Here is a 205,561-nt window from a genome sequence, read left to right as displayed (position 1 = left end):
AATATTCATATTGAAATTAGCCCGAATATTTTCGGCTAATACTGGTCACGAGTAATCGTCAGTAACTACTGGTACTGACGAGTGTCAGCCGAAAATATTCGGGTTCATTTCAATATGAATATACTATTTAATTGTATATTGAAGTTCTGTACCTCCAAGAAGCTCTTCAACTACTGGTAGTGCAGAATAGGGAATAACATTGTATATCAACAATTGTATCGGGTTTATTCAATAAGAATATAATAGGTACAGGACTTCAATATACAATTGACTATTAATGTATTCGTATTGAAATATAGCCGAATATTTTCGGCTTACACTCTTCGGGTCAAATCGTCCAGCAACTATCAGGGAATTTGTTTCAACGTGCATTGCATATATATTATTCAATTGTATATTATATTGAAGTTCTGTACCCCTCTATATAGATTTATTTCGATTTATCCTTGATTCAGACAAACAATACCTCTTGCGGAATTGACTGGAGTGGTATTTTGGCGCCTTCGTTTCTGACTTTGATAATTATATCTTTACTTAGCCTACCTTACGTGACTTCAATATATAGATCTTATCTGATCAATTATAGATCTTATCGACGTCACATATCAAGTTACCCTCGGGCATCTCGACTAGAACGCCTAGTTCGCGCGTTTTAGTAATATTTTTGTCGGGTGAAAATCATCAGTTATATTTAATATTTCTATGAATTCAAAACGTTACATTGCGACATAATGAAAATTTTGGGAAGAGTCGAAACGATCCTTGCCCTGTAGTTAATAATAAAAAGAGGAAGATGCACAGTTGCACACTGTATGAGGATTGAGGAATCATCACCAGAACGACCGGCAATCTCAATGTGTAGTGTACGCTACGCTAGTATTTGGGGCAAATTTCAATCATAAGAAAATAATTAATCAAGAAGCTATCAGGGATAGGAGTTCTCTACTCTCAGATTTATACATTGTCAACACATCGTTTCTTATCAGCGTCCTTTGGCGTATTCTATTCGGGCATTCAGATATCCCAGCCTGCCAGCTGTCATTTCTGGTGAATATCGAGGTTCTTACTTAACTGAGACTGTAGGTGGCGCTATTTAGCTTACCTTCAACACTAGCTACTATTGCTAGATCCCACGAAAATAATGTAAATATTAGGGATGGTGTGAACGTGAGGTTCACGCTCGCGTTCTGTGTGTGAACCTCGGAAATTTAGAGGTTCGCGTTCACAACAGAACCTTGGTGGGTTCTGCACTGTGCACCTTTTTGATGAATTGTAATTTTAACTTCCTTATAAGATCTTTGGTTCAAATTTATTGCATTTCAACTGCGGGCCACTCCATGCATGGCGCTGGCATCATAAAAAATCAACACTAAACGAGCATGCACCTTGACAACCTTAAAAGTTTTACTTGTTTTGTTACAAAAATTTTCTCGAAATATACAGCTTTCCGTTTGTGAATATTTAGTGACTCTCTGCTGTGAGCTTGACACGCAATCACACAACATCACGAGCGATATACGTAGTCAGCGATTGATGCTTATTCAACCAATAAATTACATTGGCATCGTTTTCTGATTTAAAAAATCGAGCGGGCCTACGGGGTCAATCGTGACTTCATATCTTTATTGTATCATTAAAACCTAATCCGGGCGATTAAGGTGATGGCTACTGCTGCATAACTTGTTGTTGTTTGTGGTATCGGTAGCGAGAATAGAAACCCGTTATACACTTTGCTCAATAGCAATGTAGCAATACTCAGACTCCGAACACATTGTCTGGTCTGGCTAAGACCGTTAAGGCGTAAGCTTATATTCCTTGGTAAGTCCCCGTCGAAATTGTTTGCAAAGCGACGGAATATATTAATTTCATGCGATTATTATATCCTTTGATTACCGCGGATGATACATTTAGCGACGTTTAATACACCAATATGTACTTCAGCATTGTGGCATTATGTGACCCGAGTCTTCGCTAGGTATCGTGTACATCAATATAGGCTATCACTTCATTGAAAGATAGGGTTGGAATTAGAAATATGACGTCACGAGGTTCACATTCGTGTTCACACAGAACCTTTCAAAAAGGTTCGCGTTCACACGAACCTGAACCTTTCGGAGGTTCACACCATCCCTAGTAAATATGTCGATAACTCAGGGTTACCACTTACCATACGTCCTCCTGTAGGAGGATTTGTCCTCCATTTTCAGGTCTTTGAAAATGTCCTCCGAGGACGCCTAACTGTCCTCCTTTTTGAGATTTTGTCATCTTTTCTGAGAATTTTTGTTAAATATAGGGCAAAATTCGACTGACATACAGTAAATCAGTACTGAAGTAACGCTTCGGCGGCTATTTCGGGATCTGAGCCGGAAAGGTGACCTTTTTTTTCAATCAACCGACCACGAAGTAGGAAAAATTTACCATTTATTCCAGATTTTCCTCCGGTATTCTAAGTTTGTATACTTCGAAAAAGTGTCCTTTTTTCTCGATTTCGAAATATGGTAACCCTACGATAGCTACAACAATATAGTCATCTATTTGTGCACTGTGGCGGATCAGCACAGTATATTCGTAGAGACGAGCATTAACTAAAGTAGCATGCCCGATGACAACACGAATAGTGATACTTTCTACCAGAGTTGGATCAATTGTAATTTGTAATTGAGCTGAATGTTATTAAATACATTTTTTAATGTAATTGTAATAGTAATTGAAGCATTTCTATTTTGTGTAATTGTTATTTGATGAAAATTTTGCTCAATTACAATTTCAATCACATTGTTATGGAAACCTGACAATCACAACATAAAATATTCAATCAATCATTTATTCGTCACGCCAATGAAAATCCGGTACAGACCAGGATGACGACGAGGGGTCGCAACCCGCAAGGCCTTAAGGCCTTAGTACACTGTCGCCATGCACCTGTAATAGTTAGCCTATTTACATCGGTGTTCTATGCGTGCCGCGTTATATCTAGATAATTCAGCCATGCTAAACTGTTGCCTACAGGCCTACTTCAGTAGCAACAGCAAACTTTGTGAATTACAATATAGGCTAAACCAGTGGTTCTCAAACTGGGGGACGTGCCCCCCTTGAAAGCATCTGAAGGGGGCGCGAAGCTCCGGTAAACTGAAATATTTTTCGCGCTTGGCGCGATTCACCTCTATTTCATAGTTATTGCTCTGTGTATAGTCCGAATTTCATATTGGAGAATTCTCTCATCAACAGTCACAACCTTTCATACCATCAAACTATCTGTAAGGATTGCTAACATTCTGGTTTCATTGTGTGATATGACGAGAAGGGGGGAACGAAATATTTCACTGTCATAAAGAGGGGCGAATCTAAAAAAGTTAAAGAACCAGTGGGCTAAACTAAATCTTTATATTTCAAAAATGGATGAACAGCAAATAAACTCTTCTTATACCTGTGCTGAACCATTTCCTACGCCACGGTCAGTGTATTTTAAAATTACTGTTTAACAGTAATTGTAGTTGTAATTGTAATTAAATACATGATTAACAGTAATTGTAATTGTAATTTGATATTTTTAGCATTGAGTAATTGTAATTGTAATGTAATTGAAACATGCAAGGAAGTAATTGTAATTGTAATTGTAATTGAACTGAATTATTGTAATTGATCCAGCTCTGCTTTCTACTGCTGCTCACTGCTCAGGCGACACGGAACTTGTAACACTTCATGAAATAGTATTGCTAAAGTTCAATCATTCGTATGGCATAGTCGACATTTCAAAAACCACGCAGTGTGTCGTACTGTTGCGCAATAGTATTAGGACGGTGATTTCCTGTTGTCCGACAATAAGAATAAGCAACAGGCTGCTGTACCATGCCAATAACACACCGGTGAAATGCAGCACACGATGGACGAAAACAGAAATATAGAATATATAGGCTACGTATCTTATCATTTCAATTTCAATATTGATCACGTGATCAATCAGATGATAATTAGTATTTATCAACGGCAAAACCGAATTCGTGGGAGTGTTACCGAGAATTCAAACTTCCAGTCCAGTATTTATTTGGGTGCCCGAAACAAATGTCCACAACCAATCCCCACTAAAGCTATATGTTTCACATAAACGCTGCATAAACTGGCCAAAAGGCAAAAATGCTGCCAATTATATATAATTGCACAAATGCACAGCGACAATTGCTTACAGCACTAAGCCGTCAGCACGTATCGCATATAGGTCCAGCAACTGGAAGTATTAATCCGATTATAGATCAATGGACTGGGCGCGTGACCATTGGAACTTTAGCATTGAGCATAAATTGTAAATTGTAGGGATGTACCAGACTAGAAGCGGGGCATAGGAAGAAGCCTTGTATAGTTTCTTTGTTTACTTATATGACTAAAGTTCACTCCTTATGAAGGCTGCTAAGGGTTGGGTATAAATACTAAGCATGTTCTAAATATGTGTATTGGTAACTTCCCAAAAAGACTAGACGTCCAGCAAGTAGGCTAGTGTTTGGAACTATACCTGGCATAGGCCAAAACATGTTAACCATTACGGAGTTCTGTATTTATCCCTGATTGTACGGAGGTACGTACCGTACAAGTTGCATACAAGTCACCCAGGCATCGGCGTAGCCAGGAAGGAAAGCAGTCTCCGCCCTGATTCTGCCTTTTACAGGCTTCGAATTTCGAGACATCATTCACGTTCGTGCGTTTCGTGACATGGCGTCATACTTGCCGCATAGGCAATTCTCGGTCATAGGCCGACTCAGTGAGCGCGCGAAGAATCCTCTCTCGTCCCGTGTCAGAGTCAAGGTTAGCGGAATTTCTGATTTTACCATCCAATCTAAGTGAAGTAAAATTTGCAATTTCAAACGTATTCGTTCGCCGGCCTTTTCCGAGCGTGTTCCAAAACCGCGTCTTCTCTAATATCGTTCTTTTCGCGGGAGTCCCGATGGCAGTCTCGCGATGAAGTTTTCAACAATTCAGCTTGCGATTTCGAATCTGGCGCGGTATCGTAGTGGCGATGATGCCTGCTGGAGCCTTCGAGGTGATGATCTACATCCGCTGTCCATTGTGGACCTCCGCCAGCTGATTTTGAAGGGTCGGTTAGGCGCGCTTTGGCTTCATGTCCGCGGTGGTTGACGTGAGCGTGCACATGGTGGCTGTGGCCGTGGCCATTCCTTGCGTGGAGCGTTGCGTTATGTTGAGCTACGCGCTGCTTCGTCAATAACGAGTTATCTTTCAAATGTGATGGTTGCTAAAATGGAGACATGCTACATGTAAATTATATAACATATACGTTCAGAGTGTTACGGAGGTCTAAATAAACGGTGACGTAAGTATATGGCTGGGCAAAATAGAGTACCGGGTGATTCGAATACGTGTCGAGTGTCAAACTTCGAGTCAATTATACGAGGATCACTTATTTTCATGCCATAGCTGCAGACCTGGGCAAAGTGCGGCTCGCGCGCCAAATGCGGCCCGCGAAGCTATTCTGTGCGGCGCGCGAAAGGTTGCTTGGTATTCAAAAAGTAAAACTTGCTTCTTGAATGACTAAAACCATAGGTTGTATCAACTGAACAGGAAATTCGTTTACTTTGAAGCCTGATCAATGTTCATTGTTCATTAATATGTCACGATTACGCTGCCTACGCACCTCGCATGCGTAATCTAGATTCAAAATAAAGGCAATGTGGCAAGGTATGAGTACCAATTAAAATCACAAGAGATCACTCTTTCCATAGTGTAGTTCAGGGCTCGCCAACTCAAAACGGGTCGCGGACCACTTTTCAAATTTTGCAGGAGCCGCGGGCCGCATGACTTCAATATCGAGATTAAAATAGGTAACGCAGTTTAAAAGCCACGTTTTGATAACTCTACGTCAGTACAACGCTATGCTCTCTAACCTGGGCGACGGGCGTAGATATCACCAGAAATAATATTTTATTGAAGTAATACAAATACAACAACAAAAACAACGATCATCACTTTCATTCTATTTTGAACTATGAGCTACGATACCTGAATACAGTCTTCAGCAACTACAAAGCATGGGTGGCCAACCTAGTTGGTATTCACGGCCGCATTTCGATTACTTATGTAACCTGTACGGCCACATTTCAGTGCATAGTGGTAATGAACTAACTGGAGGCCAAATACCCACGTTAACTGTCCATGTTCATTGTCAGTGAACTCCGGATTAATCTATTTACTCGTATTGGCTTACTATGTATGCGCACCGAAATCGAGAGTAGTCATGATTTGAATAGGCACAGATTCGTTTTGTAGTCGTGCAATACGCGAAATTTTTTTCATATTCATGAGTGAATTTCGTCATTAAAATTCGTATAGTTTCACATATTACTATCAAATATTTGTCCTTTCTCAGCCCATGTGACCAGATTCACCGATTCGAAATCGCCTAATTCGTAATACAAGTCAAACAGTGGTCGCGATTACTATATGACTCATCATATCTATGGCCCCTAAATGATCAACGGGTATGCAAAAAAAACTGAAAGCCGAAAACTGAAATTCAAAGAAGGTTTAGACTTCAGAGCGCTAAAAATTTGTATGCTGGAGTCAGGGGTAAACCCGTCCTTTTAGTTTTTGCCGAGCATGTCATAATAACCTTCCATGTCATACATTGCTCCAACCAGGGGCGTGAAACCGTGTAATATTTTGTGATATCATGATATGGGGTGGGGGGTGAAATTTGTCACTATCATAAAAGAAGGCGTGCCTAAAAAAAGTTTGAGAACCATTGTTTTAGAGTCTTAATTGAAAAGCGTGGATAGGGGTTTAAAGAGAGTTAAATAGTGTATTATTGTTTCGAATCATGACGGCAAATAGATATTTTCTAATTAACCGCCACTTTCACATTCACTGAGCAGCAATGTAATTTAGAAATAAAATAAATACATCGAAGAATACATCTTCTAACAATTTTCACTCGGCCCTCCAACGTACTTTTAACTTCTCATTTGGCCCACGGAAGAAAATAATTGCCCACCCCTGCCATAACTTACAAGTCTTATACAGTTCAATTATGTATCTTTTTTGCGGCCAGAAAGAAAATTATGCCGGTTATACTAGGGCTACCATATTTTGGAAATCTGAAAACAGGACCCTTTTTCAAAATTTTCAGACTGACAATCCCGGAGGAAAATCCTGAAAAATGGGAAATTTTTAACACTTCGTGGTCGTAAAAAAGGTCAACTTTCTGGCTTGGCTCCCAAAATACGTTTTTTCTTTCACATTATCAGTTGGTTGACTAAAACAAAGGTCAACTTTCCGGCTCAGCTCCCGAAATAGCCGCCGGAGCGTCACTTCAGTGCTGATTTACTGCTGTATATCAGTCGACTTTTGACCTATATTTAACCAAAATTCTCAAAAGAGAGGACAAAATCTCAAAAATGTGGACATTGGGGCGTCCTCCGAGGACACTTACAATAAAGTCAAAAAAGAGGACAATGAAGAGGGCTTATGGTAAACCTAAGTTGCACGTAATCCAATATACAGGAATTTTGTATTTCAGGACCATGACTATTTCGTAGCGCTTTGTGGCCATTGTGAGGATCGATCACTGCTTCACAGATATCATTTATGAATATTATTACACTTTTGTAACATGTTTTTCGGTACCGACATGAAGTAGCTTGGATTTTCAAGCTCCGCCTGCGAAAATTAAATATTAAAAGTATATTTTTCGTTGATGAATAGAAAGTCGTGGAACATAACTGCTGGAATAAGTGGAGCACCATGTTACAAAACACTGATGAATTTGTGCGGCCCGCGAATACATGTGAATGTGCTCCGCTGACAAAAAAGTTTGCCAGCTATGGTGTAGGCCAATAGTCTTTCACATACGTACCATTGCTGAAGTTGCATGTCTTTGATGGTGCGAAAGTGGTATATGTTGATGCCTTTGCCCGTGTACTCTTTGCATGTGTCGCTGATTTTTATTCTTCGAACGGCTGATTTTAGCCTGCTTCACGTGTATACTTATGGTGGTGAAACAAATCATAACTCCCCCGATCGTCCCACCCACGAGCGAAGCCCAACCTACGGGAGAGATTCCCAACAAGCATCAATGGTTATGTGAACAGTTGTACAATGTACAGTACATATATCGCATACATTTGTCCAGGCTAGTGTATATTTCATATCGGAAGTTGACCTATTGGTGTAACGAACTTGCTTATATTCTGTTATCTGACATTTCGAGGGAGCGTTTTACAACAGACTACGAGAATACGGTTAATTTATCGAACTATATTACATTCTGTTGATATAGGGCTGGGCAGAATCGCGCATACCTGTGGGATTCAATTCCGTCTTCCATTACAACGTCATAAGAACAGAAGGGACTCGAAGTGTCGAAATACGTATCTTTTATGCCACCAGGAAGTAAATAATGCCAGTTATACGTTCATTTACTCATATTATTAAATATTTGTTGACAGTGATACTAATGCGATTCGTGACAACTGACAACACTGCAGGTCGGTTACTACCGAGCAAAAATGTCGTCGCCTTGGAAGTACGGTACAACGGTAGCCTTCTACTACATGTACCGAATGATATGCTATATACCTCGTATCAAGGCTACCGCGCAGGTCGAAAGCTCACAATGACAATTTTCGTTCACAAAATAGTTCGGAGCTAATAATTTCGCTACTCGAAGACAGACGATACTGGACTCGAATCATCAAACATGATACCCCATCATTAGAATTACCAAACGGACACTTCGAGCAGTAAGAATAATTTGTAGGATGTGACTCGATACACCATTCACGCTAATAGGCTATCGCTATAGCATCACATACTTACCTAATAATAGCCCGTTGCCGTATTCAAACTGAGCATGAACGGGAAGGTTATCTAACACTGGATTGTAATATTCTTGAACAACCTTGATATGCGCGTAGTATGATACTGCAACCCCGCATAAAATTGCTGTAAAGAATAGGCCTGTCGCTAGTTGTCGCACAAACGCAAGGTTCACATAGCATAACGGGTCTCAGCACCCAAATGAGAGCGGCCACATTGCATGCATTTATTCCCTTCCCATGCATTTGAATCGAACCCATTGCTGGATAAGAACATACAAGTCGAGCCATGAACAAGGAATCGTTGATGTAATGTACTCATTACTAATCACCAGCAGATTCCAGGTCCAGGAGCGGAGGCAGGGAGAAATGTGGAATTTCGCATCTGTATTCCATATCCATATAAAACTCAGCAGGTAGTAGGCCTATTACACAAGTATTTCCGGTATGTTTGGCATAGTCTATGTGCTGGCGATTACATTCCTGACTTTTCCGTGCAGTCAAAACATCCAGGTATAGGTACCGGTATACCGGCATATAGGCCTATGAGAAAATCCCTTTGAATTGCAAATTGCGTACTCACTGCTAGTTACGACAGAAACATGTTCAGAAAATTTCTGAATAGATTGCATAAACATGCAAATTTAGGGCAGGGTATCCATAAATTGACATTGACACGTTTTGATTCAGGAGTTTATAATACGCAAGGAATAATGAGCACGTATAACACCGTAATATCATACCATCAGACAAGTTAACAAAGATACACTCATTCCCAAAACTCTGGTATCAATCCAGTTTTTCCGTCAGAAGAATTTTTGATTCAAAGATGCAGCTCCTGCGATCGGAAATGCAGCACGAGTATACCACCCAACTTGAAATACGATTACCATCATATAAAGCACGGCGCGACCCATCTGAAGCTTGTACGATCATTAATGAATAATGATTACGTATGGCAGGCTTCGTCCGTTCAGCTAATTCACGTATTCACGACGTACCCGCTCATCAAAAATACGATGTCGAAATGAACGACCTACGCATCGGTTCGCCATACGCGTTATGCAGCACTCTAGGATGGAAATTTGTGGGAAATTGGTTCCTACGCTGCGGCTCTCTCTGATATACAGGCGAGGACGCCAGGTCTAGGTGATTTTGCCGTAAGCTACTGAATTGCGGCGCCGGGTAGAACGGCGACCTTCCGGGTCTGTCGAAAGGTAATTCCCCTCGCGAAAATGATCTGGGATTAACCATACTCTGTCGCACGCTGCCAAACTCCGGATATCGATAGAAAGAAGATTTTTTCTTCCGTTTCGGGGCGCGGTGATAATTCCTAGTCAACGGGACCTTTTTGTCTTTACTGGACCGATCGATGGAATGAGATGGGGTAGGGGAGTGAGATCTAGGTCTTACAGTCCGAGGGTTATACCTTCTGAGTGGGTACTCGCGATTTGATGACGAAAACGATATATCTGATGTCGGAGAATAGCGTGCCCGCGTGTTACGCCGGTCATAATTCGGTTCCCGCGTATGGTGGTTGCGATAAGTGTTTGAATCTACGAAATCTCGGTTACTACTCTCGAAAAACGGGTGGGATGTAGCATTTCTATTGCTTGTTGCATTGTAGTTACTCTTGGCGTGCCTCTGATTAGGGCGACGCTCTGGTTTGATGAGTTTCGCTCTGAAATTACGCGGGCTTGACGCTACCGAAGACGGGTAGCTTACAGTACTATACAAGCCCCAATTCGAATCCAAACCAGTCGAAGTGTACCCAGAATCCACAGGGGATTTAGACTTGTAAACCCCCTTCGCGCCTTCCGACACAATGTCGCTAAACTGCCCTGTCAGAGAGTCTGCACGTATTTGAGTGAGATCCATGGTTTTAGTCGGCTTCGAGAGGGAGTTGTAATTCACGATGGTGAGGAACGCTGACCAGAACGACGAAGTCATAATGATCCAGCCCCCGATCACGGCGGGGCCCATCTCGTAGTCGGAGCGCAGTCCGGTCACTTGTAGGTGGTCGAAGCATTGCGCGGACGTGCACCACGCGTAGACAGACACGGCCATGCCAACATGCAAACCTTTCGTGCAGAACAGAATGTAAGACAAGCAAACAATGAATGTACAATAGGGCTCTTCAAAAATGACTTTTTTTTTCTCAAATCGTACTGACTACTTGATAAAATTGTTAGGTTACCTAATTTAAGCCTACACACCAAATTTGGTTCAATTCCAACCAGTAGCCGCATCGCTACGGGAGTAGAAAGTTTATATTTAATATATAAAAATAAATCATGAAATATTTGAAAATTTTCTGTTATTGCCGTCGAAAAATTTGGATTTGAATAAAATAGTATTTACGGTGACCGATTCTTTCTTTATTTATTATAGTTGTGCTCACCGTAAATACTATTTTATTCAAATCAAAATTTTTCGACGACAATAACTCTGCTTCCACTGGTTGGAATTGAACCAAATTTGGTGAGGATCGTTTCTATGGACAGCCTAACACTTTTATGGGGTGGACAGAAAATGTTAAATTTTTTTATTATTTATTTTTATATAATAAATAGAAACTTTCTTCTCCTGTAGCAAAGCGGTTACTGGCTGGAATTAAACCAAATTTTGTGTGTAGGCTTAAATTAGGTAACCTAACAATTTTGTCAAGTAGCCAGTACGATTTGAGAAAAATAGTCATTTTTGAAGAGTCCTAATGTACAATTGTAAGTACATACAATAAATGAAAAGCATCGCCCAGCCCCCCTGTATAGAGTTTACCAACTAGAAATCATTCAACTTTTTCAAATTTGATTAAAATTAGAATTAGAACTAATTTTTCCCATTTACTGAATTCGCAAAAAAAAAAACTCGGAAATTGAATGAAGTCCCAAAATAGAAAGAAAAACAATATAAATCAAGTTCAGGTCATATCCAATAAGAATTCACTCTCGTGAGCATGAGAATGGCGAATGTCTGTACAGCAAGCTTGACTCGTATGGCGCTGCACAGTTCACAGTTCTCCTGAAGCATTTTCAGGGAAACAGAAATTAGATTAGAATTAGAACTCCCTATCTGAACTTATGAATTCAGCGCTGGTAAAGCAATCGAACTTTTCGGTCACAACGCCTGTAACTAGGGTTGCATTTGAAACAAATACTTGTTTAAGGCACTTTGTTTAAAACATGTTTTAAACAGGGTTTTAAACAAAGGCCTTTTTAAAATACGCAAAATTGTGTTTTTCAAGTTGTATAATTCTGCCATAATTGTGTAAATACTTTCTAAAAATCCGACGATTACCGTCTGATATAGCTGACATATACGATATGGGATGGTTGGCACTCTCGAAATAGTCGGTTCAACAGCTATAGTACGTAGATATAGATCATTGCTACGGAATGAATGTCCTGATGATGATGACCGCCGACCGTAAAAATGCTGCAAGACGATAGTCATGGTTAAAGATATTTTTGGTCCGTATATGACAGGGGTTGGAAGACTATTTCGCCAAAGGAGCTTTATTTACCCTATATTTTCAATTGTGAATATCAATCCACAATGAAGTCACAATTAAATATGCGTGACGTCATGGATTAGAAAAAACATGTTTTAAAAATTTTTGTTTGAAATTGATTTTCGTTTCAAACGCAACCCTACCCGTAACAAGTGTTGTAAAATCAGAGGCAATCGGTACTCCTATAGTTTTTCAGAGTACTTTCAGAGTACTTTCAGAGTACCTGCGCTATACTTACTCAGGCGGTTACATATTTAGAGTTAAGACTATAGATCCCCATTTTACTTAAACATTTTTTTCGGGTTAAACTGCGCTTTAATTTGACACTTGGGATTTTGAAACGCAGAAAGTGGTTTTTGGAGGAGTATGGTCTGCTTCCACTTGAAGTAGTTTTGACACGACTCGGAAAACGCTACCGAGTTGAGTTACTCAAACTGATATATACTTCAGTAGCAACGATGACTGCCATGACTATACCTCTGTGCTGTAAAATTCCTAAATGTTCAAGCATAATGCGCAAATTTTATATCTGGGGATTTTGCAATGCCCACCAATTTACTTTCAGCTCCGGATTACGTTCCGACATACAATCGGTGACTTTACCCGGTGGAGAACACTGTGTATGCGACTGTCACAATCAATATCTGATGGTGAGATTAGGGATATATCTCGATCAGAACTCGGGATAGTACGTATTTTTCTCTAATCAGCCAGGGAGACTTCGCAAATTACCTACCGGGAACACCGTATTATATAAATCTGCGTGGGAAATCTCTTCTCGTCATTTTAGGATATAGGTTATGATATAATACGCTATGCTGCAATGCAGTATAATGGAATATTGCTACTGCCTGCCACCCCCATTGGTCGCCCATCGATCAAGTTATGTTAGGCCGATCGATAGCCACTTTCTCGGCAATATCTTGACTCGATGCATAATTCATTCGGAGATAAAATCGTCTACCGGCCTTTGATATACGGTAAGGCATACGCGCGATAAATATTCTATCTGATTTTGAATTTAGTGGTGATTATCGAAATGAGACACAGTGATAATTAGGGATAATAGCCGCGAAGAGATTGTTAAACGTTGCGCTTCAAATTATAACACCTTCCAGGAATAAATAGTTCTCAGCCTGCAGTGACCTATAGGGTTGCCTATTGCATTACTTATACTCAATCGGTCAATCCGTTATGTTTTGGACGACTCCCACTTCTTCTGAAGTTATCAGGGCAGAACTACATACCGTTTACACTTTGTATTTTTGTGTGAAGTATTTGAAGAGCTTCTCGGAGGTATACTGAACTTCAATATACGATTGAATAATATATTCATACTGAAGCAAACGCGAAAATAGAATAATCTTTCCGATTCTCTACTAGTGGCTGACGTTCACCCCTGACGAGTGTCAGCCGAGAATATCCTGGTTTATATCAATATGAATATATTATTGAAGTAGAAAATGGTATGCGATAAGTTAGTATCACTTTTAGGAGAAAAATTACCATACATAATACACCGTAACGGACTTTATTCTCGAAGATTGTGCCTATTTGTATAGTGTGATCAGTTACTTTCGCTAAGATCTTGCAATTTGGAAAGTATAGTCACCTGTCATTAACTGCTAAAAATATCTGACCGCGCGACAAGAACTACTTTTCAAACTGTTTACTTCCATATAATAATAATAGTTTTCAGACATTTCATTTCCTATTTCAATTTGAAATAGTTTTGAAGTCTTAGAAATTGCTACGTCTTCTGTAATTTAGTATAATATGGGACCTTACTTGTACCTGTATATACTTAAGTATTAAAGTTGAATACTTTGATCACATCTATACAAGTTTTATATATAGGGCGGCCGGGTGTATCATTGACACTATACTGGATAGAACGCCTGGTGATAAACTTGAGCTTGATTTTAGAACAGCCGTCACTTCGCAACGGATCACAATTCGCGTTTGTGGTCTGATGAGAGTCAATCGAAAGGTTTCGAGTGAGGTAAATTTTGCTATAAGGACACATTGCTTGTTGCGATACTCTGTAATTGTACAGAGCATATGGATCAAGGAATATAGGAATAGGAATAGGACGTTGTGTATTTCTGCCCTTGATGTTTTTGCAGCGGATCGAACCCACAACATACCTATCGAGAAGCTATCTTGTCGGCAAGGATCGGCCTAATTCTCATAAGCAACGCCAGGCCAAAATTGGTAAATTCAGGTGAAACTATTTTATCCGCACCGATAAATTAAATAACTGTGGGATGCAAGAATATCGTAATTGCAAGGTTCAAAGGTGATATTACACCGGCAAACGGAAGCCTTTGAAGTTGAGCGATCACGTTCACGTGCCGGAAACGGACGATATATTTTATTAAGTGAGCTAAACGAATGGAACATGGGCTCCGCCTTGCCAATGAGAAATCACAACAGACCGCGTCCGACCAATACCTGGACAACTACATAATTCTAGCTGTACAATTGGACTAAATAGGGCGAAATTACCGTCATCTAATTCTAATCTAATTTCTGGTTTTCCTGACAATGCTACAGGAGAACTGTACAGTAGGGCTCTTCAAAAATGACTTTTTTTATCAAATTGTACTGGCTACTTGATAAAATTGTTAGGTTACCCAATTTAAGCCTACACACAAAATTTGGTTCAATTCCAGCCAGTAACCGCTTTGCTACAAAAGAAGAAAGTTTCTATTTATTATATAAAAATAAATAATGACCATGAAAGTGTTGGGCTGTCTATAGAAACGATGCTCACAAAATTTGGTTCAATTCCAACCCGTGAAAGCGGAGTTATGGCCGTCGAAAAATTTGGATTTGAATAAAATAGTATTTACGGTGAGCACAACTATAATAAATAAAAAAAGAATCGGTCACCGTAAATACTATTTTATTCAAATCCAAATTTTTCGACGGCAATAACTCCGCTTCCACGGGTTGGAATTGAACCAAAATTGGTGAGCATCATTTTTATAGACAGCCTAACACTTTCATGGGGTGAACAGAAAATTTTCAAATTTTTTATTGTTTATTTTTATATAATAATTAGAAACTTTTTTCTCCTGTAGCAAAGCGGTTACTGGCTGGAATTGAACCAAATTTTGTGTGTAGGCTTAAATTAGGCAACCTAACAATTTTATCAAGTAGCCAGTACGATTTGAGAAAAAAAGTCAATTTTGAAGAGCCCCACTGCATAATTCTAGTTGCCGTTTCTCGTGCTTACGAGAATTCAGTAATTGTGATACTAATCTAATTCTTAGAAAACCGCAGCTATAATTATGATTCTAATCTAATTTAGGAAGCTGAAAATTTTCTAGTTTTCCAACTATGTGCGGCATCACTGCATCCCAATAACTGATAGAACGCATTCATCCATTACAGTGACATGAATATCTCGAATAATCCACCCAGTTATATTCCAAACGCCAAGATTTGGGTGGTCACTGATCACCCATGCACCGAATACACTCCACCCTCATGCAGAAATCCGACAACGGCGCTCACCAGAGACCAGAAACAGTATGCCGCCGACTATAGCGGCGCGGGCTTTCGCCTGTGGGTTACGGTTTCCGACGCTCGTGCATCGCATCCCCAGAATCGTGATGATATTCGCGAACAGGCCCAGAACGAGTGACGCGATCATCAAAGCCCTGCACACTTGAAGAACAGCTGAAAAGCGAAAAGAAAGTTGGATAACATATTCATACTCAAATAAATCCAAATATTTTAGGCCAACACCCTTCAGAGGTAATCGTCAGCATAGCTAGAGAAACGGAAAGAGCCAGGGTTGTAACCAAGTCACAAAGCTCTGAGTCACAAGTCAATCTCACTTTTATAGTTTTAACTCGAGTCAAGTCGAGTCATTTTTAATTCACCACCGAGTCAAGTCCAAGCTCAAGTCATCGATCGGAGGTTCGAGTCCGAGTCATGGTATTATGACTCGAGTCCGAGTCCAAGTCATTGTGTTGACTGCTCAGTTTCCAGTTGAGGTCTTGTTAAACCCACTTTTATAACTCTGGTAATGGTGTCGAATGGTTTGCATTTATAATATACAAATTTTTCTCACTTTGAACAGTTTTTGGTCGCATTTTCAAGTACCAGTACCATTAGACGAAATCCCAACTGGGTGGTTACTTTACTGTTCTTCAAAATTACAATGAAATGTTGGTCTTGGCAGTCTGAGTCTCGAGTCATATGACTTGGTTCGAGTTATGGGCAATGACTCGAGTCCAAGTCGAGTCAATACACAGATTGAATCGAGTCGAGTCATATCCGTATTTTGAGAAAAGGACTCGAGTCAAGTCGAGTCATCAGAAAATCGTGACTCGAGTCGAGTCATTACAACCCTGGAAAGAACATTGTATATCAACAATCGTGTTACCGAGTATGACGTCAAAGGCATGGACTTTCGAATATTCGAGGCGAATAGATCGCTTAACCTCAATGCATTATTTGTAGACGGTACACGAATTTATTCTGTTGACACAAACTAGGTTGGCGTATTTGAAGAAAAGTCAAATCCAAGGCAAACAAATGATAGTGGCCGACGACGTGAAATTCGTCGTCTCAATAATTCTCGATAATTTTTCGCTCTGGTTGAAGCTTCAGGGAATGAGTCAAGGGTGACCTTTTCAACGAGCGTGATGCGTGTGTTCTAATATATCGATAGGGAAATGCTATTTTATGTGCTGGTCCTGCAACATTGAGTTCAATATAGCAATGGCCGTAAAGCTGGTCTGAAGTTTTCGAAATGCGCCTTTGACAGAGGCCATATCTTTTGAAATCGGATGAATAAGGTGCTATTTATCGGTATCGCTCAAAATCCTCTACTGATCTACTCTTAACTGTCCGTAAAATGTTCACATTGTTCACGGATTTCCGATACGCCCATGTCAGAATGAGAAGCAATTATTATATATGGAATAAATCATTATCGCGTACTAACTATAACTGCCGCAATGGAATCATATTGATCAGGGGCGGTCCCAGAAATTATCTACAGAAGCGATTGCGTAAAAATATGCGCATTGCGAAACCTCTCACCCTATTTAGCTGCTTCGGTGAGATCTATCTTCCATTTGAATATTCGTCAGGCATTATTCTTGTATTATCGAAGACTTTTGCCACAGCGTGGTACGGGATTGGAAGCCCGGTGTCCAAGCAAATGTCATCTGTTCGTCAGTGAAATCTGATCTAAGCTACGGTCTTTATTGTTGTTGGTATTCATGGTGTTTTAACTATAGTATACTTCCGACATTTTACATCAGGTCCGTATATTCTTTCTTATGATCTGCCTATTTGTAGCACGGCCCACTTCTATAGGCTTTTTAAGACACCGCTTATACGTGGATTGGATGGCGAGGAGCGTAGATAAAACACCCACACTTCAATATAAACTCTGGAGTCGACCTCGGTCAATAAAATCGCGTTAATGGTAGGTTTAATTGCGATGCGATTGATTAGCTATATTACAATTAGCAGAATAGTACTCGTGGGAGGCTGATTTGAAGGTATTGCTCGTATGCATGATGTGCATGTGCAGTAAGCGATTCCGTCGTGCATTATCAATCCGTGCATAATCAAATATAGTATATATATGGATTTTTGGTGTTGATTCCCGTTTTAGATGCAAATAAAATATTCTAATTGAATGTAAGGTTTATGGTCCCGAATTACGATATTGATCAGTTTTGATTTCCTTACGGTCAAGTGAAGCGTGAATGATTAGGATAATGCTCCCACCCAAAACTACGGCATACGGTTATAGCTTCTTGGAGGTACACACCTCCAATGCATAATCGAGTAGTATATTCATTTTGAAATGAGCCCGAATATTTTGGGCTGACACTCGCCAGGGGTAATCGTCAGCAACTAGTGCAGAATTGGAAAGAACATTGTATATCAACAATCGTGTCATAAAATATAATGAATTTTGAGGAATAGACATCTAAAAAAAGACAAAATATCCTATTATAATGGTAAGTAAAAAAAATCCCTTTCATTTTTGAAAACGAGTTCCTGAGAAAGTTTACTGGAAATCTCCATAGACTCATTCATATCCATTGCAGTATAATATGCTTTATTGCCCATGCACGCGGCTTATATTGGAGTCGGTATCTTATGTCACGCGCACTTGCTTGTCCAAGTGCATCTTAAAACAAATCAACACAAGTCCCCAGAGAGTCCAAACAATACCATAAATGCAGTAGCAAATCCGGTTGCCGATTGAACGCAAATGAAAATTATTCGAGCGCGTCAATGAAAGTGAATTGCTTTGGAATTAACAGACGAAATATCAACTGCCTGCATAATTAATGCAGAGACAATATACCCAGATTTGCAACCTTTGGACGCGTGGAATATGACAAGGAATACTGCTATAGTCTGCGCAACAGCGCCGAAATTCAACCCTACTGTAAACACAAGCTACTGTTGATGCTAGAGGTGATACACACTATGCTTGGAAGGTATAATCAACAGTACCGATAGCTTTGATATCAATGTTTCATAATGTTTAGTCTGACCGTCATCAGCGGACTTGCAAGAGAATACGATATATGATACACGACCTTGCCCGTGTGCTGTTGGATGATTTGAAAAATGTTCCTGGGACCCACGGCAGTAAACTGATTACAAACAAAGAAAATAATTCACCACTTGGCCCAGATCTTGTCACGGCCTATACTGTATGGATTACTAAAAAATGGCTAGCACTGATCTGCCGACTTCGAGCACGGCCTACTTCTAGGTTTTTTAAGACACCCAAACATAATCACGACATATTTGGAAGCTGATCGAATCGAGTGACTACGAAATATAGGTCCGAATAAGGTCTAAAATAAGATCAAGAATACCAGCAAATATCCCAGTAACACAACAGATTATGTATTGAAGTGCATGTCAACGCTGTGGAGACAGTGCAAATTTGTAGCACCGACTATACCGTCCGTCGTTATCGCCTAATTAGAACACATAATACTGACATAAGTTCATTCGATGTGTGAAATCGCAGACGTGATTTCGTTTGATCTCGTGCCCCGGAGATGCCCTCGTGTAATGCATCGGAACCGACAGGGTTCTAAAATCCGTGTCTGCGAAACCATACCGTGACCAAAGACGGCTGACTTGCTTATTGATTTGATATTCCCGTGGGATTCGATTTCATGATTGGTAATCTCACGAAAATCGGAACACCGAAAAGCAATCCGCTGTCGTGCGGGATACATGAGTGGTTTTGTAACGAGGAAATTCGCATGCTGGGACGAAGTAGGCTATATAAAATAAGTAGGGCGATTTTTTTTATCTGAAGAAAGGAAGATTTTGACCTTAAAAATCTTAATTTTGACCAAATTTGACCTAACATATGCAAATTAGGTGTTTTCCACACAATGTTAGAATTGTACTGCTTATCTTCATTTCTGGTTGGAACGGTCTGTCCTTACGAAGTAGTTTGGCCTGAAAAAAAAACTTTTTTGCCTCAAAAACTGACAAATTTTTACATGAAAAAACTTCATTTCAACAAAATCTGCCCCTATGAAGAATTCCAGTAGTTACATTACGCATTATGGTAGAAATAATTACAAAAATTTGTAGTACAACGAAAGATAATTTCCCAGATTCGCGGGTAGAAAGTGTCTGTCCTTACTAAGTAGCTTGCCAAGAATGGAGAAATAACATTCAACAGCAGCAGTTGTTGGCTGACAACACTGAAGTTGTACGTACACTGCTGGTGACAAGCCGTATTGCTTCATTCTGACAATGGTGTCTACATCCAAATTTTTCATCATGCGCTTCTTGATATAAGAACCATTGCAATGCCCATGCCCACGCAGTCTTGCTTCAGTTGGGATAGTGCGGTACGTTTAGCATAACACCATGTCAACCTATTTGTTTCATTCGAATGTTTACGATTCACAATGGGCAGACAATGGGCCGTCTACAACGCTAGAGCTATAAAGTATGCTACAGGCTGTAAAATGTCCATTGTCCAATGATAAGTTCACCGACAGTGCAAAATCTACGATACAAATGAAATGCAGGTTTCAAAAAAGTTGTAAACTTTGTAAACAATTTTGACATTTTTTTACCTAACGTTACAGTTTTGACTTAATTTTGACATTTTTGACATGTCAATAAATCGCCTTAATAATAAGGGATGGTGTGACCGTGAGGCTCACGTTCGCGTTCTGTGTGTGAACCTCTGAAATTGGAGGTTCGCGTTCACAAACGAACCTTGGTATGTATTACAATTTTTCTTGTCATTATAAGGTCTTTGGTTGCCATTCTTTGCATGTCAACTTCCGACCACTCGCCGCTATGAAAAGTAATTCATCACTAAACGACAGCATGCACCTTGCCAATTTCAAAAATTATATTTGATCGAAAGTTTGCTCGGAATATTCAGCCTTCCGGTGTGAATCTATTGTGACTTCGTGGAATTATTATAGCATTTGGTTGTTTCAGTGGATGCATTAGTTGACGTACCTCACAAGCCCTCAACTTTAACGGTATCTTGTTTGCTCTTATATACCAAATTATCGGGACAGGGACAGGGGCAGTAAGTAGGCTACTCACTACTCGGTATCAGTACTCAAACTGATGCATGTTCCCTAGCGTTGTCCAAAATTTAGAATATCTCAAAAATGCTGTGTTGTATTATCTCATTCAATAGATAATAGATTTAAAAAAAACGTCAATGAGACTGCAAGAACCTCCCATGAATATCGGAATGCAAGTATACTTCGACAAAACGGGGTGTTGGAAGTCTTTAGGAAATGATCACATTCAATTATAAATTCAATTGTATAATGAAGATCTGTACCTCTTCAAATGATCACATCATATTCAAATTTTACACGAATGGCTGCAAGCACTCCCTTTGGCTTCTCAATCGTAAGGACAGTAAAGAATATCGAATGGAGGTGAACTAAAATTGAATTTTAAACTTGAGAACTCCTGCACTCGAATATGTACTACACCTGCAGAAGAATAGATGGCATCGGTCGCAAAATCAACATTTACCGCGTGGCAGTATAGCTATACATGCCATTGAATTTCTGTTTATGATATTGTTTATGATGGGAGATTCGTACGTTCAATGAAAGTCTCCCAGTTCGTTCCGGATTTTCGATCGATGTATTGAATGATTCACTTTATTTGTTCAATCGTCACTACGAGTATACTTATGTGACGTAATACCTAAAGGGTGCTGCTGGAAATGGATGGTGTTTGCAAGAATGTTTAGTGAGAGTCCGTTTGTCACCGAATTGGATGATTGCTATCATCAACCAATGTAGTTTCGAATGTAAACCGCGATATAAAGGAGTCAAACTGTACTAGTTCAAATTTACAATATAGAGCCGTGGTGGTCAACACAGCACACTCAACTCCTACATATGATTTGTGATAACACGCCCGCCTTGGCCATTATTGGTTGAAGGCAATTATAAATGTCAGTAGTCGAATTGTGACTGATTTGGTAATAGATATATTATAATGTTTTCGTTTTGTGCGAAAATCATATTTTAATGGATTCGTTCTTTTTACACTTTGTGGATGCGCAGTTCAATTGTATGCACTAGTAATGTATATTTTTGTGGGAGATTTTTGTCTTGGGTATGACTAATCGAAAATTTGGCGTTCCGCGAAGGCTTGCAAATTAGCGTGAGCGTTACGAACACTGTAATAATTCTCGTTTCAATTTGCATCGAATCAAATTCGACAGCGTCCCTGCAAATGATCAAACAGATTCGTCTTTCAGTATCCGAAAAAATCCGATGTATAGTGGCAATATAGTGCCGCCGCTAAAATATATCCAATACATTTTACGGGGAAATTGATTAATCATTGATGATCGTCGCAATCGGCGGGGTAAGTCTCCGACCGTGTTCGCGGCGAGGTAATAAAAGATTTTTCCGCGGGGCCTTGCTTTTAGTGGAAGATTAATCTTGAGATAATCAATAAGTCGCGCCGTACGTAATCTGGAAGTTACGCTCTTCGGGCCGAGTTCAATTTGTAAGTCAATTTCTCGCGCGGCCGCACCTCAACTTTAAGACCGCTGTGGGAATTGTCAGAGCTCAGCGCCAAAACTCATGCTCATGCTGGAATGAATTACCACAAGATATCCGTGAACTGCCTTATAACAGATTTAAAAAAGTTTTACTTGATCATCTCTTGTCGTTATATTAACACTGTTGTCCTACCTTGCCCAGACATTGCTTCATTGATCATTTGCTACTATCGTTTACCTTTTCTTTCTTATGTTCGTTTTTAAACCAACATTTTTACAGCCAGACTGTATAGAGTCAAGTGTACCTGCTTGATGCTGCGGGTGTGATCAGACTAGTTGACCTTCACGGTCGTATCGATCATTTCAATCTGATACCGAATACTTTGCCTTTTCTGTACCAACAACATTGTCGTCTGTTTTTTATATATTTTGGTTGGATGAAAATAAACACACTCTCTCTCTCTCTCTCTCTCTCTCATTTGAATCGTGATGATGCTAAGCTGCACGAGTTTTCTTTGCAAAGTTTTGGTGACACGACTATTGATGCACTTAGTAGCTGACGATTACTTCTGTCGAGTGTCAGCCGAATATTCTGGTTTACTTCATGAACATTGAACAGTCAGTTACTATAGCTTTACACTCGGTATTTCAAATGTCGAACGAGGTTATATACTTAAAACTCTAACTTGATGCATATCGTCATCAGAGTAATACGTTACTGCAACTTAATGTGTTATAAGAAGGTCTCGGCCTGGGTGATTTTGTTCATGGTTCATCATCATCGAGCATTAGGCGTCGAGTAATCAGGGTATCACTAGTTTAAGACGTCACAACCGCAAGAATGACGTGGGAAGCGCAACTGTGTACCGTTTACGTGACAACAAAGAATACGATGTCATTTCTTTTTTCTACACCACATAAAGAGGATTTGGTATCTTTTCGACTATCCTAGATTTCATTTCACGTAGTGACACTGTTCTGGGTTGATCACGACTTGACACTCACGGAAATGCCATGTCCGTCCACTAACCAACGTGAGTGAGTACTACTCACTGAGTAGCTTTGTACTACATGTTCCGTAAGCTGAGATACGAACAATCGTGGTTTCAACGCTTCAGCATTGAAAAATGGTATATAAATCATATTTATCGTTGATAAATTAACTCCTAACCTACAGTAATAAGTCAAGGCAATGATTTTCCGCACACCAAAACGAACAGAGGAAGGTATACCTCCCATAGAGAGCTGCTCAGTGCTCAACTGCTCATTAGGGCTCTTCAAAAATGACTTTTTTTCTCAAATCGTTCTCGCTACTTGATGAAATTGTTAGGTTACCTAATTTAAGCCTACACACAAAATTTGGTTCAATTCCAGCCAGTAACCGCTTTGCTACAGGAGAAGAAAGTTTCTATTCATTATATAAAAATAAATGATAAAAAATTTGAAAATTTTCTGTTCACCCCATGAAAGTCTTAGGCTGTCTATAGAAACGATGCTCACCAAATTTGGTTCAATTCCAACCAGTGGAAGCGGAATTATTGCCGCCGAAAAATTTTGATTTGAATAAAATAGTCTTTACGGTGACCGATTCTTTGTTTATTTATTATAGTTGTGCTCACCGTAAAGACTATTTTATTCAAATCCAAATTTTTCGACGGCAATAACTCCGCTTCCACTGGTTGTAATTGAACCAAATTTGGTGAGCATCGTTTCTATAGACAGCCTAACTCTTTCAAGGGGTGAACAGAAAATTTTCAAATTTTTTAATATTTATTTTTATATAATAAATAGAAACTTTCTTCTGCTGTAGCAAAGCGGTTACTGGCTGGAATTGAACCAAATTTTGTGTGTAGGCTTAAGTTAGGTAACCTAACAATTTTATCAAGTAGCCAGTACGATTTGAGAAAAAAAAGTCATTTTTGAAGAGCCCTACTGCTCATACTTGGTTTTTGTCGCACGCATTCAGCGACCAATGCCGTGCCGCGTGTCTTGGGACTTACCAATTAAGAAGCACGAAATATCATATCTCTTATGGTTTACTAAGGGTTGGATGGTAAACTGGCGTACAGAATATTTTCAATCAGTTTCAAAAGGCATCTCCAAACTATGAAGAAGGTACTTCAGAGCATGTTATCCAATTCATGTTCTCGATATAACTATATAGTTATAGATGTAGCACAAAGAATTAGCTCTCTAGGATTGTCTTTGCACGAAGTACTTGATATCCGACAAAGCAGTGTTGCAAAATTACGTTGAAAGGTAATAATTGGCCACTATAAGAATTTACATGCCTATATTCAAGGTAAAATTGGTTGCTGCCTTCTCACCTAGCTGACAATAATGCGGATTTGGCCATATTGGAATATTATCACGCGATATCAATCATATCATATCATGCCTTGACATAAATACATACATTTTCGCATTTAGAGGTATACTTAACATATACGCATCCATTACGACACCTGCGGTCATGAACCAAAGTCTTGAGTGCATATGAGGGGGGCTGCCAGTAAAACTGCACTCAAGCCACTGCAGAAACTACAGCATAAAGTGCTCCGAATCATAGCTAGGGCCCCAAAGGGGCCTGGCTGCCCATCCAATAAGTCGCTGCTGAAGAGATTCGGCGTCCTAAACATAGAAGATATGCGGAAACTAGAAATCGCCAAGTTTATGTATCAGTTTCACTGCGGTCGTTGCCCCGAATATTTCAATGACTTCTTTACCTCTGAATCAAAAGCGCACAAGTACAACACACGCGCGTCCACGTCGTCCAAATATCATATGATCGACCGAAAAGATCATCGCTCCATCAAATATGCCGGACCTGATGTGTGGAACAGTATCCCGCCGGCCATCCGACAGTCGACGAGCATGTCCACATTCAAGTCGAAATACAAGCAATTACTACTAAATAAATACAGTCCATCCTCAAGATTACCGGACCACGACTGACCTATCGATCTCGCTTCCCATGACATGCCGCCCTATTTCTTGTCGCTTTCTTTTTCTATACTGTATTCTTTACTTCCATTCAGTGTGCATGCCTCCTCTTTACTACGCCTAGGCCAAGGTGGGTGTCCGATTCCATTGACAAATCCAAGTCGCTTCGACATCTTCCTGTCTATTCAGTGTATCGCATTTTTTGTGGTGTATTGAAGTGATAAAATTGCTAATAAACCAATGATGATGATGATGATGAGCCGTCTTGATATGAATAAATGAAAGTAACATGTTCGTATCACTTTAATATATGGTACTTTGGTGGATGGTATAGTATGACGCTTTGGTTTACGATAGGTAAATATTGTTATGTAACGTTAAGGAACTTGTAAATGATATGCTATAATAGGAAATAATGACCTCATCACATCGCAAATCAGTATAATTCCTTTTATGACGTACTCAATATATCTTGAGTATATATAGGCCATGTTCCCGGAGAGATAATTCTCATTTCGAACCGAGATTGCTAACGCTATAGGCTTACCTGGTACTCCTACGAACAGTTTATCGTATGGTTTACACTTGCTTTCGCCGTTCATGTACTGCCTGCATTGATGCCACAAGCCTTCATATCTAAAAACAATGTACAAGGTATATATTCGAAACGCAAAATCGATATACAGGTCTGAACTTATGTAAGAAAAATGGACGATCCGTCTCACTTCAATGGAACATTAACCAGTTGAAAGTGCTATAATAGGACCGTACAGGGAGAGGAAAATGTGACCTCTGGCCAGATCGGGAATCATATAGAACAGTAATAAACAAGACATGAACGAAACATGATTAAGGCTGGGTGAGAAGTGAGAGGTCAATCTTTGGAGCATTGAATTATGCGCTCCGTGCCACTAAGAAACGAAAATTATGAACATTCGTAACTGAAACGATTCGCACCTGACTGACATGTCGAGTATGGCGTTCCCCGACCTATTTCGTCTCCACTCCGCCGACGCGCAAGTTGCAATCATTCCGAACCAGGAAATCGTACCGAGAATGAGCCCGACCAACTGCAGAGCCACGCACACCATGTTTAAATTGGAAGCGCTCACACCAAAGCGTCCCAAGCTCTCATCTACATGAAAACCCCACTCCTAGAAACCTTCGGCGACTTTCTCAGACGGCTTCAAGAATATAAACTTCAGGCATGTGTCTGATGCATGAGTACGGCGTTGACATTGACACGATGCAATCGAGTAGCTTAGAAATTATACGTAAAACTGTGTACAATGTAAACAAAGTGAATATGATTCATTATCACTGGAATTCAGTCTTCATTCGTGTGAGTTTAGCGACGAAATGTCCGAATTTAGCAACGTTTCTGGGTACCACTACATACACCGGTAGGTAGGCTATATCTATTTGCCCAGTTTATCTCCTGTTACAACAACAGAAACCGCCTCCCAATTTCACGCTTGGCAATTCACATGACAACGTTCAACCCTATAAGTACTTGATACCACTGTCCCTGCTCAAAACCACTTGCTCGTACCACGCCTAAAATGCCAGTCAGCAATTCCTCACCAACTGTCACTTGAAGGCCTTGTGTCATCCTACGCTGACAGTGTATCGAGTTGGAAAGGTTTATTTTTTGATAGCCTCCGGCGCATATGTCGGAGATTTACAGTGCTAGCGAGATGTACTTCATGAATTCGCAGTGATTGTCTCGCAAGTCACCCCAAAGTAACCACAGGCTAGTCCGATCCCTAGCAAATTTTCAGTTACATCGAGCTTCTTACGAGGCTGGCGGGCCAGAACAGAACTTCGAGTCAAATGCAGTGATATCATTGATTGAAACGATCAGCACCGTCTAACAAACAATCTAAAGAAGCGTGGTCTTCCACTATACCAGTGTTTCGTAACCTTTATAGCTTACAGAATCCTTAATTATTATTTTCGAAGAGGCTATGGACCCAATTCTCAAAGTATGGAGGCATTTCACGCAGTAATATTGCTCATCATTACGTAAATATATACATTATTGCGTAATTTGATAACAGTAAGATAACATATAAGTGATATTATTTTTATAAACCATGAGAATTTACCCAAAAACTACTTTGACGTCTAAACGAATTCTGTAACGCACTAATACAGGAGTGACCGACCAGTCAATTTTACATTCGGACTGTATTGTCGTAATAACATGTTTGCACGGAGCACATACAGTATATTGGCCAGCACAGTGAAGCAGGATCACTGAATATGTTCGCATCAATTAGCACAGATCGAGTAAATTTTCGGGGTGTGAATACATCTAGGGTTACCATATTTTGGACAATGCTGGAGTAAAATCCAGAAAGATGGTAAATTTTCCCGATTCATCTTTCCGGCTCAACTCCAGGAATACCGACTTACTATGAGATTTTCCATTAGTTGACTGAAAAACGCCATTCTTCTGGCTCAAGTCTCGACAAAAAATACCCAAGCGCTGATTTCCTATATCTTAGTCCAGTTTACACGTACATTTAACTTCAATTTTTAAAAAAGAGGACAAATTCACAAAAAAGAGGACATTTAGGCGTCCTCCGAGGACACTCTCAAAATAGTCAAAAAAGTGGACAAATCCTCTAAAAAGAGGACGTATGGTAATCCTAATGTTTCCGGCATTGGAATCTACGCTAATGTTGGACAATACGTGGTATTAGTCGTATTATAACGCTGTTCCAAATTCCTAAATGTACCCTTTACATACAGCGGTCGAGCTGATGTGAAAATTTACCACACTCTCCTGAAAAATTAATTATATATGTCCGCATGCTTTTCGTGGATGTAAAACATATTCCCGCATGCTTTCGTCGTTATATGCTCGATTTTCGCCGCCTAATACTTATGCATTTGTGTTTGCTGGCCTCTGAGTGACGGGTATACTTGAAAGGCACCCCCATATCAATGAGTGTGGGTGAAGCTATTATCAACTTCTGAGGAACAAAGTGGGCCTGTCTATCTGCTTGTAGTACCTGGATGGGTCATGGTAATACAAAGCTATCCGGAGCCTAGTGATACCAAGTAAACCACGATATTGTATATCATCCCTTGCAACAATCACATATATCAACGCATATTTGCCTTGAACACAATTTGATCGTGACCTACATTATCAGAAGCCCTACTTTTGTATATTATCACAAATGACAATAGGATACCTGGCTACGAAAAAGCCATATTTGCTCTTACGGTAAAATCATCGTCGATTATTCCATCACAAACTGCATATGTCAAACATGTCTGGTCTTATCAAGTCGAATCATCATTCTTTGATAGGGCAAATAGAAGAGTACGGGATATTGAGATGAATTGTGAATAGCATACATATATTCTGACGAATCTCTAATTGGGCCTTCACAGACCCCGTAGTAAGAAATCCTGGCCCATAATATCTATGCAAATAAATTCCAAATGTTGAAGACTGCCTGCTAAATCTCTATACAAGCTAAATAGTGTTTTCGGGACTTCAGACACATCTATCTGAAATTCACAGTGAGGAACACAACACAACCGTTACTTCATAAAGTTTACGCATACATTCTGAGCAAAATTGGTCCAATCATCGAAACTTACATACAATTATTCAATCATTTCTGCACCTTGACAGGCTGAACGTAATTACACCCTGATGTAGTAAAATTAACGAAAAAGGTTTGTAATCAAACAAGAGCCACTACCTTTGCCAACCATCATATACGAACTGGGCAGATCGCGAACTATAAATTCCAGCTACAACCACTCGCTAGTAAAAATGTTACTAGAGTGTCTATAGTTGTATCCTCGACAACTCTTCACGTAGCCGCTAGAGACCATTGATCGATAGATTCTTCTATGAATTTTGGCCGACTGAAGAGTATATTCGTCGCGCAGTCAGAAGCCGACGATAAAATTTGCGTCGCGAAAGAGTCTATTGAATATATTTACGCTGTTTTGCATTTGTTAATCTTGATAGGAACAAGATCTCAGTCTATTGCGTGGATATGAACATTTGCTAAATTCGATAGAAGTTTGCGTTCAGTTTCATTCGTCTCTTAATGTTAGCCAACAATTCGACCATATTTTCGAACGTAGAGATGAAATAAATTACGGCTGGAATTGCCCATATTCCCTTTCACTAATTCCACGTATCAATAGGAATATAACATGAGCACCGGGCAGTCCATAGCACAAGCTACAATATATACTGCAAGGCCCTGGCCAAAGTCTAGAATTGAAGTGAAAAGTTTCTAGTGAATAGCCTATTCCGTCCTTATATAACTCGAAGACTTTTTGGGCGCCCTAATCAAAGTAAAACCAACATGGCAAAGTATGACGATACAATATCAAAAAGAGTGAACGGACTGATCTCCCATCAGTTTGCTTTGTTTGCTTAATGTCGTTTGTCGTTTTTACGTATAATATTTACTATTATTATACCGTGTACTTGAAAGTTTGTAGTTTTCATTGCTGCAACGCGAATTTTATGGTTTGCAATTCTGATTGTCATATTTTGGCAAATTGGTTTTACTTTTGAATTTGTTTGAATCCCTTTAGTGTACCCATAACTCTTGATGCCTATGTGGCACAATAGTGGCTCCCAACCTGGGTGCCATTTTCTGTGTTCGAGACCCGAGGGTGCCCCTAGATCAGTGGTTCCCAACCTGTGGTACGCGTACCACTAGTGGTACGCGAAGGTCTTCCAGGTGGTACGCGGGGTTGATTTTGAGATTTTTGAAGCGATAGTCGTCGTGGGTTGAGACAATCCCACCGATGACGCCCTACGGCAGAAGTGGCCAAACTGCGGCCGTAGAAGGGACTCTGTGCGGCCGTGGAAACGTAATTTAATTAGTATGTGTTGGCGGCAGTCGCCATGCAATTTGAATTTACGAATTGACTCCCGATTTCTTGATAGATTTTAATTAGAGATTTTGATTAATCTTGAAATTTTCTTCGCGCTGGGCGCGATTGAATGTGTCTTCATTTTAAATTTTAATACAGTAGGGCCCTTTGCAATTAGAGCCCTACATTTGAGACTCGAAAAGTAAAGGAAAATGATGCGCCCTGTATAGAAATTCCAACTAGTAATCGTTTACACCTCACTATACCGACAATCCTGATGAGAGGTCAAGAAACAACAGCATGCATCAAAGTGACTAATAACAATTGGCCCACCCGAAGATGCATCATCATTTATAACCTGCCTTAATTTTCGAAAACACCCCTCCAACAACTCTACCGGTGAATATGACCACATCCATAGGCTGAGGAAGGTAAATGTTTGATAGTGATATGTAAAACTACGAATATGAATCACGAAATTCATTAGTAAACCTTGAAAAAAATTCACGCTTCGCGCGGCGTCAATGCCTCTTAACATCACCAGTGCGATTTCGATGCGTATAGCAAGCCTATATGAATAAATATATTAGTCCGTAGTTCACCAGAACTGGACATAGACACACTCTAACGTGGGCATTTGCCGTCGACCTGTAGTAAATTACGACTATGCCCGGGAATGCGGCCGTGGGCTACATAAGTAGTTGAAATGCGGCCGTGAATGGCAAAAGGGTTGGCCAACCCTGGCCTACGTGGAAGAGACCTAGTCATAAAGCATTGTGATTCATACCTAACCAAATTCCGTTTTAATATATTTGACCTCTATAATCACAAATGGATCCACCCACTACAGAAATCATATACTGGACCTAAAAATGGGCAGTTTATTTTCTGTTTCGCCGCCTTCGGAAGCTCAACTCGGTAGGAACATTCTTGATCGCCTTCGGCGCACGTACCTTATGCAGGTGGTACGCGAGCACTGCATAAAACCTTGAAATGGTACGCGGATGGAAAAAGGTTGGGAACCACTGCCCTAGATAATGAGGTATTGCACTACTGCGGGCCCCTGTGGTGTGTTTACCTTGAACCCGTTCGGTGCGTATTTTATGTATTTCAACCCCAGTTACGCTGCAGTTCATAATTGGTGAGGCATCCACTGACTATATTGGTGTCTCTGTGTTACGACGTAAAATGCGTGGCAAGCAACGTTCAATGGATCAACTAAAACCAGATACAATACTAGATAACAATGAGCAGCGCATTGTTTTGGTACGTTCCGATTATCCGAAACCACGATCATTTTTATAACACGGGACGATTTGAGAGGGATTTCTGGTGATATGTACATTTCCGTAATCAGATCGACAGTAACTTTCAAATAATCCCGGTTTGAAAAAACTTTGAATAAACGAGTCGCCAGCAAGCAGCGGATTTGGCCTTGTCCTCTCAATAACCCGATCTAGCAAGTTACTACTATAAGTGGCGCGAATCCTTGAAATTGAACGCCTTTGGTATCTACTACCAGAAGCGTAACCCTATGATGACGCAATAACACTGACGAAATCATAGCTTACTACCATTCAATTTTCCATGATACTACAACACCGAACAATACCAATATACCATTTTCCTGGGTATCTGATGTTCCACGAAATAAACAGTCATTTCGTATAGGTACGATCTCTCTTGAGGATTTTACGAATCGATTCAATTGAGCTACCTGATTGCGATTGGTTTCAACTCTAATCCTGTAATGTTGACAACACCAGAGAGACTTTTTTGCAAGACCATTTTTACTGCAGAGATTAAGGGATAAATTTACTTCCACACTTTTACAACTAGAGATTTCAAACAACATTCGACTTATTTCTTACACGCTTTGGTCAGTTTTTGGTTAGATTTGCATCCTCTTTATCGCTCGTTCACAAACGTTATCTTTAGTTCTGTTATTGTTAAAATAAATATTAATGGATTGTTGCTTTTCCATTTCGATTTAAAATAGTTTCGACTCTTCGTATGAATAGCTAATTCAGCCTGTATTTCGAGTAAATTTTGAAAGCATATTCCATTCGAGTAGCGCGTATGTTACTACTTTTTAACTTTTTCTATCTTCAATGTTGTCGATTTATTGTCGCATTCTGAAATGACTGAAATCAAAATAAATGAATGAGTCAACAGATGAAAATCTTTAATTCGTAGATAGCTTCAAGTACAATATAAATTTGGAATAACAAAGTACTACGGGGTGGATGTTGTGCGACACCTCGCGACAATAATAATTTAATTAATTGATAATCGTCAGATTATATTTTCATCAGAACAAGACTAACACAATGTACAAAGCGATGTAATGAACAGATAGGAGGATGCCGAACGAACAGTTGCGGTTGCAGTTGCGGTCTTTATTAAACAGGCATCCACCTCGGCCTAGTGCCCGATATTGGTATCTATTCCGCGGTTTTTCTTGCTATTTCCATTCTTTGTAGATGCGCTCTTTCATCGGCGACGCGGGGGAGGAGGAGCCCCGAATAACCTCCGACGTGGAATTGAACCAGGGCCTGAAACTTCGCAAAAATTGCATTCCAAGTCTCGCACCGCCCCTCCTTGCTATCCCGGAAATGCGTATAGCGCCAAGCAGGGAAGTCACGGCTACCAGTTTTACTGATCAGGTATCAATATCAATATCAATATCAATAATCGTTGGGTTATAATTTTTTTATCTGAACAAGTTACACACAATGTACAATGCGATAAGACACAATGCGATATAACGAACAGATAGGAGGATGTCGAACGACACGCATCAGAAGCGATCCTTTACTCTAACATCCACCTCGGCCTAGAGTATGCCCGACGTCACAGTTCTTTTTGATGTTGATCTTCTTTTTTTTTGAAGCTGCGGCCCTTTCTACTAGTTCTTATCATTCCTTGTGAGTGCTTTCTTTCTTCGGGTCTTTTTTCTGGGCTTTGTTGTAAGAACGGCGATAGCGGGGGAAGAGGAGCCCAGATAAACCTCAGACGGGAATCGAATCGGATCCGCCATCTTAGTAGGCGCTTGTCGTTACCACTACGCTATCTCCCCCGTCTACCAGGTGCGATGCGGCCGGGGATTGAATCCAAGACATTCCTAACATCACGAAGCTCAACGACGCTCCACCATTGCGATCTAGAACACAGGTTGAGGGAGCCTTTTCGATAATAATATCAGTAATCGTCAGATTATATTTTCATCCGCCCAGACACACACACGTAACAATCTACAACAGCAGCGACATGGAGACATGGGAGACGAGGATCCCCGAATAACCTCCGACGGCGGGACTTGACCCCGATCCGCCTGCGTAGATGACCCCGACGCTCACCACAGCTATATCTCATCTTTTTGTAGTTTACTTAAACTACTTCTGCTCGTCCTTGAGTAGATTTGTGGTACGTTTCTTCTACATGAGTACCTTTCCTGACTACTCTGACTACCACTGCTCCTGGTTATGATTATCATATGGGGAGAGATAGCGTAGTGGTGGGCGTCTGCGCCATCCAAGCCGGCAGCTCTGGTTCGATTCCGGCCGTCGGAAGTTATTCTGGGCTACTCGTTCCCCGAGTCGTAGTTCTTACGGCGACAAAATATTCCAGAGAAAAAAAGACCCGATAAAGCTTCTAAAAAGGACCGACGAAGAAAGAATGACATCCAAGAAGACTGTGACAACGGGCACTAGGTTGCGGTGGATGCCAGTTCAAGAGACCCCAACTGGTTGGTCGTTCGGCATCTCCCCCATCTGTTCGTTACATCACATTTTGTGTCTTGTATAACGCCCTGTGTAAATTGTGTGTGTGTCTTGGGCAGATGAAAATATAATCTGACGATTGATTGATATATGGTTCGAAGAGAACATGTCGCTATATGGTTTTTCCGGCATGAATATATTAAGATGCCAATTTTCATCCCGTAAAAACTTTTACTGCCAGAATCACAGCGGTGATGTGCAGTGGTGAAATATATTTTTATTAGGCTACTTTTTGTTGTTCGGTGAGGTTATTTTTAGGTACCGGTACGGTTGCGAATTAGTGCCTCAATGTCAAATAATGATGAATGTGTAACGAAATATCGTCTTTGAGTCCGCATGACAAACGAATTTCCTATTTCTTGCAGGGGCATGTTGAATCCTAACGGTATGGAGTGACATTAGAAGTATGGCCTATATATAATACTCTCGTTAGCGCATGTGTGAAACGTAGTGAAGAAGATTCGATGGGGACCAGACAAATCGCTGGTATGAGATTCCTTTTTCGGGCTTTTGCCACCGTCAAAGGAGCTTATATGGGAAAGTACGCGATCGTTGCAAATACTGTCACCGCTGGAGGACTTGGTTGTGTGGGTGATCTTATAGCACAAAAATCGGAACAAAAGTCCGAGAAATTTGCATGGGATGCGAATAGAACAAGGAATATGACACTGGTGTGCTTGTTGGCAGGCCCCTTGATGCATCATTGGTACCGTTTTCTGGATCGAAGGTATCCAGGACATTCGTTCAAGATGATATCAAGAAAACTGGGTTTAGATATGTTATCGGGCCCATTTTGGTATGGATGGTACATCGGAGGATTGAGTTTACTGCGGGGATGCAATTCTGCGCAGTTTCTTGAAGAAATGAAAGATAAAGTTCCTATCATAATAACTGTTGATCTCGCACTTTGGCCTCTATTTCAAGGTATCAACTTTAAGTTCTTTGCTCCTCAGTATCGAATATTGGTGATAAAATGCAATGAACTTGTTTTAGATGTTATTTTTTCTCACATAGCCAATAATGATTATACTTTTTCCACATGGATAGATGCCATACAAAGGCATTTTTCTGGTAAAAACTGAAGAATTCATTCATTTGTTTCAAGCAGAATATATTGTTTCTATAGCAACTTTACCATATTGAAATGAAGAAAATGTGGTGTTCAGCCTGGTTGCTGCATATTGCATTGACAATGGTGCAGACAATAATAGACCATATTCTTTCTCCCCAGTAGGCTGTTGTACTGACTTAGGCTGATTTCGTATGATTTAGATTTCAAGCAAATCGAATGAAATGCAAAATGCCTCATTACTTATCAGTCTCTATATTTGCTGTATAGCACTACTAATTGAGTATTTTTATGTGCATCATTTATTCGTATTTTTATCCCAAAGTCACCCCAAACTTGAAAAAATATATTGTTTAATTGCTACCATAATTAATATTATTGTTGGTCTTAAATCTCTAAAGGCTATCATTTGACGTGTTCCTAACTATTTATATTTTGTATTTACGTATAAAAACACTATAAATTTGCAGCTGTAAATCTGGTTTTATGATCACTTTACAGCCCAAAGCACATGCGATACACAATAGACAATTACAATGCAATGAAAAGGCCTATGCGAGATTCCTTATTGCCGCATCAAAATTCTGATTCCGATAGTTAGTTGAATATAGATAGTTTGATCAGATCTTCATTCTCATAGCACTGTGAATATTATGTCAAAATTTCATGTCCAATTGTCTGTCCATTGTATGACGTTTTATTATAACTGTATCGATGTTTGATATTGACCATACTCTGATATAAAGCATCGTCCATTTGGCTTCTAGCGAAATTACAAGTTTTAACTCGTGAATGCATCAATTTTACATTGATCAAGACTATCAATATCAGTGTCCTACCATTGCTTGCAACAGTTTGTAATTTTATTATGCAATCGTGAAATGAGTTAGTACATGTTACGACCCTCATGAGCTTTGTTAGTATTTTTGTTCGGTCGCAATTGCACACAGAAGTACGAAAAACTGCCAAGAGGATGTAAACTTGGAAGCCTAATCCATTTTTTCATGATGGCTGTTGTTTTTGCACTGCTTGTTTTATGTACTTGATGTTTAACGAAGAAATATCCACTCAAGTTTCGCAAAGACAATTGAAGCAAAGCATGGACAAGTGGCGTACAAGTACCTACAGCCCCCCCCCCCCCCCTGATTAGTATGTAAGCATCTCACTCTATGAAATCTAGAAAAGTTGTTTCATAAATGTGTGATTACTTTTGCACCTGCACAATACAGACGATTGTTCTATTAAAAAAAGATTTTCCGCTGTTTTTATTCCTTGAGTGCAATAAAGTCATCCGTCTGAACTCCGAAATGTTGGTTTTATGCAAAGCTGGTGAAATTCGGACTCGTATCTCAGTTGTATGCTCTATAACTCTTGTAAGGTAGATGGCCGAGATTCTGTTTCGTATGCTGGTACGTTAGAAAGGCAGAGTGGATGCTGGTAATTATTTCACATATGAATAAAACCAAGCATGACGTGCAGATGGCTTGATACTGTCGTATGTGTGATTGCACGAGAAATGTAGATAATCATTTAATCAATCTCGGCCGCTTCTCAATGATCGCCGAATTTTGGTACAATTCCGATGAACGGAATCAGTATCAGTTCAGTATATTAGTAATATCATCATCATTTCAAAACACCTCAAGACCGCGATACAATGAAATCATCGGAAAGTGTCTAAATGACTAGGAGTTGTCTGTGAAATCAGACACCCACCAGGTCTAGTTCGATAGTTGATGCAACCAGTTTCATTTATATTTTCAAATAAGAGGCATCTACATTAGATGGAAGAATAAGGGATAACATAAAACGACTAGTGGCTAGAGTCTAGGCTAGACGATGGATGGAATAAGTCTTTTGACGTTGAATGAAATTCGGACATATCTACGTATGATTTACCAGCTTACATATAGGCCTACGTTGTTCAATGACATTCCCAGTATTTCGACAGCAAGCGTCACCTATCGGCGCGATACTCAGAGAAAGGCTGTAATATTGACTTTATCATAGCAGCGGTATCTGGTGGCGGATTTAACTCCTACTGTAGTTTCGCGATCGTGGTGCAACCTCTCAATCCATGTATAAGTAGCAACGGGACAGCGCGAGAAGCAAAATCAATTCTGCGAGTCGTCAGCTTCAGCTATACGTCTCGTTCGTCGCATCTGCAAACCATCTCAAAGACTACTCTATCAAGCGTGTAGCAGATCGGCGTTATTTACGGCATGTCTGATTCAACGAGGTACTCGCTTACTACGGAGAGATTACATGTAGTCATATGCGCTGCGTGTTGTCGGTTTCATTGATAGCGTATCACGTAATTATTCCACGAGACCATACCGTATAACAAGCCATTCTGTGTAACCTAACCAGGCATCCAACCCACGGTAAATGAAGATAAATATCTGATTGGTTTGTACATTGAAATTTCAATATTTCAAAACATCCCAATGGCCAATGCTATACTTCGTAACTCTCGCGATATGACGTGCTAAAAATCAACATTGTGTGTCCTGAGCTGCCATAAACAAATAAAATGCTGTGTATTTACTTTTCAATCATTGTATAGTTCAGATTAGACATAATTGATATCAAACATTCCATGTGAGTGTGAGCTACACAAAGGATATTATGTATTAAAATTACATGCGATACAATGCAGAAATCATCTTGGATAACTCGTAGTGGTTTGATTCGGGGTTTGAATAGTCCTTTTTGCCCTATGTAAGTCATGGGCTTAGAGCAGTGTTTCCCAACCCCGAGTCCGCGGACTCATTTGAGTCCGCGGAAGGTCCTTGGTGAGTCCGCGAACACAGGAATTTTCAGTAACTTAATCGGCTCGGCACACTATTTCTTCCACTTCCGATACGATTTCGGAACATGTAATTGACAGACCTACGGGGCTCGTTCACTTTCGGACCAAAGTCATTGCAGCCTTACGGAGAAAATAGCTTTTTGGTCCGAAAGTGAATGAGCCCCGTCCTGGTCCGGTTTCGTCAAATTCCGAATTTATAACTAGGCTGCGTGATTCGCAAAATACCTACTTTGAAATGTTAGTAACCCTAATAGCTGTCATAAAAATGCATAGATATCTCAAATATGTGACTGGCGGTACTCAACTTGAATAGTGCTTTCAGAACTACATTCATTGCAGTAGAATTTATTACCTCGGTGGCTTTTCGGGTTTCCCTTGACAAGAATTAACGGCGCCATAAGAAGGAGAAAGAGTTTGTATACAATCATTAAATATTCCAATAATATATACCGCTAATTGCCTGTGTAACGTCTTCTGTGTATTGTATAATTTGATTCTCTCTCACCCCTTTACTATGACTTCCGGAGTACCGGTACAGCTGACTTTGGCCAGATACCGTTCCTTTTAATTATTGCATTGTTACGTCAAATTTTGCCAATTTGGATTTCGTTTGAATCTTTTTCTATATGCTTCTTATTGTGCCGTTAACTCTTGTTGATAAGGGGCATACCAAATGCCTTCAAGTTAATATATTATACTACAGTGACTATAGTTTTGAAAGCAATATTAGAGATACCTCAATAAGCGATGTTTCGCCACGTATATTTCAAACGCAAGAACAACGAAACAGCACTACAACAAATTGATCAGCATTGCAAGCAATATTCGTTCTTCTGAGATTTTCTTTGTCTTGGGCAAACCAGTTGGTTGCAAGTATCACAGGCAAAACGGGGAGCCTGTGCTTCGCACATCTGTAGCATCTTCCTGGTTTGATACCAAACATGCCAGGTATAAACCCCTATTATCGCCAACTGGAATTTTTCAAAATGCCCTACATTTATGTCCGAGGTAGCCTATTGTTAACGTTGTCATAAGCAACTCTATGATGGTCATAAACTCTACAATTTTGGCCGGATTGACTTGAATTTAGTACGAATGGACTCGGCATTTAATGCTGAGTATTCACTATTCACATATCGCATATGCCAGGTATAAATCCCCAGAACAGCTCTTCATACACACGTATGCAGGACCGTAACTGCCGCGCCCCAAACCCCCATAATTGGGGGTGGGCGAGCTCGAAGGGGGGCCAAAACTAACATAAATTGCAAAGTATTTTTTTAGAAATTTATGCAACTTTTTTATAAAAATTCGCGTCACGCGCGATTTATTGGTGTCGACTTTCTTGATTATTGGGTATCCTTCCCCTAAGAAAAAAGACGCATGAGTAATATCACTTTCAGAAACGCCTCACTCAGCTCTACCGGTAAATCTGATTACACGAGCAGAGACACGATAAAAAGTTTACATCAATATATATGCAATTCCTGATCATATTGACCGATTCAATCATGATATAGAGAATATTTTCGCGATTCGCGCGGTTCATTCAAAACAAGCCGCCTAACTAAACAGTACAAAGATTTCGCTGAGAAGTAGCGGTAGAAAGGTTTCGGAAGAGGGGGGTTTGGGGGCGAAGCACCCCATAAGTTAGATTTATAGCCCTTTGGGGGCCCAAGACCAACGTTTTTTTCGGGGGGCTGACGTTGTGGTGTTACGGTCCTGCACGTAGACACCTTGCATACGTTTCCGGCACGATATACGCTGAGTATTGTTGATTGATTATTGCGACTTGTTCCCTTACAGACGTTATTTGGATATTGATAAATCGTAGGGACATGTGCTAATCACAGTAACAATCTACCGTTGTCTATTATAAGTAGAACTCGAGATATGGACTGCATTACTGAACAGTTGCTTGAATTACAAGCCGATAGATGAGGAAAGACATGTTTACAAAATCTTCCTTGACTCAATTTTGGCCAAATGTGCAGTCGATGGAGCATAGTCTTTCAGATATTTGCTAAGCTTGAGTCCGCGGATATATAGGCGAGCTTGAGAATAGTCCGCGGCTCAAAAAGGTTGAAAACCACTGGCTTAGAGCAATCAATTGGAATCCAAACTCCATCAAAATATTTTGAAATAAAGAATTGACCTTAAAGTGAGTCCCACCATGCCACTATCATTGCTATCATTGAAATGACCATGGAAGCAATCAGCTACGAAGTTTGCTGTACGGGCTGGTAAATTTCTGGCCATTGTCAGCAGATAGGCCTACTGCAACAGCTTGGAATGGTCAGCATTCATATGAGTTGTAATATTAGCAAGTTTGTGATCAAGCAGCACAACATGATGTAGAATATTGTGTATTGTTCCGTCCAAGTTATTGTTTTAACCCTTGAGAATTTTGGGTGGTTGTGTGATCCCCTAACCTTGAAATTTGGAAGTTAATGAAAAAATGTCGTCACTTTCTCACTGAGAATAGGACAAAATAGTGACATAGGAAATTTAGTCCTACTGATGTTATAAAGGACAATGTAGTTTTATATGGTAGTTGCAGTTCCAACATTGTCTTTTCATACGCACCACTTCCTGTTGTGGAACTTTCTTAACGCGTACTTGTGCACAGATTCACATGCGACTATGCAAAGCGGAAAGCAAATTGCAAGAAATGCAAACAACCTATCGACAAAGGTCTGCCGCGGATCGCAAAATGCGCTCCCAATTTCTTCAACGACGGCGATGGCGAAATGAAAAATTACCATCACATCGCCTGCATGTTCGAAGTATGTGCCGCTTCGAGTATTGGTTGTATATAGCCTGAATATTGAAATTTCAAATATCAGATTTCTGATATCAATTTGGAAAGTTTTGACAGACTTGATAATTCTTGAGATCAGATGATTCTAGTTGTCTGATTAGCTTGATCAGTATAATTTGAATAATATACTCATATTGTAATAAACCTGATATTTTCGACTGTCGATGACCCATCTGACAAGTGCAGTTGAAAATTGTTGGTTTTATTTCAATACCGTATGAATATGTTATGGAATTTGATATGTCAAATTTTCTGATTGATCATCATTTTGTGCTATCACAGCCAATTGATATATGATTTTGCACCTCTTCTAGGCGTTTTCAAGAGCGCGAGCCACTACGAAAAAGATTGAAGACCCCAGCGACTTGGAAGGGTTCTCGGACATGCAGGACCCCGAGAAAGATCAAATCAGGAAACTTATACAAGGTACTATACATTAAAAAGAGTAGAACTACTATTGTAAAGATGCATTGTGCTAACACTAATCTGTGAATTACTTTCCATAATAAGTCTATTTCTTATGATTTATGGTTGTCAAATTGTTATCAGAACTCCTACAGAAACAGGCGGCCAAGGCATCAACATCAAAGACATCGAAAGCAAGTAAAACTACTCCCAAGAAACAGCCTGCAAAATCTCCAGTCAAAGCAAGTATGTGGCACACAGCTCCTTCGTTGATTTGATATAGGATATTTTTGTAAGTGAACATCGATCCTTGTGGAGATTTGTGGTTCTGTGGGCGACCTCCAAGACACGGTTTATTGATGTATTTCTCTAGTATATCACTAGCACTGTAAATACTTGGAAGCTCTAGGAGGTACAGAACTTCAATATATAATTGAATAGTATATTCGTATTGAAATGAACCCGAATGTTTTTGTTTGGCTGACACTTGTCGGTGGTAATCGTCAGCAACTAGTAGAGTATTGATAAGAACATTGTGTATCAACAATAAATACTGTAATTTACGTACTGTAACCTTTTTCACAAATCCTTTTTATCACGTAGCTGGCTTTTAAGGTAGTGCCATGGGTGCATGTTGTTGAATTGACAGAGTAGGGGTGAAGCAGATACTGTAGCTGAGTGTAGTGTGTCTCAAGATGGTCACAGACCGCTAAAAGTTAGAGCACCATTAGTTCGGACTGTGACTTTGAAAATTTTTGAGAGACCATGAAAATAGTGTGTAATGTATTTCTGCTCCTCTATTTTTCAGAGGCGAAGACATCCCCAGTAGCGAACGCAGTCCCAGCAACCGAGAAAACGAAAGAGGCGAGCCCCAAAAAGCGGGATGTCCCTGCGTCAAAAGACAATAACTTTCGCGAGTTTCGAAGGATATGCGCGTTAATCGCGGAGGAGTCGAGTTACAACGAGAAGTCTAACATCGTGAAAAACTTTATCACTAAAGGCACGAGTGGATGTAAGTAGAAACTATTTCTATATAAAAAATAGTGTTCACTCCATAGCCATGTCTAGGTAGCAGGGCACCGTGTGTCGCAGGAATCTTTTTTTTCTCGTCAGCATGAGAATCGCAAACATCTGTGCACCAAGCTTGGGTTGTTTCGCACTGTACAGTTCTCCCAGAAATTTGATTAGAATTAAAATTAGAGCGTAGAACCATTTCACAAATTAAATTAGAATTACATTACCGGCGTTTCGTTATAAACGGACAAGTTTGGTGTGCGGAAGTTTGCCATTCTGATGTTTATGAAAACGAAGTCAGATTTTGTGTATGAACTTGATTTTTGTTGTTTTTTCTTTTCCGAATTCTGTAATTTTAATTCTAATCTAATTTGGAAAAATCGGCGTAGCTAAAAAAAAAACTGAAAATTTTCTATCGTTCAACCTCAGATTTGGCATATTTTTAAGTCATGCCTATGAATCGCTCCTTTATTTGTAATTATGTAAATGTCATCTTGAGTTTGCTATATTACTTGTACTATTATTACTATTATTTGGACTACGTTGTATAATATTTCATATTAAGTGAATTTGTTGATGAATTGAGCTTCTATATATAATCATAGTGTCCTATATGGTGTGGACACAGCGAGACTGAACTTTCCATTTGACCAAAGGCAACTTTACGGCCATTTTTAACCAGCTTGCCGAGCTCTAAATTCAATAAAACGGGTATCAATGGAAAGCTGCTGCTGTACTGATTACGAAAATAGAACTTTTATTCTGTTTATGGTCCTGGAACCCCCGAAAATCATCCTAGAAATTTGCATTGTGATGGAGTTTTGGCATTGTGGCGCAACAGGACTGTCTGGTTCTTTCTTCTCAGCTTCACTCTCGTTTTGCCAGACAGAATTGTTGCGTCACAATGCCGAAACTCAACAACAATGCAAATTTTTAGGCTGATTTTAGGGGGTTCCAGGACCATAAACAGAATAAAATTTATATTATCGTAATCATTACAGCAGCAGCTTTCCATTGATACCCATTTTATTGAATTTAGCGCTCGGCAAGCCGGTCAAAAATGGCCGTAAAGTTGCCTTTGCTCAAATTGAAAGTATGACGTAACCCAAATGCAGCGAGCCGGTAAGTCTCGCTGTGTCCACACCATATAGGACACTATGATATAATCATCGGTCAGGTTTTGATGTGTTTTTTTGTGTAATTTTAAAGCGGGCTACACTGGAGATCTGTATATCTTCATTAAACTGCTGCTTCCCGGTTCCGTAAAGAGGATATACAACGTTCAGAGCAAGACGATTGTGAAGATTTTCAGTAAGATTTTCTCGACCGATCTCGACGAGATGATGGAGGATTTGGAACAGGTACAGAGCGAGTCAGATTTATTTCTTTTTCGAATTTAATCATTCTACTTCTAATCTAATTTGAAAATAAACTAGTTATATTTTTAGGTCTAATCTAATTTGAAAAAAAACTCATTATAATTCATGTCTAATTCTAATTGTCCAACTCTACTACCGAGCTGTCGATTTCCTTCGGACAGGGTGACGTTTCGGAGACCGTTTTCAAGTTCTTTGAACAGAGCGACGATTTTCCACCGTGCAAGAAAAGCTCGTTGACGATTCACGACGTTGATCGAACGCTTGATAAACTTCAAGGGTAATATATATGTATGATAGAGATACACTCGTGTCACTTGTTGGGCAAGTAGATTGCTTGTACTTGCATCCCACCGATCATCAGTATTTAATCACTTGGTTATGTTGTGTTGATAAATTCTGAAACTTGAGAAACTTGAGTAACCTCGGTGACTACTCTTTACTGACTCGCCTGAACAGATTGACGCGTGAAGACGACCAAGAAGTTGTCCTGGCAGGGATAGCGAAACGTTCGACGGCCAATGATTTGAAGGCGATCATTCGTCTTATAAAAGGAGATCTCCGTATAACGGCCGGTCCAAAGCATATGTGAGTTTTCAACTGTTTTTTTGTGGGATAGATAATAAAGTTGGCTGATCCGGAAGAATGCTAATCGGCTGATTAAATACTGCCAATCGCGACGTATAAAGTTGGAAAAGGTTACGCGAGTTGTCCCGAGTTTTCAATCAAGTGGCGTTATCTGTTGCATCATAATGCGAAAACGCGTTATTGGCTGTCTGTTGTCAATTTGTTGAATGAAACGGCAGCCAATCTAGTCCAAGGGTTGCCGAACTTTTTCATCTTATTATGTCTTGGTGTGCTCAAGCTTTTACAAACTACTGGACTTTCAAAATGCTCAACTAGAACTACTCTAAACACAATCATAGGATAATTGACTGATGAATAACTGGATTGGTGGTGTGTGCAAGTTTAGGTGCGCTAGGGGTGTTCAAAAATGTTATTTTTTCTCAAATTGTACTGGCTACTTGATAAAATTGTTAGGTTACCTAATTTAAGCCTACACACCAAATTTGCTTCAATTCCAGCCAGTAACCGCTTTGCTACAGAATTAAGTTTCTATTTATTACATGAAAATAAATCTAAAAAAAATTCAACATTTTCTGTTCACCCCATGAAAGTGTTAGGTTGTCTATAGAAATGATGTTCACCAAATTTGGGTTGATTTCAACCAACGGAAGCGGAGTTATTGCCGTCGAAAAATTTGGATTTGAATAAAATAGTATTTACGGTGGGCACACTTATCGTAGACAATTATAAAGTTGGTCACCGTAAATACTGTTTTATAGATAATCCAAATTTTCCGACGGCAATAACTCCGCTATTAACGGTTGGAATTGAACCAAATTTTGTAAACATCGTTTCGGTAGACAAACGAACACTTTCATGGGGTGAGCAGAAAGTTTTGAAATTTTTTAAAATTTATTTTTATACAACCAATAGAAACTTTCTTCTCCTGTAGCAATGCGGCTAATGGCTGGAATTGAACCAAATTTGGTGTGTAGGCTTAAATTAGGTAACCTAACAATTTTATCAAGTAGCCAGTACAATTTGAGAAAAAAAGTCATTTTCGAACACCCCTACTGTACAACTCTTGATTAGAAACTCCCGTCATATCGACGGTGGCGGTTTTTCAGACTTGACGCGCTGGACCCAAACGCGCACGAGGCTTTCAAAGCGTCCCGAAATCTGGAGGACGTTATCGACAGAATCGAGGAGAGAAAGAAATCCGGGAGTAAATCCGCGCTGGAGGTCAGGGCGTCGTTGATGACGCCTGTGGCACCGATGCTGGCGGAGGTGACTTGAGTTTGTTGCATCTCGTGATTACGATTTCATCACCTTTAAAAGACAATTGGGTAAAAAAAGTCTTACCAACTGGTCAGAATAGCCCCTGTACCATTTCAACATAATTTATTTTTAAAAATTGCTCGTTTTTATTGTGATATCAATCGTTTTGTGTTGGTCGCTATTTCAAAAGCCGTGCCTGTCTTCACTAACGCGAATTCGTACCCCGTAGGCTTGCAAATCCGTAGAGCAGGCGATGAAGAAATGCCCAAACGGCATGTACTCTGAAATCAAGTACGACGGCGAGCGCGTGCAGCTTCACATGCAGGGCGGAAAGTTTCAGTTTTACAGCAGGAGCCTGAAACCGGTCTTAAAGCACAAGGTATGGATCGCTGCACGTGACAAAGAGTATTTTCCTGATTTCAAATGAGAGATTGTGACACTTTAAGGTGGCGCATTTCGACGACTATATACCCAAAGCCTTTCCAGATGGGCACAGTATGATCCTGGACAGTGAGGTTTTACTTGTGGATAATGAAACAGGTAAGTTTTTGTTGCTTGTTGGCGCATGATTAGAGTGTTATGTATTCTCGTATTGACATTTGTTACGCTGGCATATCTACTCGAGTAGTCCGCGATCCTACTTGAGTACAAGTGGAACTGATGCTGTTGATTTCTACTCGGTTACGACTGGTAATGGCAATTTCCAATTGACATATTAGTTAAAGAAAATTATTAAAAGTCTCTAGTATTACGGGCAGTTGATTTGGAGGTGGCTACTTTTGAAACAACAGAGCGTGTCTTTGCGTCTAACCAAAAATTACTGATGACAGTGCAAATATCTTTATATATATATTCAGTTACCGTGATCTAGGGCTGTTTCTTTGTAGCCTTGCTTATACTGAAATTCAAACCCGTGCGTCATTTTGAAGGCGTAGGTTGATTCAGGGTGGTTTTGTGTGCTACGCAGATGTAGTTTTGCAAATGTTTGTTGTCTTTAGGGGTGCCACTGCCGTTCGGAACGTTGGGCGTCCATAAGAAAGCGAAATTTGAGTCCGCCTCGGTTTGCCTGTTCATTTTCGACATTCTTCATTTCAACGGGGAGAACTTGATGCAGAAGTGAGTCGGCGACGATTATTTGCTTTTAGATTTAATTTGTTGGGCATTGCCACACGATATTTTACATGTGAAGAGCTTATTAGAGGTACAGAACTTCAATATACGATTGTGCAGTATATTCATATTGATATGAACCCGAATATTTTCGGCTGACGCTCGTCAGGGGTGTAATGGTCAGTAACTAGTGAATAATCGGAAAGAACATATTTTGATAAGTCTACTCCAAGGCACCCAAATGAAAGCGCGAACGGCATTTCCCGAAAACCCCGGAATCTGTCGTCTCGATAATTTTTTGCGCAAACAGGATTATGCAACAAATGTTATACAATGGCAAAGCGTTGCCAGATCATGGCTGTAACCAAGTCACAAGGTTCTGAGTCACAAGTCAATCTTACTTATATAGTTTTGACTGGAGTCAAGGCGAGTCATTTTCAATTCACCACCGAGTCGAGTCCAAGTATTCACGGTTCAGTTTTGAGTTCAATCCCGTTCAACCCAATTTTTTCAACTCTGCTCGAGAGATATAGAATGGCTCGCATTCATAGTATCGTAATTTTTCTCAGTTTTAACAGTTTTTAACCCTATTTTCTGAGTATCAGGACTGATAGACGAAATACCAATAATACCGTGACTATTCTTCGAAGTCGCAATGAAATGTCTGTCTTGGACTCTTGACCGTCGTAGTCCTGACTGGAGTACAAGTCGAGTCAATACTCAAATTTACTCTCGTCGAGTAGTTTTAGGCATTTGAAAAAAATGACTCGAGTCGAGTCACCCTAAAATCGTCACTAGCTATTTTTTTGCTATTTCAGACCGATTTGCGAACGCCGTCAAATCCTATCGAAAAACATTCGCGAAATCAAAAACCGAGTTCTCCTGTCGGAGATGAAGTTTGTCAACGTAAGCTCGCAGACCGACGTTCAGCGCTTGAGCTCGGAGCCTCTGAACAGTAAACTTTTTCCAGAAACCCGACGAATTGAAAGAGATGATCGTGCGTGTGATCAAAGACGGACTTGAGGGCCTCGTCTTGAAAGACACAAAGGTGGGATTCGGGCGGGTTATTACTGGGTTGTGGTGGTAAAGTAGTCACCTTTTTTTGGCACTCAAAGTAAAAGTAGAAATCGCTTCGTAAAATTCTATCCGAGTACAATTTTCAAATACAGTTGAATAGTATATATTCATATTGCAATGAACCCGAATATTTTCGGCTGACACTCGTCAGGGGAAATCGTCAGCAACTAGCCAGCATGAAATGAGATCTCAAATGAGAGAGCGTTCAATGTACTATTTCAAATACTGTGTAAGACTCGTGGTTGTTCAGAGCATTTACGAGCCGGGCAAGCGCCACTGGTTGAAAGTGAAGAAAGATTACCTGATGCAGGGCGCCATGGCGGACACGGCCGACCTTGTCGTGCTCGGGGCGTTCTTCGGGACCGGTAACAAAGGTGAGCGCGACTTGCAGGGGTGGCGCAATGAAATCGGCGTGGTCGAAAAGATACCAACGTCGGTATAATTGTGTTAACTTTATTCAGGCGGGCTCATGTCCGTTTTTCTGATGGGCGTCCACGACCCGAAGACGGACACGTGGCGGACCGTCACGAAGGTGGGCAACGGGCACGACGACGACGCCCTGGACAGGGTCAACAAGCAGCTGAAAGTCGTGAAGATAAGCAAGGTGAATTTACATCGGTTCTCTATCTTTTTACGGTCGTGACCCAATTTCTGATTTGAAAGTGTTCCCACATTTAATTCTGGAAAGCTGCTTCATCTAATGTAATATGTATAAACTTTTGCCCAGATCTACTTTTTTGACCTTTGTGGGAAGCAGATTATTAACAAAAGATCAGCACCGTATCGCACAATACTACTCACGGCTACGGCTGCGCAAAATCGCATATCTTAAGACTTGAGTGGTTCGCTTCTGAATCGAGTACTAGATATTGAGTATTTGGGTATTTGTGGAACAAATAAAGAAGTAGAAATAGTAAGGTCCATTTTCCAGTGATACACATATCCAGTATTCCAGAACAACTTTGAGACGAGCCGCTAAATAGAAATGACTAGGACGGACGTCATATGTTCAATAAAAAATGTTTGTACCAATTTTGGCCGTTGCGATCGTACCAAAGGGGTCGTCAGAAGCTTTGTTCGCCGCCACCTGTTTTTGTGGAAATAAATTTTCGGCACTCGTCAATATCGAATCGGAGGCTCGGGTTTCCAAGACGCGACCAGCCGACCACGTATTTCAAGAAATGCCTCTGCAGAATTCTCTATGGTCTACCCAATTTCCACATAAATAGCGTGATGTTGTTTTCAAGAAACTGTCGAACTATCGAAGCTACGATTCTTGTTGAAAAATCAACTTTTAGCAGGGTTTTAACCAAGTCACAAGGCTCCGAGTATCAAGTCAATCTAACTTTTATAGTTCTGAGTCGAGTCATTTTCAATTCACCACCGAGTTAAGTCCGAGTCCAAGTCAGCCGGCAGAGAGTCGAGTCCGAGTCATGGTGTTATGACTCGAGTCCAAGTCATTGTGTTGACTGCTCGGTTACCAGTTAAGAGTCTTGTTGAATCCACTTTTTGTAACTCTGTTTGGTGATATCGTATGGTTCGCATTTAAAATATTCTAATTTTCCTCACTTTTAGCAGTTTCTGGTCGCATTTTCAAGTACCAGTACCAATAGACAAAATACGAATGGTGTCGTTATTTTACTTTTCTTCGAAATGACAATGAAATGTCGGCTTTATCCGTCTTGAGTACCGAGTCATATGACTTGGTTCGAGTCATGCGCAATGACTCGAGTCCAAGTCGAGTCAATACTCAGATTGAGTCAAGTCGAGTCATATCAGTATTTTGAAAAAATGACTCGAGTCAAGTCGAGTCATCAGAAAATCGTGACTCGAGTAGAGTCATGACTCGAGTCATTGCAACCCTGACTTTTAGTGACAAGGAGTGTGTTTTTTCAGTACTCAACATCGCTCACTACCCCGAATCGTTGAACCAGCGCCAAATTCATCATGCCCAGCCCTGGTGATCGCGCGTCGTTTCTTTTGCAGGATTTCAAGAGAGTGCCGAGCTGGCTGTCTCTGAACAGGCAGCACGTGCCCGATTTCGTGGTGGAAGACCCGAAAAAGGCGCCGGTCTGGGAGATTACCGGGACGGAATTCAGCAAGTCTTCGTCGCATACGGCCGACGGGATTTCGATACGTTTCCCGAGGGTCACCAAAATCAGGTTAGCGTCGTCGTGCTGAAAATTCTCCGCACATGCAGTGCGCGGGCTCTCTTGTGACGTATTTCTCGTTCAACCATTTCGAATAATGGCGATTTTGATGGCTTGGACCTACGCAGCAATTGTGGTTTGATAGTTTTGACTCGAGTCGAGCCATTTTTAACTCACCACCGAGTCAAGTCTGAGTTAAAGCTGGGTAACAAAAAGTTGAGTCTCCCTCAGATTCATAATATAATCATCTTTTCACTCTTAACATATTTATTCAAACAGATAAAAGACAGTTTCTGGGCCTATTTTTTAATTATCGATCCCGATACCCGAGATTTGGATCAAGCCATACAGTTTTGAGTCACGCGCAATGACAGGAGAACAAGTCGAGTCAATACACAAGTGACTCAAGTCGAGTCATTTTCCAAAAAAATTGCGAGTCGAGTCATTGCAAGCCTGGGTTCGATAAGACTGTTGGAGGTACAGAACTTCAATATACATTGCAATAAACCCAAATATTTTCAACAATTGTATCACCAAATATGACGCCATATCGGGGTTGTAATGACTCGAGTCATGACTCGACTCGAGTCATGATTTTCTGATGACTCGACTTGGACTCGAGACACAGACGGCCGAGACCGCCATTTCATTGTAATTTCGAAGAATAGTGAAGTAACCGCACTATTGGTACTGGTACTTGAAAATGCGACCAGAAACTGTTAAAAGTGAGGAAAATTAGTATATTATAAATGCAAACCATTCAGTATCACCAAACATAGTTATAAAAATAATGTTTAACAAGATTTTAACTGGAAACTGAGCAGCCAACACATCGACTTGGACTCGAACTCGACCCTCTGCTCACTGACTTTGACTCGGACTTGACTCGGTGGTGAGTTGAAAATGACTCGACCTGACTCGAGTCAAAACTATAAAAGTGAGATTGACTTGTGACTCGGAGCCTTGGGACTTGGTTACAACCCTGCGCCATATGCATAAATGAGGCAAAAAGATGGCTCAGTTAGGCTCGGTGTACTAGTTTTAGATTTCGCACAAATTCCTTATGTTGGTGGAACTTAGGTTGGAAGATTTTTGTGAAAGTCCTCGAATTCTATTAAATTTCCGGTTTTAGAAAAGACAAGGACTGGAAAACTGCGACCGACCTTCCGCGTCTACGTCTGTTGTTTGAAAAATCGAAAGAGGAATCGGACGTTTCGGCCTTGTTCGACGTTAAACCGTCACCCTCTAAAGAATCTCCGAGGAAGAGAAAAATCGCGGACAGTTCTCCGGTTAAGGCGTTGAAAAAAGTAAAGAGCGAAATAACAAAGCCGGATTTTCTACGCGACGTATTTACGGGCATGAAAGTTTACGTCTCGTCGACGGTATCGAAACTGGATAAATTGAAGAGATATCTGATCGCTTACGACGCAGATGTGTTGGAGGTATGCGTTCTTTTTATAGGGATCTCAAATTTATACCAACCTTGCTCTAGTTAAAATCCACGCATTTATAGAACTGCCCACGGTAAAGGCTATTATTACAAATCCATAACTTTGTACACGAATAACCTCGCTTCTATAGGTTGAAACTGAGCCAAATTTGCTGCGTATCGTTTTTTTTTAGGCAACGTAACAATTTCACGGGGTTGCTAGTGAAATTTTGAAGAAACAGTCATATTTTTGTAATACACTCAAATTTTCGAATTCGCTTGCACATGTTGCAATCAAGCCAAGTTTTGATGTGCAGAACCGTTTGAAAGTAGCCTACAATGCGTTTGGGAGTAGTTGTATGTGAAAGCTAAGCTGAGACTTTTTAAACAAATTTGTTCCATCTCGTCGGTACACCGTGACATTCGTCAGTATAGTAGATGATAGCAAACAGCAGAGTCGTAGTTCTTTTATGAACACCCAATTTCACTGGTCATAAAATTGAGAACAACTATGTTAAATGGCCATCATAGCAGGCATTTTTATGATAAATTGGTATTTTCATCCGCTCAACACACACAGCATGGAGTGTGATACGCAGCGATTTGACAGGAGCGTCTTTAAACAAAGCATCCACCACGGCATGCTTGTGTTATCAATTTCTATACCTGACATAGCAGCGACATTCAACTCTATCTATTTCCAGGAATTTGACATGTCCTCGGCCACTCATGCTATTTTTCACAAAGACGATGACCTAGCGGATGAGAAATTCGTAGATCTGCCCAAGAACGCGACGAAATGGACCGAGATGGAAGCCTGGAATCGGATTACCAGCAGCGCGTCTTGAACTATTTCAACTCTGTGCTAGACTGCTTGCTCCGCTTACCTAGCGGCACTGTGCCAAACCCGTTACTAAATATGAAGCGATGTAACACAAACGAATGTATTCTATGCGCCCCGTGTTATGGACAGAGATGGTCACAACTCACATTAGTCACTTTTGTTAGAATATAACTTGGTGGATTTCTACTGCGTTACAAAATTTCCAACACATCTCAAAGACTAGGCAAAATAGTGAATCTTCCACTGCATGGTATCGTTTGCAATTGATGTGATGGCGAAGTTTGATAAATAGTTTCAGGCTTTCGGATCAGTTAAGGGGGAATTTTCATTTATAACCTGAGAAGATATATCTGACAAATATATATTGTCAAATTGATTAAAATCTGAAATGTCGTCGCGGGCTGCACAAAATGCTCTGGCGGGCCGCATGTTTGAGACCTCTGCCTTAGGACATAATTCATATATCAATTTAGGTAACGTTTTTGATTTTGTAGACCAGTAGCAGTCTATATACACAACCGCTTACGCACAAGTCTGCAAATACCGACTGCTATTTCACTGACCACCAATGACTTTACCTCTAGATGTGTCCCTGCCTCGTCACTGTTCGTGGCACACTGTTGTTTAAAAATAACTTTTTTTTCAGATTTTTGCGGCTATCAGCTGAAATTGTTGTGTTGGCTAAAAAAAAGCGTCACGCACCAAATTTGGCTCAATTCCAACGAGCGTAAGTGAAGCTATCGGAGTTTGAAAATTTTGAATTTATTACGAAAAAATTGATCGTTTTCTTCTCAAATTTTAATGGATAACTCAGGAAATTGTCGAGTTCGGAGAAGAGAAGTTGTTTTGAGTTTTTCTTTAATAATTTCAAATTCACGAATATGAACACCAATAACTTCGCTCCTACCTGTTGTAATTGAGCCAAATTTGCTGTGTATCGTTTTACTAGACTACTTGACAATCCTGTGGGGTAGACGGTAAAATTTGTAAAAAAAAAATTTGAAATTTTTTTTATGGTAACTCCAAAATTTTCCAACACCTTCATTTCTACTAGTAGGAATTGGTTGAAATTTGATGTGCAACGTTTTTTAGCCAATCTAACCATTTAGGCTAGTAGTAGTGAAAATCTGAAAAAATGTTTGTCATGTTTGAACAACCCTACTGCACACACACACACACACAGTATAGATGCAATCGATCATGAAATGTTTGCATTGCCAGTTGCAACGATGTCATTTTGGTGTGTATTTTTTCATTGTTCTATTATACTTGTGCTGGGTTGGTGATGTTTTGTTAAAACTCTAAACGGCTGGTTTTTGGAAATTGTGATCATTGCAGTTGGTGCTGTTCCATCGCCCGACTACAATATGAAACAATGTGTTGTTTGGTTTGAATCTGTTACGCTTTCAACTCGTTTGCTCTGTGATTGAAATATAAATCCTTCAATACTAGTGTGTTGTCAGTGTTATTCTACCGGTAGATGATCTGTTCCGGTGTTTGATTGCATCAGAAAGGAGAGAGCTATTGCATTGGTTTTCAACCCCCAGCTAGGTGCTGATTTTCCTGTGGGTCGTACGTTTTTAGTATTGGATTCCCGAACGCGTAATCAGTGTACCACAGTTGAACCAAAGTCAATCTCGCTATTATTGTTTTGACTCTAGTCAAGTTGAGGAGCAGAGGTTAGAGTCATAGCTGAGACTCTAAACCGGGGGTGGGCAACCTGCGACCGTAGAAGGTAAATTGTGCGGCCGTGACAAGTAATTTAATTAGTATGTGTTGGCGGCCGTCGACAGGCAAATGGAATTTGCGAATCGATTGCTGTGAAAGATTTTTACTAATCTTGGAATTTTCTTCGCGCTACGACCGATTCAATGTCATTCAATTCAATACTTCGTTTTCGACTTTCGACATGGTTAATTTCTCGCGCCAGCAAGCTAAATCAATGTATTAGATGTGTAGATAAATGTGTATTGTGATCGATTTTTGTTATTATACCTCAACGAAGATTTAAGGTTCCGCGAAGCTTGCAGAATAACGTACATTTTCCCGGGTTATTAAAGAAACACTGCTCTATATAGAATGTCAATACAACTTGCAAATCAAGTTTGGTTTGGTGGTCTTCATATGTAAAGTTGGACGGGAAAGAGAAATATCATGACTTGAATTAGGCGTGGTACAATGTTCGCTCGAATTTTTCACGAGCCTGTGCGCACTCGCCAACTCACTGCGCGGTCCCTTGTACAACAGTGCGTTACGACTAAAAATAAAGGTCATCACTCCGGATTTTTTGTGCGCAGCTTAGATTTTCTGTGCGCAGAGACCGTGTCAGCATGCATTGCGCAATTGCGCACGTACGCAGCTTAGAGGGAACATTGCGTGGTAGTAAAGTGGTTGGTAACCAATCAAGAAACGTAAAATAAATTTGTCAAAAGAATGTATTGATTATTTAAACAATATTTACAATTGTCGTCGCAAATATGATGGTTAAGGTTTGAAGAGGAGTATCGTGTGTTAGCTATGGAATTTGAAATAGTATCGTAGATATGAACAATCTATATCTTCACAATAGCAGATTTGTATATTGTAAAACTTCGATCTGCTTTTGGTTTCACTATAATCCATTTGTCATTTGATATATCGTACTTTTCATCAAAATCAGAGGTTTCGTCAGCTGATACTGTAAAAATCCAGTTGTCAATGTGGTAAGCGGAAAGTATCCAATGACTGAAATTCATAGATGACAATGAAGTCCACTGGGCAGAAGTAACATCATAACATTCTACATTGTTAACTTCACCTAAAAACACCATCCCACCGATCACAAATATCTTTTGGTCAACTGCAACAGCACCATGATCCTGAACCGGGAATCTCATAGGTTGGAGGTCAACCCACTCTGATGAGGATGGAGTAAATCTGCTTAACGGAGAATTTTCAAAACAATCCTTTCCTAGACCTCCGACACAATAGATGGAATCATTCAATGATACGAGACTTGCATGGTCAATTGCTGTAGGTTTGTTTTCCAGTTGAAACCATTGATTTACAGAGGATTGAAATGTTTCCACAGTACTTGCTGTCGACAGAGAACTTCCACCGATAACGAATATCAACCCCGACAAAGAAACTGACGGGGGATCTGTTCCGTGGTCACTGATCATATCTTTCATCCTTTCCCATTTGGATTTTTTGATTTTAAAGTTTATCCGGTGTACTGATTTATCCTCACATAGAGCATAAATGTATGAGTCGTTAGAAACAATGCTAAAACTTTTAAAATGCTTGAACTTTTCGTCATGTAGCTTCTTAACTTTCTCAGTTATTGGATTGAAGGATCGAATACAGTCCGTGTCATCATCAAAAAGAATTATAAATTTGTCATCGTCAATTTCTTCTTTCGTTTTGTCTAGTCTTGTTGCTGCTTTCAGAAGATGCTGATTGATAAATTTGTACAACTTTAAGTCGTTGCTTATAATTGGATGGGTTTCCAGAAGATGTTGCAAAAATGCCGAAGATATTTTGTCGAGTTTGATCACTTCAAGACATTCATGCAAATTCAATTTCTCGATACGATTATTCCCAATCCAATTGAGAGATAGGATTAGTTTTTCTTTCTCGCATAATTTCAATTCCCTGGACTTCAAAAGCAAGAGAATGTGTTTTTTATCAATATTTCCAAATTCAGGTTGGTGTGAGATTTCCATGATATTTTCTTGGAAGAATGTTCCGCATTTCGCAGAAACAACGCCCAGTCCATACATGTCTGCAACATTTCTTGTAGAGAAGTAATTCGCTACAGTAATTGACTCCGCTAAAATATCCGAAACTGCATGTTTCACATCTTCCAACTGCATTAGGATTGCGACATGGAGAAGATCGTTCATATGTTCATCCGAAACCTCAAACTTACCCGAATATATGAAATCAATACAGTTTTTCACACATTCCGAATCGACATCTTTGAAAACGACTCTTCCTTCGCGACTCTCTTTGGTGTCGTGCTTCAACATGGCTTTGAAATAATCTGAGCCAGCCGACAATACGTTTTTGTGGGTGTGATAGACATCGTCTCCGACTTGAACTACGAAATCACAGTGATCATTTTCTTGTTTCATTTGATGTAATTCTTCCATCATCTTCACTGCATGTTTCTCCACATTAGGACTTATGACGTGCACCATGATTAACGGATATAAATTGTGTAATTGATGTATAGCTGTCATAACAATTTATCAAAGGTATTCGAAATGTCATTCATGCATATAGAAGGTGAATTCCAAGAGCGACGATAATTTATGCATCATTCATAATAACCATCTTACGAGCCAAACATATTAGAAAACTCCTCGATTGTTGACTTATGCTTATAATATGCTACGGGAACTAATCCACAGCATTCAACGATAAGTAAGCCTTACTAAGCACGAAGTTGTCGACGTTTGCTTTTATGATGCTTTATTATCGACTCTCCGATTGTTGGATTATGCTACTCGGACGATTATGGAGTATAGTTACATATTACATCATTCACAATGCACCTACAATAATAATAATAATTATAATTATTATATGAATAGTGGCGCTATTGACCGATTAGGTCTTTTGCACCACGTACGAGATTAGCGTAAACAATATTTCACAGATATTTCGCACACGACAGAACAAATTCCACCACCGGGGTTACCAGTTGAGGAGACGTGAGAACATTCTCAAGTGAAAGTACGATGCCGTTATAGTTGCACGATTCAACTAAAAATCAACGGTGAACATCAAATCGAGAACAATATAATATAAAATGCGATACTGTTTCTGGAGTGCCGCATGTTCCACAATTGGGGGTCTCCCAGCAGCAGTTGATACGGTGTAAATGCGAGTTCAGGAGACAATGACCCGTCCTCAAACGGAATAATATACGGTCGTATACTCGAATGGATGCTTGAGGCGGTAATACGAAAATTGATTCCACAAACTGTTTATAGTGGAAGCACCTACAATAAGGAATGCACGAAATCATTACGAGCAGAGTTCGAGAAACGAGCGTACCTCAGTTCGGTTTATTAGCAATTTTATCAGTTCAATACACCTCAAAAATTGCGATAAAATGAAAAGATATAGAAAGGTGTCGAAACGACTTGGAGTAGTCTTAGGAATCAGATACCCACCTTGACCTTGGCGATGTAAAGAGAAGGAATGCAAACTGAATGAGAAGTAAATGAAGATAGTATAGAAAAAGCAAGCGACGAAAATGGGGTGGCATGTCACGGAAGGCGAGATCTATAAGTCAGGTCAGGTCGTGGTCCGGTAATCTTGTGGGCGGACTAGTATTCATTAACTAGTAATCGCTTGTACTGGACTTGCAGAAAGTTGAGCATATTACCATCCGAATTCCTTGCACTGCTACATCAATATTGTAGTCATCGGCACTCTTGATTGAGGAATGATACACACGACACACAGTGTTACGTCAGTAAACCGATTGGCTGCCTAGCTTCCCTGCTCAGTTCTACCAATCCCAATAACCAATGTAAATAAATACGTGACGTACACCATGATTAACGGTTATAAATTATGTACTTGATGTAGAGCTGTCATAACAAGTTGTCACAGGTATTCGAAAATGTCATAAAAACATATTAGCTGAATTTCAGTAACCACGAGAATCGTGACGATTAAATATTACACGTCTATGCATCATAATAACCATCTTTCGATCCAAACGTATTCCGAAACTCCTAGGTTTGTCATAAAAAAATCATCGAAACCTAAACTACTCGCTTCTAGGACTATCATTGAATTGTTGCATGGTACTTTCACACTGTTGCTACAATAAGGTAAACACAAAACTTCTATAGGATAAAGTCACCAAGAACAGAGTTATAGAAACAACGAAATTATTTATCTACAAATGGCCACGCAGAAAGATATATATTTCTATCAAAATACTTTGCACTGCTACATCAATATTATACTCATTGTCACTCTCGATTGAGGAATGATACTGGCGACACATAATCTTAGGTCAGTATATACCCATAAAACCGCGCATTAAACGCGATTGTCTGCTCAATTGTCTCAGTTCTGCACCGCTAGGGACATGAATCATGCACTACATAAATAAATCACCGTCTACTATATTTAAGAGCTAACAATGATGTAATTTTTTACCAATTACGAGCTTGCACCCAATGTTGACGTCTAGCAAATATACCATGTTTCAAAACCGAGTTACACTATTCATTTTTGATGATTTCATCGACTTATCGATGACACCATGAAAAAATTATAATATCACTACACATCATAGTGGCAACAAAGCAACCATAATCCCAGTTTCCGAGATAGTGGTGAAATTTAGGGTCGTCACAATGTCAGGTTAACATCAGAATATGAATGAATTATATATTCTTATTTGAAATAAACAAAAATACTTCTGATCCGACACTATACAAGGGCAACCGTCAGCGACTGAAAAATATACAAAAAATATTTTACAACAGTGCACAATGTTCTTAAAAGCTGAAATGTGAATTTTTTGTTCGACCACAAAAACTGAGTGTCTACTAATTAGAGCTCAAAGTAGGCCTAACCTATGATAGTGAGAATTGATAGAGAAATATAAATACAACTTCTAAAAAGCGGAAAATATTATTCATGTCTTTTGTCCAGAAAGTTTCGACAGTGGTCTGCTAAAACAGGTCTAAAGCTAACAAAAAGTCGGAGTCCACTTTTCCGGATAAGGATACGCCATGGGTAAATGCTGAGTAAACTTTAGTTTCAGACGTTATGGTGGGCCATATTTACTGTGATTAAATATTTGATATGGGCGACAATGCGGCGAGAACGGGACCACGGAACTATATCTACTTGAGTAAATACCTAATTAGTGGTAAACTACTTGAGTACTTCAAAAAAGTAGAAGTACTACTTCGTTACTGACCACCTCTGATTACTAAGTACGTGCCCTAAATTTTATAAGACGACACCTCACTCACTTCTACCGTAAAATATGATGATTCTGAAAGGATAAAAAATTTATAGCAATTAGGCCTATGCATTACCAATATTATTGACCGATTCAGTCATGAATTATATAAAATCTTGGCGCGATTTACATAAACTCTCTGCCTACACTGAGTAGATTGAATGGGGACGACTTGACTCGAGTCACCTCCAAAAACGAGTGACTTGACTTGACTTAAGTCAAAATGTGCAATGACTCGTGACTCGAAGGTAGTGACTTTGATCCCGACACTGCTACGCAGTCAAACGCTTTTTTAGATCAAGAAAAATGCTACACCCCACATTTCGCTTCTCTGAGATATCATAATACTGTCCAACCACTTTTAAAATAGGGCATGTGAGATTTGGTGTTTGTTTTGGAAGCCAAATTGTTGAGGAGAAATGACAGAAATTTCGGCAAAAAAATGCTAATGTTGATTTAAAATTCATGAGTCAGGACCAGCTATCTTGTGGGGGAGCCGTGTATATATATAATTCGCAATGCGAAACTGACATCCAGGAAAACTTGTTTCTACCAAGTACGCCGGATTTCAAGAGTGGAACAGCATCTCGTCAGCGATCTGACAGTCGTCCACATTCAAGTTCAAATACAAGCAATTCCTACTGAATGATTACTAGTCAGCCCTCAAGATTACCGGACCTTGATTTAAGATATCAACCTCGCCTGTCGACAAGTCATTCATTTTCATCACTGGTTTTATGTAATCCCTCATTTTCTTTCCATTCACTGTTCATGCCTCTTATTTGCATCGCCTAGGCCACTGACGGGCAACATACGACCCCCGAAGGGATTTTGACTGGCCCGCGGTGCGGTTTTACCCTGATAATGAAATTCTATTCTGAAAGTATTGACAAATTTTATACATCACAGAATGAATCCAAGTTTGCCAACCTGAGAAAGATGGCCATGAAACTAGCTACTTGCCCTTTTCGGGTCTACATGTATCTTCGACCAGCATTATCATTAACGAGACAAGGCTGCGTTCCAATATAACCGATGTTCACGTGCAGTCTTCACTAAGGATTTCTACATACGACATGCAGCCAGAGTCCAGAGAACTATTGTTGACAACTTTGACCAACCACACATATCTGATTGACTTCAACAGCTATTGTTAATAAATTCACTAAATAATGTTTTTAGTCTCTATGTTTTCAACTCAAAGATATATTCCTTGTATAGGTGGATAAATACACGATTGTATAAATTCTGTAATCCGGCTCGCCAAGTACTTCATTTTCCCATATCCGGCCCGCTGACCGGAGAAGTTGCCCGCCCCTGGCCTAGGCCCATGTGGGTGTCTGATTTCAAATACTACTCACACCATTTCGACACCTTCCTATTCTTTCATTGCATCGCAATCTTGTGGTGTTTTGTTCTTGTGGTGAAATGATAAAATTATTCATAAACTGATACTTAATATAACATGACTAAAACCATATCTTTTCTACATTCGTGCTGGTGAACAAAATCCCGCAAACAGTTTATGTAGCATTTCTTGACAATACAGAGAGCCATGTTGATGCGCCAAGCAGTGTACAAATTACAAGTCTTCGTGTAGACTACATGAAATTTCGTCAAAATACGCGTCTTCTTACACATCAACACTGCGTGACAAGCCAGCCTAATTTGCGGAACATAAAAAACAGAGCACACACGGCAACAAGCGTAATCGGTGTTTAGTGCACATGAAACATACAATCCATCTCATCTTAAAGGTTAATATCATTTATCGATCGAGTCAAAAGAAAATACAGATAAATAAAAAAACAGTAAAAATAGGCATATTTCAATACAAAATATACGAGACGCTTCTCGACTGGAGAAGGCCGGTAATATGCTGAGTCGTATTTATGCTGGAGCTGGCGAATCGAAAAATCGTAAAATTGAAACTGCGTTACCTAGAAACTGATCAAATTGGACACAAAATGGCTAATAGATTATTATTATTATCAACTATGGATGGTATAACCTCAAGTTTTGCAGAAAAACGCACCTCAGGCAGACTTGTACAAACAATTTGATTTTGAAAATGCGCAACTAGAACTAGAACTACTCACTTTTCAAAGCTGTCAATTAGAACTAGAACTAATGATCTTTAAAATTTCATGAATAACTAGATTCATTTCTGAAGCAACTTATCAATTTTTATTTCATCGGAATAAAAACTGCTTTCCGGTTGAGAGTTTGATATGGGAGAGGCGTCTACCCCCCCCCCCTTAGGCTACGCCACTGTTAGTAGAGAGGGCTCAGAGCTAGCAATAGCTAGAACATCACACAACAGAACACCAGTATCACGACTCACGCCAACACAGGATTTGCAGTTGTTTGTCAACTGAATTGTTTCTAAATGCAAAATAAGAACTAGAACTACTCACTTTTCAAAATCCGCACCCAGAACTAGAGTTAGTTAGTCAATTAACTAGAACATTAGTTTGTACAAGCCTGACCTTAGAGAATGATTTATCAATTCAGGTAACAAAAACAAGTCTTGTCAAACGCCTAACATTCGTAAAACGCCACTGGCGTCGAGTATTCCTTGATATATGCGATAAAAAGAGCTCTAGAACAAAAAAACACGTCCGCGTCTGAATTTTTCTCGCGATTCGGTCGGTCAAATATGATTTTATACCGAGACGTCCCTAGGATGTTGTTGGGACCTTCCTAGGATATCAAAGCGACGTCGATAGGATCGGGAGATCGCCAGGATATTTAAGGGACATCATAGGGACACTTGCCGACCGACTCATCAGACTACCTTCCTGCAGACCTGGCACCGGCTGATCCTGGTTCTCAGGCTGCCCGCCTTTAGAGTCTGTTTCTCCGGGGTGGAGAACTGGTCGTGCTCCATGATGGTGGAGAGCCAGAACGAAAACTGGTTGTTGTAGAAGAAACAATGTCCGCGTTCGCCGTTGCATTCGATGAAAGGCGTGGCCCGGAAGTCCTCCAGGCAGGACCCGGGGCTTTGTAAAGATTGCCCGCTGCCGTCGGCTCCCACGGCGGTGTGCTAGGAAAAATTGAGTATATTGTTGATATACAATGTTGTTTCGAATTCTCTAATAGTAGCTGGCTGCCGAAAAGATTCGGGTTTATTTCAATACGAATATATTATTCAATTACAGCTACATCTTCATGTACTTCAAGTAAAAGACACAGAAAAGAAGGCTACATTTACCAAATACTCGGATTTTGCATTAAAACCAAACCCTACATCTACATTTTGATGAGAGAAGGGTACATTTATCAAATACTAGTATTGGAATTTGGTCAATTTCGATCCACCTTTGAATCCTAAACCATTGCGCTCAATTTACCTGCATCTGAACATGCTTCCCCAGATAAAACAAAATTGTAGAGGGTCTATCCCATAGCTACCTAACCTGAGTATGCCGTACATATCCTGTAATTGTCCCAGGTATGTCGTTTACCCATAAGTTTCATTGGATACGTATGCCTGGCAAGTTATTGTAACCAAAATTCATATACCGTAGTGCAGCATAGAGTACTTACCATGACAAAGCTGTATCCGATCCACAGACCGATCCAACCGTTGGGACAGTCTGGTATTCGATCGCTCTGACTGTGTACTGCGACAGCCACATTGGGCGATTCACACACAACGCAACGACTGATATACTCTTCAATCTGCAAAACGATTCGTTGTTGTTTACATCGTCTCATTTATACCTGCTCCTGAATCGAGGGCTTGCAGCTGCCTAACGACAGTGTTCAGATCAAGTCACTGCCTGTAAGTCACAAGTCCCTGCAAATTAGTCCAGTGCTTTCAAGATTTCTTAACCCACATTTTCAAAGCGACTCGAGTCGAGTCAAAGCATATCAAACATTCCGATTCCCAGACAATTCCAAGTCGCCAAATATTTTCGCGGGTCACACGGGGAAATGGAATCCAGCACGTAAAAGATAGTATTTATGTAGGTTTATCATATTTTGAGATTCGCAAAACAGGACACTTTTCAGAGGCTGCAAAAGTTACTATGGCAGACGAGAAAACAGGTGATTTTCAAATTTATACAGCTAATGTCTTTGGGTTGATTAAAAAAAGAAGTCAATTTTCCGTTTCGACCCCCGAAATACCCGTTTATACCTTATATTAGGCGAATTGACTAAAAGAAAAGGGTATTTTTTTAACTCGAATTCCTAAATATCAGCCTCTCGTCAATTCGGCCCACATCTCACGTAATTTGTGGTCTTTTTTCGTATTGTAAGCTAAAAAGGAGGACATTTCTTGAAAAATAAGAACAAATCCTCCTAGTGAAGGTTATGGTAACCTTAAATAATGATGATGTTACTTTTCCATGCCACTGACTGGTTCAGAGTGATATGCAAAGTAATATGTTGGTTGACTTGAAAATTGATGAGAAAATTACACCACCGAGTGATCTGGGTCAGTTCAAGCCTTCGGGCTGAGACGCTGTGCTTTTTTCCTACATTTAGAGTTCTGAGGATAACAACTACTGTAATATGATGCTTCTCGCCTGGGTGGCTCGAGCCTACACCTTCCTTATCCGCATATGATTTGCACGGTTCGCAATAGAAGATTCTATCTCTATCTCTCAACACACCAGAATTGACTCGCAACTGCAAAGCACAAGTAATACGCAAGTTCTCACCCCTTGCTCAACTGGCATCATAGGTATGGACGCCGTCGTGGCCAACCAAAAGGATTTATCGTTTCTGGAGGCGTAATTGCACACGTTGTTGACCGTGCAGTACAGGAACGGCATGGTGTTGAACATTCTCATACAAGAACCGCTGGAGCCTGAAACAGAAAGACCACAAAGACCGTTAGAGGGGGTCAGAGCAGTTATCGCCGGCTCTCAAGCACGAGTAGTGTTAGCGATTTCCGAGCATGTAACAAAAACAAGTACTATAGGTCTATTTTTGCCTGGAAAACTGAAAACTGTCTAGTAGAAAACCGAAAATCATGACTCGAGTCAATCTGCGCATTGACTCGACTTGGACTCGAGTCAGTGTGCATGACTCGAACCAAGTCATGTGATTCGAGACTCGGACGGCCAAGACCGACATTTCATTGTAATTTCGAAGAATAGTAAGTAACCACACTGTTGGGATTTCGTCTATTGGTGCTGGTATTTAAAAATGTGAGCAGAAACTGCCAAACGTGTGGAAAATTAGTATAATATAAATGCGAACTATTCGATAGCACCAAATATAGTTATAAAAAGTAGGTTTAACAAGACTTTAACTGGAAACTGAGCAGTCAACGCAATGACTTGGACTCGAGTCATAATACCATGACTCGGACTCGACCCTCTGCTCGCCGACTTGGACTTGACTCGGTGACGAATTAAAAATGACTCGACTTGACTCGAGTACAAAACTATAAAAGTGAGATGGACTTGTGACTTGGTTGCAACCCTGGTAGAAGTTATCAAAAAGTGGTGCAAGTACGCAAAACCTATTCAAGTCCTTAGAAAAGCGGAAAAAGTTCAATCTGATATACCTAGGAGAAATTTCCGAGTAAGAATAAAACCAAGTATTCTAGACCAAGCTTTTCCTAAAAATTGAACCCTATAAAGTAGAATTAGTCTAAACACTCACCTAAATCTTGACCGTGGGCTTTCTCATTTCCGGACAGATGCAGCATACTATACCCTGTCCACAGTACATCTGTGCCTTCCGGACAGGTGGGCGCCTCTACTGTTTGACTGTGGCGAACGATCAAATGCCCGGCGGGTCTGTACAGTCCCGGGGCACCCGTCACACCCTTGGGTCCGGCCGGACCGTCGATACCTGAACACAATGACTCTCGTTAATGGAGGAAAGGTTAAATATGTCCCATTAGGGCTGTTCAAAAAAACTTTTTCTTCAGATATCACTGGCTACTCGATAAAATTGTTAGGTTGGTTAAAAAAAACGCTGCACACCGACTTTGGCTCCATTCCAACCAGTAGAAGCGAGATGCGTGCAGTAGAAAGTTTTTGTTTTTTAATGGTAAATTCAAAACTTCCTACTGCACGCATCTCGCTTCTACTGGTTGGAATGGAGCCAAAGTTGGTGTGCAGAATTTTTTTTAAACAATCTAACAATTTTACCAAGTAGCCAGTGATATCTGAAGGAAAAGTTTTTTTTTGAACAGCCTTATGTCCCACAACATAGCGGTTTTCAGCCACGGTCCGTGTCAACGTTCCAGCTGGTCAGGAAACTATGTTTAAATTATATTGATGGCAAAATGTAGGAGATTGAAGGCTTGACCATTAATTCGTGAGTTAAAACACCAAATTTTAAATTGAATTCGAAATTTAGAACGTTCTCTATCGTGATGTGGAGTTCGTGGCAGGGTCGTAACGACTCGAGTCGCGATTTTTTGGTGACTCGACTCGAGTCGTTTTTTCAAATGCGTAAAATGAGTGCATGACTCGAACCAAGTCACATGACTCGAGACTAGGACTGCCGAGACAGACATTTCGTTGTAACTTCGAAGAATAGTAAAGTCCCAACATGAGTGGTATTTCGTCTATCAGTCCTGATACTTGGTAAATAGGGCCAGAAACTGTTAAAGTGAGGAAAATTGCGATATTATGAATGCGAGCCACTCTATATCACTCGAGCAGAGTTGAAAAAAGTGGGTTGAACCCGATTGAACTGAGAACGGAATAGTGAACATAATGACTCGACTCGAGTCAAAACTATAAAAGCGAGATTGACTTGCGACACGGAGCCTTGCGACTTGGTTACAACCCTGGTTCATGGTGTGCTTTTCACTAATCCGAGTCTAATGACATATCTGCGCAGTCAACCCACAGTCAAATCGTCTTTTTTGTCGCATAAAAGATACATATTTGAACATTCCGCACAACCCAATTTCGGATTTGAAAATATGTCTGCCACAGCTCTAATCTTGGTAAGCTTTTTGGCTGAATAAGGACAGCACCTTCGCTCATCTACACACAGACTATTTGGGAAGACGATTATTAAAAAAATGAAAGTTCTTCACGTTTGCGACCCCCAGAAAAATATCCAGCGACACCAACGTTGAAAACCACTGTTTTAAAGAATAAATATTTCTCAACATACCTGGCGGTCCCGAAGTACCAGCAAATCCTTTCGGCCCGATACTACCGGCCTGTCCCGGCAGACCGTGTCGCCCATTGAGTCCGGGCCGTCCTGGCGTACCAGGCTCACCCTGAAAATGTTGTTTTAATGATAATATTTTTATTTTTAATAATGCATTGCCATTTACTCACCTTGGAACCCAATTCTCCGCGTGGCCCCGTTTCGCCCGCCATTCCTTGCAGTCCCGGTATACCCGTCCGGCCCTTTTCTCCTTTCGGACCTGCCGGGGCCGGTCCGCCGTCTAAAACCCTACCGGGAGGACCTGGAGGGCCTCGGCTACCGGGAATGCCCTGGTAACCGGGCCTACCGCCTGGCCCGGTCAGACCTTTCTGTCCTTTCAGACCGTCCCGGCCAGACGGTCCGGTGATGCCCCGGGAGCCTTTCGGACCTGAAAAAAGCGTCAAGATGGTCAGCGTTGTAACTTGAGTCCACGTAAAGTGGTAATATTCAAAAGCTACTTCAAGTAGAAATAGAACTAGTCAATTTTCAAAATCCGCAACTACAACTAGAACTACAACTACTCAATTTTTAAAATCAACAACTAGAACTAGAACTACCCAATTTTCAAAATCCGCAACTACAACTAGAACTACAACTACTCAATTTTTAAAATCAACAACTAGAACTACCCAATTTTCAAAATCCGCAATGACAACTAGAACTAGAACTAGTCAATTTTCAAAATCCGCAACTACAACTAGAACTACAACTACTCAATTTTTAAAATCAACAACTAGAACTAGAACTACCCAATTTTCAAAATCCGCAATGACAACTAGAACTAGAACTAGTCAATTTTCAAAATCCGCAACTACAACTAGAACTACCCAAAAAATCGTTACTTACTTGACCATCAACTAACTAAATGTTAAGTTTGTACAAATCTGTTGACCATTCCTATTAAGACATGCACCTTTATCTCCCTTTTGCCCACGTTCTCCATCCGGCCCGGGCTCGCCGGCCAGTCCGACGGCCCCCACGATACCCGGGAACCCTCGCTGGCCCTCCGGTCCTTTATCACCTTTCTGTCCAGGCTGTCCCGGCAGGCCCGCAATTCCTTCCAGTCCAGGAGACCCTTAGAAAAAATTGAATTACATCTCATCTTTACGTTTCGCACCACATTGACTAGCACATCAGCTAGTATATTACCCGCTATTCCACGCAGGCCCTCTATGCCGTCGAGTCCAGGCTCGCCCTTTTCGCCCGGGAATCCAGCCACCCCTTGCGGTCCCGGCGGTCCGCGTACGCCCTGGAAACCTCTCACTCCTAAAAAATGCAGTAAAATCCTTTAAAGTCCAACTTTGAATAAATCTCAACGCAAAATACGAACCGATATCTCCGCGAGGCCCCGGCGGTCCTGGCAATCCGACCAGCCCGGGTAATCCCGCTCCGCCCTTTGATCCAGACGGTCCTGGGTTAAAAAGAGATAGTCAGGGCACGTTTCAGACTCAATCAAAGGGCCTTGAGTGTTCATTGTTCATATACCAGCATTTCTCTGTACAAAAAATGTTTTTTATGATCTTAATTAAATTAATTATATATGCAACACGAATCTGCACACTACTTTATACTAGACAAAATCTTGAAAGCTAAAAGTAAGTAAGGGCTGCAAAGGCATTACAAGTGGAAGTGAAGGGTATAAAGATTTTTTGCAGGAAAAAGAATTCATTCATCAAGCAACTTACTCTAGTACCCCGAAGAGGTACTTCAACTGGGGAAAAAAAATTACAAAAATTACATAAAATAATGAATAGTCTGGTCACCTGGCGGTCCATCTTCACCAATAGGCCCAATCACATCGCTCCGACCCGATTCACCCTTTTGCCCCGGTTCCCCGGCAAGACCGTTCAACCCCAAGGAGCCTTTCGGACCCCGGTCACCTGACGAATAATTTATTAATAATATTTATTAATAATAATCCCCCCCAACTCAACATTGCCAGTTTTCAGCCCACCTCGTTCTCCTTTTGGTCCGGCCGGACCATCGCGACCCGGCCGTCCCACCAGCCCTGTCAGTCCCGGTAGACCCGGCTTGCCGTCCATGCCAGGCATTCCAGGCGCCCCTGCGATCGCAAGAAATTTTGTAAATGTCAGTTGTCGCTCTCAAGTTTTAGGGTTCTTGAAAGCTTTATTTAGCGCAGAACCCTAAATTTTTTCCGAGTGGTTGTGGTGAAAATTGCGATTTTTTTACCTAAAAAACGGAAGATTTTGACCTACAAAATCAAAATCTTGACATTTTTGACCTCAAAAATCTTAATTTTGACAAAATTTTAACCTCATTTACGCAAATTACGTGATTTCATACACAATGTTACAATTGGACAACTTATCTTCATTTCTGGTTGGCACTGTCAATCCTTACGAAGTAGTTTAGCCTGAAAAAACTTTGTTTTAACCAAATCTGGACCTGTGAAGAATTCCAGTGGTTACATAAAGCGTTATGGTAGAAATAATCAAAATTTGTTGCAGTACAACGGAAGATACTTTCCTACATTCTCGGGTAGAAAGTGTCTGTCCTTACAATTTTGACAGAATTTTGACAGAATTTTGACATGTCAAAAAAATATTGCCCCACTGATGACTAAAATAAATGAAAACAATAAAAATTAATAAAACAGAGTTATTGGGTGACAAAAAAATTGAATGGGACATTGTAGTTTTATAGACTATTGCTATATCTTCAAAATCAGCTTGCCACTTAAGCTTTCAAAACTACTCCAATTGTCAGTGAACCCTAGTTTAAGAGCCCCGTTATAGATGTAAAAACATTTACCTGACGGTCCATCCGGCCCCCTGTCACCCCTGAGACCTTTCATCCCGGGCATACCGGGAATACCGATGATGCCAGCCAGGCCGGGCATGCCCGCCATGCCTTTCGTCCCTTTATTGGCGACCACCCCGTCCAAGCCGTCTCGTCCGGGTCGGCCTTTTGGACCGGGCCTTCCGGGTGTGCCTGAAAATGTGTTGGATAACGGGTAATGGGTACAGATCGGGTTTGCAAGGTAAGGTGGTGGTCAGTAATAAGTACTTCTATTTTTCAAAGTAATTCAACAAGACATTACCTACTTGCACTACTTCCGAAAGTGGTTATGATTGTAGACTACTTCTACTCAAACTAGTTACTTACTATAACTACACACTTTTTTCAAAATATACTACAATTGGAATTCTTCCGCTCATTTTCGAAATCAGATTAGAATTACAATTATGGCTACAGTGTTGTTTCACAAATTAAACTAGAATTGGAATGACTGCACATTTATTTACAAATTGCATGAGAATTAGAAATATTGCTACACAGTTTTTTTTTTTCAAAATTAGACTAGAATTATAATTATACCTACACATTTTACCAAATCGTATTAAAAGTAGAATTATGGCTACAGTTTTTCACAAATTAGACTAGAATTGGAATAACTACACATTTGTTTACAAATTCGATTACATTAAGAATTATAGGTACGTAGTTTTTTCTAGTTAGATTAGAATTAGAATTATATATAGCTACATTTTTTTTTCTAAATTAGACAAGAATTAGAATGATAACCACACAATTTTTCCAAACTAGATTACAATTAGAATTATTGGAAATGGCTAGTTCCGCCTTGCACTGCTAACTCGTGTAGTTCTAATTTTGAACTGCTTCCACTTCTACTCGACTGGTCTCGTTTATTTACTCAAAACTAGGTCTGGAATACTCACTTTTTCACTTAGAAATCACAACTTCTACTTCTAAATTTAATCCACGCTGACATCCATTACCACAGAAATCATAAGAAACTGACCTTTTGTGCCACGCTCTCCAGGCCGTCCCGGTCTGCCCCCGAATCCGACTTCTCCCTTTCCTCCTTTCATACCCCGCTCACCAGCAGGACCCGGTTCCCCTGGCTCTCCGTCGATACCATCTCTACCGTTGTCACCTGGCAAACCTGTGCGCAGAAATGCAAAATTTTATTGTTCACGTCGGGACTGGTGTTATTCACTGACTGTTTTTGGACTGCTGCCAGTTTTTCTGGCAAAATTACTCTGTTTATAGGCTTGATTTCCATATTGAAATAAACCGGAATATTTTCGGCTGACACTCGTCAGGGGTACCGTAATCGTCAGCAAATATAACCGAATTGGAAAGTATATTGCGCTTCAACAACCGTATCAGAAAATATGACGTCACCGGCATGAAATTTCGAATAATAGAGGACCGAAGAGAGAGCTTAAGCTCATCCGGCCCACGGCAAGTTCCTCTGAATTTAGGCTAAAGCCATAGGCTGTGTAAACTGAGCCGGAAATATGTTAACTTTGATGTCAAGTTTATATATGTACTGTGATTATGTAACCTACGTATATCGTATGCGTAACCCAGGTTCGAAATATAACCACTGCCTTATACTGACTTAAAGCTCAAATTTGTTCATCTGTATCGGTTAGTCACACAGTATTAATCTACTGATTTCATCAGCCAACACAAATCATCGACCATATACTATACAAGCAATATCCAGCCCAGAAGCATAGAGCCCACAAAATACTCACCGGGCAGGCCTTTCGTTGACAGACCCGGTTCACCCTGTTCACCCTTCTCTCCCGTTGAACCGCGCGCACCCTTGGAACCGCGCATACCGACCATTCCTGTCCGAGAAAAGTATTTATGGCATATGCAAACCGTACAATAATTGATAATATTCAAAATCAATTGCATTATTTCTAGTGCCAAATATCCCGGTGTCTGCATGACTCGACGTAAGGAAAATATGGAGTGACTCGCGACTCTGAGAGAAATTTTCGAGTCAATTTCCAAGACATGAGATATGTTGAATTATGCTCTCATCAAGAATGCCGCATAACCGCATGTTAGGCATGGTGTAGCTTGCATGCAAACGACGCAGACTGACAATATTCGATGACTCAAAATCGAAAAATTTGACTCGCGAGTTATCTTTTAAAATTTTGGAATGACTCGACATTACTCGAGCAAAAATTTACATGACTTGACACGCGAGTATTTTTTTATTACCTTGGAGAGAGTTGAGTCAAAACTTGAAACTGACTCGAAATCAGAAAATTCAGGTGACTTGAATAGCAGCTTTTTTTTTATTTTAAAATGACTCGAGTCAAATAGACTCAAAATCTAAAAAATTGAGTGACTCGAAGTGTTATTTTTTTTCAATTTTGAAATGACTCAAGTCAAATAGACTCAAAATCTGAAAAATTGTGTGATTAGACATGCGAGTATTTTGATATGACCAAGTCAAATCGACTCGAAATCTGAAAAATTGCGTGACTCGACGTGTTTTTTTCAAATTTTGACACGACTTAAGTAAATTCAACTGGAAATCTAAAAATTTACGAGACTCGACAGGTGATTTTTTTCAAATTATGACATGATCGAGTGAAATGGACCCGACATGCAAGTTTTCTATATTTTGAAATGACTTGAGTCAAATTGACTCGAAATCTGTAACATTGCGCGACTCGACATAAGAGTTTGTTTTAATTTTGAAATGAATCGAGTCAAATCGACTTGAAATGTGAAAAATTGCGTGACTCGACATGCGAGTTATTTTTTATTTTGAAATGACTCGAGTCAAATTGACTCATAATCTGAAAAATTGCGTGACTCGAATGCGAGATTTTTTAATTTTGAAATGGCTCGAGTCAAATCGACTCGAAATTTGAAAAATTGCAGCGACTCAAAATGAGTCGAAGGTAGCAAATTAACATTGGTTTCAATTCCAAAACCAAAAAACAAGAAATATTCACTTTGACGGGGGCTAAATCGTTTTCAACATACCCGGCGGCCCAAGCGGTCCCACTTCGCCAGGTTCTCCCAATTCACCCCTCATCGTATCCCGGAGATTGTTCACTTTTTCTTCGGACATCGCTTCTCCGGGAGGTCCTTTCTCTCCTTTCGGCCCTTGCAGTCCGATCATACCTACAATGGCATGAAAATTCCACAAAACCAGAATATGACAAAATACTCGAGCTGTTTTGCCTCCTCGAGCTACTTGCGGTATTGTCTTCAGGCTAATTCTACTTCTATGACAGTTTTTTGACACAAAAACTACGTGGTAGGGTTGTTCAAAATTGACTTTTTTTCCAGTTCCGGGGATTCACTGATAAATCGCTTTCGCCACCGTAAACACTATATTTTTCATCACCGAAAATTTCGTACTCCAATAACTTAGCTTCCACGAATCAAATTTCAAGCATCATTTAGAAGCATACGTTACATTTACAGTACTGCGAAGGCAGGCCACGTTTTGAACAGTAACAGGGTTGTAATAACGCTCAACAAACCTCTCATTCCGGGCAGTCCTTCGGGACCCGGTACCCCCGGGACTCCGTCTTCTCCTGGCCCACCTTGGGCGCCCTTAGGTCCAGCCAGACCGCGGCTACCTGGCGGTCCTGCGATCAGAAATAGAAAATATTTCGTAGAGACCCTCGGATGTACAGTTTTGATAGACTATTGAATAATATATCGATATTGAAATGAGGGGTAATCGTCAGCAACTAGTAGAGAATAGGAATGGACATTGTGTGTCAACAATCGTATCGCAAAATATCATGTCACAGGCGATAAACTTCGAATAGGACGCTTTTGATGCTGGTCCAAGTTAATCCGAGAAAGAGAGACACACAACTGGAAAACTTTCAGCTTTTCCAAATAGAATTAGACTTATAACTAGGCGGCTTTTCCAAATCCGATTAAACTTTGAATTAAACTACACATTTTTTCCCAAATTAGACTAAAATTAGAATTAGAAATACACATATTTTTCCAGATCAGATTCGAATTAGAATTGTGGCTACGCAGTTTTTACACATATTAGACTAAAATTAGAATTGGAATTACAAATATTTTTCAAATTAGAATACAATTATAGCTACACAGGTGGCAAGATAGCGCTGTGGTATAATCCGCGGCTGCAACACCAATGGGTGCGGGTTCGAGTCCGACCGAGGTCGACTTCCGAATTCCGATACCTAGGTGTTGGAGGTTTACCTAGGCTCCTCCTCGCCACCTCATCCGCGTCAGCGGTGTCTTACAAAAGCTTAGAGGTGGGCCGTGCTATAAGTCGGCAATTACGGAAAATAAGAAGAATATCGGCCTGGTGTAAATTACCATAGTAGTCGACAAACACCATGAATACCCCCAAAACAAACAAACAAACAAACATAGCTACACAGATTTTTCATTTTCCAAATTTAGTTTTTTTTTCTAAATTGGATCAGAATTCGAATTATAGCCACACACCTTTTGGCAAATTAGACTAGAATTAGAATGATAGCTACAAAGTTTTTTTTTTCAAAATTATACTTAAATTAGTTGGTTGGAGGCACAGAGATAGAAACGTTGACATAGCCTAAAAACACAAGTTGACAGCTAGCACAAAGATATCTTACCCATAGGTCCAGGCGACCCCACCATTCCATTCATCCCGAACATGCCAGCTTCACCTCTGGGCCCCGTGACTCCGGTTTCACCGGTCGGACCTTGTTCGCCTTTATCGCCTGATTTTAAAAACGTATAAAGATAAATTTCATGAAAAATATCCAAAATTAACGGGACAGCGTGGAAATATTTAACAATTTAGATTCGAATATAAACAGCCCTTGATCATGGGCAAGTGGCTTTACTGAAATAATGAGTCTGACACTTACCTGGTTGTCCTGGCACCCCTGGGAAGCCCTTGGACCCTTTGAACCGTCCGCTGGCGGGCGGCCCTGCGTCACCCACGCTTCCTTTAGGACCGGGAGGACCGTCCTTTCCTATCGGACCAGGCAGTCCAGGCTCTCCGGGCGGACCGCGGAGTCCGGTAAGTGCCGATTCTCCCTTTATACCTTGAAAACAAAAGGAGAATGATAGGGTTGTAATGACTCGAGTCATTCTGTCAAAATACGGTAATGACTCGAGCCATTGCGCATGACTTGAACCAAGTCATATGACTCGAGGCTCAGACGGCCAAGACCGACATTGTCACTTCGAAGAATAGTAAAGTAACCACACTATTGGGATTTCGTCTATTGGTACTGGTACTTGAAAATGCGACCAGAAACTGCTAAAAGTGAGGAAAATTAGTATGCTATAAATGCGAACCATTCGATACCACCAAACAGAGTTATAAAATGTGGGTTTAACAAGGCTTTAACTGGAAAATGAGCGGTCAACACAATGACTTGGACTCGAGTCATAATACCATGACTCGGACTCGACCCTTTGCTCGCTGACTTCGACTTGACTTGACTCGGTGATGAATTGAAAATGACTCGACTCGAGTCAAAACTATGGGAGTGAGATTGACTTGTGACTAGGAGCCTTGTGACTTGGTTACAACCCTGCTAGCAAGATGGCCATATTTCAATACCTTACAGATGTCCAGATGCAGCCATTTTAGTTTTTTTCGTATCCACCAGGATTGTTTAAAAATTACTTTTTTCCATATTTTATCGGCTACCGCTTGAAATTGTGAGGTTGCCCGAAAAAACGATGCACAACAATTTGGCTCGATTCTAACCAGTAGAAGCGGAGTTATTCGAGTAAAAAATTTTGGATTCGGATAAAAAATAGTATTTACGGTGCAAAATCCTGTAATTTATTGACCTACATCATCTGACCACCGTAAATACTATGATCTGAAATCCCGAATTTTGAACATCAATAACTTCTCTTCTACAGGTTGGAATTGAGCAAAATCTGTTGCGTAGCGTTTTTTTCAGACAACCCAACAATTTCATGGAGTAGCCAGTATAATTTGAAAAAAATTTATATTTATTTTTATTAAATAAGTCTGAAACGTTCTTCTTATGTAGCAATGCGTCTATAAGTTGTAATTGAAAAGTTGAAAATTGGTGTGCAGTATTTTTTCAGGCAACCTAATAATTTAATCAAGTAGCCAGTAAAGTAGCAATGGATGCAGGCCGCTCGAAGAAATGCTACTTAGTTTTGGAAATGCGCATTAAGCAAGATGCCGTATCTTTTAATTACCGGCCGATTATATCAGCTTTATCGGTGGCTCTCCAAGTGAAATGGCTGCTGCCAAAATGACTTTTCTTTACAACTTCAAATTAATATTAGTCTTAAAGTATCACAGCAATCAACATATTAAACAAAAAATCATTAATTGTGCTTTTAAATAGCAAAAATCCTCAGCCATTGATTACTTTGAGCGGTAAGTTCGTGAAAATCTTTAGTTGCAGTTTGAAATTGGTGACTTTTCGAGGAAAATAACTGCCGCCAAAATGTTTTTGAACTTACGACCTTAATTAAAGACCACATCATATTTAGAGCGCAGCGGCCCTTCAAATGTAATTTTAGTCTTAACATATCGCAACAGATAGAACAAAACTCTTTAAATCGGTTTACAAAATCACTCCCAAGCTATTTCAAATCCAGAAAACCAAATTATGACCCCTGGTCCCGTGTCAATACCAAAACCAGCTCACCAGGCGGTCCAGGTCTTCCAGAGACACCGCTTTCTCCCTTAGTACCCTCTGGACCATCTGGCCCGACTGGACCAGTCTCCCCGGGTGTACCTGTCGATCCTTTAATGCCCTGGTCGCCAGGTGGACCGTCAGGGCCACGCTCGCCCTTGGGGCCCGGTTCCCCCTCGGGTCCTTGGATGTCTAAATTCAGACAGATTAAATTATTATTCTGTTGTTTTTTTGGTTAAAACCTTTGCAAGTCTGTAATCTAAAAAAATCAAAAATAAATCACCTGAAACACCCTTGTCTCCTTTGGGTCCTTTCGATCCAGCTACTCCATCCAGTCCGTCTTGTCCCGGCATTCCTTCCATGCCGGGCGGTCCGACGTCTCCGCGTTCGCCCCGCATACCCGTGAAACCTGAGCGCAAACACAGTTAACTCGAAGACGCGTCGTACAAATTACTTGCAGTCAGACTTTTTTATCATCTGCTTTTTAGAGTATTTTAGCAGATTTTGCCTACCTGCGTTACTTGCGTGAGTGGTTACAAATTCGGACTACTTCTACTTGACAATTTTCAGTTTTTTGGTAAAACTAGGCCTAGAACACTTACTTTTTTACTCACTTGGAAATTGCTACTTACTGGCATAGAAACTTACAATGGTACGTCTACTACACAAGTGTGTCAATGTCATATTTCTCACATAGAACAATACATGGTACTACTAAAACCAATTTGTCCTGCAGGGTTATAATGACTCGAGTCAATTTGTATATGACTCGACCCTCTACTTGCTGACTTGGACTTGACACGGTGGTGAATTGAAAATGACTCGACTTGAATCGAGTCAAAGCTATAAAAGTGAGATTGACTTGTGACTCGGTTACAACCCTGGGTCCTGACACAGTGGATATCGCCGTACCTTTTGGTCCGGGAGGCCCCGGCAGTCCCGGCATGCCAGGTTCTCCACGTAATCCCACGTCTCCCGCAAAGCCGTCCACGCCTGGCAGTCCCACGTCACCCTTGTCTCCTTTTTCGCCCTGTTCCCCGGGAATGCCCGGTGACCCGATCTGGCCCTTGGCGCCTTTCGGCACAAAGTCAATTGGCAGAACATCGCCGGGTGGACCTGCAAAAGGTGGTAATTTGTGTACGGCCGAATTGGGTATTAGCTGACTTCTATAATGTATTTAGTTGACCGCCAGCTAACTGTCAGTTTTTTGAGCAATTCCAACTCTAGTTATGGAATCTTAAAAGCGATTAGTTCCAGTTCTAGTTGCGAGTTTAAAATGCGAGTAGTTATAGTTGTTGATTTTGAAAAATGAGTACGTCTAGTTACAAGTTGTGAAGCGAGTAGTAGAGGTTTCCCGTAGTTTTTAAAATTCCGAGTATTAGGGCTGGGATCATAACGTTAGCTGATCCGGGAAAATGCTAATCATGTGATTAAAAACGCGTTATTGGCTGTCAATTGTCAGGTCGTAGAACGAGACGAAAAGCTGCTGATGTAAAAAAAAACTGCGACTGTTGAGCAGAATTATCTTCGTCGCGAAATAATAGGCGTGTGCATAGGCGCCGAACGCTAATTTTCCTTAGGTAAGCGGGTTCGATGACGTCACAAAAGAATAACGTCCTAATGTGACGGAATTGATAATTAGAGTTAATATAGCATCGATTCATGAGGGTTAAGTGCATGAGTTAATGCCGATTGTACCATCTTCTCCTGCGAACTTGCGCGTATAAGCTTATCAACGAGTCGCGATGCGCGGACAATTAGCGTGATCGCTAGCAAACAATTGAATACGCCGCTTATCAACGCGTATTACGTAACCTCGGCGACGATATCAGTAAGGCAAAAGTCCGAGTGGCACCTATTTCAGGTTGTTCAAACCTTTCTCGTCTTTTACAACTCAAAGCTTTGACAAACATCTTCTGGTTATGTTTAAGTATTAGCGGAAATCAATTACGCATGCACGGCGCACGCACAATCGCACATGTCTGCGGACATTTGATGTCATTCGGTTTGGCGCTAATCGCTAATGAGCAATGAGCATATACCTAACGGCATTGTCTCCAAGCCATCGACAGATAGGAGCCAACGTATGCTAGGCTCAAGACGGGATAGTTGGCCAGCGTACCAGGCCTGCTGCAGATGCGATTGTGTAGGTAAGCGATGATATCGTGCGCGCCAATGCAGATGCGATAGCGCAGGCTAGCGATGGTGTAGTGCGCACCGGGCCTACTGCTGATGTGATTGTTCAAGCCAGTGAACCTAGGCTTGTTGGAGACGCGATAAATCAGGCAAGCGTCCCATGCGACGATTCTGAGCGCACGGCAATCAATGACATAATTTCGCGATCATCTCAGCGGGAAATCGCGTCGCGTTACATTGTGCACAGACGAATCTCGCATATTGGCAACACGCTTTTCGCTAATTGGCCTCTCGCAAAGGGTTACTTCGCTCACATAGCAGCAGCAGGTAATGTCGTAGACGGAAATACGTTGCGATTCGTTCTAAATCACACAATCGCGGGTTTATGCCGATACATGCCAAACCGAATTCTAGGTATGCCGCATACCTAAGAAAATGTCTAGGCATGCGTGGCATACCTTGCAGACCCAGGTTCGGTGCCAATGGGCGTGTGTAATCAGTACGGTGCAGAGAAGAAACGGACCATAGAATATTCATGGCAGGGTTGTAATGACTCGAGTCACAATTTGCTGGTGACTCGACTTGACAAATACGTAGAATGACCTGACTCGAGTCATGTTGTGTATCGAGTCGACTTGCACTCAAGTCATTGCGTCTGACTCGAAACTGGGACGGCCAAAACAGACGTGTCATTGTGACTTCGAAGAATAGTAAAGTCACCACATGATCGGTATTCCGTCTATCAGTACTGATACTAGGAAAATAGGGCCAGAAACTGTTAAGACAGAGTAAAATTACCATTTTATCATGTGAGCCATTCCACATTCCTGGAGCAGAGGTAAAAAAGTAGACCTGAACTCAGAACTGAATGGTGAACGCAATGACTTAGACTCGGACTCGAGTCAGAACACTACGACTTGGACTCGACTTGTTGGTGAATTGAAAACGACTCAACTGTTCAGCATCTTCGGGTTTACTAAATTACGAGATTAAAACTCAACTTGACGCGCCGCGATCATCCGGTTTCCCTAATCTTGTGCTGTTAAATCCTGATTAACGCGATAATCGACTTTTTAATCAATCCGACTTTATGATCTCCCCCCTTAGGCTTTGAGCCGAGTAGGTAATTAGAGTGACGCTCTTTACGACTAAGGCTGGGGCAAAAATTTGAGTGATTAGAGACGATTTTTCTGGGTTGCAACAACAAAGGAATGAATCGTATGATTTCAGAGACTTAAAACTCAATTCAGATCAGGGTGTCAGTAAATTCTAACGCAACACATCATCATATTTACCTGGAGGTCCAATGATGCCCATTAATCCGGGCTCACCAGGCTCGCCCACGTCTCCCTTCGGTCCGTCCGGACCAACGGGACCTTCCACGTACTGACCCGGTCCGCCCGGGTTTCCAATCTCTCCCTGAGGTCCCATAGGTCCTGGCTTGCCCGGTTTTCCGATAGGACCTTGCGCGCCCTGGATCACACGATAGAAATTTCAATTAGTTGCAGGCAACTCTTCCACCATTTGAAATTGCATTAATAACAACTACGCTTAATTCGGACACTATGGTCCCGCTCACTTTTGGTTGAACTACACAGAAATCAATTGTTCGTCACATGGTCATGCGTGAAGGCACACAGCGCATTAAAAATACTCATATGTTGTGTGTCACATGAATTGCAGCAGTTCGTTACTGCAGTAAATGGCACTTATTACATAAGACACACATATCAGTATGCCTATACCAGGGTTGCAAAGACTCGAGTCGTGGCATTTTCGTGACTCGGACCAAGTCATATGACTCAAGACTCAGATGGCCATGATCGACATTTAATTGCAATTTCCAAGAATAGTAAAGCAGTTAGGGCAAGTTAACGCAACTTTAGCAACATTTTTTTACAGCTTCCGGGAGCTTCCTAAATACTCAGAAGTTATGTAGTATGGTGTTTGAAGTTGCTTGAAGGAATCTTATATTGCGAGTTTGCAGCAGCTTTTTTCCATTTTTCATGCTATTTTTGCAAGTTTTTCCGATTTTACTGGAAATATTTGGCACTTTATGTAAATAGTTCACTTGATTATTTCACTGCCGTTCAAATCTGACGTACATTCAGACTAGAACGCCGAAAATTGTATTTTCGCTGGTCAATTTTTTCAGGCTATTGATTTTGTTGAAGTCGCCAATACTGAGTTTGGCTACAATGCTTTGCATACGGTTCGATTCGAGTACCTCATACCCTAACAATTTCAAGGAACTTGTCCATAAATGCAACTTCGCAGTGCAGGTTTTGTGAAAAATAAATGCAACTTTTCGCTGCAACTTTTGTGAAAAATAAATGCCACTTTCCATGGATTTAACTGCAACAAAAACGTGCCCTAGTTATCACATTATTGGTGATTCGTCTATTTGTACTGGCACCAGAAAATGCGAACAAAAACAGCAAAAGCAAAGAAAATTGGTAAATTATGAATGCGAACATTCGATATCACCAAGTAGAGTTGTAAAAAGTGGGTTTAACAAGACATAAACTCGAAACTGAACAGTCCACACAGTGACTTGGACTCGAGTCACAACACTACGACTCGACCCTCTACTCATCGACTCGGACTCGGCGCTGAATTGCAAATGACTCGACTTGACTCGAGTCAAAACTAGAAAAGTGAGATTGACTTGTGACTTGGAACCTTGGCACTTGGTTACAACCCTGATATTATATGCCCCACCTTTTCTCCTACAGGGCCCTGTTGTCCAGTCGTGCCGGGGCGCCCCGGAATTCCGTTCAGGCCCGGCGGTCCTTGCCCGCCTGTCATTCCCGGTTCACCCTTCTGCGCTACGACAGCCTCTACCAGTGCTGGTTCGCCTTTTTGTCCCTTCGGACCCACGTCGCCGATCGTGCCCCGGGGACCCTAGGAAGATAGTTGCAAATTCTCAAAATTGAGTAATTAAGCCGAAAATAATCCGGTTCAGTTCAATACGAATACAATACTCAATTGAATATCAAGCCATATTACCGTGGGTCCATCTTCGCCACTCAATCCAGGCATGCCAGGCAACCCTGTGTCTCCGTCCCTGCCAGGGACGCCCGGTGAACCAATACGTCCCGATACGCCAGGCGGTCCGGGCGGTCCCTGTTCGCCCTGCGCCCCGAATGCGTCAGAGCAGTCGCATTCGCCTCCCTTTTGCCCTTTCATACCGGGCAGACCGGTCAGCCCCGGGACACCTGGCAGAAAGATATAGTTTAGAATTTCGTGACCAACAATGGTCGAAATAGTTAGTGTGGATACTCGAGTAGAAGTAGAACTAATAGTGTAATTTGTACTCAATTACAAGTACAAGTATCAATTACTAAGAGATGTCAAAAGTACTTTTGGAATTAAATTAGGTTGACGGGCGGAGCTTGGGGTTGTTTAAATTTTTTTTTTCAAAATTCCGAGGATTCTCTGATCAAATTGGCAGCTTGCCTGAAAACACTGCACACCAAATTTGGCACGAATTTGAATTTATTATAAAAAATTTCAAAAAATTACAAAATTTTATTGTCAGCCTCATGAAATTGTTGAGATGTCAACAAAAAACGATACAAAACAAATTTGACGCAATTCCAAGGTTGTAATGACTCGACTCGAGTCACGATTTTTTGGTGATTCGACTTGACTCGAGTCATTTTTTAAAATGCAGAAAAGGATTCGAGTCAATTTGTGTATTGACTCGACTTGTACTCGATTCATACGACTTGAGACTAGGACGGCTGAGACAGACATTTCATTAACTTCAAAGAATGGTGAAGTCACCACATGATTGGTATTTCGTCTATCAGTCCTGATACTTGGAAAGTAGGGCTAAAAACTGTTAGGACTGAGGAAAATTACGATATTATGAATGCAAGCCATTCTATATCACTCGATCAGAGTTGAAAAAAGTGGGTTGAACGGGATTGAACTCAAAACGGAACAGTGAACACAATGACTTGGACTCGAGTCATAACACTATGACTCGGACTTGACTCAATGCCTTGGACTCGGAATTGACTCGGTGGCGAACTGAAAGTGACTCGACTTGACTAGAGTCAAAACTACAAAAATGAGATTGACTTGTGACTCGGAACCCTGTGACTTCGTTGCAGCCCTGCGCAATTCCAGTAGAAGCAGAGTTATTCAAGTGTTTCATTCATAAACTTTGCATTATGCTGCGATAACTTCGATTTTACCGGTTGCGAGTGAGCAAAAATTGGTAAGCATCGTTCTTTTAGACAAGCTAACAATTTCCTGGATTGACAGTAAAATTTAAATTTCTTTTTTCAATTTTTTTATATTGAAATCGAATTTTCAAACTCCTGAACAATCAACCCTACAGACTACCTCCTGTGACCAAAATCAATGACCACACCTTTCAAACCCGGGTTTCCCTTAGGCCCCGGCCCTCCCGGTTCTCCCGTGGCGCCAACTACTTTGTCTCCGTCGTATATTAAAGACCCAGGCAGCCCGGGCCGTCCGCGAGACCCCGGCAATCCCCGTAGTCCCGTTAGACCGTCCATTCCATCTTTTCCTCTTTCTCCTTTGATGGCTAGGCCGGGCTGACCGGATTCACCCCGGGCGCCCTTCGTCCCTGGCAGACCAGGGATCCCGGCCACTCCTTGGAATCCGTCGATACCTGCAACAATATAAATACAAATTGGATTAGAGCTAGATTTATAGCTACACCGTTTTCCAAATTAGACTAGAATTAGAATTACAGCTGCAGTTTTTTCCAAATTTGAATTAGAATTATATCTACACACTTTTTCGAAATTAGATTATAATTAGTATTAGGACTATATCTACAATTATTTTTCCAAATCAGACTAGAACTAGAATTGCAGCTGCAGTTTTTTCCAAATTTGAATTTGAACTTTATCTATACAGCTTTTTCGAAATTAGATTATAATTCGTATTAGGCCTATATCGACACATCTTTTTCCAAATTAGACTAGAATTAGAATTACAGCTGCAGTTTTTTCCAAATTTGAATTAGAATTATATCTATACGGCTTTTTCAAAATTAGATCACATTCCGTATTAGTCCTATATCGACACATCTTTTTCCAAATTAGACTAGAATTAGAATTACAGCTGCAGTTTTTTCCAAATTTGAATTAGAATTATATCTATACGGCTTTTTCCAAATTAGATCATATTCCGTATTAGTCCTATATCGACACATCTTTTTCCAAATTAGACTAAAGTCAGAATTACGGCTGCACAGTTTTTTCGAAAATAGATTGGAATTGGAACTATATCTAGACAGCTTTTTCGAAATTAGATTATAATTCGTATTAGGCCTATATCGACACATCTTTTTCCAAATTAGACTAGAATTAAAATGACAGTTGCATTTTTTCGAAATTAGATTTTGATTAGAACTATATCTATACAGCTTTTTGAAATTAGATTATAATTAGTTTTAGTCCTATATCTGCACATCTTTTTCCAAATTAGACTAGAATTAAAGCAGCAGTTTTTTCGAAATTAGATTGGAATTAGAACTTTGAATTATATCTATATAAGTTTTTCGAAATTACATTATAATTAGTATTAGGCCTATATCGACACATCGCTTTCTAAATTAGACTACAATGAGAATTACAGCTACACAGCTTTCTCCAAATTAGGTTATCATTAGAATTATAACTACACAGATTTTCCCAAATTAGATTACAATTAGAATTACTGAATCGGCAAAACCTTGAAAATTCAATCAATTTCGGTTCAATGCGATGAAGAGCTGGCGTTAAATTATTTATGGTCGCTATCAATTCAAGTAGAACAATGCCTTCCCAATAATAGCCTACTTCTATGTAAATTACTTAAAAACCAATACTCATGACGTGCCATCTTGTCCATCTCTGCCAGCGGGCCCTGGCACACCAGCCCCGTCCCGTCCAGGTTCGCCCTGCTGACCGGACAGTCCCGGTTCTCCTTTACGGCCGTCCACTCCGTTCAACCCGGGGTATCCCGACGAACCTTTCTGACCCGGTTCGCCGTCCGAGCCTGCCGGGCCGGGGGGTCCGGTAGGACCGTTGATTCCCTTGGATAGTTACAAAAAATCTGTTAGTCAGTGACTTTGATCAAACACAATAATTTCTACGTCACATGATTGTAGGCTACATTAGGCTTGTCCAAAAATAGCTTTTTTCAGATTCCGGGATTCATTGATTAAATTGTTCGGTTGACTAAAACACGCTGCACACCAAATTTGCCTCGATTCCAACTGGCAGATGTAAACGCAAAGGAGTTTGAAAATTTTGAATTCATCATAAAAAATTAAAAAAAACATTTCAAATTTTATTATCAATCCCATGAAATTATGAAGTTGTCCAAAAGAACGATGCTTACCAATTTTACATCACTTCCAACCGGTACAAGCCAAGTTATTGCAGTTGGAAATTTTCACTTCTACAGGTAGGAATTGCGTCAAATTAATTTTGCACCGTTTTTGTACACAACTCGACAATTTCATGGGGTTGACTTGATTTTTTATTCCTCCATAATAAATTCAAAATTTTTAAACTCTAGCGAAAAAAATCAGTGAATCCCCGGAATCTGGAAATAAAATTTATTTTTGAAAAACCTTGACCCCCACATCTTATCTCAAACATCGTACACAAATTAAGTACTCACATCGACCCCACGCCTTCCTTCTGCCCCTTCGCGACCTTTCGTTCCTCTTTCCCCCTTCAAGCCCTCGTCCCCAGGTTCGCCCTGACGACCCAGGTCCCCTTTCGAGCCCTGTCAGACAATGCAGCACTGTAGCCTATATCAGAAGAGGAAAATTGTACGTCAAAAACTAGCTATACGATTTGTAACATTGCAAGCGTGATACTACCAGTATTGGAGTTGGCGGTAATGGCTGTGTATCTACAGCAGAGCTTAACAACTACAAAGTTTTCATCTTTCTGAAAACAAAATACAATTACAGCTACACAACTTTTTACAATTAGAATTACCAAATTCTTCGATGAAAATTCTTGGATTATCCACCGATCAATGATAATCCCAAATTATCAAAGAAAAACTGAAATAATTCCGCTTCTACGGCTTGGAATTGAGTCAAATTTGTTTTGCATAGTTTTTGAAGACAGCCCAACAATTTCATGGGGTTGGCAGAAAAAAAATTTGAAAAAATTTTTCTTTTGCGTTTTTGGGCAAATTCAAAATTTTCAAACTCTACGAAACCTGCAAATATTGGTTGGAATGAATTCAAATTTGGTGTGCATCGTTTTTTAAGGCAACCTAACGATTTAATCACGTAGCGAGCAATATTCAGGAAAAAATTTAATTTTGAACAGCCCTACTGTACAGCAAGCTTGGCTGGTCTCGCACTATACAGCTCGTGAAGCATTCACAGGAAAACCAGAAATTAGATTAGAATTAAAATTAGAGCGAATAAACATTTCAACAATTCGATTAGAATTAGAGCTACACAGTTTTTGTCAAATTAGATTAGAATTAGAATTATTACAAAGTGTTTTCCAAAGTAGACTAGAATTAGAGTTAGTTTTTTCCTAATTCGATTAGAATTAGAATTATAGCTACACAGTTCTTCCAAATTAGAGCTAGAGTTAGGTTTTTTCCAAATTAGATTAGAGTTATAGCTACACAGTATTTTCCAAATTAGACTAGAATTAGATTTAGTTTTTTTTTCAAATTACATTACAATTAAAGTTATGGCTATACACTTTTCCGAATTAGTGTTTTCCAAATTAGATCAGAATTACAGCTACCTGTGGGCCTAGATCAGGGGTGGGCAATTATTTTTTTCCGCAGGCCAAACGAGTAACAGAAAGTACGTTGGCGGGCCGACTCAAATGTTCAGCTATATTCTCCAGCGTATTAATTTTATTTCTAAATAGAAAGCAGTGAATTACATTGTTAATTAATGCTGCTCAGTGGATGCGTTGATATTAGATAATGAGAAAATGACGGTTAATTACCAAAAACAATAATATATTTATTTTCTGTCATAATTCGAAACAATGTTGAACATGATACATTTTGAATTCTATTTAATCCAGGTTTTTCTATGAAGACATTAAAAGGTATTTGGGATACTTCAAAGCTTATTGTCTTGATCGCTGCCTTCCGAAACAGTTGTGGCTTGGTGAAAACGACATATATATATATCTTAGGGTTGTCCAAAACTTGGAAAATCTTACAAATCCTCCGTTGTAATGTCTTATTCTATAGATTATTGATAAAAAACGACACTGAGCCTGAAAGAAGCTCACAGGAACGCCGTTAAGATTTCGTGCAAAGCATTTGAAAGTAGCGGCTGAAGAATGGGCGTGCCACCGACCATAGAACGGCGAGAAGACTAGCAATCACGAAACCACGGCTCTCGATTGGCTAACCGGCTATGCTTCAATGACCACGACAGCAGCAGCTTGCTGTGTAGGTGATCAAGGAGTCTGCTACCGGCGGCGATTCTGAAGCGCATTGTATGTAGGTAGACAGATAATGATTTAGGATTGATTCAGGGTATGTTGAGGTACGAAATACATGATGAGCAAACAACAGCTGCTTCACAAAAACGTCTAAAGCAGTGGTTCCCAACGTGGGCGATTTGGCGATCTAGGGGGGCGAAAATGACGAAGGGGGCGACAGGGGGGCGAAAATGGACAAAGGGGGCAGAGGGGCGAAAACAGCGAAGGGGGCGATAGGGGGGCGATGACGCGTCAAAACGTCTGACCTTTTTTTTTATTTTTTATTTTTTAGTCTTTCACCTAGAAATGCGGAGAAAAAAAACGTTATTTTCAGCTCTAAGCGGTGAAAGATGACCTTTTTTTTTTGTTTAGTCAACCCGCCAGTGATTACAGTCTGTATGCCCAATTATCGGTGCACAAAATTTGGGGGGCGATGATCGGTGTGGACCTTGAAAAGGGGGCGATGGGTCGAAAAAGGTTGGGAACCACTGGTCTAAAGCATGACCGCTTTATTGTGAAGGGAACCGCCGTAGCCTATATGCCTGGTTTTCAACGAGAAAAGCATAGGCGCTTATGCAAGTAGCGACGGATTCCTAGTTTCAGAGAGAATATATCATTATTGAATACGACGATAAAGCTTAACAATGACACTATAATTTGTGTGATCTTATTGGGCTCAGGTTGTACTACATAGTTGGAGTTTTGAAAGCTCTAATGATCGGCTGAATCAGCAGGTTATGCTTGTCGCTTGTCAGATGCTTGCATCAAAATGTATTCACTTGCAAGTGTTGTCAAAGTCCTTGATGATGACGCAGAAAAGAGGTGTAAAAGTAAGCACATACTATGCTGGACATCATATGTCAAAGTCCTTAATAACGCACAGAAAATGGGTGTAAAAGTAGGCACAGACAATGCTGCATAGTGCATAGCATCCAGCATAGTTTGTACATCATATCAAGCATAGTCTGTGCTTGCATTTAAACATCGTTTCTGTGGCATCATTAGGGACTTTGAAAACACTTACAAGTGAATTCAATTTGCTGTAAACATCCGACAAGTGCCAAGCCTTAGCGACGTTTGATTCAGCCGATCCCTAGAGCATTCAAAACTTCAATTATGTGCTACAACCTGAGTCCAATAAGATCACACAAATTGTAGTGTCATTGTTAAGCTTTATCTTTGTATTCAATAATGATATAGCCTTTCTGAAACTAGGAATCTGTTGTTATTTGCATAAGCGCCTATGCTTCCCCTCGTTGAAAACAAGGCATATAGGCTACGGCGGTTCCCTTCACAGCGAGGTAGTGTAATGGTTATGCGTACGGCTTCTCGATCGGTAGGTCGTGGGTTCGATCCCCGGCCGGGTCATACCAAAGACTCGAAAATTGGCATCCGCAGCTATCCTGCTAGGTTCTCAGCAATCACGAATAGCATGGAGGAGAAAAAAAAACGGGGGCGCAGACTAGATGACCTCAGGGCCGTATCGCAACTCCGTCGTCAAAGCATCTCGATGGTGCAGGCGAAAAAGAATATCATATCTCACTCTCTCTCTTCACAATAAAGCGGCCACGCTTTAGACGTTTTTGTGAAGCAGCTGTTGTTGTTCATCATGTATTTCGTACCTCAACATACCCTGAATCAATCCTAAATCATTATCTGTCAACCTACATACAATGCGCTTTCAGAATCGCCGCCGGTAGCAGACTCATTGATCACCTACACAGCAAGCTGCTGCTGTCGTGGTCATTGAAGCATAGCCGATTAGCCAATCGAGAACCGTGGTTTCGTGATTGCTAGTCTTCTCGCCGTTCTATGGTCGGCGGCACGCCCATTCTTCGGCAGCTACTATCAAACGCTTTGCACGAAATCTTAACGGCCTTCCTGTGAGCTTGTTTTAGGGCCAGTGTCGTTTTTTATCAATAATCTATAGAATAAGACATTACAACGGAGGATTCGTAAGATTTTCCAATTTATGGACAACCCTAATATAAATATATCGGTTTCGGCCAAAATGAGGCTGTACTTTTGGTCGAGGTTTCCTCACTGTCGAGCTTTTTGGCAGCACACTTCGCAGAGTCACATGTTAGTCGAAACGTCATTGTCAACGACTTGGTGTGTCGTGACGCGGTAACGGCCGACGCCGAAATGCTGATCTCTATAAACTAAGCGCGCTTTTCTTTCGGGGAGACAAAAAAATTTGAATATACGTTTTAACAATATCTGAAATACTCCATAATTTATATTAATTTACGAAATAACTTCGGGCCCCGTTGAGCTCGGGCCCACTCCAATTGGGGGGTTTGGGATGCGGACCAGGTCTGGCTTACATAGTTTTTACCTAATTACGTTAAAATTAACGTTGGAGTTTTTTTTTTAAATTAGATTAGAATTAGAATTATAGCTATGCACTGTGTTTTCCAAATTAGATTAGAATTAAAAAATGAGGGCATAGAAACATTTAACAAATGGAATTAGATAAGTCTAGCTAGACAACTAGGATTATCTAGTTGTCCAAGCCTGCCTATGACTGAAATATATTACGTAGAGTGTTTTCGAAGCCAGACATTGAAATGCACTCCATCAAGATCCAGCCAAGACTCAATTTGACTTTATTCCACAGTAAGTGATATGGTTCAAGGCAAGAAATTGCTATGACTCACTTCAGATTATCAGGATATTACAGCAGACGCAACCATTAAGTCAAAACATAAACATGGCATAAATATGGTATGATCGCGTGGCTCAATCCATAGTTGATGTTACCATGTTACAGATATCATGAAATGACTCGAATTGAATTTGTATAAGGTACTAATTCTAATAACTCGAGTCTAGTAGTGAGTCACGATTTTTTTCGAGTCCTAAAACAATAATTTCCTTGCCAATAAGATTTAATTTATCAAGGAGAATTATAGTTTCAATATTATTTTCCACTGAAACCTCGATTGGCCATATCGCAGCATACGAAACATGTCGTACAAAGTTACACATGTTAGTGGAAACGCCATATACGTGAAGTCGGGATCAGGGTTGTAATGACTCGAGTCCGACTCGAGTCGCGATTTTCTGATGACTCGACTCGAGTCGTTTTCTCAAAATACGGAAACGACTCGAGTCAATTTGTGTATTGACTGGATTTGGACTAGAGTCATTGCGCATGACTCTGACCCAGTCGTATGACCCGAGTCTCAGACGGCCAAGACCAACATATCATTGTAACTTCGGAGAACAGTAAAGTGACCACACTGTTGGTATTTCGCCTGTTGGTACTGGTACTTGAAAATGCGACCAGAAACTGTAATAAGTGAGGAAAATTAGTATATTTCAATGCGAACCTTTTCAATATCGCCAAACAGAGTTATAAAAAGTGGGTTTAACAACACTTTAACTGGAAACTGAGCAGTCAACACAATGACTTGGACTCGAGTCATATTACCATGACTCGGACTCGACCCTCTGCTCGCTGACTTGGACTTGACTCGGTGGTGAATTGAAACTGACTCGAGTCAAAACTATAAAAGTGTTATTGACATGTGACTTGGTGCCTTGTGACTTGGTTACAACCCTGCCAAACATACCTTCCTGCCGTCAAATCCATCAGTGCCAGGGACACCCTGCGGACCACGCGGCCCAGCCAGTCCTCGGATACCCTTTTCTCCCTTCATGCCCTGCATGCCTTCGAAACCCTGCGATAAAAGCTAATTGAAGAAGCACCACAGACAAAGCGTGTGCCGAGTTAATTACCGGTGGTCCCACTTGTCCCGGGTATCCCCTGGCTCCTTTTGCACCTCTGTCACCCTGCATGGAAGAAAAACATCAATTAAGAACATTACGCTACTATCCTCAATTGGAAATCGATTTTGAAAAAGATGACAGAAGATTACGGCATATACTTTTTTAAATATCTGAAAGTATTCTCGCATTGTGTCATTACTAGTGCCTGACCTTGAGCTGGTACCAGGATTGTGCTGACTCGAGTTGGACTCAGGTCGCAAATTTTTCGTTGACTTGAGTCAATCTTTTAAAAAAGGGAAAATGACTCAGCCAAATCTTATGGCTCGAAACATTCTTATGACTAGGAGAAGTTTTTGCAACTTTTGCAACTTTTTTTTACAGCTTCCGACAGCTTCGTAGATACTCAGAATCTATGTACTATCGTGTTTTAAGCTGTTTGGAGAGATTTTCTCTATTTTTCATAGCCAATTTTTACTGCTAGTTTTATCAAAAATTGCGTAAAAATGTAAAGAAGTGATTTAAAAACATGCTATAAACCGTTTCTAGTATGGTTCTACTTACTTTGATTCGCATAACAAAGAGCTCTATGAAGGGTTAGCATCATCTCACTGTTATCTATGACACAATAGAGAGAAGGTCAACGCCCCCTGCCAAGCACGACGATGCCCGATTAATATGTAAATACATCATTTTATTACCTCTGTCGTTTAAATTTGAAATAGTTTCCCATTTTTCGAACGCCCAGGCGAGACCGCCGAAAATTACATTTTCACTGGGTCACCTTCTTCAGGCTATCGCTTTTGGTAAAGTCGCCAAGAGTGAGTTTTTCTGCAATGCCTTGGGTCTAGTTTGCAGACCTAGGGGGTGTTGGGTGTGTTATTCTACTTGTTTTAGGGGGAGGGGGTTATCGCTGTGCTGTTTGGAATTTATGGGGAAAATTATTCCCGTATTGCGTAATTTTCTTGCTGTGTGCCTGGAAAAAATGGAATTTTGGGCGGTTTTGTCAGACCGTTAAATGGCGAAGTAAAAATTTGACAGCTCTGCAGGAACTAGGTTATACAACGGAGCCTTTCGAGTGTCTCATACCCTAATAATTCAATAAAAATTATAAATGCAACTTTTTATTGCAACTTTTATTGAAAGTAAATGCAACTTTTTCACGATTTTAGTGCAACAAAAACTTGCCCTACTTATGACTCATTCACGTTTCTTATGAATCAGGACTGATAATGAAAAATAGTCCCAGAAACTGTCTTATATCGGTTTGAATAAAATGTAGAGTGAGGGCTACTCGAGTCGTGATTTTTTGGTGACTTGACATTTTCTCAAAATGCGCAAAATGATTCGACTTGACTCAATCTGCGTATTGACTCGACTTGGACTCAAGTCATATCTGACTCTAGACTAGGACAGTCAAGACAGTCATTTCATTGTAACTTTGAAGAATAGTAAAGTCCCCACTCGATTGGTATTTCGTCTATCAGTCCCGATACTTGGAAAAAAGGGCCAGATAATGCAAGGACTGAGGAAAATTACGATATTACGAGCCATTCCATATCGCTCGAGCAGAGTTGAAAAAAGTGGGTTGAACCTAATTGAACTCAAAACTGAACAGTGAACATAATGACTTGGACTCGAGTCAAAACTCGGTCTCGGCCCTCGACTCATTGACTTGGACTTGACTCGGTTGTGAATTGAAAATGACTCAGCTTGACTCGAGTCAAAACTATAAAAGTGAGATTTACTTGCGTTCGGTTACAACCCTGGGCTATAGTCATTTTAGGCAGTTAAAGTGTACAATCAAGATCTAGCATAGTCGAGTCTACCTAAATAGGCAACAAGTGATTATTAGCCCAGGGTTTATAACTTAAACCATCCAGTAGCTGCAAAACTACGATCAGTAGCTGATGCTATGATTAGTGTTTCCGAATATGCAACTAAATATGACCCACCTTGGTGCCATTTTTGCCTGGCAGACCCGGTACAGGCTGGCTTGTGCCAGGCGGTCGCTCTTTCGCAAAGTCCTTGTCAGACGGTTTACTGCCAGATCCAGATTCGCCCTTAATTTTGCAACAAACATAAAAATGAAAAGCACATCCTATGCAGACTTAACAATTAGAAAATTTTCAGCCTTTCCCAAATCAGATTAGATTTAGAATTATTGCTACACAGTCTCCTCTAAATTAGACTAGAATTAGAATTAGAACTACACAGTTGTTTTTCTTCCAGATGAGATTATGATTATAGCTAGACTGTTTTTTCTAAATTAGTTTCGATTTAGAATCACAGATCCACAGACTCCTCCAAATTAGAATAGAATTAGAATTAGAATTATACCTGAACAACGAACAGTTCTTTCCAAATTAGATTAGAATTGCAGCGATACTGTTTTTTCCAAATTAAACTAGAATTACAAGTGTAGCTGGTCTCTTCCAAATTAGACTAGAATTACAATTATAACTAAACACTTCTTTCCAAATTAGATGAGAACTACAGCTACACTGCTTTTTCCATATGAGACTAGAATTAGAATTACAACAACACTTTTTTTTTCTTCAAATTAACCTAGAATTACAAAGATAACTAATCAGTTCATTCCAAATTAGATTAGAACTACAGCCACACTGCTTTTTCAAAATTAACCTTGGATTAGAATTACTAGTTTTCTTCCAAATTAACCTAGAATTAGAATTATAACTAAACTGTTCTTTCCAAATTAGATTAGAACTACAGCCACACTGCTTTTCCAATATTAGATTAGAATTTGAACTATAGGGTACCTACACTGCTTTTTTTTACAAATTACATTACCGTAAAACTAGTTACTGAATTCATGAAAGCTTGGACAAACGGACATTGAATGAGTTCAGAGTTCATTGTCATAAGCAAATATCTGTACGGCAGGCTTGGCTAGTTCTGCACGATACATTTCTCCGGTGGCATTTTCACGAAAACCCGAAATTGGATTAGACTTCAAATTAAAGTTACGAAACTTTCAACAAATTACATTACAATTAGATTACCGAAGCTTCCCTCTGATTAATCGAATTAGACAATTAGAATTATGTAGTTGTCCTAGTCTGGTCATACGAGGTATTTACCTTATCTCCTTTCTGACCTTGATATCCAATACCTTCAGCCCCGTTATTCCCTCTTTCACCTTTTGCGCCAGGGGGGCCCTGTTTCGATAAAAAACACGGGTGAAAAAAATCGGCCTTAATCCTAGAGTAATGACAAACCATATCGGCACTTACAGGCGGTCCTGGCGGACCATCATATCCCCTCGGCCCCATAACACCGGGTCGTCCCGATGCGCCGGGTCTGCCGCTCGGACCTACTGGACCATCATCACCTGGCTGACCTTTGACGGCAAATTCGTCGTCGATGTATGCGGGCTCACCTTTATCGCCTCTTGCGCCGTCTCTTCCCTGGAATCGGAGTTGGAAAAGTTAGGAATTTTAAACTTTACAAAATTAGATTTGAATTAGAATTATAGCTACACAGTAGAATTGATGAATTCCCATGAAATACAACAAAAATCAAGTTTGGTTTGATTTCATCCTCGTAAGGATGACCATAGCAAGTGTCTGTACACAAAGCTTGGCTCGTTTCATACTGTACAGTAGGGGTGTTCAAAAAATGACTTTTTTTCTCAAATTCTACTGGCTACTTGATAAAATTGTTAGGTTACCTAATTGAAGCCTGCGCACCAAATTTGGTTCGATTCCAACCAGTAGCTGCATTGTTACAGGAGAAGAAAGTTTTTTATTTATTATTTGAAAAAGAATAAAAAAAATTTCAAAATTTTCCGTTCATCACACAAAATTGTTGGGTTGTCTATAGAAACGATGCTCACCAAATTTGGCTCAATTCCAACCAGCGGAAGCGGAGTTACTGCCGTCGAAAAATTTTGGATTCGAATAAAATAGTATTTACGGTGACCGATTCTTTAATTATTTATTATAGGTGTGCCCACCGTAAATACTATTTTATTAAAATCCAAAATTTTTATAACTCTGTTTGGTGATATCGAATGGTTCGCATTTACAATATACTAATTATCATCACTTTTAGCAGTTTGTGGTCGCATTTTCAAGTACCAGTACCAATAGACGAAATCCCAATAGTGAGTTTACTTTACTATTCTTCGAAATTACAATGGAATGTTGGTCTTGGCCGTCTGAGTCTCGAGTCATATGACTTGGCTCGAGTCATGCGCAATGACTCGAGTCCAAGTCGAGTCAATACACAGATTGACTCGAGTCGAGTCATTTCCGTATTTTGAGAAAATGACTCGAGCCAAGTCGAGTCATCAGAAAATCGTGACTCGAGTCATTACAACCCTGATGCGACATACTTGACACTAATTACTTGGTGACTACATTTCTTTAATGCCAAGACAAATAAATGGATAATAAATGGAGTCACCTCCATAAATCGAGTGACTTGACTTGACTCGAGTCAAAATGAGCAATGACTCAATAATTTTGAATCGAAGGTAGTGATTTGATCTCAACACTGACTCGAATTAATATCTATAATTATCTAGTTGCCCAAGTCGGCCCGGAGAATTAGTATACAAAGCTAACACCCACCGACAGGCCTGGTAAACCCGGAGTACCATCTTCTCCTCTTGGGCCCAAGTCTCCAACACTTCCATTGCACCCATTTGCGCCGGGATATCCCATCGGACCTTGTTCCCCAGGATGACCGGGAACACCGTTGGCCCCGGCATATCCAGGAGTGCCAGGTAGACCCTTAATGTTAGATCATTCGATATTGAAACCATTGCCTCGTGACAGCAGTTAGGTGTTTCTCTATCTTGACGTACCTGAATCCCAGGACGTCCTCGTTGTCCAGATTGGCCAGGATAGCCTTTTTCTCCTTTAGGCCCCATTAAACCCTCTGGGCCTGGAAAACCAGGATGTCCGGTTTCACCAGCCTCTCCTCTAGATCCAGGAAAACCCTGAATGATTTGAAAGGGGTAATTTAGGGTTCATTTACGCGCTATAACGATAAGGGTCTAAAGCTACACTGCTAAGCCTACGGTATATGAAAGTAGCTATAGGTTACTGTATATTTGATACTAACATTTTTAGGTTACAAAGAAAAAAAGTTTGAGTTATGAAGTTCAGCATATGAGAACATTGAGTAGGGACCGATGTTGCTGCTGATGGATTTACCTTTTTTCCTATAATTCAAACTCAAAACCAGGGTTGCTATGACTCGACTCGTGATTTTTAGGTGACTCAAGTTGACTCGAGACATTTTTTCAAAAGTGTAAAATGACTCGACCATTACCTCGACTTGTGCACGAGTCATTGTGCATGACTCGAGTCTAGCACGGTCAAGACAGACATTCCATTGTAACTTCAAAGCATAGGCTATATAGTAAAGTTACAACATGATTGGTATTTCGTCTATCAGTCCTGATACTTGGAAAATAGGGCCAGAAATTGTTTAAGACTGAGGAAAATTACGATTTTATGAATGCTAGTCATTCTATATCGCTCGAGCAGAGTTGAAAAATGTGGTTTGAACTGAATTGTTATCATAATGATTTGGACTCGAACCGCTACTAGCTGACTTGGACTCAGACTTGACTCGGTGGTGAATTTAAAATGACTCGAGTCAAAACTACAAAATTGAGATTGACTTGTGACTCGGAACCTTGCGACTTGGTTACAAACCTGCTCGAAACGACATTTTAACTCACCCGGTTTCCCTTTTCTGAGACACAAAACGAACATGGTCCGAGGCTGCTGCAATCTCTGCCGTTGCAAGGACCTTTAACATTTCTTCTGTGCTTTCTCTAAAAAGTGATATAGTTTCCATTGATGAAGAGTCATAGAGCCATAATGTTGCCTATAGTAAGTAAAGTTCCGAAATCGCTGATCATTGATACCATTTATTCAAAAATCCACGTGATCATTGAGCTATATCAACACGTGATTTTCGTGATTTGTTCTTATCGGCATGAGTCGCGTAGATTTATGGCCGCACCTCATTTGGCCTTTTGGGCTGGTGATCGATTTGATTAATGTGGGTGCCGGTGGTTGTGTAGTGCATTCCTTTAATCTAAAACCAAGTAACCAAACGAGGAGCGCTCTGAAGTACGGTAAGCTGAAGTAAAACCGCATGCTTTTAATTCTTGATTCCGCACAGAACTTCTGATGCGGTAGTGTTGCTGCATTTCTATTCATCGGGTTCGCAACCTTTCTGACAAGCGTAACGATATGGAATAAGCATTAAAACAGTGGGCACAAAACATGGTTTCTGTAGTAGTTTAGAGGCCCACGATTTCTTTCAGGATTGTTGAATGCATTTTGATAACCCTGATTCGTGTGACTGATCAATGAAATTCGGTATTGTACTCCACATAACTATAACGGATAGCCGGAAATAATCGCGTGACTGCTAGTGATTTATTGTTATGAGCTGGGTAAATCGAGTAGACTGCCTGAGCATTTTGATTCCAAATAGATCATTATGCTTTGAATCGCGTATTCAAATATCGTCCATTATGACGTCATAACAGCATGTCTGACGTGGAAAATTCAAATAAGTACCATTTAAGCCACCACAAAGAAAATGATGCTAAATCTAACACACGTTAGGATTATTCAGTAGTTTTTCACGGGCATCCCTAAAAGACGGAGAAGCGGAGGCAGCGGAGACGGCGGAGGCAGCGGAGAACGGACCCTAAAACGCGGAAGCAACGGAGACGGCGGAGAGAGTCAAAAAGCCGATTCCTAAAAGACGGAGACAGCGGAACTAGCGGAGAGCGGAGCTTTCGGTCATTACCCTTTATAGACACGCGCGACATAGCGGACGGATACTGAAAGCGGAGCTCGGGACCCCGCGAAATGGACATAGCGGACGTTTATATAATATAGAAAGCGGAGATCAGGGCGTATCGGAGGATGTTTCGAAGCAGTGGAGAATAACGGAGAAGTCAGCCATGCGAGTTCAAGGCCAATTTGGCGACTGATTGCCCGTCGATGAGATGACATCCCTCCGATACGCCCTGATCTCCGCTTTCTATATTATATAAACGTCCGCTATGTCCATTTCGCGGGGCCCCGACCTCCGCTTTCAGTATCCGTCCGCTATGTCAACTCATCGACGGGCAATCAGTCGCCAAATTGGCCTTGAACTTGCATGGCTGACTTCTCCGTTATTCTCCACTGCTTCGAAACATCTTCCGATACGCCCTGATCTCCGCTTTCTATATTATATAATCGTCCGCTATGTCTATTTCGCGGGGCCCCGACCTCCGCTTTCAGTATCCGTCCGCTATGTCAACTCATCGACGGGCAATCAGTCGCCAAATTGACCTTGAACTTGCATGGCTGACTTCTCCGTTATTCTCCACTGCTTCGAAACATCTTCCTATACGCCCTGATCTCCGCTTTCTATATTATATAAACGTCCGCTATGTCCATTTCGCGGGGTCTCGAACTCCGCTTTCAGTATCCGTCCGCTATGTCGCGCGTGTCTATAAAGGTTAATGACCGAAAGCTCCGCTCTCCGCTAGTTCCGCTGTCTCCGTGTTTTAGGAATCGGCATTTTTGGCTCTCTCCGCCGCTCCGTTGCTTCCGCGTTTTAGGGTCCGTTCTCCGCTGCCTCCGCTGTCTCCGCTGCCTCCGCTCCTCCGTCTTTTAGGGATGCCCGTTTTTCACCCTTAAGTACCGGGACGGTAATTTACTGCGCTATTAAAATACTGATGTGGCTTGATGACGTCTTCACAGCTTTGAACTGCCGTACATGTTTTGTATGCTGTAATACTAACAATTAAAGGGCTCAGGCATCCTCGTGGAGAAAAAGTATACAACACTGCTTCTGATGGACAATGCAACTTTTGAAGGAAAGCTTTGTATAATTTCGATGTTTTTGTAAATATTTTCCGAAACTTGAAGTTGAAGACTTCATTCCTGTTGATTTAGCATGATTTTCTAATAAACATTGTCACATCTGAATTTAATAGAACCTAGCTTGATGAAAATGCCTTAACATACTGATGAGAGAGAGGCTGTGATGTGATAATAGAAAGGTGGGTCTGAGGGTCAGAGTCCCTGAAAAACCTCTCTTGAACACAACCTGTTGGTAAAGCACATTTGAACAGGCCTAATATCCGTCACCTCCAACCCTTATCTTGGGATACCCTTACCCCAACCCTAATATCCGTCTCCCTCAACATTAGTAATCCCAACGCGAAAACGCAATTTATTTTAGTGTTTATAAATTTTGACGTGTTTATGTGTAACATTTATTGGTGTCACTCACTGGCTTGTTATGGTCGTAAAACGAAGGAGCGCATAATTATGAACGAGAATTAGTTTCGTTGCTTTTTTTCCAACGTGGAAGCCTTTCTATCCTCATTGGTGGTATCGCAGCATCCAAAAAGATGCAACGCAAAGTGCAGCAAAATGACTATTGGCGAAAACATTCTAAGTTACCTTGCTGGGAAGTATAAATGGCATATTCTTTGTGGTCGCGTTAAAAGTATATTTTTGAATTTTCCACGTCATCCATACTTTAACGGGTGATACTCAATATGGGATCAAATAATTTGAAACACCCGATCAATGATCAGGCTCACTACTAGCATTCCAGTTGCATAAAAGTATGTCCTTTTTGCAGTCATCTTATAAGTACATATCATGGCTAACAACTACCCTGGCCTCGGGAGGGGCGGCCGTGGTTTTGGGTTGTCTCTGCACAAGGATTCCAGGCCTGGGCTGCCTGAAAGCGTTGGCCGCGGGTCTCTTGCTAGAGGGTCGGGCTTGCTCTTTGGTGCCGAAAGGCAGAATGTATTGCTCGGCCGTGGCTCGATTTTGAAGAACTTGGAAGCGTCGGCAAGCAGCGTAGTAAAGGAAAAAGATGTGACTTTGTCTGATTCATTACCCGAGGACCGTTCTGATCTTGGCACGAGCTCGTCCGCGGGTTTGTCGGCCTCTGCCGAACCCCGCAACAAGACAGATTCAGGTCTCCCTTCCAGCGATTTGACAAAAGGAGGCATCTTAGATGCAAGAATCGTGAAAAAGCCGTCTTCCGGTGTATTTGAATCTAAATTTGGAGCATTGTCGCTCGGCAGAGGTTCTAGCGGTGCCACCATGCTGCCTTTAGGGCGAGGTATCGGAAGAATAAGCACGAAAGCACCACAAGTCGGTTCAACTAGCGGAATCGTACAAGCCAAATTACTGATACGCGACGATTTGAGTCAACACAGCAGTGTAAGCGCTCCCAGCACCACCGCTAGCATCTGTACCCCGTACACTGGCGCTCAGTCGTCGATAGGGTCTGCGGACCATCTGTTTCGTAGTAAGTCATCGGCACCACGCGATATCAGCCGAGTCAGCACTCCGAGTGTGAGCGTCGCTGAAAATCTGCCTTTAGGAAGCGTATCGTCTGGTCGCGGCTTGAGTTTGCGTCGCAGGCCTGTTGAATTACCCGGCGGTAGTTCTCGTAGTGTCGAAGGGAGCGTTGCGAGCGCCGAACAGTCCGTTTTGGAACCGGTTGAAAGATCAGTGACTGAGTATCACGGAACTGCAGGCACTGTAATTCCGACGCGTGTCAACTGCGTACGCGTGAAGTGCGCGCATACCGTTCTGTACCAATACCATGTCGCTTTCACACCAGACATCGACAACAAGCACCTTCGCTTCTCTCTACTGAATCAGCACAGAGACGTGATCGGGCATAAAGCTTTCGACGGCACGGTGATGTATCTTCCGAAAGATATCGGGCGTGAAATGGTGCTTGTGTCTGAGAGAATCACCGACGGCGCTCAAATTAAATTGAAAATACGCATGACGGCCAGATTGAATCCGACTTCTAGCAAGTTGATTCCGTTTTACAACGTTGTCATGCACAAGGTCATGAAGACATTGAAGCTTTGCCAAGTCGGTAGAAACTACTATGACCCTACGTGTCCTCAACCGGTGCCGAAGTATAACCTGGATCTGTGGCCTGGATATGTGACGGCGATACGTGAAATGGAAGGCGGATTGTATCTGAACATTGATTGTTCGTTTAAAGTGTTGCGAAAAGACACAGTGTTGACCCAGATGCACGAGTATTATCGCACTAACAGAGGCGATTTTCGGGACAAGTGTCTTAAAGAGATGCTCGGAACTACTGTGTTGACTCGGTATAACAATAATAACTACCGTGTCGATGACATTGATTTCTCTCTCTCTCCGATGAGCACTTTTACGACTTCGAAAGGAGAGACCATCTCTTTTTACGATTATTACAGCAAGAATTACAAAATCCAAATCAAAGACACGAAACAGCCGATGCTGGTGAGCAGACCGAAACGGTCCACGCAACGCGCCACCCGCGAACAACAAGGCGAAGAACGTGCCATATACTTAGTCCCGGAGCTGTGTTTTCTCACCGGAATCAGCGACAAGCTAGCCTCTGATTTTTCGGCCATGAAAGACATCGGGGAGATTACACGCATGAGCCCGATCAACAGGGACTTGCACGTCAGGGACTTTTTGAAGAGGGTCAACGCGTCGGTCGAGGCTCGGGCCGAGTTGGGTAACTGGGGGTTGGAATTGGATGCGAGTTGTGCCCCGGTTGAGTCTAGAGTGCTGCCTTCTGAGAAAGTCATGGTCGGCGGTGGAAAGATTTTTCATTGCAACGAGCAAGTTGATTTTTTTCGTGATATATCGCGTGCTCCCATGCTCAGGTCGATACCTATCCGAAATTGGATCATCGTTTTTACAAATCGTGACCAGACCAAGGCGAGAGATTTTACGGCTAAGCTGTCTGAAGTCTCGCGTGCCATAGGCATGCAAGTCGGACCGCCTGAATTCGCGGAGATAAAAGACGACCGCAGCGAGACTTTCAACAAAGCAATCTCGTCCGCTATGAACAAAGACCTGCAGCTAGTCGTGTGTATTTTTCCGACGCTGCGCGACGACAGGTACAGCGCCGTCAAAAGACTGTGCTGCGTGGAGATGCCGGTGCCGTCTCAGGTGATCATTTCGAAGACGCTACCGCGCGACTCGAAAATGGGAAAATTCAGATCGGTGACCATGAAAATTGCGTTGCAAATTAATTGCAAGTTGGGCGGCGAACTTTGGGCGCTGTCGATACCTTTGGACGGGTTGATGGTGTGTGGTATTGATGTGTACCATGAAGGGAAGGGTGGCAATGGGAAATCGGTGGCGGCTTTTGTGGCTAGCATGAACAAGCTTTCCACCAGATGGCATTCGCGTGCGGTACTGCAGCAGCCGCATCAAGAAATCGTGGATGGGTTAAAACATTGCTTCTGCGACGCTCTGGTCAAGTACTATGAAACAAATCATAAACTGCCGGAGCGGGTGATTATATACAGGGACGGGGTCGGGGACGGACAGTTGAATGTTGTGGCGGGACATGAAGTCGAACAGCTGAAAAGCGCAATGAAAATGTTTGACGAGAGAGCAGGCGGAAAGTACGCCCCGAAGTTTACAGTTGTTGTCGTGTCCAAGAGGATTAACGTGAGGTATTTTCGCGACGGCGGTAATTCGCTCGTGAATCCTCCGCCCGGCACCGTACTGGACCACACTGCCACCAGGCCCAACTGGCCTGACTTTTATCTCGTCTCTCAACACGTGAGGCAAGGCACCGTGTCTCCGACTCATTACTTGGTGGTTCACGGCGCCGAGAACATGAAGCCGGACCACTTGCAGCGGTTGACCTACAAGCTGACGCACATGTACTACAACTGGCCCGGGACGGTCCGAGTGCCCGCGCCGTGTCAGTACGCTCACAAGCTGGCGTATCTGGTCGGGGAGAATATACGGAAGGAGCCCTCGCAGGATTTGTGCGATCGGTTGTTCTATTTGTGAGGCGCCATCTGTTTGTTCGCTTATGTGGATTGTCTCTGCTGATTCTTCAGGCACAGACCGAGGTTTTTCCTGATTGATATTTCAAGTGTTGAACTGGATATTAGTTTTGCTTCCGTGGCAAAGTGTAATGCTATTTCAGTATAATGACTAGAGCCTGACTGATATCGGGTTTTTCAGCCGATAATGATAACTAGCACCTTCACTAATAACACTGTTGTAGTTATCATAGTTATCGGTTAAGATATGGAGCATGGTTGCAGCCACTGCTATTCTCGGAGATGAAGTAGACTAGAAAGGCCGCATCTGGCCAGATTTCTGGTTTTCCTGATAATGCAACAGCGGCACGCAGTATAGTGCGAAACGAGCCAATTTTGCTATTCTTATGCTTATGATAACTAAATCTGATTGTGATATGAACGGGACTGACTCATTAGTCAAGTTTTCGCGACTTCAATAATTATAATCTACTCTAACTTGGAATAAACTGTTGGTATAATTATAATTCCAGTCTGATCTGGAAAAAGCTGTGTGGCTATAATTCTAGTTCTAATCTTGTTTGGAAGAGCTGACCTTTTTTTAGTTTGCTGTAAGCTATGAGAAATAGATCAATATTTCCAGTTTAGCAGTCGCTGTGACATGAAAATTGCCAATAATTTTTTAAACTTCTAATGACCGACACAATATTTCATTAGAAGTATACTATCCACCCGATGTTGTCGGTGAACCGATAATCGGTTTGGCTCTGGTCATGACTTTCAATGTGCTACTGTGTGACTTGAATTTTTTGTGAAATCAGTTTCAATGTTCCACTTTTTATATTCTCTTATTTCCGGCTCTAACCGTCGGAGCTGAATGTTTCTTTGCTGTTCATTAGCACGTGTGACTCGAGTTTCCTGTATAAATTTCCGGGCATGTCTGCCCATCAAGCAGTGGAGCGGTAGTTGTTTTGATATTAGACTTTCTTGCTACTTAATTTGTTGTATTTTCTGGTGGTGAATAGTTTCCTTCTTAAGCTTGCAGTCAGGGGTTGGCCTAATTCTTGGATAATACCCAAGCTAACCACACCTAAACTCTACAAGCACATACCGCTCAAAGCTTTTTAACAGACTCTCATCAGAAGCAGATGTTTGTAAATCCCAGTTAACCATATTCTGGAATCTAGATATAGGAAGCACAGAGCAGAGGCAAATTTGACTACAAAAATACTAATTTTTCTCAATGGACTGCGCCATGGCACATGCAGTTAGCTAATAGCTAGTCTGTGTTCTTGTTATTATCATGTCACCTTGACAGAATTCTTTCAATATCACGAATTTGGTGATGCATATTTACTGGCTTTCGTTCCTGATTAACAAGTCGTTCGAAAAGCTTCGAGTGGAATAAATTTGGCAATATGAACGTCTTGTTTGTTGCGATATTGAAGTTCTGTACCTATTAGTATGTCTCTAACCCGAATCCTGCCCATACTTGGTTTATTTAGTGCAATTGAAGAATACCACTTCCAGCATGGAAACTTTGTGCGTAATTTTACCTGGGTTTGGTGCATAATTAGGATTGATGTCACTTGGTGTCGTTTGTTTTTTTAATACAATTTCGTTGTTACTACTAGCTGTATCTCTATTGGCACGTGCATAGTGCATAAGGCCATCGGCTGTAACTATTATAAGTTAGTGTCGCTATAGGTTACAATGCAGCAAGTGACTTTCAGGTCAGGTCAGTTTATTAATCATTTCAAAACTCCACAAGATGGCGATAAAATGAAGAGATAGGAGGGGGCTTCGAGCAGTCTTCAAATCAAACATCCAACCTCTGTAATATGCAAGTATAGAAATTATAGATGGAACGGCAACGACCGATTTTGCAGCTTCGCTGAGGCTGGAGTGGAGAATTGTTTTGCTTAAGCGACTGTAGGATTTCTGGCAATCCAAAAGCTATCTTCCCGAGCGCAGAAATGATTGAATCTGGTCTTGATCGAAAGCTACTGTTGCACCGATTCCGAAAATATAAATTAAAATATTGATCAGGCACTGATCCATCTAGAATCTGTCCTCCAGATCTGAAATATCGGCATTGTTCAGAACAATCGGGTAACCGCAATGGCCCGTTGCGACTCTCCGATTGTTCGAACAATGCCGATCTTTCAGACTTGGAGGACGGATTCTAGGTGGATCAGTGGCTCATCATTATTTTAATTTATATTTTCGGAATCGGTGCAACAGTAGCTTTCGATCAAGACCAGATTCAATCATTTCTGCGCTCGGGGAGATAGCTTTTGGATTGCCAGAAATCCTACAGTCGCTTACGCAAAACAATTCTCCACTCCAGCCTCGGCGAAGCGTAACGAAGCAGCAAAATCGGTCGTTGCCGTTCCATGTTTAATTTCTATAATGTAAGCGAGTCGCACACAAATGACTGCAGATCAAAAGGGGAAAAATACTGCATGGAAAACTTTATATTAGGGCTGAACACAAGGATTTGAGTGGAGTATTAATTCTACAGATTCGAGCAGTGATACATACTAAACATGCAGTACAAAGGTAAATGAAATGGAAATGGCGAAGTCGCGACCACACAAAGTGCAATGCAACAGGGATGGGCGAAAAAGTAACAAATCTTTAATCTGATATGGAACTGGCATTATATTCTTTGTGGTCCCATAAAATAGGGTTACCATACGTCCTCTTAAGAGGATTTCTCCTCTTTCTTGAAAGTGTCCTCGGCGGACGCCCTTTTGTCCTCTTTTTTGAGATTTTGTCCTCTTTTTTGAAAATTTAGGTAATATTTAGAGCAAAATGCGAGTGATATGCCGTAAATTAGCACAGCAGTGACGCTCAAACGATATTGTGAGCTCTGAGCGAAAAGATGACTCTTTTTTTTAGTCAACCACCCGGCAATGTGGAGGAACAAACGGTATTTTGGGCTCTGAGAGGGAAAGTTGACCTTTTTTTTAGTCAACCGATCACAAAGTGGGAAAAGTTCACCGAATTTTGAGAATTCTTCTCCGGTTTTGCAAGTCTCAAATTTCTGAAAAAGTGTCCTCTTTTTAGATTTCCAAAATATGGTAAGCCTACCATAAAAGGTACATATTTGAACAACCATATTACTCATACTGCTGTGACGTCATAATGAGTGACAGTCGACTCTAAGGTTCGCGACTCGATTTGCCCTGCCCCAGCTCTTGGTTGAACATAGAGATGGATAGGCCAATCCGTGGAGCGTTTGCCACAGATCATGCCGCTTGTATACTAGCGTGAATTGTTCGTTATTGCAAGTTCTAGTAAGCCGTGTGCTGTGATACTCCGAATGCCCCAAGTAAGTGAAGAAGTACCAGTATATTTATACATCTTCCGCCTATCCCGTTCGAATTTGGGCGATATCGCCCCCCAGTGGGCTATTTTGAGAAACAAGGGGGCGAAAATGTTAGAACGTACACGTGCCGTGACATATCAATCAATTATCACGGTCAAAAAATGCTCATGAAGACCTGAAGTCTGCTTATTCTGCATATGACGCGAATAAAAAGGTTAACTCAACGGAAAGTGAACGCGGAAACTGGTTTCAGAGCCATTACGACTTCGAAAAATGGCCTTTTTTGTGAATTCACCAGCGATCAGAGTTAGCTAAATATATTTTCCGATTATATGTCCTCGTTTTCGGATCCCTAAATACGGGGAGGGGCGGAAATTTGTGTCGAGATTGATAAGGGGCGTTGAGTCGAAAAAGCTCGGGAACCACCGGTGTAGCGGGACAAAATTTGTTGCTGTTAAGTGATAGCAGTGAGACAGTGAGCGCCTCAATACGTATAAAATAGTGGTTTTAGTGATTGCGTGAAACCTACTTTTGTAACCGTGTTGTATGATCCCTATTGTCAATGCAGGGTTAGTCCTACAACTACAAATAATCTCGATTATTGTTCCACAGTCACCACCGTTTCTTTCGGCGTATCAGAGGTAGTGTCATGCATCTGGCCCACAATCGAAATTCATTGTCCTATACGTGATGGATAGCGCAAAGAAAGCGTAGAAGCTATATATTATCTCGAATATATGTAAACAAATATCCGTACGATAATGCGGTTCGATGGGCCTGCCATTATGCATCTATCGGCAGCCAGAATTTGCTTTGTGTCAAGAATATTGCCGACATGGTTTCCGGAGCCTCGCGGCTGTGCTGGAGCCGAAGATATCGGTTGAGTGTATATTACATCTGGGCTCAACGAAGACTCTATACTATATATATATGATTATAGCGCAGGAATATCTAGATCTGAGTCTAGACATCCCAGATATAGCGTAGGGTAGGCCTACAGTGCACCAGACTCGGACAACTAAAAAAGGTTCAGCTTTTCCAAATTAGATTGACACTAGAACCATGGCTAAACAGTTTTTCCAAATTAAATTAGAATTACAACTACGAATTTTTTTCCAAATTAGGTTAGAATTAAGATTATAGCTACACAGTTGTTGTTTTTAATTCGACTAGAATCATAATTTTATTTACTCATTTACCTCCAAATTATATTAGAATTCGAATTATAACTACACATTTTTTCAAATTAGATTGGAATTACAAGTATAGCTGCACAGTTTATTCAAAATCAACCAGAATTACAATTGTGATTACCCGTTTGCCTCAAAATTAGACTAGAATTACAATGATAGCTACACACCGTACCCAGTTTTCCAAATTAGACCCAATTACAGCTACACATTCTTTCAAATCAGATTAGAATTACAACTATAGCTGCACAGATTTCTTTTTTTCAAATTCGACTAGAACTAGAATTATAACTACACATTTTTTTCAAATAGACTAGAATTAGAATTATAGATACACAGTGTGTCCAAATTAGATTAGAATAAGAATAATAGCTACACAGGTTTGTCGGATTAGATTCAAATTAGAATTACCGAATTCGCGACAACTTGGACATTCTCGTAAGCACGAAAATATGTCTGTACACTACAGCAAGCTTGGCTCGTTTCGCACTGTACCATTTTCTCTCCAGTATTTTCAGGAATGCTAGAAATTAGACTAGAATTATAACTATAGCATCGAGACATTTCATAAATTAGACGAAAATGACATCACCTGCATTTCGCTCTAATTGATCGAATTAAATAACTACTATCTAGTTGTCCAAGTCTACAATGCACCGCGTCGGCGGCTTATATCAACATTTTGGTCAGGGAATGCTAAGGAAATTATCAACTCACCGCGTTGATTTCCTGAAAGTGAATCGCCGTGATAACAGTGACGAAGAACCTGTGAGAGAAATGAGATTTGTTGGTATATTGCCAAGTGGCTATAGGTAACTGAAATCGCTGTCCGGTAGTCAGACTTCAAGGAGCTAATAAGTTGTATTAGTCATGCATGTATGCTCGTACAGTACATGTATTGTGTAAATATATATACAGTGTAAGAACTCAAAACACCCAGACACTTTGCAAGTGCAACACGTCTATAGACTTGGCACAACGTCTCTCAGATAAACGCCTATTCCGTCACAGTACGTCTGTCAAAGTGGTAGGTTACGCATAACAAATCACCATCACCAATTTTAGTGCAGCAAACGATGTCAAACAACCACTAATGGACAAACCGTCTATCACTATCAACTGCGAAATATGTTTGAATTGTAGCCGTAAAAGTAAAAATAAGAGAATCGCTCTTTGTAAATGGATCTGCCATCTAAATTTGTGGAGGTCAACCGGAGTAGATTTGCTCAAGCACTGCCCATCAAGATGGTGAAGGGTGTGTCTGTTTGGGTCGCATAAATACCGGGATCTTTTATTGAAACCTGCAATCGCGCCCAAGACGGGGTATACAGAATATTATAAGCCCTCCACGAGTCACGTACTTGGTATGCAATGCGACGCATGAGTCAGTATGTATCTTATCGACCAAGACTGATCGTAAAAATATGATACCGCTTTGAAGTCATGATCCGACGGTACCTTTCAATTTTACCTCAGTAATCACCCGCACAACATGTAAACCTAGCTGTCACCGTGGAAGTGATCATGAGGCCGCTTTCTTTCACTGTATTATAATAACTAGCATCCTAGACACGATTGTTGATATACGCAATGTTCTTTCCAATTCTCTACCAGTATCAGGGTGTCAGCCGAATATATTCGGATTTCGATACGAATATACTTTTCAATGGTATATTGAAGTTCTGTACCTTCAAGAAGCTCTACATCCTAGATATGTGAACAATTGGCGCAATACTATGGTTGAAAGTTAAATATAGTACTGCCTAATATGTGCAATAGAGCTGTTCAATTTTTTTTCAAATTTTGCTTTCTACTTGACGAATTTGTTAGGTTGCTTAAAAAAAACGATGCACGCCAATTTTGGCTCAATTCCAGTATATATGAAAAAGAGTTCGATTTATTTAATAAAAATAAATAAAAATTGTTTTCAACTTTTACAGGCTACCCCATTAAATTGCTAGGTTGTCTGAAAAAACGATGCATAACAAATTTGGCTAAATTTCATCCCGTAGAAGCGAAGTCATTGATGTTCAAAACTTGGGATTTCAAATCATAGTATTTATATTTATTATTATTATTATTTGCCACCGTAATACGATTTTTTTCATACTTATCTTCTACTGGTTGGATTTGTGCCAAATTCGTTGTGCATCGTATTTTCAGACAATTTACGGGGTAGCCTAGCCATAGTAAGATTTCGAAAAATTTTATAATTATTTTTATTAAATACCCCCAAAATTTTTCTTGTATAGCATAGGTTGGCATTGAGTCGAAATTGGTGCTCAGCGTTTTTTAGGTAACCAGAAAAAGTAGCCAGAAAAATTAGAAATAAAAGTTGGCTTTGAACGTGTGCAACGCCGCAACTTAACGGACTGCCGATTCGAGTCAGACCGGCGTCTGCTCTAAATCCAGGCTAAATGTTGCAGTTTGTGTGTATCTTGGCCTAAATCATTGCCCGCACTTATAGAAAGTAGCCTACACTAAATTTAAACGCATGAGTGGCGTATGTAAGAAGCATTTTGTTGACATAGATTATTGATCTTGCCGGGTTGCACGGATACCGGTAACCTGAGAATTTAGAGTTTTAGACCGTGCTACATTATCATATAATTTGAACTGTGCAAAAGTGAAGAAATTCTGGCCTCCTTGTATTCCAAAATCTTTACCGTGGACCACCACCGCTTAGTATTATGATTAAGAAGATTGATTTCTGATCGATTGAGTCCAGTTTAGCTCAATTTTCCAATAAAAAGTGCCTCCGACAGCGCCGCCCTGCCTTGGATTCGCTTTCAATCAAACCAACCGCATACTTGGAAAGATTCGATCATTATCACAGCCTTCAAATTGATCACGGCATCGAAAAGATACATCCATCTTGTTAAGCCAATGTACGCTACAGGGTGGAGACGTTGGAAGCTTTATTCAGATTTGGGTGTTGCTTTGATATATCAGGGTTATCTGAGTAGATGCTCGATCTTTACGAAACTTTGACATTAATGCCATTAGAAAGGACGCAACGGGAGAGAGTAATGACCATATATGCCCGCTTTTATTTCATGATTCAAACGTAGTCAGACTTAAGTTTCACAATTTAGTCTCATTGAAGACCTCGCTGATTCTAGATCTTTATATCGCTGCTCTGTTTAAAGCCAAGTATCTGTTCTGTGTATACTCTACTACAATTAAGTAGCGATATGGATGAAATCTGCATTTTCAACTAACTAGTCGCCGAATCCCTGTATAGCAGTGGTTCCCAACCTTTTTGTCGTCATTCCCCACTTCAGATTTATTACGAATCTTCATTCCCCACTATCCAAAACTATTTGCTTGTTTGAGTGCACACAACCATACTAGTACGTAAGGCAATCGCCAACAGCAGCAACAAAAATGTATTGTGAACCGATTTTGGTAACCCGCAAAATTTGGCGAAAGCGTATTTCACGTCATATCGGTCGTGCTGGATGCGTTTGTGACGTCATCAGTGGTCATTAAGATTTAAAAATTAGTTTTTGTGAACAGTACGCAATATAATTTTTCATACATACATTCCGGGTCAGTTAACTGGTAACGGTAATCGCGCATGTGTCTGCTTAAATATGCACACAGTCCTGTTTATAATGTTTAACAAATGCGTCCATTCCCCACCAGAAACCATTGAATTCCCCACCAGTGGGGAATTCACAACCGATTGGGAACCACTGCTGTATAGTGTATATGACATGGGCTTACAACCTTTTTTGACCGTGGCCCATTTCGCCGTTTGAAAATGTTATGTGGCCCATCTTTTAGCTTTAGCATGTAGTTATAGTCCTGCTCAATGTGTGGTAATCGCCGGCACCGATATGCCTTATTTCTCCATCGACATGAGATGGCGTAAAAAAACGACTAAGGAAATAATTTTGGGCCTCCTTCGAGCTCCCCCCACAATCGGAGGGGTCTAGGATGCCTTTGCCCAGTATAACTTTGTGTACATTATGACCGTCCATTATTCCACGCATTTCGCGAAACACAATGATCAAATTCTCGCATCCACGAACTCAGTTTAAAGCGATTGGGGCTTTCGTTCCACCATGGAGAGGAAACCGTGATAGCGAATCGATTCTGGGTCAGCTTCAAACAATTCTTAGCGTTTGTTTGTTTGTTTGTTTTGGGGTATTCATGGTGTTTGTCGACTGCTATGGTCATTTACACCAGGCCGATATTTTTCATATTTCCGTAACTGCCGACTTATAGCACGGCCCACCTCTAGGCTTTTTGTAAGACACCGCTGACGCGGAAGAGGTGGCGAGGAGGAGAATTCTTAGCGTGATTTCGGTTAACGGAGCACTACAGAGAAGTGGAGACAGAATTTTTATTATGCAAGCAGTGCAGCGTGCGCAATCTGCGCATGTCTTGTACCTCACTTACTGAAGTTGCGATGTCAGAACATTCAACCCAACGATGCAAACAATTCAGGCGAGTGATGCGACTCTTACATTATGTAACCTACAATGATTTCAAGGCCGGACATTTTTAGACCGACACACCAACGATTTATGCACTGCTCCAAATCCTCAATTCAATACGATTCGTTGCCGTGGTTCCGTATACTTCCGCAGAAAGTTAATAGTTGACAATAAATTGCAATTATGACGATGTTTATGTTACAATAATACGACCTGTCGACATACCGTAAATCTACAACAAATGTACTTCAGTCCAAGTTTAATGCATACCCTTTTGTACGGCATACGACGTATAACCCTGCACCTGCAGGAATACTTGGGTACCACAGCATTAATTAAATTATTTTCGTTGCTGTTGGCCGTAAGTTGTCATCATGGGCACAACCGGGATACAAAAGACGCTGTTTTCCCCTCCCATTTTCGATTAGTACATTGTGACTCCATACGTGTCACTACGTCTCATCTGAGTCGGCTAAAAAGCTTGATGCAGCCTCCCTACGTTCGAATATATGTTCTGAGCGAATAACATAACATACACAACTAAACTTTCACTAAATCTACAATTTTCCAAATAGCTCCGGGACCCACCTCAAAATGTCCCTGTTATGTGATATTGTTTGTGTGCTTTGACGAGCTTATTGGAGGTACAGAACTTAAATATACAATTGAATAATATATTCATATTGAAATGAATTCGTACCACCAAATATCGGAGAGAACATTGTCATATTTGTCGATACGGTTTTTGATGTACCATGTTCTATTCAATTCTCTACTAGTTACTGAATATTACCCCTCACGAGTGTTAGCCGAAAATATTCGGGTTTATTCCAATATGTGTAATGTATAAATCAGTTATCAAATAATACTTCCGATCAAAAGCTGTGACTAAACTAATATGGAATTATGTTTTCGAATAATTCATGTCAGTTCGTCATTCAGCACTGTGACCATGACCAGGTTTAGAAACGTGAAATGAAATGATAGTTATCCGAATGTATAATGTGTCTTCACAGTCTCTGGATTATTGCTAAATAACGTAGGCTACATCTGTTTCTGCTATAGCAGATCCCAAGTTTATAGCCTGACTCACTTGACCGGAGCTCGAAGAAATGATTATTCTTGTATTGCGGGGATCACTGAGTGTTTCCATCCGATCTAGGACGTTGATTTGTCGATTGGTAAGCAAATAAACGTTGGATTAAGCCGGCGACGAAGAGTTATATCAGTACAAACACTGTAGTAGTCGGTCGTTAATTCTGATGATTGACAAACTTCACAGGAAGTTCTTATGCGCTTAAACTGTTGCAACAAGGACTGTTTCAACATGCGCTGTAAATCGACTGAAGGAACATATCATATCATGGAATATACATTAATTTCAAGTTTGTTTTAAGGACAATCCACACATCGATGCCGACAGCGACAACATCTTAGCTTACAACCTGCCGCGTTCCAATTTAGTCGTTTCCTACAATTACTTCAGTCATTCGGTGTAGATTTTACAGATTTACACAGACTAAACATCGCTTACCTACGAGATCACTTTACTACACAATTCGATGGAGCGTGTTATACAATCTAGTATTCTACGGAGTTGATAGCAAAACACGATATTCCCTCTCCGTTGTATTTATCGTAGGCTTATGCGGGCATATGACGGATTCTCTACCGCAATGAAATAAAGTTCTTTCCGATTCTGTAGCAGTTGCTGACGATTACGCCTGACGAGTGTTAGCTGAAAATATTCGGGTTTATTTCAATATGAATATACTATTCAGAGTTGTACTGAGTGAATTCCGGACGGGATATAGCAACAGGATTTCCATCATTCATTACATATCGTGCGCGCGGCGTTTCAAAACAACATTTCGTTGCCACTGCTCTGTGACGACATAAGTTGATTAACCCACACATTATTGCACAAATCATATCTTACACATGATAAATCGAGCTTGCCGCACGTTGTTTACATGGATCTCGCACGTTTATTTAATGATTCCTTACTGCAGTCGATTCGCACACATTGATCGAAATTCGATCCTTGGTTACGTAGGCTAGCTCGACCCCATCTCCGCATTTGAGCTTAAAGATCGCGTTATCGGTGAAACCAAATCTTATGTATAAAATGTATTGTAGCCAATCTTGATATAGGCTTATCTTATCGCCAACAGAATGTCATCGCCTTTCTTTCCTCTACCGACGCCAAACTATTGAACTCCCTAAGTCTATGCTTCAGTTCTGTCGTCAGGTAGTTTCTGCTATTCGTAAACCGTGAGAATGATATCACCATCCATCATCCCAACTAACATAGCTTCCGTCACGTAATATAACAGTATTAGCTATTAAACCTTGCCTGCAATTCTTAACAAACTATATCAAATTTATCGCACATTCTCAGTTTCATTTATATTTTATACCGTACCATCTCATCTATGCCGCGCATACTTGGACTACTACAGTGGTTCCCAACCTTTTTCGACTCATCGCCCCCTTTTTAAGCTCAACACCGATCATCGCCCCCCAAATATTGGAAACCGGAAAATGGGCATACAAGCTGTAATCACCGGCGATTGGACTAAAAAAAGGTCATTTCTCCGACTTGACTCCAGAAGGACCGTTACACCACTCGTAACAGCCCCCTCAAAACGTTGGTCTTGGGCCCCATATGGCGATAAACCATAACTTCTGGGGGGCTTCGCCCCTCGTATCCCCTCCCCGATTCCTCTTTACCGCTACTTCTCAGCAAAATTATTTGACTCTTTAGTTAGTCAGCCTAATCCACGTGAAGCGCGAGAAATTTCTATTATCCATGATTGAATCGGTCAATATGATCGGGAGTTGCATATATATTGCTGTCAATTTTTTTATCCTCAGTCCCCTCATATATTCAGATTTACCGGTAGAGCTGAGTGAGGTGTCTTGGAAAATGTAGGGCCCGCAAATAAAAATTAAACAGATTCGGGCGGACCCGTGGGTATAATGACTTCGTTACGTGATGGCGTTTCGTGGCATGTCTGCTATATCAAAAGATATTCAAATCGCCTATACGTCGACGCACACACGATTTCAGATTGGTATTTCTGCGTTGGCAAATAATTTTTCTCTGCGGGATGGCATTTGTCTTGTGGGGTTTTGCTTGCCAGGAAAGGAACATTTGGCGCCAGCCATTTAGGCGCCTATGGACAATTAAACATGTATGTAGGCCTATATATCGTATCTATATTGAAGTCGGTCAGCATAAAGGCATTCCTTTTCCGCCAAGGTTTTCTCGTTCTGGCTCACTTCTCGGAGTCGCATGTTACAAGGCCTGAAATTTCATATGTCTTCCTGCATCATAGCGTGGTAATGGCTGACGCTGAGATGCCCATTTCTATAACTCCTGCGTATTATTACTTGGGGGAAGGGTATCCAATAAGCAAGAAATGTGCCACCATTAAATCGCACGCAGCACGAGAATTTTTTGTAAATGCTGCACAAATTTCTCAAAAAATACACTATAATTTATGTTAATTCAAGAAAAATTTTCGGTTCCCTTCGAGCTCAGGCCCCCATCCCAATTGGGGGTTTGGGGTGCGGCAGTTACTACGGTAAAGGACTCCAATATAACCGTTTCAACGCGTCATCGCCCCCCATCGCCCCCTTCGTCCGTTTTCGCCCCCCTATCGCCCCCTTCGCTATTTTCGCCCCCCTGGACCGCCAAATCGCCCCCTGGGGGGCGATATCGCCCACGTTGGGAACCACTGGACTACTAGATAATTAAACTATTTAGGGCGAAATATCGGTAATCAAATTCAAAAGCAATTTGTGAAATGATTCCGTGCTTTAATTTTAATTCTAATCTCATTCAGGCTCTGTTGTAAATGCTGCAGGAGTACGAGCCAAGCTTGCTCTACAGACATTTATTATACTCATGCTTATGATAATGAACTATGATTTGGTATGAACCGAACTTGAATCTACGTCCAAGTTTTCGCGAATTCAGTAATTGTAATTAATTTGAATTGAAAAAAGAAACTGTGCAGCTATGATTTTAATTTTAATCTAATTTGGTTAAAACTTTGTAGCTATAATTCTACATTTGATCTAGTTTGGTTAAAGTTGTGTAGCTATAATGATTTTAATTCTAGTCTAATTATAAAAAAAAATTGTGTAGCTGCAATTTCACTTATAATCTAATTTTGAAAAGCTGAAAATGGTCAAGTTGTCCGTGAAGTGTTATTTTTTAAATACAAATCTGACAGTTGGTATTATTATATGTAGCACGGTCACGAAATTGTCGATTTCTGAGCGGATGCAGCCGCCTACAAAGCCACAGACCCGTAACTGTAAGCTTAAGATAGGAAAGGTGTATGGAATATTCGGAAGAGCTTTCTGACAAACAAAATCAAGCTCGGAGATTACGAGTGACGTGAGATAACAGTCGATTCCGCCGTACTTTGACAAAGAAATAACCGAAGTTAGCAACGGCCAATTGTCAAACTGATCTTGACACGAGATGACCCCCGCAAGCGTCAGGTATCATTGCTGGATGCGATTACAGGTTTATATGTTATAAGTAGAATTATTCGTGCGGGCAGAAGTAGAGAAGCGTGTCAAAATAAAAGCAGGCAACCCGACGACACCGTCCGCGTTCGGTATAATTGCTATCGCACGACCCTGGGCCACATATGTGTAATGTATCTTTATTGTCTGTAGTGTTATCGTTGACGTTTAGGCGGCTATGTTATTAGTACGCAATAAACTGGAAATCGTGTAAGATTTGGGCAACTATAGAACATTTTCAGATCTTTCAAATTCGATTTGGATTAGAATTACAGCTACACAGTTTTTTACGAATACGGCTAGAATTATAATTATAGTCACACATTATTTTTCCAAATTAGATTAGGATTATACTTCTAGCCACACACTTTTTTTCAAATTCGATTATCATTGGAGCTATAGCCATACACTTTTTCCAAATTAAACTAGAATTAGAATTATAGCTACACACTTTTTTCAAATAAGATTAGAATTAGAATAATAGCTACGCACTTTTTTCCAAATTAAATGAGAATTAGAATTATAGCTACACATTTTTTTCAAATTTGACTAGAATTAGAATTATTGCCCCGCAGTTTTTTTTTCAAATTATACTAGAATTAGAATTATAGCTACACATTTTTTTCAAATTTGACTAAAATTAGAATTATTGCCCCGCATTTTTTTTTTCAAATTATACTAGAATTTGAATTATAGCTGCACAGTTTTTGTTTTAAATTAGAACATAATTACAAATTAAAGTTATAGCTACACACTTTTTTCGAATAAGATTAGAATTAGAATAATAGCTACAATTTTTTCCAAATAAGACTAAAATTATAATTATAAAAACACATTTTTTTCCAACTTGCATTAGAATCGGAATTACAGTCACATAGTTTTTGTCCAAATTAGATTAGAATTAGAATTATAGCTACACAGTTTTTTTCCGAATTAGACTAGAACTATAGCTACACATATTTTTTTCAAATTAGAACAGGATTAGAATTAAAATTAGCCACACAGTATTTCCAAATTAGATTATGACTAGAATTAAAGCTACACTTTTTTTCAAAGTAGATTAGAATTAGAATTGCTAAATTCGTGAAAACCAGATTACAATTATAGTTAGAGCAAAGACTAGGATTGTATTTCCTGCATTTCGCTCTAATTAGTCAGATTATACAACTAAAATTATCTAGTCGACGAAGTCCGTAGGGCCAAATTTGAGCGTATAGAATCTGGATTATATAAAGCAATACCGCACCGTGTGTAGATCGAGTTACTTGACACACTGTATAAGGATGGAAACTAGTAATATTAAGAACTGTACCGTGACGTGCATTCAGACACTTGTAGTATTGATTTCACCATCTGTACTTCGGTCCGCTCGGGCGGTCAAATCGCACCAACCTTTATTGAATTTTGTGATGGTATTACACTTGAATCCGCGGATTTAAGATTTTATGACCACAGATAGGGAGTATAGCAGGGAGTCGCTCAAATTATCTTGCGATTTCTCGAGTAGAAAATATATGAGACCACTTGTGGGAAACGATGGCTAAACTACAGATAACTAACCTATCGTGGATTATAGTTAGTGATCTATGGTCAACACTTGACCTAATGATCAAACAGTGAGTGGATCAAACCAAAACATTAACCTTTTGTCCGCTAACGCATACTTACATGGTATAAGAATATAGTGTTTATCTATAGGCGGGATGCACAAAAATGATTTAGGTGTGTGATGTGTATGTTGCATACTATGGGCAACAGAATCGCCGCTAGGTGCGCTGTGACTAATCGTCATTCGTCACATTCAATAATATGATGCAGTTGTCATAATCCAATAACGTAACACTTGACATTGGATTTATGATAGCAGCTTCTCAGTTAAGTGCTTTTTGACAGACTTGCACTTTTGCCGTGAGCCTTCCTTCATTTAGTGGATTTCTCACGGCCGGTCCCGCTGCGATAAGACGATGAAGCTAGCACGGTGGATTACGGATAGTATGGACTCTGTCATAGTGACGATCTTGGCCGATTTTGAAGAACATTCTTCCCCTAAATCGACAGCATGCTCAAAGGGAGCGTATCAGCCTGTTTCATTGGTCGTTTCCCTTTGATCCGGGCTATTATCCAAGATCTGCAGCTTATTTAATCCCTTCAATTCTCAAAATTGTCTTTGTTGTGACTGCTAAATTCGTATGGATCCCTATCGGATTATCTACAGCGGCGATGCACACTATATTATACGACGTGATTATGCCTCTCATATACGAATGCGCTATATCAACCACAAATGTACACTGTACAGTAATTTGAACAATGTGATACGATTGTTGATATACAATGTTCTTTCCAATTCTCTACTACTTGCCGACGATTACCCCTGACGAGTGCCAGCCGTAAAGATTCGGGTTAATTTCATTATGAATATATACTATTCAATTGGACAATGTTTGTTGCATAATATTGTTAACGAGCCCACAACACGTAACCTGTCTTTTTATAATAAAATCAGATCTATTTTGGATATGCAACAACGCCTGGGCCCACCGGGTCATTATTTTGGGATCTATTAACCACAACTGTTGCCGGTGTGTCTTAAAAGGTCTTTCGTCTTGTTATCTCACACTTCAATGAAAATTTATTGGTATATCTATTCCCACGTGTTTGGCTGTCTCTGTGTTGTTGCGTCCGACAATATACAATGCCAATTCTGCCATTCGGTAGTACATACGATGATATCAGCAATTTCCACTTGAAAACTTAATACTGAGAACTGAATAAGCTATAGCTCAACTCTTGAAAAGAATTAACATTTAGAATCTTCTACAAAATTTGTTTCGAAGAGGTTCTGGGATGCACAGAACTTTAATATACAATTGAATAACATATTCGTATTGAAATAAACCCGAATATGTTCGTTTGACACGATTATTGATACTCAATGTTCTTTACAATTCTCTACTAGTTGCTGACAATCACCCCTGCTGAAGCCCTGACGAGTGTCCGTCCAAAATATTCTGGTTTATTTCAATATGAATATATTATTCAAAATTTATTTTCTGATTCAGGAAAACTATAACATCACCAACGCTACTGATATACGCGTATACACCGTAGAGTATCGTAGTACCATTTGAAATATTCAGAAGTAATAACTGGTTTAAAATCGTGAAATTAATACTCACAGAAATTTCCGCATATCTGTCGATTCGCCGACACCTGCCAGACGTCAAGTCGCTCTTTCCGCTGTTCTACCTTCGGTTAATCACAAAATGCATTTGTTTCCAGTAATAATCGTTTCTTTGGCTACTAACGGCGGGAGTTTTCTTAGTTTCCAGCGACCCCCAGCATCAGTCAGATCTTTCGCCCGGAATCGACCACTAATTTTCCGCTGCCTAAATGTTCAGCGTCGGGCTAGCTGGTGTCCTGTGAAATAACATCGACAAACACTGTACTTTTGCAGTTTTTTCCGTAGTTTTTCAAAGCAATGACCCTGTGAGAGCTTAGCAGCCCTCAAATAGCCTGCATATTCAATTCGTAATTCCTGTATACTGTAAAATCAGACTTGCAGCCCGTACCTATCAAACTAACACATGAGACCCATCGCATCGCCAACGATTTTCGCAGGCAATCCGTAGATACCGATATCTGCCTCTCTTTCTTGTCTCGCCCAAGGCTGAGAGAGAACATAACAAACAAACTAAACTTAATAAATAACTTGGTTTCTTTGGTTATCTCACCGCTATCCCCACTTTCAAGTCACTACACGCTCGGGGGGAAATAGAAAGAAAGAAAGGCCACTATCTTTATGTGAATAAGTGGGAAAGTAGTGAATCGAATAGAAGAAAATCATATACGGAAAATCTAACCTGTTAAGGCGTGTCTCGTTGGGCTGTATCTTAAATTCACAAATTCCAAAGCGATTCAGTTAAGATGTTATCACAATATCATGCATATCCCGTTTAAGTCACCCCATTATCGCAATTGTAAGTGATGCGATTTTAGCATGAATTGCAGTTGGATTATTATACAATCGAATAGTATATTCATATTGAAATGAACCTGAATTAAATGTACTTTACAATTATCTACTGATTGCCGACGATTACCCCCGACGAGGGTCAGCCAAAAATATTCGGGTTCATTTCAATATGAATATACTATTCAATTGTATTTTGACGTTCTGTATCTCCAAAAAGCTCTTCAAGTTGAATTAAATATCAGGAGAACAACGACACGGACTTTTCTAACATTCTATGACACTTATTATTAACATTTTCCCAGCGCATTTGTTGCGTGCATTCAATTCGCCTCACCGTATCCATCCATGATATGAAAATGTGATCGTAACGCTATTTTCTAGCCCATGTTATTCACCCATATCCATATCACGAGACAACGTGACTCCTGGATGACTTAACCAGAAACTCACTCTCCAAGACGCGTCTGAAAAAGGTTAACTAGTAAGATAACTATAGTTCCTGGTATACTTGTTTTACGAAACATGACAGACACTAGCAATTTTTATAAAGACAGTTACGACATCTTCCAAATTTATTCTTGATGAGGTGATATCTTTAAATAGAATTCCGATGTTTTCCATGTTTTAGGTATAATTATGCTTTATTTCCGATGAAGTCGTCTTGTAAATCGCTAAAGTTTACTGTTAGACATCGTATTATAATGTCAATTGTAATCCGTTGGAGTGTCCTGACTTAAAGCTTTGAATATCTCCTTTATCGGATCCTTATCGACATCCTTTTATGCTCTCTCAAATTATCGATTTATCCCTTGAAATCCGGACCTTTGATCTATTGTACCGTATCCCTGAACCTATAGCATTTGATCAGTGAGTATGAGACCGTAAAAGACTGCCCCTTTGTATTTGAAAACTCGTGTCACTTGGAAATTTGATGAATACAGTAGCTTCATCAAGGAGTTGAACTATACAACTCTACATGGTCACAGATAGACTAATTATAGCAAAATGGCGGTGATCAAGTTCGAATCTAAATTGCGATATCTTTCTTTGCTCTAATTGTAATTTAATTTGTGAAATGTTTCAATGCTGTCATTTTAATTCTGCTCTAATTTCTGGTTTACTGTCCTTTTATTATCTTCTTATACCTTTCATTCAGTGCGCATGCCTTCTTTTTTACATCGCCTAGGCCAGGTGGGTGTCTGATTTCGAAGGCTACTCCAAGTCGTTTCGACCCCTTCCTATCTTTCATTGTATCGCAGTCTTCTGGTGTCTTGAAGTGATGGAATTTGTAGCAATAAATTGAATCCAATTGCTACTGTAGAACTCCGTATAGTGCGAAACTAGGCAAGCTTGCTGTACAGACATTTGCCATTCTCATGCCCATAAGAATGAAATCTGATTTGATATGAACGGAACTTATTCGTTTTCGCGAATTCATTGATTCTAATTCTAATCTGATTCGGAAAAAATGTATAGCTATAATTCCAATTTTAATCTAATTTGGAAATAACTGTGTAGCTACAAATCTAATTTTAATCTAAATTGGAAATAAATGTAGCTATAATTCTAATTCTAATTCTAATTCTAGTCTAATTTGGAAGAACTGTGTAGCTGTAATTCTAATTTTTATCTAAATAAGAAATAACTGTGTAGCTATAATTCTTATTATAATTATAATTTTTAATTCTAATCTAATTTTAGAAGAATTGTGTAGCTGTGTTTCTAATTTTAATCGAAATTGGAAGTAACTGTGAAGCTTCAGTTCTAATTTGATCTAATTTGGAAATAACTTTGTAGCTATAATGGTAGTTCCAATCTAATTTGGAAAAACCGAAAATTTTCTGTTTGTGCAATTCTGGTCACATCGGATATACAGAACCCAGGAAAATTAGACATTGATTGGAATTCCTCGCCCGTTAAGTATATGGAACAGGTGTGTAGTCCTGCGATAATATTACATCACCACAAATGTCGCCAAACGCGAGTGTTTTTTTCGCTATGACGACGTTGAGCAATATGTATACTGTCTTATTGGTTGGCCATGATTTTAAAATGACATTTGGGTCGCATATCTTCGCTCTACGTGATTTCAAGTTGTCTTCACGTAACACTATATTGGTTAGAGTTGATATGATTGTTTATATACAATGTTCTTTACAATTGTCTACTATAGTTGCTGACGATTACCCCTGACGAGTGTCAGTCGAAAATATTCTTGGTCCTGAGTTCGTTTTTAAGACTTACAATGTTGCCTTACAGTTTGCCAAATTGGTGATTAAAATGTCTGTGAATAAGGAAAGGACGTAGTTTATTTTTGTCCTTGATCTTTTTTTGCGGCATATACACCGACTAATGATATAGGCATACATACACACGATCTGTGAATAAGCTTGTTATAGTGCCGTTATAACTATTGATAAGGGACACACGAAAAGTTAGTTAAAATGTAATATTGCAATAAATGAAGTCTTGATAGCAGTATCGAGATTCATGACTTGAAAATGCTTCTGTTTATCGATTCTACAGTATAATTCCAGTCTGTCATTCTATGATATAATCATAGATTGGAGTCAATGCGTTATAGTAGATTCTCAAATGCCATTACTACAACATGACAATAAGGATAGAATATTCGCGCCCATGTAAGCCATGAGCATGAGCACTGAACACTGAACAGACATACAATCAAATAGTTACATAGTACATGCACTAAGTATATACATACACGTGCCATGCAGATGTCCGGTTAGCGAGCTGATGGAACATATAATATCTGCAACCGGAAGGCAAATCTGTTTACATAGGTGCTGAGCCAATATGTCAATGCCACGATAGCGTTATCTGCAGATTCGTTATCGCGTAACTCACGTCGTAGCATCGTTTGGAGTCCACCGACTCTGCTGTCTCTTCACTGTTCAGAGTAATTTTCATGGGAGTATACAGCGGCAAATGGTGCCACTAATAGCGTTTTTACACTGGATTCAGTGTATTTTAACTCGAACTAGTGTCCTAGTCAATTGTGTATCAAAAAATTGCAAATGTAGTGTTTTTTTACATTCATGCATTCAAACGAGAATGCTATTTTGATGCGCTTTACGTGATCCATAATCGTAAGCATTGTCGTTAATATCCGTGTACCTGTACACTTAATCGTCTCGCACAAGAACAGCGTTATAGGTAAATGCATTGCTGTCGCTTATTTCCATCAGTGGCAGATTGTGCAAATGCTGAGATGAAACCCATGATTGTCGACACCTTTTAGTACATATACAATCGCGATACGTAGTCTATGAACACTGGACACAGTAGTAAATGATACGCGTAAAACGTGATAAATTCGTAGTTTGCTAAGTCTTCACGTAACGTAATCGTGTTAATCGATGCATTCCCCTCATAATTTATGATTTATGGAATAGTTTCGGCCTATATCTAGTGTTATTTAACTGTCAAGTCTAGCGTTTTTTTTTTTCACGAAGCTCGAGTGGCAGCACTGTTCGGGGATACACACATTCAACTCCTATTCAGATAATGGTATTTTGCCGCTTGAACAATACACGATTCGGAAATGAGACTAAAGCAGCTGTAGGGTAACGTTGCAATGTTACTGGCGCGGAGGTCAAAGGTAGAAGTCATTTAGGTACACAACCTATTGCATACTGTACTGTAAATACCAAACAATTGAAACGTGACTATAACCACGAGGTTTATATAGGCTACTTGCCATCTGATCCAGCGTAAGCGGTGTCTTGCATAATGCTTACCAGTTGAGTGGGCCGTGCTACAAGTCGGCAGATCAGGAATCATTGTAAGGATATTGACATGGTGTAAAATGACTCATGTATGGTCGAAACACCATTGATCCAAAAAACAACAACGTCACGGATGATGAAGTTGCATTAATTTTACCTGGGATTGCATCTGTATGAAACTATATTTCCAATGCGACTTTTGTTACGAACGGGCAGACTTGGACAACTAGGCAACTATAATTAGACTAGTTATAGCGAAATGCTGATAATCTAATTCTAATCTAATTTGTGAAACGTTTGTCTTCTCTCATTTGATATTTTAGTTTAATTTCCGTTTTTCTTGAATATGCTACAGGATAACTGTATAGCTCGAAACGAGCTTGAAAAAAAATGTGTATCTATAATTCTAGTTCTAGTCTAATTTAGAAACAAGGTGTAGCTATAATAGCAATTCTAATCTAATTTGAAAAAAAATAGCTGTGTAGCTATAATTATAATTCTAATCGTATTCGAAAAAAGGTGTACAGACATTTGCCATTGCTTATGAGGACGATTTTATTTGAACTGAACAATAGATTTTTGCTGTGTTTCTTTATAATTCGGTATTAATTCTATTCCCAAATTTTTGCGAGTTCAGCAATTCTGATTGTGATCTAATTTGAAAAAAAACGGCGTAGCTATAATTGTAATCCTATTTAGAAAACCTGAATATTTCGTAGTTTCCCAAATTCGAACCAGGGAAGTTAGAGTGGGATGCAGAAAGCAGGCCAACAAGGCTTACGTGTACAGTACATTGTACAAAGAACACGTTCGCACTGTTTTTTTGACGTATCCTACCACGATTCAGGACACTCGATACTCAAATATAATCAATTAATCACGCAAACATATCAACAGACACTTGAGTTGTTTCTGTCCGATTCTGGAAGGCGCGCGTCTTTCTCTACATAGACCCGACCGCGGATCTTCAGTCTTGTCAAATTCGAAGCCTCTACCTTTGATGTCTTTCAGCAAGTGTGGCCGATACGTATCAAATGACGCGCTAGATCTGCTCTGAAACTTGGGCGGCCCACAAAAGTTTGGTAGAATTCCCAGATTGGGAGATACTCCGAACAAGGTGACTCATTTGCAACGGGGTGATGTTGAAAGGATGTACTGTACAATTGTACACATTGTACACGCCGACGATGAATTGGTTATTGATAGACAGTGCGCATTGGAATCTTCAGGACTGAAATTGACGAGGCAAACGAAATCTTACGTATCAAGTATATTGGATTTCCTCTCAACGAGAGTGTACAAAATCGTGACCGAAATCAAAATTTTATGCTGGTAACGGCATCATAATTATTCAAATGTAATGAAAATATACAATTGAATGATATGCAGTACTCATGATGAAATAAACCCGAATATTTAGGTGACTCTCGTCGGGGGTAATCGTCAGCAACTAGACTTGGAAGAGAAAACGGCTCACACGACCAGAGAAAGTATCCATTCATATAGGCGTTGGATTGAAGAAGAATTATTCGAACCATTGCAACTACAGACGAATATACGCACAAAAAGTATGATCGTTAACGACGTTAACACGCCCCTGGGAATCCCTTCGTTTTAAACAGCGCGACCGCAATAATTCATCAAATATAGTATATACTGAACAGGGGTTGCATTTACTCAGGCCAATTGTTGGTTCTCCGGAGCCATGGTCCGCATACACGAGTTGGCGATGAATTGGGAAATGGGGATAAGCTGCTGTAGTATCAGGCGATACTATAGTATCGAAATGCCATACACACACCTACCCTCCTAACTTTTACAGATCCTTATTGCTGGTTCGGTCAATATTTTATTAAATACCCTCTAATAACTTCATCCGTTATCTCTGTTGGATGTAAAATCCTGTTGTCCGATACACGCTAGGCTATATTTGTACACCGTACGCGTCTTTCATCTGCGGTGGTCGCAAAACCACGCGTGTATTTTACTCCTAACGTATCGGCAATAAAGGGCTTCGTACGGCAAACACTGTCCCCGTTAGTGCAAACAAATGGCGCGTCGGATCATCCCACGACATAGCTGTTCAGCATGGCATCAGACCTACAGGCCTACTTTAAGAATCGAAGTTTTAGTTCTCGGGTTAATATTGGATAACCTGATGTTTACATTTAGGTATTCGATCAACTTTACCGCCCTTTGTGTACCTGTGTTCAAGTCTCATAACATAACAGGAACTTGCCGACTGGGTATATGTACACTTCAATGCCGTTTTGAATGTTATGTTTTCTTAGGCTAACGGGTGTTGGACTGCTGGCTACTGCCCGTGCTGTTATTTATGATATCTTTATGTTGCAAACAACCACTGCTATTAAACGCAATTGCAATTTACAAATCTAACATCATAGCACGCAATGAGCCGTCGTGGATTGGATATGGTGAGAAACTTCATCTCGACGGATCATGTGACGTAAATGAAATTACCACGTTCTCAATATACTCGACTGTGCCGTGTCAATCGTAACCAACAGAATCTTCTTTCCGCTACTACTACTGCCTGTACTACGTAAAGACAAATTTCACTACGACTACGTACGCAGAACCAGTACTAATTCGCAATACTACTACAAGTTTCCGCCATCGCTAATGTAAAATGAAGACTGCTGAAACATGAATACTATAATTCCTAGTCCAGCGTTATGCAGTATAATTGAGAATCGATTGTATTCATTCAACGCTAATATGGTTGGTATGAATATTCCTTCAAGTTCACATGCACGGCGAAAACGATTACGCATCGCGTGAAGACTCGGACAAGTACATAGTCTAGTTTTATTATTAGAATAGTTAAGCAAACTGCCAGTAATTTAATTCAAATGTAAATTGATAAATGTTTCTTTGCTGTAATTCAAATTCTATTATAATTTGTGAAATGTGTCTATGCTCTAATTCAGGGCCGGCCAACCCGTGGCCCGCGAGTTAATTTTAGAAAATAGTAATATTAACAAATACGGATTGCTTAGATTGTGAACTTGCATGGCCAACCAAAAATTTGATTAGTCTAGCCGCACCACTTGGTATGTGACGACTAAATGATCAGTTCCGACGCATTGGCAGATCCATGGGCCAGTCAAATTTTGGTCAATCTTCGTACATTACAATAATGCAGAATATTCTGCGATATATTTATCTAAAGTAAAAATTTTCTTCCTGCTTCCCGCAATATGTTGCCACTCGATTTCTTGCTTTTTATATTGTTACCCCCCCCCCCTTGAAAATGAAGAACGCCCAATGTACTAGATCAGTGGTTCCCGACCTTTTTCGACTCATCGCCTCCTTTTCAAGCTCAACTCCGATCATCGCCCCCCCCCCCCCAGATTTTGTGACCCGAAAAATCGGTATAGGCCTACAATCTGTAATCATCGGCGGGTTGACTAGAAAAAAAAAGGTCATATCTCCGACTTGACTCCAATATAGCCGTTTTATCGCGTCATCGCCCCCCTATCGCCCCCTTCGCTATTTTCGCCCCCTGTCGCCTCCTTTGTCCATATTCGGCCCCCTATCGCCCCCTTCGTCATTTTCGCCCCCCTAGGCCGCCAAATCGCCCCCTGGGGGGGCGATACCGCTCACGTTGGGAACCACTGTACTAGATTAAGTCTAATTATAACCGCAATTACGAGAGAAAGTGTCGTCCAACATGCGACCTTGCGTTTGCGCTCGCATAGAGACTGTCAACGATGAATCATAGGCATTAAATGATTGACGGATGTTGGCCGAAGCTTTCGATATCGATATGTCCGGGCGCCGAATAGTCCAGTTCTTGCAAACTGAGCCCAGGAACATACAGCAGACCCGCAATATACTCAAGTAACAAAATTATTGACCTATAAACTTTGAAAAAATTTCGCGCGGCTATTGGCCCGCGCGATGGTTCGTCAATGAAATGCGGCCCTTTGGCCGAAAAGGTAGGCCACCCCTGCTCTAATTGAAATTCCAATCTAATTACTGGTTTTCCAAAAATGCTACAGGAGAACTCTGCCGTGCGAAACTAGCCAGGCTTGCTGTACAGACATTTGCCGTTATCGTGCTTATGATAACGAACTATGATTTGATATGAACTGAGCTTTGATTCAATGCCCAAGTTTTCGCGAATTCAGTAATTCTAATCTAAGTTGGAACAAAACTGTGTATCTATATTTCCGATTCTAATCTAATTTCGTAACATCTTGATAAGACTGCGATGTGTATTTAAACTCGTAAACGAAATTTATTGATGGTTCCAGAAAAGCAATTCGACGCATACGCTAATCTCAGATTGATTGGACCGTCGTTTCGGCAGACAGCGAAGAGGGGATTTTATAATCGCATGGGAGCGCGACAGCGATATTCAATAAAGTAAATCATCACTTGAAAATTATAAGTGTGCCCGAGACGCCCTTGAAACGGTTTCCGGGCGCGTCTAGTGCTTCAGGTGAACACGCGCTTCTGGTTTAGTCTTCCAACTTCAAATGTCACATCCTCGGTCGCTACTGTTTCTTTTACGCCCTGCAAAGAAGTGAGAGTGAGACGCGACGCTCCGCAAATTCCAGGCATTGATGTAATATTTCGCTTATGAAATTTGAGCGGGAATGTATGCGATGCGGCATGTGTTTGAGCTGCCCAAGCCGTAACATATTAACGGCGTGGCTATATACTATATGCAAGGTTGGGCTGGGTGCAATGAAGGTTTAATTTACTACCATTCTATGTTACGAATTCCTAGAGACAATGGAAATGCAGCGCGTAGAATTACAACCATAGCAGTATCAAACAGCAATACCCAGAGCGCTTCATTTTGTCACATGTAGGCCTGGACAACTAGATAATTCTAGTTGTGGATTAGACTAATTAAAGCGAGATGTAGGCGGTGTAATTCTAATCTAATTTGTGGTTTTCCCGTAAATGCTGCAAGAGAGCTGTATAGTGCGAAGCGCGTCAAGCTTGCTGTACAGACATATGAGAATTCGAAAATTCGAAAATTCGAAAATTCCAATTCTAATCTAATTCGGTAAACACGGTGTAGCTATCATTATAATTTTAATCTGATTTGCAAATCACGGTGTAACTATAACTGTAATTATAATCTAATTTGGACTCACATTAATGTGGCTTTGTTCACCTAACAATCACAAATGTAACTTGACACGATGTAAGCCGAATGCATTTACTATTTCTATACATTTTACGAAATTATATTCCTACTCCGAACCCTTATGATATTAACAGTGTTTGTCGACGGCGTGGAGCACGGTAGCGTACCCATTTCGCAGAAACAGAACGACCCAGTTGGAGTGATTTGTCCAAAGCCTTGAGTGAATGTAATGGGGTATCAATACCGCTTTATCAAAAGTAGCTGTGACCCAGATATTCTTCGGCGCGGACACACGCAGAAAGTTTTGAAACCATTACGAGTATCGATTCTTTACCCATCATTACATGGGCCGGTGAAAAATCAAAATAGCTCGTCACACAGTGATATGGGAATGATTGAAGAGAGTTTTACATGGCGGTTATTTGTGAAGTATTTAGATCATGAATGTAGCGGTATATGCGTTGTTTTGGTGTTCCCAATTACGCATCGATTTGTTCGTTTCATCATTTCAATACATCAAAATATTCTGACGTTAAATGAGAGACAGGAAATAGCCCAACCGGCATTGTACACTGTGCAGCAGTACGCGTATTACTATGATTCGTATCTGCCCTGTATTTGCAGTTAAGTCTCCAGTAAATGTGTTCAGTTAGTGAATTCAGTTAGCGAATTTAATCAACGCAACACACCACAAGATTGCGATCAAATGAAAAGATAGCACGGAATAGAAACGATTCGGAGAAATCTTTCAATGAACACCTGGCATCGACTCCACGCAAAACCGGAATAGCTATCTCTCTCACAAAACAAATGCGTACATATTTGAATCTTTTTGAAGAGATTCTTGGAGGTACAGAGATCCAATATACGATTGAATAGATATTCATATTGAGATGAACCAGAATATTTTCGGCTGACACTCGTCAGTGGCAATTGTTAGCAACTAGTAGAGAAATGCAAAGAACACTTTACATCAACAATCGTATTTTTATGTTAAATACAACCATACTAAGATTGAGCAAAATAATTTTACCTCGCAACAACTACCAAGCTACTATTATACGGCCTAGTCACGGTATTGTTGACGTATCTGTTACGTCAGGTATTTACGTCGGCGAACAGCTGCGAAGACAAAACAAGGAGTGTGTAAATTGGCATACGGGCACTGCAAGCGATCTATTATATAGCAAAATATCCTAATTATGAAATAGTGGGATGGAAGTTTACTGCAGTCATACTAGTTCAAATGGACATGCGAAATTCACACTCTGCGACTTCAAAACAAGAATGCAAACTTTTAATGTGCTTGCATAATTAAACGGACAAGACGCACAATGATATACTATGTGTTGAAAGCCCCTAATAATAAACCTCGCTCACCCGACAACTACATATCACAAGTCTGTAAATCGTCGTTGAACTATGAACCTGTCTGGGTCGTGATTAGGATCGAAAGTATAGTGATTCAAGTCGAAAAGTGGTTATTTTTCGCTGTGAAATCGTCGGAAAAGTACAATCGCTTCTATCGACTAGCCTTTTGTAATTGGTGACTAAATTTGACTAGACATTATTATTACGTATTGATCATCATGAGCCGAACACTCGAACCCTTGTTTTTCTCGAATTAAAGGCCGTAATTATGACGATAGGCGGATTACTCGAATTTCAAGTGCAATGCGGTGAATTCGGCGTGGAAGAATGATTCGTCAGCCGATTAGTAGCAGTTTGTAAAGGGCTCTATACATCCTCGAATGAAATAGACATGGCCTCATGCTGCGTGCTGTTATTGACAATTGACGTAAGTTCACCATCAAGTAGATATATTCTGAAAAAGACCTTGCTGATTTTGCTGCCACAGAATAAAATTGGTTTATGGCTTTATCCCGAATATACAAACACATTCTTTAACTGAGGAACTATTGTTCGCATACTAGCAAGCAATGCAATCATTTGACCTAATTATGTTCAACTGATTCAATACAATGTAACAATGACCTTGGCAGACAAGACCGTATACAGGTGAAAATCGCTATGTTCATTATGAACCGTAATAAAATATATATATATGAAATTAAAACCTGTGGAATAATAAGCTCAATATTCTATTGTGAGAAGCAATAACAATTTTAAGAGTCTGTTGGAGGTACAGAACTTCAATATACAATTGAATAGTATATTCGGGTTTACTTCAATATGAATCCACTATTCAATATAAATTTTGCAGCGTGTCGTTTGCAAATAAGCTTGAACACAATATAAAATCAATATCTCTATCTCAATTGTGTGTATATATAATTATATATAGCTTTTTCATCGATTATATTGCATCTGGTTTGCTATGGTATGTCTGCATTTACGCCCAGGTCCATTACAAATTCGATAATGCCGACTGCTAGCACGGACCCGAAGACAAACCTTCAACATTTCAGCGCTTATTCCATCGAGATATGATAGTCCAGTTCCTGTATTGAATATTCTTTCTCATAGGTATATTCTCTGATGAGATATTTGTGGTATTTGATGTTTTGAAGACAAGCTTTGTATTCTTGACCATTTCCATCAGTCAAAAATGATACATGCACTTGGGCACGCGTGCAAAATTGACTTAAACTCCTTAAGTACCAATTGTGATCATTCATAATCAGTAATAACTCGTACATTTATTAATTAGGTTTGCAATATTTCATGATATTAGGATGTTACACGGAACAATGAAGATATAGGAAAGTATCCAAAATTTGAAATCGATCCTTGTCGAAATATTGTCTTCAAAGGCAATTAGGATGTTTGCAACAACAAGAAAATTTTACATCAAAACAGACTTCAATAAACTGCAACTTTTCTCATGAGACGAAATCAAAATTGGCAATTGCGGAAGAGATTGTAATCATTGCTAATTCATCATATCGAGTCAAATTAGAGACATATTTGTTTACGCACATTGCCTGTAGCGTACGATGCGCAAATTTGATTTCGTGCAGAGCATGTTTCGCGATGAAAACTTGACGTTCCGCTGAAAACACTGCAGGAGCAAAAATTCTATATGCAATTGAGTAATATATTCATATTGAAATAAACCCGAACATTTTCGTGTCGGCAATCGGTGAAAGAAATGTGAACTCAATAAAGCTTTTTTCATGTTGTTTTCCGTTGGTAAACAGCAGTAAACAGTTGTTCATATTGAGATGAATTCCAGATGGCTTCGGACAGTGCTGGTTCTTAACCTGTGCGTCACGGAACCATTTGGAAAAACATTAAGTCGATAAAATAGAATAGTTTTATTTGCCTTTATCCGGCAATTCTGTATATATTTCTAAATTTGCGTATTAATTGATGGAAACACAAAATACTGTATCACCATCCAAATGAAAACCTTCCTAACCAATTTTCAGCCAATTAGCACTGTCTGCTCACATGTTATTACGAAACCACGAAGACAAGACGGGCGTCAGCCGAAAATATTCGGGTTGATTTCAATATGAACACGCTAAGGCCATACATCCAGTCATTGGCAAACGTTTGTTGGATAATCCTGTTTACGCGAAAAATTATCGGGGCGACAGATTTCGTGTTGTCGGGATAAGCCGTTCACACTTTCATTTGGGTGCGTTGGAGTGGACTTTTATCAAAATTCGCAAACCAAGTCTATGCTTGCTGGAGCTTGTATGCCATCTAAAATAGTACATTGAGATTACACGCTCTATCCGCCTAGATTTCCAACTTTCCAACTTTGCGTTTCGGAAATTGCCCTCTGTTGGGGTTTCCTTGAACGTCAACGTATCACTGAATGATTACCGTGAAAAACATAATACCTGCGAGTATACATTGACTATTTTGGTTCCTTTCGTGGAAGTCGCGGATAATTGTGGGTGAGCGTTACGTGAAGTCTGGTTTTGGTCTGTCTCGCGGCCGAGATCAGTCATGAGAAACAGCCGCGACGAGAAATATTCCTAGATAATTGGAATCTCGTCGAAATATCTTGAGTTCTTGATCAAAGAAATTGCTGTGATGACAAAATAATTCTCCTACGACCATTACTAAATGTGCAATACACTGATTGTTACAATCACGCCATATCTTTGCTTGCGATTGGCTGGCGCTTAATGTTCGACGGAAAACGTCAATGCATGTGTTGATAGTACAACCCATTATGGATACACGATGTTCCAATAGATTTCGTGCTAACATATGCTGGCTTGAGCAAGAAAAGGAATATGACGATATGACATGATGAGTTGAATAGATATTGCCGACTTATGATAGAAATAAAATGAGCCATCGATTAATGGGGTCAGCAACACGCGGTCCGCGAGATGATTTGAGATTTCGGAAGAACTCTTAAAAACGCATTCTGACATGCTGAAATTGATTTCGGGTTAAGATATTGTTGCTATTGTCAAAAACAAACTATTCTCTATTCTCTTGTCCAAAAACATCTCTATTCCTCACCATAGATGTTACCGCTTACGGCAATAACATTCCATGGAGGAAGAATTTGCAGATATGAAGAGCCTTGCTTGACGTGTAACGGCCCAGACACTGCCAAGAAAGCGACTCGGGGCATCCGCACAAGATCAATCTATTCGAGAAGATAGTTTTCCAGCGAATACCGTGTCTAGCTAACCCCAATATCAATTCTTTAGTCGCTGGAAAGTGTTGTCAGGTATCTTGAGCGGCTCATAGTTCAAAAAGTGATGATACCTTTTTGTTGTATTTGTATTTATTTTATAAAATATTATTCGTTTTGTGGAAACTATACCCGTCGCCCATGTTAGAGAGCACAGCGTTGTACTGACGTAAAGTTTTAAAGCGGTGTGGACTATTTTGTCTCGACATTGTATTCTTGCGGCCTGCGTCCTCTACGAATTTTGAAAAATGGCCCGCGAGCCGTTTCGAGCTGGCGATTCCTGTTATAGATACTATTCCGATTCCAATGTATGTCAAATTTCCGGTATTCACCCTGAGTACCGGCAATACCCGATTTATCTTCCCCCGTTACGGCTCTACACACTATTCCTTCACTCTTCATATCCACCTGTTACTCTTTAACTCTCATAATGAGATGCAAACCTAATGGCAATCTTTTGAAATGCTATAAAAGACTGGCCATAAAACAACTTCCAAATTCAAGTGCCGTGACATAGATCTATCTATACCTCTATATAATGTGCATCGTAAAGCTTCGTACTGTTTCAGTACGGTATCGTTAAATTAGAATCGCTATGCGTTGAGACTTATTCGATTCGACAAGCTTTAATATGCCCAAATCTTTATTGCCGATATGTTCTGCTGGGGTCGTTAAAAGTGACGTGTTTATGGACCAAGTTCATGGCTTGATTTGATCTCATATATGACCGGTTTGCCATAAATCAATCTGCGCTTGGCGAATCGTAGAAGTCTGGATCATATGCTTTGCCCGCGTCTCAAATGGTCATGGTCATCCTGGAATAGAATGCGTGTGATTACTGTCGTGATGCCAACACCCTTCCGATTCTAGCCAAATGTGAGCTGTAAATGAATTTGAGATAAATGAACAACTGGACATAGAAATGCTGTTTACCGTTACCTCATTATTCACATTGTGTTGAGAAACTGCTGGCAGCATGGGCCAACTGGAAGCCGAAACAGATCAGATACTCAAACAAAGGCGGTAAATTATTCCTTAGGGCTAAATGTGCCAGGTCGTAGCCGTGTGTATCAATAAGTTTATATTCCAATCGAACAGACAAATAACCTAGTAATTATAGTACATAATTATGTAATTGAAGTCATATTTGGTGATGCGATTGTTAATAAACAATGTTCTTTCCAATTCTATGCTAGTTGCTGACGATTACCCCTGACGAGTGTCAGCCGATAATATTCGTGTTCATTTCAATATCAATATATTATTGAAGTTCTGTACCTCCAAGAAGCTCTTCACATAATTACATATATCTAATCCACATATCTTGATACCACATAATCGTGTCGTCCCAGCCAATGCAGATCGATGTCAATTGAGCAAAGAATGATTTATTTTTCTTAAAGGATGCATAAATCCGTATTTGCCAAATTCCGCAGCACAAATTATCGAGTAAGTACCCGCACGGCGGTATATACCGATAAATGCGTGTGGTCGTTGTTGGGAGTTGTCAAAATTGTATTTAACCATGCCTGATGGAAATACAATCTATATCAACTCCATGCAGTATGTTCCATTCGATATCATTATCATACATTGCATATTCAAACAACGCCAAAGTCTGACAAGCTTGTATTCTATGCATTTGGCCAGACAGAAAACAGAACACATAGGAATATCTTGTGTATTACTCAGGATTAAAACTTGGCATTTATGGATTACTGCATTAGGACTAACGTCATACGCGGTTGGTTCGATGCCTCGTGCTATCGTTTTTCGAAGACGAATGAGGAGTGTGGTTTAGCAGACGTTTGGGACCCACTCAAAATAATAATAATGAATATCAGGGTTACAAAAGTAGCATATTTTCAAAACTACCGTTGCGATATTGTCGATCTTTCACGCTATCTTGAAAGGCTGACGACATTGACAAGTGAATAAATGTGCCATCCATCCATGTAACTATCCGTATTTGGAGTCGGTGTACTGTTGCAATTGCGAAGTCCCGTTCGGTTGTCTCAAATTTATGTTACATTGTGACACGTCAGTTACGTGGGTCTATGAAATAATTATAGTTCATACACCTGCCAACTTCACGCTGGATTCATAATATAGTAACTCAATTTATGCCGACATCATTGAGCATCGGCAACAATAATTTTAACTTGAATAATAGCTGCTCCGTATTATAAAAAGGGTTGCAAATATTGGTTCTTACCTGAAACGGGTTCCCGTGACCTAACTTATACATACCACCTGACCTTCCAAGCGAAATGTCACATGTGTTCTGTACGGTATGTTCATAACGGGATAGGAGTTACGGGGCGTTGTGTTTGCACAGTAAAGCCGCGGATGTTACCTTGAAAATAAGTTTTGAATGTAAAAATTGGTATAAACTTTCCACTCAATCGCGTACTTTTTGGAAATCTAGTAGTAAAAGAAATTTTCACGTTTTTCGTCACTTGAGGAATCTTGTCGTGATTTCTTACCAGCACACGCGTTTTTGTGAATGCTTTGGTTATTTGGTCCGGTTACACCAGGATCCCAGAAATTATGTAAGGACGGCGTCTTTGTAAAGGGCGTTACTTTTGGCTGACGCAGTCTAGTCATGTCTGTCATATATTGTACTTTGTGGATGCCTCAAACTTCGTGGGAGTTGTGTCTGGTAAAGAGATAGATACATTAATTTCTTTCACATGATGTAACCATACTGTGGCATTCCCGTCCGACATCATACTCGTAACAGTGCGATTTTATTACATGACCTAAAGAGATATGTGTCACTTACACTGCCCAACTTTATGATGCCTGATGTAGTTTATCTGTGTCTTATAAGGTAATGTCTGTGGTCAAGCACGTAAGACGGCGGTGAACGGTTTCGGAGAGATTTCTCTTGCTGGAAATATGTAGACGCGCTGACGTAATCGACTGCGGAACTCGGGAGTAACGGTAAACAAAAACATATCTGCCGATATGTTAGTAATTAGTCACAAAATATTGACTTGGCAAGAACAACTCACGGCCAGGTTAAAGATGATTCGTGATATTTTAGTAGGTCTAGGCAAAATCCAATGCTTGTCCGATTCGATGCCTTGATGACTCCAGTTCTAGTACGATCGTCATGGCATTTCACTTAGATCAGTGGTTCTCAACCTTTTTTGACTCGCGCCCCCCTTAGAGATGGTCAAAAAAATCGCGCCCCCTGCCCCCCCCCCTTGCATTTATCGTCATGCCAAAAAGAGCACATCATCTAATACAGAGGTGGGCAACGTTTTTGATGATCATGGCCGCATTTCGATTACTTATGTACGGGGTAGCGTAAGGCCGCATTCCAGGGCATAGCCGCAATGAACGATCTGGACACAAAATTCCTATGGTAAACTGTCCATATCCATTCCCGGTGAACTCCGGACTATTCTACTTTTCACAATGGCCTATTGTATGCAACGAAATCGCGAGTGGCAATGTTATGAATAGTTGCCGGGAGGTGCATATTGTCGCGCGGAGCGCGAAAATTTTTCAGGGCTGCGAACGAATTGTTATTTCTTGCCAATTCTCATTCCGGCTCAGATTAAGACGGGCGCTACTGCATTAAAATCAAAAAATGAAGTCTTGTTGAATTGCGCGGAGGGCGAAGAAAATTTCAAGATTAATTAAAATCTCTCGAAAATGCGGCAGTGAATTCGTAATTGCAATTTGCATGTCTAAGGCCGCCAACATATAGCCTACTAATTGAATTAGGCGTCGAACGCCGCTCAAATTCCCTTCTACGGCCGCAGGCTGCCCACCCTGATCTAATAGTATACATAAGGTATATCTTACGCCAATTTTGATTCGGCATTCCAGTTGTTGAGTCTTTTACATGACAAATTTCTCCAAACTTGTTTGAAAATAACAAAAAACATTGAACAAGACATCCATTAATTAATTTCAAGGTAGGTCACCCTGAGACTAATCCTGATGCTGGTCGTGAGTACAGAGCGCAAGGCGTCGTTCTGTCCTGCCAGGCCAAATTTGATCAGTTTTGGAAATTAATTAAATTGTGTTGATTTATAGCCTAATTGAGGGCGAAACCGGGCAACCTATGTTGCATCTAATTCTGTCTTAGGCAGTGCAGTTCGCAAGCTACTAACAAGAGCTGCCCAGCGCGCAAAGCTTTAGGCTACTGTCAAAGCTATCAAGCAATGAATGACTTACACGTGGGAATTGCTCTCTATATCTCCAAAGAATTTCAAAAATTTGCTCAAATCAAGTTGAAATCAGACTATACTCCGTTGAGCGCGGTTACTAGAGTTTGTATTTTGCAAGCTTTCTTGAATATGTAATAAATTTCATCTTCATTAATCGTCTTCTCATAATGGATGTGAAACACATGTTCGGACACGTACAATTTATACTGACTTTGTCAATTTCTCGCGCCCCCCCTATAGTGACTTCGTCAATTTCTCGCGCCCCCCCTGAGAGCCTTCCGCGCCCCCCAGGTTGAGAACCCCTGACTTAGATAAATACCATGTAGTCCAATTTTGAACCATACATTGTTACAGCACAAATGAAATCGATGTCAACACACGATCAGTCAATATGCAACTGATGTCCGTAATATCATAGCATTTTGCGTACTTATGAACAATGAACATCTGTGACCTTGGGCCTCGGGTGATAAGTGTTCTCCGGGATTCATATTTATTCTGAACGACCCTGGACTTTGCTATCACGACTGAGCAGTGAGCACAGACAATCACAATGCTCGTTGTTACATAAGTCCTATAGCACCACGTGATCAATACAATCCGATTGCAAAAGAGGTTGTGATTTATGGTTATGCATTTACAGAATGTTATTTCCAATTCTCTACTAGTTGCTGACGATTGCTCCTGACGAGTGCCAGCTGATAATATTCGGGTTCATTTCAATATGAATATACTATTCAATCGTTAAAGTTCTGCACCCCTAAGACACTCTTCAAATACAACAATTTACTGGAACCGGCATCTTATTACTAATATTGCTAATGTACTGTATACCTGAAAGATTTTGTCAATTTGTGAATGCGAGGAGTTTGATACATCCACGGTAACCGCGTTACCAGCTCAAGAAATGTCTATATTTATATTGATGTTTCATGAGTCTTGTTACCAGCCGAACTTCCAATGATTCAAGCCTCAACTATGGCAATGTGTAACAATATCAACTCCTTGTAGGAAAGACGACAGTCTGCAACGGTATTGTTTTCGTCGGGAAACCATGACGACGCGCACGTGCCGTCGATTATCTCGTCACACGCTCAGACACTTCCCAACATGGATTTACGGTTCGCGTTTCCTGCTTAGTCCTTACCCAATGTGTATGCCGGAAAAGGTGCTTAGGGGCTGCCACATAATTTCAGGACGTGCCAAAGTGCGTACTTCCTTGGTCACGATCAAGGCGAACAAATCTTGTTTGTCCAAAATGCTTGCCGTTCAATGCCAAACTTAAACCGCGCATCTTTGTGAAATACAAGCTACGATTGTTGATATACAAATTTTGATATACAATGTTCTTTCCAATTCTCCACTAGTCAATTTCAATATGAATATACTATTCAATTGCATGTGGAAGCAAAGAGGTCAGTATAGTCAATATGGTATTATGAGATGTGCCTGGTTTAACTTTTGTATGCTTTGTTTTAGAATTTAGAACGATATCTAGCTACACTCATGTTGGACATGTCTAAGCTAGCTTGGTGACAGACTTATGGACAACTAGAAAATTTTCAACTATTCCAAATTAGATAAGAATTAGAACTATAACTGCAGTTTTTTCCAAAATGGATTAAAATTAGAATTATAACTACACCGTTTTTTCAGATTAGATTCGAATTATAATTACAACTACCCCGTTTATTCCAAATTGGATTAGAATTACTGAATTAGCGAAAACTCGGGCATGAATGAAGTTCAGCTCATATAAAATCAGAGTTCACACTTACAAGCACGAGAATATCAAATGTCTGTACAGCAAGCTTGGCTTGTTTCGCACTAAGCAGTTCTGTTGTAGCATTTTTATAGAAACAATAAATTTTATTAGAATTAAAATTAGAGCACAGAAACATTTCACAAATCAGACTAGAATTAGATTTCTAGCATTTCGCTCTAATTAGTCTGGTTTAACAACTAAAATGTTGGTATTTAATTGCCCCAGTCTGCTTACTGACGCATGCTTTCTTGCTTTTGCATTTCTCATCGGAGTAATCTCGAAAATCTATATCTGGACTCCACGTAATGCAGTTTTGAGGTTGATTTACCCGGCTGCAATGTTGCATAGACAGCGGATTTTCGAGAAAGTCAATGTGGTTTTGTATCTGTTTTGTTTACGACCGGTGGAATGTTCCTACATCTTTATAGTTCCGTGAAGTGAATAAATCGGTGAGGCAAATTACTAAGCGATGCCGAAATATGTTTTAACCCTCCAAGCATAATCTGATTTTGATGCTGAATCGAGCATTGATTCACTACATCAGAAATTCGATTTAACGTCCGCCGGAAACCGTAGTGGTCTAGATTCCGGCATAAATTGCAAGACGCCGCAACCCGACTCTTATCTGGGTACGCCAAAAGTATGCAAATTTTGGCTACAGTTGAAATTTACCAGCAAGTGTTTAATCTAACCAATAAAGCTCGCGTTTGCGATTCAATACTATTACCAGATATACAGGAATGTCGAAATAATATCAACCCGGATCAATTTTGAAATTGCAGAAATCCTTTTAAACTTTTATGCTAAATCGCTGGCCCTATACTATCCGAATCACGATTCTACAAATATCGTGATATACCTTATTATTATTCTTATATTATGTTGCTTATAACGATGAAGGTCTTTTGCACCGCAAGCTAATTCCTTTCATCAACAACACAAGGTAAATAGGTAATTGATCAATTTCGCAACGGGCTATAAGATATTAACAATATTAAGGTACGTTTCAATAACAATAATTATATACATCGCCTTAATGAAACTACAGCATTACATGTTATATAATTTAGGTGCCGGTCAATAAGTTGTTTGAAGAGCTTCTTGGGCTCATTTCAATATGAATATACTATTCAATTCAACAAGTTGTTCAGGTAAAATGGGATATTCTTTCGAGAGAGTTGAATCTCTGTATCCCCCAGGAAATTGTAACTAATATTTAAGAGTCTAAGTTTTAGACGGCACAGACAGCTTATTGAAAAATTATAATTAATATAATATTACCCGAGAACAATAGCGATTTTGTTGCTCACAAAATCCAGCACGAAGCCAGATAGTGTCCGGCAAAGATCGGTATGTTTGCATACCTCTCAATTGTTATCTCACTCGGAAATCCCTTTTGATAGAATCAAGATTGCTTCACGCACATATTATACAATACTGTTATCCGCCGCACAGCTAGCCGGGTTACAAAAATAGACGAATGACATGTCGTTATTTAGAAAGCAGAAATTCCATCGTGTGCACGATAGTGCGAGCGTGCTTTTATCGCAGGAGATGCGTTCGACTTTATAGGTTTATGGATTTGAGGACAGCACGCTGAGAAATTCGATGTTCTGGTAATGCCAAGCAATTTCGTGTGATCTAGGTACTCAAAGATATATCTTGAACGGGCGTTAATGATAATTTATCTGCTATTCTCCTAGGCTCGTCGTACAGAATATGTGCACCGTAGGGCTCTTCAAAAATGACTTTTTTTCTCAAATCGTATTGGCTACTTGATAAAATTGTTAGGTTACCTAATTTAAGCCTACACACAAAATTTGGTTCAATTCTAGCCAGTAACAGCTTTGCTACAGGAAAAGAAAATTTCTATTTATTATATAAAAATAAATGATAAAAAATTTGAAGATTTTCTGTTCACCCCATGAAAGTGTTAGGCTGTCTATAGAAACGATGCTCACCAAATTTGGTTCAGTTCCAACCAGTGGAAGCGGAGTTATTGCCGTCGAAAAATTTGAATTTGAATAAAATAGTATTTACGGTGAGCACAACTATAATAAATAAACAAAGAATCGGTCACCGTAAATACTATTTTATTCAAATCCAAATTTTTCGACGGCAATAACTCCGCTTCCACTGGTTGGAATTGAACCAAATTTGGTGAGCATCGTTTCTATAGACAGCTTAACACTTTCATGGGGTGAACAGAAAATTTTCAAATTTGTTGTTATTTATTTTTATATAATAAATAGAAACTTTATTCTCCTGTAGCAAAGCGGTTACTGGCTGGAATTGAATCAAATTTTGTGTGTAGGCTTAAATTAGGTAACCTAACAATTTTATCAAGTAGCCAGTACGATTTGAGAAAAAAAGTCATTTTTGAAGAGCCCTAAGTGCAGTTTCAGATTTATAGGCTATATCTGCAGTTTATTTCGCATCGTAAATCGTGATATGATGCTTGCGAGGAGACGTGAGAAGGCGAATCTGTATCTTTCGTTAAGAATACTCGATATTATCCTGCTCTGTTTGCTGGTGACTCTTCTCGTTTGCATTCTTGAGCCGAGGAGTCGGCTCTCTCGGCTCTCTCGGCCGCGGAGAACGCTTACCCTTCTCTTCATTATCCTGGGCACATGCGAGAAAAGCTTGGTTCTTCTGACGGCTCTAAAGCCGTCTGTATTTCGGCAGAAACGTCGACACAGGCCGGTCTATTCAGATCAGTTTCTTGTTGCTGTAAATTTATGTAGTGTGTATGATATTACGACTAATTTGATGTAATAATCGCACCTAACCGCGACTCTTTGGTACCGACTAGATGATACAGTGCTAACCAACTTTTTAGACAGTTAGAGATGTCAAATTCTTCAATATATGGTAGTATTATTAGTGTTTTTGTTGAATTTTTGGTAGCAGCAGCTTTTTCTTGTAGTTAGACAGGCCCGGGCTGTTCGATCAGAGAGTGGGCTTATAAAACCGCGCCGCCAGCATGACGTTGGAGAGCCTATGCAAGGCCTGGGCGATATCCGTCACAATCTTGGCTGTGCTGCCAGCCTCAACCGAAGCCAAGGGAATGGTAAGTGTTCAGCATTCTGCAGTATTTCAACCAACACTGTTTATATCATCTTGCATAATTTGTTTAACGGCTCAAGTGTTGTTATTTTGCGACCGTAATCTGCAAAGTTAAACAGGTTCTAGATATCAACGTAAATGGGTGCTATATCATGCGATATGGCGAGATAAGGATTTACGTATCGGTAATAACCACTGTTTATCAGGATAAACACGAGATTGAACGTTATCGTGCGTTCCAGCAAGATTAGAATTCTCTGAACGCAAATGCTATACGTGCGATTCATGAAGTGATTTATATTTTATGTAGCTTCCAAGACGCGCTAGTAACGAGTCGGTTACAAGTTTATATTTGCCATGACATAATATATAGTCCCGTTGTTTGCGATGCCATAACCGGTATACTGCAGGGATAATTCTTCTTGCTACATAGCAGCGTTATCAACTTTTATTAGTTGCGTACCACTTTGAAGCCTTTAATACTGTTGCATACGACAGAGTTTCAGAAACACCAAATTTGGTCAAATTCACGTATAAGGTGCCAGGCAAGTTTGGCGGCACCAAAACATAATCGAGAAAAAAGGTCTGAACCAACATGCCGTGGTCATTTTGGGCCAAGGTTTTGCAGTGCCACTCTTTTAAGCTCCCGTATTTTTGGTAGCGCTCTTCATGCTGACTGAAACTTGATATGTATTGGTATATGTCCCTGGGCCGAATGCTTCGATGCCCTTTAAAGGGGTTGGGGTCGGCTGTCATAGACTGAGCAGTGAGTATACCTAAATCCAGAATCAATGCAAAGATTATAGCTATATTCTTCTGAATTTATGATGACTGAATCAGTTGAATCCAGTTATAATCCAGTCATTTAGAATTAAATTTAATTTATTTATATATTTTCCTTATTTTTTATTATTTTTATTTATGTTTGTTGGGGAGGAAAGTTGAAAAAATAAAGAGAATGGTGGCAGTAAATGGCGCCACGCGTGTAAAAACTGTAAAAGCTGCAGAAATCTGGCACAAATACTCAGTTTTATGTAGGTTTACGATATGATTTGAGCTGCTTTAGAGCTCTACCCTGTGGGCAGGTCTAAGGTGTGATAGTTACGGTTACTGGCTTCACATTCCAGTACCAGTACGGTGTTAAGGCTCTCGCAGTTACCATAATGCTAGAGATCAGCTGGTCAATTAATGAATATTACGAGTGTTGGTACATATTTATAACTGATTCAAAGTGATGTATGGTAAAATCAAATCCGCCATGCTAATACACAAACAGAACGCATGGAACACCATTGACGATTCAGTTCGTTGAATTAACATCGTTAATCGTCTGACTTAACAATGCTGTGATTAGCGTAGCACAAATTGTCCTGTGTACCATCTGAAAACCACTCGCGTCGTCAGGCTGGGAACCACTGCTCAATATGTGTTGTGTATGCGCTAACCTTGGAAATGTTTGAGAACTTCATGATTCCTGGTTTGCAATACAACTGCTATAATGTTAAAATATTGAGTACATTGAACAATCGGAATGTACATCCCACCATCAAGCAGCTTCTTCTTGCAGTGAGCATTTGCATTATTCCGCGATGACGGCATTGCTTTTTCATGGTTGTAGTAGGGTGCCTTTAACGAAAATTTCACTCCCGTACGATTCGGAACGCTGTTTGATTGAACGAAATTAGTCATTCCAAAAATATCCATATGATTGTATTACTCAAAGCGTGATAATTGGATCGGAACAGTTTGTGGGAATATATGGTAACATTGTGTCTGCCGCATGCAAAAATTACATCACTAAATAGCTATCAAGACTCGTGATTTTTAATGCGCGTCTTCTAAAAATCTTTAGCAATGTCTACACTATTTGAAGAACTTCTTGGAGGTGCAGAACTTCAATATACTACTGATATTGAAATAACACTGCTGACACTTTTCAGGCGTAATCGTCAGCAACTAGTGGAGAATTGTAATGAACATTGTATATCAACAATCGTATCACAAAATATGACAACTATTCGTCATCAAGCGTACATGAGTTCAGTCTATTGAGTTCAGCGGTATCACGTTATGCAGGAGACAGGTATTCACGATAACGTCGAGTAACTGGGCCAGGACCACAAATTCGCCTATTTTCGGCTAAGCTAGGCATATAAAATACACTTGCGTGTGTGAGACTGTGGATTACAAATTGAACAAGAGTGATTACCATTATGTATATGATGAAACGCTTCTTTCTACTCTGCCACTGGAATATATCAACAGGGCCAATGGGGTCGTTTCAAACAATTTCGATTGACTCGACTTTTCAGTACTATCCTCAGTGCTTCTGATTCAGTGACTGACATTTTGTAGTAAGTTCCATTACTTAGCCCAGCTTCTCGTGATATTGCGATCATTACTTCACCATGAAATCTCGCAGTAATAGCATAAACGCAAGCAGGGCGTCTTTACTCGAAATTGGGGTTGGTAGGGGTTTGCACAGATTCTGACGTCATTAACTAGTAGACTGCTTACAATTGAATAGTATATTCATATAGAAATGAACCCGAATATTTTCGACTGACACTCGTCAGGGTCAGGGGTAATCGTCGGCAACTAGTAGCGAATTGAAAGGATCGGTGTATATCAACAACTTTATCACAAACATCAAACTAACCAAATATTTGAATAGGTAATTAATTTGGTGATACAATTGTTGATATACAATTTTCTTTCAATTCTTTACTAGTTGCTGACGATTACCCCTGACGATTGTCAGTCAAAAATATTCGGGATTATTTCAACATGAATATATTATACAATTGTGTATTGAAGTTCTGAACCTCCAAGAAGCTCTTCTAATTTGATCTAGTAACTAATCGATAAAGCTACTGTGTGTCTGCGCTGCCTGAATCCACGACATTCAAAATTCCGCTCGTAAGTTTGGACGCGCATGATTTCGACGGACCCATCGAATATGTTTGGTGTTCCATGGCCGAGCCTGGCAGATGTCGAAAATCCCGTAAGGGATATAGCAAATATACTAATCAACGAGATGAAATTGATGTACGATTAGTTCCAAATCTGTGCAGTGTGCAGTAGCGAGGGAGTTGTCAATCCATAGTTAATAGTCATCTATAAGACGTGCTTACTATTCCGTGAAGTCTTTTCCGTACTACGATGTATCGTTGCTAAAGAAGTTGTTGACAAGTCTCTTGTTTACTCAAGTATCATAGGCAGAATTTTCATTAATTTTCTCTCTCCTTGTGACTTACGATCCTCAAAGACGGTAAATAGAATGAAAGACGAGCTATTGTCTTCGTCACGTGTCCTTAATATACCGTTAGATTTAGAACCTTATGCTATCATCATGATACGGTACACGCGTTGAGAAAACACTCAATTTGATAGGAATTGTAATGGATATTGTTCACATGATACAGTATTAGAGCTATACTAGCCTAATCCGCATAAACCATTCGTCACGCCGTAAACTAGTGGCCAAGTCAAGAACTATCATCTGTTACTTGGGATTACTGCCTCATTTTTCACACTGTTTGAAAGCATTGGAATACCGGTACTCATAGTTATATATATTGTCCGAATATCTGTTTATGTGGATGAGTAAGCCCGTTTGTAGCAGTAATAAGAGCTTTCTCGCAAGCCACGATCTGAATTTAGCCCAGTACACCGGGCCAATAGTTTTGTTGTGTTTTGGTATGTACGAGTGCAGACGAGACACATCTCCACTAGAAGGCGCCAGTACTTCCGACGTGAAACGTGCGCTCACCACGAGCGATAAAGATCAAAGTGTGGCATCAAATATCCCTCGTTCTTGACAGATTGAATGCTATGCGCGTCGCATTAATATTCCACACTTACTGTACGCATCAATATAATCGAAATACACAATGTTGACAGTCAATGAGTTATATACAACAAAGATATACTATAAACACTCGTCAGGCGGCTGCGGGTTTATGGCAACGTGAGTGAATACTACAGCTATCACAACATTAGTCGCGCAGGGTTTCCTGTTTGAATTTGTCCTAGTCTCGATTAGCGCCGATTTTGCGCATCTTAAGTATGAGTCTGGGTTTTCTTGGAAACGCGAATATTCGCTGATAGCTGACGGTTCTAGGATTTCGTAAACAAATGGCTCTACACGCAGTTTACGGTCGAAACTATACCTAACTCATGTTGTTATACAATGTTGAGTATCTGTATGTTGCGTGTGCTGGTACATTTACATAAGATGGCATTGGAAATGAAAGATTGAGGTTTGATCGAGATCGGACGTTGTTGATTCGAAAAAATGCTGCTAATCGTAGCCTCAATGCTAGCCAGTCCCGAAAATGTCATGTATAATGTGCCACACGGCGTCTGTCGAATTCGTTGTTTCTAGCTTTCAATTCTCTGCAATTTCTGAACGAGCTGCGCCATCTAGAGGTAATTAAGGAAGCCACCCGACTTCGCACACTGGAAACGAGTTATTTGTATGTTTACTATTTGGAGATAAAACAACTTACCAGAACAAGTGCATTTTTATTGAGTTATGATTCATGAAACTGGTGGTGCTATTACATGATGGTAATGCTATCGTCCACAGAAATTGACATCGATGCATGAAAACTTGTAATCGGCTGATGACAGTTGAAGCGCTGAAGTTTCGTTCATCATTCCAACCAACCACAGCTAATTTTGAACGGGAGAGGCTACGCAGCATATAAGCCCACGATGCTAATTATCGCCATTCGGCTACATGTTATTTTCTGTCCCGCGCGCGGCCTTGATCAGTCTCTGAGGACAAGGCTTCATGAAATTACAGGTTACTGTCAAGTGCGTCCATTGCTGGCGGGTATTACGAAGCGTAATTTCAGGAAACCAAATGTAGCTTTTGAAGTAGAACTGTGGCATTATCTTCTGTTAATCCCATAAATTAGTTGTCTAGTAAGCCTGTTCCTAGCAGGTAATAAAGAGACGCACCTGAAATCATTTGGATAGTGTAAAAGATATCGTGTGAAATCGAACGCATGATCCAAGCGGAATAACGTCATAATAATTTATCAGAATCCACCTTTATCGCTGACGCTGGCTACAAAATGTTAAGCATAACACCTGGCAGCGTTACCTTTGTATATATCTTATTTCTTACTGATGATGATAGCTAGTAGCTACGCTATTCTTGGCATGCGGATATTTTTCTCGAGGAATGTTCCGTAAGGTGACTGTTGACACGAAACGGTCGCCGGTATTTCGTATACACAATAGCGGGCTTCATAAAAATACTCGGCGCGCAAGCGATAATGGATTTGTTACACTTATGCATACCTGCGGTTCAACCGCATGCCGGGATTGCCGGTTGCGAGATTACGGAACATCACAGGGAGAATTATGACAGAACGAGCAATCGGCTTATGAATGCGTCCAGCCTTGAACGCTCGGCGGCACCGCGATATTACGTAAGCCTAGTGTAGGATTACGCCTCAGAATGGGCGTTAATGGCACGTGTTTCACAGTTTTGATGGCATGCGATGTCTTTACTGTACAAAGTAGGCATTGTGTGCAGGACCCGCCTTATTAGCGATGAGTGTAAGTAAGTCTCTGGGGTTACAGGCGTTAACTACAACCCAATGGTGTTGCAGTAATGTAACGTACCGTACCACTAGGCCTATTCGACTCGCCTCCAAATGTGCAATGCAGCAAATTGTTTTGAAATCCATCACCAGCACCCTGCCAATGATTTTAAACCTCCGCCAAGTGCAAAGCTATTGAACACTTGCATACACGTCGAATTTTGTTATCTTGTCGCCAGATTCGTGCGGTTTAAGCCTGACCTTTACTCGCGTATTACACAGTAGGCCTATACTTTTGTATCGTGATGGTAGCGCTGTCACAGCGTTATCTGGGAATGTTTCAATGTCGATAGCTATATCCTTCAACGTCTTGCCAATAAGTTCATATGTAGGACACTGGAAATTAGCCAAGGCGCGCTCTATTATACTGATATAGGCTACCGTAGGCTACTGCTTTCACAATCCTCTCTTATCGTCGTATACATAGTTCCTGGAATTCTATGGGCGCGGTTGCATCCCCCAGATATAAACAGATGAATTAGTCTAGCGCGCTATCAATTTCCTAACCCTGGCAGGCCGTTACTCAAAATTTCATTCCATTTATTTTCAGTATTATGGCGGGCTAGAATGTGGGACCAAATTATACTGCAATGCGAGCAAAGGAGAAAGGGTGAGTGAACTTTCTTATCTGAGTGCTTGTCCCAACGCAATTAAGCATGTAGTTTGTTTACAGTTAAGCCTGTTTCTAGAAATCTGCCCAAATTATCTGACGAATCTGATGATTGAATTCGTCCCGATTGCTATCCAATAGCAACAATCACTAATTCTGGAAACAAAATGATCGTCTTGCAAAAAACTTGATAATGCTAAATTTTTCTTAATAATGACCAGTATGGAGAAATGAAGCAGAAACATACATTTGAAGTGATTATCATCATATACCTTCAACTACCCTGGCCACAATCAATGTAGACATTGTACATTACAGAGACCTCTGATCAACCACAGATAAAGCAGACTTGGACAACTAAATAATTATAGTTATGTAATTACCTAGTTTTCACGAATTCAGTAATTCTAATGCTAATCTAATTAGAGAAAAAACTGTGTATCTTTAATTCTAATTCTATTCTAATTTGGAAAAAAAGTGTGTAGCTTTAATTCTAATTCTAGTCTAATTTGCCATTCTCATGCTTTTGAGGATGAACTCGGCTTTGACGTGATTTCGATTCAATTCCCGTGTTGTAGCGAATTCAGTAATTCTAATCTAATTTGAAAAAAACCCTGTAGCTGTAATTCTAAGTGTGTAGCTGGAATTTCAATTCTAGCCTAATTTTGAATAAACTGAAGGTAGGCTACATATAACTCTAATTTTAGTCTAATTTGGAGTCAACTGTGTAGCTATAAATCTTATGTAGCCAAGCCTAATCTATAGTAGTCTCTGAGATAAGGCAGTTGGAATAATCGATCTGACTAAATGTATCACAGTTCCTGTTCAATATTCCCTACCTAATCCGCTTTAAATATAACTGAGATTAGATGATAGTCAGTTATGAGCTGAATCTTTAAATTCATCTCAAATCTTGACAACTATTTTCAGGGAATACCTGGACTCTCAGGCTTACAAGGTCCGGCTGGTTTGCCTGGATTTCCCGGACCGGAAGGGCCTATGGGTCCGCCTGGACAGAGAGTAAGTAGGCGGTGCCTTGGTGCGGTTTGGATCAATTCTTAACACCATCATTCTTTGATTAGGGAGACGCTGGTGAAACGGGGGCCACGGGACCAAAGGGCGTAAGGGTACGTTGTTAATCTTACTTTTATAGTTTTGACTCGGGTCGAGTCGAGTCATTTTCAATGCAGCACCGAGTCAAGTTCGAGTCCAAGTGATATTGTTTGTTGCTGTTCATAGCCTAAAAAAACGCGGCACACTAAATTTGAGTCGATTCCAACTGGTAGCTGTGAACGCACAGGAGTTTGAAAATTTTAAATTTCGTATAAAAAAATTGAAAATTTTACTGTCAACCCCATGACCGAAAAACTCAAATAATTTTGCTTCTACGGGTTGTAATTGCGTCAAATTTCTTTTGCATCGACAACTCAACAATTTCATGCGATTGACAGTAAAAAGAAGAAATTTTCAAACTCCTGTGCGTTCACATCTACCACTTGGAATCCGTCCGAATTTGGTGTGCAGCGTTATTTTCTGGCAATCCAACAATATAATCAGTGAATTCCTGGAATCTGGAAAAAAATCTCTCAAGTTCAAGTCATGTTTAATTTTTTAAAACTCTGCTCGAGTGAAACGGATCGCTCGCATTTGAAATATATTCATTTGTCTCACACTAATCCGGAGATTCAGTAAAGAAGTACTTTTACTTGGTTTTACATATGGTACTTGCACTACTTCTACTTGAGTACCAACTGCTTGCCACTCTTAGCAGGCTTATTCAAACAGATCAAAGACAATTTCTGACCCGATTGGTCTTGAGTCCATGATCGAGTCATGCGCAATGACTCGAGTACAAGTCGAGTCAATACGCAAATTGACTCGAGTCAAGTCGAGTCAACGACCCTGCATGTCACCCCTAGTATTCCGTGGAACACTTGTTAAGAACCGCTGTTCTGATGTAAAGTCCCACTCAGCATTTTAATTTGATAATTTTCAGCCATGTCTGGACCCTATCTCATAAATTCCTGTTTCAGGGCCGACAAGGTGTACCGGGACATCCGGGTAACCCAGGTACCAATGGGCTCCCTGGCCTGCACGGACAGCGTGGACCGCCTGGACTTCCGGGATGTAACGGGTCAAAGGTATGCGTACTGTTTTATATTGTGGTATGTCATCTAAATTTATACACTTTTGTCAAGGGTGACACCGGTCCCAGTGGTCCAAGCGGATTACCAGGGCGACGGGGTGAAGACGGGTACATTGGCAGAAAGGGAGATAAGGTACAGTAAGCTACTTCATATTCAGATTTCTTTATGCCACAAACAAATCAAATACACCACTCAGTTTTATAGTTTTGACTCGAGTCAAGTCGAGTCATTTTCAATTCACTACCGAGTCAAGTCTGAGTTTAAGTCCTTGAGTAGAGGGCCGAGTCCGAGAATTACCGTTCAGTTTTGAGTTCAACCCACTTTTTTCAATCCATGAGTGATACAAATGTTACAAACTTACAATGAAATGTCCGTCTTGGCCGTCCTAGTCTCGAGTCATATGACTTGAGTACGAGTCATTAAACTCACTTGAAAAAATGACTCAAGTCAAGTCGAGTCACCAAAAAATCGTGCCTCGAGTCATTACCACCCTGATGAATATATCATTCAAATGTGTACTGAAGTTCTGTACCGGCAAGAGTCCCTTGCAAATCCGTTAAATCTTTTGAGATACTTATGTGCGCCCACTATGACAATGATCATTTTTCCCGCTCGTCGATTTACCCCTATAATATGCAAATTGTAATAAATTGAACCTGAATTTGCTCTACAAATGTCTTACGATGTTTTCAGGGTACGCCCGGCGAAGTCATTAATATGGCTCCTGGCAGAAAAGGCGAAACTGGAAGACCAGGACCAGAAGGTCCCGAGGTATGTAATCGACTGGTTTACTTGTCGGTAAGGTACAGTGGGGCTTGTAGTACCTAACCCTGACATTCTTAATAAACTTGCCAAGAAAACTGCTTCCAAGCTTGTTTGGACCAGTGTAATCATACTATGTAGTAAAAATCTAGTTACTGCATCAACTTGGTTAAACTTTTTTCAAATATATTTAACTGTGATATTGTTATAGTCATACTGGAGCATTTAAAAAAAATTGTTGCCAGCGAAACTTCGGGGCCTACATAATTTGAAATGGCTTATCCCTTACGAGGTGGGTGTATCATATATGATATGGCATGTCTCCGACACCGATTTCTCCATGTTGACACGGCCTAAACATTGCGTATATAATAAAAATAAAATTTGAAAAAAATGAAAAAATGGTTATCACCTAAAATTTCCAGATATTTTCCGAGCGGGAAATATTGTCGGAAAATCTGCCAGAACATCAGAAGTCGACACTTACGGTATTCTGTGTAAATTTTCACCGTTTCAAACATCAAAACGTGTTTTGGAGAGTTTTCTGGGGAGGATTTGTTAATTTTGGTCACACTTCAGTGATTTTCAAGATCCAGGTCAGGTTCAAGTGCAAATTCATACGGCAGATGAGTGATAAATTGGTTTACTATGCCTGGCTGCAAATGGTTGGATATGACAAAAGAAACCATATTGCGTTGTTTTATGCCATAAACCGGACGGTAGGAGTCCGACTGAGTCTTGTTCATGAGCTTGACCTTGATGACCACTCACTGACCACGCCCATTTTAAATTTTATATGTATTTTCCATTTTTCGATATCTGACGAACCCCGCGGTTTGCAACCATGGTTGACGGCTTGTTTGAAACTAGGCAACAGTGGCTACGCACTGAAGCATCATATTTCTCTCTCTGACGCCATCCTGAGGGTCAGCCTTGAAAATTGAGAGGGAGATTTTTTTTGAGAAAAAGTTTGTTTATTTAAACTTATTAAAAAACCCTAGACATGTCATGGGGTGTCGATCGAGGGTGGAATCGGTAGAGGGTTATACTCCGCCCACTTTTAAACTGGAACGGCCCAGATTCAAGTCTTGGTGGGGTCACGGTGAGAATTTGAAAACTGAACGTCAATTCTGGAAAATACGGCCCCATCTCGTAAGGGTTAATTGCATTTTGAAACTTGTCAGCGGTGCAAAAAAAAGGTTGCAGTCGGCAAAATGCCGGTAATGTAATTAAAATATAATTCGTGACACGTTTCCTTGCTCTAATTCTAGTTCTGATCTAATTTGAAATGTTTCTTTGCGCTCATTTTATTTCGAATTTAATATCTGGTTTTCCTGTCAATGCTACGGAAGAACTGTATAGTTCGAAACGAGCCGAACGTGGTGTGCAGACATTTGCTATTCTCGTGCTTGTGAGGATGAGCTTTAATTTGATATGAACTGAACGTGATTCAGGTTTTCTCGAATTCAGTAATTCTGATTCTAATGAAATTTGGAGAAAACGTGTAGTTATGATTCTAATTCTAAACTAATTTGGAAAAGATGTGAAGTTTTAACTCTTATTGTAATCTAATTTTAAAAAGCTGTGTAGCTATTGCTATAATTCTAATTTTAATCTAATTTTTGAAAAAATGTTACAATTCCAATTCTAATTCTAATCAAATTTGGAGAAAACGTGTAGTTATGATTCTAATTCTAAACTAATTTGGAAAAGATGTGAAGTTTTAACTCTTATTGTAATCTAATTTTAAAAAGCTGTGTAGCTATTGCTATAATTCTAATTTAAATCTAATTTTTGAAAAAATGTTACAATTCCAATTCTAATTCTAATCAAATTTGGAGAAAACGTGTAGTTATGATTCTAATTCTAATCTAATTTTGAAAAAAATGTGTTGCTATAATTCTAATTCTAGTCTAATATGGAAAAAATGTTTCAACTCCAATTCTAATTCTAATCAAATTTCGAGAAAACGTGTAGGTATGATTCTAATTCTATTCTAATTTTGAAAAAAATGTGTTGCTATAATTCTAATTCTTATCTAATTTGGAAAAATGGTCTAATTCCAATTCTAATTCTAATGAAATTTTGAGAAAAAGTGTAGTTATAATTCTAATTCTAAATTAATTTAGAAAAAAAAGTGTAGTTATATAAATCTAATTCTAATCTAATCTGAAAAACAATCTGTGTAGCTATAATTTTAATTTTAATCTAATTGGGAAAAATGTGTAGCTATAATTGTACTTCTTAACTAATTTGGAAAATCCGAAAATTTTCTTGTTGCCCAAGTCTGGGAATGGCAACTGATGAAGACGGCATTTTGGATTTAAACCTTCATGTTGAAACATATTTTGTCAAGCCTTACACGACACTATTTTACAGGGTCAACCAGGTGAATCTGGACCAGTTGGACCCAGAGGTTATATCGGAAATCCTGGCCCGCCTGTAAGTGTCGCTGGATCTATGTTTTTGTGACAAAATCATTGACATTTGAAATCCAATCTCGCTGTGAACGTACACTTCTACTCAACCACCAGTTAACGTTTCAATTCATATTTAGGGACCGCCTGGTAACGATGGACCCAAAGGAGATAAAGTAATGTTGCCTTGTGAACCTTTTTGTTCATAGTTTACTATAATTCTACTTTGTAATTACAGGGTCAGATGGGCGTTGCTATCCAAGGAAGTAAAGGTGCAAAGGTATGCTGAATTCTTGATGTAATATGAGTTTTTTTGTGCTTGGAGGAGCACAGTATGTGTGTTTCTTTGTTTACAGTTATGAAGGTCCGAACGATTCCATTCCAAATATAGTTTTGACTCGAGTCAAAACGAGTCATTTCAATTCATCACCAAGTCAAGTCCAAGTCCAAGTCATTGTGTTTCTGTTCAGTTTTGAGTTCAATCCGGCTCCACCCACTTTTTTCAACTCTGCTCGAGTGATATAGAATGGCTCGCATTCATAATATCGTAATTTTCCTCGATCCTAGCAGTTTCTGGCCCTATTTTCCAAGTATCAGGACTGATAGACGAAATACCAATAATGTGGTGACTTTACTATTCTTCGAAGTTACTATGAAATGTCTGTCTTGGCCGTCCTAGTCTTATTTAGTCATTTGAGGTAAATCCAAGTCAGAATCAGGTGTTAAGTGGACCACGAGTGAACTCTTACTTTGAGAGCTCATATTTCCGATCTACTTGCGTTGTTTTGATAACTCAATACGTAATATGAAAAATTTTCCTGTGTTACGAGTCATTTTATCTTTCTTGAACCACTCTGCTGTCTCTGAGTCATGCGTCAAGATGCCTGACCATCTGTTATCATAGCTTGTTGAAGCAACTAATAACACAGTGTTTATGATAATCTGGCCCATGTCTCAATCCATCCAATTCTACAATTGAATAATATATTCACATTGAAATACACTTGTCAGGGGTAATCGCCAGCGACTAGCAGTGAATTCAATGCACCTGTCTGATTTGTGATTGTATCTTGGTCAATAGGGGTCATGAAAGTCAGCGAAATAAAATTCCTAATATCAGAATAACTTCTCATCAGCGCAATAACGTTTTGTTTTCAAATCTTACTGGCTTCCCCATGGTATTGTTAAGTTGCCTGAAAAAACGCTCACCAAATTTGGCTCAATTACAACCAGCGGAAGTGAAATCATTGCGGTGGGAAATTTTGGATTCGAAAAAATTTTGGACTCCAATGATTTCGCTTCTACTGATTGGAATTGAGCCAAATTTTATAAGCCGTAAATCGTTTTTCTAGACAACACGCATGACTTTGCCGACCACTGATTTCCTGTAATCATATTTATTTTACAAGTCCTTTCTCTTGAACCGATGCCCTGTTTTGCAACTGTTTAAATGGTATCCTTACTTAGTCATTGATTATTATAAAATATGAACGAATGTAATTCGATTTCTTCGTAACTCTCCTTGTCTCATTGTTTATTTATCTCAATAACAGGGTGACGCAGGGCTACCAGGACAGAGCGGTAATCCCGGCGGCGGCGAACAGCCCGCCACAGGGCCAGCTACTGGAGGAGAAAGCACCATTATACAAATCGTAAGAAAGATTGTTGACACTTCGGTATACGATTGAATGGTATATTCATATTGAAATAAACCTGAATCTGTAATTTCCAGCAACTAATAAACAATTGGAATGAACATGTCAACTAACAAAACAAATTTTACGCAATTCCGACCCGTATAAGCGAAGTCTTTTGAGTTTCTTGTTAATAATTCTGGGATTACCCACCGTCAACGGTATTTTTGTGAATCCAAAATTTCCAACTGCTATACCTTTGCTTCTACCGGTTGGAAGTGAGCAAAAATGGTTCAGCGTTAGACAATGTAACATTTTCATGGGGCTGACAGTAAAATCTGAAATTCAAAAGAAAATTCTATAATATATTCAAATTTTCAAACATCTGTACGTTCACATATCTACCAGTTGAAATCGAGTCAAATTTGGTGTGTAGCGTTTTTTTAGGCAACGTATCAATTTTATCAGTGAATCCCTGGAATTCGAAAAAAAAAGGTTTTTTGAACAACCCTACTGACCACCTATAGAGATTTAAAAATAAAAAATGCGCAATTTTCGATAATTTTTTGCGCTTTCCTTGATTTTTCTGTGTTGTTGATTAGTCGGGTTACTTTATTGCTAATATTAATCTCATTTTTACAATCCGCAGGGAAGCCAAGGAGATCCTGGTCCAAAGGTATGATATAGTTTCTGTTGATTTGAGTGTAGGCTCATCATGTAGCTGTGATTACGAACAGAATATATCTCCATTTGAAATCGCAAAGCTAAGGCTAACTCTCGCATTTTAACGGGGGTGACATCAGAAACACTATAAAGGTATCAGTTTCCTGCTTTTTAATTAATATACAGGCATATAACGAACAAATAACTAACATATGAGCATATCATTATTTTTCAATGACATGAGAGCATTCAACCGGGCAAAGTTTCAAATCTATTCCCTTCTTACTGAAAATTACTCCATGGAGGATGTGTTGTGGTAGGGATATCAGATTTAATCTTATTCTGAACCGCATTTTCAAGTTTTCCCATGCCATGCCCCATAAACCATGGGTATAAGTACGCTCGATTTATATGAATTGATAAGATTTTGAGATAAAGACAGGATTTTGAGCTGGCACGCTAATGTTTTGACTCAGTGGTTCTGAATGTTTACTAACCTGGTGAACCCTTACTCTAATCTGTAAGCCTACAGATTCGCGAAAAAAACCTACCGTACCACAATGCACATATAACTACACATTAATACATTATTTTCATGCAAAACGAAAGTAAAATAATCAATATCTACTGCAAATCCCTGAGATTGACCCAGCAAACCCCTTGGTTTCATGTGAACCCCAGTCAAGAAAAACTGATCTAACTACAGGTAAATTCCTTTCATGACATGTTTTGCCGGTTGAATCCGAGATATACATTCAGTTATAATTTGATAATGTGCAGAAGACCAGAAGTTCCAAGCGGTAACTCGCAACTAGAACTGGCACTACCCTGTCTCATTTTTCAAAACTTGCAATTAGAACTAGAACTACTCAATTTGCAAAACTGGCAACTGGAACTACTCCGTCTCATTTTTCAAAACTTGCAACTAGAACTACAAGCTACAACTACTTGATTTTCAAAACTCACAACTAGAACTAGAACTACTCATTTTTCAAAACCCGCAACTAGGACTACTCATTTTTCAATTCAGTAAATTCTTGTCTCATTTCAACAGGGCGAACCCGGAGAGCAAGGTTACCCAGGGGAATATGGACCCCCTGGCCCGCAGGTGATATCATCAAAAAAACTTTGATTTGCTGAGACAAATCAAACGGTGTGCGTCTAATTTTTAGGGAGAGGTCGGACCAAAGGGACCGAAAGGCGAAAAAGGCGAAATTGGACCCGACGGACCGCAAAGTACCAAGATCGGAAAGCCGGGTCTCCCTGGCAGCAACGGAATTGACGTAGGTTATGTTTTTGAGGCCTGTTGTTGGTTTTAAGCTTATGCATTGGCTCAATGCAGCAGTTCTAGAGATCATCAAAGCAGTCAGGTTTGGTTCTTAACCTCTTTTGGACGTAGAAATAGATTATGATTAATTAACGTTGGATAAAATAAAAAAATTATCTCATCTTCCATGCTACATCCAGGGAGAACCAGGCGAACGCGGGGACCCCGGTCAACCCGGCCGTACTGGGCCGGCGGGAGGCAAAGGCGAACCAGGTTTCACAGGACCTCCCGGCCCACCCGGATTACCAGGTCTGAACGGACAGGCCGGACTCCCTGGACCTACTGGTCCGCCGGGTGATCTGGGTCCGAAGGGTTCGAGAGGTTCGGACGGTGTTCCCGGTCTGAACGGCGTCAAGGGTGACACAGGAGAGCCGGGTGAAGACGGTGAACCGGGGCCGCCTGGTCAGGATGGCGTGGGGCGGCCGGGACCGGCTGGTAAAGACGGACGGCCTGGGACAAATGGTGGGTGAAATTTGGAGGCCGTAAAAGTAGTCGGGATTTGTGCTTGAGTAGAAGTAGAAGTAATATCTTACATTTTTGCTGAAGTACAATAGAAGCAGCGAAGTAGGGTTGTAACAGGGTTTTAATGACTCGAGTGCGATTTTTTGATGACTCGACTCGAGTCAATTTTTCTATTGACTCAACTTGTACTGGAGTCATTGTGCATGACTCGAACCAAGTCATATGATTCGAGACTAGGACGACCAAGACAGACATTTCATAGTAACTTCGAAGAATGGTTAAGTCACCACATGATTGGTATTTCGTCTATCAGTCCTGATACTTGGAAAATAGGGCCAGAAATTGTTAAGACTGAGGAAAATTACGATATCATGAATGCGAGTCATTCTATAACACTCGTGCAGAGTCTGAAAATGTGGGTTGGACCAGATTGAACTCAAAACTGAACAGTGAACATAATGACTTGGACTCGAACTCGAGTCAAACATTACGACTCAGACTCGACCCTCTACTAGCTGACTCGAACTCGGACTTGACTCGATGGTGATTGGAAAATGACTCGACTTGACCCAGGGTTGTTACCAAGTCACAAGGTTCAGAGTCACCAGTCAATTTCACTTGTATAGTTTTGACTCGAGTTAAGTCGAGTCATTTTGCATTCACCGCCGAGTCAAGTCCGAGTCAGCGGGTCGAGTCTGAGTCATAGTGGTATGACTCGAGTCCGAGTCCAAGGCAAGTTTACCGTTCAGTATCGGATTCAAATCAAATGACTCGAGTCAAGTCAAGTCAACGAAAAAATGCAACTTGAGTTGAGTCTTTACATGACTTCTTGTAAAACATTGATTCTGTCCCAGGTCTACCTGGAGAATCCGGTGCCACCGGTCCGGCCGGACAAAAAGGCGTGAGAGGATTCCCCGGGACGCCCGGCCGAGGTCCGCCTGGAGACGATGGAATTCCGGGCAGACCCGGCACCACCGGCGAACCCGGTCCGCCCGGACCTATCGGTTCCCGCGGTCGAGATTACGTTATCAGCGAGGAAGACATGAAGGAAATGGTCACCCCGGGACGTCCTGGTATTCCGGGACCGCCAGGACCGGCTGGAAATCCAGGGATGTCTGGTGTGTCAGGTAAAAGCTGGTATAACGAATTTACTCCAGATACCTTGTTTGAAAATCTCGTACTGTGTATGGTTAATTGGTTATCCAACTAGATCAGTGGTTCTCAATCTTTTTGTCTTCGCAGACATATATAGCAACAAAATTTGGAAACAGATTTCTAATAAACATATCACGTCAAGCCTAATCATTTCGATCTAGCAGCTCCTCTTAAGTTAATCTGGAATAACGGTGAGGTACATCGCAGGAGAAAACGAATTTTTGCAAAGAAATTTTTTCAAAAACCTCAACAAAACATCTTTATATACAGCAACATGTTAATGTTTGTATCAGTAGGCTATAAGTAATTTAAAAAACCTATTGGCCATCTTTGCTATCAACATTTTCTGTATTCCTCAGGCCTAACCGGACCCCCTGGTCAGAAGGGTGAAGAATGTGATGTATGCGAACCGGGGCCCAAAGGTGAAACCGGACTGCCCGGTAGGATTGGCGAGAGTGGGAACCCTGGCGCGGACGGTCCGGCTGGCAGAGATGGCCGGGACGGGGAAAAAGGATCGACCGGCTTGTCTGGACTCAACGGGAGAGAAGTGGGTATTCTAGAACTAGTATTGCCTAAAAAATTTACAGTACAGAGCAAGTAGTTTTGCCTGAAAAACCTTAGAATCAGGTTAAGTAAAAGTAGAAGCATAATTAGTCGAGTACAAGTCGAGTCAATACACAAATTGACTCATATCAAGTCGAGTCACCAAAATATCGTGACTCGAGTCATTATAACCCTGGTAGAAGCAGTCAAAAAAGATATCCAAGCGACTGAATCTGTAATGTTTTTAAGCAGAATCGATAATATTACTTTCTTACTAGGGGCCCAGAGGACTTGACGGTTTGGTTGGCCCGGCGGGACAGAAGGGTGAACGCGGCGAAGCTCTTATAACACAAATCAAAGGAGACAAGGGTAAGTGTCCGTATTGCTATGTATGTTAACGGGCAGTATCGTGGACCGTTATAATTCAGGTAACTCCGGTCTCACTGGTCCGCCTGGGGAGTCGGGGCTCAACGGTCTTCCGGGCAGGTAAGTTGTGTTAATTTTCATCAACGCGGTGCTTTGATTAGAATTGAAACTATAGCTGCACAGTTCTTTCCGAATTAGATTAGAATTATAGCTACTCATTTTTTTCAAATTTGATTAGAATTCGAATTATAGCTACACAGTGTCTTCCAAATTAAATTGGAATTAGAACTACAGGTGCACAGTGTCTTCCAAATTAGATTAGAATTATAGCTACCCATTTTTTTCAAATCAGATTAGAATTTGAATTATAGCTACACAGTGTCTTCCAAATTAGATTGGAATTAGAACTACAGGTGCACAGTGTCTTCCAAATTAGATTAAAATTATAGCTACTCATTTTTTTCAAATTAGATTAGAATTTGAATTATAGCTACACAGTGTCTTCCAAATTAGATTGGAATTAGGACTATAGGCTCACAGTGTCTTCCAAATTAGATTAGAATTATAGCTACCCATTTTTTTCAAATTAGATTAGAATTTGAATTATAGCTACACAGTGTCTTCCAAATTAGATTGGAATTAGGACTATAGGTGCACAGTGTCTTCCATATTTGATTAGAATTATAGCTACTCATTTTTTCAAATTAGAATAGAATTAGGACTATAGGTGCACATGCACAGTGTCTTCCAAATTAGATTAGAATTATAGCTACTAATTTTTTCAAATTAGATTATAATTTGAAATATAGCTATACAGTGTCTTCCAAATTAGATTGGAATTAGAACTATAGGTGCACAGTGTCTTCCAAATTAGATTAGAATCATAGCTACTCATTTTTTTCAAATTAGATTAGAATTTGAATTATAGCTACACAGTGTCTTCCAAGTTAGATTGGAATTAGAACTATAGGTGCACACTGCACAGTGTCTTCCATATTTGATTAGAATTATAGCTACTCATTTTTTTCAAATTAGATTAGAATTAGAATTATAGCCTACACATTTTTTTAAAATTAGATTAGAATTAGAATTGGAATTGCTGAATGTGGAACTTTCGCGAATTAGACGAGAATTAAAATTTTAGCAAAGCAACATTACACAAATTAGGTTAGTGTCGGAATTACTGATTTCGCGAAAAAACAGTTAACTATCGTGAGTCTAATCTAATTTGGAAAAGCAGCTGATTTTCTAGTTGAATTAGATTTTGAATTTGTAAGGAACGAAGCTCAAGTTCATTTCAGTTCTAATCATCAAATTTTTCTGAATTTGTGGATTTAGTAATTGTAATCTAATTGGAAAAATAGCAAACTGTATAGCTATCATTCCAATTCTAAGATAATTTGGAGAAGCAACCAATTTTCTAGTTGAAATAGATTCAGAATTTGAAAAATATACAACATCAAATCATTTTCAGTGAAACCAGAAATTAGATTAGAATTAAATTATCGAATTATATTAGTTAGTTATCTGGTTGTCCAAGTCTTCTGTAGGCTGGTGTCGCGTCAATTTATCGCCATATTTTTGCTAAACAGGGACGGTTTCGACGGCCCCCCTGGCGAGAAAGGTATCCGCGGCGAGGTGGGACCGCCCGGCAGAATGGGCTTTGAAGGCAAACCCGGCGAGCGCGGTCCGCCAGGTCTGCCGGGACGCGACGGTCTCAGCATCCCTGGCGAGCCGGGTAGCAAGGGCAGTAAAGGAGAACAGGGACTGGCTGGACTGCCGGGTCTGGTCGGATATGAAGGTACAGTTATCTTCGAGTGTAATGTATCCGACAATATGAATATATTGTTTGTTGCTATGATAATAAAATATTTGTAAATATATTTTTATTACAAAATCTACGGACCAGTTGATAAAACTGTGATATTGGCTAAAATATCGCTGTGCCTCGAATTTAGCTCAATCGCAACCTGTAAAGCGTAGCTATAAGAGTAGAATTCATCATGAAAAAATTAAAAAATTTCAAATTACCTTCATGAAATTGTTAATTTGTCTTAAAACGGTGCATAAAAAAATCTCGCTCAATTCCAATCGGTAGAAGCAATGTAATTTTAGTGGAAATTTTTTATTTGAAAAATTCATTATTTACGCTGGGTAATTTTGTAAATTATAATTAAGATTTGTCATGCATCTTTTTTTAAACCAACTCAACAAAATAATGGTAAAAACTGAAATTTATTTGTAATAAATCTAAATTTTGCAACGTTTTCTTCACCAAGCACACAGAAGAATTTGAAAAAAAACATCATTTTGATCAGCCATCGTGCCCATGTGAATGGTAACTGGGACTCTTGCTGGTGTTTTAGGTCCCAAAGGAGATGCGGCAGCCGCCAGGGTGGTCACCGGAGAACAGGGAGAACCCGGCGAGCCTGGTCCGCCAGGTATTAAAGGCCGGTCCGGTCCGGTCGGAGAAAGAGGTATGCTTTTATGTCACAAAACTTGCTGTCATGGTGGGCTCTTCACTGATTACCTCCCCTTTTCAGAGTGCGGAAGTAATATTTTTACGTTAGTCTCGTAGTTGACACGGTCACTGTGTTCCAGGTCCGCGTGGCGCGGAAGGTCGCGCCGGCCTGCGCGGCGAAAAGGGAGGAAAAGGCATGTCCGGTCTGCCGGGACTAAGCACGCGTGGCCTGACTGGAGACAAGGGTGCCGCTGGAGTTGCCGGACCGTCCGGAGAAAAGGGACAGTCGGGGCTACCAGGGCGCAACGGCGCCCCGGGACCTATGGGAATGAAAGGAGAACAGGTGCGGTAGTTGAATAGTGATATGATGAATAATAAGTAACACATATAGGATAGATAATTGTAGTTGTATAATTAGATTAAGTAGGGCGAAATGCCGGTAATCTCATTCTAATGTAATTTGTGAATTTTTTTTTTGCTGTAATTTTAATTCTAATGTAATTTCTGATTTTCGTGTAAACGCTACAGGAAAACTGCATCGCCCGAAACCAGCCAAGTTTGTTTTACAGACTTTTTCCATTTTTGTGCTTATAAGAATGATTTGCATTTTCAGGAAAACCGAAAATTAAATTAGAATTAAAATGCGTGCATTAGGGCTGTTCAAAAATAACTTTTTTTTCCTGAATCTTGCAGGTTACTTGATTAAATCGTTAGGTTGCCTTAACCGATTGGCGCCGGCTGCAATTTTCGAAAAATTTTACTTCAATTTTCAAAGTCGAATAACTGTACCTTAATGGGATTGGAACACGTCAAACAAGGTGTCGTTCGATTCAGAACTTCAACGCGCATCCGATTGCGCCACTCAAATCATTTCGAGCACTGTGTCTGGCCACTTATATCAAGAGCAAGCCGAGAATTCGTTGATGAGAAACGTATTACATTTACTGTACTCTTTATAAACCTTAACATGGATATCTGGTGACATAGGCTTCTTGTGAATCATATCGGCGAGGAAATCATGATTATGGAGATGGCTCAGTCGATCTAATACGCCCTAATATCGCCGTTATCCAATAGATACAATACTGACGGTTTGCACAATAAACACGCGCCAGGCCGCAGAGTGAATGAGTCATCGGCGAGTGAGTGAGTGACGCGCGTGTATTTATTAGGTAGTGTAGCCTTCCAGGGCATTTACAAAGCTTATAGAGCACGTAAATGGGTCACTTTAGTATTGATAAACGGAGATTGTCAAGACCTAACCATAAGGACAAACCACAAACGCATATCTTACTACTACGTAATGTTTATGACGTTAGTTGGTAGCACTTCATACAGACATGATACACACGTTTGCGGGGAATACACAGCGTGTAGAATTGGTCTTGTTGCGATATATACATCACTATTAGCTGTTAGTCTGATGTAGATATAATCTTATGGGCATGTACTCTCCACAGAAACAATCTAAGAATGTCTACTACCGATAAAATTCAGGATATAACACACTATGTTACAGATATTCGTCCCTGCGTTTGACACTAGTGTGGTAGTCTGCAGGAATTCTCTTCACGATTTTTAGAAGCGGCCTTGGGGTGACATAGGCATAACTAATGTTGTTTATTTTGTCCTTGAAGGTGGAGATTGGCTAGTTCTATTGAAAGAGACAATCCGTAAATGTCTTTCATTACTACAACGAAAGATATACATCGTTATACGACAGCTCTTTGTATATCCAGATGAACACTTTTGCGTAGGTATATGCGCTGAGTAATATTGTATTTATTCCGAATTATACTTGACTATTAGCCATTATTTAGAATCGTATAGGCAGCAACTATTCACAGACACAATCTATGAAGGTATATCACTATTACAACTCGATACATATCCCGTTTTGTGACCAGTATTCATCCATCTTCTTGAAGCTGGTACGGTAGGCTGCGAGAATTCGCTTCCCGGTTTTCAAATGCCACCTTGAGCGATGCAGACATAACTAGTATAGTTGTTTTAGGAAGAAAATCAGAAGCTGACAAGCACTATTCATAGAAACAAACTACAACGACTGGCTATGACGAATAAAACCAAATATACGACAGGGTATATGATGGGTATCGGGAACGCGCGTTTCCACGAAATGATGCGGTCGGCGGATATCTTTTTCACGCGGCCTATCACATAGATTTATAACAGCTTATATGTAACTAATATCAGATACGAAGATATGTGTGAACTTGTATGGACACTAGCTTTTCACAGAAAGAAACAACTATGCTCTAAGACGGCTAGAACAAAACATACAGTACGTTATCTGAGAGTGGTCAATGCCGCGCGTGTTGCCGAGACAGTGTATTTTGCAACATATTTATCTACGGTATTTGATATCCGATTTCGACGTCTTAGTTATAATATATATCAAATTATATGGTATCAATGAACTTGCACAAACAATATCTATCCGCAGACATGAACAGCAGCGACCTAGCACGATTAGAACGGGATATATAGTGGTTCTAATACAGTACGCTTCCCTCTAACGGCAATGGGTAAAAATACCCACGCCGGCGGGAGACGGTTAAAAAACGACGCACACCAAATTTGAATTCATTCCAACCAATATTCGCCGATTTCGTAGAGTTTGAAAATTTTGAATTTGCCTAAAAATGCAAAAAATTTTTTTTTCAAATTTTCCTTCCAACTTTATGAAATTGTTGCGCTGTCTTCAAAAACGATGGAAAACAAATTTGACTCAATTCCAAGCTGCAGAAGCGGAGTTATTCAAGTTTTTTGATGATAATTCTGGGATGATCCACCAATCAAGGATAATCCCAGAATTATCAAAGAAAAACTGAAATAACTCCACTTCTACGGCTTCGAATTGCGTCAAATTTGTTTTGCATCGTTTTCGAAGACAGCGCAACAATTTCATGGGGTTGGCAGAAAAATTTGAAAAACATTTTTTTTTGCATTTTTAGGCGAATACAAAATTTTCAAACTCTACGAAATCGGCGAATATTGATTGGAATGAATTCAAATTTGGTGTGCGTCGTTTTTTAAGGCAACCTAACGATTTAATCAAGTAACCTGCAAGATTCAGGAAAAAAGGTTATTTTTGAACAGCCCTAGCGTGCATAGACACATTTCACAAATTACATTATAATTAGCTTACCGGCAGTTTCGCTATAAAAAGTCTAATTAGACAACTAGAATTATCTAATTGTCCGAATTTCATCCAGCTTATAGGAGTCGCCGTGTTTTTGTTAACCCACAAGTTCAGAATTACACCGTATTATAAAAACATTTTAATATTTCAAGGGAGAGCCTGGCGTTGGCTTACCTGGACTCGCCGGATATGCAGGAGAAGACGGTGAACCAGGTCTAAAAGGAGAGCTAGGCCCACCTGGCGTGACTGGGATGGCAGGCTTGCCCGGACTACCAGGACGGCAAGGCCGACCAGGCAGCCCAGGTAATAATATTTTAGATTATATGGAGTGAAATGTAACCAAGTAACAAGGTTCCGAGTCACAAGTCAATCTCACTTTTATAGTTTTGACTCAAGTCAAGTCGAGTCATTTTCAATTCGCCACCGAGTCAAGTTTGAGTCAGTGAGTAGAGGGTCGTGTTCGTGTCGTAATGCTCCCTGTTCAGCTTTGAGTTCAATATGGTTCAACCTACATTTTTCAACTCTTCTCGAGCGATATAGAATGGCCCGTGTTCATAATATCGTAATTTTCCTCGCTTTTAACAGTTTTTGGTCCTATTTTCCAAGTATCAGGACTGATAGACGAAATACCGATAACGTGGTGACCAACTATACTTCGAGGCTACAATGAAATGTCTGTCTCGAGTCTTATGACTTGGTTCTAGTCTGTAATGTTCTTCTTCCTAACTACTACCTCTTACAAATTTGAATATATTTTCAGGTCAAAAAGGTTCTATGGGACTGGCAGGACCAGCTGGCCCACAGGGACCTGTCGGCGACGGATTGCCTGGACCTGCCGGACCGCAAGGTCCTGAAGGGCTGCCGGGACTCACTGGTAAGCAGCGAATTCACAGAGAGATTAATTATAGTCAACTTGCCTTTATCCAAATGGAAAGTGTGAAATTAACCAATCAGTGCTTGTGTCCATAAAATTCGGACACTATGGTAGGATGCTTATAAAACTCAGTTTTGGGTATAAAAAGTTTGAAAACCACTTCCTTAGGTCATCGTCACACTAATAAATTCAACGGTCTTAACACCTTGTAAAATCTTCAAGGTCGCGAAGGCCCGGAGGGCATGACTGGAGACCCCGGTCCACCTGGCAGAGACGTGGTCGGTCAACGCGGCGACGACGGTCAAGACGGCGCCCCGGGACTGCGCGGCTTATCTGGCGAGAAAGGCGAGCCGGGTCTGGCGGGATTGACGGGCTTGAAAGGTGACCTGGGCCAGAAAGGAGAGAAAGGCATCCAGGGCAGGGAAGGCCAGCAAGGCTTTCCGGGGCAAACTGGTGAGTGTCTGCTTGATGTTTGCTCTGCTGCTGCTATTGCTGCGTGTATAATAAGTAGGACGATTTTTCTGACCTAAAAAACGGAAGATTTTGACCTGAAAGATCAAAATTTTGACATTTTTTTACCTAAAAAAACTTGATTATGACCAAATTTTGACCTCGCATATACAAATTAGGTGTTTTCGCACGTAATGTTAAAATTGTACTACGTATCTACCATTTCTGGTTGGTACTGTCTGTCTTTACGAAGTAGTTTGACCTGAAAAAAACGTTTTTGACTTGAAAACTGACAAATTTTTACTTGAAAAAAAAATCTGGCCCTATAAAGAATTCCAGTAGTTACATCACGTATTATGGTAGAAATAATTAAAGTTGGTTATAGTACAACGAAAGATACTTTCCTACATTCTCGGGTATAAGAACCAATGCCCGCGCAGTCTTGCTTCAGTCAGGATATTGCGGTACATTGAGCACAACACCATGTCAATCTATTTGTTTCATTTGACCGTTTATGATTCACAATGAACAGACAATGGGCTGTCTGCAACGGTAGGCCTATAAAGTAGGCTACAAGCTGTGAAATGTCTAATGATAGGTTCGCCGACAGTGCAAACATCTACGATACAAACGAATTGTGGGGGTCAAAGAAATTTGACTTTGCAAACAATTTTGACAATATTTCGACTTATTTTGACGTGTCAAAAAAAAATCGCCCTGATAATCACATTCACGTAATTACCCAAAAAAGTGTTCAATACCGATAATAATCTAACACCACTACCACAGGTCCTCAAGGTGTGAAGGGTGACCTCGGCGAGCCAGGGACCCAGGGCGAAGACGGACAGCCCGGTTTGAATGGCCTGAAAGGAGAGACCGGACCTACGGGCCCAAAAGGAGAGCCCGGCGATAAGGGTGACTCCGCAGACCAAGCCATGCGCGGACCAGGCAGCCTTGGTAGCAAAGGAGACAAAGGACAAAAGGGTAAGCTGTTGTAGCAGACTTGGACTAGATAATTCTAGCTGTCTAATTGAATTTCAATCTAATTCGGGAAAAACTGTGTAGCTGTAATTTTAATTCTAATCTAATTTGGAAAAGCCGATAATTTTCTAGCTGTCACAAATCTGATTTCAACGGAAAATTTGCGTCTCACACAATAACAATGGTCATGGTCACGCTATTTTCGAAAAATTTTAAAAATGACAAAAAATTTAATTTTAAATTTCCTGTTTCAGGGAATCCTGGAATGTTCGGAATGACCGGACCGCCCGGACCCAAAGGCGAATTCGGACAGAAGGGTAAAACCGGATTCGTGGGCAGCAAGGGTGACATGGGGTCTCCTGGCGTCGGCATCCCTGGCCAAAAAGGACGCGCTGGAACGCCAGGTATGTTGAAATGTTTTTATTTAAAAACAAACAATGAAGACTCTGTGCCACGCCTCCTTGTTTTACAACGACAATTGTTTGGGAAGTGCCAATTCCCATCTTTGAGAGTGATTTTTTGGGGCTTTCAGTGCCCTGATTGGATTGCAATATATGTTTTTGGAATCAGTGTCAGATACCGATGAAGGCCGATTTCATTCATTTCTTTTACAGCAGTGCTTCGTGAACATTTTTTTGTAGCATATTTTTTGTGGTTACATTGAACCCCCTAATCTTGAAGTTAATGGATAAAAAAGGCCATCACTTCTCCCCAGTTCATGGTATGGTCTCGTCTGTGTAGTGTAGTTGTACCAAAAAGGCCATTAGTTTCGCTGGAGTCCTATGGCGACTGGTAAAGGGCAATGTAGTTTTCTAGTTGTAGTTTCATTGACCTCTCAGAATTAGTCCAATCAGGGTTGTAACCAAGTCACAAGTCAATCTCACTTTTATAGTTATGACTCGAGTCAAGTCCGAGAGAGACGAGGTTCGAGTCCGAGTCCAAGTCATAGCGTTGACTGCTCAGTTTCGAGTTAAAGTCTCGTTAAAGCCACTTTTTTGACTCTATTTGGTGATATCGAATGGTTCGCATTTATAATATACTAATTTCCCTCGCTTTTAGCAGTTTTTGGTCGCATTTTCAAGTACCAGTACCAATAGACGTAATCCCAACAGTGTGGTTACTTTACTATTCTTCGAAATTACAATCAAATGTCGGTCTTAGCCGTCTGAGACTCGAGTCATGTGACTTGCTTTGAGTCATGCGCAATGACTCCAGTCCAAGTCGAGTCAATAGTCGAGTCAATACACATATTGACTCGAGTCGAGTCATTTCCGTATTTTGAGAAAATGACTCGAGTCATCAGATAATCGTGACTCGAGTCATTACAACCCGGGTCCGAGAATCCCCAAGGGGGCAATGGACCCCAGGTTAGGTCATTTAGCTTATGGAAGCTAGATACAAGATTACAGAAAGCTACCAGGCTAACGATTCCGTCACCCTTTTTCAGGTTTTAACGGTGAAAAGGGGTCCGAAGGGCCCCAAGGTCCCAGCGGCGAAGTGGGAATGAAAGGTGCCCGTGGCGAAACTGGCCGGGACGGCGTTCAAGGACCGCCTGGTCCTAGAGGCTACGCCGGCGAAGACAGCAGTGTCCCAGGGCTGGCTGGAGAGGATGGTGTCCCGGTAAGCTAGGCCTGTGTAAATCATGGACAGTGTCTTAATAATGTTGAAGTTATTTTTGGACTGCGAAATTTGATCCTGAATATATTAATAAAGTCAAAAGTGGTCAAAGTGATCAGCTACTTAATTATTAATAATGATAATATGATAATTTATTGGAGCGTCGAATATGTCATCTCTACACTCGGACACAGATTAGACAATTCTAGTTGTGTAATTCGGCTATTTGTGCAAAATGCTGGTAATATAATTCTAATCTAATTTTCGAAATTTCAATTCTTATCTAATTTGTGGTTTTTCCGGAAATGCAACAGGAGAACTATAGCTTTCTTTACAGACATTTGACATCAATTCATTCAATGTTCAAGTTTTCGCGAATTTAGTAGTTCTAATTCGAATCTGATTTGAAAACAAAAATCGATGCCGATATAAATTCTAATTTTAATCTAATTTGGAAAATCCTGTGTAGCTATGATTCTAATTCTTGTCTTATTTGAAGGAAAACGGTGTAGCCATAATCCTAATCATAATTTAATTAGGAAATTAACTAGCTATAATTCTAGTTTTAATCTAATTTGGACAAACCTGTGTATATTTCGTTAATTTTCTGGCTAGTGAGTAACCCAAATATCTAGAAAACCACATTTGGTACCCAGACTTACCCACATACTTTTTAGGGACGTAACGGGCTCGACGGCGCGCCTGGCGACAAAGGTGACACGGGACCCACCGGTCCGGCGGGTCTAATCGGACCCAAAGGTTCGACGGGACGAAAAGGCAGTCCCGGCGTCCCAGGCTTCCCTGGTCCGGATGGCGAAAAGGGCGAATCCGGTCGTGACGGGCTAAACGGACTGCAAGGCGAAATGGGCAGAGATGGTGCCGATGGTGAGATTGGAAATTAATATTATTTTTTATTGGAATAGTTGGAATTGGGCGAATCACAGCATATGAAACGTGTAGTGCAAAGGGTTGTTCAAAAATAGCTTTTTTCTTCTAATTTTCGCGGCTAATTGATAAAATTGTTCGATATAAAAAAATGTTGCACACCAAACTTGGCTCAATTCCAACCAATAGATATGAAGCTATAGGAGTTTAAAAATTTTAAATTTATTATAAAAAAATTGTATTTTTTTTTTTTCAAATTTTACTATCAACCCCATGAAATTGTTAAGTTGTCTACAAAAACGATGCGAAACAAATTTGACGCGATTCCAACCAGTAGAAGCGAAGTTATTTGAGTTTTTCAATAATAATTCTATGATTACCCATCGTCAATGCTATTTTTTCGAATCCAAAATTTTCAACTGCAATAATTTCGCTTGTACCTGTTGGAATTAAGCAAAAATTGTTATGCGCCGTTATTTTAGACAATTTCACAATATCATGGGGTTGACGGTAAAATTCGAAAAAAATCTCCAATATTTTCATGTTATATTCAAACTTTGCGAACTTCTGTAGCTTCACATCTACCAGTCGGTATTGAGCCGAATTTGGTGTGCAACGTTTTTTTCCTTCGCCCACCCAACCATACCCACAGTCAAGGTGGACGCTTGCTCGCAATATATAATATTTCGACCACAGGTGCGGCCGGCCCGCCTGGTCAAAAGGGGGCCGTGGGTCAACCCGGTTACCCGGGCATGAACGGTCTGAACGGCATTACCGGCAGTAAAGGGGAACCGGGAGAATCTCTCGCGGGACCGCAAGGCCTGCCGGGACGCGTGGGTCCAGCCGGACCACAGGGTGAACAGGGAGACGTCGGCATCACGGTGAGAATGCTGTCACTTATGGATATCTAGATAATTCTAGCTGTCTAATTAGGCTAATTATAGCAAAATGCCTGCAATCTAATTTGCAAAAAATGTGTAGCTATAATTGTAATTCTAATCTAATTTGGAAAAAACTGTGTAGCTACAATTCTAATTTTAGTCTAATCTGGGAAAAACTTTGCAGCTATAATTCTAATTCTAATCTAATTTGAAAAATGCTGTGTAGCTATAATTCTAATTCTAATCTAATTCGGAAAAAGGCAGTGTAGCTATAATTCTAATTCTAATCTAATCTGGGAAAAGCTTTGTAGTTATAATGCTAATTCTAATCTAATTTGAAAAAAGCTATGCAGTTCTAATTCTGATTCTATGCAATTCTAATTCTGGTATAATTTGGAAAAATCTGTGTAGCTATTATTCTAATTCTAATCTAATTTGGAAAAAAAAACTTTGTAGCTACGATTCTAATTTTAGTCTAATCTGGAAAAAGCTGTGCATCTATAATTCAAATTCAATTTTATTTGAAAAAAAAACGCTGTGTAGCTACAATTCTAATCTAATCTGGGAAAAGTTTTACAGCTATAATCCTAATTCAATTTTATTTGGAAAAGGCAGTGTAGCTACAATTCTAATTCTAATCTAATTTAGAAGGAGCCGTGTAGCTATAATTCTAATCTAATTTGGAAGAAGCTGTGTAGCTATAATTCTAATTGTAGTATAATTTTGAAAAGCTATGTAGCTATAATTCTAATTCTAATCTAATTTGGAAAAAGCTGTGTAGCTATAATTCTAATTCTAATCTAATTTGGAAAAAGCTTTGCAGCTATAATTCTAATTCTAATCTAATTTGGAAGAAGCTGTGTAGCTATAATTCTAATTGTAGTATAATTTTGAAAAGCTATGTAGCTATAATTCTAATTCTAATCTAATTTGAAAAAAGCTATGCAGTAATAATTCTAATTCTAATCTAATTTGGAAACAAAAACTTTGTAGCTATAATTCTAATTCTAATCTAATTTGAAAAAAGCTATGCAGTTATAATTCTAATTCTAATCTAATTTGGAAAAAAAACTTTGTAGCTACGATTCTAATTTTAGTCTATTCTGGGAAAAGCTGTGCATCTATAATTCTAATTCAATTTAATCTGAAAAAAAAACACTGTGTAGCTACAATTCTAATTCTAATCTAATCTGGAAAAGGTTTTACAGCTATAATTCTAATTCTAATCTAATTTGGAAAAAAACTTGTGTATCTAATCCAATTCTAATTCTAATCTAATCTGGAAAAAGCTTTACAGCTATAATTCTAATTCTAATCTAATTTAGAAGGAGCCGTGTAGCTATAATTCTAATCTAATTTGGAAGAAGCTGTGTAGCTATAATTCTAATTGTAGTATAATTTTGAAAAGCTATGTAGCTATAATTCTAATTCTAATCTAATTTGGAAAAAGCTGTGTAGCTATAATTCTAATTCTAATCTGATTTAGGAAAAAGCTGTGTAGCTATAATTCTAATGCCAATCTAATTTGGAAAAATCTGTGTAGCTATAAATCCAATTCTAATCTAATTTGGAAAAAGCTGTGTAGCTATAATTCCAAATCTAATCTAATTTGGAAAAAGCTGTGTAGCTATAATTCTAATTCTAATCTGATTTAGGAAAAAGCTGTGTAGCTATAATTCTAATGCCAATCTAATTTGGAAAAATCTGTGCACTCCAGCTGTGTAGCTATAATTCAAATTCTAATCTAATTTGTAAAAAGCTGTGTAGCTGTAATTCTAATCTAATTTGGAAAAAGCTGTGTAGCTATAACTCTTAAGTATTTTGCTAGTGACCATGTATGCAATATTATACTGATGCATTCAAATATTGTAATCTCCTAATCATAGGGTGCTCGGGGTCCGACTGGAGAGAAGGGTGAAGTGGGTGAGCCTGGGCCGGAGGGTCTTGAAGGCGAACGAGGCTACATCGGCCCCAGGGGAGATTCGGTCAAGGGAGAAAAGGGAGAGGTCGGAAGACCTGGTCCGGCCGGGCCTAAAGGTTTGTACCGAGGACTGTATGTCATATTTTTGCAGCTAACTAGGTCGCAATTTTTTTGTTAGGTACTCAAGGCGTACCAGGGTTGACTGGATTGGCAGGAATCATCGGGGCTAAGGGCAGTGTGGGTGATAAGGGCGAACCGGGTCTTGCCGGGTTTACTGGCGCTCCAGGGCCGGAAGGGTCGGTCGGTTTTCAGGTTAGTGTGCGGTCTGTCTGAATTTATGTTTTGCCCGAAAAACTGAAAACCATCAAGTAGGCAAAATGTACTTGAAGTAATTCATAGGGTTGTAACCAAGTCACAAGGTTCCGAGTCACAAGTCAATCTCACTTTTATAATTTTGACTCTAGTCAAGTCGAGTCATATTCAATTCACCACCGAGTCAAGTCCGAGTTGGTGAGTAGATGATCGAGTCCGAGTCATCGTGTTTTGACTCGAGTCCGAGTCCAAGTCATTATGTTCGCTGTTCTGTTCCGTTTTGCCGGATCAACCCACTTTTTTCAACTCTGCTCGAGCGATATAAAATGGCTCGCGTTCATAATATCGTAATTTTCCTCGTTTTTATCAGTTTTTGGTCCTATTTTCCAAGTATCAGGACTGATAGACGAAATACCGATAATGTGGTGACTTGACTATTCATCAAAATTACAATGAAATGTCGGTCTTGGCCGTCCTAGTCTTGAGTCGTATGACTTGGTTCGAGTCGTGCACAATGACTCGAGTACAAGTCGAGTCAATACAAAAATTGAACGAGTCGAGTCAATTTACGCATTTGAAAAAATGCTTCGAGTCAAGTCGAGTCACCAAAAAATAGCGACTTGAGTCGGACTCAAGTCGAGTCATGACTCGAGTCATTACAACCCAGGTAATGACCACCAACGACTACAATTCTGTGTTCTAATATCCAGGGTGCCAGAGGGGCCAGAGGCCAACGTGGCGAAAAAGGCGACCAAGGCGACATAGGCTTGCAAGGTTTCCCAGGACGTACCGGCGAGGCAGGAGAACCCGGCGCGGCAGGTCTGGCCGGTCTGGAAGGTCCAAAAGGAGACACCGGACCAGCCGGTCCGGCGGGACTCAACGCCCAGGCAATTATCAAGCAAGGCCCGGAAGGGCCACGCGGTGAATCTGGGGCGCCGGGTCTGAACGGACTGCGGGGCTTACGTGGACCGGCTGGGCCTAAGGGGTCCGCCGGGCAGAAAGGAGATTCCGGTCGGGACGGGTTGGATGGTAGGGATGGAGATAATGGTGTGGCTGGAGAACCGGGCCCACAAGGACCGCCAGGTATAGTGGACTGCATCTACTGTAGGGCGAATAATAATTAGAATAAAAAGAGACCACTATGCTGATTCTCGACATTTTTTTAGGCAAAACTGCTTCATTTTAACACTTTGATTTTTGAAAAGTAGAATGTCATGATTACTCTCCGAAAATGCCCCTGTATCACAGTAACTGAATCTATTTTCTCGAATGACTCGAGTACATGTTGAGTCAATACACAAGCTGACTCGAGTCGAGTCATTTTGCGTTTTCAAAAAAATAATTCGAGTCATGACTCGAGTCATAACAACCCCGAGTCATTAGTCATTAGACTACATCCATGAATACTTTCAGATTATCGTTTTCAACCCGAAGTAGTTTGACATGTCTTTGAAACTCTTCTGTGTGTTCAGGCCCGCCTGGTCTGGGCGGTAGGAACGGTCGAAACGGCCCGCCCGGTCCAGTTGGCGATTCGGGCATCGGCATTCTCAACCACGGATACTTCATCACGAGGCACAGTCAAACGGCTAACGTCACAGAATGTCCGTTGGGCACCGCGAAAATGTGGGACGGATATTCGTTGCTTTACATACAAGGGAACGAAAGAGCTCATGGACAAGATCTAGGTATGCAGACTGAATTGTATACGATGGCGCTGTTCCTTGCTCAATCCTAATATATTAGTAGCACTAGCTCGCCTATGCAAGATATATCATATTCATCTGACGTAGGATACTTAGCCAGTGATATGCGCAATAGGGTTGTTCAAAACTACCTTTTTTTCAAATTTCTGCGCCCATTTGATAAAACGGTCAGGCTAAAAAGCGTTGCTCACCAAATTTTACTCAATTCCGACCTGTAGAAGTGACGTTATTAGACTTTAAAAATTCTGAATTTACTGCAAATTTTTTTTTTCAAATTCTACTGTCTGCAGCATGAAATTGTTAAGTTGTGTATAAAATCCATGTATAAAAAATTTGGATCAATTCCATCTGGTAGAAGTTATTGTGATTGTAAACCTTGGATTTGAAAAATTTGTATTTACAGTGAGTAATCCTAGGATTATTACTTAAAACTCTAACAACTTGATCATATACTACTTAGAGACTTAGCTTCATTGATTTTTCCATATTTCCAAGTTACGTTAAATAGTAGCCACAGAAAAACACCTGTCCAGCGGCTGGAACCATTATATTATTGATAGCTTGACTTGCCGTAATGCCAGTCGAGAGGTAATCATTTAAATTATGGATTTTACGCAGGTCAATCGGGTTCTTGCATGAGAAGATTCAGCACCATGCCCTTTCTGTTCTGTAACGTGAACAACAACTGCCGAGTGGCCTCTAGAAACGATTATTCGTTCTGGCTGTCCACACCTGAACCACTGCCCATGTCCATGGAAAACGTACAAGGTAAACTTATCTTGCGGATATGCTTATCGTTGTTATGGAATAGGGAATTAATAATTTGGTTGGAAACTGATATAAAATGTGTACCTGGTACTGTGCAGTATATATTATTGCAAAAGTTGACAGTATTCATGATTTACGGTAATATATTTACAGAGGAGCAAATCCGGCCCTACATCAGCCGATGCGCCGTGTGCGAAGCCCCCTCCATGACGATAGCAGTCCACAGCCAGTCCGAGATTGTACCTGAGTGTCCCAGGAACTGGGAGAGCCTGTGGATCGGATACAGCTTTGTGATGGTAAGTCGGCAGAGTACTCGGCTAGGCTTTTAGATGGTCCAAGTGATTTTGTATCATGTAAATAATATTTTGAATCATAATTCCCATTGAAATATATTTAATTCAACTGTATACAGCAGATCTGTACCTCAAAGAAGCTCTATAAATAGATATATACAAATTATGTTAATGTATCTATAAATAGGATAAGCAAATATGAATATCAGACATATCACTGCAAGGTGTCAACTTTCGTCCTGTCCTTTCAGCACACATCGGCGGGAGCTGAGGGAGGCGGACAGTCTCTGCAGTCTCCCGGGTCTTGTTTGGAAGATTTCAGAGCGTCGCCCTTCATAGAGTGTCACGGAAAAGGCACTTGCAATCAGTTCGCCAACGGTTTCAGCTTCTGGCTGGCCACGATCAGCCAGAGCCAAATGTTCAAGTGCGTGCGGAATTAAGTTTTCAGTGTTTTTGTTTGTCGGGAATTGTTGAAACCGATACAGAGAAGTGGTGAAAATGTATGTTTTGAAGGGTCAAATGAGAGTGTGTCGTCTACGGGCAGTAGAGTTACTAAAAAAGAACTTTCATTTCCGGATTCCGGGGATTCACTGGTTAAAATTTGAGGTTTGCTAAAAAAAAACGTTGCACACCAAAGTTGCCTCAATTCCAACTGGTGGATGTCAAGTTTGAATATTTTGAATTTATTATGAAAAAACCATGAAAATTATACTGTCAACCCCATGAAATTGTCGAGTTGTCTAAAAGAACAATGCGTAACAGTTTTTTCTCACTTCCAACCGGTAGAAGCGAAGTTATTGCAGTTTGAAATTTTGGTTTTGCAAAAAAATTGCATTGACGGGGGGTAATCCCACAATTATGAATGAAAAACTCAAATAAATTCGCTTCTACGGGTTGAAATTGCATCGAATTTATTTTGCATCTCAACTATTTCATGGGGGGGGGGGGACAGTAAAATTTGAAATTGAAAAAAAAATTTAATATAAATTCAAAATATTTAAACTCCTGTATCTTGACATCTGCGAGTTGGAATCGAGCCAAATTTGTTGTGCAACGTTTTCTTAGCCATCCTATCAATTTAAATCAGCGAATCCTTGGAATCTGGAAAAAACGTTAATTTTCAACGAAAATAACGGGCAGATGATTTTGGGGTTGTGACATCGCGGGGGAATTATGACGAGATGTCGTATATCGTGTTGACAGTCAATGGCTGGATGCAACAATTTCAGTAGTGGAATACTAATTAGATTAAAAATACAATGCTAAACTTCGAATTGATTACTTTCATCGCGATTCTCCTCAGTACTGATCTTTTTCTCTCTCACAGGAAACCAGTGCCCGAAACTCTGAAAGCCGGCGACCTGAGAACGCGCATCAGCCGTTGCGTGGTGTGCATGCGGTCTTTCCAGGACCAGGTGGTGTCCAGGGTGCCGGTTCGGAACGGGCCGGTCATTCCCGAAATCAATTTCGACATCGGACGCTCGCGCGGCATTTGAAGAGAAAGCGAATTATTTATAAACCAAAAATGAAAATCATTTCAAGACGGCCGCGCGCCGTATGAAGAAATGCGGAAATTTGTGTCGTGTGCTAAATGCGGACTGTATTCATGTTCGTCCGAGGATTTTATCCGAGTACCGCCAGTTTCCCGGTCGCTTTGTATTCTACTTTTTCATCGCGTCACTTTTTTTCCGATTTTCGAACAGCATAAATAGTTTCTACGCGCTTTATTTTGCTTACGAACCAAGTGTTTTTCCTTGTTTTTACTCCAAAATAGCAATAAGACATCTAATATACCGCGTAATTCATGCAGTACAACCCAGCTATACGTAACACGTCGTCACGATTTCGGACGACCGTTTTTTCGCGATTGTGACGTCACAGGTCGTCCGTAAGGACTCACCATGCTGCGACTTTGATGCGCTGAAATTATAACCAGACTCGGGCAATTAGATAATTCTAGTTGTCTAATTGATGCAGGTAATGTAATTCAAATCTAATTTGTGATATGTATCTATGCTCTAATTTTATTTGTAATGTAATTTCTGGTTTTCATGTAAATGCTGCGGGAGGATTGTATAGCGCGCCACGAGCCGAGCTTGCTGCACAGACATTTGATACGAACTCAAGTTGATTTTTGCTGCGTTTCTTCCTAGTTCGGAATTCAACTCAATTTCCAAGTTTTTACGCATTCTGTAATTCTAGTTCTAGTCTAATTCGGTAAAAATTGTGTAGCTATAATTCTAATCCTAATCCATTTCGGTTTGCCTGCCTTAAATAAAGCCTGATGTTAATTACCTATCTGTAAATTGATCGCCGGTGTTATCTTGTAAATGTAGTTTTTGCTCGCTTACCCGCAGAAATAGTAAGAAATAATCCCCGAATTTTGTACTAACCTGAATACGCTTACAGGTTTTCATGTAGAGACGCGTCCTTCGGTTTCCAAAGCACTTTCATTGTATATTACTTCTCTGGCTTGTGTATAGCGTTACTTGATGGATGTGTACCAAGCCGCCGTCTACGGTTTAGCGTGTTTTGCAGGCGTATTTCTGCTTCTACTGTCGTGTATTGTATTTTCTCTTACGCCCTTGGATGAAATGTCGCGGGGCTGTTATGTTTAAGGCGACTTTCGGCGGTATCTTTAGAAGCGAGGGCCGTTAAATCAGCATCTTTTCAATAGAGTATAGTTAAAGTTTGTGGCGTGTGGTGTAATCAGTTGTGCAGAGTAAAGAATCAGTGTAATGTGGTCTACGAATATAAGTGCCACCGGACAGGCAGGACCGCGTCAAACAACTTGCCCCTTGACTCATCCCACGAAGTTTGATCCAGAACAGGCAAAGGCCATGAATTTTGCTATTGGCAAACATCAGTTGTGCGAGAAGTATTCGAGATGGCAGATTCCGCGTTGTCGGGAGAGGGCGTTCAGCCGTTCACAATTTCATTTGTGTGACTTGGAGTCGACTTTTATCAAAATACTCTGACATAGTTTGTGCCAGCACAGTTCGTGTTCCGTCTGGAAATAGTATATTAAGCGATCTCTTCGCGACATACTTACCAATTCTCTACTAGTTGCTGACGATTACCCCTGACTGATGCCAGCCGTAAAAATTCGGGTTTATATAGGCAATGGGGTCGGGTTTATAGAGGGTTACCAGCATACGTCCTCTTTTAAGAGGATTTGTTCTCTTTTTTGACATTTTTGAAGGTGTCCTCAGAGGACGCCCAAATGTCCTCTTTTTTGAGAATTTTGGTTAAATGTATATTAAAAGTCAGTAGCCTACTCAGTAATGCTACGACGGTTTTATTTTCGGGAGCAGAGCCGGAAAGTTGACCATTTTTATAGCAAATTTAATGAAAGTGTGTATTTCTGAATTCGAGCAGGAAAAATGAAGATTTTGTTTTTAGTCAACCAACTACAAAATCGCAATAAATTCACCAATTTTTTTCGGATTTTACTCATGTATTGCAAGTATGGAAATTTTTAAAAACTGTCCTCTTTTCAGATTCCCAAAATATGGTAACCCTAGGTTTATTTCAATATGAATATAGTATATAATTGTATATATGTTCTGTGCCTCCAAGAATACATTCGTTATCTTATATGGACGTTTTCAAAATAATTTCAACAGCTTCTTGGAGGTACAGAACTTCAATATACAATTGAATAGTATATTCATATTGATACGAACCTTAATAATTTCAATTAAATATTATCTCCTATATTGAGTGGCGGTAAGTGCTCAACACCGCCGACGGAGATCCCGTCTACAATCCTTATTATTAACAATGTGTAGTGTTGACCTACAATCGACAATGGCCGAATGCGTCTTCAGTCGGAGATAATTAATTGTAATAAACAGCTCATGTGAATGCTGTACTTCATCTCAGCATTTGATTTAACCTCTGACATATATATGTTGCCGCAGGCGTCGGAAAATTATACAACATACGAAAAGTTGTTTTGACACCGATACAATGTTAGGCTGCAAAAGCTGAAACGCATATTATTCCGCAAGTCTAGCTGCAAATTTAAGTTAGGTTATTCAGCAATCTCTTTCCATATAGGAAAGAAAGTTGGAAAGAATATAATAACAATAGATAGCATGCATGTTTGATGTTTACAAAATGTCTTTCGCATTCGACCAGATGCAATCATAGTAACTGTAACCAGAGTCCGCTCGAGAATGCTTCTTCTCATTAGGACAATACTGTTCATGAGTTCTGTGTTAATTGCGACGGCCGAGTCAGTGATAACGCACGGAACTGGATTTTTGGAGTCTCCCGGATACCCAGGCGACTACGGAAATAGCGTCGATGTGACATGGCGGTTTAATGTCAAGCCTGGATATAAGATTCGACTTGTCATCGAGCATTTTGATATCCAGGATTCCAATGACGAGAATAAAGGCAGCTGTTTCAGGGATTTTCTCGAGGTAGAACATTCGCACAAGACACTAACCACAGGCATATGTTGCATATGTTATCGCATTACAGCAAAGTTATAGAACCTATAGGCTTAGATCACGTATATGTTCTGCTTCAAGTGAAGCATGCCACTGAGAACCATAGGTATGGATGTATTCTTTCTCGTATATATACAATATACAATACATTCTAGGTGATCGAGAATGGCCAGACGAAATGCAAGTACTGCGGATTGACCGGGAGAGATTCGCGGGCACCGGCTAAAAATGAAAACATAGTATCGAAAAACCACGAGCTGGTGGTGCGCTTCGTCTCCGATGGCGTTAGTTCCTCATCTAAAGGCTTCCGAATTCGCTACATCACAGAAGGTACGGAGTCTTGACCAATGTCAGCCAAGTCAGTCTCCACATCGGATTGATTTAATTTAAACACACACGTCAGACTTGGGCAACTGTATAAAGGGCCATTCCCAACCTGGACAACAAAAGTTGGAACCACCACATTTCCAAATCTTCTTAAATTTGGTACACGCGTAAATGAGTAAATTCTGAACACAATAAACTTTATTTGAGGAAAATCGGACCCTGGGGTCAAAAGTTACGGCATTTTGAAAAATCGACAATTTTCTGCTCATTTCAGCTCCGTATCATTCAGGTTTTATCATGTAATATTCAAAATGTTGTGAACATATGGTGGATTACAGTGGAGATTTGGTACTTGGTTTTCTGAGTAGCAAGTTTAGTGGTTTATATTCCCAAGTGGTATCAAATGCCATGCAGTGTAGTCTTAAAGCTTAAATTGGGGTGATACTTGATCGATGGTTTGAAATCGGTCAAGCGTAACACAATTTAGAACATGAATTGCTCAAAACCTTATAGAAATATTCAAGCAAGTATGGTTTCATATGAAAGCTGGCTTCAAGGACAACTTGTTTATAGCTATTTCATTTTGGTTTTTTTGACTGGAAAGTAGTGAAATCGCAGTCTCAAGAGTACACTGTATTTGTGTATAGATATTCATACCTCCGGAATATGCGCGGCAAAAACGATTGTATATCGCCCGCCACTAGGGCTTACCTTCCCTGAAATTAGAAGTTACATTATTTGAGTGAAAGCTAACTAGCATCACAGCCGAATCACACTGATTATTATTGCAATTTTTATTGAACAAATTGATGAAAAATAACAAAAATGAAACACAGAGGCACGGTACATTAATTGGGTTGTATTTCTTCAAACTCTTGCCATGCGACAGTAATTTTTTCATTGCTATTGAATGAAATCCTATATCGCCTCTGAGTTCTTTGCAAAGTTGGTGCCTCAATACAACAGAGTATATGGCTATGAGGGATCCAGCAAACATCATCCTGTTCAGGAAACCTGAAAGTCGTGGACGGGCCTTTTGGACTCATAAATTTTAGCTGAACATCACCGTCTTGGCTGTCGTTTTTCATGACCAGACCAATATACCAGTGGTTGTCATAGGCTGCAGCTACATATCCACCTTCTCTTAAAGACACGGCAGAGGGTTGACTGCTACGGCCAGGCTGTAGAATGCCAGTTATGTAGGCATAGCTTCCATCAAAGCTTATTCGCTTAGCGGCGATTTTCGTTTGAGAAATTGGCTGGAAATAATGAAAACTCCTTGTACCTTTGATGGTTGTGGCATGTGTGAACCGCTGTGCCAGGTTTTGTCTTGCTCCTTCTACGCACTCCTCCGTTATTTCATCAAAGTGAATTATTGGGATGGCTTCTACGCAGAATGCCAGCATGTCTGTCAAGTTCAATATTTGATTTTGATACGGTCGGCGTAGGCTTGCCAACGTTGTCAGCCTTTTAATAGTACCTCCAATGCCATCGCATGGCGATTTGCCATGACTTGTTGCAAAAAATGACCAATCAGCAGGGACGCCAAAATCTGCTTCATGGTTACATAGGTTTAAAAAGTTCTTGCAGTTTTTATACTGTGCTGCACAGCCATCAGTAAAATATTCGATTTTGTTCAACTTTGGTAATATTCTTTTAAGAAATTCAACGGTTTTCTTTTGGATTTCAAATACCATTGCTACATCATGTGTTAAATCCTTGGATAAAAACACAGGCTTGAGTGTGATAACGTATCGCCTGCTTTGTAATAGCATACCACCGGGTGAATGGTGCAATTTTTATGAGTCCACTGGTATCCTTGGGCTTCATCCTGTACATGAAAGGAATAATTTTCGCTAAAATCCATAAGGCAAATCACATTGCCTTCGTCCAATGATTGCTTTCGATGTTTGAGGTAACTTGATTGCTGTTTCGTGATGAATGAATGTGGCTTGAGTTTAATTAGTTGTTCAATGAGCAAATTCACAAATTCATCGATGGCAAGTACTCGGGTAATCATATCCGTTCTATCCGTAGTGACCCACTGATTGAAACTGATGTCATCATATGTATTTTGAAACTGGCTACTTAGGTATTCTCTAACAGTATCTTCATTTGGGCAGTTTTGACATCCTTGCAGCATACAATCCTTGTTTTCTGCGTCACATGATATCATGGCAATTAATTCTTTGTAAGTTCTTTCTATGTGACCAGACTTCAACATTAATATTACATTCTGATGGATTGTACATACACACACGGAATGTGTACCTGCAGAGCCCGCCAACACGCACCATTTCGGCCTCAATCTAGCGAAAGTAGAAAATCCTACTTTTTTCTCAGGATACTGACTTTTGAATAGTTGGTAGAGTTCCCTGATGGTACACAAAAGCAACCTCTTTTGCTCGTGTACATTGCGGGGGATGCTCACTTTATCTCGAGCTCCAGGCATGATTCTTGTGTTCTCGTCATCTGAGTAAAATTTAATTACCAACTGCTTTGTATCAGAGCTCAGGCCTTTTCCTTTTGTCACGGATGGTTTGCTGAATATTCCTGATGCTTTTTCGATTTTGCGTGCTTTTGTGACACTGCAATACGGCACTTCAAAGTATTTTGCTACCGCAGCTTTGGACCACGATTGAGGTGCGCATGTTAGCAACTGAATTTTTTCTGAATACGTTATGGTCTCCTCATTGACCTTGTTTTTGATTTTTGCAAGTAAAATATTGTAGTCCTTAAGACTTTGATCATCATCCCAGACTTCCAGGTCCTCTTCATTGTCTACTTCATGCTCAGGAGGTTGAAGGGCAACTGACATCTTTTTGGCATAATAACCACCAATTGAGGAAAGCTTTCGTTTCTTGTACTCGGATTTCGTTCTGTCCTTCAAACCGTGAAGCTTAAGTGGACCCTCTCCTATTAAAGTCAATGTTTTATCCACCTGATATCTAGCTATTTCATCTGAGCAATTACTATCCCCACTGTCAGTACCGGTACTGCTACTGATTACCTCGGGTTGGGCAGATCTGGAATACGGAATTTCAAGCTTACAACGACTGTTCACTGCGTTCCGACAATTTGCGCAAAGCTTCTTTCCCGGAATGATATTCAAGTTTTTCACCATTACCTCTCTCACAGTTTTCAAGCTGATGGTACGGAGACTTCTTTTCACTGGTTTTCTGTGCTTACTGAAAGGATCGCAACAGTATACCTGATTATTTTCATAATGCTCGAGAAAAGCTCTTTTATGGTGTACGTACACAGATGCTTATCACTTTCTCTATTTTTGTTCAAGTAGCCCTGACCTGTGTAAAACCTTTTCTCTGTCATCTTCACTGAACAATCCGAACTGTGTATGGCTTGAAGTGTCTTCTCGGCATTCTGTTCCCTTTCCTGTCAGTTCTCCAATGCTACAAGAACAATCTTCATCACCCATTTTACCAAATTCCTATTCCCGCCCGAAGTTAAGCAAAGACTAGGGATTCAAGTTGTACTTATTGAAGTCAAACACTCCAATCCTATGCCACTAAAGAAAGCGGGTCATGTGTACTTTCCAAACAAAAAAAACCCTCCACCAATCGGCGTTCCCCTTAAGCATGGTAAAATTTCTAAACGCCAAAATCAATTGTATTTCGGGTAGGGTGTTAGGGAATCCTACTATTAGGGTTGTGAATGTCGCGCTATTGGGGTTGAGGGTGACGTCGCTAACGCTCAACCCTAATATTCCCCACCCAAAACCCTGATGTATCCTACTCGCAACCCGAAATACAATTAATTAGGACGTTTATAAATTTTGACATGTTCTTGGGGAGCACCAATTAGTGACGGAATTGTTGCTGCTGATCGGAAAGTACACTAGAGCTCAGTGTACTTTTGACACTGCAATTTCACTACTTTCCAGTCAAAAAACCAAAATGATATAGCTATGAACAAGTTCACCTTGAAGCCAGCTTTCATATGACACCATACTCGCTTGAATATTTCTATAAGGTTTTGAGCAATTTATATTCTAAATTGTGTAACGCTTGACCGATTTCAGACCATCGATAAAGTTTCACCTCAATTTAAGCTTCAAGACTACACCGCATGGCATTTGATACCAATTGGAAATATAGACCACTAGACTAGCTATTCCGAAAACCAAGAACCAAATCTCCACTGTAATCCACCACCTGTTCACATCATTTTGAATATTACATGATAAAACCTGAATTGTACGGAACTGAAATGAGCAGAAAATTGTCGATTTTTAAAAATGCCGTAACTTTTGACCCCAAGGTCCGATTTTCCTCAAATATAGTTTATTGTGTTCAGAATTTACTCATTTACGCGTGTACCAAATTTCAGAATATTTGGAAATGTGATGGTTCCAAATTTGTTGTCCAGGTTGGGAATGGCCCTAAATCTAGTCAAGTAGATCTACCTAAATCTAGTTGTCGAATAAGACTAATTAGGGCCAAATGCCGGTTATCTAATTCTAATCTAATTTGTGATATCTTTCTAAGCTCTAATTTGGATTCTAATCTAATTTCTGCTTTCCCGAAAACGCTACAGGAGACCTGCAGCATACTGCGAAACGAATCAAGCACGGTGTACAGACATTTTCCATCTTATCCTTTTGAGATAATGAACTCTTACTTAATATGAAATGAAATTGATCAGTTGTATTTATTTCTAATTCGAAATCTTAATTCAATTTCCAAGTTTATGCGAATTCAATAATTCTAATTTAATTATAAATTGGAAAAGTTGAAAATCTTCTAGTTGCCCAAGTCACAGTTACATGTTCGCTATGATGTTAAGTTAACTATAATAACTATCCTCTATTTCGTCACTCCTTGACAGATCGTGACGAATGCAGAGAGAAGGAATTGGAAGTGATGTACGCGTACGACGATTGGGACAAAATCATCTATTGCAACCACGAATGTCACAACACTCCCGGAAGGTATTTCTGCTCATGTCGGCCCGGGTTTCAACTGCATTCGAACAATCACACTTGCACAAGTACGCGTATAATTATTACGAAGTGATGGCGTTCACGGTTAACGATAGCAAGCTATCTTTTGTCACTAGGTCGCTGCAAAGGTGCAGTTTTGACTGGAGACGCTGGAGAGATTACAACATCCGACTATCCAACATTATATTCTAAGTTTGCCGATTGCGAATGGAAAATTAAGGTTCGATTATCCACGTGATGCATGCAATGACTTCAGGGAGTTCAGTTCCATGTATAAGTGTGGTTACAGGGAAAGAAAGGTATTAGCATCGACATAAGGTTTACTGATCAGTTCTCGATTGAAAGACATTACGCCGAAGGATGCGTATACGACTGGATGCAGGTATGGAATTATGAACAAATTTGGTAGCTTGGAAAAGAACACTCTTTCTAAGCCGCGTTCTCTCTTTTGAGAGTCCAGACACATGCCGTTATGCTCCTGCATCAGAGGACGATCCTGTACGTGACGATATAAATATGGCTTGCAGTTCGTGAGCTGCTAGCTGTTATTTGAGATACCGCGGGCCACAAAGTTGTCAACTCTGCATAATTGACCCAGGGATATATAGAACACGCTCTATGTACCCCTGAGGTGACCCCATCGCAAGCTAAGCGCGCTACGAGAGTGCGCGTGGGCATACGAATCACACGCAATGTCCAACATATCTAACCGTATACCGTACGGTCATTAATATCTTCGATCATGGCCCTATTTCTCTCAGTACAAATTCGGCGATGGACCTATAAGCGACCGTAAATGCGGCGCCAGCAAGCCGGGAAATGGTCAGTGGATTTCGACGAAGTCTTCCGAAGTCAGCGTGTATTTCCACAGTGATATGACGGAAGAAGAGGCAGGATTCAAATTACAATACCGATTCGATAGTAAGTGGCGGGCGCACGCTTCGATAACCATCAGATTAAGGCTGTGCGCTGATTGAAGATTGTATGAACGGCCTGCAGCACCAGAGTAACTGTTCGCCAATTGAATATTACATAAACGCCATGGAAAAGTTTTGACAAGGCCAGGAATTGTCAGCGGCTATAAGGCAGCAGTGACTATACAACAGCGAATTCAGTAATCCTAATCCTAACTTCTTATGGAAAAACTATATGGCAATAATAATTATTATAATATAATTTGGAAAAACGGTGTAGCTATAATTTTAATTATAATGCTAATCTAATTTGAAAACTGTAATTTGGAAAAAAACTATATAGTAATAAATCTAATTTAAGCTAATTTGAAAAAAACAGTGTAGTTGTAACTCTTATTTTAACCTTATTTGGAAAAAAACTATATAGCAAGAATTCTGATTTCAATATCATTTGAAAATAAAAACTGTATCTATAATTCTAATTCTAATGCTAATCTAATTTGAAAAAACTATGTAGCTGTAACTCTAATTCTAATATAATTTGGAAAAACTATACAGCAATACTATGATTTGATACTGTGTAAATATGATTCTAATTCTAATATCATTTGGAAGCTGTGTAGCTATAATTCTAATTTTTAATTAAATTTGGAAAAATGTAGCTGTATTTCTAATTCTAAGCTAATCTAACTGTACTATGACCAGCTACTTGAAGCACTTACTCAAGTGGGTATGTTTTAGGCTACTTTCATTTTCGTTTACACGTCACACTTTTTAGTTTCCTAAAAAAAAATTAGGCCTAGAATTCGCCACTTCTACGTCTATTTCAGTACCAGCTTCACAATCACGGCGATAAACAATAGATATTTTACTGTTAGCTCTAAATGCGACCATTTTTACTATATTACAGTACTAAAGAAATGCATTAGAGAAGTGATGTAAACAACGAGCAGATGATTACTTGTTTTGCAGGGGTCGTGTGTAGCAAAAAACTTCAACCGCCAGTTAACGGGAAGGTCACTCCGATCAAAACAGAATACGTTTTCGAGGACGTGGTTACTTTTCAATGCAATGAAGGATTCACGTTGGTGGGGACTCGTAAAGCGACGTGTATGAGCAATGGCAAGTGGACGGAAATCGATATCGAATGCAAAGGTATACGTTCAATCCTTCATAGTATATTCATAGTGAAATGAACCCGAATATTTTCGGCTGACACTCGTCAGGGGTAATCGTCAGCAACTATATAGTAGAGAATTGGAAAGAACATTGTATATCAACAATCCACTCACCAAAATATGACGTCAGCGACATGGAATTTCGAATAAGCAAGGCGAAGATAGCGCTTAAGGTCGATATGCTATTTTAAGATGGTAGGCTCCTTCTGTAGGTACAAACTATGTTGGCGTATTTTGATAGAAGACACCCGGATGAATATGTGAACGGCCTCCCTCGAGAACACGAAATCTGTCGTCTCCATTATGTTTCGCGCAAACAAGATTATCCAACAAATGTTTACCAATGACAGAATTTATGACATTTGCCTGTTCTGAATGGAATCAGTCAAGGGAGAGCCTTTCGCCGAGCGTGATTGGCGTGTTATAATAAATCAAGGGTCTTGCTGTTTTATGCGGTGCTGCAAATGTTGTCTCGTTTATACCACTTAGCCACAATTACAGCGGCACAAATAGAATTATCGGTTCGACGTTTGCTAATGCCAGAATCCATGAACGTTGCCTGTTCTGAGTGTCAGACGTAAATGGTTTGTTTCAATATTTCAATATGAATCTACGACTCGAATGTATATCGAAGTTCTGCACCTCAAAGAGTCTATTGAACAATTATATAGCTATTGCAAAGCCCAACGCAGCACGAACACAGACTACTCCTATTGTGAAGCCTTGTATGTCCTTGATTGTTTCAGCTATCGTCTGTGCCCGTCCTGTTGAGTTTTTGAATATTGATAATTCCGCGCCTGTGAATCTACCGTCATCGTTCGCGTACGGAGCAACGTTTACAATCACATGCTCGGGAGAGTAGTAAGTAAACCAGCGGAGTTTTATATTCGTCATTTCAAATAATAACGCTGAGACCATGCAGATCCAAGTATCAGACTTGGACACCTATTTGTCTAATTCAACCACTAGGTGTCGCCAGACTTTAGGTGGTAACCGCCTTTGTTACGTATGCGGTTGCCGCATTCAGAAACCTGTAGGTTACTTTCTCGATTGTGTAAGGGTATTTTATATGGAAAAAATGGTTACAACATATTCTACGGGGACCGTGAGCTCGCTATAAAATGAACTAAAACTTCGGAAAGCTTCTACGGAAGGAAATAAGGCCGATTTGATAACTAGGTGAGAATGTGAAATTGTCAACTAAATGTCGGCTACCAGCTCAGCACCAGAAGTTTTCGAAGTTTTAGTTCATTTTATAGCGAGCTCACGGTCCACGTAGAATATGTTGTAGCCATTATTTCCATATAAAATACCCTTACACAATCGAGAAAGTAGCCTACAGGTTTCTGATAACGGCAACCGCGTACGTAACAACGGCGGTTACCACCTAAAGTCTGGCGACACCTAGTGGTTAGATGGACCCTAATAGAGAGAAATACCGGTAATCTAATTCTAATCTAATTGAATGTGAAATGTGAATGTGAAATGTTTCTATGCTCTGATTTAAATTCTAATCTATTTTCGTCTTTACCCGAAAATGCTACAGGAAAACTGTATCGTGCGAAACGAGCCAAGCTAGCTGCACAGACATTTGTCATTCTGATGTCTATGAGAATGAACTCTGAACTTAATTCAATTTCGAACTTTTAGCGAATTAATAATTCTAATCTAATCTAACTAATCTAATAACCTGTGTAGAAATCATTCTAATTCTAATATAATTTGGTAAACCTGTATAGCTATCATTCTAATTTTAATATAATTTGGAGAAGCAGCATAGCTGTAATCCTAATTCTACTCCAATTTAAATGAAAAAAAATCGAGCAGCTATGTTTCAAATTCTAGTTTAATTTGGAAAATGTGTAGTAATAATTTTAAGTCTTACCTAATTTGAAAAAAAAAACGACGTAGCTATGATTCCAATTCTATTCCAATTCGGAAACAACTGCATGGTATAGCTATAATTCTTAATCTAATCGAATTTAGAAAGCTTAAAATATTCCGGTTGCCCTAGTCTGCTATGTATAGTAATTATAAACTGCTACCATACGTCTTATTACAGCTTCGAAATGACATCCGGCGCCGCTAAGTGGATTTGCGGGGACAATGGCGAGTGGGTGTCAAACTCGAAGATCATTGCTCTCAACTCCAACAAGAATATTCCTGAATGTAAACCAGGTGCGAGAACGAACTTCACAAACTTATATCCTTTAAAGCAATGGTAATCACGTTGTAATAGGTAATTATTCGCTTCATATCTGCCTGATCCATTACCAAATATATATCCTCGAAGAAGTTACAGCCGAAATGCAAGGCCTAGAGGCTTTCAAAAGAAGTATGATTTCGAAATTGAATAAATCAAATCACGGCGCACAAACTTCAAGGATATGTTGGTCTCTGAATGACAGACGGTAATGCAAAGCCAAGTTCTGAGTCCGGTACTGTTACGTAATGTTTTTGTAATTAAACTTAACGGACACGTGTCGTATTTCATAAGGCTGCATACTGCACGACATCGCTATTGGCGCTGCTTTTATCTAAATATCAGTGTAATTACACTCGCTGGATGTGCTAGGGCGCCGCGAACTATCGAGATCAAGAATGTAGAGAACCACTGCTCTAATACGATGTAAACATGTTTCAGTATGCGGGATGAAAGGCAAAGGAAGATCGGTTCATTCCCTATTCAAGAGGTCACTAACACCGGGCCGATTAGTGCGTCCCATCAATATTATCCAAGTCGCGATAGTGCGTGGCAAGGTAGCAAGATACGGGGAATGGCCGTGGACAGCGCTGGTGGACTTGTGTGAGATATACGGGGTGTTACGTGGTTACCATGGTCCTGTTTTGGGAGGATTTGTCCTCCTTTTTCAGAAAATCGAAAATCTCTTCAGAGGACGCCCAAATGTCATCATTTTTGGTAATTCGTCCTCCTATAGTTCTGACGATTGTACACATGTACTGTACACTGTACCCTGTACACTGTACAGGCACAACTGAAAACGCCATAGATGACGCGAATTGTGTAATCAGAATGTTAGAGCGGAGCTATCTGGATTCGATTAGTAAAAATGAGCTTTTTTATTCAACACAACAGCATTTCCAGTAAAGATACTCAAATTACCCGTTTTCTCGTACGTTATCATAAATTTCGAGATTTGTGAAAGTATCCCCTTTTCCTGATCTCATACAGTAAAGTTTTCGGTGTACATTCCTATTTACTTCCTGTTTTTCAGTCGGTTCGGGAGCCGGAACGGTTGAATTTTGCGGCGGAAGCTTGGTCTCATCTCGCACGGTGGTCACCGCGGCTCATTGCACAGTCAAGTTCGTTTAATCCCTGCATTCCCAACTATTCATTAGACTAATAATATTTTCACCGATTAAAAACACCGCAAGATTGCCATGTAGTGTTGGGAAGAGGGGAAGGGGTCGAAACGACTTGGTTATCATTAATCAAACTCCAATTTTGGCTTAGAAATACAGTTGCAAATTGAAGAACATGTCAAAAGTGGCATGCTACCAATGTAAATTAGCCTACAGAATTGTCAAAAATTATCAAAAAAAAAATACAGGCGATAATGAAGCATGTTACAGCTCTAGTGACTTGATATATCCATCCATATATACATACATACAGCCTAAATATAAGTGTTGATGTGGAGATATAGTCACATCATAAATTTTGGCTACATCCAAAAACTGATTTGTATGTATAATCACTGTCAAATCGTAAAGCCTATTTACGTGTGTTTATATTGACTGGATAGTGGGTAAATTCTTAATATCACAGGACTTACATGAGCGCCATCAAAGTCTTCCTCGGAGTATGGAAGCGAGATTTGACTGACAACTACGTCCAGGTGAGGGGGATTAGTTTTCGCTAATAAAGTCACCGACAATTTTATCTCATTTCGTTCATTATCTATCTCTGTTTTCGCATGGGCAGGAATTCAAAGTTTCGGAGTTGTATGAACATAAGGAATACGGCAAAATACCGTTCAATAACGACATTGCATTGCTCATACTGGATAAAGCAGCCTCTATCGGAGATTTCGTGAGTGTCGGCAAATATGTTACGTGCGTCCGAATCACATCGACTGGCGTGGACTCGAGGATACGTTACGATAAGAATGATAGCTAGGGCGATTTTTTGACCTAAAACGGAAGATTTTGACCTAAAAATCAAAATTTTGACATTTTATGTCCTCCGAAATATTCATCTTGACCAAATTTGACCTAACGTTTGCAAATTAGGTGTTTTCCCACATAATGTTAGAATTGTACTACTTATCTTCCTTTCTGGTTGAAACTGTCTGTCCTTACGAAGTAGTTTGGCCTGAAAAAAACAACAACTCTTTTTTGCCTCAAAAACTGATGAATTTTGAAATCTGGCCCCATGAAGATTTCCAGTAGTTACATTACGCATTAAAAAAATTGTAGCACAATGAAAGATAGTTTCCTACATTCTCGGGTAGAAAGTGTCTGTCTGTCTGTCCTTGCTAAGAATGGCCAATAATGGAGAAAGAACGTTAAACAGCAGCAGTTGTTGGCTGACGACGCTGAAGTGGTGCATACACTGCTGGTGGCAAACCGTGTTGCTTCATTCTGGCAATGGTCTCTATCATAATTTTTCATCATGTGCTCCTTGATATAAGAACGATGCAATGCCCACGCAGTCTGGCTTCAGTTGGGATATTGTGGTACGTTCACGTTGAGCATAACACCCTGTCTACCTATTTGTTTCATTTAAGTGTTTATGATTCACTATAAGCAGACAATGGGCCTCTACAAAGGTAGGCCTACGAAGTAGGCTACAAGCTGTAAAATGTCAAATGACAAGTTCACCGACAGTGCAAAATCTACGATACAAACGAAATGCAGGTAGTAAAAATCGCCCTAATGATAACATTTGGCGTCTTTCAACAAGATTGCACAGAAATATTCAATGACATTGAATAGATCTCTTAGATCTCAACACAATGATCTTAACTCACCATACGCCGAAAACCAATCAGTAGGGCAAGTTTTTGTTGCAGTTAAATCCGTGGAAACCTGCATTTATTTTTGACAAAAGTTGCATTAAAAAGTTGCATTTATATTTTCACAGAAGTTGCACTAAAAGACCACATTTTGCTCGGTTGACTAAAAAAAAAGGTCAACTTCCCAGTTTCACTCCCGAAATACAGTTTTCCATCCGCATTCTCTATTGATGGACTAAAAAAAAAGGTCAACTTTCCGGCTCAGCTCCCGAAATAACCGTAAGAGCGTTACTTCAGTGCTGATTTACGGTATTTCAGTCGAATTTGGCCGTGCATTTTACCAAAATCAAAAATACTTTCACGAAAAATCGAAAAAGTTGCAAAATGTTGCAAAAAGTTGCATGAATAAAAATGGACAAAAGTTGCAAAAGGTTGCACTATAAGATTCCTTCAAACAGCTTAAAACAGCATTCTACATATCTTACGAGTATTTAGGAAGCTGCCGGAAGCTGTAAAAAAAGTTGCAAAAGTTGCAAAAACTTGCCCTACTAATCAGTAATCGCATGCGAAGGCATGCTGCTAAAAATTTCCAACTCTGGCTCTGGTGTCTGTAGGTGCGTCCCGTGTGCCTTCCGAGATCCGCCTTCGAGCAGTCGCTACCCGACATGGCCGTGGCGAATGCAGAAGGATTTCAAAAGACGGGCGTTGTGGCAGGATGGGGTGTCACCGGTATAACACAACTACGAAGGCTATGTTGAGAATTAGATAGGCTTTTTATCTGTCTGACTAGTATATTCATATCGAAAGTAACCCGGATATTTTCGGCTGACACTCGTTGGGGGTAATCGTCAGCAACTAGTAGAGAATTGGAAAGAGAATATCCGGGTTCATTTCAATATGAATGTACTATTCAATTGCACATTGAAGTTCTGTACCTCCAACAAGCTTTTATACGTGTCTTATCTTGTTATATCAGTCAATGCGTTTTGTGTAGCATAGCCAGATGCGATATTGCGTGAAATAATAGCCCCCGTATCATAGTGACTGAATATATTTTTGGAGATTGCACCTCATATGCGACGAGTCATTCGTGATTTTGCGTCAGCCGTGAAGATACATCCTCTAGATTCGAAGTATTAACTGATAAATGCGTTACATCAAAGTATTAACGGACTAATTCTACGTTTTGAAATGACTTGAGTGCTTTTTATACCTTACCATTCTACTTGAAGTGGTTTTGATATGTTTTAGAAATCGCTTCAACACTTGTTGAGTAGAAATTCACGGCTTCACTCCCATCCCTACTTGAGCAGCTAAAATGAATAATGAATATGCTTTGGCCGCCTTTGAGCTATTCGATAAGGACAAGGCTATATTTGCAGACAACGGATACGTGGCGACGGAGCTGAATTTCGCCCGGATTCCGCCTATAGAACAGGAAAAATGCCGGGAACTTTTCGAAGCCAGAAAACCCTCGACAGCCACCGCCATGCGACTCACAGGCAACATGATGTGCGCCGGGTATCACAAGTATGTTCAAACGCGATTTATTTACTTGTGATATTGGTCAAGTTGAATTCAAGATAATTCTATATTTCATGCTTGTGACGTCTTATTTGGTGATATGATTGTTGAAATACAATGTTATTTCCAATTATCTAATAGTTGCTGACGATTACCCCTGACGAGTGCCAGCCGAAAGTATTCGAGTTCATTTCATGAATATACTCTACAATAATATGCCTCACCCAATATAACACAGTGACAACCTACCGACTTAACCCTTTTCCGCTACAGGCAGAGTGGTAAAGGCCGCGATTCGTGCCAAGGAGATTCCGGCGGACCTTTAACCTTCCAGGACAAAGCCAGATCTAGATATTTCTTGCACGGTATCGTGTCTTTCGGGCTGTCGGAGTCGTGTGGTGACGGCGCGTTCGGAATTTATACGAAAGTCTCCAACTACATAGAGTGGATTGACAACCATTTGAAGGACTAACGCTATGCTTTATCATCAATAAACTTGTCGGCGACATTTGGTTTTAGTGTGAATAGAATGACATAGCTGGCAGAGTTGGACAGTATAGAACGTTTGTCGTGTCCAATAGCCTGTGAGGTTATACAGCGAGTCCGTTGTCTGCGGATAACGACGTACAAATATACTCAACTGCGGCGGTATAGCTGGTACGACCGTCCTGACGAAAGAGTTCTTGACTATAGCTGTTCAACAGACGACCATTTGACTTTGCCAGATATATATTGTACGGATAAATCAAACAGTAGGTTTTGTATTACGCATATGTCTCATATTCTCAAGGACTCCAATATACGATAATCACTTGGTTTTATACCAGACCTGGGCAAAGTGCGGCCCGCGGGCCAAATGCGGCCCGCGAAGCTATTCTGTGCGGCCCGCGAAAGGTTGCTTGGAATTCAGAACAAAACTTGCTTTTTGAATGACTAAAACCATAGGCTATATCAAATGAACAGGAAATTCGTTTAGTTTGTAGCCTGTTCATTAATATGCCACGATTACGCTGCCTACGTACCTCACATGCGTAATCCAGATTCAAAATAAAGGCAATGTGGCAAAGTATGAGTAGCAATTGAAGTCACAAGAAATTCCTCTTTCCATATAGTTTAGTTCAAACCTTTCTTGTTGCCATTGTCGCATTACGCATCAAACGGTCTGTGTTTCAATTTATTACGTGATACGTTTCCAAATCCCTAATTCGTAAAGCAAGTCAATCAATGCTCGCGATTACTATATGACTCATCATATCTATCACCCATAAATGATTAACGGGCAATCCAAAAAAAAGAAAGCCGAAAACTGAAATTCAAAGAAGGATTAGGTTCAAAATATAGAGCACTAAATATATTCGTATACAGGAGTCGGGTGTAAACCCGTCCTTTCAGTTTTTGCTGGATTTCAATTAAAGTCGATCTTATGACAAAAACACGAAACACTCGGTCAAGCGAGGGCGAAATTCAGAAAAACTGCATGCATCGCTCAACATAAACGATATTTTTGGTGCAGACTGCTCGGAAGGCAGCGACCAGGAAAATAAGCTTTGTACTATATAGCATATACATTTCATTGCAGTGGTTCTTGAACGTGAAAACATCAGAAGTATGGCGCGCAGCCGAAGTTTATTGAAAAATTTTTTCGCGCTAGGCGCGATATATCCCCAGCTTATAGTTATTGATCTGTGTATTGTCCGACTTTGATATTTCAGAATTATCTCATCAACAGTCATAATCTTCCATGCCATCGAACTATCCGTTGGGATTGCTAGCATTCTGGTTGCACTTTTTAATACTTTGTGATATCATGATTAGGAGGCGCGAAATTGTTCACTATCATAAAAAAAGGCACGCCTAAAAAGTTTGAGAACCACTGTTTTAGAGTTTTAGAAGAACGTGGATAGGGGTTTAAAGAGAGCTAAAATGTAACATGTTTAACATTGTTTCGAATCATGACGGCAAATAGATATTTTTTTAATTAACAGTCACTTTCTCATTGCCTAATATCTACACATTCACATAGCATCATTTATTAACAATGTCATTTAGAAATAAAATTAAAATACGCTGGAGAATATAGCAAATTTTTTTTTCACTAGGCCCGCCAACGTATTTCTTACTTCTCATTTGGCCCGCTGAGGAAAATAATTGCCCACCCCTGTTTTATACCAACGCTGAATAGAAGTCACGTGATGTGGTAATATTCCATAACGGATAGGAGAGAGAGAGAGAGAGCGGGGCGCTGCAACAGCTTTAAAAAATCAGCTGCTCCAAATTAGAATTATAGCTACAGTTTTTACCAAATTAGATAAGAATTAGAATGATAGCTTAACAGTCCTTGCCAAATTAGATTGGAATAAAATTACCGAATTCGCGAAAATTTGGTTGCAACAAGTTACAAACACTCATTAGGTATAACAAAAATTATATAGCATGAAAGCACGTACCAACGAATAGCAACACTTCAGAATGATGAATTTAAGAACAATAAGTCACGATGGGCAAGAGAAAAGATCTTCTGATACAAGTCTCTGAACAAAAATTTTCATCACCGCAAGCTGACGCTATGATACCATCCTTTCCCTTTACAATTAAATAGTGCTGCTTTACGACCGCCGAGTCAGGTCACGTACTATTCCTGTCACATAACAAACCGTCGCATGCCTGTTGCCACAAAAGGTACATAATGTCTGTAAACCTATAAATGGCACTGGTCATAATCGACCCCCCTTGACTATTCTATTGCCGTTTCTTACGGGCTTTATACGCTCGGCACGGCCGAATATCTTAGTAGTGTCGGTAACTGGCTGCACTTCGATTGAATCTCGATAGAAATCGTTCCAAAAGTTGCCATAGACTTGATTGGGTTTCTTAATCTAAGGGCGGGGGTTGACGGGTTCATAATTGCTATTACTGCGCACAATGTTGTCAGCTTCGCGCATAGGCCGTAAATAGGTTTTGGCGAATGTGCAAACCAGTTGTTCAGTAACCAGCACGCAAAATTGAGAGGTGGGTCGAAATTTGGGGTCGCGATCTTAGAAAGTTTAGTAACCCCTAGTATAAATCCATTCAATCTCGATGTCCGAATATATTAATAACGCAAAATATATATTATGCCTGTGGTCATCCTACATTCACGAAATCATATCTTCATTGTTAACACTAGGCGCAGCTTTTTGTTCAGTTCAACGTTGTAAAAGGCCTCTAACTTGATAAGTTGCCAACCCACTTCATATTGAATTCCGTTGGCTTTCCACGAGTATCGATGCGTTCAACTGGGTGACCGGACTTAATTCATTGACGAGAGGATAATTTGAAATAATTGAATATAGGCAAGACGGCGTTCAATATAAATCGATCACAATGAATACCTACCACTAGGCATAGTCCGGTAACGACGAATTCTCTAATACCATAACTGGCAGTATCGTGAATTTACTTTGAGATTATATCTTACGGTACCCTGTTAGCAGTAGGCATTGTTGGTATAGTATAGATGTAGTTTTTGTGCAGATTTGAGGTTCTAGCTAGAAGCAATTATAAAAGCCGCGTCCAACGGTCATGTCCAATTGTCCATTGAATAGTGACCAGTGATTTCGAGATACATATTCTAATAAGCTACTTCAAATCTTCAATACATTTCAACGCGCGCGGCCCGATTTTATGTTTGGTTTGCAGTTGCTGCCTACTCACAGTAGAGCCGCCTTCATATCAATCCAGAAGCGTTTATTTACGCTTCGGCTTAACTAGAGGTTTATTGTGAGATGCGATAGAGGTAATACGTCCTTTGTGCAAGATCTTACTTGGCTAAATGTGGCAAAGTTTATTTAATTAACCAGTGTGTGCGAATGTTGATATGTCTTTACAGAAGCGAATTTTATAATCCATCAAGGCAACAAACCATCTGTATGTTGTATATTGTATAATTGTGTATGGACGGTTGCTAAAGTGACGGAGTGCTATCAAGATCTAGGTGAATTTGAGGTGTTTCAAGGTAGATAGCCCGATATCATTATAACGTAAGCATAAGCATATATGTAGCATTGTAGCACCTTAATGACAATGGTGACTGATGACAGCGATAATAATAAGTCGCGTAGTTGCTGTAAGATTTGCGACCTCACTCTGAATACGTGTGAATTTCTACAGTCCTGTAGGCCTAAGCATAACGCAGCCACTGAAATAACAGTAAATACTAATACATAGTGAGACCGTATAATGTTTGAATATCACTACAGCCCTACTTGAATTCACTTATATCCTCTCTGACATTATTGAATGTAGGCGCTGTGGATCCGACAGGCTCAAAGGCTGTATGAGTGCAAGGCCAACGTGTTTAGTTATGATAGAAGTGTACCATAGGCCAAATTGTTGGAATCGTCAGTAGTCAGGCCGTTAGATAAGATATGTATTGAGTCTATCGATTGTGCGATTTTATGGGTTCCTTTTATTTGTATACCAGGCTGGGGTATTGAATGTATGATACTTCATGTGACAAAGAACAGGCTTCGCGCAGGCCGTCATATATTTTCTGATGGTACAAGGCATAATGTGTAATCCGTAATTCAGTATTGCATAATCTCAGGCTACATGATAGGCCTACCACAGGCTTAATATATCTATTGAATTGCAAATTTTTATAATGGATTGCCTTCCCGGGAATCTAATCACGACAAATTGCTGACTTGCGCTGCAGTAGAACTTTGCAGTGCGAAACGAGTCAAGATTGGTGTTCAAACATTTTCCAGAGCTAACTGTATGGACTGAGCTTGATTAATTTTTTCGCGAATTTAGTAATACTAATTCTATTCTTATTTAGAAAAACCTAAGATGTAACTCTAATTCTAATTCTAATCTAACTTAAACAAAACTGTGTAGCTATGAATCTAATCAAGAAAAAATAACATTTTATAGTTGTCCGAGTTTGTTCACAATAGGCGGTATTTCAGTGCACGCAGCGCGCGCAATTCCCAGTTCACTCCCAAATGATTCCGAACGCTCTGACAACATTTGCCGATGAAATTCCGCTTTCCCCAATTGTAAATAAATCTATTCACCAGCCTTGCCAAATCGCGAGATTGTCATCGCTACTGCGATTCAAGCCGCATTTGCGCGGTAACAGTGTTGACAGAAGACGCAAAATGAATAGCCTACGCTCAATTGGTCGTGTTTGATAGAGTCAAATCAATTTCGGGTCGGGAGTAGTTTAGAAGACGCGTTTCCGTATGATATGAAATAAACCTGACATGCGGTTTGTTCTAAAAATAATTCTGCCGTATTTCATGCGGTAAGGTGGCGAGATCGTACTAGAACAGGGAATTAACATGAAAAGGGTATCACCTGATATCAAGCTCAGCTTTTCGCGAATTCAGTAGTTCTACTTCTAATCTAATTCGGAAAAACTGTTGCTAAAATTTTAATTCCAGTCAAATTTGGTAAAACTGTGTAGCTATAATGCTAATTCTAATCTCACTTGAACAAACCGAAAATTTTCGTGTTGTCCAACTGCGCCTCTAATCACCGGGCGTCCATTATCTTAACATACCACCTCATTTCATGTTGCTTGCTTTTTTTCCTAGACTATCTTCTTTACTTTTCATTCAGTGTGCATGCCTCCTCATTACATCGCCTAGGTTAAGGGGGGTGTCTGATTCCATAGACTACTCCAAGTCGCTTCGACACCTTCCTATCTTTTCATTGTATCGCATTTTGTGGTGTATTTAACTGATAAAAATTGCTAATAAACCAACGATGATGATGATGAAACGTCAACCTCAGCAAGTTAATGATTCTTGTATATCGACGTGTATGCTCAAGCGTCACTTGCTTATTTGCAGTACGTGAGTTATTGTGTAGATCAGGTCCCTATAGGCGACTGGTTTGTTAGATCTTTTATCGTCGACATATTTTTAAGCGCAGCGAATAACCGATTGAAGCTTCCGTCTTCAGGGTGCGACAATAGTTTGATTGAGTGTAATTTAGCGAGTGGTTATTAAATGCCTTGTGATCGAAAGAGATTTTGAAATCGGGCATCGTTGGCTGAATGTATTAAGTAATGATTGCGGCAGACTCATGTCAAGGTTTTATATACCAAGGAATGGAAAACAGTGGAGTCTGCAATGATATAATTGATAGATGTAGAGGCCTTACCAGCCAATTAGCGTTCTTATCTTTTCAGAATTAGCACGGGTGCACCCCTGAACACTGAACATATTTCGTGTCCCATTGATTTGCGTCCGAGCGAACTATTTTCTCTTTCTATGATCACTGATCAGTAACCTATTTCTATTTCGGGGTGTCCTTAGATACAAATTGATTTACAGCCTATAATGGAATGCCTACATCATTGCCGCGTCAGAAATGCAACCAACCAGATCACCATATCACAAAATGCAACCATATTACTAGCAATCCCAACAGATAGTTTGATGGCATGGAAGGTTATGACTGTTGATGATAAAATTCTCCAGTATTAAATTCGCACTATACACAGAGCAAAAACCATGAATTGGAGTTTTTTTTTCAGTTAACCGCAGCTTCGCGCCCCCTTCCAGATGCTTTCACGCCACCCAGTTTGAGAACCACTGGGCTAGCAGTGTTTCCCAAACGTTTTTGAGCTACCGCCCCCTGGACAGCGCCCCCCAACCCCCCTCGCCACACCTAAATCATAAAACGAAAGTTGTTGTGCTTGTATTACAGCTAATAACGAGACGAGTAAAGCTGGTGTATTATTATAACTATTTATTATTAATATTATCATCTTGGTCAGCGTCATATTGGATTTGAAATTTGATAAGAACAATCTCATTCTAAGTCTCTATAGTCTCCACGTCCCTTGTCAAGTCGGTTTCTGCTGTGAGTCAGAAACACGTCCTATCAAATACGAGCGCGGGCCACCCGACTCCAGGATTTAATTTTGATCTAATTGTGTATCCAGAACGATCGATTGGAGTTATTGAACTTTGGGTTGAACTCAAAATTGTTCTACACTACAATGTAATCAGCGCCTCATTTATTTCATGCTCGGAAACGTTATAGAATGGAGTGATTATCCGGTAAGGAATTTCTAATTAGAATATATCCTGGAAAAAAATCACCATATCCTCATGCAGTTTTCTGAGATGATTGATGTATGTTTCTCCATCAAAATCGGGTATTCGAGCTATTCGAGCTCATGCAGGCTTGGGAATTGGAAGAAATATCACGGACTTATCGCTGAATCCGAACAGTGGACTTTTCACCTTTATCAGGTTTCATCATTACTAAGAACGGATATATATTCTACTCATAAATCTTGGAAAATATGCCCGTCAAGTAGGAGCGATACCGTTTGTCGCAATTGGAACGCCGTGTCGAAGGCCATCACGGTCGCAGTACTGTGGAAAATCCACGATCGTTTGAAGCAGAGATTAAAATCTCCCAATACAGTTTCTCGTAAAAATTCATCACTAGGGCAAGTTTTTGCTACTTTCGCAACTTTTTTTCAGCTTCAGGCAGCCTCCTAAATACTCGAAAGTTATGTAGCATGCTGTTTTAAGCTGTTTGAAGGAATCTTATAGTGCGACTTTTTGCAACTTTTGTCCATTTTCATGCAACTTTTTGCAACTTTTTCGAATTTTCATGAAAGTTTATTCGATTTTTCATGCAACTAACTTACTGGAAATATTTGGTAATATATTTAAATAGATCGGTCACTGTTTTTTTGAGAATTTTGGTGAAATACACGGCCAAATTCGACTGAAATACCGTAAATCAGCACTGAAGTAACGTTCTAACGGGTATTTCGGGAGCTGAGCCGGAAAGTTGACCTTTTATTTTAAGTCAACCAGTGGAGAATGTTGATGGAAAACTGTATTTCGGGAGTGGAACTGGGAAGTTGACCTTTTTTTTAGTCAACCGACCAAAATGTGGTCTTTTAATGCAACGGTTGTGAAAAAATTAAATGCAACTTTTTCCTGCTACTTTTGTGAAAAATAAATGCAACTTTCCACGGCTTTAACTGCAACAAAAACTTGCCCTAGTCATCACACCTTGCAGTGAGTAATAACTGCTCAAATATTTCGTAGTTCTAACAGCACACAATGAACCACGCTTTCTATAGGGATTCTGCCGACTGCTAAATTAGTCCATTGACCGGCAAGGTCAACATTGTCAAGTGGCAATGAAATTTCCGGTACAGCTGATTAAATAGGCGGGCGACCCTAAATTGTCCTGACTGAATCGTTTTTGGATTTTCACTGCGTATTTAGCTGCTTTATTCATCAATCGTTTCGACAGTACGCAGCAGTTACCTTTTAAACCTACACCGATCCCATTTGCTGTAAACGCCCCTCTACCGCCCAATTTTATGGCCAGCGCCCCCCAATCGCCCATTTCACGGCCAGCGCCCGCTTCACGCGCGCGAACGCTCCCAGGGAACCGCTGGAAGATTTCTAAACGCGAATTGGCATTGCCGCTTTGACTTTGCAATAGCGCAAATAGTCAATACATGTTGACTTGCGTTGATTGATTGCGCTGTCAAGAGTAAATGAAAACCTCATATCATCTGGTACAATGGTCGTGGGTACATGATAAGTTTACAGGAATGCCGTGTTGAATACACTCAAGGTTTCCCGACTATCACCTCGCTTCACTTTATATTTATATAGCGGACGTATGTTATTGAGTGTCGGTATGTTTTGCTGGTAAAGCTTTGTCAGAAATAAATTTATAACGCATTGTTGTATGAGGCCATTATCAAGTTTTTTGAATAATCGCTGTCTAGATTTAAGATGTTTATTTGACTTATTTGCAATATATCTTCACGACAAGAGTATTTTTACAACGATGGCATCTTTTTGAATGTGTCCTTAAAGTTGGGGAGGTGATGTTTTGAAACAGTTAACCAAACACCAGATCCAGGCTTGTGCAATCTATCTGTCTACACTGCATCTACAATCAATCTAGTTGGTTGAAGGCCAAAATAACTACCGGTTTTTGAGTAGTCATATTTCTAGTAGCGCATTTTGAAAATTGAGTAGTTCTAGTTCTAGTTGCAGATTTGAAAAAGTGAGCAGATCTAATTCTAGTTTCGACCCTGGAGAAGTGAGTACCGGTAGTTCTAGTTCTAGTTGCGGTGTCTGCAAAGCGAGTAGTTCTAGTTCTAGATCTAGTTGGGGATTTTGAAAAGTGAGTTGTTCTAGTTGTAGTTGCGTATTATTGAAAAGCGAGTGTTATGAAAAGTGAGTTGTTCTAGTGCTAGTTGCGAATCATGACAATCCAGTCTGAGCTGATCGATGTGGTAGTCATCGCAAGCAAAATGCTGCTATCGGTGTAGAGTAGTATTTCCAAGGTGATTACGTTTATAAGTTCTGCGATTTATAAGATATAAGTTATTAAATCCGATAGCGCCACTGCACGAGTTTAGTTTATATTGAAACGACAGATACTTATAATAATCAACGTATACTTCTCGTTATCACTATAGCAATCACTGACAATGGAGTATGCACTGGCGTGATGGTTTGGAACGTAGAGACTCGCAATTGTGAATATCAATTCATAATCCCTTACCTGTGTAGGTGTAAATACTGAATATATTTAGTGAAGTTATGATAATATGATGGTTATGGATGTTATAACTGTAAGTACTTGACCTGAATGAATACACTTTCCTGTGAATTTGCGTTTGTGTTTCGTTATAAATATTTGACTTTTCTAAGGACAACCGGATTGTCTTAACTTCTTGAAGATGTAATGTAGCAAAATAACGCCCCAAGTGGTGCTAGAAAGGTCCCCGGGTGGGGAAAGTGGACATTCCTTTTCTGTGGGTTGAATCGGCGCCATCTCTTCAGAAAACGGATGAGTGTGTCCTTGTCTTGGAGTGGGTTTTGTAATTAATAAGTATTGCTTTGACAAAAGGAAGTTTATTTTAACTCATGCCAACGCGTTGCCCGATGTCCGTGTCAATAGTTATATGGATTGCCATTCACGTTTGAATCCTTGGATATATTATGTTATCTTAAATGAACCTCGTACGCTTGCCATCTTGACATGCTCATGTCTGTCCGCTCCGCATAAGCGCCGTCTCGCTAAAAGCCTAGGTTGATAGTGGGCCGTGCTGTAAGGAACCATAATTAAGAATATTTACTAGGTATAAAATGACCACAGATGTCGTAACACCTTGAATACTAACACGGCAATGATAGCACTATTAATCATAATTAAGTTATAATCAGCAGTTCTATTATTTTCACCCGCTCACGGTTCACAATGTATAATGCGATACGCAAGACACAAAGCGATGTAATAAACAGATAAGAGTATGTCGTAACGACCGAGAATTTTTACTCCAAAATATACTAAAAAGGCAATTCTGATGCTCTTAAACCAGACTTGGACGACTTGAAAATTTTCAGCTGTTATAAGTTAGATTAGAATTAGAATTATAGCTACATTTTTTCCAAATTATACTAGAATTAGAATTATAGCTGCACCGTATTTTCCAAATGATATTAGAATTAAAATTATCACTACACAGGTTTTTCCAAATTAGATTAGAATTTGAATCACTGAATCCGCGAAAACTTGGCCATTGAATGAAGGTCAGTTCGTATCAAATCAGAGTTTAGCAAGCTTGGCTTGCACTATGCATTTATCCTGTAGCAATTTCCGGAAAACCAGAAATTAGATTAAAATTAGAGAAGAAACGTTCCACAAATTAGATTATAATTAAAATTGGAACAAAGAAACATTTCGCAAATTAGATTATGATTAGATCGCCGTAGTATTGCTTACAAACCAGTACTGTATGAATCTCATGAATTCCATTCTGCTATTGACCGCATCGATCCAAACAATTTGCCGTGACGAGACCGCCTGCAATATAGTATTTGTTTTGCGTTTAATCCAAATCACGCACCAACAAACATGAACAGTATTACATACTAAATACGGATTTGAACTTCGCCGACCTGCCAGCAGCAGCGTAAGTTTTCGCGATTAGTGCACATCACGATATTGACTTCGCCTTTGCGATCGCATATTAACTCAACGGAGTCATGCGATAATCTCTCTATCAACAGGGCGTTTAGTGTCACTTTGTTGCGAGGGTTATGCCGAGTGGAAATTGCCTAGCGCAGATGGATGGGATATCTCGATTTTTGAATGATTGAGGGTATCTTGGCGAGGTGTGTAGGCTAGCTAGACTGTTCTCGTGTGTGGTTGTGTTCGTCACGTTGTCAAATTTGACATTGATCGATATACGGAAGGTAACTTGCACAAGCCAGGAAGCAGCTAAGTAGCATACGAATCGTGAAGTTCATTACAGTCAAGACAACACCAGTAATGAATTTACATGAAGACTCGATAATTGATACCTCCGTACCACAGTTTGATGACTAGAAAATTGTCAGCTTTTGTGAATTAGATTAGAATTAGAACTTTGGCAACACGGTTTTTAACTTAGATTAGCATTAGAACTACTGAATTGACAAACACTTGGAAATTGAATGAAATTCCGAATTAAATAGAAAGAATTACAAAAAAGCAACTTCAGTTCATATCAAATCATAGTACATCCTCATAAACACGAAAATAGCGAATGTCCGCACCTCAGTAG

General features: G+C 40.2%; 7 protein-coding genes, 1 long non-coding RNA gene and 1 pseudogene across 14 annotated transcripts; 5 read left to right on the top strand and 4 right to left on the bottom strand.

The window, feature by feature from the left end:
- Positions 1-3,690: 3,690 nt before the first annotated feature.
- On the bottom strand, positions 3,691-27,110 carry LOC145455247 (claudin-4-like). Of its 3 annotated transcripts, XM_080333196.1 has the most exons (6): positions 26,258-26,943; positions 25,848-25,936; positions 15,853-16,017; positions 8,821-8,946; positions 7,859-8,049; positions 3,691-5,242 (listed from the first exon to the last, which is right to left on the bottom strand). In XM_080333196.1, the coding sequence occupies exons 1-6, from the start codon at positions 26,389-26,391 to the stop codon at positions 4,853-4,855; spliced, it is 1,095 nt and encodes a 364-aa protein (XP_080189322.1). In that variant the 5' UTR covers positions 26,392-26,943; the 3' UTR covers positions 3,691-4,852. The 3 variants fall into 3 exon arrangements, with proteins under 3 accessions (XP_080189322.1, XP_080189323.1, XP_080189321.1); XM_080333197.1 differs by lacking the exon at positions 8,821-8,946 and having other exon boundaries at positions 26,258-26,956; XM_080333195.1 differs by lacking the exons at positions 3,691-5,242; positions 7,859-8,049; positions 8,821-8,946 and adding an exon at positions 9,033-10,900 and having other exon boundaries at positions 26,258-27,110.
- A 7,106-nt stretch (positions 27,111-34,216) lies between these two features.
- On the top strand, positions 34,217-36,325 carry LOC145455255 (mpv17-like protein 2). The gene has a single exon (XM_080333204.1). It carries the CDS (start codon positions 34,413-34,415, stop codon positions 35,028-35,030), a length of 618 nt encoding a protein of 205 aa, XP_080189330.1. The 5' UTR covers positions 34,217-34,412; the 3' UTR covers positions 35,031-36,325.
- Positions 36,326-36,900: 575 nt separating this feature from the next.
- LOC145455241 (DNA ligase 3-like) lies at positions 36,901-53,351 on the top strand. Its single transcript, XM_080333191.1, has 19 exons — positions 36,901-37,256; positions 40,459-40,615; positions 40,965-41,076; positions 41,200-41,301; positions 41,864-42,067; positions 43,279-43,430; positions 43,610-43,725; positions 43,905-44,033; positions 45,140-45,299; positions 45,520-45,669; positions 45,737-45,830; positions 46,289-46,406; positions 47,219-47,306; positions 47,371-47,448; positions 47,728-47,851; positions 47,939-48,081; positions 49,464-49,639; positions 50,760-51,069; positions 51,761-53,351. Exons 1-19 carry the CDS (start codon positions 37,240-37,242, stop codon positions 51,902-51,904), a joined length of 2,574 nt encoding a protein of 857 aa, XP_080189317.1. The 5' UTR covers positions 36,901-37,239; the 3' UTR covers positions 51,905-53,351.
- A 969-nt stretch (positions 53,352-54,320) lies between these two features.
- LOC145455245 (kelch repeat and BTB domain-containing protein 3-like) lies at positions 54,321-58,066 on the bottom strand. The gene has a single exon (XM_080333193.1). It carries the CDS (start codon positions 56,121-56,123, stop codon positions 54,453-54,455), a length of 1,671 nt encoding a protein of 556 aa, XP_080189319.1. The 5' UTR covers positions 56,124-58,066; the 3' UTR covers positions 54,321-54,452.
- A 2,335-nt stretch (positions 58,067-60,401) lies between these two features.
- LOC145455237 (uncharacterized) lies at positions 60,402-118,594 on the bottom strand. Of its 2 annotated transcripts, XR_013920306.1 has the most exons (38): positions 118,289-118,594; positions 106,837-106,885; positions 95,491-95,586; positions 94,606-94,740; positions 94,370-94,531; positions 93,029-93,202; positions 92,876-92,953; positions 91,727-91,834; positions 89,784-89,837; positions 89,618-89,725; positions 84,238-84,345; positions 83,449-83,644; positions 81,968-82,231; positions 80,593-80,801; positions 80,305-80,487; positions 78,879-79,056; positions 76,360-76,563; positions 75,731-75,856; positions 75,460-75,639; positions 73,678-73,857; positions 73,420-73,527; positions 72,313-72,420; positions 71,807-71,947; positions 70,549-70,644; positions 69,804-69,947; positions 68,792-68,971; positions 67,974-68,081; positions 67,783-67,899; positions 67,350-67,430; positions 67,169-67,285; positions 66,933-67,094; positions 66,151-66,407; positions 65,981-66,089; positions 64,505-64,696; positions 63,553-63,701; positions 62,432-62,566; positions 61,293-61,928; positions 60,402-61,256 (listed from the first exon to the last, which is right to left on the bottom strand). XR_013920306.1 is itself a non-coding variant. In XM_080333184.1 (37 exons), the coding sequence occupies exons 1-37, from the start codon at positions 118,300-118,302 to the stop codon at positions 61,671-61,673; spliced, it is 5,268 nt and encodes a 1,755-aa protein (XP_080189310.1). In that variant the 5' UTR covers positions 118,303-118,594; the 3' UTR covers positions 60,402-61,670. The 2 variants fall into 2 exon arrangements, 1 of the variants encoding a protein (XP_080189310.1); XM_080333184.1 differs by having other exon boundaries at positions 60,402-61,928.
- Positions 95,611-103,225, top strand: LOC145455238 (piwi-like protein 1 pseudogene; annotated as a pseudogene). Of its 2 annotated transcripts, none has more exons than XR_013920307.1 (2): positions 95,611-95,892; positions 98,418-103,225. The product of XR_013920307.1 is annotated as a piwi-like protein 1 pseudogene, transcript variant X1 (transcript). The 2 variants fall into 2 exon arrangements; XR_013920308.1 differs by lacking the exon at positions 95,611-95,892 and having other exon boundaries at positions 98,309-101,903; positions 101,975-103,225.
- An 8,467-nt stretch (positions 118,595-127,061) lies between the features above and the next one.
- LOC145455202 (uncharacterized) lies at positions 127,062-134,868 on the bottom strand. Its single transcript, XR_013920296.1, has 2 exons — positions 134,805-134,868; positions 127,062-127,376 (listed from the first exon to the last, which is right to left on the bottom strand). It is a non-coding gene; the product is annotated as an uncharacterized LOC145455202 (long non-coding RNA).
- A 6,558-nt stretch (positions 134,869-141,426) lies between these two features.
- LOC145455991 (uncharacterized) lies at positions 141,427-178,312 on the top strand. 2 transcript variants are annotated; one of them, XM_080334017.1, is made up of 38 exons: positions 141,427-141,611; positions 147,776-147,835; positions 148,766-148,855; positions 148,918-148,962; positions 149,869-149,976; positions 150,034-150,114; positions 150,676-150,753; positions 153,124-153,186; positions 153,302-153,337; positions 153,400-153,441; positions 154,715-154,813; positions 155,445-155,471; positions 156,513-156,566; positions 156,631-156,741; positions 156,926-157,247; positions 158,102-158,374; positions 158,762-158,949; positions 159,224-159,314; positions 159,374-159,431; positions 160,904-161,112; positions 161,678-161,788; positions 161,913-162,115; positions 165,088-165,238; positions 165,696-165,809; positions 166,032-166,262; positions 167,049-167,243; positions 167,495-167,644; positions 168,688-168,860; positions 169,535-169,742; positions 170,439-170,623; positions 172,510-172,660; positions 172,723-172,856; positions 173,567-173,939; positions 174,329-174,541; positions 175,178-175,327; positions 175,481-175,623; positions 175,872-176,044; positions 176,948-178,312. In XM_080334017.1, the coding sequence occupies exons 1-38, from the start codon at positions 141,525-141,527 to the stop codon at positions 177,114-177,116; spliced, it is 5,349 nt and encodes a 1,782-aa protein (XP_080190143.1). In that variant the 5' UTR covers positions 141,427-141,524; the 3' UTR covers positions 177,117-178,312. The 2 variants fall into 2 exon arrangements, with proteins under 2 accessions (XP_080190143.1, XP_080190144.1); XM_080334018.1 differs by lacking the exons at positions 167,049-167,243; positions 167,495-167,644; positions 168,688-168,860; ... (1 more) ...; positions 170,439-170,623; positions 172,510-172,660.
- A 1,432-nt stretch (positions 178,313-179,744) lies between these two features.
- LOC145455993 (mannan-binding lectin serine protease 2-like) lies at positions 179,745-194,470 on the top strand. The gene is made up of 16 exons (XM_080334022.1): positions 179,745-180,050; positions 180,236-180,410; positions 185,253-185,414; positions 185,484-185,587; positions 185,657-185,749; positions 186,129-186,288; positions 187,254-187,436; positions 188,206-188,320; positions 189,522-189,637; positions 190,104-190,265; positions 190,696-190,783; positions 191,250-191,319; positions 191,406-191,513; positions 193,053-193,167; positions 193,821-193,968; positions 194,236-194,470. The coding sequence occupies exons 1-16, from the start codon at positions 179,802-179,804 to the stop codon at positions 194,432-194,434; spliced, it is 2,247 nt and encodes a 748-aa protein (XP_080190148.1). The 5' UTR covers positions 179,745-179,801; the 3' UTR covers positions 194,435-194,470.
- The last annotated feature ends 11,091 nt before the right edge of the window (positions 194,471-205,561 follow it).

Source organism: Botryllus schlosseri, chromosome 14, assembly GCF_051294905.1.
Source record: "Botryllus schlosseri isolate E-star chromosome 14, Bs_hap1, whole genome shotgun sequence".
In the NCBI taxonomy this organism is placed as follows: domain Eukaryota; kingdom Metazoa; phylum Chordata; class Ascidiacea; order Stolidobranchia; family Styelidae; genus Botryllus; species Botryllus schlosseri.
This window is presented reverse-complemented; position numbering and strand designations above follow the sequence as displayed.

Coding starts and splice junctions, on each gene's coding strand:
- LOC145455991 (XM_080334017.1), top strand. CDS start 141,525: ATGACGTTGGAGAGCCTATGCAAGGCCTGGGCGATATCCGTCACAATC. Junction 147,836..148,765: donor ATGCGAGCAAAGGAGAAAGG/GTGAGTGAACTT, acceptor AACTATTTTCAG/GGAATACCTGGACTCTCAGG. Junction 148,856..148,917: donor TGGGTCCGCCTGGACAGAGA/GTAAGTAGGCGG, acceptor TTCTTTGATTAG/GGAGACGCTGGTGAAACGGG.
- LOC145455255 (XM_080333204.1), top strand. CDS start 34,413: ATGGGGACCAGACAAATCGCTGGTATGAGATTCCTTTTTCGGGCTTTT.
- LOC145455245 (XM_080333193.1), bottom strand. CDS start 56,123: ATGACAGCTATACATCAATTACACAATTTATATCCGTTAATCATGGTG.
- LOC145455247 (XM_080333195.1), bottom strand. CDS start 26,391: ATGGTGTGCGTGGCTCTGCAGTTGGTCGGGCTCATTCTCGGTACGATT. Junction 25,937..26,257: donor ATACTCGACATGTCAGTCAG/GTGCGAATCGTT, acceptor CATTGTTTTTAG/ATATGAAGGCTTGTGGCATC. Junction 10,901..15,852: donor CATACTGTTTCTGGTCTCTG/GTGAGCGCCGTT, acceptor TCTGCACGAAAG/GTTTGCATGTTGGCATGGCC.
- LOC145455237 (XM_080333184.1), bottom strand. Junction 94,741..95,490: donor TCTCAGAAAAGGGAAACCGG/GTGAGTTAAAAT, acceptor CAAATCATTCAG/GGTTTTCCTGGATCTAGAGG. Junction 67,095..67,168: donor GGGCCTGCGTGGAATAGCGG/GTAATATACTAG, acceptor ATTTTTTCTAAG/GGTCTCCTGGACTGGAAGGA.
- LOC145455993 (XM_080334022.1), top strand. CDS start 179,802: ATGCTTCTTCTCATTAGGACAATACTGTTCATGAGTTCTGTGTTAATT. Junction 185,588..185,656: donor ATTGCGAATGGAAAATTAAG/GTTCGATTATCC, acceptor GTGTGGTTACAG/GGAAAGAAAGGTATTAGCAT. Junction 190,266..190,695: donor GACAGCGCTGGTGGACTTGT/GTGAGATATACG, acceptor CCTGTTTTTCAG/TCGGTTCGGGAGCCGGAACG.
- LOC145455241 (XM_080333191.1), top strand. Junction 41,302..41,863: donor AAAATCTCCAGTCAAAGCAA/GTATGTGGCACA, acceptor TCTATTTTTCAG/AGGCGAAGACATCCCCAGTA. Junction 44,034..45,139: donor ACGGCCGGTCCAAAGCATAT/GTGAGTTTTCAA, acceptor GCGGTTTTTCAG/ACTTGACGCGCTGGACCCAA.